The sequence below is a fragment of the Chlorocebus sabaeus genome, chromosome 11 (assembly GCF_047675955.1).
Source record: "Chlorocebus sabaeus isolate Y175 chromosome 11, mChlSab1.0.hap1, whole genome shotgun sequence".
Lineage (NCBI taxonomy): Eukaryota > Metazoa > Chordata > Mammalia > Primates > Cercopithecidae > Chlorocebus > Chlorocebus sabaeus.
This window is the reverse complement of record NC_132914.1, coordinates 15,140,278-15,417,134: the sequence shown is the minus strand read 5'-3', so window position 1 is coordinate 15,417,134 and position 276,857 is coordinate 15,140,278. Positions and strand designations below refer to the sequence as shown.

Genomic DNA, 276,857 nt, shown 5'->3' with positions numbered 1-276,857 from the left:
AATAAAAGCTAAAGGTTTCCCAAGACTGTGTATGCGTTTCTACCTATTTTGCCCATTTTCCTGGAATACATCAGTCACATCATCTTGCGCTTACTGAAAAACTGACTACATTCACTCACCTTGAATTATGGCAAAGCTAGCATTGTTACTCAAGGGTGAGAACGTTGAAGGTTAGTATCACCTGCTACACGTGAGGGAATTTCTGACCTTTAAACAGAGGTGTTGCTTCAGCTTGTCCAATTAACAATGTGGATGGCAGTGATCTAAGTATGAGACCAAGGCAAAAGTCAAGTTCCTGTACTGTACTTTTCTAACTATAAAGTAATCCATGTCTCCAAGCTCCTGATCTTTCATCAGTAAATTATGAATAATACCCACTTCATTTTAGACTGCGCCACCCCCAAGCTGACATAACACCACTGACAGATAATTTCCTTAGACCCACAGTTTACGAGGTAAAAGGAGAAAATTGGAGATGGAAGTTTGATCTCCCCACCAATCGGAGAATCTTCACAAGAAGCTCACTCTGGTCCTGTCTCATGAACCACTGCGAGTACCAGGTGGGCTGAAACACCAGGGGTGAACTGGGGACGAAAAGCGGAGGTGCTGATTGCTGAAACTGACATGCAGACCTTGCAGCTGCTCTGCTCCAATCAGCAGAGATGCCACACTGAGAAAACTGGATGATGCAACAGTCTTACTAGAGGCAAAACCCACAGGAAAGCCTGAATCCCTGGTTAGATTTCCCACAAAGTCCAGTGCTAATGTGGAATCTTCTTCTCACTTGGAAACAACTAAAAGGTTTTTTCCTTTTAAACAGCCTTTAAATTCTAGCACTCTCTTAAGGCTTCCCCAGACCAGGAAGCAACAGCAGACCAGTGACTAAGTTACAATATTAAGCACTAAAGGTCTAACACCACCAAAGAATGACTGTAAAAGCTGGAAGAGGTGACCATCTCCTCAAATGTGCGGGCATCAATGTAAAGACACAAGGATTGTGAAAACTCAGGGGAATATGATACCATCAAAAGCAATCAACAAAGCTCCAGTAATAGACCCCAAATAACTGTAACATGTCTGACAAAATTCAGAAAAATCTTCCTAAAGAGTTCAGGGAAGCACAAGAGAGTATAGATTTAAAAATTAAATGAAATTTGAAAAACAATCCAGGAACAAAATGAGAAAATTGACAAAGGAAAAAAATGTAAAAACACACATAAAAATAGAAATCTTAGACATAAAGGATATAATAGCTAAATTGAAAAAGCTCATTATAAAACCTCAATAGCATGTTTAATCGGAGGAAATAATAGGCTTGAAGACAGGACATATGAAATTACCCATCAGAAAAGAAGAATTAAAAAGGATTATAGGATACCATCAAGTAACCTAACCTTCATATAATAAGAATTCCTGAAGAAGATGAGAAAGAAAAGGGTCATATTTTAAAAATTATAGCTGAAAGATTTTCAAACTGAAGAAAGATGATAGCACTCAGGTACAGGAAGCTCAGAGGTCACCAGTCAAATTCAAAGAGGAATTCTCCAAATCATATCATAATAAAATTATCAAAAATCAAAGATAAAGAAGGAATATTCAAACCAGGAAGAGAAAAAAAAGCACACTCAATAGAGCTCCAATATAGCTTGCAGTAGATCTCTTAGCAGAAACTTTGCAGACTAGGAGAGAGTGAGATATATATTTAAAGTGTTGAGAAAAAGAAACTGTCAGCTAAGAATACGGTACCCAACAAAGCTATCTTTCAAACACGAGGAACAGACAAAGACATTCCCAGACCGGGAGAAAAAAAAAAGACCCTGAGGGAATTAATCAACATGAGGTTTGTCATACAAGAAATGCTAATGAGAGTCCAGCAGTCTGAAAGAGAAGAATGTTAACATGTAACAAGAAAACATCTGAAGGTATAAAACTCACTAGTAAAAGTAAGAATAGAAATTCAGAATAATACTGTAATTATGGTATATAAACTGATATTTATGAAGACTAAAACTTATTAAAGATAATAATAACTACAACAATTGGTTGAAAGGCAATATAAAGAGATGTAAACTAAAACATCAAAAAGTCAAAACATGGAGGGGGAATGATGTTAAAGTATAGTGTGTTTTGTTGCTTTGCTTTTCTTTGCAATCAAAGCTAAGTTCTTTTCAGTTTAAAATAACCTATTATAATTATAAAATGTTTTATGTAAGCCTCATAGTAACCACAAAGGAAGAAATCTATAATAGAGCCACTGACAATAAATAGCACAGAATTAAAACATACTACTAGATAAAATTACTTAACCACAGAGGAAGACAGTATGAGAGGAAGAAAATAAAAAAAATTACCAGAAAAATGCAAAAAAAACACTTAAAAGAATGGCAACAGAAAACATGTTCCTATCAATAATAACCTTGAATGTAAATGGATTATATTCTCCAATTAAAAGACATAGAGTAGGGCAGGTACGGTGGCCCAACGCCTTTATCCCAGTACTTTGGGAAGCTGAGGCAGTTGGATCACTGGAGGCCAGGAGTTTGAGACCAGCCTGGCCAACATGGTGAAACTCCATCTCTACTAAAAATACAAAAATTAGCCAGCATGGGGGCACACACCTCTAATCCCAGCTATTCAGGTAGCTGAGGCACAAAAATCACTTGAACCAAGAAGGTGGAGGTTGCAGTGAGCCGAGATCATGCCACTGCACTTCAGCCTGGGCAACAGAGTGAGACACTGTCTCAAAAAACAAAAACAAAAACAAAAACAAAAAAACAAACAAAAAAACAAGACAGAGTAGCTGAATGAATTTTTTTAAAGAAAAACGAGACCTAACTACATGCTGTCTATAAGAAACTACACCTCTGAAGATATGTGCAGACTGAAATCAAAGGAATGGGAAAAGATATTCCATGCAAATGGAAACCAAAAAGATCAGGAGTAGCTGTACTTATATAAAACAGACTCAGGTCAAGAATAGTATACAAACAATAAACAAAGCTATTATATAAATATAAACAAGTCAATACAACAGGGGATGTAGTAATTGTAATATATATGAACCCAATACTAAGGTAAAATGTAAAGCAAATATGAATAGACCTGAAGGGAGAGATTGTCTATAATATAAAATAGTAGGGGACTTTAGCACCCCACTTTTAGCAATAGACATATCATCCAGACAGAAAATTAATAAACATGGAGGTTAAACTGTACTTTAGACCAAATGAACCTAACAGACTTTTACAGAACATTCCACCTAACAACTACAAAATACACATTTTTCTCAAAAGTGCATGGAGCATTTGCCCAGACAGATAATATGTGAAGGCGTAAAACAAGTCTTAATAAATTTAAAGTCAAAATTATATTAAGTATCTTTTCTGATCACAATGGAATAAAACTAGAAATCCATGACAGGAGAATTTGACACAGTGGGCATGGGCATGTGAGAAAAAAGAAGAAAGAAAAAAAAAAAAAAACAGGAGCAAGCTGGAAACTCTACAAATACACAGAAATTAAACGACATGCTCCTGAATTACTATTAGGTCAAGGAAAAAATTAAGAAGGAAATTGACATTTTTCTTAAGACAACTGAAAATGGAAATACAACATACAAAAATCTACAGAACACAGCAAAAGCAGTTCTAAGAAGGAAGTTTATAGCAATAAATGCCCACATTGAAAAAGAAGAAAAATGTCAAGCAAGATGACTTTGATCTCAAGAACTAGAAAAGCAAGAACAAACTTAACCCAAAATTAGTAGAAAAAAGAAGTAATAGAATGGAATTAAATGAAATAGAGATTTTTAAAACAATACAAAAGATCAACAAAGCAAAAAAAAAAATTTTTTTAATATAAACAAAACAACATACCTTTAGCTAGACTTACTAAGGGAAGACTCAAATAAATAAAATCAAAGATGATAAAGGAAACATGACAACTGATACCACAGAAATACAAAGAATCATAACAGACTAGGAACAACTAAATAACAATAGATTAGAAAATCTAGAAGAAATGTATAAATTTCTGAACACATACAACCTTTCAAAATTGAATCATAAAGAAATAGAAAACCCAAACAGAACAATAACAAGTAACAAGATTGATGTAGTAATAAAAACTTTCCCATCAAAGAAAAGTCCAGGACCCAATGGCTTTACTGCTTAATTCTACCAACATTTAAAGAAAAACTAATACCAATTCTACTCAAACTATTTCAAAAAGTTAAGCAGAAGGGATTACTTCCAAACTCATTGTCCAAGGCCAACATTATTCTGATTCCAAAACCAGGCAAGGACTTCAAACCAATACCACTGATGAACATACATGCAAAAACCCTCAACAATATACTAGCAAATAAAATTCAACAGTATATTGAAAAGATCATTCACCACAATCAAGTGGAATTCATTTCAGGGATGCAAGAATGGTTCAACATACACAAATTAATAAAGATGATACACCGAAGTAAAAAATCAAGGATAAATACCATAAAATCATTTCCATTGATGCTAAAAAAGCTTTTAATAAAATTCAGCCTGCCTTCATGACAAAAATTCTCAACAAATTGGACATAGAAGAAACATACTTCAACACAATAAAGGCCATAATGACAAACCCACAGCTAACATCATAGTGAACAAAGAAAAGTTGAAAACTTTTTCTGTAAGATTTGAAGACAAGGATACCCACATTTACCTCATAATTTCAACATAGTATTGAAAGTTCTAGCCACAGCAGTTATGCAAGAGAAAGAAATAGATGGCATCCAAACTGGAAAGGAGGAAGTCAAATTTTCCCTGTTGTAGACAACATAAGCATATATATAGAAAACCTAAAAGACTCCACCAAAAACTGTTAGAACTAATAAATAAATTTAGAAAAGTTGCAGGATACAAAACCAACATAGAAAAATCAGTAACATTTCTATATTTCAATAGCAAACTAACTGGAAAAAAATCAAGAGAGCAATTCTGCTTACAATAGCTCCAAGAAAAAAAAAATACCTAGGAAAAAATAAAGGAGTTAAATGAGCTCTACAATAAAACCTATAAAACACTGATTAAAGAAATTGAAGAGGACACAAGTAAATGGAAAAGATTCCATGTTCATGAATTCAAAGAATTAAAATTATGAAAATGTTTACATTACCCAAAACAAGGTAAAGATTTAATGCAATTCCCATCAAAATACTAATGGCATTCTTCACAGAAATAGAAAAAGAAAATCCATATGGAAATCCAAAAGACCCCAGAAAGTCAAAGCAATTTTGAACAGAAAGAACAAAGCTGGAGGCATTTCACTACCTGATTTCAAAATGTACTATAAAATTGCAGTAACCAAAGCCACAGGGTACTGGTATAAAAACAGACACACAGACCAATAGAATAGAATGGAGAACACAGAAATAAATTCATATCTTTACATTCAACTGATTTTCAACAAAAACATCATGAACATGCATTGGAGAAAAGACAGTCTCTTCAATAAATGAGGGTAGGAAAACTATATATCCACATGCCAAAGAGTGAAACTAGATCCCATGTCTCACCATAAACAAAAATCAACTCTAAGTTGGTTAAAGACTTAAACATAAAACCCGAAATTATGAAAGTACTAGAAGAAAACATAGGGAAAACACTTCAAGACATTGGCTTAGGCAAAAGCTTTATGGCTAAGACCTCAAAAGCATAGTCAGAAAAACCAAAATAGACAAATGGAACTATATTTAACTAAAAATTTCTGCAAAGTAAACAACCAACAAAGTGAAGAGACAACCTGCTTGAGTGCAACAAAATATTTGCAAACTATTTATCCAACAAATGACCAATATCCAAAATATATAAGTAACCCAAACAACTCAATAGCCAACACACATACACACACACACACACACACACACACACACACACAATCCAAATTAAAATTTCAAAAATAAGCAAAATACCTGAATAGATATTTCTCAAAATAAGATATACCAAAGTTCAAGAGATATATGAAAAAATAAATGTTCAACAGGGAAATGCAAATCAAAACCATGGTAAGATATCACTTCACCCCCACTTATACCTGTAAAGCTATTTAAATTTTTAAAAATTAAAATAAAATAAAGATATCACCTTACCCTAGTTAGAATGGCTATTATCAAAAAGACAAAAAATAACAAATGCTGGCAAGGATGTGAAGAATGGAATGCTTGTGCACTGTTGGTGGGAATGAAAATTAATACACCCACTATGAAAAACAGTATGAAGGTTTCTCAAGACATTAAAAATAGATAATAAAAATTACACACAACTAATTTAAAAAATCAATATACTTTAACACAGGAGTAAAAAAATATGCAAACTAACCAAAGAGAAAAAGAAGTGCATGAAACAAAACAGAGCTACTAAGAGCTGTGGGAGAATATCAAATGGTCTCACATGTATGTGATTGGAATCCCAGCAGGCAAAATAATTCAGAAGAAATATTTGAAAAAATAATGCCTAAAGTTACAGTAACCAAAACCACATTACTGGCATAAAAACAGACAGACAGACCAATAGAAAAGAATAGAGAACACAGAAATAAATTCATGCCTTTAGATCCAACTGATTTTCAACAAAAGCACTACAAACATACATTGGAGAAGAGACAGTCTCTTCAATAAATAAGGGTAAAAAAACTATAGAACCACAAGCTGAAGAATGAAAGAGTTTACCAAATGTAACGACAGCCACCAAATCACAAGTTTAAGAATCTCAGAGGAATCCAGTTAGGATAAATTCCCAAACCCTCATCTGGGCATATTATATTTAAACTGCTGAAAACCAAAAATAAAGAAAAAATTGTGAAGCTAGCCAAAGGTGAAAAAAAGACATTGCACACAGAAGGACAAATATTAAGAATTACTGCAGACTCATATTCTGAAACTATGCAAGCTAAAAGACAATGGAATGACATGTTCAAAATGCTGAGAGGAAAAAAAAAGAATTTTATACTCAGCAAAAAAAAAAAACAAAACATATTTCAAAATAAAAAATAAAGATGTTCATGCCCCTAAAATGAATGTGAGGATTTATTGTCAGCAGACAAATTCTATAGTAAATTTTAAATAAGGTTCTTCAGGCAGAAGACATTCAATACCAGATACAGACTTGGATCCATACAAAGAAATGAATGGTACTGGAAATAGAATATATACAGGTAAAATTTTTTTATTTTTAATGTTCTAAAACTAGTCATGTATTTACCTTCTCGTTTTTGATTTCCTATTGAATTGCACAGATTTAGAAAATTGTAGCTTTATTTTAGTTTCCTTTATAACACTTCACCAAAGGAGACATATAAATACAAACATATATCTACGTATATAAATGTTTAACATCATTAGTCATTAGTAAAGTGTAATTAACACAACAAAAAGATAATACTACATACTTATTAAAATGGCTACAACTTGAAGTCTGACAATATGAAGTGCTGATGGGGATGCAGAGCAAGTGGAACTCTCATACATTGTTAACAGGTATTTAAAACAGTAAAGAAACTTTGGAAAATAGCCCTTTAAAATATGAATTAAATAGACACTTACAATAGGATCTAACAACACCACTCCAACAAATTATGCAAATAAAATGAAAACTATGTTCATATGAATATGTTTCTGAATGTTTATATTAGTATTATTGATAAATTTTTAAAAACATATTTTTCAACAGATATATGAATAAAGTGACTATGGAGTACCCATACAATCATATGCCACTCAGCAGTAAAAAATAAACTATTGCCCATAAAACATCATGAGTGCAATAGGTCAATGAAAAAATTAAGAAAAAATTTTTTTTAAATTTTGAAACAAATAAAAATGGATATTCAACATACCAAAACCAATGGGATGCAGCAAAACCAGTACTAAGAGGACATTTTATAGCAATAAACACCTACGTCAAAAAAGTAGAGAAAGATTTCCAACAAACAACCTAATGATGCACCTTAAAGAACTATAAAATCAGTAACAACCTAAGCCCGAAACTAGTAGAAGGACAAAAAAATAAAGACTAGAGAAGAAATAAATGAAATTAAGACTAAAAACATGATATCAACAAAATGAAAAGTTGGTTTTTTGAAAACATAAACAAAATTGACAAATGCCTAGCTAAACTAATAAGGAAAAAATATTCAAATAAAAATTTCAAAGATGAAAAAGGAGACATTACAACTGATACCACCACCAATTCAAAGGACAGTAGATACTATTATGAGCAACTATATGCCAATAAGTTGGAAAATCTAGAAGAAATGGAAAAATCCTAGACTAACACAACCTACCAAGATTGAATCATGAAGAAACAGAAAACCTGAACAGACTAATAATGAGAATGAGATAGAAATAGTAAAAGGTTTCCCATCAAAGAAAAGCCCAAGACCTGATGGCTTTACTGCTAAATTAAACCAAAAATTTAAAGAAGAATTAATATCAATTCTGCTCAAACTTTTGAAAATAATTGATGAGAAGGCATTCTCCCTAACTCATTCTGTGAGGCCAGCACTACCTTGATTCCAAAACAAAGACACCACCACCACCACAACAACAAAAAGCTATAGGCCAATATCACTAATAAATATAAATGCAATAAACCTCAACAAAATACTGGATTCAACAACATATTAAAAAGATGATTCATCATGATCAAGTGGGAATTATCCCAAGGATGCAAGGATGGTTCAGTATATGTACATTAATAAATGTAACACACCACATTAACAGAATCAAAGACAAAAACCATAAGATTATTTCAATAGATCCAGAAAAAGCATTTGATAAAATTCACCATCCTTTCATGATAAAAACTCTTAGCAAATTAGACATGGAAGGAGCATACCTCAACACAATAAAGGCCATATACGACAAATTCACAGCTAGCATCATACACAATGGGGCAAACTGGAAAGCTTTTATTCTAAGATCTAGAACAAGATATGGATGCCTACTTTTATTTAACATAATATTGGAAAGTCTAGCCAAGCAAATAGGCAAGAGAAAGAAAAGAAAGCATCCAAATTGAAAATAAGGAAATCAAATTGTCCCTGCTTCCAAGAGACATAATCTTATATATTCAAAACCCTACAGACACCACCAAAATACTGTTAGAACTAATAAACAAATGTAGTACAGTTGCAGAAAACAAAATAAACATACCAAAATCTGTAGTGTTTCTATACGCCAATAGTAAACAACCTAAAAAAAATCAAGGAAGCAATCTACAGATTTTATACAATCCTTATCAAAATACCAATGATATTCTTCATAGAAATAGAAAAAACAATCTTGAAATTTGTACAGAACCACAGAACACCCTAAATAGCCAAAGCAATTTTAAACAGAAAGAACAAAGCTGGAGGCATCACACTACCTGACTTCAAAATATGCTACAAAGCTGTAATAATCCAAACAGTATGGTATTAACATAAAAATAGACACATAGACCAATGGAACAGAATAAAGAATACAGAAAGAAATTCATGCACTTACATCTAACTAATTTTTGGCAAAGACACCAAGAACACACATTGGGGTAAAAGATATTTTCAATAAATGGTGCTGGAACTGAATCTCTCTCTCTTAATATATACAAAAACGAACTCAAAATGAATTAACTTAAATGTAAAAACAGAAACTAAAAAACTTCAAGAAGAAAACATAGGAAAAATGACTCAGGACATTGGTCTGGACAAGGATTTTTTGGGAAAGATCTCAAAAGCACAAACAAACCAAAGCAAAGATGGACGAATGAGAGTACATCAAACTAAAAAGCTTCTGCATAACAAAGGAAACCAATCGATGAAGTGAAGTGATAACCCAGAGAAAGGAGAAAATATGTGCAAATTACCAATCCAACATGGGATTAAGAACCAGAATATATAAGAAATTCAAACAATTTAAGCAGCAAAAATTTATTAATCTAATTTAAAAATAGGCAAAAAGACTCAATAGACATTTCTTAAAAAACATAAAACATAGAAATGGCCCACGGGTATATAAAAAAAGTTCAATATCATTAATCATCAGATAAATGCAAAGAAAAACTACACTGAGATATCATCTCACCCCAGTTGAAATGGCTTTTATTCAAAAGGCAGGCAATAACAAATGTTAGTGAGGATGTACAGAAAGAGGAACCCTTGTACACTGTTGGTGGGAGTGCAAATTAGTACAGCCACTATAAAGAACATTATGATGGTTTCTCCAAAAACTAAAAATAGAACTACCATATGACTCAGCAATCCCAATGCTGGGTATATAGGCAAGAGAAAGAAAATTAGGATATTGAAGAGATATCTGTATTCCCATGTCCATTGCAGCACTCTTCACAATAACCAAAATATAGAATCAACTTAAGTGATTACCAATGGATGACTAGCTAAAGAAAATGTGGTGTGTATATATAATGAAATCTCATTCAACCACAAAAAAGGAAGAAATACTGTCATTTGCTATAAGATGGATGGAACTGGAGGACATTATGGGTAAGTGAAATAAGCCAGGTGCAGAAAGACAAATATTGTGTGTTCTTACTCATGTGTGGAAGTTAAAATAAAAATTGATTTCATGGAGGTAGTAAATATAATGGTGTTTACCTAAGGCTGGAAAGGGTAGTGGAAAAGTGGGGGTGAAGAGGGATTGGTTAATGGATAAAAATATAGTTAGATAGAAGGAATAAGATTTAGTGTTTGGCAGCACAATAGAGTGCTTATGGCTAACAATAATTTATTGTATATTTCAAAGCTAGAAGAGAAGATTTGGGATGTTCCCAACACAAAGAAATGATAAATGTTTGAGGTGATGGGTATCCCAATTACCCATATTTGATTATTACACATTGTGTGCATATATCTAAATATCATATGTAATACATAAACATGTAGAACTATTATGTATCCATAGAAAATAATAAATAGCAAAATTAAAAATTAAAAAGCCAATATAGATGATTCCTTAAACACAATTCCCTAAGAGAAACCAGACCCCAAAGACTATATATTGCATGATTTCATTTAAATAACTTTTTGGCAAAGGGAAAATTCTAGAAATGGAAACCAGGTCAGTGATTTATAGGAATTGTGAGCTGGAAGAATTTGATTACAAAAAGATAGAACAAGTCCAGGTTCCGTGGCTCACGCCTGTAATCCCAACACTTTGGGAGGCTGAGGCAAGCAGACTGCTTGAGCTCAGGAGTTCAAGACCAGTCTGGGCAACATGGTAAGACCCCATCTCTACCAAAAATAAAGAATAAAATAGCCGAGTGTGGTGGTGTGTGCCTATGTTACCAGCTACTTGGGAGGCTGAGGTGGGAGGATCATTTGAGCCTGGAGAGCAGAGATTGCAGCAAGCCAAGATTGTGCCACTGCACCCCAGTCTGGGTGACAGAGAGAACCTGTCTCAAAAAAAAAAAAAAAGAAGAAGAAGAAGAAGAAAATGATAGAACAAATGTATTTTAGAGGTAATGTAATTGTCTGGTATGGTACTGTGATGGTAAACACACGACCATGCATCTCTCAAAATTTCAGAAACGTATACCACAAAGGAAAACTTTCACTGTAGGCAATTCTTTATAAAGCAATCAGATGTGGATGGAACCCAATATGGAATGCAGACTGTGAAAAATAAATCTAACTTTAATATACAAAACGGCATACCCTCATTGAAGAGGGTGGTAAAGAAAGGAGCTGACATAAGATACTTTGGAAAACAGCATTTTTAGTGCCTAGTGTAAGGCTAAAAAAGGCACTGTACAAAACATTGTAGTCTAATTGATAAATGTGTTCTTCAGAAGTGTGTAAGTTAGAATTGAAACTACTAAATGTAGACTAGGTTAATTAGATAAATGTATTTTAGATATGAGCAACAGGTTTCTCATTGTCAGAGAAAAAAGTTATAAACAAACAAAAAGGGAACGCCAGAATTAACCTTGAAGAGCTGGATTGGGTCAGTAGTAACATTATGAATCTTGTTGATTTTTAATAGATAGCTAGAGAAATAAATGTATATGTGTGTATATACTAACTCACTGAGAAGACCTAGAATTAGTCATACCCCCAACAGCAACAAAGACAACTAGTGTCAAGATTGTGGTTTCTAAATACCATTTTTTTTTTTCATATAGGGTCTTGCTCTGCCATCCAGGCTATGGAGTGCAGTATTGCAACCATGGTTCACTGCAGCCACAACTTCCCAGGTTCAAGCAATCCTCCTAACTCAGCCTCCCAAGTAGTTGGCATGTGGACCATGCCCAGTTTTGTTATTTACTTTTTGTAGAGATGGGGCCTCACTATTTTGCCCAGGCTGGTCTCAAATTCCTGGCCTCAAGCAATCCTCCTGCCTCAGCCTTCCACAGTGCTGGGGTTACAGGCATGAGCCACAATACCCAGCCCCTAGATATCATTCTTAAAAAGAACCAGGACTCCTTAGGGAAGTGATTGATTTCAAGGCTGTGACAGGAAAAATACAACATAAGACTGGATCATCTCACATTGCCAGAAAGTAATGAGGTGCAAAAAAAAAAAACACACATACACCAAAAAACAAAAAGTGGAGGCTTGTCAAAATGTCATGGAAGTTCATTTTAAAAAGCTCCCAGTGACCGAAGCTGAAAAAAATAAAATAAAATACAGAATTACAATCTAAAGAATAAATTAAATATCCATGACTCTATACAGATATAAATAAATGATTAACCATAAATAACTGATAAAGAAGAGAGAACTCCACCTTACCGAAAAACTGTATTAACAAGTAGAAAAATGAAGAAAATTTAAAAATAAATATTAGAACACTACTATAATCATTGCTACTGGCAAGGTCCACCAATTAATGCTAATATTTGTGAGTGAAAGTTTAAGAAGAAAGAGGATATTTGCATAGTTTCAAAGTACCTTCCTTCAAAGATGTATTGTTACACAGACAACATAGTAATTTAAAGTGGAGAAGCCTTCAGATACCACAGTAACCAGATAATTAAAGTTAATTTCACAAGGAATGACATATTAACATCATGTTATGCACTGGGAGGGTTCTAATACCTCTGTAATATTCTTCCTTAAAATGAATAACCTCGGGAGAAAGAAAGATGGCTGACTAGACATAGCCAGGGGGAGCAGCTGCTACTGAGAGACCAAGACAACTGGTACACTCCTAACAGACCTTCAGAAGAAAAGCACTGAGAGTGGATGGAGGGAAGACACAGAAGCTGGACTGAAGCAGGAAGAATCTGGGAATCCAGCATGGGGCTACCCTGCACTGGGATTTGTTTCTGGCCCCCAGTGACTCCAGGGAAATGGATGAGTTGAACCATCAAGGAGCAAGGGTTCTGAACCAGGCTGAGATGGCTGAAATGACAGAAACAGAATTCAGAATACGGGACAGGTGTGGTGGCTCATGCCTGTAATCTCAGCACTATGGGAGTCTGAGGTGGGTGGATCACCTGAGGCAAAGAGTTTGAGACCAGCCTGGCCAACATGGTGAAACCCCAACTCTACTAAAAATACAAAACTTAGCCAGGCATGGTGGTGCATGCCTGTAATCCCAGCTACTCGAGAGGCTGGGGTGGGAGGATCACTTGAACCTGGGAGGCAGAGGTTGCAGTTAGCCAAGATCACGCCACTACACTCCAGCCTGGGCAACAGAGTGAGACTCTCCTTCAAAAAAAAAAATCAGAAAATGGAGAGCAATGAAGATCATTGAGATGCAGGAGTACATTGAAACACAATCCAAGGAAGCTAAGAATCACAATAAAATGATTCAGGAACTGACAGATAAAATAACCAGTATAGGAAAGACCATAACTGACCTCATAGAGCTGAAAAACACACTATAAGAATTTAATAATGTAATCACAAGTATTAATAGCAGAATAGACCAAGCAGAGGAAAGAATCTCAGAGCTGGAAGACTGGCTTTCTGATACAAGACAGTAACACGAGAATAGAGAAAAAAGAATGAAAAGGAATGAACCAAATCTCTGAGAAATATGGGATAATGTAAAGAGACCATATCTATGATTCACTGATGCCCCTGAAAGAGATTAGGACAGTGTAAGCAATTTGGGAAACATATTTTAGGATATCATCCATGAGAATTTCCCCAACCTAGCTAGAGAGGCTGACCCTCAAATTCAGGAAATGCAGACAACCCCAATAAGATACTTTACAAGAAGATCATCCCCAAGAAACATTATCATCAGATTCTCCAAGGTTGAAATAAAAGAAACAATGTTAAAGGCAGCTAGAAATATCAGGTAACCTACAAAGGGAAGTCCATCAGACAAATAATGGACCTCTCAGAAGAAACTCTATAAGCCAGAAGAGTTTCGGGGCCAATATTCAACATTCTTAAAGAAAAAATTCCAACCCAGGATTTCATACCTGGCCAAACTAAGCTTCAAAACCAAAGGAGAAAGAAGATCCTTTTTAGACAAGCAGATGCTCAGGGAATTCATTACTACTAGACCTGCCTTACAAGAGCTCCTGAAGGAAGCACTAAATAAGAAAAGATTGCTACCAGCCACTATGAAAACACAATGAAGTACATAGACCAGTGACACTAGAAAGCAATCACATAAACAAGTCTGCATAATAACTGGCTAACATCATGATGACAGGATCAAATCCACACATATCAATACTAACTTTGAATGTAAATGGACTAAATGCTCCCAATCAAAAGACGCAGAGTGGCAATCTGGATAAAGAACCAAGACCCATTGGTATATGGCTTTCAAGAGATCCATTTCACATGCAGTGACACCCACAGGCTCAAAATACAGGAATGCAGAAATATCTACTAAGCAAATGGAAAACAGAATAAAGCAGAGGTTACAATCCTAATTTCAGACAAAACAGACTTTAAATCAATAAAGATAAAAAAAGACAATGATGGGCATTAAATAATGGGAAAGGGTTCAATTCAACAAGGAGACCTACCTATCCTAAATATATATGCACTCAACACAGGAGCACCCAGATTCATAAAGCAAGTTCTTAGAGTCCTTCAAAGAGACATAGACTCCCACACGATAATATCTGGAGACTTCAACAACCACTGAGTATTAGACAGATCACCTAGGCAGAAAATTAACAAAGACATCTAGGACCTGAACTCAGCACTGGACCTGATAGACATCTGCAGAAATCTCCACCCAAAAGCAACAGAATATGCATTCTTCACATTGCCACATGACACTTACTCTAAAATTGATCACATTACTGAACACAAAATACTCCTCTGCAAATGTAACAGAATTGAAATCATAACAACCAGTCTTTCAGACCACAGCACAATCATATTAGAAATCAAGGCTAGGAAATCTGCTCAAAACCATACAACTACCTGGAAGTTGAACAATCTGCTCCTGAATGACTTTTGGGTAAATAATGAAACTGAGGTAGAAATTAAGACGTCCTTTGAAACTAATGAGAACAAAGATCCAACATACCAGAATCTCTGGAACACAGCTAAGGGAGTGTTAAGAGAGAAATTTCCAACACTAAATGCCCACATCAATAAGTTAGAAAGAACTTAATTTAACAACCTAGCATCATAACTAAAAGAACTAAAGAACCAAGAGAAAACCAACCCCAAAGCTAGAAGACAAGAAATAACTAAACTCAGAGCTGAACTGAAGGAGATTGAGACATGAGAAAACACTCAAAAGATCAGCAAATCCAAAAAGTGGTTTTCTGGAAAAATTTATGAACTAGATAGACCACTAGCTAGAGTAATAAAGAATAAAAGAGAGAAGATCCAAACAAACACAATTAGAAATGTTAAAGGGGATATTGCCACTGACTCTACAGAAATACAAATAACCATCAAATAACATTATAAACACTTCTATGCACATAAACAAGGAAATATAAAAGAAATGAACAAATTCCTGGATGCATACACCCTCCCAAGACTGAGCCAGAAGAAACTAAATCCCTGAACAGGCCAATAATATCCTCCAAAATTGAATCAGTAATAAATAGCTTACCAAAAAAAAAAAAAAAAAGCCCAGGACCAGACATATTCAAGCCAAATTTTACCAAATGTACAAAGAAGAGATGGTACTATTTCTACCGAAACTATTCCAAAAAACTGAGGAGGAGGGACTCCCCCCTAACTCATTCTGTGAGGCTAGCATCATCCTGATGCCAAAACCTGGCAAAGACACAACAACAAAAAAAGGGAACTTCAGGCCAATCGCTTGATGAACAAAAATCCTCTAACAAAACACTGGCAAACCAAATCCAGCAGCACATCAAAAAGCTCATCAACCATAATCAAGTAGGCTTTATCCCTGGGATGCAAGTTTGGATCAACATACACAAATCAATAAATGTGATTCATCACATGACCAGAACTAAAGATTGATTATCTCAATAGATACAGAAAAGGCTTTCAATAAAATCAAACATCACTTCATGCAAAAAACTCTCAATAAACTAGGTATTGAAGGACCATGCCTCAAAATAATAAGAGCCATCTATGACAAACCCACAGTCAACATCATACTGAATGGACAAAAGCTGGAAGCATTCCCTTTGAAAACTGGCACAAGACAAGGATGCCCTCTCTCATCACTCCTATTTAACATCATATTGGAAGTCCTGGCCAGAGCAATCAGGCAAGAGAAAGAAACAAATAAAGCGCATCCAAATAGGACAAGAGGAAGTCAAACTATCCCTGTTTGTAGACAATATGATCCTATATCTTAAAAAAAAAACCATAATCTCAACTTTAAAGCTCCTTAAACTTATAAAAAACTTCAGCAAAGTCTCAGGATACAAAACAAATGTACAAAATCACTAGCATTCCTATACACCAAAAACAGTCAAGCTGACAGCCAAATCAGAAATGCAATCCTATTCACAATTGCCACAAAAAGAATACAATACCGAGGAATACAGCTACCCAGGGAGGTGAAAGAGCTCCGCAAGGAGTACTACAAAACACTGCTCAAAGTAACCAGAGATGGCCGGGCGTGGTGACTCACACCTGTAATCCCAGCACTTTAGGAGATCAAAGCAGGTGAATTACTGGAGGTCAGGAGTTTGAGACCAGCCTGGTCAACATGGCAAAACCCCGTCTCTACTAAAAATACAAAAATTAGCTGTGCATGGTGGCACGTGCCTGTAACCCCAGCTACTTGTGAGGCTGAGGCATGAAAATTGCTTGAACCTGGGAGGCGGAGGTTGCAGTGAGCCAGGATCTCTTGACTGTACTCCAGGCTGGGTGACAGAGTGAAACTGTGTCAAAAAGAAAGAAAGAAAGAGAGAAGGAGAGAGAGAAGAGAGAGAGAAGGAAGGAAGGAAGGGAGGGAGGGAGGAAGGGAGGGAGGGAGGGAGGGAAGAAGAAAAGAAAAGAAAAAAGAAATCAGAGATGACACAAACAAATGAGAAAACATTCCATGCTCATGGACAGGAGGAATCAATAAAAGTAGCCACACTGCCCAAAGCAATGTATATATTCAGTGCTATTCCTATTAAATTATCAATGAAATTCTTCACAGAACTAGAAAAATCTATTTTAAAAATTGTATGGAACCAAAAAGGAGCCCAAATAGCCAAGGCAATCCTAAGCATAAAGAAAAAAGCTGGAAGCATCACACCACCTGACTTCAAACTATACTATAGGGCTCCAGTAACCAAAACAGCATGGTACTTGTACAGAAGCAATCACATGGACCAATGGAACAGAATAGAGAGCCCAGAAATAATGCCATATACCTACATACATGTCTGTAGGTGATGCCACATCTGATCTTTGACAAAGCTAACAAAGACAAGCAATGGGAAAGGACTTTCTGTTCAATAAATGGTGCTGGGATAACTGGCTACTCATATGCAGAAGATTGGAACTGAACTCCTTCCTTATACCATATACAAAAATTAACTCAAGATGGGTTAAAGACTTAATTAATTATATATACACACACACATACATATATATATATTTTATATATATATATATTTTATATATATATATATATATTTTATATATATATATATATATATTTTATATATATATATATATTTTATATATATATATATATATATATATTTTTTTTTTTTAGATGGAATCTCCCTCTGTCACCCAGGCTAGAGTGCAGTGGCATGATCTCGGCTCGCTGCAACCTCTGCATCCCGGGTTCATGCAACTCTCCTGCTTCAGCCTCTCAAGTAGCTGGGATTACAAGCACACACCACCATGCCCAGCTAATTTGTCTATTTTTTAAATAGAGACTGCATTTCTCCATGTTGGCCAGGCTGGTCTCCAACTCCTGGCCTCAGATGATCAGCCCACCTCAGCCTCCCAAAGTGCTAGAATTACAGGCGTGATGCACCACGCCCAGCCTTAAAGACTTAATTTAAACGTACAACCCAAAACTATAAAAACCCTGGAAGACAACCTAGGCAATACCATTCTGGACACAGGAACAGGCATAGATTTCATGATGAAGACGCCAAAAGCAATTGCAACAAAAGCAAAAATTGACAAATGGGATCTAATTAAACTAAAGGCTTCTGCACAGCAAAAGAAACTATCAACAGAGTAAGCAGATATCCTACAGAATGGGAGAAAATATTTGCAAACTATGCATCTGACAAAGATCTAATATCCAGCATCTATAAGGAACTAAAACAAATGTACAGGAAAAAAAAAAAAAAAAAGTAGTCAAAGAACAAGAACAGACAATTTTCAAAAGAAGACATATATGCAGCCAACAAGCATACGAAAAAAAGCTTAATATCACTGATCATTAGAGAAGTGCAAATCAAAACCACAGTGAGATACCATCTCATTCAAGTCAGAATGGCAATTAAAAAGTCAAAATAGGCCCAGCACAGTGGCTTACACCTGTAATCCCAGCACTTTGGGAAGCTGAGGTGAGCAGATCACCCAAGGTCAGGAGTTTGAGACCAGCCTGGCCAACATGGCAAAATCCCGTCTCTACTAAAAATACACAAATTAGCTGGGCACAGTGGCAAGTACCTGTAATCCCAGCTACTTGGGAGGCTGAGGCAGGAGAATTGCTTGAGCCCGAGAAGTGGAGGTTGCAGTGAGCTGAGATCACGTTGCTACACTCTAGCCGGGCGACAGAGCGAGACTCCATCTCAAAAAAAAAAAAAAAAAGACAGATGCTGGCAAGGCTGTAGAGAAAAGGGAATGTTTATATACTGTTGGTGGGAGTGTAAATTAGCTTAACCACTGTGGAAAACACTGTAGTGATTCCTCAAAGGACTAAAAACAAATCTATCATTCAGCTCAGCAATCCCATCACTGGGTATATACCCAAAGGAATAGAAATCATTCTAACCATAAAGACACACGCATGTGTACGTTCATTTACACAGGAACAGAAAACCAAATACCACTTATTCTCACTTACAAGTGTGAGAGCTAAATAATGAGAACAAATGGACACATAGAGGGGAACAATACACACTGGGGCCTATCAGAATGTGGAGGCTGGGAGGAGGATCAGGAACAGTAACTGTTGGGTAATAGGCTTAACACCTGGGTGACAAAATAATCTGTATGGCAAACTCCTATGACACACGGTAGACTATATAACAAACCTGCACATGTACTCCTGAACTTAAAATAAGTTAAACAAAATGAATAACCTTAATGTAATCGTGAGAAAACATCAGGCAAACTCAAACTGAAGAACATTCTATTAAATACTTAGCCAGTTCTAAAACAATAGAGGAAATAGTGGGACCCTAAGAGGAACTGCTTTTATAAGGTTCTTGGGTCAGAGGACTAAGAAATGAAATAAATTTAAAGTTACAGAGACAGCCAGTGGAGGAACTGATACCATTGATAATGGAAGAGGCTAGAGAATAAGACTGAGAGCACTGCAAGTAAGCTGACTCTTCATCTAGCATAGCAGGAAATCAGTCATATAATGTCTCAGCTAGTAAAACAATAAACAACTGTAAAGGCATATTGTTGCAGTTTATGGTAACAATCTTCAGAAGACGCAAAGACAGGAAAAGTAAAAAGGGTCAACCCCAGAGACACGGGACTAGTGGAAGAGAAATGTCAGCTGGGTGACTTGCTTTTTATTACATTAATGATATTTTTACTTTTTAGTCATCTGCGTTTATTACTTAGATTATTTGTAAGAAACAAATATTGTGTCATAAAAATTGAGGATGATTATATTTTTTAAAGATTCAGAATTTTCTTTAAAATGTATTGTTTCACATGTGTACAAAATGGCGCTCAATTATAGAAGGAAAATTAACCCAAATTTTTTTTAGGAACCTAACCATTTGCACAAAATGTAGTATTCCTGTCTTTCTGAGAGTATATTTTGAATGATCATCTAGTCTGTTTTTATGACTAAAAAAAGAACAACAACAAAAATGACGGGGGAAATTGCTCCTTTTATGCCTGAGTCCCATGATTTTATTCAGCCAGCACATGGCAGGCCAGCTGTTGAATGATATATTCCAAAACGTTCTTGTTCTAATGGCGGTGATAAGCATTATAAAAATATAATAATATCCATTTTATAATTCCCCTGGAGAAAGGCTTTGTATTTGCAGCAACAGCACATTGTTTCATGTTTGCTAAAAATGTCATCATCAATTTTCCATGCTTTTATGGAACGTAAAACTTTATGTATGTGTATGCACATACAAAGACACCATACAGTGCAATCCCAGTTAAAATACATCGTATCTTGCACCTTTAAATAACTGCAATTTGGCACTGTGTAGATTACTCCAGTGTCAAATCATTTTATGTATTAATCTAACCCCAGGGTAGATGGAGTACATGGCAAAGAAAGCAGTGACATTGTCCTGTCTCAAATGTGTCCTAATATTTGGACAGATTTATGATTTACTATTCATGTTTGTTGTAAAAGTTATCACTTTCAGTTCTATATTTCTTTGGAAATAAGTCCTGCCTTGTCGTTTATACAAGTACAGGTGTTTTGTAAGAGTGTAAATTGCACAGGAGCCTTCTGCAGCTTCTACACAAATTGTAGCTTGCCCAGTGGCTAATTCAGCTCAAGAACAAAAGCAGTGGCTGGGCGCAGTGGCTCACGCCTGTAATCACAGCACTTTGAGAGGCCGAGGTGGGTGGATCATGAGGTCAGGAGATCGAGACCATCCTGGTTGACAGAGTGAAACCCCATCTCTACTAAAAATACAAAAAATAACCAGGCATGGTGGCATACGCCTGTAGTCCCAGCTACTCAGGAGGCTGAGGCAGGAGAATCGCTTGAACCCAGGAGGCAGAGGTTGCAGTGAGCTGAGATTGCACCACTGCACTCCAGCCTGGGCGACAGAGTGAGACTCTGTCTCAAAAAAGAAAAAAAAAAAAAAAAGCAGTAGAGAGCCAGTGCTTCTCAGTCTGTGATGAAGGGATCTTTTGCTTTTTTTCCATTTCAAATCTGTCTCAGAATAATACTTTTACAAACCACAAAAATTACATGCTTGCATGTTGTGACAATATCCAACTGCCATCAAAGTTTCCAGACGCTTACCCTCACAAAACCAGGATACTCCAGAAATGATACCTAGTCACAATAGAGGACTATTTCGGAAAAACACCACAGCAGCCACTGCTTGGCACTGATACCATGAGAGACTGTACGCTGGAAACTGCACCACAGCTGCCCTGGAGGAACTAGTCACCTCTGCCACCTGCCTGCCGAAAATACCATCTCCCCAAACGTGGCGGCCTCTTCACATTACTCTAAGGTTTCCACCTCTTCGCAGCTAGGACTCTGTACATGATCCAGCTTCTGCCTGGCAGAGTCCTAGCTGCAAAGAAGTCTGAGAAACGGTGTTAAGCTTTCAAGGAGCCAAACTAGAAAATGATTAAAAAGGGAACCAATTTTCAGTGTCTGCTTCAAGTTCTCTTGTATTAATAGAAATCTTTAGGTGCTCAGATCCTCTGTGTAAACGACCCCTCACCTAACCCCTGCCAAAAGGGTGAACGAGCCCTCCGCATAGCTGTAAATACGCTCCCCTGGCCACAGCTGACTGGGATAAAGTAAACCACTAACCCCTGCAGGGCCAATTCCATTTTCTAGGAAATGCGGCAGGAAGTCGCAAGTCAATCAGAGTTGAGTGATGAAGATGGCAGGTCATGTAGAGCTATGGCTGAAAACTAAAAAAAATTTTGTTTTTGAGATGGAGTCTCGCTCTGTTGCCCAGGCTGGAGTGCAGCAGTGGAATCTCGGCTCACTGCAACCTCTACCTCCCAGGTTCAAGCAATCCTCCTGCCTCAGCCTCCCAAGTAGATGGGATTACAAGCACCCACCACCAGGCCTGGCTAATTTTTGTATTTTTCGTAGAGACGGGGTTTCACCACATTGGTCAGGCTGGTCTCGAGCTCCTGACCTCAGGTGATCCACCTGCCTCGACCTCCCAAAGTGGAACTGAAATATTTCTACCAAATGCAGATGGAAGAGAAAGAAGCCAATCAGCCAGTAGGCCAAGAAGCATAAAGCAAATACCCTAAGCAAAGCAAGGAGGAGAGACTGCACCACCTCTGAGAGAGTTTATCCCCACTCCCTAAGTGCCAAAGAGTAGGCCTGGGCTTCCTGCTCTTGGGATTCAAGGGCAACCCTGGTGTCTTACTCAGCAGAACTCCTCCAACCAGAAATGAACTGGTTTTGATGGCAGTGGCTGCTGCTATCACGCTGGCTGCAGCAAGGAGGCACGGGGTTGGGGCTGCACGCTACATGGAGCCAGGCGGAGCCCCGCCCCTTGTGAGTTAAGTTGGGAGCTCCCAAATGCAGCTGCAGACCCAGGCCTCCCGCTCCACAGAGCAGGTAGAAGCCCTGCTCTCCTGGGCGGGGCTGCCACCGCCCAAACTGCTGCTGTGGATCTGAGCCTCCCTGTGTTCTTGGGGGGCCCAGGAGCAGGCAGAATCTCTGCCATAGACCCACGGCTGCAGACCTGGGCCTACCCGGCTCTACAGAGCAGACAGGCAGGAGCCCGAGACGAGCAGAAGCCCCACGCCTTCCAAGTTACACCCTTCAGAGTTAGCGCAGGACCCGAGAGTCTTCGTAGCCTGCACCCCTGGGGCCCCTCGAGGCCCCCAGACCCTGTCCCTGCAGGCTTGGGGGTGTCTGCTCTCCCTGCCTGGCCTCTCTCCGCTCCCTGTGCCCACTCTGATCTGGGAGCAGGGTTGAGGCCAAGCCCTGGGGCCAAGAATGGCAGCAGGAAGCAGATTCCTAGGGGGAAGGGGACAGGTTCCTGGTGAAGCCTCACCTTCAGGCCAGGGAGGAAGCCATGTAGTCCTAACAAAAGGACTTGAAGGCCCGTGGGCTGCCGGTCTGGCTGCCCATTGGCTGCCCATGAACCAATCAGCCTGCACTTCCTCCCCTCTGAAGTCCATAAAAGCCCCGGGCTCAGTCACAACAGGGCAGAGGATGGAGAAGACTCAGAGAGAGAGAAACAATGGGGTAGGACGACCCTCTGCAGACAGAAGCAACCCTCTTCAGGGCCTCCTTTCTGCTGAGAGCAACAGATGTTGGGAAGACCAGTAGCAGAGAGGGACAACCCTCTTCAAGGCCTCCTTTCTGCTGAGAGCTGAACACTCCACGGACAACCTACCTACAGAGAGGAGCGTCCCACTGCGGCTCTCCTCTGAGCTGTTCTAACACTTACTAAAGATCCTCTTTGTCCTACTCACCCTTCACTTGTCTGTGTATCTCATTCTCATTGGATGCAGGACAAGAACTCAGGCAAAGGCACCACCCGCCACAGAGGTTTCCAGCCAGAAAACTGACACCCCAGAGATCCTGTAACAGTTTCTGTGTTTGAAGTGTTCACGTTATTGCTTTCTTTTTTTTTTTTTTCTACTTTAGCAAAGACATGTTAGAATTATGATCATGGTCAGGAGGGTAGCATAACTAACATACAAAAGTATTTGCTTAAGGACGGTTGAATATAGTGGCTCACACCTTTAATCCCAGCACTTTGGGAGGCTGAGGTGGAAGGATCCCTTGAGGCCAGGAGTTTGAGACCAGTTTGGGCAACATAGCCAGACCTAACTTCTAGTATAAATTAAAAAACAAATTTTTTTTTAAGTAAACAGGGCAAGGTAGCTCATGCCTGTAATCCCAAACAGGCAAATCACTTGAGCTCAGGAGTTGGAGACCAGCCTAGGCAACTTGTTGAAATCCTGTCTCTACAAAAAGTACAAAAATTAACCAGACATGGTGGCATGCTTGTGGTCCCAGCTACTCTGGAGGCTGAGGTGGGAAAATCGCTGGAGCCTGGGAGGTTGAGGGTGCAGTGAGTTATGATCACACCACTGCACTCCAGTCTGGGTGACAGAGTGAAACCTTGTCCGAAAAAATAATAATTTGGTAAAAAGAAATTTGAGAAAAGTAAGAAGGGACAGGTAAGAGGTATGCAGAGGCATCAAGGATGGAAAATTATCCTGGTGAAAGAACCCTATCCTAATAGCTTGTTAACTGATGGGATGTAGTCTGCAGGTGGCCAGGGCCTGTGGAAAGAGCAGAGGACTTCTGTGACAGGGCATAATGCCAGTGCCCAGGGCAGTGCCTGGACTGCTCACACCAGGAGGTTCCTTCTGGAGGCTCCACTCCATTGTTGGCTACTTGCCTGATTCCATGCCTAAAGTGTACAGAGGGGTTTGTTGGGAACCCGCTGCTATCATAAAGCAATTGGAGGGCTTGGTGGCACACGCTGGTAGTCCCAACTACTCAGGAGGCTGAGGCATGAGAATTGCTTGAACCAGGGTGGTAGAGGTTGCAGTGAGCCAAGATCATGCTCCTGTACTCCAGCCTGGGCGACAGAGAGATACTCTGTCTTAGAAAAATAAAAATAAAAATAAAGCACTTGGAGAAGAACTAGAGCACCCATACTCTGGGAATGGAGCTGAGCACACTAGAACAGGCCAAGCTAGGGAGGAAGGAGGGGCACACCCCTCTTTAAACTTCAGTGCCTTCTCCTTTTGGCTTGAGCTTGTTCATATCTGTTCCTGTGCCTTCCTTCCTCCTAACTAAATACGATCTGTCTTTCGGACTCAGCTTGAATTCCACCTCCTCTAAGAGCCCCTTCAGACTAGAACAGATGTCTTCTTCCCCTAACTTCCTGGGGCATTTATTGGTATTAATTATCACTGGACTCTTATCTGTGGAAGCTCTGTTTTGTTTTTGTTTTATTTTGGTTTTTTGAGACGGAGTCTCACTCTGTCACCCAGGCTGGAGTGCAGTGGTGCAATCTTGGCTCACTGCAACCTCCACCTCCCAGGTTCAAGCAATTCTTGTGTCTCAGTCTCTGAGTAGCTGGGATTACAGGCACACACCACCATGCCCAGCTAATCTGCGTACACTTTGTAGAGATGGGGTTTCATCATGTTGCCCAGGCTGGTCTTGAATTCCCGAGCTCAAGCGATCCACCTGCCTCGGCCTCCCAAAGTGCTGGGATTACAGGTGTGAGCCACCATACCCAGCCAGTGGAAGCTTTGTTTTCATGTGTGCATGACATATGCCACCAACTACTCTGAGTGCTCATTTAAGAAAGAAACCATGTAGTCCTAAACAAAAATACAAAACTAACCATAAACAGAAAGTTCATCTCATAGCATTTTATATACATTCTGTATATACAAAATTATGTATATGTATATATAAAATATGTGTGTATATATGAATATATAATGAGTATATATGAATATATATGAATATATAAATATAAAGATTCGTGTGTGTGTGTATATATATTCACAAAGGATTGGTTCCAGAACCCCTCATATGCCAAAATTCATAAATTCTTAAGTCCCTTATATAAAACAGGGTAGTATTTGCATATAGTCTATACACATACTACACATACTCACAAATACTTTAAATCATCTCTACATTATTTGCAATACCTAATGCAATGTAAATGCTATGTAAATAGTTGTTATATTGTATTGCTTATATTATTTTTATTGTTCTGTTTGTTAATATTTTCATTCATCAATTGGTTAAATCTGAGGATGCAAAACCTGCAGATATGGAGGGCCAATTATATAAATAGTCATGAACATAACATTTTGGTCAATGAAGAACCACATATGTGATTATAAGATTATAATGGAGCTGAACAATTCCTGCTGCTCAGTGACTTTGTAGCCATCATAAGGTAATGTGCAATGCGTTACTCATGGATTCGTGGTGATGCCAGTGTAAAGAAACATACTGCACTGCTAGTTACGTGGAAGTATAAGCACATACAATTATGTACAGTTATGTATTAATACTTGATAATAATTGACTTTGTGACTGGTGTATGTATTTACTATACTTTTATTGCTATTTTAGAGTTTACTCCTACTTATAAAAGAAAGTACTATATAACGGTATGCTGGCCGGGCGGTGGCTCACGCCTGTAATCCCAGCACTTTGGCGGCGGAGGTGGGTGGATCACCTGAGGTCAGGAGTTCAGGCCTACTGCCTCAGAAGGACCTTTGCCCAGGCTATTGCTGCAAAGGAGGAAGACTTGGAAAAGACACTGATACAATTCTGGAAAGACTACAGTATCTGTGACTGCATCCAGAACCCTCCTTGAGCTTTGGGCGATGTCATCAAATATTGTGTGAATGGTTTCTGGAAGACGACACTCAATATCTTTGTCCATGACTTCAAAGGATTTCCCAAGGATGAGAACGCTGAAAAATTAAGACTGTGGTTGAGATGGCAAACAACTCTCTAACATGGGTGTGGATAAGGATGACACTGAGAAGCTCTTAGAGGTGGTTCCCAAGGAATTGACTAATGAGGAGTTTTTGAAACTAGAACAGGAAAGCATAGCTAAAGAAGAGCCAAGAGAAAAAAAAAGAAACTGCAGGAAAAGAAAAAGAAAAACCCTCTCCCCAAGAAAATTCACAATGAAAAGTTTAGAGGAAGCTTTTGCAGACCTCATCAAACTCCTTTAAAAGTTTGAAAACAGACCTGGCCAGGCACAGTGGCTCACACCTGTAATCCCAGCACTTTGGGAGGCCGAGGTGGGTGGATCACCTGAGGTCAGGAGTTCAAGACCAGCCTGGCCAACATGGTGAAACCCCGTCTCTACCAGGCGTGGTGGCAGGCACCTGTAATCCCAGGTACTCGGGGGAACCGAGGCAGGAGAATCGCTTGAACCCGGGAGGCGGAGGTTGCAGTGAGCCGAATCGTGCCATTGCACTCCAGCTTGGGGGACAAGAGTGAGACTTTGTCTCAAAAACAAAAACAAATTTAAAAACAAGTTTGAAAACGGACCCAAACACCAAAAGGTTTCCATGACCAGAGAAGACTGTTCATGTTGTATTATCTTTTTACAAGCTAACCTATGATGATGGAAAAAACAAACAAACAAAAAGCAAACCATCTTGGTCATGTTTCTGAAGAGTGGCAGCATGGAGGAAGACCTCAGGCAGGTGCTTCAGTAGGCATTCCCAAAGAAGGCATTGTTATCACAGGAGATGACAGCTCCATGCCTGCTATTGCCCCTAAATACCTTACAGTAGGACAAGATATGGAGGCGGAAAACAGTGGCACTGATAATCCTGACACTGTGTAGACCTCAAATTTTAAAACAGGAAAAAGCTTATAGAATAAGGATCTAAAAAAGAAAATATTTTTGTATGGCTGTACAATGTATTTGTGTTTAAAGCTAAGTGTTATTACAAAAGAGTCAAAAAGTAAAAAATAAAAAGTTTATAAAAGGAAAAAAGTTATAGTAAGCTAAGGTTAATATATTCGTGAAGAAGAAAAGTTTTTATTTATTTATTTATTTTTATTTTTATTTTTGAGACAGAGTCTTGCTCTGTTGCCCAGGCTGGAGTGCAGTGGTGTGATCTTGGCTCACTGCAACCTCCGCCTCCTGGGTTCAAGCGATTCTCCCGCCTCAACCTCCCTAGTAGCAGGGATTACAGGTGCCCGCCACTGTGCCCAACTAATGTTTTGTATTTTTAGTAGAGACAGCGTTTCACCATGCTGGCCAGGCTGATCTTGAATTCCTGGCCTCAAGTGATCCACCCGCCTGGGCCTCCCAAAGTGAAAGGATTACAGGAATCAGCCACCACGCCTGGCCAAAGGAATGTTTTTAAAAATGTTGAGTGTAGCCTACATGTACAGTCTTTATAAACTCCACAGTAGTATATAGTAATGTCTTAGGCCTTTGCATTTACTTGCCACTCACTCACTGACTCACCCAGAGCAACTTCCAGTCCTGCTTCCTCCACTCATGGAAAGTGCCCTATACAGGTGTAACATTTTTTATCTTTTATACCATGTTTTTACTGTGCCTTTTCTATGTTTAGATATGGTTAGAGACACAAATTTTTACCATTGTGTTACAATTACCTATAGGATTTAGTACAGTGACATGCTGCATAGGTTTGTAACCTAAGAGTGACAGGCTATACCATAGAGCCTAGGTGCGCTGTAGGCTGTACCATTCAGCTTTGTGTAAGTCATCTCTATGATGTTCACACAATGGTGAAATCACCTAATGACACATTTATTGGAACATATCTTCACTGTCAAGCCATGCATGACTGTATGTAGGAGGTAATCAATAATTCAGGTTAATGATTTTGTTGCTGATGCTGACAATGACTTTGCTTATGCTGCAGAATCTCTTCCACGTTCTTCTCTTATGCATTGAGATTCATCTCAACCATCGCCTCCTCTTGCAGGACGTCTGTGGCCTCTCACTTCCCATCTGTGCGGAGTGCTCATCCTCTGTGCCCCTCAAAGCACCCACAGCTACTACCACACTGTGTTGAAATGAGCTACTTTCCTTCGAGCCCTCTTCAACCCATTCATCTCTCAGAGGCAAAAGCTGTAATTCATTTATCTCCATATCCACAAAGCTTAGCATAGTGCCTGGAATATAGTAGGCACTTTACACATCCTTATTGGAATAAAACTATGATTAAATTAATTTTTAACTATCTTTTGGCTTAAAGTAAATTAGACCTCAGATTTGTCAGGAGCTCAGCTGAGCTGAGAGAGAGCTGAACTGCCAGATATCAGCATAACAGGTTAAAACAACAAGCCAAAAATGAAAGAAGGAAACCTCTAGTTACTGTGATGGTATAAGGAAGACTTTAAAGCCAGGGAAAATGCCAACTCCCCTGGAAAGTTTTAAAGAGTGAAATAATTCATTTTTTTTCTTTACTTAAGGATCCCGGCTTGGCTTGGTGGCTCACGCCTGTAATTCCAGCACTATGGGAGCCCAAGGCAAGTGGATCACTTGAGGTCAGGAGTTTGAGACCAACCTGACCAACATGGTGAAACCCGTCTCTACTAAAAACACAAAAATTAGGCCAGGCACTGTAGCTCATGCCTGTAATCCCAGCGCTTTGAGAGGTCGAGGCAGGTGGATCACTTGAGGTGAGGAGTTCGAGACCACCCTGGCCAACAAGGTGAAACCCCTTTTCTACTAAAAATACAAAATTAGCCCGGTGTGGTGGTGCCTGCCTATAATCCCAGCTACTCAGGAGGCTGAGGCAGGAGAATCGCTTCAACCTGGAAGGAAGGTGTTACAGCAAGCCAAGGATCACTCCACTGCGCTCCAGCCTGGGTGACAGACGGAAGGAAACTATCTCAAAAAAAAAAAAAAAAAAAAATTAGCTAGGCATGGTGGTGTTCGCCTCTAATCCCAGCTATTCGGAGGCTGAGGCACAAGAATCTCTTGAACCCAGGAGGCAGAGTTTGCAGTGAGCCCAGACCATGCCACTGCACTCCAGCCTGGGTGACAGAGCAAGACTCTGTCAAAAAAAAAAAAAAGGAAGGTCGAGGTAGGTTGATCACTTGAGGTGAGGAGTTTGAGACCAGCCTGGCCAACATGGTGAGCCCGTCTCTACTAAAAATACAAAAATTAGCTGGGCGTGGTAGCGCATGCCTGTAGTCCCAGCTACTTAGGAGGCTGAAGCAGGAGAATCACTTGAACCCGGGAGGCAGAAGTTGCAGTGAGCCGAGATTGCACCACTGTTCTCCAGCCTGGGCAACAGAGCAAGACCCCGTCTCAAAAAATAAAAATAAAAATAAACTTGTGGGGGATCCCCCTGACTGGTGTATATTGTGTGACTGGTGTATATTGAGTGGATTGTGAGTAGGGAAGGCAGGGTCTCACTCTGTTGCCCAGGCTGGAGTACAGTAACAGCTCACTGCAGCCTTGAACTCCTGGGCTCAAGCGATCCTCCAGCCTCATCCTCCCAAGTAGCTGGGACTGCAGGCACACACCAACATGCCCAACTTAGGATACTCTAATGATAGTCCAGATGAGACCATTTGTGGCTTAGCCTTGTATGGTAGCAGTGGGGAATGAGAAGTGATCAGACTGGGCATGTTTTGAAGGCAATCCAACAGGACTGACAGTTTAGACATGAAAATGCAAGATGTCAAGGCCAGCTCTAAAGTGTTTGGCTTGAGCAACTGGATGAAAGGAGCTAACATTTACAAACATGAGGAAGGCTGAGGGAGAAGCATTTGGAAGCTGGGAAGGAATCAAAAGAGGTGAATAGTGGTACTTGACAGTGAAAAGGAAGAATGAGTGGGTCAAATAAGGAAAGGGATTGAGTTACAGATTCATGGATTTGGCCTATTTCTTTTAAAGCTGTGAAAGGTCATAGAGAAGAATTATACACTGAAGCCTGTGATTTAGGAAGATCTATCTAACTAATGGAGGATGAAATAAAATGGCCCTGGAATAAAAGATTTTTCTCATTTTAGGCAGCTAGCTGACTTGCAGGAGTCTAGGCATGAGATGACATGTACCTAATATGGTAGCAATGAGTATTTGAGAATCCAAATAGAGAATTGGCAGAAGTTTATGACTGATTAGAACTGGGGTAGAAGGAAATAGGAAAAGTCAAATAAAACTCTAAGATCTTGCAGCATGTAAGTGAAAGAATGTGAGACTTTTGATGGAATATAAAAGTTATGAGGTGGGACTCTGAGCTAGTGAGTACCATGTTCTATTCACCTAGGTACCCTGGTCACATGCTAAGAAGCCAATGTGTTTTTAAAATATTTTTTAATGAATAAATTAATTAGGTGATGATGAAACATGCATGGAAATGTTTCACAGATAGAAACTAATGCTAGAGTGGGAATGATATCAAGACTCTTAATACAGATTTAGAAATAATATATACACAGGGAATAGTTGAGGTCATTAAAATAGATGAAATCTCTGAGGAAAATGGAGGACAGAATGATGAGGGTGGAAATGAGGTCTCCCATCTGCAGAAGGCAGAAAGCAATAAAAGATCAATGGAAATATGTGAAAGAAAACAAGAGTTGGCATCAAAAAGGTTAAGAAAAGAGGATGTTTGAAAATAGGAACTGTCACCTGAGCCAAGTGCTGTAGAGGCAAAAGATAACCCAGATTTAATTTTTTTAGACTATCAATATTAGTAGAAGTGGGAATTTTATGAAATGTCTGGAGAATTGCAGCTGGGCATGGTGGCTCACGCCTGTAATCCCAGCACCTTGAGAGGCCAAGGTGGGCAGATCTCTTGAGGTCGGGAGTTCAAGACCAGCCTGGTTAACATGGTAAAACCCTGTCTCTACTAAAAATACAAAAATTAGCGGAGTGTAGTGGTGCCTGCCTGTAATCCCAGCTACTGAGGAGGCTGAGGCAGGAGAATCACTTGAACCTGGGAGGTGGAGGCGCAATGAGCCAAGATCACGCCACTGCACTCCAGCCTGGGTGACAGGCTGTCTCAAAAAAAGAAGAAAAGAGGGAAGAGAAAGGGAGGGGAGGGGAGCGGGGTGGGGGGGAGAAGAGGGGAGGTGGGGGAGGAGAGAGGAGGAGCGGGGAGGTGACGGGAAGAGAGGGGAGGAGAAGGGAGGGGAGGGGAGGGGAGGGAAGAGGAGGGGAGGGAAGAGGAGCAGGGGGAGGAGAGGGGACGCGGGGGGAGGGGAGGGGAGGAGGAGGGAGGGGAGGGGGAAGAGGGGAGGGGAGGGGAGGAGGGAGGGGAGGGGAAGGGGAAAAGAGGAAGGGAGGAAGGGAGGAAGGGAGAAATTTCTGGAGAATTGAAGGGAAGACTTCATATCAGACCACAAGAGACTCCTGCTTGTCCTGAGACCTTTGTGAATCCTTAAAATCATAAATTCAATTTTAGCAAATAATTCCTCTTATAAAATAAACGCCCACGGTGAGCCCCGCCTCACCTTGGGTCTCCCGGCCCGAGGTCGTAGCTGGAGGGGCAGGGATGGAATAGTCAGGGCTGCCTCACTGGCTTTGTCTCCGACGGTGGGGGGAGGATGCGGGGGATGAGACCTCGGTACCGCGCGGTGGGTGGAGGAGGGGTCTGCGCTCGGCTCCGCCTAGTAGCACGTAGCCTCCGTTACGCGGGCCGCCATTTCCTGTCGGATCCGGGCGACTGCAGCACTGGTCTGTGAGTTGTTGGTGCGCTCCAGAACGCTTCAGTTCTGCTCTGCAAGGATCTATAATAACTGATTGGTGTGCCCATTTAATAAAAGAATATGGAAACTGAACAGCCAGAAGAAACCTTCCCTAACACTGAAACCAATGGTGAATTTGGTAAACGCCCTGTAGAAGATATGGAAGAGGAACAAGCATCTAAAAGATCTAGAAACATTGATGAGATGGTTGAATTACGCGTTCTGCTTCAGAGCAAGAATGCTGGGGCAGTGATTGGAAAAGGAGGCAAGAATATTAAGGCTCTCCGTACAGACTACAGTGCCAGTGTTTCAGTCCCAGACAGCAGTGGCCCCAAGCGCATATTGAGTATCAGCGCTGATATTGAAACAATTGGAGAAATTCTGAAGAAAATCATCCTTACCTTGCAAGAAGGCCTGCAGTTGCCATCATCGACCGCAACCAGCCAGCTCCTGCTCGAATCTGATGCTGTGGAATGCTTAAATTACCAACACTATAAAGGAAGTGACTTTGCGAGTTGAGGCTGTTGATTTATCAGAGTCTAGCAGGAGGAATTACTGGGGTCAAAGGTGCTAAAATCAAAGAACTTCGAGAAAACACTCAAACCACCATCAAGCTTTTCCAGGAATGCTGTCGTTATTCCACTGACAGAGTTGTTCTTATTGGAGGAAAATCCTATAGGGTTGTAGAGTGCATAAAGATCATCCTTGATCTTATATCTGAGTCTCCCATCAAAGGACGTGCACAGCCTTATGATCCCAGTTTTTACGATGAAACCTATGATTATGGTGATTTGCAATGATGTTTGATGACCGCCGTGGACGTCCATTGGGATTTCCCATGCGGGGAAGAGGGGGTTTTGACAGAATGCTTCCTGGTCGGGGTGGGCGTCTCATGCCTCCATCTAGAAGAGATAATGATGATATAAGCCCTCATCGAGGACCACCTCCCCCTCCTCCTGGACGAGCCGGCCGGGGTGGTAGCAGAGCTCGGAATTTTCTTCTTCCTCCACCACCACCACCTAGAGGGGGAGACCTCATGGCCTATGACAGAAGAGGGAGACCTGGAGACCGTTACCTCAGCATGGTTGGTTTTCAGTGCTGATGAAACTTGGGACTCTGCAATAGATACATGGAGACCATCGGAATGGCAGGTGGCTTATGAACCACAGGGTGGCTCCGGATATGAGTATTCCTATGCAGGGGGTCGTGGCTCATATGGTGATCTTGGTGAACCTATTATTACTACACAAGTAACTATTCCCAAAGATTTGGCTGGATCTATTATTGGCAAAGGTGGTCAGCGGATTAAACAAATCCGTCTTAAGGCGAGAGCTTCAATCAAAATTGATGAGCCTTTAGAAAGTTCCGAAGATCGGATCATTACCATTACAGGAACACAGGACCAGATACAGAATGCACAGTATTTGCTGCAGAACAGTGTGAAGCAGTATGCAGATGTTGAAGGATTCTAAGGCAAGATATTTTTTTCTTTTTTATAGTATGAAGCAGTATTCTGGAAAGTTTTTCTAAGACTAGTGAAGAACTGAAGGAGTCCTGCATCTTTTTTTTTTTTTTTTTTTTTTTTTTTAATCTGCTTCTGTTTAAAAAGCCAACATTCCTCTGCCTCATAGGTGTTTTGCATTTGAGGTGTAGTGAAATCTTTGCTGTTCACCAGATGTAATGTTTTAGCTCCTTACGAACAGGGTTGTGGGGGAAAGGGTGTGAAAAACTAACATTGAAATTTTGAAACAGCAGCAGAGTGAGTGGATTTTATTTTTTGTTATTGTTGGTGGTTTAAAAACTTCCCCCCATGTAATTGTGAACACCTTGCTTTGTGGTCACTGTAACATTTAGGGAGTGGGAAAGGGAGGAAAAGTAACAATAGTCCATATGCCCCTGGCATCTGTTCAGAGCAGTGTGCAGAATGTAATGCTCTTTTGTAAGAAAAGTTTTATGATTTTAAAAATAAATTTAGTGAACCTATTTTTGGTGGTCATTTTTTTTTAAGACAGTTATTTTGAAATGGTGGCTGAATTTCCCAACTCACCCCCAAACTAAGTTCGATTTTCAGCTCCTCTGTTGGACGTATAAGTGCATCTGTTGTTGGACATAGGGAAAATAACTTGGCAAACTTAGTTCTGGTGATTTCTTGATAGTCTGGAAGTCTATTGCTGGGAAGAAATTCCATCATACATATTCATGCTTATAATAAGCTGGGGATTTTTTGTTTTTGCAAATGCTTGCCCCTACTTTTCAACAATTTTCTATGTTAGTAGTTGTGAAGAACTAAGGTGGAGAGCAGTACTACAAGTTGAGTAATGGTATGAGTATATCATAATATATTTTACCAATCAGAATTCTGATTGGCAGCAAGTTTTATTAATCAGAATAACACTTGGTTATGGAAGTGACTAATGCTGAAAAAATTGATTATTTTTATTAGATAATTTCTCACCTATAGACTTAAACTGCCAACTTTAGTGTCTTATTAGTTAAACTTTGTAAAATATATATATATACTTGTTTTTCCATTGTACGCAAATTGAAAGTAAAAGGTGTACCATTTTTCTGTTGTATGTTGGATTATGTAGGAAATGTTTGTGTACAGTTTTAAAAAAAACAATGAAAAAAGTAAAATAAAATAAATGCCCACAAAGAGAATGACAAAGTTATGTTGTGAGGCTAGGATTGTTGGGCACTGGCTGACCCCATCCCGCTTGATTTGTACTTTGTGCCTGAGGGAAACTCCTAATGGCTACATGTCATGGATACTTGTGTTTTCTCTTCCACAATTTAAATTACGATTTTTGAATCCACAAATGGCAGAGGTCTTCTGAATACCAAGGGAAACCACTCTGGATTCTCATAATTAAGATGTAGCATGGATTGGATAAGGGCTTTGGCCACATGCCCAACAAATCTAATTAAATTAATAATTCCTTAACTTTAATTAGATTTCCAAGCCCAGCTATAGAGATTCTGATGCAGTAGAAGCCAGGTGTCTACATATTTAATAAGGCTCTCCGGTGATTCTGATGCTAGTGGTTGTTAGAAAGAACCATTATATGTGAAACAATTAGCACTCATTGCTGGTGTCTACTATTTAAATAAAAACAATTCCTTGAGAGGATAGTGTCTAAATCTTTGTGTTCTTGCTCTAATTTAGATGTTATTCCAATGACAGTTTTTTACTGTGTCCTACAGCATCCTCTTTTATACAAGAGAACTGAATTGTCTTCACTTAGCTCCAAATCAGAGTGAGGATTTGGAGTGAGGGACACAGTGTGGCCCAGGCCAAGGAGAAATGCCCAGGCATGAGCTCAAGGACACACCACGTGAGCCCAGAGTCTGGGTCTCTCACACATGGTCACATGGCCACCTACTTTTCATAGAGATGAAGATGCCCTGAGGCTGATCCCAGGCATGGAGGCTCAGAAGGACCAGTGCAGGTTCTCTTTCACTGTTGGGACAGTGTCTCGCAGATCTTTTTAACTTAGGTTTCTCATCTAAACCACAGAATGCCAAAAATTATTCGGGTGACTATTTTCTTAATTTCTCTGTTAGTTATATACTAATATAACTCATTTTATATGTTAATTATATTATGTAGTACATAACCAGTTATATTAGTATATAACTAACTCCCTTCCAGATACATAAGAGAGAAGTTAACTCATTACATATAAAGGATACCTTTGGGCCTGGCTCACGCTTGTGATCCCAGCACTTTGGGAGGCCAAGGTGGGCGGATCACCTGAGGTCAGGAGTTCAAGATCAGCCTGGTTAACATGGCAAAATCCTGTCTCTACTAAAAATACAAAAATTAGCTGGGCATGGTGGTGCACGCTTGTAGTCCCAGCTACTTGGGAGGCTGAGGCAGGAGAATCGCCTGAACCCAGGAGGCAGAGGTTGCAATAAGCAGAGATAGTGCTGCTGTACTCCAGCCTCAGCAACAGAGCAAGACTCCATCTCAGAAAAAAAAAACAAAATTAAATTAAATTTAAAAATAGAGGATACTTCTGGGCTTTAGAACTCAATTTTCTCAATAAATCCTGTTAAGGAAGTCTAGAAGGTGTCCAAGATACAACCCTGCTCACTCCCCTTGAACAGATTTCTGGCTTAGTCCATTTTGTGCTGCTATAACAGAATACTGAGACTGAGTAGTTTATAAAGAAAAAAATATGTATTTCTCATAGTTCTGAAGCCCTCATGACCTAAACACCTTCCATTAGGCCTCACCTCCCAACACTGTTACTTTAGGGATTATGATTCAACATGAATTTCAGAGGGAAGAAAAACATCTAGACCATAGTGTTATGGTTTGAATGTGTCACCTAAAGTTTATGTTTGAAAACTTAATCCCCAATGTGACAATGTTGAGAGGTAAGACCTTTAACAAGTGATTAGATCACAGGGGCTCTGCCTTCATGAAGAAACTAATGTCGTTATCATGGGAGTGGGATAGTGATTGAGGGAGTGGCTTCTTTATAAAAGAATGAATTTGGCCTCCTTCTCTTTCTCTCTCTCTCTTCCTTTCTGCCATGAAATGACTCAGCAAGAAGGCCCTTGCCAGATACCAGCTTTTTCATCTTGGATTTCCCAGCCTTGAGTACTGTGTGAAATACATTTGTTTATTATGAATTACCTTGTCAGTGGTATTCTGTTATAGCAGCATAAAACAAACTAAGACAAAAAATTGGAGCCAAAAAGTGGGGCTGTTGCTATTACAAATACCTGAAAATGTGGAAGTGGCTTTGGAACTGGGTAATGGGTAGAGGTTGGAAGAATTTGAAGGAGTAAGCTAGTAAAAGCCTAGGTTGCCACGAATGGAGCACAAAGGGTGATTTTGGTGAGTGCTCAGAAAAACAGGAACTGTAGGGAGACTCTGGAACTTCTTAGAGCTTACTTAAGTGGTCATGGTCAAAATGTTGGTACAAATATTGACAGTAAGGGCTATTCTGATGAGTGAATCTGAGATAGAACTGAGGAACAAGATATTGGAAACTAGTAAAAACCATCTTTACTATGCAGTTGTAAATAATTGGCAAATTGTATCCATGTGTTGGGACTTTGTGGAAGGCAGAATTTAAAAACAATGAAATAGGATATCTAGAAAAAGAAATATCTAAGCAGCAAAGCATTCAGAGTGCTGCATGGCTTATTTTGGCTACTTACAGTAACATGAGACAATAAACAAATGATTTAAATAAAAAATTTATAATTAAAATGGGAGCAGAGCTGATAAATTTGTAACATTCACAGCCTGGCCACACAACATACAAAAAGGCATCTTTAGGAAAGCAAACCAAGCTTGTGGCCAAGTGACTATTAGCTAGAAAGCTTAGTACAAAAAGAAAGGGCCAGGTACAATTCATTGAGACAGTGGGAGAATGACTTTTAAATGCATTTCAGATACCTTCAGGGCTACCACTTCCCATCATAGGCCTAGAGCTCTCAGAAGACAGAATGGTTTTGGGGGACAGGCCCTATGGTTCCCTCCATGGGCTCACTGACCAGGGAAGCCTTAGGGCTCTATTCTATGTATTCCAGAACAGCGTTCCTTGGCCACTGCAGCCATAGTTCAAGCTGACCCAGGTGCATCTTGGGCCACCACTCTAGAAAGTAAAAGCAGTGAAGCCTGACATCATCTATATGGTGCTAATTCTGCAGGCAAGCAGAATGCAAGAGCTGTGGAGGCATGGCGGTCTCCACCTAGATTTTAAAGACTGTATTGGACAGCCTGGGTGTTCAAGTAGAAACCTGCCACAGGGGTGGAGCTGGCACAGAGAGTTCTTACTAGGGCAATGCCTAATGGAGCCATGGGAGCAGGGCCACCTTCAAGACCTTGGAACAGCATACCTACCAGCATGGAATATCGGCTTAGGAGAGCTGCTGTGTGGACTGACCTCAGAAAAACCATACTGGAAGGGCTGTCTGGGACACTGGGTGCTCAACCCCCACCCCAGTGTGTCTAGAAGTTGGCATATGGAATAAAAGATTGTTCTGGAGCCTTTAGATTTTAATGTCTTCCCTGTCCGCTTTTGGATTTATTTGGAGTCTGTTACTCCATTCTTCTTGTCTATTTATCTCTTTTGCAACAAGAATATCTATCCTATGCCCATCTCATCATTGTATTTTGGAAACAAGTAACTTGTTTGATTTTATAGGCTCACGGCTGGAGGAATATTTGCCTCAGGATGCAACCTCTTGAGTCTTACCCACATCTGATTTAGATGAGACTTTGGACTTTTGAGTTGATGCTGGAATGAGTTAAGACTTTTGGGGCTGGAATGGAGTGAATATATTTTGCATGTGAGAAGGACATAAATTTGGGGGACCAGGGGAAGAATGCTAAAGTTTAGATGTGTCCCCCAAAGTTCATGCATTGGAAACTTAATCCCCATTGCAACAGTGTGGAGTGGTGAGACCTTTAAGAGGGGATTAAGTCATGAGAACAGAGATCTCATGAATAGATTAATGCCATTACTCTAGGAATGGGTTCTTTATAAAAGAATGAGTTTGCCCCCCTTCCCTCTTCCTCTTGCCCTCTCTTTGCCCTTCCACATGGGATGACACAGCACAAAGTCCCTTGCAAGATGCTGGCCCTTCGATCTTTGACTTTCCAGCCTCCATAACTGTGAGAAATAAATTTCTGTTTATTATAAATTGCCCAGTTGGTGGTATTCTGTTGTAGCACAAAACAAAGATACATGGCAACTTCTTTATTATTATTATTTCAATAGATTTTGGGCGAACAGGTGGTGTTTGGTTACATGGATAAGTTCTTTAGTGGTGATTTCTGAGATTTTGGTGCACCTGTCACCCAAGCAGTGTACACTGTACCCAAATTTCTAAGATTTTGATGCACTTGTCACCTAAGCAGTACTGTACACTGCAGACTTTATTCCTCACTCCCCTTCCCCCCTTCTCCCCAAGCCCGCAGAGTTCATTATATCATTCTTAGGTGTTTGCATTCTCATAGCTTAGCTCCCACATAGCAATTTCTAAACTCCTTAGAAGTGAGTCCTAAAAGAAGATTCATTTACCCCACCCTTACCCCAAATAAAAAACTACAACAGTCACGTAAGTCATATAACTTTTAAATGAAATCAGAATCTAACATCAGTAACTGGCCCTTACAAATTTATTCTTAATTTGAGAAAGTAATATATATTGGCTCCACTTTGTATATAAATATAAATTATATAAAAAATAAAAACGGGCCTGGCGTGGTGGCTCACGCCTGTAATCTCAGCACTTTGGGAGGCTGAGGCAGGAATTCAAGACCAGCCTGGCCAGCATGGTGAAACTCCGTCTCTACTAAATTACAAAAAAAAAAAAAAAAAAAATTAGCTAGGCATGGTGATGGATGCCTGTAATCCCTGCTACTCGGGAGGCTGAGGCAGGAGAATTGCTTGAATCCAGGAGGCAGAGGTTGCAGTGACCCAAGATTGCGCCATTGCACTCCAGCCTGGGTGATAAGAGCAAAACTGCATCTCAAAAATAAATGAATAAATGAAATAAAATAAATTAAAAAATTATATGGCCTAAGTAAAATGCCTGGCACACTTTGGAAGTCCCTCCCCATAACTTTCCCAAGGGAAATGCATGCATAGATAATGAATGGCTGCATCTCACAAGTTGTGAGTAGTATTTTTAGTATCACGGAGTTCTGAGTATTTTTTTAATTGCCTTTTGATCTGTTCTATCATCTATAAATTATTTAAATGTATTGGTTTATTATTTTCAAATGTTTGGGGGATAATTAGTTACTGTTTTGTTACTGATTCCGATTTAATTGCATTATGATATACATGCTGTTGATTCTCTGTAAGTTGTGGATGCTTGCTTTATAGCCCAGAGTATGGTCAGTTTTTGTAAACTATTTTAGTGTGCATTCTTTATGCAAGATAAATATTTCAGTGCTGAATATGGCAATGGGAGGGGCATGTAAAACCCATTTACTAAAAACTGTCTGGGCATGGTGGCTCACGCCTGTAATCTCAACACTTTGGGAGGCTTAGGTGGGTGGATCACCTGAGGTTAGGAGTTAGAGACCAGCCTGGCCAACATAGTGAAAACTCACCTCTATTAAAAATACAAAAATTAGCTGAATGGTGGTGGCGTGGGCCTGTAATCCCAGCTACACAGGAGGCTGAGGCAGGAGAAGCGTTTGAGTCAGAGAGGCAGAGGTTGCAGCGAGCCGTGATCGTGCTCCAGCCTGAGGAACAGAGTGAGGCTCCATCTCGAAGAAATAAACAAAACAAAACAAAACAAAAACAATTCCTTTATTAAAAATAGTCCCTTCTTGCTTTTAGTTCAAACTAAAAAGAAATTCCTTTTTTGCAGCACCATCACCTTTCCAATACTTCTTTAACTAGTCCTGCCTGCTATTCCCCACAGTATTTGCCATATTAATATTTCCTTATTGCATAAGTAGCACATCTTCATTATATACAGTTTTGAAATCACAGATGAAGTAAAATTAAAATAAGGAATGCTTCTGTTTTCACTATATAAAGAAAACCACTCTTTATATCTTATATAAGCTTCCATGCCTTTTCTTATGTATATACACGTAACTGTTTTCCATAAAATAATAATATGCATAATACTCTGAATTTATGTTACTATGACGTACCTAGCTCTCAAAGGTTCAGACTTATCCCATCTTCACAGCTTGTACTGCACTAATTATTTGGCAGGTATATATATTCTCACGTTAATTTATTCCCCCAGATGTCTTAACATGACCTTGGCTCAAACTGTTGTCTCAGCACATACTATTTGTGTCTATTCCAAAATGCATTCTTATTAGTTGCTTATTAGCCTAAGACCTGCCCTTCCTTCCAGATCTCATATTTCAAATAACCACAACAATGAAATCTATGAAATCACATGAATTGAGATTTTGAAGAATCAGAACAAGAAATTGAGCCCACATTGCCCAGACGCTTGTCTGAACCAGAGAGCTGCTCACTCCATCCAGCTAACTCCTTTTGTTCTGATTTCAGGATCTCAAGGCACTATTTAACATGCCTGTATGTACCAAATATACTAATCATGACAGCATGAGTATTTAAGTTTACACAAATTTTATATTTATTATAAGGGAATGCGTTACATTCAGGAGATAAACATATGCATCTGTTTTTAAATTGAACCAGTCTCCCAAAAGGTTCGCCATCTTTTTTAGCTGACGATCTACTTCCTGCACCATCAAAGCTGAGGACCAAAATTCTGGGTCATGATGACACCATCTAAATAATTTAATTTTTGGTAGTACTCTTACCTAGACTCCCAGGCACCAGGTTCCTTAAAATATATTGTGTCACTCTGCCTATAGCAACTCCTGCTGTGTTCCACTCCCAATGAAGAAAGCTTTGCCCTATCCTTGTATTATCATGTAATACCTTGTACTTTACATATCATTCAAGTAGGTCAATGAGTTTTGTTTTTTGGTTTTCTTTTTAATTAAAAAGTAAACTTTAATGTTGAAATAGCAAACTTGCGGAGGGCAGAAAGATCACACACAAGGCTGTCACTTCACACTTGGAGGGTTGCACAGCGGCCCGGCCGGGCAGAGGCGCTCCTCACTTCCCAGACAATAGGGCGGCCCGGCAGAGACCTCCTCACTTCCCAGACGGGGTGGCAGTGAGTTTTAAATAAATAAGTTTTTAGTAGTATGATTTGTTTTAACGAAGTAAAGCATGGAATTCCAATGCCTTTAAGTTGAACTATGTGTACAGAGGAACTTTAAAAACTTCCCCCTGCCTGCTTCTCTCTTTTGTCTGCTAACAACTATTCTCTTCAAGAATCAGCTCTAACTTTGGGAGGCCGAGGAGGGCAGATTACCTGAGGTCAGGAGTTCGAGAACAGCCTGGCCAACACCCGTCTCTACTAAAACTACAAAAATTAGCCGAGCGTGGTGGTGGTCTCCTGTAATCCCAGCTACTTGGGAGGCTGAGGCATGAGAATCACTTGAACCCAGGATTTGAACCCGGGAGGCAGAAGTTGCAGTAAGCCGAGATTGTGCCACTGCACTCCAGTCTGGGCGACAGAGGGAGACGCCATCAAAAAAAAAAGAAAGAAAGAAAAGAAAAGAAAGAAGGAAGAAGGAAGGAAGGAAGGAAGGAAGGAAGGAAGGAAGGAAGGAAGGAAGGAAGGAAGGAAGGAAGGGAGGGAGGGAGGGAGGGAGGGAGGGAGGGAGGGAGAGATGGAGGGAGGGAGGAAAAAGAAAGAAAGAATCTGCTCTAGTTTTACCTCAAGCAGGAAGACTTCTTTGATGTACCTCACCCCAAGCTATGTACTTCCTTCTTCGAACTCCCAAAATACCCTGTGCTTATCAATCACAGCATTTACCATGCTGAATTATAATTGCATGCTATGCTTTGACTCTCCTAAGACTGTGAGTTCATCAAAAACAGACCTTTGTCTTATTCTTCTTTGTATCCTTAATGCCTAGTAAAGTTCCTGATACATGCTTCTTTATGAATGAATGACCAAATGAATGAATGAAGGTCACGTCTAAAGCACTAGTCAGGGATGAGTGCAGTGGCTGATTCCTGTAATCCCATCTCTTTAGGAGGCCAAGGTGGGAGGATCGCTTGAGTTCAGAAGTGTGAGACCAGCCTAGGCAAAATAGAAAAATTTTTTAAAATTTCTATTTTGGGGACATCTCTAAAAAAAGTTTTTTTTAATTAGTTGGGCTGGCATGGTGGCATCTGTAGTCCCAGCTACACAGGAGGCTAAGGCAGGAGATTCTGTGAGCCCAGGAGTTCGAGGCTACAGTGAACTATGATCATGCCATTGCACTCCAGCCTGGGTGAGAGAGCATAACCCTGTCGCAAAAAAAAAAAAAAAAAAGTACTATTAGCTCATTTAATATTTAAAACAATGCTGTGAAGTAACTATTATTTTAAATTTTCAAATAAAGAAACTAATTCCAGACCCAGTTATGCTCTATTGTTCATATTGTATGTCTCAGCAAACCACAGTCAAGCATATCTTATGTATTAGCTTTGGCATCCAGTCCCTTGGATTAACCCTGACTCCAATGCCCACGTACACTGGTGGTCTGCCACTGTCCCCACGTTTTCTTCAAGCACCCTCCCCCCACCCAACTTATGCATCTCTGTAGGTTGTTTCTATTTTACCTCACAAAATCCTAGACCTATTACTTGAGAAATTAGGTTATAAAGGAAAGGGAAGAAATGCGGTTATTGCTATAAGGAAAAATAAGGTAAAATAAAGATTTTATTTTGTTTTGTTTTTAGTGATAGAGTTCAGCCAAGTTTGCAGTTTTGGAAAATAAAAGAGTAAACAGAAAGGCCAAAGATAGAGAAGACAGAAAGGACACTTAATAGTGTAAGACTGAAGTCTGAGTAGAAAAGGGAAAGAAGAAATGAGGACCAGATAGCAGGTGAAGCGATTGATCTCAGAGGATGAGAGAAAGAATACCTCCTTCACTGTATTAGGGTGGAACAAAGAGATCATGGGTAGAAATCCAGGTATTTGTGTAAGGTGGTTAGAGGGAAGTTCGGGGAGTTTCTCTACTATGACTTCTACTTTCTGTAGTAGTGTGTGGGGCCATCTGCTCAGAACAAGAGCAATGGTAAGGAGAGTTTGAAAGGAGTGAAGAGTTTGAAGCAGTCTTTGTGGAAGTGAGAAAGCAAGTTGACCAAAGAACCGTAAGAGCATGGCTAGATGAGAACAATGGACTTCATCAAAATTAAGACCTCTGCTCTTTGAAAGACATTTGTTAAAAGAATGCAAAGATGAACCACAGACTGTAAGACAATATTCCAGAAAGGATATCTAGTAAAAAGTCTTACATCTGTAATATTTAGCAAACTGTCAAAGCTCAATAAGAATTAACACCTGAGTGATATCAGAAAGATGGCAGAGTAGTAATCTCTGGCCCTCCTTCCTCCTATGGACACACAAATTCAACAATTCACAGACCAATTCCCCTTGTAAGAAATTCATAGAACAACTGAGAGTCTCTTACACAATGAGTGAGTGTGAAACTAGCTGCATCAGAGCTAGAAGAGAAATTTGAGGCACCCCTCTTGCCAGAATCACTCCCCATAACACAACACTGCACAATCAGTAGGAAAACTCCAGCTCCCAGCTTTTCTCTGGAGGGTGGCGAGTGGGAAAGGACTGGATAATATATCCATCTTTCTGACTTCTCTGGAGGCCGCTTGACAAACCAGTTTTTATCTTGTCTGAATCTGAACACTGATGGCAAAGGGCCCTAGATTGGGAGCTGCTGAGAATGAAAGTAACAGTTTGGACTAGAACACACACACTCACCGTAGAGCCTCCTTCCCAGCTCCTTGCAGAGTGAGTAGGCAGAAACCCTCATAGTCCAGCTTCTCTCTAGAGAGGAAAACAATTGGACAATGCATCTAATGTTCCAACTTTTTAGAGGCTGCCTGGAGGATTGTCTCCTAACTTGTCTCAGAGTGCTGAAGAGATGTGGCATACTCTAGATGCCTGAGGGCTGCTGAGAACAAAGGCAGCAATTTGGATTAACACACATTCACCATAGTCCCTTCTCATGGCTCAGCACAGAATAAGCATGTAACAATTCCCAAATCCTAGCTTCTGCCTTAGGAGGTAAAGAGTTGGAACATGTATCCAATGTTTCAACTTTTCATGGGGCTAGCTGAGGAACTAGCTTCTGGCTCAAAGTGCTGATGGAACTACCGTGCTCTAGATGTCTGGGTCCTGTTGAAAACAAAAAAGGAGCTCGGGGCATGCTGCTGACTCAGAAGACCCATGGTACAGAAAACAGACACCAGGGGAAGCAAGGAATTATAAACTCCCCAAAATTTAAAACTGGCAAGTTCCTCTAATTGGAAATTTATATGCACAAGTTCAGAGCAAACACATATGAGAAGATTTGAGGAGTCCCCAGAATCTCTGGTTTAGTTGATGGTAAGGACTTCTCTTGTGTGAGGCCAATCCACAAAGACAGGAGGAGGTGGCTATTTTTTCTAACGTGCAGATACCACAACAAAGAGTCAAGGAAAATAAAGAAACAAGGAAAAACAGTTCAAACAAAGCAATAAGATAAATTGCCACAAACCAACCCTAATGAAACAGAGATATATGAATTATCTGACAGAGAACTAAAAATAACCATTATAAAAATGCTCAACAAGTTCAATAATACATAAACGAAATGAGAATTTCAACAGAGATTAAACATTGTAAATAGAATCAAACAGAAAAGCTAGAGATGACGCATACAAGTGAATTGAAAATTCAGACTAGAACAAGCAGAAGTCAGCAAACTCAAGGAAAACCATTTGAAAAATTATTCAGAGGAGAAAAATAAAAAAAAGAAGCCAGGTGCGGTGACTCATTCCTGTAATATCAGCGCTTTGGGAGGCCAAGGCAGGTGGATTGCTTGAGCCCAGGAGTTCAAGACCAACCTGAGTAACATGGCAAAACCCCATCTCTACAAAAGTTAGCCAGGTGTGGTGGCATGCTCCTGTAGTCCCAGCAACCCTAGAGGCTGAGGTGAGACTCACTTGAGCCTAGGAGGCAGAGGTTGCAGTAAGCTGAGTCTGCACCACTGCACTTCAGCCTGGGCAACAGAGAGAGATCCTGTCTCAGAAAAAGAAAAATGAATGAAAATGGGTAAAAGGGGTGAAAGGATTTAAGGGACTCCATCAGGTGGAAAAATATGTGCATTATAAGAGTCTCAGAAGGAAAATAGAGAGAGAAAAGACCAGAAAACTTATTCAAACATATACAAAGACTGGTCGTGTGTGCCGGCTCATGCCTGTAATTCTAGCACTTTGGGAGGCTGAGGCGGGTGGATTGCTAGATCACTTGGGGTCAGGAGTTCAAGGCCAGCCTGGCCAACATGGTGAAACCTCATCTCTACTAAAAATACAAAAGTTAACCTGGCGTGGTGGCACATGCCTGTGATCCCAGCTACTCGGGAGGCTGAGGCACAAGAATCGTTTGAACCCAGGAGGCAGGGGTTGCAGTGAGGCCAGATCGTGCCACTGCACTCCAGCCTGGGTGACACAGTGAGACTCCGTCTCAAAAAACAAAAAAAACAAACAAAAAAAAAAACTGCAATACAAGGACTGAGAATTTTGAAAGCAATAAGAGAAAAGCAACATGTCACATATTATAGAAACTTAAACTATACATGAATTTCTTAACAGAAGCCTTGTAAATTAAAAAAAAGCTATAAAACTCAGTAAAGGCAAATTTATAGACAAACAGAGTACTGTATTACTGTAACGGTAATGAGTAAATTACTTTAAAATCTAGTATAAAATAACTATAAATAAAAAATATTTTAATGAATGCATGATATAAATAAATGTAAATTGTGACATCAATAATATAAAGTGTGCTGATGGAGAAGTAAGTCTATAGTTTTTGTAAATGATAGAAATTAATTGGTTATCAGATTAAAATAGACTGTTTTAACTATAAGATATTTTATATAAGCTCATGATAAAGAAAATAACAGTTACACAAAAGAAAAAAGAATCAAAGCATATCAATACAAAAAAAGTCAATGAAACACAAAATAAGAGAATTAAAAAAGTCAAAAGAGCTGTAAGACAGGCAGAAAATAATCAAATGGCCATAGTAAATCCTCCTCTATCAATAATTACTTTAAATGTAACTGTATTTAACTTAACAATCAAAAGACAGAGAGTGGCTGACTGGATTTTTTTAAAAAAGATCCAATGAATCCAACTATTATCTCTGTTCACAGACAACATAATCTTATATGTAGAAAACTCTAAAGTGTTCACACACAAAAATCCTGTTAGAACTAATAAATTCACTGAAATTGCTGGATACAAAGTGATCACGCAACAATCAGTTGTGTTTTTATACACTCGTAATGAACTATCTGAAAAAAATTAAGAAAAGAGTCTGCATTTACCATAGCATCAAAAAGAACAAAATACTTTGAAATCAACAACTAAGGAGGAGAAGGGTGCTACTATAAAAATACAAGGAGTGGTGGCTTACACCTGTGGTCCTAGCATTTTGGGAGGCCAAAGCAGGCAGATCACCTGAGGTCAGGAGTTTGAGATCAGCCTGGCCAACAGGTGAAACCCCATCTCTACTAAAAATACAAAAATTAGCCTGGTGTGGTGGTGCACGCCTGAAATCTTAGCACTCTGGGAGGCCTGGTTGGGTGGATCACTTGAGTCCAGGAGCTTGAGACTAGCCTAGCCAACATGGTGAAACCCTGTCTCAACAAAAAATACAAAAATTAGGTAGGCATGGTAGCACGCACTTCCAGTCCAGCTACTTGGGAGGCTAAGGTAGAAGAATCACTTGAGTCCAGAAAATCGATGCTGCAGTGAGCTGTGATGGCACCACTGCACTCCAGACTGGGTAACAGGGCAAGACCCTGTCTCAAAAAATAAATAAATAAATAAATAAATAAATAAATAAATAAAGCTACAGTAATCAAGCAGTGTGGTATTGGTGAAAGAGACAAATAAATCAATGAAACAGAACAGTGTCCAGAAATAGACCCACATAAATCCAGCTAACCCTTAAACAACACAGATTTGCACCGTGTGGGTCCACTTAGATGCAGATTTTCTTCTGTCTCTGCTACCTGCCAGACAGGAAGACCAATCTCTTCTTGTCCTCCTCTTCCTCAGCCTCCTCAACATGAAGACCATGATGATAAAGACTTTTATGATAGCCCATTTCAACTTAATAAATAGAAAATATAGCTTCTCATCCTTATGATATTTTTTGTAATATTTTCTTTTCTCTAACTTGCTTTATTGTAAGACTACAGTATGCAATACATATAACATGCAAAATATGTATTAATCAACTGTTTCTGTTATTGGGTAAGGCTTTTCAGTCAACAGTAGGCTACTAATAGTTAAGCTCTGGAGGAGTCAAAAGGTACACATGGCGAGCCAGGTGTGGTGGATCATGCCTGTAGTCCCGGCACTTTGTGAGGCCGAGACAGTAAGAGCTCTTAAGCCAAGGAGTTTGAGACCAGCCTGGGCAACATAGCAAGACCTCATCTCATAAATAAGATAAAATAAATAAACAATAAAAAATGTAAAAGTTACACATGGATTTTTAACATGTGGAGGGATCAATGCCCCTAACTCCTATGTTGCTCGAGGGTCAACTGTATAATCAACTGATCTTTGACAAAAGAGCAAAGGCAATACAATGGAGCAAAGATAGTCTTTTCAACAAATGGTGCTGGAAAAAGTGGACATTCACATGCCAAATAATGAATCTAGGCACAGACCTTACACCTTTTACAAAAACCAACTCAAAATGGATCTAGACCTGAATGTAAAATAGATGACCTCGGGTACAGCAATGACTTTTTAGGCACATAACCAAAGACACGGTTCATGAAAGAAATGATTGATTAGCTGGACTTCATTAAAATTAAAAACTTCTGCCTTGCAGAAAACAATATCAAGAAAATGAGAAAACAAGCCACAGACTGGAAGAAAATATTTGCAAAAGACCCATCTGGGCTGGGCGTGGTGGCCCACACCTGTAATCTCAGCATTTTGTGAGGCCAAGGTGGGTGGACTACTTGAGGCCAGGAGTTCGAGACCAGCCTGCCAATATGCCAAAGCCCTGTCTCTGGTAAAAATACAAAAATTAACTGAGTGTAGTGGTGCATGACTGTAGTCCCAGCTACTTGGGAAGCTAAGGCATGAGAATTGCTTGAACCTGGGAGGTGGAGATTGCAGTGAGCTGATTGCACTCCAGCCATTGCACTCCAGCCTGGGCAACAGAGTGAGACTCTGTCTCAAAAACAAAAGAAATCCATCTGATAAAGGCCTGTTATTCAAAATATATAAAGAACTCTTAAAATTCAACTGAAACGAAACCACCTGATTTTGAAATGGACCAAAGACATTAACCAAAGGAGATATACAGATGGTAAATAAGCATGTGAAAAGATTCTCCACATCATCTGTCATCAAGGAAATGTAAATTAAACCAATAAGCCACCACTACATACCTATTAGAATGTTAAAACTAAAGACTGATTACAACAGGTATTGGAGAGTATGTGGAGGAACTAACACACATACCCTGCTGGTGGAAATATAAAATGGACAACTATTCTGAAAATCAGTTTGGCAGGTTCTTAAACGGTTAAACATACACCTATCATATAACTCAGCCATTTCACTCCTAGGTGCTTTTCTAAGAAAAATGAAAGCCACTGTCCATACAAAGACTTATATACAAATGTTCTTAGAACCTTTATTTGTAATAGCAAAAACTGGAAACAGTCCAAATATCTGTAAATCGATAAATGGGTAAACAAACTGTGGTAAATCTATATAATGAAATATAGCCAGCAATAAAAAGGAACAACAATGATGGATGAATCTCAAAGCAATTATGCTCAGTGAAAGTGGCCAGGCAAAATGAATACACAATGTATGATTTATGATTTACATAAAATTCTAAAAATGCAAGTTATTCTACAATGACAGAAAGCAGATTAGTGACTCAAGATGAGCTCATGGGAAGGACTGAGAGAAAGGCATTATCACTAAGGAAAACTGGGAAACTTGTGAGGGTGATAGATTCTTTGTCTTGATTGTGATAATGGTTTCGTGTGTATACATATGTCAAAACATATCAAATTGTATGCTATCAATATGTGCAATTGTAACTCAGCAATGCTTTAAAAAAAAAAAAAAAAAAAAAAAAAAAACCAAGACTGGGCATGGTGGCTCATGCCTGTAGTCCCAGCATTTTGGGAGGCCAAGGCAGGTGGATCACGAGGTCAGGAGTTCACTAGCCTGGCAAACATGGTGAAACCCCGTGTCTACTAAAAAAAAATACAAAAAATAGCTGGATGTGGTGGCAGATGCCTGTAATCCCAGCTACTCAGGAGGCTGAGGCAGGAGAATCATTTGAACCTGGGAGGTGAAGGTTGCAGTGAGCCAAGATTGTGCCATTGCACTCCAGTCTGGGTAACAGGGCAAGACTTTGTCTCCAAAGAAAAAAAAAAAATTACAAAAATGGCCCAACAGAAAACTAATCATCAAATGGCAGAATATGGGCTGGCCACAGTGGCTCACATCTGTAATCCCAGCACTTTGGGAAACCAAGATGAGTGGGTTGCTTGAGCCCAGGGGTTTGAGACCAGACTGAGCAACATGGTGAAACTACATCTCTACAAAAACTACAAAAAAAAAAAAAAAACAAAAATAGCCAGACATGGTGGCACGCACTTGTAGTCCCAACTACTCAGGAGGCTAAGATGGGAGGATCAATCGAGCCTGGAAGGTCAAGGCTGCACTGAGCCATGATTGCACCACTGCACTCCAGCCTGGGCAACAGAGTAAGACCCTATCACAAAAAAAAAGGAAACTTTACAGGACAACAATCTGATGTCGTCAACAAATAAACAATAAGAGGAAAACAAGAGGAAGGGGAAGTGACAGATCAAAAATAACTTAAGACATTTACTTATAAAATGTAATATATGGACTCTGCTTGAATCCTGATCCAAAGAAGTCAAATAAAAAGAAAAAAAAGAATCTATGTGATACTTGGAAAAATTTGGAAACTGACTGAGTAGTTGAAAATATTAAGAAATTGTCAAGTATTTTACGTATCATAATGATACTGTTATTATACTTTTAGAAAAGAGTCCCTATCATTTAAAAGGAAGAGGATATGGGATATAGATTAATATTGACCAGATTATTGAAGCTGGTGATAGGTACATGTGGTTTGATTTCAATCTTGTTTAGAAAAGTTTTTCACAATAAAAACATTTTAAGAATTATATCTAACTTTAGAAATAATAAACTGTATTTTAGATATATAAACTGCATTCTCCACTGTGGCATATTTCAGTTTGTATATTGGAATATAATAAAGTCCACTAAATTAAATGTGAAAAGATGTTTTTCTAAGATTAGCTTTAATATAAAGTTTAAATAGTTTGAACACTTAAAAAGGATTGTGTCATAAAATATGATTTACTCTCAGAAATAGTTCTGCAACATTTGTGTGCACAAAATTTTACAGAAACTGGAAGCTCTTAAAAAACATTTATTGAGTGCTTAGCACATACTAAGTTGTTACCAAATTATATAATATTAAGTATGATTATAGGTTCTTTGGATAGTTGAACACAACACAATAACACTTGGGTAGATGAAAAGCAGAACCATTTATTACTTATAGCTCCAAACCAGAGAAGGCTTCCATGCAAGGCCACACAGCAGTGTGCTTCTGGGGACAGGATGACAGCAAGCTGGAGTTGTAGGGGGAGTTTATGTATAGCAGGTGGGATGGGGTTAGCTAAGTTTTGTGGGTTCCTGCTGACTGGGTATTTTGAATAATTCCACAGGCCCAAGAAAGAAGGAGTTATCCCTGGGTGTTAGGTATCTGGAGGCCTCTGGTAGTTGAGTATTATATATTACAACCCAAGGATGTTAGAATCAGAACCTGAACCTGATAAGAGTAGTAGTCGGAGGGCAGGAGTTTAGCAAGCTATCCAAAAAGGGGAATTGAGTTTTTAGTTATGTCTTTAAAACTAGGTCAAGACAGCACTTGTGAAATACTGTATTACACAATTATTGTTCAAATCACTTTGACTCTATCAACTCACGGTACTTATGAAACACCTATGAAGTATTTACTATTATTAGTATTACCATTATACGGATGTGGAAACAAAGACGTGGAGATATAAAATCACCTGTCTAGGCCGAACACAGTGGCTCACACCTGTCGTCTCAGCATTCTGGGAGGCTCAGGCACACAAATCGCTTGAGTCCAGGAGCTTGATACCAGCCTGGGCAACGTGGTGAAACCCTGTCTCTATTAAAGAAAAAAAAAACACTTGCCTAAGTTAGTGGCAAAGTGAATATTTGAAACCATATAATTTGGTTCTAGAAACCATATACCTTAACCACGACTTTTCACTGATCAGGAGGAAGGCAAGGAGGGAAGTAAAAATAGGTGATCTCCAAGATTGCCAACAAGAGGTGTTGCATGGAAACTATAATGGATCAAAAAGGAAAATGTCACTGTCATTCTCTTAGGGGTACCAGGATTTCCATGTGTGGAGCTAGTGATGCAGTTTGGTTGAGAGGAGAAGCTGAGACTGGTCTTGGAGATGGGAGAGTAAGCTTAAAGCTTTTACTTAGCTTTGATGATGTAGAAAGACTTAGTGGAGCCTTTTGGAGACTGAGGCATCTAACATCAGTTCCCTGGAGGACCCATGCATCACCCACATTCCTGCTCTTATGCGATCTGCCTAAGCTGGAATTCAATGACATACAACCCAGGCACCCTGCTGTTATAGGCTACTCTGGGGTAAAACAAAACTCATTTAACACGTACCCTGATTTCAAGGATTTGAGAGGACACACACCTAAAATACATATGAAATAGATAACTAAGGGCCAAAACAAGTTATTCTTATTTATTATAAATAAATAATAATTCCAACAGTAATTCAGCAAAGGGACAGGCCAGCATGGATTAAGCAGCGGAGAAAGGCTTTCAGGATAGAGCTAACTCCTCCCCATTGAACCGTATAGAACTTCCACTTGTTGGGTGGCACTTAATATTACTGTATCTATTCTGTCTAGTAATTTGTGCATTTCCCTAAATCCCACCACCAGATGGTGAGTGCTTCCTCCAGGACAGTGGCTACAAGCTTTGTAATTAGGAGTCATTTCAGTGTCTAGCATAGTAACATTTTTTTTTCACTTGGCCCTTGAAAGTGCTTGTTGAGGCCAGACACAGCACTTTGGGAGGCCAAGGCGGGCGGATCACCTGAGGTCGGGAATTTGAGACCAGCCTGGCCAATGTGGTGAAACCCTGTCTGTACAAGAAATACAAAATTTGGCCGGACATGGTGGCACATGCTTGTAATCCCAGCTACTCAGGAGACAGAGGCAGGAGAATTGCTTGAATCCAGGAGGCGGAGGTTGCAATGGGCTGAGATCGTGTCATTGCACTCCAGCCTGGGCGACAAGAGTGAAACTCTATCAAAAGAAAGAAAGAGAAAGAGAGAGACAGAGACAGAGACAGAGAGAGAGAGAGAGAGAGAGAGGAAAGGAAGCAAGAGAGAAAAGAAAGAAAGAGAGAGAAAGAAAGAAAGAAAGAAAGAAAGAAAGAAAGAAAGAAAGAAAGAAAGAAAGAAAGAAAGAAAGAAAAGAAAAGAAAAGAGAAAAAGAAAGAAAGAAAAGATAGATATTCGTTGAAAGAAAAAAGGAAGGAAGGAAGGAAGGAGAGAGAAAGAAAGAGAGAAAGAGAGAAAGGAAGGGAAGGAAGGAAGGAAGAAAGAAAAGAAAGAAAGGAAAGAAGGAAAGAAGGAAAGAAGGAAAGAAGGAAAGAAGGAAAGAAAGAAAGAAAGAAAGAAAGAAAGAAAGAAAGAAAGAAAGAAAGAAAGAAAGAAAGAAAGAAAGAAAGAAAGCAAGAAAGCAAGAAAGCTTGTTGAGCATCTCTGACTTGACCCTAGACGTGAACCTTGAACAGGCTGGTTGGGAGGGGAAAACAGGAAGGTGATAAAGTGTGGAATGATCTCATCAAAAACAGAAAGAGTGAGAACAAACAGACCCTGTGGTAGAGCAGGAGAGGGTTCACCCAGGAGACATAAAACTAGATAGAAATGCATAGATCCTGCAGTGTAAAACTCTCTGGAAAGAAAAGAAAGGCATAGAAGGTCATATTGTAAAGGCTAGGCTATGAAATTTTATAGCATTCTCACATATTCTGGTGGCTTTCAACAATGCAGGCTAGAGGAAATACGAGATTTGGGGGAAGGTTTTTAAAATTCCAGCCCCAATAAGATCAGATTGAAAGAAGTGATAGCAGGGCAGTAAGCAGCCATGAATATTTCAAAATCCTTCCTAGATGATTCATACACCCAACTGTTGCTTTTGGCCATAGAGATGCTTGAGAAAACAATGTAACAACAACTACCGAAATGGCATGAATGGCAATGTTAATCAACCTGTTTATTCAAAGGGAAAGGCTTGATCTGAAATATATTTTGTTCTAAAGTGTACAATAGCCAATTTAAAACTCCTGATTTGGCTGGGCGTGGTGGCTCACACCTGTAATCCCAGCACTTTGGGAAGCCAACGCAGGTGGATCACCTGAGGTCAGGAGTTCAAGACCAGCCTGGCCAACATGGTGAAACCTGGTCTCTACTAAAAATAAAAATAAAAATAAAAATAAATTATCTGGGCATGATGGCAGACACCTGTAGTCCCAGCTACTTGGCAGGTTGAGGCAGGAGAATTGCTTGAACCCTGGAGGTGGAGGTTGCAGTGAGCAGAGATTGCACCACTGCACTCCAGACTAGGCGACTGAGTGAGACTTCAGCCAAAAAAAAAAAAAGGATCTGTTCAATCAGGAAATCAGGACACCTTCAGACATTTTGCTTATGTAAGATGAAATTTCCTATGGCTATTTTAAATTTAAATTTAAAATATTTAAATGAGAAAACTACTATATTTTTATCATATAATTTTAGAAAATTGGATCCAGGCACAGTTGTGCACAGCTGTAGTCCCAGCTACTGGGGAGGTTGAGGCAGGAAGATTGCTTGAGCCCAGGAGTTCGAGACCAGCCTGGGCAACAAATACTGACATGTAGGGAAACAAAATCACCCAAAAATCCCAGTACAGAGACATCTATTATAATCTGTTCTCATGATTATTCCCTTTGCTCTAGTAAAACAAATTTGGTATGATACAATTGGCAATTGATTCCCATCCCCCCTCCAGCCACCATTTTCATTTCATTAAACTTGCAAAAATGTGTCTTTCATATTTAACTATTTTAATTTCGAGACTCTGCTCATAGCATTATGGTGGAGTTTTGCTGTATGTACACATTTTATCTTAATGGTGTCAATGGCCTTCCCTGCAGTGTTTTTGTTTTTGTTTTTTAGAGATGAGATCTTGCTCTGTCGCCTAGGCTGGAATGCAGCTGCATGGTCATAGCTCACTGTAGCCTCGAACTCCTGGGTCGAGTATCTGGAACTTCAGGTGTGCACCCCCACGCGCTGCACAGTTTTACTTGGTGGAAATTATGCTGACATGAAAAGTAAGCTTCTCTTCCCTGTTCTGTGGCCTGTGCTATCATTTGGCATCGGAACAATGCTCTGATGGTCCCACACCTCACAAATTCCTTCTTGAAATCCCCCTCTTTTGCCTCTTCCTGAAGTCCCTCTCTCTTTATTTATCTATTTTAATTATTAGTATTATTATTATTATTTGAGATGGGGTCTCGCTCTGTCACCCAGGCTGGAGTGCAGTGGCGTGATCTCGGCTCACTGCAGCCTCTGCCTCCCAGGTTCAAGCAATTCTTCCACCTCAGCCTCCCGAGTAGCTGGGATTACAGGCACCTGCCACCACTCCCAGCTAATGTTTGCATTTTTAGTAGAGACAGGGTTTCACCATGTTGGCCAGGCTGGGCTCGAGCTCCTGACCACAGGTGATCTACTCACCTTGGCCTCCCAAAGTGCTGGGATTACAGGCATAAGCCACAGCGCCCAGCCATCCCTTTCTCTTTAAAAACGTCGAACTGGCCGGGCGCGGTGGCTCACGCCTGTAATCCCAGCACTTTGGGAGGCCGAGGCGGGCGGATCACAAGGTCAGGAGATCGAGACCATGGTGAAACCCCGTCTCTACTAAAAAAATAGAAAAAAAATTAGCCGGGCGCAGTGGCGGGCGCCTGTAGTCCCAGCTACTCGGGAGGCTGAGGTAGGAGAATGGCGTGAACCCGGGAGGCGGAGCTTGCAGTGAGCCGAGATTGCGCCACTGCACTCCAGCCTGGGCGACAGAGCGAGACTCCGTCTCAAAAAAAAAAAAAAAAACAAAAAAAACAAAAAAAAAACCAAAAACGTCGAACTGAGTTAAAAAGGCAAGCAAATTATAGGGGAGGCACCATGCATTTCTTGCCATCCCTTCCTCCTTCTCTTCACTCATTCTGCCTTCCACCAAGTGCCTTCATACAAGCCTACTTCCCCAGTTCTTTTCTCAGCACAAATCAACTCTGGCAGATGGATACCTGTGGACTCATGCATTCATCAGACATATCCAACCATGAATCCTAGTTTAGCTTAGCCAAAATCCTACAATTCGCAACCACGTGGGAGCATTCCCTGCAAGATGAACAATAAGAGGATGGGCTTCCTGGCTGTTCATATATTGCCCCTTAGTCATTTGTTCTTCACAGTCAATATTTAAAAACATGACACATTGGCCGGGCGTGGTGGCTCACGCCTGTAATCCCAGCACTTTGGGAGGCCAAGGTGGGTGGATCACAATGTCAGGAGTTTGAGACCAGCCTGGCCAACATGGTGAAACCCTGTCTCTACTAAAAATACAAAAAAACACAAATACAAATATATGTATATATATGTGTGTGTGTGTATATATACATATTTGTGTGTATGTGTATATATATATTTGTGTGTGTGTCTGTGTGTGTGTACATATATATATATATATATATATATAGCCGGGCATGGTGGCTTGCGCCTATAATCCCAGCTACTCAGGAGGCTGAGGCAGGAGAATTGCTTGAACCCGGGAGGCAGAGGTTGCAGTGAACCAACATCGCAACTCTGCAACAGAGCAAGACTCCAACTCAGGAAAAAAAAAAAAAAAAAAAAAAGACCCACTATTCAGTGGGAGTTGTCAGGATGTCAGCAATGTACAAAATCATTGCTTAATTTGTTTGACAATGGAAATGCCCGTCATGGTTTTTATGTAACTTTCCTTCTGTTATGTAATTCTTGTTGACATGATGTTTCAACCAAGGTACTTGGTAGCAAGTGTTGTACAGAAAAGGATTTGTGAGTGGTTTATGTGGACATCAACCACAGCAAAGAATTCATCTGAGCTGTGCTATGAAGAATGTAGCTTGAGAAATACAAAATGTATCACTGTGCAAAAAGGAAGCAGAAGAAAAATACAGTTCTGCTAACGAGAGCTCTGAGGGGCAAGCTGCACCCACATTTGCAGGATCCACCTCAGAATACCCAATAAATTTGATTCCTGAATTTACTAAACTGTGTGCGATTCCTCTTTAAAATTTTACATTATGACTTCTCTATTCTTCGGGTCTTAATTTTGACTTGTCAATCAATTGAAGTATATCAAAGTAATCCTTTCTTTTCTTTTCGTTTTTTTCTTGAGTCGGAGTCTTGCTCTGTCGCCCACACACCCAGGCATGTGGCATCACGCCCGGCTAATTTTTATATTTTTAGTATAAAAGTTTTTAGTATAAAATATAAAAATTAGCTGGGTCATGATCGCACACGCTTGTAATCCCAGCTAGTTGAGAGGCTGAGATGGGAGGATCACCTGGGAGGTAGAGGCTGTGGTGAGCCATGACTGTGCCACTGCACTCCAGCCTGGGTAAGAATTTAAAGACAGTGACAGCAGATGATTAAATCAAATGTGGGCCCCTTTGCCACTGGGGCCCTGTTTGACTGTGCATGTCACGTACTCACGAGTCGGCCCAGCCAGATTTTATCCTCATGATTTGTGCCCCTCCCATCACATCATATCAGGAGAAACACTTAGATCTCTTTTTCACCTCAGGAAAGTTTTCTTGATAGTGTCTTCATCGGTGATTCTATTCTAATTAGTTTGATTCCTTGGTCAGAAACATCTCAGTTTTTGCTTGAATTCTGCAGTCTTTTGTGTCTCTTTCTTTATCTTCTCTTTATCTTCCTTTTCATTTTAATCTTTTTATCTTTCCCTCTTCTTCTTGGAGAACTTTATCAATTTGTCCTTGAAATTGAGTTAGCAATTTCAATTTTTCTTTTCTTTTTCTTTTTTTGAGACAAAGTCTCACTCTGTCGTCCAGACTTGGCTCACTGCAAGCTCTGCCTCCCAGGTTCATGCCATTCTCCTGCCTCAGACTCCCAAGTAGCTGGGACTACAGGCGCCCACCAGCATGCCCGGCTAATTTTTTGGTATTTTTAGTAGAGACGGGGTTTCACCGTGCTAGCCACGGTGGTCTCTAACTCCTGACCTCATGATCCACCCGGCTTGGCCCCCCACAGTGCTGGGATTACAGGCGTGAGCCACCGTGCCTGGCCAGAAATTTCAATTTTTAACACTGTCAATCTCTCCATGTTACTATTGTCTCCAATGGAAATGTTAATTTCCACTATTAAATTTTCAATTTTCTATCAACATTTTCTTATTCTACTCATCTTTCCTTTTCATCTCATGCATTTTTCTTATATCCTCTTTTTCTTTACAAATGTTCTTCTCTTGCAGGCCATGTTTGTTTCATACTCTATGGAAGATGCCAAAACGTTTTCTAAAATATTATTTCATTTCCTAAAATTGGTAGTTTTAGAAATCTACCAAGATTACAAATCCAAGATTTCAAGACATGCCCCCTTTTGCTCTTTTTTTCCCCTTTTTCTCATTCTGCAATATCTTTCAAAGATTCCATGTCATGTTCATTCTTGCTTCTGATCATTCATCTTAAAATTAAAAGAGTTAGTAGACAGTGTGTTTCTCAACAAAGAGAGTATTCAAATTTCTTTTGGCACCGCTCCTCAGAACTCCTCAGAGTACAGTTGTAGAGAAGATTGATATGCACAGTTTCTAACTCAATTTCCTGTATCCAGGAGATGTTTGTCTAGGCTGAAATGTGATCTTTACCTAGAAACAAATTCTGGACTTTTGACTCTGGGTTTTATTTATTTATTTAGAGACAGGGTCTCACTCTGTTGCCCAGGCGGGAGTGCAATGGCACAATCACAGCTCACTGCAGTCTAAAACTCCTGAGCTCAAGGGATCCTCTCACCTCACCTCAGCCTTTTAAGTAGATGGAACTAGGTCATGTGTCACCCACCTAGCTAATCGTGTGTGTGTGTGTGTGTGTGTGTGTGTGTGTGTGTAGAGATGGATCTTGCTATGTTGCCCAGTCTTGTCTTGAACTCCTGGCCTCAAGTGATCCTTCTGCCTGAGCCTCCCAAAGTACTGGCATTACAAGTATGAACCACTAAGCCCAGCCAACCTTGGGTTATATTTAAATGTTAAATCTAGCCACTTTTCAAGAATTGACTGCCTACAATTGTTCTTCTTACCGTCTTCATTAATCAGTAACAGCCAGACTTATCAAATATTTATCAGGTACTTTTCATTTAGTCACTGTTATGCCAGTACCATTAAGGCTTAAATCCTTTCCTACAAACTGAAAGAAGAGCTGTGGATATTTAACATAGGAATATTTCACCACTGCAGTCAAGGCTCAATACCACTAAGAAAGGATTGTGTCTTATTAACTGTTTGTATTTGGCATTTGTAATTTTTTTCTGTGGAATGAAGAGAAGATACTAAAATAGTAAACGTGGAAAAAGAAATGTAAATAGAGGAAGTTGGTGGCAGCTACTCAAGAATGCCGCCACCCAATTTAGGAAAGAGCTAGAGGAAAAGGTTTGGGGAAATTATGAAAAAGGAATGATTAAGTAAAAATTGCATCCTTTAAGCAATGCAGAAAATGCTCTGGGCCCTAAAAGTATTCGGAAGTGCCTTTTTCAGCCTCTGTGAAGATAAGGATGGGAAAGAAAAGCCTGCCAGTAGGATTAAAAAGTTCATGATTTTGTTGTCTCTAGAAAAATAATAGTAACAATAAACTGCTTAATCAGTATTCAGCTTATACAGCAACTTCTTTCTTAGCCTCTGCCTCTCCTGCTGTAGTCAATCCGTTCCTGATTCATATCTCACCCTTCAAACCATGGTCCTAAACCCAAGACATGCTAACAGCCTTATAATCACTGACCAATGGCAGCCCCTCCTGTTGTACCCAATTTACAAGACACTCACAGGCCAGCAGCGTGTATAAAGGACAGGCAAGTGCATAGCTGAGAGGACAGACAGGACAGATGGTTATAAGTGGTCAAGACAAGCTCCATGGGCATTGAGCTCAAACCTGGGATTTATGAGAAATGTTCATTTGTTCTTTAATTCTGCAGTGGTGTAGACTCAGTATTCTGATACTGATGGACCAAATGTTAAACTCATTTTTTCCATATATATAAAAATAGACTTTTTTTTTTTTTTTTTTAATTATAGAGACAGGGTCTCACTATAGGGCCCAGGCTGGTCTCAAACTCCTGAGCACAAATCATCCTCCCACCTTGGCCTCCCAAACTGTTGGGATTACAGACATGAGCTATGCTGCCTGACCCCAAATCCCAAATAGTAAATTTAACTACCAACACAACCTACACACAATAATGGAGGAAAAAATAGAAAAGGAAAATCAATTACATAAGTAAATGTTCATAATTGTAGTTAGATGTTAGTCTAAAATATTACTCTACATATTTTTCTTTTTCTTTTTTTTTTGTGAGATGGAGTCTTGCCCTGTTGCCCAGGCTGGAGTGCAGTGATACAATCTCGGCTCACTGCAACCTCTGCCTCCCGGGTTCAAGCGATTCTCCTACCTCAGCCTCCCAAGTAGCTGGGACTACAGGCGTCTGCCACCACGCCCGGCTAATTTTTGTATTTTTAGCAGAGACGGGGTTTCACCATATTGGCCAGGCTGGTCTTGATCTCCTGACAGAGTGATCCACCCACTTTGGTCTCCCAAAGTGCTGGGATTACAGGCATGAGCCACCACACCCAGCTTACTCTATATATTTTTCTTTTGAGAAATTGTTATTTACCCTAGTAAATCTTTCACGGCTATATTTATTCCGAAAGGCAAAGGCTTATTGCTCAAGGGAGGAAAAAACAAAAATATCAGAAGACCAAAGGGTAAACTATGTGGCTTTCTGAGACTTTGTATGTACTGAGACAATAGTCTTCAAAGCCATGAAAACGTAAAATCTATGAATCTGAAGGAGAAAAATGTTTGGAAATATCAAAACTTGGCTTGGAAAATGGAAAGACAGACTGAAACAAAAGGGCATATATATGATACACTAAAGCACAATAAATTAGAATAACAATATGTGTTAATGTTGAATTCCTTCCTGCCCACAGAAGTAAAAAGTTTGAAGAGCTGATGAGATAAACACATAATGGGTCGATGTGAAGGGTCTAGGACTGTCCTCCTCCTTAGGGGTGGCGTCATCTGTTTGATGGGTGAGGCAGGGTGTGGAAATGTTTGCTAATGGAAACTCAAAGTAGGTCTCTAATTACCAGAGCAGAGATGTTTAAACTTTCCAGAATATACCCATAAACTTGCAAGCCTTGAATGGGACCCCTATAATCCCACACGGCAACTGAGTTGTAAAGTAGCAATAACTGAGGGAGATGTTTGGGGAGATGAACCCAAGGGCTGGCTCATTAATTTGATGCACACTAGATCAGACTAGCTTTCAGTCCCTACTGCCACTCCCACAGGGCTCAGAGCCATTTGAGAATGAGCCAAACAACCCGAGTATGCAAGTCAGGATGAAGAGGTTGCCAAGTGTGTTAGAAACAGCTGGCTGCCTACCAGAAATGCATGCTCTTACTTCCATGCCGAGCAGTGACATCCCAGCTAGAGGCTGCATGTCCCTGTCTTGTTAGCATAGAGATAGGGCAATATGTCTAGCTCTTGCCGATGGAAGGTAAGCAGAAGTTATTAAGAAGCAGGGGTGCAGCCAAGCATGGTGGCTCATGCCTGTAATCCCAGCACTTTGAGAGGCCAAGGTGGGTGGATCACCTGAGGTCAGGAGTTCGAGATCAGCCTGGCCAAGATGAGAAAACCTCATCTCTACTAAAAACAAAAATTAGCCAGGCATTGTGGTGCACGCCTGTGTTCCCAGCTACTCAGTTACTAGGGAGGCTGAAGCAGGAGAATCGCTTCAAGCCAGGAATCAGAGATTGCAGTGAGCCGAGATAGCGCCACTACATTCCAGCCTGGGCGACAGAGTGAGACCCCATCTCAAAAAATAAATACATAAATACAAATGAAAACAAAAAAAGAAGCAGCAGGGGTGATGGGTGCTTTTCTCTTCTCTTCCCATGGCCGGAAGACAATACTCCATAGCGTTATGGTTCCTCCACACAGTTTGGCAACCACAGTGAATGCACAGAGTGTACCTGAGGATATAGTAAATATTCATGGGAAACAGCGGTAGAAGAATACACTATAATCGACCAGTGGAGCTCTCTGGGATACTTTACATGTTTGAGGGAAATGTAGCACCATTCGTAGGACACTGAGCAAATGACTACTATTGCATTGTGTGGCCCTAACTACTTAGTAAAAAAAACTAATGGGTATTTCCTTTGGTCTGCAGCCCTAAAAATATATTACTGACACTCTACGGGCAGTATCAACCAAGAAAGCGTGGGAACTTCTGCCTTAGAGAATCCTAGAGCCACAACATGAAAGATCGGTGGGTTCTTAAATTTCTGCATGGAGGAAAGCCACTTACTAATTAAGAACTCCCACACTGGACTGGTATACGAGCTACCAATAAACTTTCGTTGCGTTAACCCATTGAACTTTTGGAGTTTATTTGTCATCACAGCTAGTATTCCATTAACTAATACACAGAGTATCTGGGAATCTAAATCTGAGGTCAAGGTAAAGTTGTAGATACCAACAGCAGATGCCTATGCACTGCAATTCCTGCAGACCGAATGAGAAAAAAAGCTATATCTTAGTGGAGGCCACTAAGCCAAGAGCATGACTCACAGAGTAAATGTCCCTTATCTAGTACCAAGTCAATACATAAGCCCCCGAAGCTAAGGTCATCCTTAAGGAAAAAGAGGAAGGACATAAAGGAGGCAAACCACACTAAGGATTTGGCCCCAATGAAATTGAGTAACTTTAAATTTGGTATTTAAAAATTTTTACTGGCTGGGTTCACACCTGTAATCCCAGCACTTTTGAAGGCTGAGGTGGGAGGATCACTTGAGCCCAGGAGTTTGAGACAAGCCTGAGCAACATAGTGGGATCCTGTCTTACAAAAAAACAAAACAAACAAACAAACAAACAAGCAAAATTACCATCAGTGGTTGTGTTTGAATGCTAAGTTAATTACACTTTTTTGGAAAAGAAACAAATTTACATTTTGCATATTTTATTCTGGAACTGGAACTGTAAAATTTTCAATCTGCCACATATATGTTACAGCAAGGAAAGAACTATAGAGGCCAACAGAGACCACCATCTTTGTTTCTGCAACTGGTCACCTGGCTATAGATAATTATATGTGACTTCCACACCTTTTTTCCGGGTTCCCTTTGCTTTGGGCCAGTATCTCAGCTGCTGGGATTCTTTGCCCGTTGAGATGAGGAGCCTGAGTCTCCAGTGGTGCTTCCTAGGTGAGGTTACGCTCCTAGTACTTTCGTTTTGTTTTGGTTTTGGTTTTTTGAGATGGAGTCTCTCTGTCATCCTGGCTGGAGTGCAGTGGCGCCATCTCAGCTCACTGCAACCTCTGCCTCCTGGGTTCAACTGATTCTCCTGCGTCAGCCTCTCAAGTAGCTGGGATTACAGTCATGAGCCACCACATCCAGCTAACTTTTGGTATTTTTAGTAAAGACCCTGTTGGCCAGGCTAGTCTCGAACTCCTGACCTCAAGTGATCCGCCCACCTCAGCCTCCTGAAGTGCTGGGACTACAGGAGTGAGCCAGTGCACCCAACGCTCCTACTCCTTTTGATAGTTAGGCCAAATTACCAATACTACAATCCTATTCTTACCCATTCACACATATTTTTATGTTTTAAGAGGAGCTCAAAAAAGACCAATTGCAATTCAGTAATGGACTTTCCAATTCCAATTCAATAAAACTTCCTTTCTGTGTCTCCTGGTAGAAATACCTCCACCCTTGGCTCACCGAAAGTTGGCATTCCTGCACCAAAAGTTGGTACAGGAGTAGAATAATGGATGTTGAGTAGCCCCAAACCACACAGGTCCATGATAGAAGTGATGAGAACATTTAGCAGCCAGCATCTTTGGTTCTCCTCATTGCAGCTTTGCTATGTGAACCCAAAAGATCTGAGACAGGTCTCAGTCAATTTAGAAAGTTTATTTTGCCAAAGTTAAGGACACACCAGGGCCACAACCTCAGGAGTCCTGACAACATGTGCCTGACGTGGTAGGGGTACAGCTTACTTTTATACATTTTAGGGAGACATAAGACATCAGTCAATATGTGTAAGATGTCCACTGGTTCAGTCTGGTAAGACCAGACAACTCAAAGTGGGGTCTTCCATGTTAGAAGTTGAAAAGAGACAAAATGTTACGTTCTTTTGGGTCCTTGCTCAGCCTTCCGCAGAATACACAATTTACTCTGGCTCAGGGAGTCTGCATTTTTACGTAAACAATACTGCAGAGGAAGCAGTCAGACTAGGGTGAGCCTCTGAGGGATGACTTTAAGTTCTGTCTGCCCTTTGTCCACAGGGAATTTCCTTGTGGGCAAATTGTGAGGGAGGTGTGTAGTTTCTTATCTTTGTAGCTATCTTATTTTAGAATAAAATGAGAGGCAGGTTTGCCTGACATAGTTTCCAGCTTGACTATTCTCTTGGCTTAGTGATTTTGGGGTCTGGAGATTTATTTTCCTAACTATGTGTGAGTTGTTGCAGCTCATTTTCCTCCCAGATATGTAAGACTGGCACAATTTAAAGAAAGCAAGATTTATCATCATCTAATACAGTGATTCTCAACTAGGGGGCAATTCTGCTCCCCTACGGAAGCATTTGACAATGTCTGGAGACATTTTCAATGGGGGTGCTACTAGCATCCAGTAGGTAAAGGCCAAGGGGTGCCCAGGACAACCCCCCAACAGCAAAGAGTTGTCTGCTCCAAAATGTCAATAGTGCTGAGATAGAGAAGTCCTGATCCAATTAATGTGTTTATAGGTATAATTTGCTCCCCACTACTGGAATGCAAGCTCTGTGAGGGCAGGGACTTTGTTTTGTTTACTACTCTATGCTTGGAACATGGGAGTCAATGAATATTTGATGACAAATAATAGATGAATGAATGCCTCAGGTTCACATTGGGCATTTCTATGCACCTTACTTCATCAGAACACTTGGCTGCTTGGATCAGAAGGGTTAGTAAGGTGAAGGAGGGTGGTATAGGTCAATATGACTCAAATATTTGGGGTGGCACCACTTCCTTGAATAGCCTAATGTGGATCTCTTCCCAACATAACACAACCAAAATTTTCATAATTTTTCTTCATTTTTAATTTTCTAACTTGAAAGAAAATGTGCAACTTCCACAATGTCCTCAATTTCTTCATTCAGTAAATGTCATTAAACAAAATTGGGACTTTAATTTTAATTTAAAAAAAAATGAAATGGAGTCTCCCTATTTGGCCCAGGCTTGTCTTGAACTTTTGGGCTCCAGTGATCCTCCCACCTTGGCCTCCCAAAGTTCTGGGGTTACAGGCATGAGCCATGGTACCTGGACCACAAAACTGTGACTTGTGTTTCACAATTTACACATAGATTTGATGTACTTTTAGGTTTTTTTTCTTTTCTAACAATTACAAGTGCATTTTCCCCGTTATGAAAGGTACTTCTTATTCTCTCTTCTCATCTCTCCTTGATACCCAGGTTAAGCTTAGAAGAAAGGCCAAGAGGAAGAGTAGGGTGCTGAAGCCCCCATCTGAGTGGTGGCTTGTTCCCTTCTTCCCCCTCTCCCACTGCACCTTAAACATAGCTCTAATACAGCAGAATGGCAACTTCCGTGTACTTTTTTATCTATACGGCTTAGTTTTGTTTTGTCTTATTTTGAGACGAGTCTCACTCTGTCGCCCAGGCTGGAGTGCAGTGGCGCGATCTCTCACTGCAAGCTCCGCCTCCCGGGTTCACGCCATCCTCCTGCCTCAGCCTCCGGAGTAGCTGGGACTACAGGCGCCCGACACCACGCCTGGCTAATTTTTTGTATTTTTAGTAGAGACGGAGTTTCACCGTGTTAGCCAGGATAGTCTCGATCTTCTGACCTCGTGATCCGCCCGTCTTGGCCTCCCAAAGTGCTGAGATTACAGGTTTGAGCCACGCGCCCGGCGGGCTCAGTTCTTTTCGTCTGTGGTGAGGCGTGCTCTTAGTTGTCTTTATATCACTGGTACCTGGAGCATAAGATGGGCCCAGCCAATGCTGACTGAATGAATGAAATGCCTTTTGCGTACTTCACAATGTCACCTAGGGCACCCTGTGCCAACTTCACAATGTCACCCAAGGCATAACTTTTGACTGCTTCACAATGTCACTTTTCACTGACCCCACACAGAAATGGGGACTCCACAGAAACGTAGGAGTGTGTTTAGTGTCAGCCCCTTCTGAATCACCCTCCCGTGGTGGCTCCAGCCAACGAAGAGGAAGCAAAAAGGATAAAAAATCTGAGCTAGACCACATGGATTTAGGTTAAACAGCCTGGGAAGGAGGGGCACGTTAATCGCTGAGGGAAATGGACCCGTGGAGGCCTCTCCAGAAACAGCAGAGGATCCGAGCTGCGTGTAGGCAGGGCACGCATGTCACCCGGGCCCCGGGCGCCTGGTCCGCTGCTGGAGATAAAAGGTCGACCGCAGAAGCGGAGGCTAGCAGTGCTGTTGACGTGAACTGATTCGCCCCAGCCTTGGGCCGCAAACTGCCAAGGAAAGCGGCAGGCAGCCTCTGCGTTTCCCATAAGCGCAGCCGGGGAACTTTCCCAGACCGGCCCACGGGTTGCTAGAGGGTCAGACCGAAAGGACCCGCCTTTCCCAGGCGGGGTGGGCCCCAGGCCACCACGTGAAGCGTCCTCGCCCCTCAGAGCCCGGAGCAGGCAGGCCTCATGAAACAGGAAAGTTGAGGACGCCCCACCTCGGAGAGGCGGCGCCGCCGGGTCGACCACGAGCCGCTCTCGCAACTTCTGCCACCGCGGGCCGCCGCGGCCGCCTGATCTCGCAGAGGAAGGTTGTGGCGGTGCAGCGATGACCCGCGGCGGTCCGGGCGGGCGCCCGGGGCTGCCACCAACGCTGCCGCTTCTGCTGCGGCTGCTGCTGCCGCCGCTGTTGTTGGTCACCGCGGAGTCGCCGAACCCGGCAGGTGAGCAGAGTGCGCCCTGGGCGAGGGGAGCCCGGGAGGCTCCTCGGAATCTGTCCGCGCCAGTGCCCCGCGTCCGGCCCAGCTAACGTCCAGCGGGCGTCTGGTTCCCGGGTGGACGCGGAGAAACGCGCCTCTGACCGGCTGTCCCGCTCCAGCCCTGCGGCCGCGCAGCGAGGGCACTTGAGAAGGGCTTGGAGAGTGCGTCTGTCAACTTTACAAGTTTTGGCCCGAATTCTCGGCCGACAAATTGGTTTGCTCCTGCGCCGATTCTTGGCCCACAGAGCCTGGGCTGGTCCTAGAAACTCCAGCCAATGGGCATCTAAATATATTTATCCAGACTGTAGGGAGATAGGGTTCCGGCTTGCCATTTGTTTTGTGTTTTAAAAATTTACAGTGACTTTGGCTTAAAAACACGATTGCACGATTGTCAGTTTGATATGCCAGGCAGTGGGCTTAAGGGCCTTCTGGATTTGTTGTTGTTGAGACGGAGTCGCGCTCTGTCCGCGAGGCTGGAGTGCAGTGGCTCACTGCAACCTCCGCCTGCCGGATTCAAGAGATTCTCCTCCCTCAGCCTCCCGAGTAGCTGGGATTACAGGCGTCTGCCACCATGCCCAGCTAATTTGTGCATTATTAGTAAAGACGAGGTTTCACCATGTTGGACAGGCTGGTCTCGAAAGCCTGATTCAGGCGATCCGCCTGCCTCAGTCTCCCAAAGTGCTGGGATTGCAGGCATGAGCTACCGCGCCCAGCCGGTTTTTTTTTTTAAATATATGTCTCATCATAATCCTAAATAGGATTCTATTCCCCATTCTGCAGATGAGAAAACTGAGACTGATCAGAAGTAATTTGCATAAAGATAGCACAGCAAATAAGACAGAGCTAGGGGATGCCAGAGAGCATTTGCTTAACTACTTCCCTCTTGGAAAAACAGGTTTTATCTCTACAGGTATTCATGCAAATCTACGTCCTTTGCAAAAATTAAATGAAATGAAATTAAAAAGCCTTGGATTTATGATTTCCATTTCTAAGGAGGCGAAGATTATGAACTATAACTAAGGGACTTGAAAGAATTCTAAAGTAATACTAAGAGAGAATTAATTTTGTTTTATTTCATAATCCCCTTTTCTGTGCTGACCTTGTACAAGAGTAGGGTGGGGCTTGGGGAGGACGCCCCTTTCTAAATATGTGTACTGATTCTTGTTACACCACCTTCCATCATCGAGTGCCTTCGTTTTCGAAACTTGTGCCGTTATCACTCTTCGATCTTAAATTTTTCCAGTCTGTGCCAGTCTGTGGGATCAGATGTACCCATAGGCTCCTGACTGGTGATTTTCTGTATTCTTTGCCTAAACTATGGCGATGGCCTTGGTGCCTACTTCTAGTCTAGGGAGACAGCTCATTTAGATGTACCTGGGGGTGGCTTTGGAGGGTCCCAAATATTCCTTTTCTGTTTGTTTGGTTTGTTTGTTTTTATTTTTGTTTTGAGACGGAGTCTCGCTCTGTCGCTGAGGCTGGAGTGCAGTGGTGGGATCTCGGCTCACTGCAAGCTCCACCTCCCGGGTTCACACCATTCTCCTGCTTCAGCCTCCCGAGTAGCTGGGACTACAGGCGCCCGCCACCACGCCCGGTAATTTTTTTGCATTTTTAGTGGAGATGGAGTTTCACCATGTTAGCCAGGATGGTCTCGAGCTCCTGACCTCGTGATCCGCCCGTCTCGGCCTCCCAAAGTGCTGGGATTAGAGGCGTGAGCCACCCCTCCCGGCCTTCATTTTCTGTTTTATTTTTGGACGATTGAGATTGTTTTTGTAGGCGGAGGGGGCAGCCTGAGGAGTGAGATAGAGATGTTGGATTTCTGAAGATGGAGCACTGTTTATTCAAGAAGGTACCACCTTGTAAGAAACTGCATCTTAAACAGTTCTTCCAACAGGAAGCTGACTCCATGCTTGGAGGTTCTGGAGCCAAGGCAGAAAGTAAGGACACTTCTGAGGTGAAGTGATCCTGATAGCACCATGCCCAGCAATCTGGAAGGGATTCTTACTTACATAGGTGTTAAGGATGTCTGGTGATGCCACACTATTTCAGCAGACGAGATCTGTTTCCTTTGTCCTACCCACATTAATCTATTTTCCCTTCAGGCTTTTTGGGTCTCTGCCTTCTACTAGCCTGCGAGCAACCGAAGAGTAAAGAACTGGGACTTGCTACCTCTCACTTGTCTTGTGTTCTCTGAAGCACCCAGCTCAGTACCCTGAATTTAGTAGGAATTCAGTAAACACTAAAGGGATTGCATGTCCATCCCCTTGGAATGGATTTTATATCCACTAACATGCATCTATGTATCCAAAAACAACTTCTTCAATTTTTAATTTCACTTTTATTTTTATGTTTTTACTATTTTAAAAATTATTTTTATTTTCCCCCCAGGCTGGGTACAGTGGCATGATCTCCGCTCACTGCAACCTCCGCCTCTCTGGTTCAAGCAATTCTCCTGACTCAGCCTCCCAAGTAGCTGGGATTACAGGCACACACCACCATGCCCAGCTAATTTTTATATTTTTTGTAGAGACGGGATTTCAACAGATTGGCCAGACTAGTCTCAAACTCCTGGCCTCAAGTGATCTGCCCACCTCAGCTTCCCAAAGTGCTGGGATTACAGGTGTGAGCTACCATGCCCGGCCACTTTTAATTAATTCTTGCATATTCTTCAATTTGTAAAGGTTACTTCATAGTTTTATTACTCCAGAAGTTGACAAATAATTGCACAGTCATTCTAGCCAAATCTTTCAAGCTATGATTTCAGACGTGCGGTGTTACCTTTATCTTTCCAGATCAAAATCCCCATAATTGATTTTAGAAGGTCCTTATATAATTTTTTCTAAGTGGTATGTATGGAGAAGTCAGGTGGTCACTAGAGAAATAAATGATACCTTTACCTGGTTCTGAAAAAGTTTAACATCTTGGAAGTCATTCAGTCTCCATAAAGTGATTTGGCAGACCTATGATTGGAGTCAGTTTCAGCTGATCCTTTAACTCTGCAGACATTCCTACCTAGGGTTGGCTGCTGAGAGACTCATAAGATGATATGTATATTGGTAAAACTGGTTCAGAATCTGGCCCTCAGTCTTGCAGGGCTAGACTCCAGAAATTCAGTCTTTCTAGTGCTCCATATCTGATCAGAACTAAGGAAGCTGATTCATCCCGATACACACCCAAGTCTATTCATCAGACTCAGTGTTAATTTTTAGTTAGAAATATAACTGTCAGGCAGACTGGATATTTGTGAGGTCTGCTGTAGGCACTTTCTCACTGTAATCAAACCACATGGGGGTAGATAACATGAGAGATTGTCAGTCTGGAGGCCTGATTTGCCTGTCTCCTGGTAGGCATCATATACATCATATACTTGAGTCAGCCGAGAGAGTGCCCCTCCACTGCACGGTGCTTGCCTGGCATTGCTGGCCCCTGATGTTGGGACACTGCCTTTTCCACACTGCCATGGCTTACCAGTGTCCACTTGAGAATAACAGTTAATACCTTCATCTTGTTGTCAAAAAGTTTAACATCCTGAAACATTCAGTCTCCAAGGTGATTTGGCAGACCTATGATTGGGGCCAGTTTCAGTTGATCCTTTAACTCTGCAGACATTCTTATTTATTTATTCATTCATTTATTTGGAGATAGGGCCTTGCTCTGTCACCCAGGCTGGAGTGCAGTGGTACGATCATAGCTCATTGCAGCCTCAGAGTAGATGGGACTACAGGTGCACACCACCACATTCGGCTAATTAAAAAAAAAAAAATTATTTGTAGAGACAGAGTCTCACTATGTTACCCAGGCTGGTTTCAAACTCTTGCTCACAAGTGATCCTCCCACAGGTTCATTTCCCAAAGCCCTGGGGTTCAGGCGACAGCCACTGTACCTGGTCTCTGAGGACATTCTTACTTCCCAATTCACTTGACATAAGGCCTCACAGTTGCTCAGTATATTCATTCTTCACACGGAAGCCTTTCATTCTTGGAAGTATAGTATTAGAGAGGTAACACAGAATTCCAGAAAGAGGAAATCCTTTGGAACCCTAATGCCTGTGTTTGAACTCCAACACTTGCCATGTGACCTTTAGTCAGTTATTTTCTCTATATGTACTTCGGTTTCCTCATCTGGAAGATGGGTATTGTAAGTGTCTATCTCATGGGGTTGTTGTGAGAAACAGTATGCCTGACATGCAGTAAGTGCTATATAATTGAGTGGCCACTGAAGTTGCTTTTCTCTAAAAAGTTATCATGTCTTGATAAGGCAGGCAGGATTGAAGATGATAATCTATGTGCTTTGAAGTAATTTTGTTGTTGTTGTTGAGACAATGTCTTGCTCTGTCGCCCAGGCTAGAGTGCAAAGGCGCCATCTTGGCTCACTACAACCTCCGTCTCCCAGGTTCAAGTGATTCTCGTGCCTCAGCCTCCCGAGTAACTGGGATGCAGGCACGCACCGCCATGCCTGGCTGATTTTTGTATTTTTTGTAGAGATGAGGTTTTACCATGTTACCCAGGTTGGTCTTGAACTCTGGGCCTCAAGTGATTCACCTGCCTTGGTCTCCCAAAGTGCTGGGTTTATAGGTGTAAGTCATCGTGCCCAGTGCCAACTTGAACATTTTCTCGTTCTCTCCCTTTATCAACTTGTTTGCATAATGTACACAAGATAAGTTCCAGAACAAAGTCTGAGGGAACTGCCCACTTGTCTTTGTTATTAAACTTTGTTTCCTGGTCCTTCTGAAAACATAAATTTGGAAGCAAAGCTAAAAATCTTTCTTTTGAGGAAAAGTTAAAAGGATCTTCCTTCAGTGTTTCATTGAAGTAAAACAATTTTTTTAAAAAATTTTCGGGCCGGGCACGGTGGCTCACGCTTGTAATCCCAGCACTCTGGGAGACCGAGGCAGGCAGATCACGAGGTCAGGAGATCGAGACCATCCCAGCTAACATGGTGAAAGCCCGTCTCCACTAAAAATGCAAAAAATTAGCCGGGCGTGGTGGCGGGCGCCTGTAGTCCCAGCTACTCCGGAGGCTGAGGCAGAAGAATGGCGTGAACCCGGGAGTCAGAGCTTGCAGCAAGCCGAGATCGCACCACTGCACTCCAGCCTGGGCAACAGCAAGACTCTGTCTCAAAAAAAAAAAAAAAAATTATGGTGGTTTATTTTTATAATACACATATATATACTATGAAACATATGAACTTTTTCTTGAGTGTTCTTTTTTTTTTTCTTGAGTGTTCTGACATGCAGAAAATAAATTTTTGTTTTCATACTTCCTTAGACATGAATTTTACATTGTCACTTGTTATCTTTTGCTTTTGTTAGATTTCAAATTATAAGACATTGGGAACTATGGAGATAGCAAAACAAAAGAGGTAGTGATACCCTTCATGGAATGAAACCCAAGGGATTTATTTTCTTCAGCATCTTAAGTAATTTTTATGCATTTAGGTTTTGCCTTTTTAAAAAATGGAGTAAGTTCTAGTTTATACAACTTCCATGTTACAATCTTTCGAACATCCAGCTTGAAAATGTGAATAGAAAATGTATTAATAAGGTTATTATGTAGCTTCTTTGCACTACTGCAAAACAGGAATTTACTTAATATGGTAAAAAATGAAATAGAGGTAGTGAATTTATGGGGAAATTTTAGCTTAAAACTTGAAACACTGTCTACATACATAACATATGTTACAGGTTTCTTTTCTTTTCTTTTTTTTTTTTTTGAGAGGGAGTCTCACTCTGTTACCCAGGCTGGAGTGCAATGGTGCGATCTCAACTCACTGTGAACTCCGTCTCCTGGGTTCAAGCGATCCTCCTACCTCAGCCTCCCAGGTAGCTGGGATTACAAGCGTGTGCCACCGCACCCAGCCAATTTTTGTATTTTTAAGTAGAGACGGGGTTTCACCATGTTAAGCAGGTTGGTCTCAAACTCCTGACCTCAGGTGATCAGCCTGCCTTGGCCTCCGAAGTGCTGGGATTACAGGCATGAGCAACCACACCTGGCCATGTTACAGTCTTCCTAGAGAAAATTGTGTAAGTCTCTTGATTGAGAGAGTTGAAAACAGAATGAGCACTTCACTGAAAGAGATGGGCTGGTTCTGAAATTTGTCCATCTGCCTTGCATAGGCAGTAATAATTTCAGCATAAGGGAGTGTCAAGTTACTCACACCGGTGTTATTCTCTTTGAGGTCATTTTCAAACCTAAGACACCAAAGTTCTAATTCGTAATTAGAAATCAAGAATGACTATGCTATCAAGTTTATATAACTTGATAAAATCTGTCACCAGGTGTGACCTTCCCAGACAGTGTGAAAGTTTGGGATCCAGGCCAGGCATGGTGGCTCACACCTGTAATCCCAGCACTTTGGGAGGTCAAGGCGGGCAGATCACCTTAGGTCGGAAGTTCGAGACCAGCCTGACCAACGTGGAGAAGCCCCATCTGTACTAAAAATACAAAATTAGCCGGGCATGGTGGTGCATGCCTGTAATCCCAGCTACTCGGGAGGCTGAGGCAGGAGAATCGCTTGAACCCGGGATGCGGAGGTCGCGTCAGCCGAGACCGTGCCATTGCACTCCAGCCTGGGCAACAAGAGCAAAACTCTGTCTCAAAAACAGGAAAGTTTGGGATCCAGGTGGCCAGTTAATCCATAGAGCATTGTGCTAGGCCCAAGGGAGCGGATGCAATGAAATGTGAGACTCCACCTCTTATTCGCAAGGAGCTTGTAATCAAATTTTTGGGACCAAGCAGACACAAATACATAACTAATAAGTAATCTAGATGAGGACTGAGCTAAGAGTAGAGAACCAGAATGAGGCAAAGTTGACTTTCTGCTGACAGGGCTTTTGGCAAGAACTCTGATTTCAGCTGCCAGTGACGAACGGGTATGTTTCAACAGGATGAAGGAAAGGGATCATTCCAGATCTAAGCAAATCTCCAGCATTTTTCTGCATTCGTGGATTGTTGTTTTGAAGCTAATTTTTAAAGCTCCTCATCTCTGCCTCACTGTAGAAATCTCTTACTTTCCACCTCAGGGCGTCTCTGCAATCACAGCCACTTAGTCCTGGAGCACATGCAGACATGGAGTGAGGGAGTTAACACTTACCTAGGGCAACGTTTAACCTTAATCAGATGGGAGCAGGTAGCTGGGTCTTCCCTGCCTGGGATGAAGATTTCCGAGGCTAGTCCCAGTGGGATCACCCCTGTGTCCACAGTGGAAAGCAGCTCAGAATGCACCCTCAAATCGGTGTTCCTCCCTTTCACTCTCCCAGCCCCTCGCTTCTGTTCTCTGGGAGTACTTGCAAAGTAATCCTCCTTCCAGCAGGCACCTTAGCCTCTGATCTCTGGAGAGAGCCAAGGCTTAAACACCTACTTACAATTTTGTTTACTGGAGATTGTTTAATTTACAAATCAGTTATTTCCTTAGTGATGCCAATGAAGAATCAAAACAAATCCAAAAACCAGGCATCAATTTACTGGGAGACCTTTCAAAGAAGGCAAGTGCCATGCCAAGGCACACAGAGGTATACTGAGAGACCAGCTGAGCAGACACCAAAGACAAAAGCAGTTCAAGGACCAAAACCAGTGAATTTTTAGCTAAACCCAATATGAATAGATTATTTTCATTATAATTTTTTTCTATTTTCTCTAACATCTTTTGCTTGTTCTATTTCTCATTTCTTTCTCTTTTTTTCCCCTCTGACTTCTGAAAATATTAAATAAACATTGCATTGCTTGGGGTTGAAAACTACCTGCTTTTTCATAAATGAAGTGCTAGAAAAATTATTATAGTATCCAAATATGGGAGAGAATAGTTTAAGCTACTTATAAGTATTTTATACACTTTTTTTCTTTCTAAGACAGGGTAGGAATTTTTTTCAACTGAAAACAACGAACTCATAGAAAATATTGCCAGTTGCAGTGGATCATGCCTGTAATCCCAGCACTTTGGGAGGCCAAGGCAGGCAGATCACCTGAGGTCCAGAGTTCAAGACCAGCCTGACCAACATGGAGAAACCCCGTCTATACTAAAAATACAAAATTAGCCAGGCGTGGCAGCACGTGCCTGTAATCCCAGCAGCTTGGGAGGCTGAGGCAGGAGAATCGCTTGAACCAGGGAGGCGCAGGTTGCAGTGAGCCAAGATCGCACCATTGCACTCCATCCTGGGCAACAAGAGCGAAAACTCTGTCTCAAAAAAATAATAATAAATAAATAAGTAAAATATTAATTGGAGTATACAAGTAAATATTAATACAAAAACTTTAACTTTGGTGTTTGGGCTTTTACATAGAAATATAAAAATGACGGCATATTTTCCATCTTTATTTATAGAAGAAAAATACTTTTTATAAATAACATTCCCATTCATTCAACAGATATTTAATCAAGTGCATTGATTTTGAGGATATTGCTGTTAAAATGTTTGAATTCTGACTTTTCATTTTCATAACTCTAAAGAAAATATCAACAAATAGCTCCTGCTCTTGGGGCTGGATAGACTTAATCCAAGATTCTGAGCCATTTAGTAAGTCTCTCACCCAGGCTTGAAAACATAATTAGTTGAGCTATTTCACACTAACTTCTGTGAATGAGTGCTCTGATGAGCTTCGTTTTCTGGGAGGCTCAGGTAGGAGGATTGCTTGAACCCAGGAATTCCAGGCTGTACTGAGCTGTGATTGTGCCACTGCACTCCAGCCTGGGCAACAGAGTGAGACCCCAGCTTGAAAATAAATAATAAATAAATAAGTAAATAAATGGCTTTCTTTTCATTTAAAGAACACACACAAACTAGATTCGTCAAAGAAACATTATTTTATCAGGTTTATAGAGTGTTAAGCAGAAATAGTCCCCACTTTCACAGAGCTTGTATAAAACTAGGTTTGCATTAGAATGATGTACTATTTTTCTACCTTTTTCACTATTACTTTGTTCAGACCATTCACCTCCCATTGTGCAGATGTCTTTTAAAAATGGAAAAGTACAATGGCTTAACCTATTACAGGTTTTAAGAAAATCAGAAAATGGTATGAATACTGGGAGAACCAGAAAGAGTTGAAACTTAGAGAAAACATTGAGGAGTGGAGGACCTCGGCTGGAGTGGAGGGAAGACTCTGATTTTGGGCTTTATTCTCAAAGCACATGCTAAGCTATTGGCAGGACACTTTTCTCACCAAAATCTCTTGGGGATTGAGTAAAGGTTTTTTCATGCATGGAGGTACACGAGTGTCAAAAAAGCACATATTTGCAGAAGTTTCTTTTTGTGGTCAGGAAATTAGGTAGGACCAGCAACAGTGAAAACATAGCTCTTGGTTTAGTACTCAGACTGCCTTGGGCAAGCCCCAAATTACAGCAAAAAGGAGTTGATTGATTGGAAGGTGAAGGCAGGCCTGGGTTGCCTAACGATGAGAAATGCCAAGGTTTTGGAGAAGAAGAAAAAGCTAAAATCATGCTTTGTGGGTAGAAAGAAAAGAGACACACCTTCCTTTTTTGTTTTATGGTTCCTGTTTATGACTCTGCTTTTTATGCAAGCAACCACACTTCCTCATTTCCCTACAAGGCTCCCTGGAGGTGAGGGTGGAAGGGAATGTGTGAGAAAAGCTGGGGATATGTGGTCAAAAATAAATTTGGAAAACACATTTATTGCCTTTGGGTGGAGAAGGGAAGTTTCCGTGGGTGCTGCCTACAATTGTCAAATTGTGGCCAAATGGCTCCATTAACAATCAGACAATTATTTGTCAACCACAGTTTATTGGCAAATTATTTGACACCTCCCTATTTCTTAATGCCATTACTTCCATTTAGCGATTGTGAAGGCCTGCCATGATGGTCATTGTACTCAGAAGTAAATTGACTTAGGCCTACTCAGATCATTCCTTAAGAGTTTAATCAGGATTAGTTTCTAAGCCTGACTAAGCCCCAGCCTATCACCGAGCCCCTGGACCACGGTGCCATGATGCTCAAGTATTAAGACTCTACTTTTAGGGCATGTTTGATAGATGGTCTTTTTTATTTTTTTGGCTGCATAGTGTTCCATGGCGTATACGCCCCACAATTTCTTTATCCAGTCTACCACTGATGGGCATTTAAGTTGATTCCGTGTCTTTGCTATTGTGAATAATGCTGCAATGAACACATGTGTGCAAGTGTCTTCGTGACAGAACGATTTATATGCCTTTGGGTATATGCCCAGTAATGGGATTACTGGGTTGAATGGTATTTCTGTTTTTAATTTTTATTTTAAGTTCAGGGATACATATATGGGTGTATTATATAGGTAAATGTGTGTCACAGGAGTTGTTGTATGAATTATTTCATCACCCAGGTATTAAGCTTAGTACCCATTCGTTATTTTTCCTGATCCTCTCCTTCTTCCCTCCACCCTGAAGTAGGCCCCAGTGTCTGTTGTTCCCTTCTGTGTTTCCATTAGAAACATAATGAACTAAACGATGTGTCTCTTTGTTTAGCTCCTACTTATAAGTGACAGCATGCAGTATTTGGTTTTCTGTTCATATGTTAGTTTGCTCAGGATAATGGCCTCCAGCTCCATCCATGTTCCTGCAAACACATGATTTATCCTTTTTTATGGCTGCATAGTATTTCATGCTGCATATGTACCACAATTTCTTTATCCAGTCTACCACTGATGGGCATTTAGGTTGATTCCATGTCTTTGCTATTGTGAGTAGTGCTGCAGTGAACATATATGTGCATGTGTCTTTATGATAGAACAATTTATATTCCTTTGGGTATATGCCCAGTCATGGGATTACTGGGTTGAATGGTATTTCTGTTTTTAGGTCTTTGAGGAATCATCACAATGGTTGAACTAATTTGCACTCTCACCTACAGTGTATAAGCATTTTTTTTTTCTCTGAAACCTCACCAGCACCTGTTATTTTTTGACATTTTACATAATAGCCATTCTGACTCGTGTGGGATGATATCTCATTGTGGTTTTGATTTGCATTTTGCTAGTTATCAGTCATGTTGAGCTTTTTTTCATATGCTTGTTGGCCACATGTATGTCTTATTTTGAAAAGTGTGATAGTCTTTTTGTTTGTTTGTTTTTTTGAGAGGGAATTTCACTCTTGTTACCCAGGGTGAAGCGCAACAGCACAATCTCAGCTCTCTGCAACTTCTGCCTCCCAGATTTACGTGATTCTCCTGCCTCAGCCTCCCAAGTAGCTGGAATTACAGGCATGCATCATCACACCCAGCTAATTTTGTATTTTTAGTAGAGATGGAATTTCTCCATGATGGTCAGCCTGGTCTCGAACTCCTGACCTCAGGTGATCCGCCTGCCTTGGCCTCCCAAAATGCTGGGATTACAGCAGTGAGCCACTGCACCCGGCTGATAGACAATCTTAACATCAAAAAGTAAAATGTTGGCCAGGCGCAGTGGCTCATGCCTGTAATCTCAGCACTTTGGGAGGCCGAGGCAGTGGATCACCTGAGGTCGGGAGTTTGAGGCCAGCCTGACCAACATGGAGAAACACTGTCTCCACTAAAAATACAAAATTAGCTGGGTGTGATGGTGCATGCCTGTAGTTCCAGCTACCCAGGAGGCTGAGGCAGGAGAATCGTTTGAACCCAGGAGGCGGAGGTTGCAGTGAGTTGAGATCTTGCCATTGCACTCCAGCCTGGGTGACAGAGCAAAACTCCATCTCAAAAAAAAAAAAAAAAAAAAAAAAAAGCAAAATATTGGTCCAATTTGGGACGTTTGCCAACAAATAACCCTGTGTAAATATTTAATGTGAAAATGTTCTAGCCTCTTAATCACTAAAAACTCAATATGTCTAAAACTAAACTCCTGATCCCTCCCAGACATATTGTCCATGTGCTTCCTTTCTTGGTAAATGATACAACATCTATCCACTGAGTCTCAGCCTAAAACCTGAGACTCATTCTGGCCTCCTCCCACCTCTCTGGTGACTGACCTGAATGTATAGATTCTTAAACCAGAGCATATGTGCAATGGCTTCTCAGACAGAGAAAAGAACGCACCATATTTTACCATTTCCTTCCTTCATGTCTTATTTCCTTGTTTCTTTTTCTTTCTAAGTCTTCCTTCCTTTCGCAAATATTTATTGAGTACCCATTATGGGCCAGGCACTACAAGTGCTGAGGATACAGTCTCTGGCCTCAGGGAGCTTCTAGTCTAAGAGCAGGGGCAAGCATGTAAGTTACAGTACAGTGTGACAGGGCTTACAGAAGGCGTGCTCGCAAACATTGAGCTTGTAGAGGAAGTCATCCCCTGCAACAGAGGTGCTGCCTCCTGAGTCCTAAACAGCAATTTCGAGATTGCTAGGTGGCTAACAAGAGGGAAAACGTCAGGCAGAAAAAATAGCATCTGCAAAGTCAAAGGTGTTGACCTAGTTACTGGCAGGTTGGAGAGCTGTATGTAATGGTCTCTGGATCATGAAATGTGCATGTAGGTGATGAGGAAGCTGGATAGGTAGATAGAAACCAGGTCATGAAGGCCAAGTGGGTAAGCAGAACTTTTTGTTTTGTTTTGCTTTTTTTGTTTTTGAGACAGAGTTTCACACTTTTTTGCACAGGCTGGATTGCAATGGTACAATCTAGGTCCACAGCAACCTCTGCCTTCTGGGTTCAAGCAATTCTCCTGCCTCAGCCTCACGAGTAGCTAGGATTACAGGCGCACACCACCACACCCGGCTCATTTTGTATTTTTAGTAGAGACGGGGTTTCTCCATGTTGGCCAGGCTGGTCGCAATCCCCTGACTTCAGGTGATCCGTCCTCCTTGGCCTCCCAAAGTGCTGGGATTACAGGTGTGAGCCACTGCGCCCGGCAGCAGAACTTTTAAGAAATAGAAATTGTTGAACATTTTTAGCAGGCAAGCTAACAAAATCAGTTCGCATTTTAGAAATGCTACTCTGGTAGAGAATGAAGACTGGATTAAAGGTCAGAGAAACCTTGAAAAAGTCCTCTTCATACTGAAACGGCCAGTTGTGTTACCTAAAGTAACATAGAAATGTAGGGATAAAGAGGTGGAGACTGGTGGGAGAGATATTTAGGAGGCTTTGATTAAACCTAAGATATCAGAGAGAGAAAGGAAACCAGGATGGATTCAAATTTCAGGCTGGGAGATCACCAAGAGAGAGAGCATCACGATGGAGGATATTTCGAATCTCTAGTGCGATGGAGTCATCCGGATTGTGTTATCAAATGTGCTGTGGGGTATACAAGATAAAGAGGAACCTATGGGGAGAATGAGGAAAAAGGCAGGCACAGGAGAAGGAGACTGGGGAGGGTGTAGTGTCCCAAAGGCCGTGGGAGGAAAGGGTTTTAAGAATAAGTGGTCACGAATCCAATGCTTTCAGAAGTTCACATGACATTAGGACTCAAGGATTTTGTGAGTGAGCCAGGCAGAAGCCGCGTTGGTATCCTGGAGGTGGAGAGCAGACTGCAGCCGGCTGGAGCAAGGGACAAGAAGAGGAAGTGCAGGGCGTGAGTGCATTCCTCTTTCCAAAAGGCGAGGCCTGGAACTGTGCCAGTCATGTTCACAGCTCTGTCACCAGCACTCAAAACAGTCCCTGATACAGTGTGGACACTTTTAAACTTTGTAATGATTTCGTGAAGGGAGTGAGAGATTCCGGCAATAGCTCCATTGGGTCACAGGATCCAGATGGCTTCTGTAGTTAGGTGGTTTATTTTTAGCTATGAGACAATGGAGCATGTTAAGTATGCCAAAGGGGGAGAAGCTACTGCCGAGAGAAGGAGCTTTAGGGCACAGGAGCAAGAGGATAGAGGATAGAACAAAGTTCCTAAAGAAGGTGGGAGGGTGAGATCCAGAGCATGGGTCGAAGGATGGAGGTGAACCAGAAGTTCCGGAGAGATGGGCGTGATGAGTTCAGGGACTGTGTAGGGATGGACCCACAAAATTATCAACACCTGACAGAGTCACAGGTGATAGCTTCTACTTGCTTCTACTTTTTTTCTGCAAAGAATCTAATGTCCTATGACATTAGATGAATTAAGCAGGAGACATAGGATAAGGAGCCTGAGAATGGTGATGTTTTGTTCCACCTGTTAAGGGGAATGGAAGAAGTTGCTGACTAGGGACAAGAGCCCTATTCTTGTCTGAATTAAGAAGTGGGCGTTGGATGTGAGGGCGATCTGGCTGCGACATCTGTCACCCCATTGACCGCCAGGTTGATTTGGCTGATCTGGCTGGCTGGGCAGGTGTCCCCTTCCTCCCTCACTCCTCCACGTGCATCCCTCCTGAAGCTGCGTGCTCAGTCAAAGAGGACAATCATCCGTGATAGAGGAGGACTGGTCTTCGGTTAAGGGTATACAACTAGCTCAGCTATCCTGCTAGAACCTCCAAACAAGCTCTCAAGAAGACAGCTTAAGGTCCAGCTCCAGCCCTGCCCAGATTCCCACCCTCTAAGGGTGAAGCACTCAGGCTCATCTCTATGATGCTGTAACTACACCCCTACGTTTGACCTTACTCTTTGTGTTTTGAGCTTATCCACCTTAATCAAGGTTCCAGTTTTTCCTCACTTGGAATAAGGGCAAACAATAACGGCAGATTTCCCAATTCTAATAGAATGGAAATCTTTAAAAGCAAATGTCTTGAAACTGTTGGATACATAGAAAAAAAAAAAAAACGCATCACAGCTCATTTGAATGGCATTTTTATCATTATTCCCTTTTCTTCTAGGAGTCTACTATGCAACTGCATACTGGATGCCTGTTGAAATGACAGTAGAAGTCAAAAATATAATGGACAAGAATGGGGACGCCTATGGCTTTTACAATAACTCTGTGGAAACCACAGGCTGGGGCATCCTGGAGATCAGAGCTGGCTATGGCTCTCAAGCCTTGAGCAATGAGATCATCATGTTTGTGGCTGGCTTTTTGGAGGGTTACCTCACTGCCCCGTAAGTATCCCAGTCATGGTGGGGCCACTGCCAGGCAACCCCTGTCCTTCCCATGTTCCACAGTGACTCTCATCTTCCTGGCGTTGCACATTAGAACTGAAGAGTAGCTGGAGTTCTTCACGTGTGTGATAGAGACATTATCACAATTGCATTTTTGCGGCAGTGGGGCATGGGACAGGTTCTCGCTTTGTTGCAACACTGGAGTGCAGTGGCGATCATAGCTCACTGCAGCCTTGATCTCCTGGGCTCAAGCAATCCTTCCACCTCTGCCTCCTGAGTAGCTGGGACCACAAGCATGGGCCCAGAATTGCATTTGTTCCTATAATCAGTACCTGCCTAAAAGGAACAAAACCCCCAAGTGTGGCACTCTTTAATTCTCATGGCACTTTTAAAAAAATCTTCCTATCCCATGAAACTATTTTATTTTATATATTTTTGCAAAGACAGGGTCTCCTCATGTTGCCCAGGCTGGTCCTAAACTGCTGACCTCAAGCCATCCTCCCATCTTGGCCTCCCACAGTGTTGGAATTACAAGTGTGAGCCACCATACCCAGAAATGAAATGATTTTAAAGGACAGCAAAGTCATTTCAGCCTACTAGTCACTTGTTGTCTGGTAGAAAGCAAATGAGAGGTGGGGTCGCTCCTTGAGAACAACAGAGCAGGGAAGATTAATTAAAAGTAAACAGTTGGTGCATTTATTTCCAGCCATCTTGAAACAATACCTCCATGTGGGCAGATTTTTAAATTGAAATTATAATGAGTCTAAAATAAATGTTTCTTCTAGTTCTACTATTACTTGATTCTAGTGTCCTTGCCTTGGCCTTATAAAAGTAACAAGGATGTAATTAATAATAATGCAATCAGGCTACATGCCTTTTAGAGAAGAAGGCTTTAAGGAAAATAAAGTTGCAATTTATCTGATCAACTCTCATCCCTCCTTTGATATAAAAAGTGTCTTGATGACTTTGCTTGACTCTTTTATTCTCTGTGACCTAGATTGTTGAGTGCAATTTCACCAAACTTTATTTGAGCTGTTACTGCCTTAGTCATAGTAAGTGAAATGTCAATCTTAATTTATTTTGAGTACTGGAGATTGTATCAGATGTCGAATGACTAGTTGTTGGGCTCTGGTTGCTCTTTTTAAATTCAGACTACAAATTTTTGTTTTTATTTTTATACCCAATTTTTTTACTCTTCCATACAAATCTCCTTAACAGCATACTATTCAATCAATGTATAAAACTTCGTAAACGGAATCAGATTTTTTAAACATGTTTAAAACCATTTTATACAGGTAAAAATCTGAACTTCTCCACATCTTTATCCACTTCTGTTTCCACTGAATTCTGTGTTATTTGAGTTGTGAGTTGGAAGAAACAATTTGAACTACAGTTGTGTGAATATAAATAGGTTAGATTAACTCATGAGTGACATATACAATGGGTTATTAATGGAAACTATGTGATCTGCAGAAAGCAGCTCTAATCTCTGAGAATGTTCTGAGAGTGCACGTTTCCCTTGGATATTTCTGTTGGTGTTACTCTTAGAGCTCACGGAGATTCAGAGGGCTTTGACAAAGGTGGCACCTCTGACGTTCTTATGTCTCAGAAAAAAATAAGCTTTAACATCTCATAGCAGCCACTTTTGAAGGTGGCTTTATCATTTCACCTTTACTTTTTATATAAAGCATTGACCTGTTCTTCAGTAACTTTATCCACTAACCAAAAAATCTATAGAAAAAGAAGCATTCTAATAATAACTTTTTAAAAACACTTCTGTGTTAGAGTAAAAATTGTTTGTTTGTTTGTTTGTTTGTTTTGTTTGAGTTAGAGTCTCTCTGTGTCGCCCAGGCTGGAGTGCAGTGGTGTAATCTCAGCTCACTGCAACCTCTGCCTCTCGGATTCAAGCAATTCTCGAGCTTCAGCCTCCCTAGTAGCTGGGACTACAGGTGCACGCCACCACAACCAGCTAATTTTTACATTTTTTTGTAGAGATGAGGTTTCACTACATTGGCCAGGCTGGTCTCGAACTCCTGACCTCATGATCCTCCCACCTTGGCCTCCCACAGTGCTAGGATTACAGGCAGGAACCACCACGCCAGGCCTGTATTAAAGTACAAATTTAATTAATTAATTAATTAATTTGTTTGTTTGTTTATTTTTAAGACAGGGTCTTGCTCTGTTACCAGGCTGGAGTGCAGTGGCACAATCACGGCTCACTGCAGCCTTGACCTCCTGAGCTCAAGAGATCTTTCCACCTCAGCCTCCACAGTAGTTGAGCCTACAGGTGGGAGCCACCACATTCAAATAATTTTTTTTTTTTTTGAGATGGAGTTTCACTGTTGTTGCCCACGCTGGAGTGCAATGGCATGATCTCGGTTCACTGCAACCTCCACCTCCCAGGTTCAAGTTATTCTTCTGCCTCAGCCTCCTGAGTAGATGGGATTACAGGCATGAGCCACCACGCCCAGCTAATTTTGAATTTTTAGTAGAGACGGGGCTTCTCCGTGTTGGTCAGGCTGGTCTTAAACTCCTGACCTCAGATGATCCACCTGCCTTGGCCTCCGAAAGTGCTGGGGTTACAGGCGTGAGCCACCGCGCCCAGCTTAATTTTTTATTTTTAGTAGAGATGAGGTCTCACTGTGTTTCCCAGGCTGGTAATTTTGTTTCTTAAAAAAAGACACTCAGCTACTATTCAGAAACTGTTTTCTTGTTTGATTTGCCTTTTTGCCGTGTCCTTTCCAAGAGAAGTTGAGATGTATAAGTCAGCCTTTGAAAATTTTAAAAACAAATAAACAAAAACACTTCCTGCAAATTGTGATGTAGGCTTTGAGGATCTGAGTCTGCCTTCCTTTCAGACCAGTAGCAGCAGCCCACGGGCGAATGATCAGGAGTGGGGCAGAGATAGCTCTAGAATCTCTAAAACTACATCCTTAAGGAAAAGCTGGGTCACTCTTGCTAGCAACTCTACTGCAGAGAACAACCTCAAAAGAGCTTGTTAGCCATAAATACAGAGTACAAGAGAGAAAAGCACCCCAGTGGCCAGAATAGTGAAAGAAGGCTTTTGGAAGAAGTGAGTTGTAGGTCTGGTGCTTGATAGAAGAGAACTACTGGGTTTGGCTGGGAAGAGGGATAAAGTCATTCTGAGAAGAATGTAATGGAACAGAGTACTGAAAAAAGGCGCTAAGTCTGAAATAAGTTGCATTTACAAGGAGTGAGGAGTGGCCGGGCACGGAGTCTCGTGCCTGTAATCACAACACCTTGGGAGGCCAAGGTGGGAGGATCACCTGAGGTCAAGAGTTCGAGACCAGCCTGGCCAACATGGCGAAACCCCATCTCTACTAAAAATATAAAAATTAGTCTGGTGTGGTGGTATGCATTTGTAATCCCAGCTACTTGGAAGGCTGAGGAAGGAAAATCACTCCAACCAGGAGGTGGAGGTTGCAGTGAGCTGAGATTGCGCCATTGCACTCCAGTCTGGGCAACAAGAGTGAAACTCCATCTCAGAAAACAAAAACAAAAACAAGGAACGAGGAGTGGAGGCTTCAGCTGAACAATCGAAGGACGGTGGTTTTCAAAAGGCAAAGGGGGACCATGTGTGGAAGGCCTTGGATGGAAATGCTGCCAACAGTCCTTCTCTACTTGGAGCACAGAGTGCCCGAGGTTTCCTAAATATGAAAGATGACCTCTCTGGCGACTCTGTCTAGTGTTTGTGACTGTAGTCCTTTTCCCACCCTTCTCAAAGAGGGGCTTCCCGTATATGTGGTACCAAGAGCCTGAGAGGACCTCTGCTCTGCAGAGTCTTTGATGCAGCGCAAAGGCCATCTCAAATGCTGTCTTCTTCTTTTTTTTTTTTTTTTGAGACAGAGTCTCGCTCTGTCCCCCAGGCTGGAGTGCAGTGGCGCATCTCGGCTCACTGCAAGCTCCGCCTCCCGGGTGCACGTCATTTTCCTGCCTCAGCCTCCCAAGTAGCTGGGACTACAGGCGCCCGCCACCACGCCTGGCTAATTTTTGTATTTTTAGTAGAGACGGGGTTTCACCGTGTTAGCCAGGATGATCTCGATCTCCTGACCTCGTGATCCGCCCACCTCGGCCTCCCAAAGTGCTGGGATTACAGGCGTGAGCCACCGTACCCGGCAAATGCTGTCTTCTTGAAGCTTTTTAAGATTTCATTCCCACTGGATTAGAGCTCCAGCTCTCTCCTCTACCACCTGTTAGTGCCTTGACGGCCACCCTATTTTGTTAATCTTTATATACCCCAGATGTCTGGCATAGTGCTTTGCTCCCAGCTGTTACTTATTACATGCTAATTAGGTTTAATAGAATTCTAATGTTCCAGTTCTATTAGAAACAAATTCTAAGTATGAGGTATATTTCCATGTAATGCAGTGTGATGGTAGCAGCCTTGACCAAACTGAAGAGTCTTCCTCTGATTTTTAACTCTGTTGGACAGTTCCTAAGAGTTACAGATTCAGCCTTTGATGTCTCATGTATGATATAAAGGCTGTTAAATAATCACGGATTGATTTTTAATAAAATGAGACATGAAATCTATCTGGAAAGCATGGTGATAAGCGTATGGGGACCTGGTCTCTCTCGTTTTTAATAAAGCAGCTGATCTCTTGTGTTGTTCACGCGGCTGCTGAAACTCCTTCCTCTGGAATTACACAGTTTGAATGAGTCAACTCAGCATGACAAACACTTGTTTTGCTACCTTGTGCCTGGCACTGAGGATAGGAAGAAACGTAGGGAGTTGGTTCCTGACTACATTCTTCAAAGGCAACTCCTTTTAGTTACATTAATATATTGAGACAAGCGGCTCACGCCTGTAATTCCAGCACTTTGGGAGGCGGAGGTGGGCGGATCACGAGGTCAGGAGATCGAGACTATCCTGGCTAACACGGTTAAACCCCGTCTCTACTAAAAAATACAAAAAAATTAGCCAGGCATGGTGGCGGGCGCCTGTAGTCCCAGCTACTCAGGAGGCTGAGGTGGGAGAATGGCATGAACCTGGGAGGTGGAGCTTGCAGTGAGCCGAGACCTCGCCACTGCACTCCAGCCTGGGTGACCGAGCGAGACTCCATCTCAAAAAACAATTTTTTTTTCTTCTTCTTTTTTTTTTTTTTTTTTTTTGAGATGCAGTCTCACCTGTTACCCAGGCTGAGTGCAGTGGCACAATCTCGGCTCACTGCAACCTCCACCTCCCAGGTTCAAGCGATCCTGTAGGTTCAGCCTCTTGAGTAGCTGGGATTACAGGCATGCACTACCACTCCCAGCTAATTTTTGTATTTTTAGTAGAGACAGGGTTTCACCATGTTGGCCAGGCTGGTCCTGACTCCTGACCTCAGGCAATCTGTCTGCCTCAGCCTCCCAAAGTGCTGGGATTACAGGCATGAGCCACCGTGCCCGGCCCACTCTCAAAAATTTCTAATGATGTATCAAATAGTAATTATTTGTAATTTAAAATTGACCACAAAATACCAAAGACGATGATAACCAGCCATTATCTACCATTTACAATGTGCCAGACTCTGTTCAAAGCATTTGACATACGTTGAGTTATTTAATCCACAATACCATGAGGTGTGTATCATGATAATCTTCATATTATTTATATGAAAACTTGGGAAGTTAGGTAACTAGCTGAAAGTCACGAAGCTTGTGAGTAGGAGCCAGGATTGGAAAGGAGGCTGTCTAGCCCCAGAGTTTGCATGAGCATGCCCCGCTACCACAGACAAATGGATTCATCACTGTGGGAAACACTAAAGGAGCCCAATATGGTCTCTGACTCAGGGAGTCCAAACAGGAGAGCGTAGGAGGTAGCACATGACAGGTGCTGAATGATGTGTTATTGCCATCATGCAAAAATATTCTGGGGAAGATGGGTGCGCACATGTCTTTCTGATCTCAACATGTAGAAGAGGTGTTGAAGAGGTAAAGGTGAGCAAAATCTCAGCCAACTTAGCAGGAAACTTACTGACTTTACACACTGCAGGAACTGAAACTAAACCTGACTCATCCATGAGGTTGACACTAGTGGGGTGTCTGTTGAGAATTCAGAAGCATAGAGAAGTTGGAATCCTGCTTTTAGTAAGATATAGCTTAGAAGTAGTGGAGTCAAGCTTTAAACTCAGAGCTCAAAGCCTGAATTCTTTAATGTTACACTGCATTGCTCTGCCACACAGAAGTGTAGGGTCCCAGGCCCAGGGATCAGAGAAGGGCTTCAACCTGAAGAGACTGCAAGAAGATTGTATTCCCTGGAGCTTCTGTGTGTGGCAGGATCAGGTGAGGCCCCCACTTCTCAAGGTGGAGGTTTCTCTCCCCCTGTACTGAATGTCAGAATCAAAAAGGCTAGTCTCCACACCCAAGAGAAAAAAAAAAAAAAAAAAGCCAGGGGCAGTGGCTCACTCCTGTAATCCTAGCACTTTGGGAGGCCGAGGTGGGCAGATCACCTGAGGTCAGGAGTTCAAAACCGGCCTGACCAACATGGTGAAACCCCATGTCTACTAAAAATACAAAATTAGCTGGTTGTGGTGGCACACGCCTGTAATCCTAGCTACTTGGGAGGCTAAGGCAGTAGAATTGCTTAAACCTCTGTAACAAAAGTTGCAGTGAGCTGAGATCACACTACTGCACTCCAGCCTGGGTGACAGAGCGAGACTCTATCTAAAAAAAAGAAACCAGAAGAAAAATTTTAATACTTCTGGCTCAGTTACCTTCCTGTATATTTCCATCTGTCTTGTCTATGGTTATGTAGTAGACACTCTCAGCAGTGACACTCAAGTCAGGATTAATGTTCCTCTGTTTAAGGATTTTCCCATCTAGACAATATTGACATTTTGGGTTGGATCATTCTTCACTGTGGCAAGCTCTTCTGTACCTTGTGGGATCTTCAGCAGCATCTGTGGCCTCTACCCACTAGCTACCAGTGGCACCTTCTCCCTCACTCAGTGTGACAACCAAAAATGTCTCCAGAAATGCTCCCTAAAGGGAAAAATCATGCCAGTTGAGAACCACTGCCTTATCTTGAAACAGACTGAAAAATTTGGGGGATCTGGGACTCTGGGTGGAGCTAGGCAGGGTGCAGTGATGGAAGACTTTGGATAAAAAGTATGAATTTTTTGTTTCTTTACCTGAGTGAACATTGTAAGTGAAGAGTCCACAAGTTATTTGTTTCCAATAAATAAAACTGTTTTCATATAACTCTTATTTATTTTTTTTTTTTGAGATGGAACCTTGCTCTGTTGCCCAGGCTGGAGTGCAGTGTCATGACCTCTGCTCACTGCAACCTCTGCCTCCTGGGTTCAAGCAATTCTTGTGCCTCAACCACCCAAGTGCTGAGGTTATAGGCATATGCCACCATGCCTGGTTTTTTGTATTTTTAGTAGAGACAAGGTTTTGCCATGTTGCCAAGGCTGGTCTTGAACTTCTGATCTCAAGCAATCCACCAGCCTCGGCTTCCCATACTGCTGGGATTACAGGTGTGAGTCACCGTGCTGGCCTTCATATAACTTATTTTAAGAGCATGAGGCCAGGACAGAGGATCCCTTTCTTGTCACCTACACACTTGTCTAGCTTTATTGCTGTTCTTGCTCTTGTATTTAGAAGTAGTAGAAGGTAACTAAATGGATCAAAGCAAAGGTATGTGATAGCATAAACTATATGTAAATAATAGTTTAATGTGATGATTCAATTTAATATATATACACAGGTAATTGGAAGAAAAAATTCTCATGAGGTAAAGTTTATTAAATTCCAGTACCACAAAATAAAAAATTTCAAAGGATCATAATGTTGTGTACTTCACCAGCAATAAAACTATTCTCAGATTATTAGTTTCAGTTCTGAAAACTACTAGATAAAGAATATCTAAAGTTTCAAAGTGTAGGAGCCAAATTCCCATTCTTGGAATCCAGCATGGCCTCCAATTCTAAAGTCCCGACATCAGTGAAAAGCATCAGGTAAAAACCAGAACGAGGACTGTAGGTAAACATTCAGTCCAGAGGGTGCAGGGACTTCCTCTTTGTTCTAAACTTACAGCAAATTATAGGAAAAATATGCAGAAAGAAAACCTCATAGTAACACAGCTGGGCTCCAGAACAAGGTTAAATGTCTCTTCTACCAGAAATTGAACAGATAACAAAGTGATAAAATATGGATCTACTGGCCCTTGGCTTGAAGCCAGCAGAGGCAGCCACCTGCTGATGGGTGAGAGCGTCAATGCTTTGAGTGAGCTGAGTCAAGGCTGGGAGCCAGAAGTAACCTCGATGCTTTTAACTGCTTGTAGAAAGGAGGCCACAAAATAGTGTTGGTGATGTGAGTCCTAGCCTATAGATTTATAAGAAACGGTAAGCTTGGGAGTGGGGAGGTGGTGGCAACCAAAAGCCAAATCATTCACATGCTGGTTTAGTTATTTACAAATATCGCTGCAATATTCCATAGGATGGAAGACCCAAAAAGGCACTGTAAGACCTGGTTCCTAGGACTCAGATGGAGGCATTTGCAGGGAAAGAGGGAGGGAGAGAAGGAGAGAGACAGGCGGGGGGAAGAAAAATGCCTACACACCAAAGTTCCAAAATCCACAAAGAAATTGAAAGATAGTTAACAAAATCAACAATGTGAGTATACTCCAGATTAATTTTCAGAATGGTTTAACAAAGGCCTTAAATTTGCATAGGGTGCTTTAAGTTATAATTGAAAGAAAACTTGGAGAATTTGTTAAACAAGGAGTAAGAAGTAAAAAGATGGATTTTTTAAAAGAGCTTGTTAGAAATGTAAAAGAAAATTATAGAAGTTAAAATTTTAAACATCTCAATATATAGACAAACCCTGGACTAGATACAATCAGATAAAAAATTCTGAATCGGATATTAGTATTGAGGGATTTATACGATACACAGCCCAAAGAGATAAAGGTTAAAACTTATGAAAAAACTGTTATTAGACATAGCAATTAGATTGAGAAACTCTCATATAGACCTATTAGGAGTTTCAGAAAAAGAGACTAGAGGCAATTGCAGATATGCAATAATTGACAAGGTAATTGCTGAGAATTTATCAAAATGGAAAAAACAGGCCCAGTACAATGGCTCACTCCTATAATCCCAGTACTTTGGGAGGCTGAGGTGGATGGATCACCTGAGGTCAGGAGTTCAAGATCAGCCTGGCCAACATGGCAAAACCCCATCTCTACTAAAAATACAAAAATTAGTCAGGCATGGTGGCAAACGCCTGTAGTCCCAGCTACTCGGGAGGCTGAGGCAGGAGAATTGCTTGAACTTGGGAGGCGGCGGTTACGGTGAGCCAAGATCACACGGCTGCCCTCCAGCCTGGGTGATGGAGCAAGACTCTGTCTCAAATATAACACAAAAAACAGAAAACACAAGTCCTTATTTGGAAGGCACAGCCTTTTAAATTGCTATAATGCAGCAGATGAGACTGCAGACAATTGACGATAAAGGGAACCATCTTAAAAGCTATTAGAAAGGGAAGACATTAACTACAAAGGAATCTCAGCTAGGAAGCACATTGCGGATCATCAGCAATAGTGTCAGAAGACATCAAGATATTATCTTAAAAGTATTGAGGAGAAATATCTAACTAGAATGCTATAACCGTTTAAATCATCCAGGAGGAGGGGCAAAATAATAATATGTTCAGATACATAAATTAAAACAGTTTACCACCCAAAGACTTCATTAAACTGTTGGAGGCTATACTTTACCAAGTATAATAGGAGGGAAAGTGTGGTATATAAGGAACAATCATTAATACAAGAAACAAAAAAAAAAATTAATACAATTTAATTGTAAAGGTTAAAAAGAAAATATTTTTTGTTTTTTTCCCGAGATGAAGTCTTGCTCTGTTGCCCAGGCTGTAATGCAATGGCATGATCTTGGCTCACTGCAACCTCCGCCTCCCAGGTTTAAACCATTCTCCTGCCTCAGCCTCTGGAGTAGCTGGGATTACAGGTGCATGCCTCCAGGTCTGGCTAATTTTTGTGTATATGTATTTTTAGTAGAGACGGGGTTTCACCATGTTGGCCAGGCTGTTCTCAAACTCCTGACCTCATGATCCGCACACCTCGGCCTCCCAAAGTGCTGGGATTACAGGTGTGAACCATTGTGCTCAGCCTAAGAAAATAATTTTTAAATAAAAAATTTTAATTAAAAAGGTAAAACTAAATCTTTGAGCAATAACATGATGGAGGATGTCAATGGGTAGTTAAAATGTGCTAAAATATGCTTTATGTTTGGAGGAAGAGAGAAATATAAAAGTCATTTAGACTTTCGTTATATCTTTTTAATGTTAAGAATAAAAATACATTCTATAGGTTTTAAATCAGCAGAACTGAAAAGAAAATAACAAAAGTATTATCTAAACAAAGAAAACATAAAAGAGGGGACGGGGACAAATGAAGGGATAATAAATGGAAAACAGAAAAGATTATAGAAATAAATCCAAGAGGCTGGGCGTGGTGGCTCACGCCTGTAATCCCAGTACTTTGGGGGGCTGAGGCGGGCGGATCACGAGGTCAGGAGATCAAGACCATCCTGGCTAACTAACACGGTGAAACGCCATCGCTACTAAAATTACAAAAAATTAGCCGGGCGTGGTGGCAGGCGCCCGTAGTCCCAGCTACTCCGGAGGCTGAGGCAGGAGAATGGCATGAACCCGGGAGGCGGAGCTTGCAGTGAGTCAAGATCGCACCACTGCTCTCCAGCCTGGGCGACAGAGTGAGACTCCGTCTCAAAAAAAAAAAAAAAAGAAAGAAAGAACTCCAAGAATATTAAAATCCCAGTAAATGTAAGTGGATTATTTTAATCAATTAGAAATATTAACTGTACACCATATGAAACATTTTTAATTTTTTTAAGTTTTAAAATAAAGAATTACAAATGCCCAATAATCTTATGAAGAATGGAAATTAAATGGAGGGACTGTTTAAAACCTATCAAATTGTTAAAAGTTGAAAAGTCTCACAATATGAAGTGTTGGTAAGGCTGTGGAAGAAGGAGAAGTCGAACATGTAGTAAGTAGGGATATAAATTGGTAGGATTACTGTGGAGAACAATTTGGAAATATCTAGTTACTTTATAGGTATATAGAATACTTACCCCAACTATTATTCACATGTGTATGTATGTGTGTGTGTGTGTGTGTGCATATCCTAGAAGAACACGCAAATGTGTGAAAGAAAAGACATATACAAAAACATTTGAAGTTGCATTATAATAGGAAGAAATAAAAAATTGGTTAAATGTCCATCATGGGAATGCATACATGAATATGGTCATACCATGGAATAGTATCAGCAGTTAAAAAGAATAAATTTAAGTAGCAGATAACATAGATATTTCTTCAAAAATCATATTGAGATAAATAAGAGTGATGAGTATGATCTTTTTTATAGTGTGCTGTGAACATGATAATTCTATGCATTATTTATGGTTAAATGTATATGTAGTAATTGCATAAAAACATGCATGGGAATAATCAGATTCAAGACTGAAGTTATTACCTCTTGGGAGAAAGGAAAAGAATTAGCATCAGGAAGTGCACACAGGGGCTTTGACTCTACTCTTTTGATTTTTTAAATATATGTGGCAAATGTGGCAAAATATAATAATTTAATAAAGTTGAGTGGTGAATACTTGGGTGTTTTCGACATTCTCTCCTTTTCTATATGTTGTAAATATTTCTCAATTTGAAACTGTGCATTTATTAAGGAAAAAAGATAGTAGGGAGAGTTTGTAATTAGGGACATCCTAGTTAGCCAAATGATTGAATAATTTACTGTGATGGAGAAATCCAAGAATAAAAATAGAAATGTGGTAATTTTCATGTATCATTTCAGGCACATGAATGACCACTACACAAACCTCTACCCGCAGCTGATCAGGAAACCTTCCATCATGGATGAAGTGCAGGATTTTATGGAGTACGTACAATAGCTTTTCTCTTTTCGTTGTTTTTTAATGCTGCAGGGACTGAATCTGTAATTTCAACCAGCAATTTTTTCTTTGCCAATTTCTTTTTAAATCTCTTTAGCAGGACTCTAGAGTTGTTCTTGTAGTAGGGGATAGCACTTTTTGGTAATGGCATGAAAACTGGTTGCGAACAACATGCTCTCTAATGTCAGCTCTTTCAAAGGTTGAGTATCGCATAATCAATTGCTGACACGGTTAGAGGAACATCACCAGTGTAAAGTATCAGTGTTAAGTCCCTGGATCTCTTCCTCATGGAGGCCCTTCTCCTTCTTGCAGGGATCCCCTCTCCTCACTCTTTAAGGTGTTTCCTTTTCATGAGCCTGCAACTAATCCTAACTGAGGTCTTCAATAATATCTAAAGTCATAATTCTTAACACCCTCTGAGAATATTTCCATTTTAATAGAGTTTTCTGAAGACTAAAATTTTAAATGTGTTTACACTTGTGGGATGACAGGAGATTAATTTGGGGACAGAAAGGCTCTTGGGTTGGCCCTCCAAATTGCACTCTAAGCAACCTCTTCATGAAATGCTCAAAGTCGTATAGAGCTTCAGTGAAAAACCACTGGGCTAGATATCATGAAGCAAGGACATTATTCTAAGACTGATCTAGTGATCGCCTGAACGAGTCAGAAATAGTTTTCAGTATACAAAGTTATATCAAATCATCCCATGAAAATTCAGAGAACTGGAAGAATGAAAGGACCATTAAAAAATGACATTTTTGCTACCATGTTGGGACAGAGGCATTGAGGCAGTTCCTAATAACAACTGAAACGGAATGAATCATAAGCTATGCAAATGATCTGAAAGAAATACAAACCGATATCAAGCACCTTGCCCTTAGATTTTGTCCGGTTGTTTAACTTTACTACTTCTACAACTAAAAGTAAGGTTAATCAACGTGTCTTTATTGACTTAGTGAAACATTGTGGTTTTACACAAAATGCATTTGGATAGTCTCTCCTCGACATGTTTAGGTCTCGTATCACAGGTAGGTCAGCATCACACGTATGCTTTTGTTCTAGACACAGCACAGAAGAAGCTGTGAAAGAAGAATCAAAACCCTAGGGAGAAATTAAAAATCAGTTAGAATTTTCCCTGAAATTCTTTGAGTGACTGGAGTGTTACCAGATCTAGAATTGAAATCACATTAGCATAAGTGTCTGAGTATATAATCTCTCAATGCTGGTTTGATTTACCTTTGAATGAGTAACTATTGCGACTGTAGTGCAAATCTAATTTCTCTTCCAGGAAGCAAGATAAGTGGACCCGGAAAAATATCAAAGCATACAAGGATGACTCATTTTGGAGACATACAGGCTATGTAATGGCACAAATAGATGGTCTCTACGTAGGAGCAAAGAGGAGGGCTATCTTAGAAGGGACAAAGGTAGGATTTTAAACAAGCTTCTCAGAATTTACACAGTATGGTAAGGATATTGAATGTTATCTTTAAAATAACATTCCAGTTTAGAAGCAGATCAAAGTAGAACTACAGTATAAATTCCTTAACAGACAAGAACCGTCATAGCTGTCATATTGTAGCACCTAATTTACAAAATTACAAGCCCAAAACACAAGTAAACCAACTTGTTTCTGTGTGTGTTCAATCTCCCATAATACTGGGCTCAGGATTAGGTTAAAAAGCGTGGTGTGAATGTACTGGGTTTTTAACTAATCTGATAAAACTAGTGTTTTAGACTGCATGCTCATTAAGACAAGATGTTTAAGTATATAAGTTCTATGTTTCCCACACTCCACAACATTCATGTAAACACATATCCACACAAACACATATGCATTATAATTCTGGGGGAAAGCTTTACTGACTGACTCACTGAGGCTTCCAATGTACCATTTGATATACTTCCAAAAATTGTGGATATTTTGTTTCCTGGGATAATATATGTATAAATGAAATAAGTATATTATATAACCTTTTGTCTATTTTGCCAGTATATGTGTATATAATATGTATATTATGTAACATATTACATTTATTATGTTTTGTCTATTTTGCCAGTATATATACACAAAATATGTATATTATATAACTGTCTTTTTGCCTATTTTGATCCGTGTGTGTATATATATATAAAATTAAGTGCACAGCTTTCCTTTGAACTTTTTGTCTATTTTGTCCAATGTATATATTGTATATATTTATATATGTATACATACACATATTGTGTATGTATTGTATATATGTATACATTGTATATATGTATATATGTATACATACACACATATATACATACATATATACACACATATATACATGTACATGTCTGTGTCTGTGTGTATATGTATGTATATATGTGTGTATATACACATATATGTTGATACATGTCTAAATAATGTCCAGTGAAAGCAGTGAGTTACAGAAAAATGCATACAGTAAGACTCTAACCTTTTTTTTTGAGTCAGAGTCTTGCTCTGTCACCCAAGCTGGAGTGCGGTGGCACCATCTTGGCTCACTGCAACCTCTGCCTCCTGGGTTCAGGTGATTCTCCTGCCTCATCCTCCCAAGTAGCTGGGACTACAGGCGTGAGCCACCACGTCCAACTAATTTTTGTATTTTTGGTCGAGATGAGGTCTCACCATGTTGGCCAGGCTAGTCTTGAACTCCTGACCTCAAATGATCTACCCGCCTCAGCCTCCCAAAGTGCTGGGATTACAGGTATGAGCCATTGCACCCAGCCCATACAATATGACTCTTTGTGCAAATTCAAAAAAAGGTAGAGTTTTAAAAATATATCTTAAAAAAAAAATATATATATATATAGGTGATAAATATATTATATGTAGGTGATAAATAATACAACGGCAGGTAATGAGCTATACAAAATTTAGCATAGCGGTGACCGCTGGCAGGAAAGGAGAGAGATGAGATTGGAGACTTCTAAGGCACTGCTGATGTTCCATTTTTTAAACTGTGAGTTGACTACATCGGTGTTTGTTTATTTTTCCTTAAATTGTATGTATACATCTTTATTCTTTCAGATGTGTAATATCATCTGTCCTTACGCTTCTAAGCAGCATTCCAACGTATGGATATATTATACAGTATAACAAAAGAAATGCAAATATCAATTACAGTGGGATACTGTTTTGCACCTATGAGATTGGAGATAAACTAAATGTTTAATATGTTATTGAGGATGGAAGAGTTTTATTTATTTATTTAGAGACAGAGTCTCGCTCTGTTGCCTAGGCGGGAGGGCAGTGGCTTGATCTCAGCTGCAACCTCCGCCTCCGGGGCTCAACCAATTCTCGTGCCTCAGCCTCTTGAGTATCTGGGACTACAAGCATGCACCACCCCGCCCGGCTAATTTTTGTATTTTTAATAGAGATGGGATTTCACCATGTTAGCCAGGCTGGTCTCAAACTCCTGACCTCAGGTGATTCATCGGACTCGGCCTCCCAAAATGCTGGGATTACAGTCGTGAGCCACTGCACCCGGCCAGAAGAGTATAATTTAAACAATTTGTATGAGAACAATTTGGCAATATCTATTAAAATCTAAATCACTTCTAGGAATTTATCCCACACATAGACTCAAACATAAGCAAAATGATGTGTCCAAGATTAATTATTGTGGCATTGTTTATAATAGCAAAAGACTAGAAGCCACTTGAAAATTCATCAAAGAAAAGACTAGTTAAAAATATTATAAAACATCCATACATTGGAATGCTGCTTAGAAGAGTGAAGACAGGCCAGGTGCGGTGGCTCACGCCTGTAATCCCAGCACTTTGGGAGGCCAAGGTGCGTGGATCACCTGAGGTCAGGAGTTCTAGACCAGCCCAGCCAACATGGTGAAACCCCGTCTCTACAAAAAACTACAAAAATTAGCTGGGCATGGTAGCGGGCACCTGTAATCCCAGTTACTTGGGAGGCCGAGGCAGGAGAATCGCTTGAACCCAGGAGGCGGAGGTTGCAGTGAGCTGAGATCGCGCCATTGCACTCCAGCCTGGGCAACAAGAGTGAAACTCTGTCTCAAAAATAAGGAAATAAATAAATAATAAAAATAAAAAGAAGAGTGAGGACAATTTTTACATCCAATATAAAAACATCCCCAAAACATGAAATGAAAGATATTATGGCAAAAAAAAAAAAAATCAAGGTGAACAACAGTGCATGTAACACACTACCATGTATGTTTTTAAAAATTGTATTTACAAGACATTTTCAAAACTCTGGATCCAAGATCACGGTGCCAATAGGGAAAAATAAAAAATCAAAAAACTGGCAGTATATGCAAAAAAACTAGCAAAATGATTAACTAGAAATGGTAGTACCTGAACAAATGGAGAACAGGAAAAGGAGGAGACCTTCTGCTATAAACATTATTATAATTTTTTAAATCTTGAATAATAAATGCGTAACTTATTCAAACAAACAAAACAGAGATGATGATATTTATATAAATAAAAATTAGATTGAGTTTTTGCTTTGGTTTTAGTTTTTCGGTTAAAATGTTATTTGTGTTTGTCTTCCCACCACCTCTACCCCCAAACCAATTTGTTGACGCCTAACCCGGACCTGCTGCAGCAGACTGAATCTTCCTGGAGCAGTGCTCTCCAGTTTCCACAAAGTTCATGTTCAAGTACAATCTGATAACTGCTTCAAAGTTAATGCTGGCCAGTCAGTTGGTCTGACGGTTAACACACAATCAAAACCAAAAGCTTCTTAGTTGAATGTTTTTGCTGTGTAGCAGTGGTTCTTATCTAAGAGTGGTTTCTCTCCACAGGACACTTGGCAATGTCTTGGAGACATTTTTGGTTGCCAAAACTGGGAAGTTGCCACTGATACCTGGTGGGTAGAGGCCAGGAATGATGCTAAACATCTCACAATGCACAACAACCGAAAAGAAAGTATTAACTGACTCAAAATGTCAATAGTGCCGAGCTTGAGAAGCACTGCTGTAGACTGCAAACAGAAAGCTCTACTTTACTCTCCAAGGAGCCACTCCCAAATTCTGTGGCTATCAAAACATGCCAAAACAGCTCTTCTAAACTATAAAGCCATAAAAATTATTTTATAAACTACAATAAAAATCTAGCATAAGAGACTCTTCGGAAATAAATAATTTTTTTTTTTTTTTTTTTTTTTTTTTTTTTGAGATAGAGTCTCACTCTGTCACCCAGCTGGAGTGCAGTGGCGTGATCTTGGCTCACTGCAAACTCCACCTCCTGGGTTCACATCGTTCTCCTGCCTCAGCCTCCCGAGTAGCTGGGATTACAGGCGCCTGCCACCATGCCCGGCTAATTTTTGTATTTTTAGTAGAGACGGGGTTTCACCATGTTAGCCAGGATGGTCTCGGTCTCCTGACCTCGTGATCCACCCACCTCGGCCTCCCAAAGTGCTGGGATTACACGTGTGAGCCACTGCGCACAGCCTGCAAGGGAATAATTTAATGGGACCCTAACGAGAGGAAAAACAGGAAAAGATGTCTGTCACAAATCGATGTTAAGTGCAGTCTTTGTCCTTTCCTAGCCAATGACCCTGTTCCAGATTCAGTTCCTGAATGCTGTTGGAGATTTATTGGATCTGATTCCCTCACTCTCTCCCACAAACAGCAGCAGCCTAAAGGTTTTTAAGAGATGGGACATGGGACATTGCTCCGCTCTTATTAAGGTAAGACATAGCAGCTCCTTTTGCCTTGTTCTGGTTCTTACAGACTTTATCTATATAGCGCCCAAGTATAGCAACATCTCATCACTCCTGGCTATAACAGTATATCAGCTCATGAGTTCTTCAGTGGTAGAAGTTAAGAACTGGAAGTAACTTTGATAGAGAGAATTTTAAGTACATGATGTTACATCTGTTTCTTCCACCATTCCTCCCATGCTGTGTGCACCTGCGCCACTTCCACCTTCTAGAATCTTCCATTTTGTTTTTTTGTTTTGTTTTGTTTTTGAGCTGGAGTCTCACTCTGATGCTCCAGCTGGAGTGCAGTGGTGTGATCTCGCCTCACTGCAACCTCTGCCTCCCAGGTTCAAGCTAGTCTCTTGCCTCAATTTCCCAAGTAGCTGGGACTACAGCGGTGTGTCACCATGCCTGGTTCATTTTTCTTGTTTTTTTGGTATAGACAGGGTTTCACCATTTTGGCCAGGCTGGTCTCAAACTCCTGACCTCAAGTGATCCGCCTGCCTTGGCCTCCCAAAGTGCTGGGATTTTGAGCGTGAGCCACCATGCCCAGCTAGAGTCTTCCATTTTGAATGTTAGAAGGAAGAGTCTGTTTGGGGCCACATTAAAGGTTAATCTTGATTCCTTGGCCATATTTTCCAGTAATCAATACAGCAATAAACACTTACCTGAAAGGGCACAATCCCTGTATGCCTCTTATACTTAAGACAATTGCAGTCAGTTAGCTATGTACATCTGTGTAATCCACTATGATTCTGGCTGTAGGTTCTTCCCGGGTTTGAGAACATCCTTTTTGCTCACTCAAGCTGGTACACGTACGCAGCCATGCTCAGGATATATAAACACTGGGACTTCAACATCAAAGATAAAGATACCAGCAGTAGTCGCCTCTCTTTCAGCAGTTACCCAGGTAAATGAATTTAAAGAAACATCTGAGCACTTTGAGTACTATTCCCGGATAAAGCCTTAGTGACTCAGTGTTAACTGCAATGGGAGAAGAAATGTTTAATGGTTAGTATATATTAACAAACAATCTGATTTTCAGAGTGCTTTTGAAGAAATATAGCTCAAATACTTTTATTTAATAGAATGACATAAACAAGGTTACTAGAATTGCCAAATAGAAGACACTTTGTAAATGTAAATGGCTACATCTAAATTTATTTCAACAAATGCCAACTGAGTATGTACCAAGTAGAAGACACTTTGCTAGGCTCTGCAGCAGAAGCAATGAAGACATGGCTGATCCTGCGCTCAGGTACCACCTTGAGGGCCTGTAGTGTTTCTTTTATTTACTGCAATATCCACAGCACTTAACCTTAGTGTGTGGCATCGAGTACTTAATAAATTGCCAAATGAATGGATGAATGAATGTGTAAGTTTATAAACTTTACATTATAGTCAGGAGGACAATATAAAGTGTAATATGACTAAGAGTAATAATATTGCTGAATATGTACTACAAAAGAAGTGTAACCAGTGTTGTCTATTGCAAGGGGGTGAGACTCACATCTGATTGTTGGGGAAAGGAAAGAAAGGATGACCTTTGAGATAGACCATGAAGGATGGCTAGAATTTGAAGAAGTAGAGATAGACGGGAGGACAGTCCCAGTAGAAGAGAGGTTGCAAATTCCTGGGTCTAAATGCAACAGGCAGGTGATGTAAATGAATAAAGCAAGTCTGGTTTAAGAAAACAGAAAGTGGAGGCCGGGCGCGGTGGCTCACGCCTGTAATCCCAGCACTTTGGGAGGCTGAGGCTGGCGGATCATGAGATCAGGAGATTGAGACCATCCTGGCTAAAACGGTGAAACCTCGTCTCTACTAAAAATTCAAAAAAATTACCCGGGTGTGGCGGCGGGTGCCTGAAGTCCCAGCTACTCGGGAGGCTGAGGCAGGAGAATGGTGTGAACCCGGGAGGCGGAGCTTGCAATAAGCCGAGATCGCGCCACTGCACTGCACCCTGGGCGACAGAGCGAGACTCCATCTCAAAAAAAAAAAAAAAAAAAAAAAAGGGAAAGTGGAAACAATTGTAGCAAACATATGACCCATGGAAAGGAGGCAAGGATCAGCTTTCACTGTCTATTCTCCATCCAAGAATTTCCAGATCCTCCAACTTAAGATAAAACCATGTATTTAAAAAAACAGAACTCACTCTGTAAATCCAACAAAGCGTGTGTGTTAGCATGTGTTAGCCCCAGCCTCCTCAGGAAACATTAAGAGCAAAGTCAAGGGGAAAACACTAAACATCTAAGAGTTCAATTGGATACACTGTAACCAAAATGAACTTTAATTACATATCTGTAACTTGTGGGGTGATTATACCAAACACCTGTCATGTCTGTCTACCTTTGTCAGAATATGTTTGGTCTTCCTATCAGAAATTCCTTTTTATTTTTAGAGTCAGGGTCTCACCCTATCACCCAGGCTGAAGTGTAGTGGTACAACGATAGCCCACTGCAGCTTTGACTTCCAGGGCTCAAATGATCCTCTCACCTCAGCCTCCCAAGTAGTTGACACTACAGGCACACATCACCACGTCTGGCTAATTTTTAAAAATATATTTTATTTAGATGGGATCTTGCTACATTGCCCAGGCTGGTCTTAAGCTCCTGGGCTCAAGTGGTCCTCCAGCTTCAGCCTCCCAAAGTGCTGGAATTAAGGTGTGAGCCATCATGTCCAGCCCCTATCAGGAATTCTGACCAAGGGCATAACCCAGTATTTCTCTGTCCTTGTGACCTGATCCTTTCTTTGAAACCACTTTGATTTCATCTTTGTCTTAGTTTGCTTAGTTGTTTTAGCGTTGAGGGGGACTGGGGACTCCTCTGTCTGAGTTAGACTATGCTTTGATTCTTTCACATTCTATTACACTGACATTTAAGGACAGCAAGAGACAGAGCAGTCCAGTATTCTTCCTCTTCCTCGTCTTTGTGATAAAATGCAACATTCAGATGTTATGTGCACTGCTTTGAAATCTCTGTGAAATACAATGCTCTCCAGTAGTGTTAACAGTCCTGGACCCCCGAGGTAGTGATGGAGAAGGTCATGGAAGATTTTCTTATGAAACGTATAATCCCAATAACATTTGCATATGTATCCTTCCAGATGAGATACACAAATAGATATCATAGATAATATGTAGAGCTTTTTGGAGCAATTGAAACTCCAAGAGAGCAAAAGACACTTTTATATATACCCCAAGACATTTTTACAGGAGCCATTGGAACAGTGGGATTCATATTTTCTCTAACTGGGCAGCTTTGTTCTCAGCACCAAACAGGAAAAACATGTGCAGTCTCATTTATGTTACAAATTATTTTATTAAGGGACCAGCAACATTGGATTCATCGAATAGACATGACATAGAACTATGCTTTGCGATGAAGCTCATGTCATCTTAGCTGCTGAGTCCAGAACAAAGCTGGATGGCTTCCTTGTTTTTCTTTGATGGAGGAGTGCCATGGTAAATTGAATAGGTTAGGAGTGTCGAGTCATTTTTTCATCAAAGAACGCAGAGCCTGGAGGCTCTTCAAGATCTGTGCAAGGATATTAAGAATTCCTGAGTCAGTAGTTGAGAATAATGTACTGTGTTTTTGAAATTTGCTAAGAGAGTAGATCTTAAGTATTCTCTCTACACACACGACACACAAAGGTAGCTATGTGAGGTGCTGAATATGTTAATTAGTTGGATTGTGGAAATCATTTCACAGTGTATAGGTGTATCAAAACATCATGTAAACCTTGAATATATACAATTTTTATTGTCAATTATGCCTCAATAAGATTGGAAAAACGAGGATGGAAGTGAAGTTAATTAGGAATTAAGCAAATAACTTGTGTTGACGTAGCAGTTTGTATGTTTGTATTAAAATTAAATGGAGGCAATATAAAAATTAAAAACAAACGAAAAGAATTCCTGAGTCAGAACATACAGATCAACTCAAGAAACGTTCCTGACTTGGCTGAGGCACGTTAGAGATGATGGTAACTGGGATGCTACAACTACCATCACGCTAAAGATACAGAGAATTCTGAGGATTTCATACGCTCCTATCCACCTTTTATGACACATCATGGCCTTCCTGCTAAATTTTTTGGAGTGATCGTCAAGATCATTGCCATGAAAAACACTGAAGCTTCAAGACGGGATATTTTGGGTGTTTTCTGAGGTTTGTAGGAAGGAAAAAGGCAGAGCTTGGACAGCTGCTAAACTCTGAAGTCCAGCTGTTTACTTTGGCGAGCCACATCTTTCTCGCTGTAAAATGAGGCTAATAGAACGCTCGCTTCATACAGTTGTAACCATTATATAGTCTATTCATCCACAATTTTCTGTTAAATTGGGCTAGGCAAAGGATTGTTGATGGAGACCGGCATAGACACAATTCCTACTGTCACAGTTGACTTTCTGTTGAGACGTAGAGGCCAATAAAAAAAAAATGACATTAGAGTGTGATTTTTGTAATAAGAGAAAGACGAGTCTGGGAACATTGAGAAAGCTAAGAGAAAGGAAAATTTAAGTCGAGGCACAAAAGACAAGATAATTTAGCCAAGCCCAATGGGGATACAGAGGTAGAATGTTCCTTGAGGAACAAACAGTATATGGGCAAGAGACAGCATCAAGAAGGCCAGAGAGAGGGAATGAGGCACGACATGAGGCCACTAAAGTGACAAGTGAAAGGGACATGAGTAGATTTGCATTTGTGGATTATCTGGTCAGTTAGAGGAGGACAAGAGAGGCTGCCAGCAGAACATTTAGAAGGCTGATGCAATAATCCAGGCAACTCAAACCATTATATTTTGTAAATGGTCAATCAGCATATGGATGGAAGCTTGATAATCCCTCTTCCAGAGGATAACACATATGACTGCTGAATTACTGAAACACAACACAACGTTATGTGTCCTCCTGTTGTCCTTGCAAAAATCCTTGAGGGATAATTACCTAATAAGAATTGTCAGGACACTCCCCAAATTGTACTCTAGCATAGGAGAATAGAAGGAATAACGGTAATCCTTCACGTTTATCAATAATACAAAAGGATTTGCTGCCTTCAGTACGCCCAAACGTATTGAAGCCAGTCTCATGCTATACGTTCACCAGAGCCTCAGTTCATTCCATAAAAATAGAGGTGGTTATAGGTTAAGAAAACTGTATAATTTTTATTAAGTTAGAAAGAATTTAAGGTGATTTGGTTGTTTAACAGGCTTGGTCTTTTTTAGTCATTTCTAAAAATACAAACTGGAGATTGAGGAAATTATTTCACCTAAAGAGGCTAACATGCAATACCCAGGGAAGGTCAAAAGTATACCAAAGTATACCAGGTGCTGATAACCTTAGTACCACCCTTAGGTCTGGGCACAGGAACCCCCACCCTCCCAGCTTGGAATTACCTTACTGAAAATTACCTAAATCCCCCTCCAGCATCCTGAGACTGGCCAGGCTGGCAGTATCTTGACCTGTGTCTCTGGGCACCCAGTTTAGACATGCCCAGGATGTCTCTGGGCATCCTTTCCAGAAAATTTCTAAGTCCCCCTGTAGCGCCCAAGACTGACCAAGATGGCTGAGCCATCCAGGTCAGCTTCTCTGAGCCCAGAAAACAATGCACATGGGCCTTTGTCCCACATCTCCCTATCTGGGGGCTCTTCTCCTCCACTCCTGCCCACACATGGGTTCAACAAGATGCCCCAAGGAGCTCTGGGACTCAAGCCTATGGCCTGGTCCTGGTAAGCAGATTCCTCTACTTGGCCCTCACAGTATATATTTTTTGCAAGATGGTGCATAGCCTAGCTATCAGAATGGCGGTCACGATGACCTGGGGTGGCTCTCATGTCAGAGCACATGTTCAGGGATCTATGCTACTGAAAGCCACCTCTTACCCTTGGGTTTCAGCATGCAGCAGGGGAGGACAGTAAACTGAAAGCGAACTTCGACCTATGAGCTCCACATCTGGCCCCTGTGGTGGCCTCCTCACCCCTGCAGCTGTGCACCGTGTGTCAGGCAGTCCTTGGGGCAGGCTAGGCCTGGCCCCTCTGAGGCCTTTTGAGAACCTTGCTCTACAACACAAACAGGCCTTTGTAGCAAATCTTTTGCTGCAGTCGATGATGTGACTTCCTACTGTCTTGAGTCAGTCTTAAAACAGAGGGATTTTTCTTGTGGGATTGGGACAGCTCTTCCAGCTTGGCTTACAGGCTTCTCACTTATCCTGCCCACTGGTACCCGTGGGTGAGGAGTGAAGGTGGCGGAGGGTACAGCATGAAAAGAGATTAGGCTCATGAAGACTTGATTTGACTTAAATTGTGAAGACTTAAATTATGAAGACTTTGCTTAAATTTTCCTGGGGCTTGGAGCCTATTCTTTTATCTTCTTATGTACCTACTTACAAGTACATGCACTTAACATTTAAACAGGCTAAGCAGGCTCATACCTGTAATCCTAGCAGTTTGGGAGGCCAAGGCAGGTGGATTGTCTTAAGCTCAGGAGTTCAAGACCAGCATGGGCATCATGGCAAGACCCCGTCTCTGCAAAAATACAAAAAAATTAGCCAAATGTTGGCAGCTCATGCCTGTAATCCCAGCTGCTCAGGAGGCTGAGGCTGAAGAACAGTTTGAGCCAGGGAAGCAGAGGTTGCAGGGAGCCAAGATAGCACCATTGCACTTCAGCCTGGGGGACAAAGTGTGGCCTCATCTCAACAACAACAGCAACAACAGCAACAACAACAAAGAGATTACATTCTAGGGAGGCAGCAATTAGCCTAAAGAGTCCAACAGAAAACATGTTGATCTGTGTTTACACCGTAAAATTCCCCGTGTAGCTTTAGTGATCATAAAACAAATTATCATTCACAATTTTTTTAACACTCTGGTAAGACTTGCGTTTGTGATCAACATAAACAAAGCATAACAAGGATTTTTGAGTCATTAGAAGCCAGGATTCACAGGTGGCGTGATAGCTGTTGCAGAGTCATTAAGAGAATGGTGTTAGGGAACTGCAGAGGCAAGGAGATCTGTGTTGTTTGAATACAAACGGGTTCCAAAAAGTCATGGTTTTGTAATAACAGTATTGCTACCTTTTTCTCATGACAAAAAATAGGAACTTAGCCAGGAACAATGCATTTAATAATAAAGAATACAAAGAGATGGTACCTGGATACTATAAAGAATCTTCACATGCACTGATTGGACAATAGACAAAACAGTGCCTTTCTCTGCCCACCATCCTAAATCTTCAATGAGAAATCATCACACCTCACATGTACCTATGAATTTTTAAATATATGTTTTTAATCAAATTGTTTGTATAGGCAGGGGTCCTGTTAAACAAACAAACAAACAAAAACACTTGCCTGAGGCAGTGGATACCCCAAAAAAAGTGACTTTGAATAGCCTTGTTCTAGAAGTTTCTGTCCCTAACAAGAAGGGTTTTGAATACATGGTCTGTTTTGCCTAGCAACTGCTGAGGCTAAGTAAGGAAGGTAAAAGCCCTGCACCAGCCCTCCCCATACATGTACTTATTTTGGCAATACAAATCAATAATCAAGGAGGTAAGACAAAGAGATAAATCACTAGAGGATGATGGCACTGAAATGGCAGCCAATACAACTGTGTGAAGACCTCAGCACAAAGATCTGATAGTTTTAACCAATTCAGAGAAAATTCACTTGTCAACAGCATTGAGTCTTCCAATCCACTAATATAATCTATTTGTTTATTTAGGTCTTTAATTTGAGTCATATCGTGTAGTTTTCAGTATTTAGGTCTTACATACCTTTAAGTAAGTTAAATCCTAAGTTATGTTTGATGCTCCTGTAATCAAGATTTTATTTAATTCTTTTTTCAGTTGTTTGTTCTCATGTATATTTATTGATTACCCATTGCTACATAACAAATTGCTCCAAAAATTAGTGGCTAAAAACAATAATGATTTAATTACTCATGGTTTCTGTGGATCAGGAATTTAGATAGGGCACAGTGAGGATAATCTGTCTCTCCTATGACCGGGGCCTCAGCTGGAAGACTCAAAGACTGAAGGGCTGAAATCTCTGATAGCTTAACTGAGACTGGAGTATGGGCTTCCAAAGCGACTTACTAACATAGCTGACAGGGTAGTGCTGGCAATTGGTTCCTCTTCACTTGGGCCTTTCCTCAGAACTGCTTGAGTGTCCTTCATGGCAAGACCCCTGGCTTCCTCCAGACCAAGCCATCCAAAAGAACAAGGGAGAAATAGTAATGCCTATTGTGACCTCACCTCAGACGTCAACACTCACTTCCACCAGGTTCTATTAATTAGAAGCAAGGTATTATGACCAGCCCACAATCAAGGAAAGGGAATTAGAATCCACCTTTTAAAGGGAAGGGTGCCAAATAATTTGTGGAAATTTGAAAACTACCACAATATAGTATGACTTTTTTTGTACATTATTATCCTGAGATCTTTTTAAATTCACATATTACTTCTAGTAGCTTTTTTATAGATTCCTTAGGATGTTCTATATATACAATCATGTCATCTCTAAATAAAGACAGTCTGACTTCTCCCATCCCTTGTATGTCTTTGTTTTTTTTTTGTATGATTGTGCTGGAGAAGACCTCCAGAATAATGGAGACCGTAAGTGGTGAGCATGGAAATCCTTGCCCAATTCCTGACCTGGGGTGAAAAGTATTGTCTTTCACCATTAAGTATGATGTTAACTGCAGATTTTTTGTAGATGCCCTTTGTAATGTTAAGGAAGGTTCCTGCTCTTCCTACTTTATTTAATATTTTTATCAATATTAAATAAATGTTGCATTTTTCTGAATTCTTTCTCAGCAACTGTTGAAAGGATCATACAAATTTTTTCCTTTGTTAATATAATGAGTTACATTGATTGATTTTCAGATGTTAAACCACTTGAAATTCCTGGGTTAATCCTCACTTAGCCATGATGTGTTATTCTTTGTATTTATTTTTAGTTCAATTTACTAACATGTGTTAATGATTTTTTTCATTTACATTCATCAGACATACTAGTTTGTAGTTTACTTTTCTTATGATGGTTTTGGTTTTAGGATAAGCTTATCCTCATATCCTAAATTTGGAATTATTTCTTTCTCCTAATTTTTTTAAGAGCATGTATAGAATTGGGATTATTTTGCTTTATTTATTTATTTATTTATTTATTTATTTATTTATTTTTAAAGACAGGGTCTCACTCTGTCACCCAGGCTGGAGTACAGTGGTGTGAACATAGCTCACTGCAGCCTCAAACTCTTAGGCTGAAGTGATCCTCCTGCCTTGGTTTCCCAAAATGCTGAGACTACAGGTGTGAGCCACTATGCCCAGCCCATTTTCTTCTTTAAGTGTTTAATAGAATTCACAAGTGAAGCTACCTAGACATGAAGGTTTTTATTAGTTGAAAAGTTATTAATTGTAAATTTAATTTCTTTCACTGCTACAGGACTATTTCAGTTTTCTAACTCTTCTTGAGTTAGTTTTAAAAATGTGTCTTTCAAGGAATTTATCCCTTCTTTCTAAGTTATTCTAAGTTTATTGATATGAAGCTATTTATAATATTTTTCTTAACCTCTTAATGTCTGTAGGATGTGTAAAGTCCCCATTATCATTCATGATATTGTCCATTTTTCTTCTTTATTAAGATAAAATTTCCATTTTTATCTTTATTTTCTTTCTTCTACTTACTTTGCATTTAATTTGTAATTTTTTCTAGCTTCTTAATGCAGAAAACTAGATAACTGATTTTCATCTTTCTATCATAAGCAAAAAAATGATAAATTTTCCAATAAGCAGTACTTTTGGTGCATCTGACAAATTTTGATATATTTTGTGTTCATTTTTATTCCATTTGGAATATTTTTTAATTTATCACATGATTTATTTAATCCATAGCTTGTTTGAAAGTGTATTGTTTAATTTCCAAAAATTTACAGATTTTTCAGATCTTTGTCACTATTTTCCAATTTTCTATGGAAATTTATTTCCATAGAAATAATCATAAATTAATTGGAAATAAATTTCCATTTTCTAATTTATTCTGAGATCAGAGCATATTTTGTATGATTTCAATTTTTTTTTTAACTTTATTGAGACCTGTGTTATGGCTCAGCATGAGTCTATCTCAATGAACGCTTCATATGCAGTAGAAAATAATGTAAATTCTAGTATTTCTGAGTGTAGTGTTCTGTAAATGTCAGTCAGTGCAAGTTAATTGATAGTGCAATTCACATCATCTATTTTCTTAACTGACTTTCTATTTGTTAATCATTTACTACAAAATAAATATTTATACCTCCACTATAATTGTTAATTTGTCTATTTCTCATTTTCTTATCCTTTTTCTCTAATCCCATGGCAGATTATATTTCTCATTTCATTTCTGGTAGTTTTGCTTTATGCATTTTGATACTCTATCATTTAACACCTACATTCATAAGTATAGTATATTCCTACTATATGGACCCTTTTATCATTATGAAATGTCTTTTTTTTTGTCTCTAGGACAACTCCTTGTCTTAATGTCTACATTGCCTTATATTAATATAACCACTCCAACTTTTTTATGCTTACTGTTTTCATACCAGCAATTTTATTTACACAGCAAGAACATACAGGTATCTGTTATAAATGTCAGAGATCATCTCTACATTTCAGATCTTGACTCAGTTTAAGGGCCAGCAAAGGAAGGTTTTTTTCTTTCCATTAAGTTTCTTGCCTCTGTTTTTTCTTGTAAAAAGTGTGAGTACTAGCAGGTGCATTACCATAGCATGTCTTTAATTTCCAATTTGAAATCAGATGTGCTGGAGAAAAGTGCATCATAAGTTTTTGTTTTTGTTGTTTTTCCCCTTACAAATTCAAAAGACGAGAATAATGGTAGTCATCTGGAAAAAGTAAATTATACTTTTGAAACTGATGGCTATACTTTTGAAACTGATGCTTAATGACAGCAGTGATTTTTAAGTATGGTAACAAACGTTTTGGGAGCATGTATCCTCTGTCAAGGTGGTACTAGTAACAGATTCAAAGTAGTGCCATATCGTATCAGACTGATGTGGGGTGTTTTATGCTTGAGATCAGCTGGTGAGCCTGTTGTTCCTTCGTAAATTGGTGCTGTAAGCTAAAGTTAACATATTCATATTTTTCCTGCCAATAGTCCTTCACAAATAACTGGTCATAAACTAAAAAAAAAAATCTGCAATATAAATGTGTTGTCTATTAGAGATGGAGCTAGATGTCTTAAGGACTTCTAAGTATATCTTAAAAGTTATAATGTAGTAGTTCATACTAAGAATCATCTGGAGAATTTTAACAAAATACGTGTATGTTCTAAACCTCATCACTACCCCATAAATGCAGCTTAGGTCTGTAAGTCTGAAGCAGTATGTGTATCCGGGTGTTTTTCTTTTTTCTTTCTTCTTTTTTTTGAGATGAGTTTTGCTCTTGTTGCCAAGGCTGGAGTGCAATGGCGCGATTTAGCTCACCGCAACTTCCACCTCCCGGGTTCAAGCGATTCTCCCGCCTCACCCTCCCAAATAGCTGGGATTACAAGCATGCTATGAGATGGTGTTTCTCCATGTTGGTCAAGCTGGTCTCCAACTCCCGACCTCGGGATCTGCCTGCCTCGGCCTCCCAAAGTGCTGGGATTACAGGCATGAGCCACCATGCCCGGCCTTCGGTATTTTTCTTTCAGCTCCTCCAGTACTTTCATACTATTCTGATATATTTTGTTGGTATGAAGCTATGAAGCAAAAGTAGCTATTACCAATGCATACATACAGTATATTGGTTTTAAGTTCCACCTCAAAGTGAATCTTAGAGCCTAGTGTAAGTGTTCCACTTTAGAGATGTACTTTAATTACTACTGTGCAAATTAAGGGAAATTTACGTCATCACTTGATTTTCTAAAACCTAAAAGGAACTGGCCATCATTACGAAGTCTTTCTAGATAATCAAGGGTAGATGGCTGGGTTTTTTTCTTTTTTTCTTTCTTTCTTTTTTTTTTTTTTGAGATGGAGCCTCGCTCTGTCGCCCAGGCTCTAGTGCAGTGGTGCGATCTTGGCTCACTGCAAGCTCCGCCTCCCGGGTTCACGCCATTCTCCTGCCTCAGCCTCCTGAGTAGCTGGGACTACAGGCCCCCGCCACCACGCCCGGCTAATTTTTTGTATTTTTAGTAGAGACGGGATTTCATCATGTTAACCAGGATGGTCTCGATCTCCTGACCTCGTGATCTGCCCGCCTGATGGCTGTTTTTAATGTGGCAATTAATGTAGGCATTTCTGCTTTCAGGTTCAAATGTGAATCAAAGCATATTTTAATTTGCTAGCACAAATGGAATGTCTTTACTTTCAAACTATTTGTGGTTTTGCGTTTGCTGTATGTCTTTTGTAGACAGATAATTAGTACATTTTGCTTTCTTTTCTATCAAGTTTGAGTCTCTTACTTTTGATGGAAGTGTTTGGTCCATTTACATTTACTGTAAATATTTATATATTTAGATTTAAGTCTGCCATTTCACTATTTAGTTCATTTCATCTCTATTTTGTTTCTCTGTTCCTCCGTTCCTGTCTTCTTTTGTGTTAAACATTTTAACAAAGATTTTCTAACAAAATAGTCTATATTTTAATACTCCAGTTGGCTTTCTAGCTATATTTATTGGCATTTTTAAAATTGTTGTCCCTGGGGCTTGTGATATGCATCTTTAACTCATCACAATTTACGTAAAGTTAATAAGCAATTATGTCTACTAAAAAGTATATAGGAACTTAAAATGGTAATTATCCCATTTAGTGCCTTCCATCCTTTATGCTATTGTTGTCATATATATGCTACATCTATGTATGTTATAAATACACCAATATGGTGTTAAGATTTTTTACTTAAAAACTTACTGTCTTTTAAAAAATTAAAACAAGAAGTGTGTGTGTGTGTGTGTGTGTGTGTGTGTTGAGAAGTAAGCTGTTAATTATATTCTTTTCTGCTCAAATTTTTTTCTGCATTTAGATTTTTGGTGACTTCAGTTTTCTGGCGGGCTAACTCTGGTCTTCTTTGTGGTTATTTTAAGTTTGTTGTGCTGATAGGAACTGTAAATTAATGTTTTTCATTAAAGGTAGGGCTTTTTCACCACTTATAGCTTCACATACTTTTTCCTCTTTTCTCTCTCTTCTCCCTCTGGGACTCCAGTCAATTATTCATCAGATGCTAAACATTTTTGCACAAATCTCTGGGGCTTTGTAAATTTTATGTAGTTTTTATTTTTTTCTCTCTGTTTTTCAGATTGGATGATTCCCATTAATCTTCTATCTTCAGGTTTTCTTTGTTTTATTTTTTCTTTTTAAATTTTATTTATTTATTTTGAGATGGAGTTTCACTCTTGTTGCCCAGGATGGAGTGCAGTGACGTGATAGTTCACTGCAACCTCCACCTCCTGGGTTCAAGTGATTCTCCTGCCTCAGCCTCCCAAGTAGCTGGGATAACAGGCATGCGCCACCATGCCTGGCTGATCTTGTATTTTTAGTAGAGACAAAGTTTCACCATGTTGGCCAGGCTGGTTTCCAACTCCCGACCTCAGGTGATCCGCCTGTCTTGGCCTCCCAAAGTGCTAGGATTACAGGTGTGAGCCACCGCGCCCAGCCACAATCTTCAAGTTTTCTATTTCCTTCTTCTGCCATCTCAAATTTACTGTTGAAGTATACAGTGAATTTTTCATTTCATTTACTGTACTTTTCAGGTCTAGAATTTCAATTTTGTTCTTTTTTTAACTTCTAATTTTATGTTGAGATTCCCTCTCTGGTAAATCTTAATACTATATTTTCCTGTTTTGTCTTTTTCCACTAAACCCAATATCAAGGCCTACTTGGAAACAGTTTCCAGTGACTTAAGTGTGGGGTCATATTTTCCTTTTTCTTTGGAGGTGACAAATATAGCAAATACCATGACTTGATCATTACACAATGTATATATATATTTAGTATATTCTTCACCACAAACATTTATCAATTCCTTATGGTAAGAACATTCAAAATCCTCTTTTATAGTTATTTTGAAATATGTAATACAATATTGTTAACTATAGTGCCTGGTAATTTTTGGTTGAAATCTGGACTTCAAAAATAGCACACCATAGTGTCTCTGAATGTGTATTTTTGAGAATTATGTTTTATTTTATTTTTAATTGACATATAATTGTACATATTTATAGGATACAGTGTGATGTTTTGATGCATGTATACATTGTGTAGTGAACAAATCATGGTATTTAGAATATTCATCACTTCAAACATTTATCACTTTCTAATGGTAAGGACATTCAAAAATCTCTTTTAGTTATTTGAAATATATAATATAATATTGTTAACTATAGTAAGCCTACTGTGCAATAGAATACCAGAACTTTTTCCTTCTGTCTAACTGTAATTTTGTACCTGTTGATTAAACCCTTCCCACCTTGCCTACCCTCCCCAGCTGCTGGTAAGCATTGTCCTACTCTACACTTGTATGTGATCGGCTTTTATAGATTCCACATCTGAGTGAGATTGTTCAGTATTTGTCTTTCTGTGCCTGGCTTATTTCATTTAACAAAATGCCCCCAGGGCTCATCCACATTGCCACCTATGACCTAATTCGATTCTTTTTATGGCTGAATAGTATTCCATTATACATATATGTATCACATTTTCTTTATCCAGTCATCTGTTGACAGACATATAGGTTGATTCCATATCTTGACTATTGTGAATAGTGCTGCAATAAGCATGAGAGTGTAGATATCTCTTTAATATACTTATTTCATTTCCTTTGGATAAATACCCAGCAAGGGGTCTAGTTTCATTCCTCTCCATGTAGATATCCAGTTTTCTGAGCACCATTTATCAAAGAGAATTTTTTCCAATGTGTGTTCTTAGTTTCTTTGCCAAAAATCAATTTGCTGTAAGTGTGTGAATTTATTTCTGTATTTTTTATTCTATCCCATTAGTACATATGTCTATTTTTATGCCAGTACTATGCTGTTTTGGTTATTATAACTTTGTAGTATATTTTGAAGCCAGGTAGTGTGATGTTTCCAGTTTCGTTTTTTTTGCTCAAGATTGCTTTGACTCTTTGGGGTCTTTTGAGGTTCCATACAAATTTAAAGATTTTTTTTCTCTTTTAATGAAGAATGTCATTGGTATTTTGATAGAGCTTGCACTGAATCTGTATATTGCTTTGATTAGTATGGACATTTTAAAAAGTATACCTCAAATCCTTAAACATGGAATATCTTTCCATTTGTATCCTCTTCATTTCTTTTGTCAACATTTTATAGTTTTCATCATAAAGATCTTTCACCTCCTTAGTTAAGTGTTTGTTTTTGTAGCTGTAGTAAATGGAATTGCTTTATTTTTTTTCTGATTGTCTGCTATTGTCATAAAGAAATGTTATAGATTTTCGTATATTTATTTTGTATCCTGCAACTGTACTCAATTTACTTATTAGTTCTAGTAGTATTTTGGTGAAGTTTTCAGGGTTTTCCCTATATATAAGATTATGTCATTTGGAAGCAGGGACAGTTTGATTTCTGCCTTTTCAATTTGGATGCCTTTTTTATCTTTCTCTTGCCTGATTGCTTTGGCTAGGACCTCCAGTATTATGTTAAATAAAAGTGGTGCATTTGTGTCTTGTTCCAGATCTTAGAGGAAAAGCTTTCAACTTTTCCCCATTCAGTATGATGCTAGCTGTGAATTTGTTATATATGGGCTTTATTGTGTTGAGTTGTCTTTCTTATATATCTATTTTGTTGAGAGTGTTTATCATGAGGGGATGTTGAATTTTTTAAAATGTCTTTTCTAGATCAGTAGATTCAACATCCCTTCAGGGGTTTGTTCTTGATTCTGTTAATGTGATGTATTATGTTTATTGATTTGCATATATTGAACCATCCTTGCATCCCTGGAACGAATCCCATTTATTATGGTGAGTGACTTTTTTTAATGTGCTATTGAATTCAGTTTTTAAATATTTTTTTGAGGAGTTTTGTATCTATATTTATTAGGGATATTGGCCCATAGATTTCTTTCTTTGTTGTGTCCTTGTCAGGTTTTGTAATCAGGGTGATGCTGGTCTCATAGAAAGATATTGGAAGTATTCCCTCCTCTTCATGTCTTTTGAATAGTCTTCAAAGGATAGGTATTAGTTCTTCTTTAATGTTTTGTAAAACTCATCAGTGAGGCCATTGGGGCCTCAGCTTTTCTTTTGTGGAAGACTTTTTATTACTAATTCAATCTCATTACTTGTTATTGGTCGGTTCAAATTTTTTATTTCTTCATGATTCAATTTTGGTAAGTTTTATGTGCCCAGGAATTTATTCATTTCTTCTAAGTTTTCATATTTGTTGGCATAGAGTTCTCCATATCACTCTCAAAACTTAGGAAGTTTCTGCTATTATTTTGTTAAGCTTTCTGTGCCCTTCTCCATCTCTTCTCCCTCTCAAGTTTCTTTTTTTTTTTTTTTTTTTTTTTTTTTTGAGATGGAGTCTGGCTCTGTCGCCCAAGCTGGAGTGCAGTGGTGCAGTGGTGCAATCTCGGCTCACTGCAAGCTCCACCTCCCGGGTTTATGCCATTCTCCTGCCTCAGCCTCCCCAGTAGCTGGGACTACAGGCGCCCACCACCACGCCTGGCTAATTTTTGGTATTTTTAGTAGAGATGGGGTTTCACCGTATTAGCCAGGATGGTCTCGATCTCCTGACCTCGTGATCCGCCCGCCTCAGCCTCCCAAAGTGCTGGGATTACAGGCGTGAGCCACCACGCCCGGCCTCAAGTTTCTATAGTGTGAAAATGTGTTTACTGAAAGGTGTCTCATAGGTCTCGTAGGCTTTCTTCATTCTTCAGATGAAGAGCCGTCTTCAGTTCAGAAATTCTTTATTCTGCTTGGTGTAGTCTGCTGTTGGAAGTTTCTATTATATTTTTTCTTTCATTCATTAAAGTCTTCAGCTCCAAGATTTTTTTTAAATGATATCTCTGTTGAATTTTTTATTCATATCATGAATTGCTTTTCTGATTTTATTGAATTGCCTATCTATATTCTCTTGAATCTCACTGATTTTCCTTAAGATCATATTTAAAATGTTTTTTATGCAATTAGTAAATTGCCATTTCTTTAAGGTCAGTTATTGGAGAGTTATTGTGTTTTTTTGGTGGTGTCATGTTTTCTTGCTTTTTCATATTTCTTGTGTCCCTGCATTGATGTCTGGGCATCTGATAGAATGGATGCCTCTTCCAGTTTTATAGAGTTGTTATCATAAGGAAAGATTTTTGCCTGCAGATGTGTCCAAAGGTGTCGGTTGTGTAGGGTGCATTGGCTTTGGTTCCAGGTGGATGCAGGAGTGTAGTCACCATGCAGTTTTTTCAGCTGTAGTCAATGTTAGCAATTTCTATGGATGCCTCAGCGGCATCCTAGCCTGCAGGAGTTTGTATGGCAGCGCTGTCAAGTCATATGCATGGCCTTTCTGCCAGTGGCAGGGGTGCCAGTTTGTTTCATGCACCATGGGTGCACAAGGCCTACTCCAATAGGATTAGACAGTCTCTCCTCTGGGGGCAGGAGTGCCAGGCTGTTACACACAAGTACATAGGGACTGCTCCTTCTGGGTAAGGTGTGGCCTCCCTGCTGGGTAGGATCATCTGTTCCTTGGGGGTCAGGACAGCACATGGGCTCAGGCACCAAGGTTATGGCTGTTTCACTGGGCCTACGCTCTGAGTAATTGAGGTTGAGGTGCTGCAGCCACAGGGTTGGGGAAGATGGAGTGCCTCCTAGGCAGCATGGATAGGAACAGAGAGGCAGCATGGATAGGTGGATAGGAAACAGTAGCTGCTCGACTGGTGAGTGGTGTGCTACTGTTTACAAGCACAGTGTACTTGCAGCAGAGCCTCAGGATGGGGAGAAACAAACAGTGGTTACTGGTCCTCCAGAGCACAGTGCACTGTAGTAGTGGCGCCGGTCTCAAGATGGTGCTGTACCTCAGCAGCTTAGATCACAGAGGAGAAGGTGGCACAGTGTGGGCTCATTCTTTATAATACAGCCATGTGAATGCCAGGCAGCTCCCTGGAATGGGTTCACGGCTTGTGAAAACTGCAGAATTCTCAAGCAGCAAAGACTAGGTGTTTGCATCTTTAATGGAGATTGCTGCGAGTTCTCCTGCTCACCTTTTCTCCATAGGGAGACTGCCTCCTGGTTTCATAGCAATCGTGACTGGGAAGACGGAGTGGCAAAGGCAGAACGTTTCACTCTTTTTTTTATGCAGCCATCCCAAGTCTCCATGCTCCACTGGGTCTCTGCAACTCCCTTATTGTACTCCTTTGGAACACTTTAGTGTTCTCCTTTGGATACTCTAGTCAAAATAGAGTTGTTTATTCATCATTTTGGTTCTTTTTTTTTTGTAGGGAAATGAATGTTAGACGCCTCTAGTCAGACATCTTGCTGAAGTCACTCGTTTTACTTTTTGTTTTTAACAGGCAATTACCTTGTCTGCACTCACACTTCAACGTACGTCACCTGCACGGTGTGCAGCAACCAATGTCCTTCCTCAGTGTTGCTTACTTCCAGCTGCTGCTTCAACCTGGTCCTCTGGGGGTTGCTCCTGCATCTGTGTAATTTAGCAGCCAGTGAAAGATGTTGGCAGCACATATTCATATTACAGAGCTAACTCTCTTTGTGATTTCCTTATCCTCAGGTTTCCCCTATATTCCCATTTGGCTTTCCAGTTCTTACCTTTGACCTCTGACAGCTTGAGGAATTTGAGCTGCATATGAGTTGGGAACCCTGGCAGTGTTAAGTTGCAGCAAACTCACCTATCTCAATTCTAGAGCAATTCTGTCTTACAAGGGAAAACCTTCTCGTTTCTTTCTGTTTTTACCCTGGGCTCCCTGGCGTTTCCCGCATTCCATGCACAGTTAGTGGTCAGTCAGGGAACTGGACAGAGTTCATATTCAGATTTTGAATCTCTGCTCTTCTTGTAGTTCTCTTGCTCCCAAAATTTTCCTCTTAAATTCTCAGCTGTTGTGCAACACTAGATTTTGACCTCGCCATTTCAAGCCAGAATGACTGTAGTTTTCCATAACTAAAGTTGGGTATGGGCTATGTATTAGTTTTCTGAGGCTGCCATGACAAACACTGGGTGGCTTAAACAACCAGAAATTAATTATTCTCCCAGTTCTAGAGGCTAAGAGTCCGAGATCAAGATATTGACAGGTTTGGTTTATCTCTTTGACTTACAGATGGCCACCCTCTCACTGTGTTCTCACACGGCCTTTTCTCTGTATGTGCATATACCTGGCATCACTTCCTGTTTTTTTTCTTATTTATGTTTTTATTTTTTTATTTTTTTGAGATGGAGTTTCACTCTGTCACCCAGGCTGGAGTGCAGTGGCATGATCCCAGCTCACTGCAACCTCCGCCTCCCAGGTTGAGGTGATTCTCCGGCCTCAGCCTCCCAAGTACCTGGGACTACAGGTGTGTGCCACCATACCTGGCTAATTTTTTGTATTTTTAGTAAAGATGGGGTTTCACTGTTAGACAGGATGGTCTCGATCTCCTTACCTCGTGATCCACCTGCCTTGGCCTCCCAAAGTGCTGGGATTACAGGCGCGAGCCACTGCGCCCGGCCCACTTCCTCTTATTATAAGGACACAGGTCATGTTGAATTAGAGTTTGCCCATAAGACCTCAGTTGACCTTAATTACCTTTTTAATGCTCTGTATCCAAATATAGTCTATTTTCAGGTACTGGGGGTTAATACTTCAACATATGAATTTTGAGGAAACAGAATTCAGTTCATATCAGGGGTTTAGGAATACATGCAGGCAAGGAAGCCTCATACTCCAGCTTAACCAGTGCTGTACTAACGTTCTGTTTCTCCCTGCCTTTGGTCATTCCTAGTATCTTCAAATCATTGCTTTAAATAATTTTATACAGTTTTATAATTATTATTTGTGGGAAAATCACTCAATTTTATCATGCTGCTATTATTGGAATACTCACCCTTGATACCAGCTTTTTTTAAATTTTTTTATTTTTTTTTGGCCAGGTAATACATAATACCCTAGTGCTTCTCATATTAACAAAGAGTAGCACAAGAGCTCCTTTTAGATGGTTTTACTAACCTTCAGGACAAGTCAGTCATCTCTCCTTTGAGCTTCCTAGGTACCCTGTGCATAATTTCTTCAGAGCCCATATTCTGTATTCATGTCTGTGTCCCTGGAGGGGCACAGAGCCTTGCATATTATAATCATTGAATAAATATTTATGGAAGGAAGTAGAAAAGAAGGAAGGAAGGAAGAAGGATTAGAGGAAAATCAGAAAGGAAGGAGATAGATGATGTCCGCTTTGATGTGGACATGGTAGGAACTGTAGGAAAGAAAGATGGGCAATAAAACAAGGAGGAGGTGGGGACTGCCTAAGAGATCACACTTCCTATTGTAACTTGCTTTCTATTCATCCTGCCCTCCCTTTCATACCCTGGATTTGAGAACAGGATTCTAAGATGTTCAGGAATTGTAAACAAGGGACTTCAGATGCAAAACCTACGTGTTTAGCACAGGACTTGTTACTTGAAGAGAATCCTTTGTAGTAACCAGATGATAAATAACATGAATGGGATCTGACTAGTTTTATGGGAATTATGCAGAATTTAAATTTTAAATAAATTACTATAAGCTTGTGTTCAACTTGTTATTAAATAGAAAGGAAAACAAAAATCCTGAATATGTGTTTAGCCCCTGCCACGTACCCAGCTCTGTCCCTGACACTATGCTAAACATTTTGTTTTTGTTTGTTTGTGGGCTTTTGCTTTCTCAGACAGGGTCTCACTCTGTCACCCAGGATGGAGTGCAGTGGTGTGATCTTGGCTCACTGCAACTTCCGCCTCCCAGGTTCAAGCGATTCTCATGCCTCAGCTCCCGAGTAGCTGGGATTACAGGAGTGTGTGACCACGCCTGGCTAATTTTTGTATTTTTAGTAGAGACGTGGTTTCACCATGTTGGCCAGGCTGGTCTCGAACTCCTGGCCTCAAGTGATCCACCTGCCTCAGCCACCCAAAGTGCCGGAATTACAGGCATGAGCCACGGTGCCGGACCAACATTTTGTTTTTATTATGTCATTTAATGTTCATAAAAACCTAACAAGAAGGGTATTTTTAAAATCAGCTGTCCACCATTAATTTCTAGTACTGTATTTTCTTAACAAGCATACAAAACATCAAACTTCTCTTTAGACAAAGCACAGTTCTTTGACATACTTTACACAAAACAGTCTGAGTCTGTAGCACGTTAATGCAGTGAAGAGGCAAATTATACTGATTTTTACAAATTCTACCTTCCATAAGAAGCCTCAAGGAGGGTATTTTGTCTGCATTTTAAAAATAAACAGTTAAATAGTAGGCGAGGTTAAATAGTCAAACAGGTCAAGGTCACACAATTCAGTGATTGAGGACTGAGTGCAAAGGCAATCTATCCAACTATAAATATCCATTTCTTTTTTTTTTTTTTTTTTTAGAAATGATTCAGATTTAAATTAAATGGCTAAAACTAAAAGAGCCAGCTGGGTGTGGTGGCTCACACCTGTAATCCCAGCAGTTTTTAAGAGGCCCAGGCGGGAGGATTGCTTGAGCCCAGGAGTTTGAGACCAGGCTGTGCAACATAGCAAGACCCCTGTCTCTACAAAAAAATAAAAAAATTTAGCCAGGTGTGGTGGTGCATGCCTGTAGCCCCAGCTACTCAGGAGGCCTGGTGGTTTGAAGCTGCCCTGACACTTGATCCCGCCACTGCATCCAGCCTGGGCGACAGAGCATGACCTGTCTCAAAACAAAAACACAAACAAAAAACGAAAAGAGCAGTGAACTCAAAGGATTTCCTGCCATGCCTGGTGGGTGGAGCTTCTGTGTGGGAACAAAAGATGGAACCTATTTAAAGTACTTTTTTTTTGAGACTGCGTCTCACTCTGTCGCCCATGCTGGAGTGGAATGGCGCCATCTCAGCTCACTGCAACCTCTGCCTCCCAGGTTCAAGCGATTCTTGTGTCTCAGCCTCCCGAGTAGCTGGGACTACAGGCGTATGCCACGACGCCCTGCTAATTTTTGTATTTTTAGTAGAGACAGGGTTTTGCCATGCTGGCCAGGCTGATCTTGAACTCCTGACCTCAGGTGATCCACCCTCCACGGCCTGCCAAAGTACTGGGATTACAGGCATAAACCACCTTGCCTGGCCTCAAAGGACTTTTAATTGAGGATCCCAGTAATGATGATCCCCATAAGGCGGAGGCTTCAAGCTTGATGATCTATAAGTGAGGCTTTCTGGGATGCACTTAGTGTGTTTCCCCAAGCATGGTATGTTCCTACTTTTCACTATATACAGGTATGCTATCACCTCCCCCATACATGTATACATACCTCTTAAACTTAGATGTTCCCGAGTTTTTCCTGTGGAGCTTGCTAAAAATGCAGTGTTATCCATAGAAATTCCTATTTCATTGATCTGGGCTCGGGCATTTTTAACAAGCACCCTAGACCACCCCAGCATACTGAATCCATAGTCCATCCTGTCTGTGAGACTATGGCAGCCCTCGTGGTCTAAGCAGCAAAATCTTTGCTTAGCCCTTTTTGTTGTCGTTGTTTGTTGTTGTTGTTGTTGTTTTGAGACGGAGTTTCGCTGTTGTGGCCCAGGCTGGAGTGCAGTGGTGCGATCTCGGCTTACTGCAACCTCCGCCTCCCGGGTTCAAGCGATTCCGCTGCCTCCGCCTCCTGAGTAGCTGGGATTATAGGCACGTGCCACCGTGCCCGGCTAATTTTTGTATTTTTAGTAGAGATGGGGTTTCACCCTGTTGGTCAGGCTGGTCTCAAATTCCTGACCTCGTGATCCGCCGGCCTCAGCCTCCCAAAGTGCTGGGATTACAGATGTGAGCCACTGTGCCTGGCCTTGTTTTTGTTTTTTGAGACGGAGTCTGGTGCCCAGGCTGGAGTGCAGTGGCCAGTTCAACCTCCACCTCCCGGATTCACGCAATTCTGGTGCCTCAGCCTCCCAAATAGTTGGGACTACAGGCATGTGTCACCACGGCCGGCTAATTGTGTGTGTGTGTGTGTGTGTGTGTGTGTGTGTGTGTGTATTTTTAGTAGAGATGGGGTTTCCCCATGTTGGTCAGGCTGGTCATGAACTCCTGACCTCAAATGATCCACCATTCACCTGGATCTCCCAAAGTCCTGGGATTACAGGCATGAGCCAGCTTAGCCTTTTTAAATATTAAGTGCATGTACTTGAAAGTAGGTACAAATGAAGATAAAAGAATAGGCTCCAGGAAAATTTCAGTCACGTCTTCATAATCTATAAAATTGCCTATTTAATTAATATATGTTGTAAACATTTTTAATGTTCTATAATTACTTTTATTAATGTCATGTTACCTCTTTAATAGAGGTACTTTGCTCATAAAGCTGAAGCATATAAATACAATCTATATTTAGTACAGACCACAATTCATGTCCTTTGCTTTTAAAAGGTAGAACCAAGAAAAGAAAAGAAATAGCAGAATTCAGGCACGTATTCTAAAGAATTACAAATGGATCTTGCAGCACTTAATTTCTGGTTTTTTTTTTCCAGTACCTTTCTTTGATTCTTTGTCTCCTCATTGGCACCATCCCAGGACACTGATATCTTCTGCCAGATCAGACCTGTCTTGATCATCTTCCCCACCTAACTCAGGATGCTTCCTCCCTTCTACCTTTCCAGAAATCCCACCTTATTTTTCATACTTTTCTTGATTAACTGGTCATAAGATGATTTCTTTCAACTCCACCCTGTCTCAACATGCAACTCCCCATGAGTCAACCATCATAATTGTTTCTAATGTGTTTGTTCCATGGTGTGTGTTGAGTAACCGTTGTTGCCATTTGCCTGACTACATAGTGGTTACTGTTTATTTCTGTAATTCAGTGTTTTTTTTTTCTTAAGTCTTGAAATATGATTTATTAACTGAAAGAGTTTCTTTTTATTTCTTAATTAAATTCAGTGAGAAGCTTACCATGAAATGTTATTCTTAGGCTGGCATTCATAAAACACTGGAGTGTTTCATTTTCTCCTGATCTCAATCTGCCTTCCAAAGCTACTAATGACAGATGAGAGCAAGATCATAATTTTAGTTAGGTGTAGTGGCTCATACCTATAATCTAAGCACTTTGGGAGGCCAAGGCAGGAGGATCCCTTGAACTCAAGAGTTCGAGACCAGCCTGGGCAACATAGGGAGACCCTGCCTCAAAAAAAAAAATTTTTTTTAAAGATTATAATTGTATATAGTCAAAGAAATGTGTTTCTTTTAAAAGGCAATATGTCAGAACTTTGTCTCATCTCTGGGCCTTCTCTTTATCATCTTAAACTCTTAAACTATAGAATTAGCCTCCTCGACTATAGTTTTTGCAGGCCAGTTCATTTTCTTTGCTCTAGAACTCTAGATAGCCTATATATTTCCATCTTCCTGTCTCTTTCATAAAGAATCTTGCCTTTAAAGGAAAGATGACTCCTTAAAACATTAGTACTTGTAATAGTCAATCACCTACATATATTAAAGAACGCCTGCCCTCTTGTGTTCAGAGAGACTGCTACAGTAAGGAGTGAATTAGCAAAATTGTCATTCCAGAAATACAGCATTCTACCCTACAGGGATTTTCTACCAGGGAGCTTTCTCAAGGCTGCCAAGTATGGTTGTACAGTTTGAGCACTGAAAAATGATCCCAGCCCAAGAGATGAATGAAATCCATTTTACACTCTGCCAAGCCATATATCCTTGCCCAGGTCACGTCTTTCTAGAGAGGTGACCATTAAAATTTCATTCAAGAGCACCTTTAAGCCTTGTACCACTTGGAGTGTGCGACTTTCTCTAATTTACACAAACCTCTCTATAGCTTAACGGCAGCCTTGTAGAGGCTCATTAAGGGTTAGTTGGACAGTCCTCTCATCGTATAACTTTCCTACTCAAGGAATTTCAAGAAATTAAAATCAGATTGTTAGAGCTGAGTGACATCACTTAGTCCCAGGTTATCAGAGGAAAGAAATAAGGAACAGAGAGGCAAAATGAGAATTGTCAAATTCATTAGAGGCAAGCAGGGAACTAAAATTAGGCCCTCTGACTCCCAATCGATGCTCTTACCTCCGGCTTCAGGTGACCCCTTTCTTTGACCCCACCTTACTTATTCCAAACTAGGCTAGAATAGATGTGCAATAGCATGCATAGGGTGGTGGGGTGATTTGAGGTGGTATGTGGACAAATATCTTTTGCATGTTAGTAGAAATGTATTTGTTTCAATGTATTTCTTTGGGAAAAAACAAAAACATTTAAGTCCATAGTTTCTTAGACATTATGGTATGTGACAAGGGTAAGTATTTTAAGTTTGAAAAGAGAGTTAATTTGAAGAAAGATATTAAGTAGTGCATATGTTAATAGCTTGATTTAGCCATTGACAATGTATACATATATCAGAATGTCATTTTGTATACCAAAATGTATACAATATTTACTTGTCAGATATCAAAATATCATTTTGTATAACATAAATTTATATAATTTTTACTTGTCAAAAAATAAAAATATTAACTAAATGATAGTTTAGATCTCAGATATGGCAAAAATGATAAAAATGGTAAAAAATAATGATAGAAATTTGAGACTCAGTCCATTCTGACTACTATGACAAAACACCTCAGACTAGGTAATTTATAAACTACAGAAATTTCATTGTTCACAGTTCTGAAGCCTGGGAAGCCCAAGATGAAGGGACTGGAAGACTCAGTGTCTAATGAGGGTCTGTTTCTCATAGACAGTGCCTTCTCTCTGTGACCTCACATAGTGGAAGGGGCTAGCTAGCTCTCTCTGGACTATTTTGTAAGGGCATTAATCCCCTTCGGCAGGATGCACCAAAGGAACTTACCACTCTGGCCCCTTCTAACTCTACCACTGGGGTCCTTTTCTGACTCTTCTTTAACACTGACAGTTGTTCCATTACTGTTACTGATGACAATATATCCTCTCTTTTTATTACAACTGCACCTGATATTCTGTCCTTTCCATACTCATCCCAGTGTAAACCACAAAATATGTCTTCAGAAGAGACTGTGGCTTCACTGATTTTCCTGTGTTGCCTCTAACATTTATAAAAAAGCATTGACGAAGAGTGTCAATGACCGAGTTTCAAAACCATCTTTACTTTTCTAAATGTAGATGTTTTTCCATGTATAAAAATTATGTAGACTTAGCCAGGTGTGGTGGCCCACACCTGTAATCCCAGCACTTTAGAGGCTAAGGCGGGTGAATCACTTGAGGTCAGGAGTTCGAGACCAGCCTGGCCAACATGGTGAAACCCGGTCTCTACTAAAAATACAAAAATTAACCAGGCATGGTGGTGCACACCTATAATCCCAGCTACTCTGGAGGCTGAGGCACAAGAATCGCTTGAACCCAGGAGGTGAGGTTGCAGTGAGCTGAGATCATGCCACTACACTCCAGCCTGGGTGACAGAGTCAGACTGTGTCTCAAAAAAAAAAAAAAAAGTAGACTTATACAAAATTTGAAAAATATGGGAAAGTAGAAGAGAAGAAAAAAAGGCATTTATATCCTACTAATGAACCCTGCTAATCCCCTGCCTAATAAAAAGTTCTCCTGCGAAATCTTAGCAAGTTGGGATCTACATCTGTTTATCATTCTGGAAACTTGCAATGTTCTGGATTTAACATTTTTTTTATTTCAAATCATAAAATAAATTTTCAATGGAGAATCCAGGGGTGGATGTCTATTAGCACCTCTGTATGCAGCAGTTGGGTGACTACCACAGAGGTGAGCCAGAGCTGGGGGAGGCAACTGCAGGTCAAGGATAGTAATAACTGACACGCTTTGCAAAATGCATTGTGTATGTAAAGCTCTTTGCTAATAATGATGGTTCACTGTTCCATGTATACATATGCTGATGTGTATATTTGTCTTTCCTGCAGGGTTTTTGGAGTCTCTGGATGACTTTTACATTCTTAGCAGTGGATTGATACTGCTGCAGACCACAAACAGCGTGTATAATAAAACCCTGCTAAAGCAGGTAATACCCGAGACTCTCCTGGCATGGCAAAGAGTCCGTGTGGCCAATATGATGGCAGACAGTGGCAAGAGGTGGGCAGACATCTTTTCAAAATACAACTCTGGTAAGTGACCCTGCAGAATAACTGTTAGGCACAGACATATGTTTCGATTTGGGCTTGTGAACCAGTAAAGCCATACCCATGCCCCGTCTTCATGTCTCCTGATATTTCAGGCACCTATAACAATCAATACATGGTTCTGGACCTGAAGAAGGTAAAGCTGAGCCACAGCCTTGACAAAGGCACTCTCTACATTGTGGAGCAAATTCCTACATATGTAGAATATTCTGAACAAACTGATGTTCTACGGAGAGGTACTTGCTTCATGTCTTAAGTCTGAAAACCTGACGAGTATGTGTGAGTTCATATATGGTAGGGGAATGCACGACGTGTGAATGTGTGGTGGGGGAGGGTATGGGGGGGAGACAGGATGGGGATGCCACTGCTAGTTACACTGGGGGAGAATGACCAGGTTTAGCACAACATGTAAACCTACGTCGCAGACTCTTACAGGACAATGTGCAGATTGGGACGCAAATCAGACATTCATGACCCTGTGATTCCTCATGGTTCTAATATTACCTTTTCTCCTGTATTCCTGGTTAAAGCTTTAAGTTCAATTCAGCAAATATGTATGGAGTGCCACTGTGGCCCAGGGACCAGAAAAGCAAGGATGCAGAATCCCTGACCTCGAAGGACTCAGGAGTCTAGTAGGGAAGCAAAGCGCTCAAAGCAGCTACAGGAGCTCAGGATGGGAAGAGCTGTCATCAGGTCTGGTGTCCCTAGGCCGGTGGTGAACCTAAAGAGAACGTGGCTGTTAGTGGGTGGGGTCAGAGAAGGCACTTCTGGTGGGCAAGAAGGAGTCCAGTCATTTGAAGCCAGGAGGCTCACTGCCTTCATTCAAGTCTCAGTTCCTTAAAGTCTCAGGCAAATCACTGAATCTCTCCAAGCCTCACCTTCCTCATCTATAAAACTGAATCATGATACAGGTCCACAACCAGGTATTTGTAATTTGTTTTGATGTGGTAGCTAGCTCACTTGGTAGCAAGATATGACCTGATCTGAACTCATTTGGCAGCAAAGCTGCCAGAAAGAAACTTTTAGTGGTTTTTAATTTTAATTTTAATTTTTCTTCAGATGGAGTATTGCTCTGTCATCCAGGCTGGAGTGCAGTGGTGCAATCTCGGCTCACTGTAACCTCTGCCTTTTGGGTTCAAGCGATTCTCTTATCTCAGCCTTCTGAGTAGCTGGGACTACAGGCACTTGCCACCACAACCGGCTAATTTTTTATGTGTTTTTAGTAGAGACAGGGTTTCACCATGTTGACCAGGTTGGTCTTGAACTCCTGACCTCAGGTGATCCATCTGCTTCGGGTTTCCAAATTGCTGTGCCCAGCCTGTTTTTTTAGTTGTCTTTATTTCCTCTTAGAGACACGATGTATACATTAGGCTACAGAAATATCAACATCTTTGATTATGAGGTGTTTCTCAAAGAGACTGTAATGTCACATAATCCACGCACTCTGTTCTAAAGTCTGAAAAACCCTAAATTCTGAGACTCATCTGGCTCCCAAGAATTTCTCTACAATTTCACAGGATGGTCATGAGAATCAATTAAGATAAGTAGATAGATTGAGAGAAAATGTTAGCCTTAAATATCCTATTGGGCAGTTCAGCCTTTATGTTTTAGAAATTGGGAGTTCCTGACAAGGGAGAGTAGACTGGGTGGGAAGAAAGGAGACTAGTCAGGGGAAGGAAGAGTAGACTGGGTGGGAAGAAAGGAGACTAGTTAGGAGAAGGAAGAGTAGACTGGGTGGGAAGAAAGGAGACTAGTTAGGAGAAGGAAGAGTAGACTGGGTGGGAAGAAAGGAGACTAGTTAGGAGAAGGAAGAGTAGACTGGGTGGGAAGAAAGGAGACTAGTTAGGAGAAGGAAGAGTAGACTGGGTGGGAAGAAAGGAGACTAGTTAGGAGAAGGAAGAGTAGACTGGGTGGGAAGAAAGGAGACTAGTCAGGGGAAGGAAGAGTAGACTGGGTGGGAAGAAAGGAGACTAGTCAGGGGAAGGAAGAGTAGACTGGGTGGGAAGAAAGGAGACTAGTTAGGAGAAGGAAGAGTAGACTGGGTGGGAAGAAAGGAGACTAGTTAGGAGAAGGAAGAGTAGACTGGGTGGGAAGAAAGGAGACTAGTCAGGAGAAGGAAGAGTAGACTGGGTGGGAAGAAAGGAGACTAGTCAGGGGAAGGAAGAGTAGACTGGGTGGGAAGAAAGGAGACTAGTCAGAAGACTATTGCAGCAGATCAGCTGGCAGATGAAGAGAGACAGAACGGAGATAAAGTGTTGGCCCTAGGGATCAGGACCCGGTCCTCCGTTTTCCAGGTCACCAAATTGACTTTGTAGTGATGCCTAGAGTGAGCCTCATCAGTGGAGAAAGGTTCACACCAACTAAATGCACTAAGACTTATGCATAACACCAATTTTTAAGGTGGGAGTTTTCATTGTCAAGCAGTTCATATACTACCAAGCAGTGGACCTCCCTTCTTTGCTGGTTAGGAAAATCCATCCAAGAAGTGAAATCATTAGGTGGTTACTGGTTAGCACAGAGCTGTTCAAAACAGATAACTCAGCTGGTCCCTCCAGCTCCTAAGAGCCTGAAAAGAATAGCAGGCCTCAAGAGAGAGATGCTTGCTAAAGTAGTCTTTTCTTCTTTGGACAGTTGCTAACAGAATGGTAGACTTGGTTCTCTGCGGTCCCATTGCTAGACCCCTTGAAACTCCCTAAGACTAAAAAGAGTTGATGATGATATACCTCTCTCTCTCTCTCTCTCTCTCTCTATATATATATATATATATATATTTTTTTTTTTGGCCAGAGAAGAACAGAGAGTTAAATTCAGAGTACCTACTGCATTGTAGACACTCTTCCGGGCCTTTTACTTAAGTTCTCTTTTTTTTTTTTTTTTTTTGAGACGGAGTCTCGCTCTGTCGCCCAGGCTGGAGTGCTGTGGCGCAATCTCGGCTCACTGCAAGCTCCGCCTCCCGGGTTCACGCCGTTCTCCTGCCTCAGCCTCCTGAGTAGCTGGGACTACAGGCGCCCGCCACTGCGCCCGGCTAATTTTTTCTATTTTTAGTAGAGACGGGGTTTCACCATGGTCTCGATCTCCTGACCTTGTGATCCGCCCGCCTCGGCCTCCCAAAGTGCTGGGATTACAGGCGTGAGCCACCGCGCCCGGCCCCTTTTTTTTTTTTTTTTTTGAGACGGAGTCTTTGCTCTGTCGCCCAGGCTGGAGTGCAGTGGCACGAACTCGGCTCACTACAAGCTCCGCCTCCTGGGTTTACGCCATTCTCCTGCCTCAGCCTCCCGAGTAGCTGGGACTACAGGCGCCCGCCACCTGGCCCGGCTAGTTTTTTGTATTTTTTAGTAGAGACGGGGTTTCACCGTGTTCGCCAGGATGGTCTCGATCTCCTGACCTTGTGATCCGCCCGTCTCGGCCTCCCAAAGTGCTGGGATTACAGGCGTGAGCCACCGCGCCCGTACTTAAGTTCTCTTGTTTGATGTTTGTAACATACTACCACATAAGTGTTATTGTTTCCATTTTACTGTGAGTAAAGAAAAGCTCAGAAAGAAACATGTGTTTTGCCCAAACAAATAATTGATATCATATAGCCATTAAAAAGGCGGGGGGTGGGGGTCGGGGTGGGGGGTGGGCACACCTCCTAGCGTAGTTAAGCAACTGTGGTATGGTGATAGAAGCCCTGGATGTTTTAGTTAGAAGGCCTGTATTCAGTCAGGTTTTATGAGGCAAGGAAGACATCTGACCTCTCTGAAACTCTTTGTTTCTTCTGTTCAAAAAAGGGATGATAATACTTACACATCATCAGGTTGTTGTGAGATTAAACAAGTCGCCCTATTTTATTTTTTTATTTTGAGATAGGGTCTCGCTTTGTCATCCAGGCTAGAGGGCAGCTGCGTGATCTCGGCTCCCTGCAACCTTCGCCTCTCGGGTTCAAGCGGTTCTCGGGCCTCAGCCTCCCGAGTCGCTGGGACCACAGGTGTGCACCCCAATGCCTGGCTATTTTTTTCATATTTTATTAAAGAGGCAGGGTCTTGCCATATTGTCCAGCCTGGTCTTGAACTTAAGAACTCAAGCAATCCACCTGCTTCAGCCTCCCAAAGTGCTGGGATTACAGGTGTAAGTCACTGCACCAGGCCAAGTTGCTCTGTTTTAAATCATGAAGCTTCATGAAATGTGAAGTATAAAGCAGACATTTTTATTATTCATTTGAGCCGTTTTCACAAAGAGAAATATAATAATAATCTAATGTTTACCAAGTATTAGATACTATAATTAAGCACTCCATCTGAATGCATTTCATGCTTATGAAGATGCTTAATGCTGAATACTTAATGAAGATGAAGAAACTGAGGCACAGAGGAGGATAAGCAATTTGTTCAAGGTCACATACTTAATAATGGCAGAACCAGGCTTCAAATCCAGGCAATCAAATTCCTGAGTCTATATAACCTAGATATGTTTTAGCAACAAATCTATTTTTCTTCTATAATTTCAATGTCATCCATATCTCAGTTCTTCTGATGCTGGCTCTCAGAATTAGCAAGGCTGAATGTCTTATCATTTACTTTTTGTCTCCGTAACCTCACCCCCAAAGAGGAGGTGCTGTACAACAATACAAAGGAGAAAGGCAGACAAGGGCCAGGAGAGAATGTGGAGGTGGGAGAGAACCCTGAATGGTGGAGACATTCCTTGACCGTTCTGTAGGCAATAACCCAGGCCAGTGTAATCTAGGATGTTTCTGAAATTCTGCTTTTACCAGAGAGAGCTGTGTCACATATTTGGTGCTCGGTGACTAGTAGGCTATGTGGCCTTCACACACTCTGAAGCTTTGAATGAAGCTGAGCCTTTATAAATGTTTAGAGTCAAAGGAATTAAAAACCTAATGTAACCTACAAGATCATCCCCAATCCCCTCACATGACGGACTTCTCCTCTCCCTCCCCATTGACGTCTTTCAAAAAAACAGAAACAAAACAAAACAAATGAAGTTGCCTAAGACCTACTTCTTAAGCCCTGAGCCTAGAATTCAGGCTTTCTATTCCCAGTGCTATGTTATTCCACGGCCTCATGATTACCATTTGACATCTTCCTTTATAGGGCCACATTGTGAACAGCCATTTCTTGGCATTTCAGTAACTAAATCCACTTGGATGAGCTCCCCAGGTTGCCTTGCATTATACTTTATTTTGCTCTATAAAGAATATGGTTTTTTTTGGCTTAGAGATTAATAATTTTGGGTGAAAACCAGAGAATTCTGATGCTTTTCTTCCCCTAATGAAATAATCTAGATGTGTGCTGATTTAGGAAATTTAAAAGGCTGTTTGGCTGCCAGGGTTCGCATGCAAAAAGCTTTATTTTCTATACCTTATTTTGTAATGAAACACCTATGCCCATTTTCAAAATAAATGAACATGGATAACATTTCTTTTGCTCTCTCTCCTTTTCTGTCTCCTTTCCTGTCAATCCCTCCCTTACTTCCCTTCCATTCCAAATCAGGATATTGGCCCTCCTACAATATTCCTTTCCATGAAAAGATCTACAACTGGAGTGGCTATCCACTGTTAGTTCAGAAGCTGGGCTTGGACTACTCTTATGATTTAGCTCCACGAGCCAAAATCTTCCGGCGTGACCAAGGGAAAGTGACTGATATGGCATCCATGAAATATATCATGCGATACAACAGTACGTAGCATATTTCTCAAGAATCATTCTTCAAAACTCCTTTTCTTCCCTATGGATAAAGAATCCATGTAAGTTTATCATCTCTGTACTAGAAGAAATTACAAGAAGTTATTTAAGTATTTAACTAATATTATACATTTTATACTCAATAAATAGAGCTTTGGCCTCCTTTATAAAATGAAAGAGAAGAGTCTATACATTTTTTAATTGAAAAAAGTCATCTGTGAGACACAGAAGAAATAACTCATACAGGGTCATTTAAAATTTTTCTCCAAACACAAGTTTCCTTCCGAGGATAACAGCAGCTAATAAAACAAAAATTGTTCATAAATACCTCATTTTTTTAATGAACAGCATCAAAGTCAAACAACTGATGCACATTTATCTGGTTCTCTCTCCCATCCATTTTTCACTGTGTAAGGTTCTTAAGAGCAGGCTGGGCCTGGGGCCAAGGACTTACTCCTTCCTCACAAGCCAAGGCAGATGTCTCTATCTGGAAGCAGGCTGGGCTGAGGAGGCCTGTGGGGGTACACTCTCTGATTATCTAGGCGTTAACAGGCCCCAAAACCTTACTGTGGAGAAGTGTGTCTCCGAATAGCCAATACTCACTCTCTTCCCCATCTCTCTCTGTTTCCTAGATTATAAGAAGGATCCTTACAGTAAGGGTGACCCCTGTAATACCATCTGCTGCCGTGAGGACCTGAACTCACCTAACCCAAGTCCCGGAGGTTGTTATGACACGAAGGTAACATGCTATTGGCTTTTGAATGTAATTCCCACCAGCACACAGGCCTCTCCAAAGGCAAAGTTGCACAGGCAGGAAGCACAGTAATGGCTCTAACCATAAACTTAACCCAGGAATCAGCTCTTTCAGAGATTCTGGTGGTAGGTCCTGTTATCTAACTTCAAGTCGCTGCTCTGCCATTTAGTAGTAAATCACATAATTCCGTCATGTCTGTTTCTTCATCTGTAAAATGGATATAACAGTACTTAACCTCATACGGTGTTCTGAAGAATAAGCCTCTCATCTCTGTAAAATGTTTAGAACAGTGTTGAGTTATTTGTAAATGTGTACAGCCATAATGACGATATTGTTGTCTTAAGTTTTACCAGACTGGCCCAAAGTCCAAAGAACATATTATTCAAGCAGTGTGATTCCATATTAAACATGAATCGAATTTAGCTGAAGGAGCAAGTTTGGACAAGATGCCTAAAGCACAGAGGTTTTTCAGTGTTAGAATTGATAAATGCTGTAATGTGTCTCAAAATATAAGTAATAAGTAGGTTTGCAGTGGTGTGCTAAAGCCAGCTCATAGACAGGCAGGAACCAATTGTTAGTTGACATCATGTTGATAGTTTGAAACCAGTCAAGTGAAAGTATTTACATTATGGAAATCAGGAACTTTTTTCCTCAGAAAGATGGTTGTTAAAAATTTACCTGCTCACCACTGGATTTGGGATGTCTGAGGGTATGAGGCATTTGGTTGGCAGAATCATGCTACTACATCCTTTTGTAGTCTTGGCTTGGGTGTATATCTTTTCATTTCATCATCTGTCCTAAATTCTGGAAGAAACCTGTCAGGGTAAACTGTGTATTCTGTCTTTGGCTCAAAAAATTATAGGAATGCTGACCCCAGTTATACATTATTCTCTATCAGCCTAATACCTAAACAGGAAATGCTTTAAAGTATCTTGAGTTCCAGCTCAACCTTCTTTTTAGCTGTGTGATGAAGGCAAAGCTTTTAACCGTAATGATTCTCAATGTTAACATAAAAAAAAAAAAAAAAAAAAAAAGGTAGCTGTAGAGAAGCTGGCACAGATGAAACCCCTATGAATGCTTTTTGTATTCCTTTTTAAAAATGGTATTTGCAGACATTCAGTCAAATGTGTGAAGTTTGTATCTATCACAGAATACACCAAGAAAATCACCTGTGCTGCCTTGCCTGGGAGAACTCAAGCCAAGCTTCCCTCTACCAAATCTCACTTCTGGAGACAGAGGCCTACAATTGTTTTTATCAAAAAGTTTCTGTTGAAGGATATTCTTTAAAAATATAATTTCTCTCTTTATGGGGAAAATCAGAAGAGATTCTCTTTCCCCTCTAAGATTAGGATCCACTGCTAGTCAGTGGTTAGGTGTTTTTGAGAACCATGGCCCTCAATTTTTGACAGTGAGCTCCATCTACTTTAAGACTCTTGTTACCACCCTGATTAGTAACAACTTCTTCTGAGGACTTCATCTGTTCTAGGCATTGCTTTGAGCATTGCTTGCATTAATCCTCATGCCAACTCTATGAAGTAGGGTTATCAGCCCTTTTTACAAAGGCGAACACTGACTCATAGAGGGGTTAAGTGATCTTTAAATGAGCTTTGGAGCTAGAATTCTGAATGAGTAATCTGACTTCATAGCTTGCTTTTGGCTACACTGTTCATTTCACACACTTCTAGTTGATAGATATTTGATGCCAAATGTATACAGAAGACTATATCATATAAAGACAGTGTGAAAAATGGCAAGAAAATTTTGTTTTAAAGAAGGCAGCCTGGCGCAGTGGCTCATGCCTGTAATCCCAGCACTTTGGGAGGCTGAGGCAGGTGAATCACCTGAGATCAGGAGTTCGAGACCAGCTTGACCAACAAGGCAAAACCCATCTCTGCTGAACCTGGGAGGCAGAGGTTGCAGTGAGCTGACCTTGTGCCACTGTACTCCTGCCTGGGCAACAAGAGCGAAACTCCGTCTCAAAAAAAAAAAAAAAAAAAAAGCTAATATTATGACTTTGGTAGTTGGGGGAGTGGGAAAGGCCATGGATTTAATTTTTTGCCAAATGATTTTTCTAAAATGTCCTCCTCCTCTCTCTTTCCAGGTGGCAGATATCTACCTAGCATCTCAGTACACATCCTATGCCATAAGTGGCCCCACAGTACAAGGTGGCCTCCCTGTTTTTCACTGGAACCGTTTCAACAAAACTCTACATCAGGGCATGCCAGAGGTCTACAACTTTGATTTTATTACCATGAAACCAATTTTGAAACGTGACATAAAATGAAGGAGGGAGATGACAGACTAGAAGGCTGTAAATAAGAAACCAAAGGCACTATTTTAGCTATGTTTTTCCCATCAGAATTATGCAATAAAATATATTAAATTCGTTTGTCACTTTCGTTTTCCACTGACTTTGTTGTTTTTACAGCAAGCACTCGCTATACGGTATAGCACTGTAGAAGAAATGTTATATATATAAATAACACTGAGCTTCAGTATACATGCTAATACACAAGAGGGTGTGGCAGAAACTGCTCCTTCATTCAGCAGAATTCATATTCTCCTTTCATGCCTGCTCACACAGACCACATCTCCCAGTGTCCCTCAGAGAGTTGTGCCACATGACAATTCTAGCCACTGGAACCTGAGACGAATGCCCGGCCCATACGAATCTGTACTCCTATGCTCTTTCCCGTTTCCCTGGATGAATATGCCTAATGACAAAACCCTAGGGGACGCTGGAGCTTCGTTTTCAAAGGAACCTCTAGTAGTAGTTAGTGATTTAGTTACTGATTTTTCCGGTCATTAACAGGCATCAGTTGAGTCCTTTTGTGGTGTAGGTTAGGCATACAACATAGTAAACCTTACTGTTGCCTCCTATAAGCCAAAAGCACCTATACAAGCTGGCAGCAACCCTGCATAGCAACTTTCTTTCAAAATTGGAGAGTTACATGTGATCTGAGTGCCATGGAATTGCGAAGTAGGTTAAATAAGTCATACCATACAGTATGTAATGGGTGACTATAAACAAGGTGGAAGATTCTTAAAAAAGAAAGAAAAAAGCCACAAGGGTGAATAACCAGAATTAAACAGAGTACTCAGAATGTTAAAAACCCAGTAGTTTTATTTCAAAGTATAAATTTCAGGCTTGCTGGACAAAACCCCACTACAGTTAACACTTATACAGACACCACTCTACTATACATTTAAAAAAGAAAAACACACACACGCGCGCGCACACACACACACACACACATACAAACCTTCAAAACTCTAATAAAAATAGGGCCACTTGCTACAGCCCAGTTTGTATTAGACATTAGGAAGGTCTTACTTACATTGTCTTATTATTTACACTTTCAACTGCAATAAAGAAAAATTAGGATGCAAGTTACTTACAAAGGATTTTTATATTTAATTTTGAAATGGCTGATAAAATACTAAAGCCAGAATCCCCAAAAGGTGTTTGATTGCCCAGTTACCTTATTTACAAAAACAAAACAAAGAAACAGACAAAAACAAAAACCTCAAAAAAATGATAAAGACAGCATTTAAATATGGGTACTTAGCTGACTCTACAAATAAAAAACAAAAGTTTATTTTAACATGGTAAATTATTTGAAAATGAGAAAACAAAACATGTGTTTACATTATCCTATTCCTCCCCATTGGCTGGCTCAAGGGGATGAATGAGTTTCAGGAATTAGACAAGTCTGCCACGCTAACAAACGCTTCATGAGAATTGCTGATTTGTGTGTGTGTCCCAAAAGTTAAAAAAAAAAAAAAAAAAAAAATAGGGCACATTTGCCCAGTAAAAATAATAAGGAAGGTAGAATCACACATTGGTTTTAGACAGTTATTTGATATTGCAAATACTACGACTTGATTTTTCTGGAAATTAGGATAAAACAGGCCAACCACAGGTCAGTGATAAAACAACAAAATCATAGATGTTGAGGATACTGAATTGGCCCAAGAAGTAAAGTCAAGGAGAACATTTGGAAGGAAGGTCTTTGCAGTACCTTACTGTGCTAAGATCACAGTGTAAAAAAGTGAGAGATGAGGATACCACAGGCATTACTTTGTTAACCTTGTACAGTACTGGAAAGTTCATGAAACAAGATAAATGAATACCATGCAGTATTAACCCTGACCTTGTTGCATAAATGGTAATTTGGAGAATATTTAAAGCAAAAGAACAAACAACAAAGTTAACACTTACCCAATGCAGTAAGAGAACTGTAAGACGCAGCCTACTTAAGGAGGTCTGCAGATAGATGCACCTAAGATTTAAGCTGTTTTAGGTCACTTTTTCAAAGTATTTATTATCTGGCAATGGGGATGGGAGTGGGGAACACCTCTCTGTGAGGCAAATGATATCTCAACGAATACCGACTTTTCAAGGAAGAAAGCTCTCCACTTCTCTCATAAATGTATATACTATGTTAAACAGTATGCAGTATTCTGCATATTTTTAAAAAATGAATCCAGAGAAATACAAGGATATAGTTACCTCATAAAATTAACTGTTAACAACAGATGTCTTTGTATGTAATTTATAAATTTCTTAGCAAGAACAGGATTTTTAGAAGAGGCTTACACTTAAGACAGTGAAAATTACTCTCACAGAATGCAAAGTATAGAATAATAAACATCACCGTTATCTTTAAATGCCATACAAACATCCTACATTGCAGGTTGCAGTATCAGGTTTCCAGAATTTCCAATAAGGCAATACCTACACAAATATTGCCAGGCTAAAAATGTAGTAAAACTTGCATTCCCAAAATGGGAGAATCTAGCTTATTTGTAATACTTTGTGAAAAGATACTATGAAACTAAAAAGTTAACTGCGGAGTGGAAACTGCTACTAGAAAGTCTGTTATCAGTAGCTACTTACTACTCAAGTCCTCCATTCTCTCTCCCAGAAGCAGCAAACCAAACAAAAAGCATCTATCAATATTAAAACCTGCCTCAATAAAAGCCTAGTGTTCTAACCTAGCACCTCTAGTAAATCTAATATAGCTGCTGCCCCTACGTGCCATGGTAGGCTAATTTGAGTACACCATCTTATAATATACTTTTCCCCTAAATAATTGTGATCTCTCCCTGTACCTTCCTTCCAACTGGAATAAAACATTTTAAGTAATTATTTTACTTTAGTAAATCTGTTTTTAGAATTGCTATTTGAGAATTTGTTTTCCTTTGACAGAAAACAATATAGGCTAGGATAATGAATTTTTTTAAGAAAATTCTACTGGGCTTTCTTCATCTGATTAAATAATGCTATGAAAGCTTTTTTTTAAAAAAAATTAGCAAATATAAATAAAAATGTTCATCAAGAGAACCTTTTGTAGGTTATGTAAAAAAACTAACCACGTGACCATAAAAACACCCAATAAAGAACAATTTGAACAAGGGCCTTCAATTTTGTAGACAGGAATAATCTTGAACACATAATCAACACTGCAACCACTGCAGGTCAAAACATACACATGCAGATATAGACAGGTGTTCATATACATCTAGAAGATCACCGACTCCTTCCTTTTAAAATTTTCATTGCCATAACAATGGCAACTTCTTTAGCATCATCATTAGTCCTAGAATGAGTAATATCTACATAGTTGGTTGGCAAATTTGATTTATAGCATACTCCTTTGTGGTCTCATTTTCTGAGAGTGAAAGGAGGTTTGGAGCATTAATTTTTTGGCAATCTATAGGCTTTCTTCATCATGAATCAAATCTTACACCTCAGATGATAGTATACTGACCAGTCAAAAGTCTCTAAAGAGTTTTCTTTACAACTAGAAAATTTCCTATTATAAGCCATCAAAGTTGCAAACAAACAACATTAATAAAAGAGAGAGTTCCCTCCTGCAATTCTAGGAAAAATGAATGACTATTTTGAGAAGGTAGAAAAATGGAATTCAAATATTGCAAAGGAAGAGGACTTGTAAGTTATTTCACAAACTTCATAAATTCCTTTCAAAATATTCTCAAGCACATTCTCACTCCTAAAACTTAACCCAGCCCTCCAGTCCTAAACTATCTACACTCAAAACACCTACCTGACACCAGTACAGCTGGCCCTCATATTAAAAATCCATGACCTAAGCTGAATTTTAATAACTTCGAAGAGGAACAGAGAGATACACAGGAGGTTATATCTAATTGTTACATAAAATGACCTCAAAGAATATAAATTCTTTTTTTTTGAGACAGAGTTTCGCTCTTGTCTCCCAGGCTGAAGTGCAACGGTGCAATTTCAGCTCATTGCAACCTCCGCCTCCCGGGTTCAAGCGATTCTCCTTGCCTTCTGAGCAGCTGGGGTTACAGGCATGCACCAACATGCCCGGCTAATTTTGGGATATACTTTAAATTCTATCCAAAGCTAACAATGGGTACATCAGACTCAACTTGGCACCATCAAAACAAAGTTAAAAGGTTAAAACAGGAAGGACGATGTGAGAATAAAGAGGAAATGAAACTTTCTCCTTGATATTTTAGCTCATTCTATATTGTGAATCTTTCTATTTGCTTCCTTTGAAAGAATACTAACGAATTAGTATTGGGTGATAGCTTTGGGTAATAAACTGAACTAGAATCATTTTCATAATCTCTAACACATTGTGCAACACGGATACTAAAACGTGAAAAATTTTCTTCCACAATATGGTTTTCTCTTGGTCCACTTTACACAAAGTTTAATAGTGACCAAAAATAAAAGCATCTACAGTTTTAGAAGAAAATAGCACGTCAAATTTTTGGAGTTAAATGTGATGCCATCACCATGCCCGGCTACGATGAGACTGTGCATGCGCATGTGTGCGTGTGTGTACAAATACCTCTATGTACACACAGACACCTTGGTTTAAAAATCACTTGAGTAGGCTGGGCACGGTGGCTCACAACAGTAATTCCAGCACTTTGGGAGGCCAAGGCAGGTGGATCACCTCAGGTCAGGAGTTTGAGACCAGCCTGGCCAACATGGTGAAACCCCATCTCTACTAAAAATACAAAAATTAGCCGGGCATGGTGACAGGCGCCTGTAACCCCAGCTACTCTCGGGCTGAGACAGGAGAATTGCCTGAACCCAGGAGGTGGAGGTTGCAGTGAGCTGAGACTGTGCCACTGCACTCTAGCCTGGGCAACAAGAGCGAAACTCCATCTAAAAAAAAAATAAAATAAAAATATTACTTGAGGAGGTGTGCAAGAAATCAAGGGTAAAAAGGCTGCAAGGGAAGAGTAAGCAACCATGGACATATGGCCATGTTTGTTTATTTTTGGCCATGTTTATTTTTATAGTTAATCTTTAAGGCACAAAATAAATGTAAAAGCCAGATCAGGAAAGGGAGGGGGCCATTGCAGATCTTTTTTAACCTAATTAACAACTTAGGAGACCAGACAAAAGAAACAACAAATAGATCCTTTCCTGTGTTCGAATCAACCTATTTTAAACTATTTAGCCATTTTGTTTTTAATTCATTTCTTTGGGTTTTGTTTTGATTCTGTTTAAACCATTTAATTAAAATGATCCTACAGATCCTTTAAAAGCAGAATCATGCCAGTTACACATCTCAGATCCTTTGATCTACTACTTCGTACTTTAAGAGGTAAATTTGAGAATAAAAATGGGAGACTCCAATGCAGTAACACATACATAGGGAAAAACACACATAAACACCCACACATATTCCCCAGCCTCAAAACTAAAGCAAGGTACACATTTACATTTCCAAACCCCAAAGCCTAAACTGTCCAGGAAAAGATTCTAGCTTTGTGGGCTGAGTTTATTTTGCTTCTGGTTATAAACAAATGTAGTGTATACACACATCTGTCCAAGGAATCTTGCACAAGGTGGATTTTACATGGGGTATCATGCACAAGATTAAAAACAAGACCAAAAGGTGGAAATTTTAAAAGAGGAAAATATAAAGGCTCCAAGGTTTAACTGCTCTGGGTAGAAGAGATCACATCTGTTGACTGAGGATCACAGAAAGGCCCAAAACGTCCATAAATATCCTTGGCTCGTACTGCAAAGTAGTATTTGCTACCAGATACAAACTGGGTGAGAGTACATGCCATGGGCAAGGGAAGTGCCTTGACTTCCCCTATCTTTTTCCATTGTGAGGGCACAGTGGCACTAGGTTCCTCATGGTAAGCATAGAGATGGTAGCTATCAACAGTGGCACAGCTTCGATCCACCTCCAGGACACTCCATGACAGCACTATGCCATTTTGACTCTGAACTCGTGCTAACTTTAAGTGTGGCTTCTGAGGCAGAGATGTGCTGGCAGCTTCTGGGGGCACACGCTGTGGTTGCGGAGCTTCTGGTAAGGGTGCTGGGTGCACAGGGCGTGGCGGCTCCTAAAAAAACAAGTCACACTGATTTATAACGATCGCAAAAAGAACATTTTAGAATGTTAGAATTAAAACACCTTAGAGAACATACATAGAGATATCATTTTACATCAAGAATTCTAGGAAATACCAAATACCATATCAAATTTGGCAAGTTCTATTTGGGGTTTTGTAATGAATGATGCCACAAACAATGATGCTGAGGTTATTCCTGCTCTACTTCCTAGACCTAAAATATTTTGAGTTGTTCTTAGGAAATAAAAAGCCCCTGCTGATGGAACATCATTTTGAGGAACACGGAAATAATGATCTACTTCTAACAAGATAATTTATGATTGAATTATCTATGTTACAGATTACCACTTCAGTATGATATAACATTTTTAAATATCATGTATGGCAATCAAGATCATATAAAATTGGAGAATACAACTATACTTTCGTTTTTAAGTTATTTTGCAATATAAGACAACAGCATATTCTTATAAATAAGCGTATTAACACTGAATGTGTACTATATTCTTGGCCAATTTACAAAAAAAAGGTGATATTTAAACTGAACTGTGAAAGATAGGATCTAGAGATGCAGAAATAATCATGTACCTTTCAGCCAAAAATAAAGCACGAGCAAAGGCATGTGGACAGGAAAGTGAGGGGACATATGGACAACAAGTATTAACTTTTTCTTGGATATAGGGTACATAAAGAAAAATCTGGAAAGGTAGGTTAAGGCCAGATGATGAAGAAAACGTGACTCTAACTTTAGGAAGTCCTATTGACTTTTCTAACCCTGGAACATCATCGTCATTATGATGATATTTCATACCAGTCAAACACTGACAAAATTGTGTCACAGGATAATGTGACATTGTTTTGGAGGCTAAATCTAAGGAGAAATCTTTGGTTACCTCTGCTGCCTCTTAACTAACGAATTCCCAATATCATTGGATTCTTTAAAACAATTGATGACAATGTAGCAGTTAGATGTGGCATAGTTTAAAACAAAAGAATAAAATTAACACATGGAAAAATGTCCTTTTTAATTTAACTATGAATTAGAAATGGTCTATATTTCACTTCATATACCCCAACTGTGGACCTGTTTTTGTATACTGTACACCACAAGCAAACTCAATGATTCTAAATGATCATCATCCCCATGAACATTTGTTCATAATGGTTTAAGATCAATTTTTAGAAATAAACTTCCGAAAAAGCAGAAAGACCTAACACTTCCCTTGGATATAACCACTTTAAAGAAAAATGCCAACTACAATAATATTTTACACCTTTACAGTTGAGAATTTTACAAAACCAAGCATCAACACTTACAGTATGCACTTGTGGTGGTCGGTGATGCACTGTGAGCTGAGGTCCTGTGGATCCCAGGGTTAGTCCATTGTTTACAACATACGTGGTTGTTTGAGGCACTCGAACTGTAACACCTACAAAAAAAAAAAAAATTACAAGATAAAATAATTCTATTGTAAATTTGGTGAAAAACGGATTGTATTTGAAGTCAGTGAAGCAATGTTTTCAAGATTTGAAAGGAAAGATATTTCTAACTTAGAGGTCCTATTCGTATTCAGCCAAGCTATCAACCAGCCTGTGGATAAAAAAACTTTCTTATGTGCAAGCACTAAAAAAAAAATTCTAACTACCACAAACCTTCTCTCAAATAGTCACTGGAAAATATGTGCCACCAATATGTGAGAAAATAGAGAGAAAAATATGAGACACAAGCAACAGGAGGTCCAGCACAGGGAGAAATAAAAGGATCCTTACCAGCAGAACTATGAACAAAAATCCTAGAACACTGGTTGTGTACCGCATGTAAAAGGTAAATGGCCATAATGGAGCAGTGCGACTCAAAAGACAGACAAATTGGGAGTATCTTCATAAAAATCTCTGCAGTCTCATCTTTTCAACCAGGACAGAAAGCCAGAATAAGTCATCCTTGCCATGTATTAAAGAGGTTCCTCTCATTTTCTCCATGCCCAGCTCCTTGGTTGAAGATACTCATTTCACCCCACAGAAAACTGCTGTGACATACACCAAGGAAACAAAAATAGAAAATTCAGAGCCACCTACTGCCCTGACCATACTCCTGCCATTTATTCAGTACCTGGCCCATGCTGTAGTTTGGCCTGGTGCCTGGACGATAGTGAGCCAAGTTTCCCAGAACTCATTTCCAACCTTGTTGACTAATCTTCCCAGATAATGCTCTTGTAAACTTGAGAGAGTTGAAGCCAAACTATGATCCAGAGACTCCAATCAGTTTATTTTCTAATGACAGCATTACTGTTTCTTTAAACAGCTATATTTTTCCTTGCTATCACATTTTGCAAAACTACTACATATGTGTGATGGTTAAAACTGAGTGTCAACTTGATTGGATTGAAGGACACAAAGTGTTAACCCTGGGTGGGTCTGTGAGGATGTTGCCAAAAGATACTAACGTTAGAGTCTGTGAACTGGGGAAGGCAGATCCACCCTTAATCTGGTGGGCGCAATCTAATCAGCTGCCAGAAAATAAAAAGCAGGCAGCAAAACGTGAAAAGGAGAGACTGGCTTAGCCTTAGCCTCCCAGCCTACATCTTTTTCCAGTGCTGCATGCTTCCTGCCCTGGAACACTGGCCTCCAAGTTCTTCAGTTTTGGGACTTGGACTGGCTTTCCTTGCTCCTCAGCTTGCAGACAACCTATTGTGGGATCTTGTTTTTCTTTTTTTTTTTTTTCTGAGACAGAGTCTGGCTCTGTCGCCCAGGCTTGAGGGCAGTGGCGTGATCTCGGCTCACTGCAACCCTCCGCCTCCTGGGCTCTCCTGCCTCAGCCTTCTGAGTAGCTGAGATTACAGGCTTGTGCCACCATGCCCAACCATTTTTGTATTTTTGGTAGGGATGAGGTTTCATGATGGTAGCCAGCCTCATCTCAAACTCCTGACCTCAAGTGATCTGCCTGCCTCAGCCTCCCATAGTGCTGGGATTACAGGCGTGAGCTACCATGCCCGGTAGTGTGGGACCTTCTGATTGTGTAAATTAATACTTAATAAAGTCCCCTTTATGTATATAAACATTTACTATAAAGTATGCATTTTACATATATTTAATATTTATATATAATTAAAAGATACACTGTATATATAAAGTAGGATATAAAGTGGATATATACTATTAGTTTATATGTAGTATATATTTTATGTATATACCCTGTTAGTTTAATACATAATATATAAAATACATACATCCTATTAGTTTATATATAGTATATACTATATGAATATTGTATATAGGATACATATATGTGTATATATACATATATACACACACACACACAAATATATATATTCTATTAGCTTTGTACCTCTAGAGAATCCTAATTCAGATTTTGGTACCAGGAGTGGGGTCCAGAGGAACAGAATATTAAGGATGGAGTTCTTTAATTGGTTTTGGGGTTTCTGGAGTTGGCTGCTTAATGTGATTAGACCCAAAAATGTTAAAAACTCTATTTCTAATAGTATAGAGAACACTGATAGTCCCTGGTGTGAACTGTTTACAGAGTTATGCAAAATAAATGCATTTGACACTCCTGATTCATAGCTTGTGAGAAGCTAGGAGTTTAGTGACTCTATACATAATACTTTGGACCATATGTGGAGAACCAAGGAACATAATGAAGCTGGTCAGTTGCTCCTAAGTGCAGTGGACAAGGAGATGAAAGAAAATGATGAACTCAGGGATTCTGTCTCTCAGCTTCAGAAGAAGATACTGAGGCTCAAAACTGCTAAGATTGCCCTGAATGAGAGTCTTATCTCCTGTAGAGAAAGAGCTGAAGTTGTGGAAAAACAGACATAAGCTCTTATCATGCAAGTGTCTGACCTGCAATGAAAGATACATGCACAGTCTTGCCAGGTGTCTACCGTTAAAGTGAGGGCATTGACTGGAAAAGAATGGGACCCTGAAACTTGGAATGGGAGTGCGTGGAAGGACCCAGATGAAGCTGGGGACACTGAGTCTGTAAATTCCGATGAAGCTTTTCTGCCAGAAAGAACAGCTTCCCCATTCCCAGTAGTGGCAACGTCCACTCCGTGATCCATGCTGCCATCAGTCTTTCCAACTTTGAGGAAATAAAGCCTGTGCTATGTGAGGCAACAGTGACGGCTTCCCCTGAGGCAGTTGCCAGGCAAGCCAATGTTGATTCTTCTCAGGAGCCACTCCAAACACCTCTCTTTGTTTCTGGACCTATAACTAAAGTACTGGTGGGCCCCTAGAGGTGAGGCTGAGAGTGTGACCTATGAGGACGTACGCTACACTCAAAAAGAACTGATTTGAGTTCTCTAATTCATATATACAGAAATCTGGAGAACAGGCATGGGGATGAATATTAAGGGTATGAGATTATGGTGGAAGGAACAAAGTTGGATCAGGCTGAATTTCTTGATTTGGGCCCACTAAGTAGGGACTCTGCATTTAAGGTTGCAGATCAGGGAGTTAAGAAAAGGTTCTAATAGGTTATTTGCTTGGTTGAAATAAGGATTAAAAGATGGCATACGGTGAGTGAGCTGGAAATGACTGATCTCTCTTGGTTAATGTAGAGGAAGGGATCCAAAGACTAAGGAGATTGGGATGGTAGGGTGAATCAGTCACTTTAGAGCTAGTCATCCCAGCTGGGAGGGTCCAGAAGATATACCTTTGACCAATGCCTTGATAAATAGATTTGTGAGGGCAGCACCTGTATCTTTGAAGAGCCCTCTAATTGCTCGACTCTGTAGGTCAGATCTAACAGTGGGAACCGCAGTCACTCAACTACAAAATTTAAACATAATGGAAATAATTGGCTCCCCAGGTGGCAGGGGCCAAGTGGCAGCACTCAACTGTCAAAGACAAGGTGGCTATAGCTACCATAATGGACAGCAGAGGCAAAGTGGCAATCAGAAGAGTCTGACTTGGATAGAGCTCTGGCATTGGCTAATTAATCACAGTGTTCCTAGAGGTGAAACTGATAGGAAGCCTACTGCATTCCTACTTAATTTATACAACCAGAAAGCTTCTAGGTCAAATGGACAAAAGACTAAATTGAATAATAAAAACAGAATGACGACCCCTCAATGAATTTCTAGACTTGAGCCAGTTTACAGATCAAGAACTCCTTGAATGAAGGGGAGGCCTGATGCCCTTGAGGAATGACCCCACTACATTCTCAACAATTTATGCAGTGAATCTTTCTCCCATCCTTCCCCAAGGAGATCACTGGCCTTTTACCAGGGTACCTGTGCACTAGGGAGAGGGAAATGATCAGACATTTCAGGCACTACTGGACAATGGTTCTGAGCATTGATTCCAGGGGACCCAAAGCATCATTGTGGTCCTCTAGTTAAAGTAGGGGCTTATGGAAGTCAGATAATTAATGGAGTTTTATCTCAGGTCTCACTTACAGTGGGTCCAGTGGGTCCCTGGATTCATCCTGTGGTCATTTCCCCAGTGCCAAAATGCATAATCGGCATCAACATACTTAGTAGCTGGCAGAACCACTACATTGGCTCCTTGACTGGTAGGGTGAGGGCAACTATGGTGGGAAAGGTCAACTGGAAGCCATTAGAGCTGCCTCTAAAAAACAGTAAATCAAAAACTATCCATCCCTGGAGGTACTGAGGAGATCAGTGCCACCATCAAGAACTTGAAAGATGCAGAGGCGGTGCTTGCCACCACGTCCCCATTCAATTCTCCCATTTGGCCTATGCAGAAGACAGATGGATCTTGAAGAACGGCAGTGGATTATCATAAGCTTAATCAAGTGGTGACTCTAATTGCAGTTACTATGTCAGATGCGGTTTCATTCCTTGAGAAAATTAACACATCTCCTAGTACCTGGAGTGCAGCCATTGACTTGGCAAATCCTTTTTCTCCATTTCTGTCCAAAGGACCACCAGAAGCAATTTGCCTTCAGTGGGCAAAGACGACAATATACCTTCACTGTCTTACCTCAGGGGTATATCAACTCTCCAGCTTTGTGTCATAATCTTATTCAGAGAGACCTTGATCAGTTTTTGCTCCTGCAAGATATCACACTGGTCCGTTATATTGATGGCATTATTCTGATTGGATCAAGTGAGCAAGTAGCAGCAAAAACACTGAACTTATTGGTGAGACATTTGTGTGCCAGAGGATGGAAAATAAATCCGACTACATTCAGGGACCTTCTACCTCAGTAAAATTTCTAGGGGTCCAGTGATGTGGGGCCTGTCAACACATTCCTGTGAAGGCAAAGACTAGTTGCTGCAATTGGCCCTTCCTACAACCAAGAAACAAGCACAACGTCTATGGACCTATTTGGATTTTGGAGGCAACACATTCCTCATTTGGGCGTGTTACTCCAGCCCATTTATCGAGTGTACTGAAAGGCTGCCAGTTCTGAGTGCAATCTAGAACAGGAGAAGGCTCTGCCAACAGGTCCAGGTTATTGGGCAAGCTGTTCTGCCACATGGGCCATATGACCCAGCAGATTCAATGGTGCTTGAGGTGTGACGGGCAGAGAGGGATGCTGTTAGAGCCTTTGGCAGGACCCCATAGGTGAATCACAGTGGAGGCCTCCAGGATTTTGGAACAAGGCACTGCCATCTTTTGCAGGTAACTACTCTCCTTTTGAGAGACAGCTCTTGGTCTGTTAACTGGGCTTTGGTGGAAACTGAACATTTGACTGTGGGTCATCAAGTCACCATGTGACCTGAGCTGACTATCATGAACTGGGTGCTTTCTGACCTATTTAGCCATAAAGTGGGTCATGCATCAAATGGAAGTGGTATATATGTGGTTGGGTTCCAGCAGGTGCTGAAGGCACAAGTAATTTACAAGCGCAAGTGGTTCAAATGCCCATGTCTTCACTCCTGCCACCCTGCATTCTCTTACCCAGCCTGTACTGATGGCCTCATGGGGAGTCCCTATGATCACCTGACAGTGGAACAGATGACTAAGGCCTGGTTCACAGATGGTTCTGCACCATATGCAGGCACCACTGCAAAGTGCACAGAAGCAGCACTACAGCCCCTTTCTAGGACATCCCTGAAGAATAGCAGTGAAAGAACATCTTCTCAGTGGGCAGAATCTTGAGCAGTGCACCAGGTTGTATGATTTGCTTAGAAGGAGAAATGGTTAGATGTGTGATTATACATATTCATGGGCTGTAGCCAATGGTTTGGCTGGATGATCAGGGACTTGGAAGAAGCATGATTACAAAATTGGTGAACAAAAGAAATTTGGGGAAGAAATATGTGCATGGACCTTTTTAAGTGGTCAGAAACTGTGAAGATATTTGTATCCCCTGTGAATGCTCACCAATGGGTGACCTCAGCAGAGGAGATTAATAATCAAGTCGATAGGATGACCCGTTCTGTGGACACCACTCAGCCTCTATCCGCAGTCACCCTTGTCATCGCCCAATAGGCTCATGAACAAAGTAGCCATGGTGACAGTGCTGGAGGTGATGCCTGGGCACAGCAACATGGACGTCCACTTACCAAGGCTGACGTGGCTATGGTTGCTGTCGAGTACCCAATCTGCCAGCAGAAGAGACCAACACTGAGCCCTTGATATGGCACGCCATTCCTCGGGGTGATCAGCTAGCTAGCCGGTGGCAAGTTGATTATATTGGACCTCTTCCATTAAGGAAAGGGAAGAGGTTTATCCTCCCTGGAACAGACACTTACTCCAGATATGGGTTTACCTATGATGCTGCACACAATAGTAGTCTTCTGCCAAGACTACTATCCATGGACTCAGAGAATGCCTTATCCACCATCATGGTATTCCACACAGCATTGACTCTGACCAAGGCACGCACTCTATGGCTAAGTGCGACAGTGGGCTCATGCTCATGGAATTCACTGGTCTTACCATGTTTCTCATTGTCCTGAAGCAGCTGAATTTACAGAACGGTGGAATGGCCTTTTGAAGTCACAATTACAACGCCAACGAGGTGACAATACTTTGCAAGTCTGGGGCAAAATTCTCCAGAAAGCTATGTATGAGCTGAATCAGCATCCAATATTGGTGCTGTTTCTCCAATAGCCAGGATTCACGGGTCCAGGAATCAGCAGGTGAAGTGGAACTGGCACCACTCACCTTCACCCCTAGGGATCCACTAGCAAAATTTTTGCTTCCTTATCCTGCTATTATTACCTTCTGCTGACCTAGAGGTCTTAGTTCCAGAGGGAGGAACGCTCGCACCAGGAGACACAATGATTCCATTAAACTGGAACTTAAGATTGCCACCTGGATACTTTGGGCTCCTCTTACCTTTAAGTCAACAGGCTAACAAGGGAGTCAGCGTTGGTTGTGGTGACTGTACCAGACTAGCAAGAAGAAATCAGTCTACTGTTCCACAACGGAGGTAAGGAAGAGTATACATGGAATACAGGAGATCCATTAAGGCATGTCTTAGTATTACCATGCCCTGTGACTAAGGTCAACAGGAAACTTTAACAGCCCAATCTAGGCAGCACTAAAAATGGCCCAGACCCCTCAGGAATGAAGGATTGGGTCACTCCACCAGGAATAAAACCACGACCAGCTGAGGTGCTTGCTGAATGCAAAGAGACTACAGAATGGGTAGTAGAAAAAGGCAGTCATCAATACCAGCTATGACCATGTGACCAGTAGCAGAAACGGGGACTGTAATTTTTATGAGTATTTCTTCCTTCTTTTGCTAAAAACATGTTTGTGCATATATGCACTTGTACAAACAAAATTTCTTTATTTCCTTTTCCTTCATCATGTAACGTAAGATTTATTGACTTCCTATCAACATTTAAATATTGTTAACTTTATGTCATAGTATTTGGCTTGGGGATTGGTGCGTTTCCAGTTGTACAAAGGATAATTGTATTATATTAGGTGTAAGTATGGCCTTATTACTCTATTTGAAGACTGTGTATGATACTAGGAGATGTATATGGATTCAAGTTGACAAAGGGTAGACTTGTGAGAGTTAATACAAAGTGTCACTTGATGGGACTGAAGGACTGTAAGTGTGCTGCCAAAAAAGATTAACATTTGAGTCAGTGGGCGGGGGAAGGCAGATCTACCCTTAATCTGGTGGTCACAATCTAAACAGCTGTCAGCAAATAAAAAGCAGGCAAAAAAATGTGAAATGAAGAGACTGGTCTAGCCTCCCAGGCCTACATCTTTCTCCCCTGCTGGATGCTTCCTACCCTGAAACATTGGTCTCCAGGTTCCTCAGTTTTGGGTGTCAGACTGGCTTTCCTTGCTCCTAAGTTTGCAGACGGACTATTGTGGGATCTTGTGATAGTGTTAACATTTAATAAACTACTCTTTATAGACATATATAAAATATGTACTATATCTATAAATTAATAGGCTATGTGTGTGTCTTATTAGTTCTGTCCCTTTAGAGAACCCTAATTCAGATTCTGGTACCAGGATTGGGGTCTAGAAGAACCGAATATGAAGGATGGAGTTCTTTCGTTGGTTTTGGGGTTTCTGGAGTTGGCTGCTTAATGTGATTAGACCCACAAATGCTAAGCACTCTACTTCTAATAGTATAAAGAACACTGATAGTACCTGGTGTGAACTGTTTAGAGTTATGCAAAATAAATGCATTTGACACTCCTGAATCGCCACTTGTGAGAGGCAAGGAGTTCAGTGACTCTATACACGATACCTTGGACCGTATGTGGAGAACCAAGGAACATAATGAAACTGGTCGGTTCCTCCTAAGTTCAGTGGAGAAACTGATAAAAGAAAATGATGGGCTGGGTGCAGTGGTTCATACCTGTAATCCCAGCACTTTGGGAGGCCGAGGCGGGTGGATCACGAGATCAGAAGATCCTGACCCACACGGTGACACCCCTTCTCTACCAAAAATACAAAAAAATTAGCCAGGTGTGGTGGCGGGTGCCTGTGGTCCAAGCTACTCGGGAGGCTGAGGCAGAAGAATGACGTAAACCCGGGAGGCGGAACTTGCAGTGAGCCGAGATCTCATCACTGCACTCCAGCCTGGGCGACAGAGTGAGACTCCGTCTCAAAAAAAAAAGAAAAAAAAAGAAAAAGAAAAACAAAGAAAATGATGAACTCAGGGATTCAGTCTCCTGGCTTCTGAAGCAAATACTGACCCTGAAATCTGCTAAGATTGCCCTGAGTGAGAGAGACAGTTGTCTCGTATAGAGAAAGAGCTGAAATTGTAGAAAAACAGACACAAGCTCTTATCATGCAATTGGCTAACCTACAACAAAAGAGGCATGCACAGGCTCACCAGGTGTTTACAGCTAAAGTGAGGGCACTGATTGGAACAGCTTCCCTACACCCAGTGGGGGCAACATACCCTCCCTGACCCATGCTGCCATCAGTCTTTCCAACTTTGTCTGAGGAAATAAAGCCTGTGCTATGTGAGGCAACAGTGATGGCCTCCTCTGAGGCAGTTGCCAGGCAAGACAATGTTGAGTCTTCTCAGGAGCCACTCCAAACACCTCTCTTTGCTTCTAGACCTGTAACTAGACTAAAGTACTGGTGGGACCCTAGAGGTGAGCTTGAGTGTGACCTACGAGGACGTACGCTACACTCAAAGAGAACTGTTTTGAGTTCTCTAATTTACATGAACAGAAACCTGGAGAACAGGCATGGGGATCGATATTAAGGGTATGAAATTATGGTAGAAGGAACAATTTTGGATCCGGCTGAATTTCTTGATTTAAGCCCACTAAGTAGGGACTCTGCATTTCAGGTTAGCTCAGGGAGTTAAAAAATAAAAGGTTCTAATAGATTATTTGCTTAGTTAGTTGAAATAAGGATTAAAAGATGGCATACGGTGAGTGAGCTGGAAATGACTGACCTCCCTTGGTTAATGTACAGGAAGGGATCCAAAGACTAAAGAGACTGGGATGATAGAGTGAACTTTATCATCAGTCACTTTAGAGCTAGTCATCCCAGCTGGGAAGGCCCAGAAGATATACCCTTGACCAATGCCTTGAGAAATAGATTTGTGAGGGCAGCACCTGTATCTTTGAAGAGCCCTCTAATTGCTCGACTCTGTAGGTCAGATCTAACAGTGGGAACTGCAGTCACTCAACCATAAAACGTAAATACACTGGGAATAACTGGATCCTAAGTTGACAGGGGCCAAGTGGCGGCACTCAAGTGTCCAAGGCAAGGTGGGCATAGCTACCATAATGGACAGCAGAGACAAAGTGGCAATCAGAAGAGTCTGACTTGGATAGAGCTCTGGCACCGGCTAATTAATTAATGTTCCTAGAGGTGAAAGTGATGGAAGCCTACTGCATTCCTAATTTATACAACCAGAAAACTTCTAGGTCGATGGAACAAAAGAATAAATTGAATAATAAAAACAGAGAATGACGACCCCTCCAGTTCTAGACTTGAGTCAGTTTACAGACCAAGAACCCCTTGAATGAAGGTGAGGCTGGGTTCCCTTGAGGAAGGATCCCACTACATTCCTGACAACTTATGCAGTGAATCTTTCTCCCATCCTTCCCACAGAAGACCTCTGGCATTTTACCAGGGTAACTGTGCATTGGGGAAAGGGAAATGATCAGACATTTCAGGCACTACTGGACACTGGTTCTGAGCAGACACTGATTCCAGGAGACCCAAAGCATCACTGTGGTGCTCCATTTAAAGTAGGGGCTTATGGAAGTCAGATAATTAATGGAGTTTTATCTGAGGTCTCACTTACAGTGGGTCCAGTGGGTCCCTAGATTCATCCTGTGGTCATTTCCCCAGTGCCAAAATGCATAATCGGCATCGACATACTTAGCAGCTGGCAGATCCACCACATTGGCTCCTTGACTGGTAGGGTGAGGGCAACTATGGTGGGAAAGGTCAACTGGAAGCCATTAGAGCTGCCTCTAAAAAATAGTAAATCAAGAACTATATCCCATCCCTGGAGGTACTGAGGAGATCAGTGCCACCATCAAGAACTTGAAAGATGTAGAGGTGGTGCTTGCCACCACGTCCCCATTCAATTCTCCCATTTGGCCTATGCAGAAGACAGATGGATCTTGAAGAACGGCAGTGGATTATCATAAGCTTAATCAAGTGGTGACTCTAATTGCAGTTACTATGTCAGATGCGGTTTCATTCCTTGAGAAAATTAACACACCTCCTAGTACCTGGAGTGCAGCCATTGACTTGGCAAATCCTTTTTCTCCATTTCTGTCCAAAGGACCACCAGAAGCAATTTGCCTTCAGTGGGCAAAGACGACAATATACCTTCACTGTCTTACCTCAGGGGTATATCAACTCTCCAGCTTTGTGTCATAATCTTATTCAGAGAGACCTTGATCAGTTTTTGCTCCTGCAAGATATCACACTGGTCCATTATATTGATGGCATTATTCTGATTGGATCAAGTGAGCAAGAAGTAGCAAAAACACTGAACTTATTGGTGAGACATTTGTGTGCCAGAGGATGGAAAATAAATCCGACTACATTCAGGGACCTTCTACCTCAGTAAAATTTCTAGGGGTCCAGTGATGTGGGGCCTGTCAACACATTCCTGTGAAGGCAAAGACTAGTTGCTGCAATTGGCCCTTCCTACAACCAAGAAACAAGCACAACGTCTATGGACCTATTTGGATTTTGGAGGCAACACATTCCTCATTTGGGCGTGTTACTCCAGCCCATTTATCGAGTGTACTGAAAGGCTGCCAGTTTTGAGTGTGGTTCAGAACAGGAGAAGGCTCTGCAACAGGTCCAGGTTATTGGGCAAGATGTTCTGCCACTTGGGCCGTATGACCCAGCAGATTCAATGGTGCTTGAGGTGTGACGGGCAGAGAGGGATGCTGTTAGAGCCTTTGGCAGGACCCCATAGGTGAATCACAGTGGAGGCCTCCAGGATTTTGGAACAAGGCCCTGTCATCTTTTGCAGGTAACTACTCTCCTTCTGAGAGACAGCTCTTGGTCTGTTAACTGGGCTTTGGTGGAAACTGAACATTTGATTATGGGTCATCAAGTCCCATGTGACCTGAGCTGACTATCATGAACTGGGTGCTTTCTGACCTATTTAGCCATAAAGTAGGTCATGCATCAAATGGAAGTGGTATATATGTGGTTGAGTTCGAGCAGGTGCCGAAGGCACAAGTAATTTACATTAGGAAGTGGCTCAATGGCCATGTCTCCACTCCTGCCACCCTGCATTCTCTTACCCAGCCTGTACTGATGGCCTCATGGGGGGTCCCTATGATCACCTGACAGTGGAACAGATGACTAAGGCCTGGTTCACAGATGGTTCTGCACCATATGGTGGCACCACTGGAAAGTGCATAGCTGCAGCACTACAGCCCCTTTCTAGGACATCCCTGAAAGACACCGGTGAAGGGAAATTTTCCCAGTTGGAAGAACTTTGAGCAGTGCACCTGGTTGTGCACTTTGCTTGGAAGCATAGATGGCCAGATGCACGATTATATATACTTATGGGTTGTAACCAATGGTTTAGATGGATGGTCAAGGACTAGGAAGAATTATGATTGGAAAATTGGTGACAAAGAAATTTGGGGAAGAGATATGTGCATGGACTCTTTGAGTGGTCAAAAACTGCGAAGGTATTTGTATCCCTTGTGAGTGCTCACCAACAGGTAACCTCAGCAGAGGAGGAGATTAATAATCCAGTCGATAGGATGACCCGTTCTGTGGACACCACTCAGCCTCTATCCACAGCCACCCCTGTCATCGCCCAATAGGCTCATGAACAAAGTAGCCATGGTGGCAGTGTTGGAAGTGATGCCTGGGCTCAGCAACATGGACTTCCACTTACCAAGGCTGACCTGACTATGGACATTGCTGAGTGCCCAATTGCCAACAGATGAGACCAACACTGAGCCCTCGATATGGCACGCCATTCCTTGAAGTGATCACCTAGCTACCTGGTGGCAGGTTGATTATATTGGACCTCTTCCATCATGGAAAGGGAAGAGATTTGTCCTCCCTGGAATAGACATTTACTCCAGATATGGGTTTGCCTATGTTGCACACAATGCTTCTGCCAAGACTACTATCAATGGACTCACAGAATGCCTTATCCACCATCATGGTATTCCACACTAGCACTGCCTCTGACCCAGGCACTCATTTTATGGCTAAAGAAGTGTGGCAGTGGGCTCGTTCTCATGGAACCCATTGGCCTTACCATCTTCCTCACTGTCCTGAAGCAGCTGGATTTACAGAATGGTGGAATGGCCTTTTTAAGTCATAATTACAATCCCAACCAGGTGACAATACTTTGCAGGGCTGGGGCAAAGTTCTCCAGAAGGCTGCGTATGCTCTGAATCAGCGTCCAATATATATGGTGCTGTTTCTTCCACAGCCAGGATTCATGGGTCCAGGAATCAGGGGGTGTAAGTGGAAGTGGCACCACTCACCTTCACCCCTAGGGATCTACTAGCAAAATTTTTGCTTCCTGTTCCTGTGACATTATGTTCTGCTGGCCTAGAGGTCTTAGTTCCAGAGGGAGGAACGCTCGCACCAGGAGACACAATGATTCCATTAAACTGGAACTTAAGATTGCCCCCTGGACACTTTTGGCTCCTCTTAAGTCAACAGGCTAACAAGGGAGTTAGTATTGGCTGTGGTGACTGTCCCGGACCACCAAGAAGAAATCAGTCTACTGTTCCACAATGGATGTAAGGAAGAGTATGCATGGAATACAGGAGATCCATTAAAGTGTCTCTTAGTTTTACCATGCCCTGTGATTAAGGTCAACAGGAAACTATAACACCCCAATCTATGTAGCACTAAAAATACTCAGGAATGAAAGACTGGGTCACTCCACCAGGAATAAACCATGACCAGCTGAGGTGCTTGCTGAAGGCAAAGAGAATACAGAATAGGTAGTAGAAGAAGGTAGTAATCAATACCAGCCACGACCATGTGACCAGTTGCAGTTATCAGGGACTATAATTGTCATGAGTATTTCCTCCTTCTTTTACTAAAAACATGTTTGTGCATGTATACACTTGTACAAGAAAATATCTTTATTTCCTTTTCCTTCATCATGTGACATAAGATTTATTGACTTCCTATCAACATTTAAGTATTGTTAATTTTATGTAATAGTATTTGGCTTGGGGATTGGTGCATTTCCGGTTGTACAAAGGATAGCTATATTATGTTAGGTTTAATTATGGCCTTACTACTCTCTTTATTTGAAGAATATGTATAATCTGAGGAGATGTGTATGGGTTCAAGTTGACAAGGGGTGGACTTGTGATGGTTAACACTGAGTGTCAACTTGATGGAAGGATACAAAATAGTGATTCTGGGTGTGTCTGTTAGGGTGTTGCCAAAAGAGATTAACATTTGAGTCAGTGGGCTGGGGAAGGCAGATCCACCTTTAATCTGGTGGGCACAATCTAATCAACTGTCAATGAATACAAAGCAGGCAGAAAAACATGAAATGGAGAGACTGGTTAGCCTTCCAGCCTACATCTTTCTCCTGTGCTGGATGCTTTCTGCCCTTCAACATTGGACTCCAAATTCTTCAGTTTGGGGATTCAGTCTGGCTTTCCTTGCTCCTCAGCTTGCAGACAGCCTATTGAGGGACCTTTTGATCGTGTAAGTTAATAGTAAACTCCCCTTTATGTATCTATTTATCCTGTCAGTTCTGTCCCTCTAGAGAACCCTAATATGTTTAAATGATATCAGTTTTGGTGGCAAAATCATAAAGAAAAGCAGAATGACTAATAGAAAAGTAGGAACAGTGGTTAACTTCTGATGAAAAGGAAAAGGGATGTAGTCAAGATAGGGATACAAGAGCACTTACAGGATACTGAAAAATTTCTACTTCTTAACCTGATGAAGAGTTCATATGTAATTCATTTTATTATTTTTCTTTACTTTAAAGTTTAGACATACTTTTTATATAAGCTTGTGTTTATATGATATATTCTACTACTGCTTATATGTGGTTAACATATAATTTTAAAATGTCATATTTGTAACATACATTACATATATGTAACGTATGTATCTAATATATGATATATACAGGAAACTATAAGCTTTCTCTAACATTTTCCCTTCTTTTCTCAGCCACTTTCCATATCTTTAAGACTCTCATTGAAGGCTATCCTTTACCATGATTTCCATCATCTGGGCTAAATCACAATTGACCATTACCACTCTAATTAGGTAAGGTGTTTCTTAATAGAGTAGAGAATATACCAATATCAAATTGTGTACTATACCAATACAGGCCATAAATAAACTTAAAGACAACACTCAGAGCACAAATCAACTAGTATACATGAACAATTTTCTCTGTTTAACTCTCCTAAGGGAAGAAAAATAATAATAGATTATTTTTGGTTATACTGCCATTTCTTTTTTGAAAACTATTTTTTAATTGACAAAAATCATATATATTTATGGTATACAACATGTTTGAAATATGCATACATTGCAGAATGGCTAAATCTAGCTGACACATGCATGATCTCACATACTTACCTTTTTTGTGTGTGGTGACAATACTTAAAATCTGCTCTATTGGCTATTTTCAAGAATACACTACATTGATTTTAACTATACTATAGTTTCTATGTTGTAGTACAGATCTCTTGAACTTATAACAGTACTTTTAATATGACATTATAAGAAACTGTTGCAAAATTTAACATTATTATATGCCATTCCAACTAAATGCTGAAGAGAACTACATGTATCTTGGGGCCATATACAAGAAAAATCTCTTACTATTTTGGGGATTGACCTGCCGAACAGCAGGAGCCTGCATAACAGTTCCTCGCAAGGGAGCCTGAGCTGGTGGTGCAGGAAGAGTTGTATAAACCACCTGGTGGTTTGCAGGAGCTCTTGGTACAGGGAGTCTTGTGGTCACCTGAGTTACTGGACGATGTGTTACATTCACGGTAGTTGGAGCTAATGCAAGGCAGAAAAAGATAAGAATACAGTAAATTTACGTTAAGCAAACAGTATTAAATGGTAGTTATCTTTGTATAAAATCTAATTAACTGATAAAGACAGAAATAACAGTCTCCTTTTGTGGTCTTCTAAGATAAAAATGATAGGGCCAATAAACATTAATAATATTAAAATCCAAGCTTCAGAGGAAAAGAACACCTCCACCACATCCAACTCCCTTCCCACTCTGGTCTGACCAGATAACAAGCAATGTGAAGATTTTTTTAAAAGGTGCAGAATCAAGAGTATGATGGCACAGGAGTGACTTAAAAGAGAAAAACCTCCTACTTTTAATTGTTCTTAGCAAAGTAGAATCATAAGCCCTCCAGGCCTTCTACCAAGGGGGTGTAAATCCAAAAGAGTATCTTTGTATTCCCAAAGATAAAGAAACTGACTGGCTATTGTTAATTCTCATTTATTTTTCAAGTGAGCCAACCTAACTCTTTGACCATTATAATCAACATTTTGTTTAGCTGAACCAATCTATCTTTTTTAAAAACAGTAAATAAAATCCATTAAAAAACAGACTTCTCCCTTCTCTACTCTGGCATTCCTCCTATTGTATGTTCCAGAAAGCATTAATATCTTGAGTAATGTTAATAAATATTTATCAAAAAATGAGTCATAAACATTCACTGACAGCATGTATCTATAATAATGATTTTTAGTGACACTTTCTTGTTAACAACTCTCTGAATTAGAATCATATTTTACAAATGACCATGCAGTAATTGTATAATAAAAAATAACAAATCAATCTACTTTGATATGGAAAAACATGGGTCCTATAAAAAAATCAATTTGGAAGAAAATACTAGCTGTAACAAAGATAAAACGGTTTCTTTACTAAGGACTTTACAGATCCTAACTTTTGATGTGAGTCTTCAGAAATGGGAAGAAAGAAGAAAGTATTAACAAGAAAGAACACTTATTTCTTCATCTCTTTACTCCCCATTCCATAATCTACACTGCCCATGGGTTTGAATAACGATATTTCTTTCCAAAATATCTAATTTTGATGACTGTCATTATAACTTTGTATAAATGTAAAGAAAGACAACACAGCTCCCAAGGTTGAACTTACTTATAACTGCCTATTTAGATAGAACAATGGTATTGAAATATGAGAACCAATATAAAATTTACACACCAGATAAAGTCACACAAGCACATTCTTTTGCCTGGAAATGCCAACAAGGTAAAATTTATTTTACCTGATGGGAAAGTCTGATTAAGCATCTAGGATTCTGAAATTCAACAAATCTAAACAGTCCCTATCAAAACAACCATGCATTTGCTACATCAACAATAATTTCATAACTCAAAGATTAATTAACAAATAGTTTGCTAAATCACTACGGAAAATATCCTGATTCCTACAAGTTATTTGGTGTTTTAAGTGTAAATTCTACTGGATAAAACCCCACTTTAATTCAAAGTTTTCCTTAATGAGAGGAGTACTTATATAAGAACTGTGCAGATAAATCTTCAAGCAATGGACTGTTTTACAGAAGACAAACCATCTTGATTGGTTTCTGAACAGTTTAGGGAATACAGGCTAAATCTTAAAAAATTTGAATTTACAGCTTCTTGAAAGGTAGCAAGCATATGATTCCTGGTGGTAGTGTTAGACTAGTTAAAGCTATTTCAAGATAAGACACATTTAAAACTTCTTGTTTGATCGGTCAGTTACAACTTCTTGGTTACACTCAGAACAAGTCATTATATTCATCTCTTCCAGAGAAATTACACTCATTTCTGCCGTTTACAGAACATTTGCTGTGGCAGATGACAAATCTGCTACTTTTAAAATTTTTTGTAGAGATGGAGTTTCACTGTGTTGCCCAGGCTAGTCTCAAGAATATAACTCAGAATAATATTATTTTCCACATGCATTAGGAATCACCAGAGTTTTAGAGATATTAGGTGAACGTTATTTTGCGCAGCCAAGTAAGTTTGAGAAACACTTTTTATCTTAAATCATTCTCGGAGATGTACATTATAAATTAGCATAGTAAAGACTCAGAGAAGCCTGCATTAAGAAAAAAATTAATTTAGCTTCAAACTCAGCATTTCTCAAGCATATTTAACCATGGAACTTTGTATTCATGAAATACCTATTAACACTGCAGAATAACTAGAAATATGGTTTACAGTTTCTAAATATTCTAACTCAGAATACTATTACTTTGGATGTGAATGCTTTTTAAAATTACTTCTATTTTTATTTATATAATGTTAAGTAAATAAATATATACTTTATAATCATTCTTTACCAGTGCTGCTGCTTAAGACAGTCAGCAAAACTAAGTTATACTGTCTTCAAAAGGACATACATTGTAGTCCTTAAATTAACAATAAGAATTACTCTTAATTTTCTGTCATATCTTTCTGCTTAACTCCATAGTCATAGTTCTCTACAGGTAAACTAAAGCTTCTACTCAATGATTCAGAAAATTTACCTGTAGGTAGTAAGTGTATGGTGGTCTGAGATGGTCCACTTGTTGGCACCCCAGATGGCTGAAGAGGTGGTGCTGGTTGTATGGGTTGCAGTGGTCGTGACACAGGCTGAGAAGAACTCATGGTTGATACAGGAGTGTGATTTAGCTTTTTGGGGTCTGTTAGTTAAAAGTGAAATATTATGACCGACAAGAAAAAAAATTAGGAAATACAAGTCTTTCCTCTATGGACAAATTTTACTTTTGCTTGTCACTTGGGTGTCACATTTACCTCTAAGAGAACAATTTATTTCCATTTTACTTATCTGTATTTTTGCTGATTTGAAAACTGAGTTAAGAGCATATGTAATTCGTTGGTGGTTCTATCACAGATTCTAATTCACATTTACAGAAATTCAGAAATAATCTTACTTGTAAATTCAATACAATATGCCAACTAGAATAATTCATTACTTGCATAATGTATAATCTACATACCTATAGAAACAATACTCTTCAAGACAAATATCTATAAAATGATGAGTTTTTGCTGTGATCTTGAATTTCTATTACAACAATTATTTAGGTTCTTTGATAACCGATGGTTGCTTATCATCACTATATAGTCTTTAAAAAAGACAAAGAATGACTAATCTCAAAAAAGGTCTTCAACAGCCTATAAAATAAATATTTGCATCTCAGAAAAAACTCTTAAATAAAACAGGAAACCACCCAAAAGTCCTTCTATCCAAAATAATCCCCATCAATTTCTGTCCCATACAATTCCACACTACATGTAAATAAAACCCAAGGCGTTAACGATGGATACTTTAATGCCATTAGAAAACAGTGTACTTTAGGAATGTGAGAATTTGAGACAGACTCAAAGGTGGGGCAACAGAGAGACCCCATGAGGCATGGATGCTAGGGAAACGGTGAGAGCACTGAAAACAAACTTTTAGGACTTTACTTTTTAATCCAGAATTAAGCCTACCTGTGTCCTCTCAAAAACCTGTATTTATCTTTTTCTTTAGGGATCCATTATAATAGTCATGGCTGTCTATTAAAAATTAGTGAAAGCAATAGAGATAATTTGAAACTTTTAAAGAATAATCATACTGGCTTGAGTTCAACCCAGATGAAGGATGGCATACATTTCTCAATTCAGTTTTAAATAACAAAATCAACTTTACTGCCATATAATCAATTGTATAGCTATTTAACTTTTGTTTTCCTAAGCTCAACTAGACTGATTCCCCAAAATATTACTTTTAAAATATTTGGGTTTTTAAAAAAGTAATGTCTTTAAGATAATAGTAAGTAATTCAGCACATTTTTACTATATTTTCCACGTGCAATTATCACCAGAGTTTTATAGATATGTAGCTGAATGTTATTTTGCACAGCCAAGTGAGTTTGAGAAACACTTTATATCTTAAATCATTCTTAGAGATTTACATTATAAATCAGCATAGTAAAGGCTCAGAGAAGTCTGCATTAATAAAAAAACAATTTAACTTTAAACTCAGCATTTCCCAAGCATATTTAACCATAGAACTTTGTATTCATGAAACACCTATTAACACTGCAGAATAACTAGGAATATGGTTTACAGTTTCTAACTATTCTAACTCAGAATATTATTATTTTGGATGTGAATGCTTTTTAAAATTACTTCTATTTTTATTTATATAATGCTAGATAAAAGAAACTAATTCAAATGACCAAAATTAAATGTATACATACATATACAGTATCTACACTGAAACAGAGAGAGAAAAATAACATTTAATGTAGAGACAGAAGAGTTGGATTTTATTTCCAAGACCCTTACTGAGTCTGAATTGTTTTCTCTAAGGCTAACAAGTTTCCTCAAGTCTAAAATGAGTATTACAGGATTTTTTGCAAGGATCAAGTGAAATAAGAGATACAAAAACAGAGGTACTCCAAAAATTACAATATTCTCTTAATTGCTGTTTTCCTCTACGGATTGTTCATACTTATTTAAGAGTTGATTCTATTTTAATTTTTTTTTTTTTTTTTTTTGAGATAGGGTCTCATTCTGTCACCCAGGCTGGAATACAGCAGCATAAACACAGCTCACGGCAGCCTCAACCTCCCAGACTCAAGTTATCTTCTTGCCTCAGCCTCCCATGTAGCTGGGACCACAGACACACGCCATCACACCCAGCTGATTCTTAAATTTTTGGTAGAGATGGGGTTTCACTGTGTTGCCCAGGCTGGTCTCAAACTCCTGGCCTCTTGCCTTGATCCTCCTGCCTTGGCCTCCCAAAGCACTGGGATTACAGGTGTGAAACACTGCACCTGGCCAAATTTTAAAATTCTAATATAGAAACTTCCATTACAAAAAGAACACAAATAAACCAAGCATAATGCTGTAAACATCTGTCTTCATAGAATATTGTACTGTATTAAAACAAAAAAAAATGGTATCAAAACCAGGCCCAATTCCAAATTACTATTGAAGTACCTTGTGAAGCTCCACTCTCTTCATCATCCATTGTGAGATCAATGACACCACCTGAATCACTGCCAGTGGCTTTTCCACTCTGAAAAACAAAGCTTCTACATTTTACAAAGAAAACTCTGGCAGATATACATGTTAAAAAATGAAATGATAAGTGAGGTAAAATGAGACTAATGAGTAACCTGGTTCAATCGGGACCCCTAAAAGGCTGTACCTGAATAAAGAGAGTTTGTCTGACAAATGCCCCAGGATACTCACGCATTAAACATCCACTATATGAAATACAATTTTCAAAAGAAATTCAAGACGTTATCTTTAAAAAATTAGGCTATCTGTTGCACACAGCAAATAAGATTAAATACAAACACTATTCATTTTGTGACATTTAAAATGTTTATCAGTACTACTCTAAATTATCAATATTAATCCACCACAACACCAAAGGCAATCATTCAAGCTAGAATTGGGTTATAGAAAATAATCTAAATTTTTTTGCCCTAAAAAAACGGTATGGTATACTATGAAATCATACGGTTTGCTATGCTAGTAAATGCACAGCCAAGTTGACCAGTAACCCATCATCCAAAATCATGAGAAATACTAGGATTGTAAGAAAAACCTTTAAAAGCCACATGATAGCAACTGAAAAGGAAGGTAAGACAGTATAAACCTAAAGAGCCAGGACTCTGAAGTCAGAAAGATTGAGTGTGTCTTACAGTTCTAACTTACTAGTTACCTGATTCAGATGGGTAATTATCTCAATTTCCAATATTTGAATATTGAGGCTATTGTGAGGATTAATCCAAATGTGTATATACGGTGCTTAATGCCATATATGATACAGGACAACTGTTTAATAACTGATAATCACAATTTACTTTGATATATTATACTGAGATCAATTCCAAATGATAAAGGTTTTCATCTGCAAAACTCAAATTGAGAAATTAAAGAAAATAATGCCTTGACTTTATAATATCCAGGCCCAATCCCAAGATAATAATGCAATTCTAATTCTTATAAATCTTTCTACAATAATGATTTCACAGAAAATGGGTTATTTACAAACACCAAAAATCTATAAAATCCCAAACTAAAAGATCCCCAAAATCACCAACAAATGTAAAATAATGTTTCACTACAACATATTATCATTAAGGTCCAGAGCTTTGAAAAGTGGAACTTAGGACAAAAAATAAGTCAACACAAACTGACTCTAAGCAGAGATTAGATTCAGCAGATAAAGACTTGAAAGTAGCTATTAATATGTTTAAAGCCAGGAGTAGTGGCTCACACCTGTAATCCCAACACTTCGGGTGGCTAAGGCAGGCAGATCATGAGGTCAGGAGTTCGAGACCAGCCTGGCCAACATAGTGAAACCCCACCTCTACTAAAAATACAAAAATTAGCCAGACGTGGTGGCGGGTGGCTATAGTTCCAGCTACTCGGGAGGCTGAGGCAGGAGAATCACTTGAACCTGGGAGGCGGAGGTTGCAGTGAGCCGAGATTGCACCACTGTACTCCAGCCTAGGTGGCAGAGCAAGACTCCATCTCAAAAAAAAAAAAAAAAAAATTCAAAGAGTTAAATATAATAACAATGAATGCACAAATAGGACATCTCTAAAGAGAAAAAGAAACAAAAAAACAGAAATAATAGAGCTGAAAAAATAATTACTAAAATAAAAATTAGCTATGTAGGCATAAAAGCAGATTGGAGGGGGCAGGAAAAACTCAAACAAAATTGATGCTAGATCAACAGAAATTTTCTAGTCCATAGGACACAAAGAAGAACAGAAGAAAATATGAAAAATGCCTGAAACTTGTGCAATAAGAAACAGTTCAGCAAAACACTAAATGAGAAGAAACAAAGATCTAAAGAAAAAATGGAATAATAACCAAAAACTTCCCCAATTTGGTGGAAAACATTAATTTACAAATCCAAGAGGTTCAATGAACCTCAAGCAGAAGAAACATTAAGAAATCTATACACATCATAGTCCAAATACTGAAAACTAATAATGAAAAATTTTGAAAGTAAACAGAACAAATTACATATTATGTAGGAGCAAAGAGTAACTGCTGACTATCGGTCAGAAACTATGGAAGCAAGACGACACTGGAACAATATATTCAAATTGCTGATGATTAAGAAAAGAAACCCTTTAAGAATTGTATATCCAATGACACTCTCCTTGAAAAAACGAGACAAAAGATACAAAAGTACATTTTTTAGATATTAAAAAACCAAGAGAATACATCACTAGCAGATCTACACTGTAAAGATGAGCTTAAGGACATTCTTCAGTTTGAAAGGAAATACCAACTTGGATCATGGGAAGAAGAGGACCAGAAAAGGTAAACATAAGGATAAATATTAAAGACTATATCTCTTTTCTGTTCTTAACTTCTTTAAAATTCTGTAAGGCAACAATTAAAAACAATGTATTTAGAGCTCTACAACATGCAGATTAAAAACAATGTAGTATATGTGCAATATATGTGAAAACATGAACGTGATATTTAAGGAAAGCAACCTCATTAAGGAGGTAAATGTACACATACAATTGCAAGGTTCCTATAATTAAGATTCAGATACATACTTAAACTCTAGAACAAACCCTAAAATACACACACACACATAAACACACACACACACACACACACACACAGAGAGAGAGATAGAGAGAGTGCTAAAAAGCTAACAGAGGAATTAAGACAGAATGTTTTAAAAAAAAAACTGATACAAAATGAAGCAGCAAAGAAGGTACACAGAAACCAACAAAAAAAGAAAACAGATGAAACAAATAGAAAACAAATAGCAAAATAGCAGAACTAAGCACAATCCTATCAAAACTTATATTAACTATAAACAGTCTAAAAACTCCTATCAAAGTGTAGAGATTATCAAATGGGATAACACAACAACAAATCAAGAAATATGATTTTTTTTTCTCTTGCGGATTCACTTTAAATACAAAGACACAGACTGAAAGTAAAAAGCTGAAAAAAGTAACATACAAACAGTAAGCATAAAAATGCTGCTGTAATTATGTTAGTATCAAAAACAGAGACAAAGAGGGAAATTTTACAATGATAAAAGTATGGCAAGATTACAAATTATGCATTATAAAAAATAAAATGTAATACAGGGTCAAAATCTATGAAGCAAAACTGATAAAATTAAAGGAAGAAATAGATTCACAATCATACCACTCTTAGTAATAGATAAAACCACTACAGCAAAAGGCAATAATCAGTAAACATACAAATAATCCAAATTACACTATTAACCATGCCATATTGACATTTATAAAACATTACACCCAACAGCAGAATACATATTCTTTTCAAGTGTAATGGTACATTCACTAAGATATATACCATAGATGGAACTTTATAACACATATCTAATTTGTGTAAAAGCAACAAAGTCATACAGAGGATATCTTCTAAATCCAATAGCATTAAATGAAAAATCAATAATAAAAAATTTGCAAAATCCCCAAATACTATGAAATTAAACAAATTACTAACTAAACAACCCAGGACCCAAAAGGAAATGACAAGGAACCTACATGAAATAAAAATGCAACACATGAAAATTTATGGAATGTAGCCAAAGCAGTGCTCAGAGGAAAATGTGTATCATTAAATGCTTATATAGATCGAGAAGATCTACAAGCAATGATCTAATGATAAATTATGTTTATTGATCATAAACTGACAGATACAATTTATCTATTATCATATACTACAAGTAGTTTCCCGAATAGACTTTTTTGACAAATAAAATTGGTAATTACTTCAATAACTATTAAGTACATTTATAAGATAGTCATGATAGCTAGCACTACTCCTATTAGACTCTGTGCTAAATGCTTTACATGCATTAACACATTTACCCTTCCTAATATTTCTATGTGGTAAGTACTAGCACTAGCTCTATTTCATAGGTGAAAAGTCGAAGGTGTTCAATAACTTAACATAGCACCCACCCACTATTAAGTGACAAGCTTCAGGTTGTCTGACTGTAGACCTTATTATTTCTATGCCACCAGGTGGAAATGAACAAACACAGACATGTGATACACATACATGTGATACATATATCTTTACATTTTTTCCTGACAAAACATGTCTGAGAAATCTAATCAGAGACACGTTTATATCTGTTTTTACACATATTACTGAAACTTTCAGTTTGAAATCATTAAAAAATTATATCAAATAGTTTTTAACACTAGAAATTTTATTAAAAAGTTAGCTAATCATGTGCCATTTTCCAAAATGAATAGTCTCAATAAGCAAACACTAAGAAAATTTCAAGAGAGCAAACATACTGGCTTTGTAGCCTTTTTTTGTAATGAAACAAGAATATACCTGAAAAGCACACTTCAGCAAATGTGAAGAAAGAGTTAACACAGAAGAGCTGGTTGTTCATTCCTTGCACATCTCTCCAAGGGAACTTGGAACCATAATTGAGACTTGGTTAGTTATCAGGAATGTTGCCCTTGGAAGGTCATGTTAACGATTAATTCTCTTATATATACTCTGAACAGTGAACTGTGCCATACTGTGTTCATCAGGATTGCTTTGCATAAATATGAAGATTGATGATGTATACTTGGGTTTCGTTGTTGGGATCCTCAGTTTCCAATGTCATGGCCATACAGAAAAATGTCACTATGTGACCAGACCTCCAAAAAACCTCAGACCCTGAGACTCAGTCAGGATTCTCTGGGAAAAGACTCTTGGCACACGTCTCTAAGGTTAATAAGCCAGAGAAAAAACAAATTCTGTGCGATCCCAGACAGACGACTTGGAAGTCTTTGCCTGATCTCTCTGAACTTCAACTCTGCACATTTTTTTCCCTGTTGCTCTTGCTCTACACCTTTTGTTGTGACAAATCATAATGGTGAGTATAACCTACTACTGGGTCTTATGAAATCCTTCTAGCAAATCAGCAAACTTAAAGGTGATCTTGAGTCCTTCAAAACAACAATTACAGATAGCAATGCTATTTTATAACTTACATTGATAATTTGAATAAATTTGCTTTTCAGGATGTAAAACTAATAATTCATTATATAAATGATATATAGTAATAAAATATACAATAATAAATTATGTGCAATATGTTAATAAATAGTTATTTGGGGATCTCAGATAAATCTTCATTTAACAACTACAAGAGAATATTTTACATATTTCATCATTTGCTAATTAACTACAGCTGAACAACAAGCATTTCCACACTAGACATCCAAGTTTCTCTCTCTTTTTTTTTTTTTTTTTGAGACAGAGTTTCATTCTGTCACCCAGGCTGGAATGCAGTGGCATTATCTTGGCTCACTGCAACCTCCTCCTGCCAGGTTCAAGTGATCCTCCTGTCTCAGCCTCCCAAGAGATTACAAGCATGCACCACCACCCTCAGCTAATTTTTGTAATTTTAGTAGAGACATGTTGGCCAGCCTGGTCTCGAATTCCTGGCCTCAAGTGATCTGCCCGTCTTGGCCTCCCAAAGTGCTAGGATTACAGGCATAAGCCACTGTGCCTGGCCTTAGACATCCAGATTTCTGCTGATCTAAATAGCCTTAAAAGTGTTAAGAAAGTACAACTAAGTAGGTTTGGGATAGAAAAATGAAGTTAGCCAATTGTACTTACAATGTGACAATTCAAAGAATCACAGGCTACCTGTTTCACACTAGTTTCTATCTGCTAGAAAGTTGCACATTGGGGTAGAAAGATAACAAGAATTTCTTAGTCAACAGTGGAACATTAATAAAGGTATTCATCACAATGACAAAAATGATATTTGTTTCAAAAAATTCTGGCTGGCAAGCATAACTTCATAACTGAAAGCACATATATACTTCCATCATGGTTTCTTATTACACAATAAAACTCCTGTAATTGTATTTATTCTTCATATACATAATTGACACTGATTCAAAGCTGAAACTTTGTTATTTTTGATAAGGCACTGCTTCAGCAGGTTGGCTGCTCAAACTGCTTGTATGCATTTTTTTATACTCAGATATTAAATTCCTCTTCCTTGAAGCCAAATAAAATATCTATTGAGAGCTTAACATTAAGTTGTACTATTGCTTTGCTTTCTGATGAAGTCAATTCCTGTTTCAAGTGTTTTTTTTTTTTTTTTTTTTTTTTTAAGTTTCTTCTTTTTTATAGAGACGGAGTCTCACTTTGTTGCCGAGGCTGGTTTCGAACTCCTGGGCTCAAGTGATCCTCCTGTCTCCGCCTCCCAAAGTGCTGGGATTATAGACGTGAGCCACCATGCCCCACCTCAAGTGTCTTATATTATATCCATTTTAATTTCACTTATATATTTATGATGTTACATATATTATTTATTTATTTATTTTTTGGAGATGGGATGGAGTTTCATTCTTTCACCCACACTGCAGTGAAGTGGTATGATCTCAGCTCACTGCAACCTCCGCCCTCCTGGGTTCAAGCAATTCTCCTGCCTTAGCCTCCCAAGTAGCTGGGATTACAGGGACCTGCCACCACGCCAGGCTAATTTTTGTCTTTTTAGTAGAGACGGGGTTTCCCCATGTTGGCCAGGCTGGTCTCAAACTCCTGACCTCAGGTGATCATCTGCCCGCCTTGGCCTCCCAAAGTGCTAGGATTACAGGCGTGAGACACCATGCCCAGCTACATATACTATATTTCAGCAAAATACTCTATACAATAGAGTTCAATACAACTTTCTGCAATGATGAAAACAGTCTATATCTGTGTGGTCCAATACGCTAGCCACCAGCCATTTGTAGCTACTGAACCTTGAAATGGCGGTTATTTTGACTGAGGAACTAAATTTGTAATTTAATTTAAATAGCTACATGTGACTAGTGGCTTTCATATTAGATATCACAGCTCTAGAAGAACCACCATTTATAAAATGACAAAAAACAGCCATCATAATGTCCATTTTCCTTTCCTTGAAAATATTACTTTAAAAAAAAAAAAACTCACTGAGGGAAGTAGAGATGTTCATAAATCCTTTGTTTAAAGTTTAACTAGACTTCCTATAAATGTCACTAAGTATCACTGAATATATCAGCATTTTCTATACGTCTTCTAGAAAGTATCTCAATCTTATAATTTTACATGAAAACACAGTTATAATCCACAAGACATGCTGAGAAACAATCACAACTTTGATCTCTAATACTGCACACAAAAACTGCTAACACTTGTAAGAAGATAAGATATTTTTAATAGCTTTTATTTGATCTATAAACTATGGTGTATATCTAGGTTGGTCAAAATCCATTGTTTTTAAGGAAAATAGTCACATTTAAAGATCAAAAAAGTTTTAAAAATCTTGTCAGTTTTTCATGCCTGACATGCTCAAAGATTTTTGTTCTTCTAGGAATATAGGAGCTTCTTGAAATGATTCAAAGGAAGTGAAGAAAATAAAACTATCAGCAACCTAACCACTATGAATTGATTATACCTAAAGCAATAAAGAACAAGGAAGAATACTGTTAATACAGGAAAGAAGTAGTTACTCTATTATTGGGTGGTTAAGATTTAATAGGAAAAAGTACAAAGACTGGCAAAGTGCTAATAAACAAGCAGACAGACAAAAAATTCTTCCTCAAAAGGTATTCTGATTACCTTTGAGGAAATTAAAATGGTGGTAGGGGTAGAGAGTGGTACAAGTGAGGGTAAACCAGTGAAACACTCTTAAAAAAGATGTACCAGGAAGAAATTACATGTGTTTTCTTTTTGCAGACAATCTTTACAGAATGTAAAGGCAAATGACTGGACTGTCAATTGTACTAATCAAATCATTCAGTTAATAAACTATTACCTCTAAGAGAACTGATATGTAAAAACAAAACAAGACAAAACAAAAAATCTCAATTCTTGTCAAATATTACAGAGAAGTTATGAGACAATGTTTGGACAGTTATAAAAAACAGACAAAGAACAATTTTCATTCAATCAAAGAATGATGAAAATTCATTTTCCTGTAGACCATAATTAGGATTTTACTTTGAAGAAGGAAAAATCTTACCTGTGATGTGCTATCAGCTGCTTTCTTACTGACAGAAGCATCTATTGTTTTGTTTGTCTGGTTTTCTGAAAAGTAAAAAAAAAAGCCATTTTTAAAAACATCTACAAAATGTAAAAAGTTAAGTTGCTTTATATAAAACTGGACATATTGTTTTCTCCAACTATTTTTCTGTCAACATGTCACATATGTAAATAAAAACTCAAACTCACAGATCACTGCTATAGTATCTTTCAGAAGGGGAAATTCACAATACTGATTTAAAAAAACTTTCCACTGGCCCAGCAATTTTAACTCTAAGCAGTATCTCATGGAAATAATTTAAGATACACAAAACTTAAATGTGCTACCATGAGGAAATAGTTAAACAAAATATAATTCCTGCATACTATGTCCCTTTGGAGAAAAAAATTTAATATGTCAAAAATGTTTCCAATAAATTCGGTAGAAACAGTTGCAGTAAATCCAAGAAAATACACATGTATATTTCTCAGTAGTTCAATCATCCATGATTTTTCTTTCTCTGTTCATTTTTCAATTAACTTGTAATGATTTTGCAGTTAAAAAATAATGTTACTTCCAGAACAGCACAGAAAATAAACAAAGCATATTTTGTCCCAATTTCTAATGAGAGGAAAAGAGAGAATGCATTAAATTTCATCAAAGGTTTTATGCACCTATTGAGATTATTTAGGGTTTCCTGTTTGGTAATACGGGGTTTTTAAATGTTGAAACAGCCCATCCTTTCTTTCTGGAGATAAAATCCTCTTGGTCAAAGTATGGCATTCCTTTCATTTGTAAGTCTTCAGAATGCATACAGAGTAAACAATTTACGTTTAAAAAAATACAGGAGATTTAACTACCTATGTATTTCCATATGTACATATATAAATCTGTATGTCTAAAAAATCAAGTTGGGTTAATATTCACCTGTTAAAAGAGAAGTATTCTAGGGTACAGAAGTAAAAAGGATGCCCTTTGATTTCTCCTACCTTGTCTGAATTACTTTCTTTTTGTAAGAAAAATATTAATATATTATCTATTTATTTAAAAATATATTCAAATTACTTCATTTATTACAAATGAGCATCTGTTTGGGACTATGAAGTTCCTGAAAGACTAACAAAACTAATTCTAGGTTACTGATGTTACATAGTGGAGTATTAAGATAAACTAGGTGATATTACCAAAATATCAGTGATTTACTACCAATGGTTTTTATATACGATGTTAAAATACATTCATTTGGATTTGAAACACTTTCATCTTCAACTCAAAACAAGATAACTTTACATAAAAAGTAAATGAGGAAGCCTCACTTTTGTGTTTTTATTTTTTAATTCTTCATTTATTTTTTTCTTTTTGAGAGAGTCTTGCTCTGTCACCCAGACTGGAGTGCAGTGGCACGATCTTGGCTCACTGCAACCTCCATCTCCCAGGTTCAAGTGATTCTCATGTCTCAGGCTCCTGAGTAGCTGGGACTACCAGTGAGTGCCACCATGCCTGGCTAATTTTTGTTTTAGTAGAGACCTGCTTTCACCATGCTGGCCAGGATGGTCTCGATCTTCTGGCCTCAAGTGATCCACCTGCCTCACCCTCCCAAAGTGCTGGGATTATAGGCATGAGCCAACATACCTGGCCTCATTTTTACTTTTTGTCATAATATTTTCATATAAGAAAATTCCTAAAGATGCAAGAAAGATTTAGACTGCTTAATAAAATGTTACATACACATTTCTTTGTTACCCAGCATGATTCTCTCTTAGACCTAATTGCCTTAGAGCTATAAGTTAATTATTCACGGAACTGTAATAATATTCCTTATTCTAGATTCTCAACTAACATCTCCCTTGCCCATTATTACACAATTTTTCCCTTGATTCTTAATGTAATGTCTTATAGCTCCATTGCATTGCTTTTGCTTTCTTCTGTAAGATCTACTTTGGATGACTTCTGGATATAAATATAACTCCATCTATCAAGGCAACAAAACTGGTCAGGATGTAAAATAAGAAATTATAGCTTAAAATCCTTCTATCATATGGAATACATCTCCATAAAAATAAAAATAAAAGTAAATAAAATTAAAAAGTACTTTACAGGAGTTAAACTGGCAGTATCCCTTAGTAGCTCTGGATAATTGTATGAACATAAAAAAGGCAAATACTTCATTCATTTAATTCTATCCTTGAAGAAATGAAGAAATAATTGCTGTGTTTAAACTCTTACTTGTTTTCGTTTCTGAGACAGGGTCCTTCCTCTGTTGCCCAGGTTGGAGTGCAGTGGCACGACCATGGCTCACTGCAGCCTTGACCTCCTGGGTTCAAGCAATCCTCCTCCTTCGGCCTCCTGGGTAGCTGGGACTGCAGGCATGTGTCACCATGCCAAACTAATTTTTTATTTTTTGTACATATGGGGGTCTCGCTATATTGCAAGGCTGGTCTCGAGCTCCTGAGCTCAAGCCATCCTCCTGCCTCAGCCTACCAAAGTGTTGGTATTACAGGCATAAGCCACCATGCCCAGCCAACTCTAGTTTTACATAGTCTTAGAACAAGATGTTTAATGTAATTTGAAAGTGTACCTTGTACATGGATTGCATATAACTTCCCCCAAAATCTGTTCTTTCTTTAATGTCTAGTTTAGTAAATGTAACAACATTCAAAAATGTCTTAGAAAGCTGAGTCATCTTTGAGTTCTCCATTTTTTCCACACATCTAAACTTTTATTAATAAATTACCAAGTACTGCCAATGCTACCTCTTAAATAACGTTTAAATCTTTTTCATACCACCATCTCTCATCTCGTACACTACAAGAGCCTCCAGTCTCCTAATTGGTCTTCCTAACACTATTCTTATCCCTTCCAAACCATTCTCCATACTGTAACCAGGGTTCATGGATGTCACATTACCCTCTATACCCCCTACAAAAACCCTTTAACCCTATTTCCCCCATTCTTCTGTTCATTACTTCATACCTTTCCAGATTTCCCATGTTCTCTTTTGTCCTCTCACAAAAACCTGCAAATCCTAACACTCATCACATTTATAATTAATTCGCTATTTAATGATTACATTCCCTATTTGATTGTAAGCTTGGTGAGATCATAGTGACTATTTTATACATTTCTGTGTATCTAAAGAACCTCAGATAATATAGGCATTCATTACTTTGTGAATGAATGAAATCAGCTATAGTTTGAGCTTTAAATTTCTAAGCCCTTAGGAGGACATTTACCTCACTATAAACAGAAACACAGATTTAAAATCCATGAGGATATACTTAACTATAATAAAATACATACAAATGCATGAACATATAGCATATGTTCTTATTAAGCAAATATAATACCCACATAAGTATAGAGCTTAGAAAATTTTAATTATATAACCTAATTTATCTATCAAACTACTAAATGTAATAGAGATGTACTGAAGTTCGGCTTCAGTTTAGGTTTTGGGAATCCTAAAAAGCCAAATGCTTACTTTAACATCATTTATGTCACTGCTGAAATTATACTTGATCAAAGAACATATTATAAGTAATAAAGTCAGAACTGAAGAATAAGCAAGTTCATAAGATCTCATTTTAGTTAGCATTATGAAAAAAATACAAACAAAGCTTGTCATTCACATTTATTCATTATCAAATGTAGGTAAGCATTCTAAATGGAACTTGAAGATCTTGATATAATTACATATTAAAAATATATAAATGTGTTAAATAAATATATGTGTTAAAATATGTAATTTTATGTTTAGAAATAATTGTACATTATCTTAGAATGCTACACCAATTAATGATTGTGAAAACTTACTTTTATATAAAAAAATTAAGAATAGTCAAATGAAACAGACTGACATGCATTACTAATAGTGTACATCAACTAGATAATTTGGGGAATATACCCTTTCTATAAAAACTGTAAGAGAACAGAATAATGAAATTATAATTCTGACACTTTTAGAAGTGTTTGGAGTACGAGCATGACATTAAACAAATACTCTTAAATTATTTCTTTTCAAGTCATGGTTTTTCAGGAAAAGTTCTCTATTTAAGAATATATCTCATCTCATGACCATGAAATTAAAACAATGTCAACTTTGCCTCAAAATTTCATAAGGAGGAAAACCCAAAATCACATAAAACAATGTCCATCACTAAATCATCTGGCATTAAAAAATACTAAGAACTAAAAGAAAAAGAAGTTACAGAAAAATGAAATATCACCCAAAAATCTTGTATGTCCACTGACCTCAGTTAAAAGTAAGCATCTCTTTTAGTGTTGTAAACATGAAAGAATATCCAAAAAATAATGTGGTAGCAGATAATACTAACAAACATTTGCCCCTGTACTATGCAAACATTTAAATTGTAAATACTATAAATAATAATTACACTTTCATATAAAACATTAGTTTATTCTTATAAATATGATAAGAGTGATATCCAGCTTCAATCCAACATTAATTTTGATCTGCCACTCATTTACTTTCTTAACAACTCTGAAATACCGTCATTGTTTTATATGAGAAAACACTTAAGGAGTAACTACACTAGTAATGACTATATGACAAAAACTAAGGCTTGTACATCTCACTTATAAAAGTAATTTTGTACTTTAGAATTTGTTTCCTACATTACATGGTCACTTACAACATCAATAAGAAAAACACTGTAGCAATTCTACTATACACATGATGCCTACCTACCCTTCCCTGCCTTTCCAAAAGTAGTGCGGATACATGTGAAGTCAGAAATGAAGAATAAGCAAGCTCAAGAATGCATACAAAACAAACTCGTTCCAGGAGCCAGTAAGACACAGAGTTTGGCAGATTTTAAACAGGTATAGTCAAGTTTTCCTTTTTGCAGTATTTCTAAGTAAAATACAAACCATCATATAATATGTCATATGGGAAAACGGAAAGGATAAAACAAGAAGGACTCAAACATTTTATAGTAAATGTGAAAGAAAATCTATTTTTAAGTTGTTCAAATTTGGAAGCTATGAATGAGTGCACAAAGGATTTTCCAAATGTGTAAGGAACATAAACGTGCCTTTTTTTCTTAAAAGCATATATTATGTAAATTTGATACTTTAAAATGTTTTAAACAGACATTGCTGGCAAATGTATCATAAAAGTAACTCATAATGCTTGCCACAAAGCCATAAATTCAAAATTCACCGAACTTAGGAAAATTACTAAAAGATAAAACACAGATACTAACTTCTAATTCAAAATAAACCCCCTCTCAAGCCCCATTTTAGCAACATCATTTCTCTGAGGTATCTAAAAAATTACTAAAAATAATCAAGAAAATTCTATTTATTTTGTCCTTCCAATAATGCTAGCCACTTAGAAAAAAAAAGTTCAATCGTTACAAGGCTATTAACATGCTTGCATTTCTAGCATTAAACCTACATGGTGACTTACCAATTCTTGGGGTGGTATTGCTGTTCTGTTCTGCAGGAGACGAAGTACTAAATGCAGAAATTGGAATTTTCATCTGTATAGGACCTCGATTATTTGATGGACTATAGAGTCCTGATGGGCCCACTGTGGGCAAAGAAGTCCTTGTGGCTTGTACAATAGAGTGTGCCGTTGGAACAGCCTGCACCGCAAGTGTTGTTCCCAATGGTGCAGCACTGGCAGTAGGGTTCCTTTGAATACTAGAACTGGGCACAGAAGGAACGTTGTTTGGTTTAGTGGGATTTGGCAAGGATGGCAAGGATACTGGATTTTTGGTAAGACCACTCACTGTAGGTGGGCTTTGCACAGAAATGAATTCAACGTTGCCAGATGGTTGATTAGTCACCAAAGTCCCTGGATGGCTCTGTAGAAGCTGAGGCTGGGAGGATACTGCAACAGGTACATGCAAAATCACTGGCAAAGGTTGTAAAGAGATTGTAGGTTGAGGATTTCCACTAGGCACCTGAGTAGTAGCAACTACAGTAGCTGTATTGGGTGCAGGAAGAACTGACGTTGCTGTGAGGGAACCCGAAGTCACTGGAGTCTGCAATTTAGGTTGACTACTGACAACTGTTGGAGGAGTGACAAGATTGGTTGAAGATACTATAGAAAGAAAACAGAATTCTCCGTTTAAATGGTTATATTAATTTATCAACTAAGAAAATATGACAGATACAAATTAAATACATTGCATTAGACTTAGCATAGACTAAATACATCGCAAAGACTGTAAAGTCTTTTATCATGAAATTTTTTCCAGATTCAAATTCCGAAATTTAATTTAGAATTAAATTCTTAGAAGAATTTTGCATGTAGGTTTAGTATATTACAAAAACAGCACATGATGGATGATTAATATGCAAGACTACTGAGTATCAAAATGGTCTCTGAAAATTACTATAATCACTTTAGAGTACCTAACTAGTAAACAAATAAAAAATACTAAAAAGTTACGTAAAAATATGTATTTTTGAAACTACATTAAAAACATTATAAATGCCTTAAAACACAAGTAATATATAAACTCAAATAGTAAATCTGAAGAGTCATGACCATTAATGAATAACAGGTAAGCTTACTCATTATATTTTATTATTTGAACCATGTCTGTATCTTTGGATCAAGTTTGACTGAATTCCTTGGGAGAGGAACTATTAGGGGGAGGTTCCCTCTACTGACATTGTATGATATGAAAAACAGCACTGAGTGAAGTTGACAGATGAATTAAGAAGAAATTAGGTAGCATATACAGAAGAACAGAGAAAATACAAATGCTGACAAATGCTGGTCACTACAGTTTTATAGCAATTTTCAACTACTTGTGTTTATTCTCATTGGAACAGGTTTAAAATACATGACCAAACTTCTTTCTCACTGATTTATACTCTTTCCAAAAATCACAGGTTCACTAGAGCAGCAGTTTCTCAAAGTGTGGTCCAGGGGGGTGCCTGAGGTTTTCTGAGACCCTTTTGGGGAGTTTGCAATGTCAAAACTATTTTCATAACAATGAGACATTATTTGACTTTTTAAATGAGCAGACATTTGCACCAATGGAGCAAAAGCAATGGTGAGTAAAACTTCTGATGCTTAGTACAAAAATCAAGGTAGTACAATGGACCAAACGTTGCTGCATTCTTCATCACATGCTTACAGTAAAAAACAAAGTCAGTTTTACTTAAGAATCCCCATGATACAGCAGTAAAAACTATTAACTTTATTATATCTCAACTTTTGAATAGCGGTTCTTTTCTTAATATTCCATGTGAAGGAATAGGCAGTACATATGAGACAACTACTGCGTGCCAAAGTAGGATAGTTAACTCAAGGAAAAATGCTTGTGCAATTGAGCTATAAACTAAACTAGCAATCTTTCCCACGAAAGATTATTTTTACTTGAAAGAATGACCTACAGACACACCGATGATTCACATGTGGGTATTTTGAAGATCTTTTCTTAGAAATAAACTAGGTAAGGCAGTCACTTCAAAGAAAAAAAGCCCAACTGTATTTATCAGTAATAATAACATTTGAGTTCTTAAGCAAAACAAAGAACATTAGAAAAAACTTTTATCTGTCATTGAAAGCATGACAGCTCCCTAAATCCTTAAAATGCTTCTCTGACTAGAACTGATAATAAAATCAGTAAATGTAATTTTTAAAAATAATATCAACAAAATGTGTCAATATTTGGAAGATTTGCATAACTTGGTGAATCGTTTTCAAATGATCAATGAATATTAGTAAAACTCCATGTGCAAGTACAAGATAGAGGAATTTTTTTTTTTTTTTTTTTTAAAGACAGGGTTTGCCTCTATCGCCCAGGATGGAGTACACTGGCGCAATCTTGGCTCATAGCAGCTTACACCTCCTGGGCTCATGTCATCTTTCCACCTCAGCCTCCCAAGTAGCTGGGACCACAGGTGTGCACCACCATGTCCGGCTACTTTTTGTATTTTTTGTAGAGACAAGTTTCACTATGTTGCCCTGCCCGGCCTGGAACTCCTGAGTTCAAGTGATCCACCTGCCTCGGGCCTCCCAAAGTGCGGGGATTACAGGCGTAAGGCACTACACTTGTCCAATAAATGGATTTTAATGGAGGAGTTAGAAAAGTTCTTTGGTGTGGTTTCAGATTATACTTCACAACCAACCTTAAAGAAACTACTACTGGACAGTATCAAAGAAGAATATCCACAATTATCTGTAAGGGCTAGCCCTTTTCCATCTATATATTTGTATAAGACTGGATTTCCTTCATATGCGTCAACCAAATCAACATTTTAAAACAGACTAAAAGCAGATACAGATATGAGTATACAGCTATCTTTAGCTGTCTTAATGTCTCAAAGTATTAAAGAGATACGTAAAAAATGTAAGAGAATAATGCTCTTTGTGCTGCTATTTTTAGGCTTGGAAAATACACTTAGTTTCATTTTAAAAAGTTTTTTATGTTAGACATGAGTTTACTATTACTTTATTTATTTTTATATTTATTATTTATTTATTTTTTTTTTTTTTGAGAGAAAGTCTCACTCTGTCGCCCAGGTTGGGGTGCAGTGGCGTGATCTCGGCTCACCGCACTCCACCTCCCGGGTTCAAGCGATTCTCCTGCCTCAGCCTCCTGAGTGGCTGGGATTACAGGCACCAGCCATCATGCCTGGCTAATTTTTGTATTTTGGTAGAGATGGGGTTTCACCATGTTGGCCAGGCTGGTCTCAAACTCCTGACCTCAAGTGATCTGCCTGCCTCAGCCTCTCAAAGTCCTGGGATTACAGGCGTGAGCCACCAAGCCCAGTCTACTTTTATTTTAAAAATATCTTTAAATTTCTGTTTAATTTCTACTTCATTTCAACTGAAAATAAACATCAACTGATGTAACCCACATAAATAAAAGTTCTGGGGTTCTTAATAATTTTTTAAGATTGTAAAGGGATCTAGAGACGAGAAAGTTTGTGAACTACTACAATAGAGATTTGAATATCTATACTGTATTTTCACATATACTTATCTACCACCCTAAATTTTTTTGTTTTAAGAGACAAGTGAATTTCACTATGTTGCCCAAGTTGACTCGAACTCCTGGGTTCAGGTAATCCTCCTCAGCCTCCCAAGTAGCTGAGACTATAGGCATGTGCCACCATGCCCAGTTTGATCCTGAATTTTTAACAAAATTTTTGTACTTAGACCAATGTGCCCAATTTCTTAATCCATTTCAACCTCAAAAGAATGTAAGAAAAGAGAACCAAAGCCTTTAATTCCTAAGAAAATGTATTTTGGTATTTTTAAAAAAAAGTTACCTGTATTCACAGGAGTTTGAAAGGATGGTGGTGCACTCTCGCTTACATTTCTTTTGGACTCCAGCATCTGTCTCACTGTGCCTGCATTTCTATGAAATATATATACACACAAATAGTCAACAGATATGCCACTCTGGGAAAACCAACTGATATCTAGAATAAGCAGTGGCCCATAGGGGAAAAAGGGTGGCTAGACTTGGGTTTCACAACCCTAAACTGCAAGCAAAAACAGTGAGGCATAGCTGGCACAAAGACTTCTAAATGCTGGGGTCTATGGCATTAGGGAAGAGTCTTAACTCTTGTATTCTAATGTCTGTTATCGGTACTTAACCTGAATACCAAAAGTAGGTCCTAATATGTACAAACATTAGTCTTTCTCACCCTTAACAGAAGCATTTCTCAATTACTCGAGAGAATACTATTTAAGACAAGTGGTTAAACAAATATATAGTGACCAAAGAATGCCTTACAATAAGTTAGCAAAAGTATTATTCACAGATGAACAATATAATGAAGCAGAAAAAGAAAATATACTAACCAAGTACACCACTTATTTCCACATAAATACCATGATTACACTGCAAGATTCTTCAACCAAATAAAGAAAATTAGAACTTTGTTCTGTTATTTAAAAACTAGACAGACTACAAATTCTCACCTGTAAGGCATGTTATTATTGCTGTTGACATCATTTACAGTTTTTCCTGGTGATACTGGTGGGTTGGGTGGATGCTGGGGGAGAAAAAAAATCAAGGTAAAAATAAAACTCAACACACAGGGAATCTTTAAAAAAAAATAAGACCTGTAGATGCCTGTCAATATATTATCTGTTAGTGCTCTAATACAATGGGAAACACTGCTAGCTGAGACAACAATTTGAATCTTGGCATTATCACTTGTTCATTGTATCTTAATAAATCATTCACTTTGCTGAAGGCAACTGCTTATCATTTGAGAGATTAATAAAATAATTCCTGCATCTCAGTGTTCTTATGAGGATTAAATTAAAAACACAAAAATGGCTCACATGCTGTAAGAGTTTAAAAACATTAACAATATAAATCTAAAGAATAACCAGACTCACTCATTTAACACATAACTAGTGAATGCCTACTATGTAGCAGGCATCATATTAGCACCAGCAGTTCAACAAGTAAGTGGTATCCAATGTCACAAATCAAAATTTTCAAACCAAAATTATTTTTAAGTTGTTTTTTAAAAAAATACTACCTACCACTGTGTGACTTAAATTATTTCATAAAACGTCACAAATCTAAGCTTCAGTAACAACTTATTTCAGCCTTTCTCCCCACAACCAGGGAATACAGAAATGGAATTATAACACCTACATATTAATTATCATTATTTAGGCCTCCGTCATTAATAACACTATCATCATTTATCTCTTAAAAGGAGGCCGGGTACAGTGGCTCACACCCATAATGCTAGCACGTTGGGAGGCTGAGACAGGCAAGGCTTGCTTGAGCTCAGGAGTTATAGACCAGCCTGGGCAATGTAGCGAAACCCCATCTCTAAAAATACATATATATGTGTAAAAATTAGCCAAGCGTGTTAATACACGCCTGTGGTCCCACCTCCTTGGGAGGCTAAGGTGGGAGGACAGCTTGAGCCGAGGAGGCAGAGGTTGCAGTGAGCTGAGATTGTGTTACTGCAATCCAGCCTGGGTGACACAGCCAGACCATGCCTCAAAAACAAACAAACAAAAAAAAAATGAGAAGAATAAAATATCTCTACTCAAGACTAAGTCAAGTGTAAGAATAACATATTAAACCAAAAGTAATAAATGCTTAGAATTACATTGAGCAGATGCCCTTAATCACTCTTCTTAACAACAAATACATCTTGCTACTTTTTATATGACACAACAATAATTTCAACCTTCTAGTATGACATTGCATTAGATATGTGTAGAGGGAAAAACAATAGAATTAAGATAATATGCTATAAAGGTATTTAAAATCTGGCTGTTAAGACAAACAAATGTAAAACAAGAGAAAAGCAAATTAAAATAACAGTGTAATGTGAATGTAAAAAGGTTAAAAAATAAGCTTTTAGGGAAAGGAATGCATCTTTAAGCATATCATTGAGGTTTTTTTTTGTTTTTTTTTTGAGATAGAGTCTCACTGTCACCCAGGCTGGAGTGCACCATCTTGGCTCACTGCAGCCTCCGCCTCCCAGGCTCAAGAGATTCTCGCGCCTCAGCCTCTGAGTAGCTGGGATTACAGGTGTCCGCCACCAGGCCCAGCTAATTTTTGTATTTTTAGTAGAGGTGGGGTTTCGCCATGTTGACCAGGCTGGTTTTGAACTCCTGACCTCAAGTGATCTGCTGTCCTCGGCCTCCCAAAGTGCTGGGATTACAGGCACGAGCTACTGTGCCTGGCCATCATTAAGTAATTACACTCAAAATGGTTAAAAGAATACTTCAGGAGAAAAACAAAAAAGAAGAATAAATGCATAGGGAATAAATAAAACAAATGATTTAGAACACAGGAGTCATTTGATGGAGGATTTTTAAAAACTGTGGTAGGATCAGCAACGTGTCAGAACAGGAAGTCCCCTCTGCTTCCCATATGGAGATGACTTAACAAGGTAAGCATCATATTGCCTGCATGAGATTTCCACAAACTAGTTGAGAGGATATGGCACAAGGCCAAAAAGAGGCACACTGGAACAGTTAGGAAAATATATTTACTCACTATACCCCATCAACCTCCCAACACAGCTTCTACATCAGAAAGGAAAGAGAAAGGTGGAGCTTGAATCTAACTGTTTAAGAAGATGCCCAATGCACTAGATTTTGTCTTACCCAAAATGGAGGACTAACCTGTAGTAAGAACTGTGACTATGGCACTTTGGATGCCTGTGAGTCTCAGAGACCAAAGGCAGGACCCTCAACTTGATAGAGCACCAGAGAAATTGCAGTAACACTGACAGACAGCAGGGGAAGCACTAATACAACAGCTTGCTAAAGTACCAGAGGCTGCTACAGCAAAGACAGGTACCAGAGGAAGCTTCAGAGTGGAGAGGCAAACCTCTTCAGATGGAAGAGTACAAGTAAAAGCCCAGAGAAGACACACAGCCAAAAAAAGGTGTTAGAGGCCCACAGACTCTCTAACAAGGCTGACTGGTGAAGCCCTTCCTGTGTACAAGAGTCCACAAAGACTGGGAGATGTGGCTGTTTTTTCAAATGCTAAAATTTCAACAAGCATACAAATAAACAGAGAAATATGGTCCAAATAAATAAAATAAACCTCAAAAAATCAACCCTAAAGTAACAGAGATCTATGAATTATCTGCCAATGAATTCAAAATAACTATCATTAAGATACTCAACGAGGTGAAAAAGACGACAGAAAACAGCAAAATCAGGAAAAGGGTGCATGAACAAAATGAGAATGTCAACAAAGAGAAACTGTAAAAACTTATCAAACAGAAATTATGAAGCTGAAAATGAACATTCACTGTAGGGAATCAAGAGCAGACCGGATCAAACAGAAAAATAAATCCACAATTTTGTAAACAGATCATTTGAAATTATCAAGTCAGAGGAGCAAAAAGAGAATGAAGAAAAGCTAAGAAAGTCTAAAGGACTTTTGGGACACCAATAGGCAAACCAATATACACATAAGGGAAGTAAAAGAAGACAGAGAGAAAGGGGCTGGGAACTCATTTAGATAAATAATTTGCTGAAAATGTCTGAAACTGGAAGAAGAAAATGGAGATGCAAATTCAAGAAGCCCAAAGACCTCCAACTATCCTTAACCCAAAAACATCTATACTGAGATACATTATAACCAAGCTGTCTGAATCACAGTAAATAATCTTGAAAGCAGTAAGAGAAAAGCAACTCATAACAATATACAAGGGAACTCCCATAAGATAACACGCAGATTTCTCAGCAGAAACCTTGTAGGCCTGAAGGAGTGAGATAATATATTATTAAAGTGCTGAATGAAAGAACTGTCAATCAAGAATACAATATCCGGCAATAATATGCTTCAAAAATGTAGGTGAAATTAAAATTTTTCCCAGATTAATAAAAGTTGAAGGAGTTTCATCACTATTCCTGTCCTATAAGAAGTGCTAAAGAAAAACCAAATACTGCATGTTACTACTCATAGGTGGGAATTGAACAATGAGATCACTTGGACACAGGAAGGGGAGCATCACACACTGGGTCCTATTGTGGGGAGGGGGGGAGGGGGGAGGGATAGCATTAGGAGATACACGTAATATAAATGACAAGTTAATGGGTGCAGCACACCAACATGGTACATGTATGCATATGTAATAAACTTGCACATTGTGCACATGTACCCTAGAACTTAAAGTATAAATAATAAAAAAAAAAAGAAGTGCTAAAGAAAGTCCTTCAAGTGGAAACTAAAAAGTGCTACACAACGTCATGGAAGCATACAAAAATATAAACCTCTCTAAGGTAAAAGTTGATAAGGAGAAAAATACAGAATCCTGTATTCTTGTTATATTGGTGCATAAATCACTTTTAATTCGGTATAGAACTTAAAACCTTAAAAAAACTAAAAATATGTTAACAGATACACAACATAAAAAGATATGATATATGACATCAGTAACATCAAGTCATGGTGAGGCAGATATAGAGTAGCACTCTTATATGATTAAAGTTATTTGCAGTTTAACATAGACAGTTGTAACTTTAGGATATTTTATGTAATCCCCATGGTAACCACAGAGAAAACATCTACAGAAAATACACAAAAGGAATTGTAAAAGGAATGAAAGCACACTACTATACCAAAAGAAAAAAAGCAATGAAACACGAAGGAATCAAGAAACAAAAAATAGCTGTAAGTCATAGAGAAAAAAACAAAATGACAATAGTAAGTCCCTCCCAATGAGCAGTTTATTTAAATGCAAATGGATAAAACTCTCCAATCAAAACACAGGTTGACTTAATGTTTTTAAAAATAAGATCCAACTATATGCTGCCTACAAGAGGCTCACTTTGGATCCAAAATACAACATAGAATGAAAGTGAAAGGATGGAAAAATACATTCCATGCAAATGGTAACAAAAAGACAGTAAGGATGGGCCATACTTATGTAAAACAAAATAGACTTTAAGTCAAAAACTGTCAAAACAGACAATGAAGGACATAACGATAAAAGGGTCTATTCACCAGTTGTAACACACACACACACACACACACACACACACCCCTCCCTACCTAACATCAGAGCTCCAAATATATGAAACAAACAATGAAAGAATGAAAGGGAGAAACAGACAGCAACACAATGATAGTAGGAAACTTCAATATCCCACTTTCAATAATGGAGAGAACCATCAGACAGAATATCAACAAGGAAACAGAGAACTTTAACAACACTATATGCTAATTGGACCTAACAGACAAATAGAATAAGTTATCGAACAACAGCAGAATATACATTTCTCTCAAGAGCACACAGAAAATTCTCATGGATAGGTCACATGTCACAACCCAGGTCTTAACAAATTTAAAAAGAATGAAATCATGCCAAGTATCTTTTCTGACCATAATGGAATGAAACTTGAAGTCAATAGCAGAAGAAAAGTAGGAAAAGTCACAAATATGTCAAAATTAAACATGCTGTTAAAAAAAAAAAAAAACCCAACAAGTCAAAGAAGAAGGTAAATTACAAGATATCTTCAGACAAACGAAAATGAAAACAAAATATAATAAATTGTATGCAGTGAAAACAGTGTTAAGAAGGAAGTTTATAGTGGTAAAACACTTACAAATAGAAAGATCTCAAATCAACAATCTAGATTTACAACTCAAAAATCTAGAGGGAAAAAACTAAACCCAAAATCAACAAGAGGAAAGAAATAATTAAAATTAGGGCAGAAGTAAACAAAATAGAAAATAGAAAAATGGAAAAGCAAAAAACAAAACTAAGAGTTGGTTTAAAAAAAAAAATCAACGAAATTGATAAATCCTTAGCTAGGCTAACTAACAAAACAGATGACTTTAAAAATGAAAAGAAATGAAAGAACGAGAAGACATTAGAACTGATGCTAAACAGAAAGGATTACAAGACACTACAATGAACAATTACACACCTGCAAGCTTGATTACCTAGAATAAATAAATTCCTAAAAACACACAACCCACCAAGACTGAATTATTAAAAGTAAATAAATGAATCTGTAATTAGTAAGGAGATTTAATCAGTAATACTAATCTCCTAACAAACAAAAGCCTGAGGTCAGGTGCAGTGGCTCACTTGAGGTCAGGAGTTCAAGACCACCCTGGCCAAATGATGAAAGCCCGTCTCTATTACAGATACAAAAATTAGCCAGACGCAGTGGTGCAGGCCTATTATTTCAGCTACTCAGGAGGCTGAGGCACACAAATCACTTGAACCAAGATCACACCACTGCACTCCAGCCTGGGTGACAGAGTGAGACTCCATTGAAAATATAATAATAATAATTAATAAATAATAAATGTAAAAAATAAACAAAATTAACAAACAAAAGCCTAAGACCAGATGGCTTCACTGGAGGATACTACCAAACAATTAGTAGTATTCCAAGAGGAGTACTTCCAAGCAGGAGTACCCTCAAATTCCATTTATTAGGCAATCATTACCTTGATACTAAAGCCAAACGAAGATACTAAAACTACAAATATCCCTGATGAATACTAATATAAAAATCCTCAAGAAAATATTAGCAAACCAAATTCAACAGCATGTTAAAAAGATTATACACCATGACCAAGTTGGTTTATCTGAGGAATGCAAGGATAGGTCGAGATATAAAAATCAATGTAACATAAGATATTAACAGAAAAAAGGACAAGACCCACATGATCATCTTAATTGATGCAGCAAAAGAACTTGACAAAAGTCAACATCCTTTCATGGAAAAAAATAAATAAAACACTCATCAAACCAGAAATGGAAACTATCTAAATTTAACAAAGGCCATACATGAAAACTCCACAGTTAACATCATACTCAATGGTGAAAAACTGAAAGCTTTCCTCCAAAGATAAGGAATTAAGCAAGCATGCCACTTCTATTCAATATAGTACTGGAAATCCTAAACCAAACAATTATGCAAGAAAAAGAAATAAACGGCATCCAAATCAGAAAAAGAAGTATAAATATCTTTGTTCACAGGTGATATGATCTTATATGTAAAAACCCTAAAGACAACTGTTCAAACCTAAGCAAACTCAGCAATGTTGCAGGATACAAAATCAACCTGCAAAAATCAGTTGCATATCTATAAATTATAAAAAATACAAAAAAGAAATGAACAATATAATTTACAATAGCATCAAAAAGAATAAAATACTTAGGAATACACTTAACAAAGGGAGAAAACAATTACACAACAAAAACTACAAAACAATGTTGGAAAAAGTTTAAAGACACAAATAAGTGAAAAGACACACTGTGTTCAAGGATTGGGAGACTTCTTATTGTTAAAATATCTGTATTACCCAAAGCAACCTGCAGATTCAGTGCAATCCCTATCAATATTGCAATAGTGGGTTTTGGTTTTGTTTTTGTTTTTTTCCAGAAAAAAAATTCTAAAATTCATATGGAATCTCAAAGGATTTTGAATTACCAAAACAATTTTGAAAAAGAACAAATTTGGAGGTTTCATACTTCCTGATTTGAAAACATATTACATATTAGGCTAAGTTGGCCAAGGGGGTAAAGGGTGGGGGAACCACACAAAATATATTACAAAGCTACAGTAATCAAAAAAAGTGAGGTGCTGGCACAAAAATAGACAGAGACCAAAGGAACTGAACAGAGAGCTCAGAAATAAACTCACATATATGGTCAAATAATCTTCAACAAAACTCCCTAAACCACACAATGGGATAAGGACAGCCTCTTTAATAAATGGTGCTGGGAAAACTGGATATATACATGCAAAAGAATGAAGATGGACTCTGACAAAATATATAAAAATTAACTCAAAATTGACTAAAGATTTAAATGTAAGACCTAAAACTAAAAAATTCCTACAAGAAAACACAGGGAAAAAGTTTCATGACATTAGATTTGGCAATGATTCTTTTGTACATGATACTAATAGCACAGGTCAGAAAAGCAAAAATAAACAGAACTGCATCAAACTTAACTTCTGTATATGAAAGGAAACAATCAAGAGAAAAGGAAACAAAGAATGCAAAAAAGTTGCAAATAATTTATATGATAAGGGTCAATATTCAGCATATATAAAGAATGCCTACAACTTAGTAATAACAACAAAAATAAGGAACTTGATTTAAAAATAGGTTAAGAACCTGAAGAGATTTTTCTCCAAAGGAGATATATAAATAGCCAACAAGCATATGAAAAGATGTTCAACATCACTAGTCATTAGAGAAATGCAAATCAAAACTATAATGAGGTATCACATACATCCATGAGGATGGTCACTATCAAAAGAACAGAAAATAATACGTTAATGAGGTTTTGGGCAATCTGGAACTCTTGAGCACTACTGGTATAAATGTGAAATGGTACAGCCTCTATGAAGAACAGAATAGGGGCTCCTCAAATATCTAAAGGTATTACCATACAACCTAGTAATTCCTCTTTTGGGTATATACGCAAAACAATTAAAAACAGGATCTCGAAGAGATAGCTGCACTCCCGTGTACACTGCAGCATTATTCAAAATAGCCCAAAGATAATAATGGCCCAAACATTCATCAACAGATCAAATAATAATAAAAATAAAACCACAAAAGGGTAGCATGAGGGAATACACTTATGGTGATGTAACAATTTTATATCTTGACTGTGATGGGGGCTACATAAATCTATACATGTGATCAAACTGCACGGAAGCATAAACACTCACAGACAGACATGCACGCACAATGAATTTTTACATACACATGTAAAAACTGGTAAAAACTGTTAAGTCTATAAACTACTTAACAAAATTGTCAATTTCTTCGCTTTGATACTATACTACAGTGATAAGATTTCACCACTCGGGGAAGCTAGGGGAAGAGTTCATACGGCTCTATGTACTATTGCTGTAAAAACAGGAAAGAATATATGAACATGCATCAGTACAGAAAACCTCTAGGAAAAATGATTACTATTTATTGGTATTGGCAATTTACTATGTGCCAGATAATGGAACTATCAATATGAAGAAATGGAACTTGTTCAAATAAAAAAATTAAAAACAAAATTCAGTAGGAAAAGAAAATAAATCCAACTAAAAACTATAATGCAATATACAAAGACTATATTAAAATATGAATAATAAAGGAAATAACAGAAGAGTAGCAAAATGATAAACAAAGGAAAAATGAAGGAAACAATAAAAAGCAAAAGTCAGACTATGGAAGTCAATTTATGCTATAAAGTTTGGACTTAATTGTATACTTTAAAAAATATTCAAACTGTTTAAGGCAATAAAGTGACTTAATCTAATCTCTGTATATTACAATTAGAGCATAAAAGAGGTCTGACTACATGGGGAAGAAAGAAAGGGGAGAACAGGAACACTATAGGCAGTAGAATACTAAAATACTTTGGGGAAAATAGTAAGAGACCATACTGGGAAACTGACAAGAATGCAAAATGAAAGAAACAAGGTAAGACAAATCCCTGAAGCCTAATTTTAAAGATGGACAGAAAATACAGCTTCAAGAATTGCATAACCTAAGGGGCCAGGCATAAAGGCTCATGTCTGTAATCCCAGCACTTTGGGAGGCCAAGGTAGATGGACACCTGAGGTTGGGAGTTCAAGACCAGCCTGGCCAACATGGTGAAACCCTGTCTCTACTAGAAATACAAAAATCAGTCAGGCATGGTGGTGGGCACCTGTAATCCCAGGTACTTGGTAGGCTGAGGCAGGAGAATCAATTGAACTCGTGAGGCAGAGGTTGCAGTGAACAAAGATGGTGCCACTGAACTCCAGTCTGGGTGACAGAGAGACTTCATCTCAAAAAAAAAATAAATAAATAAAAAAGAATTGCACAACCTAAAATAAAATATAAATGTTGATATATGAGAATAGTAAATGAGGATTTGAAAGGGGTTCATTAGTTCTAGGGCTGAAGGCACACAAATTACATACAGGAGTACACAGTATGAAAGCAAATTTCAGATTTGTAATACAGACTTTCCTCCTAATTCAGCATTTTCTAAGATTACCACTTAAGAGAGCTAAATATTAATTATGCAAGAATAGAAAACTTTACTTCATGTCTTTTCTTAAGATCTTCTTTGGCTGCTTCAAAGCGTTTGGTTAGCCTGGCTATCTTGGCCTGAAAAAAAAAAAAAAGACAAAAACGAATGGAAATCAAATGGTATTATAGCATTTAAAAAAAAAAAAACATAAATACATAACAAGAAACCTATAGAAAGCAGGATCCTCAGAAGACAGCTGAGCAAAGAAAATAAATTAAGCTGATTATAAAATATACACTTGGAAAATATCGTTATGACTAAAACTAAGTGACCCCTAAATTCAATACTCAGATGTAAACACTCTTAATTAGGTTAGCCTATTTCTTCCTCGAACTGTGAGTGTTGCTCACTTACCAGTACATTCCTGATTATGTAAGCCTGTGTTTTGTTATTTTTTTAACACAGTTGCAATCACACTTGATTTTCTCACTGAGAATTATAAAGTGGACATATCTATAAGTCATAAAAGATCCCTTGCCAATACTACATATGGATGGATGTATAGGCTTTACTGTGACACTTTCAACAGAAGTGTAGATGAATGTTCATATATTACTTTTTCACAAATTAAATTACATATTCTGTTAATCTGTTAACAATCTGATAAAAACGTTACCTTGGCTAGGCATTGTGGCTCCCACCTGTAATCCCAGCACTTTAGGAGGGCGAGGTGGGTGGATCACCTGAAGTCAGGAGTTCGAGATCAGCCTGGCCAAAATGGTGAAACCCCATCTCTACTAAAAATACAAAAATTAGCCATGGTGGTGCGTGCCTGTAATCCTAGCTACTCAGGAAGCTGAAGCAGGAGAATAGCTTGAATCCAGGAGGCAGAGGTTGCAGTGAGCCAAGATGGCACCACTGCACTCCAGCCTGGGCAACAGAGTGAGACTCTGTCTCAAAAAAAACCAAAAAACAAAAAACAAACAAAAAACCCATTACCTTGTTTGTGTCAACACGGTCAGTGAGATTACTAATTATTTGTTGTGCTTATATAAACTCCCTGATCACATATTTTGCCCAAATACATACTAAAAGGAAATCTGAGAGGAAAAAAAGCAGAACAAAAATAAAAATAATCATTTCACCACATGAATATTTGGTTGTATCTCCTTTCAGTCTTTTACTAAGCATAGATGTAATATTCAACTGTTTCTGTTGCTGCTGCTGCTGAAGCCATTTTAAATTAAACATATTTTCAAGAAAATTACACTTCTGAGTGTATTCATGAGGCCCTACCTAAGGAAGAGCTCTGCCAGAGAATTTCTTTTATCTAATAAGGGCATTCACTTCATAAAAATGAGAAAAAGTTATGATTTACTTTTAAAGTTTCTTTCAGAAAGCAGTCACTTCTAGAGGAGACCCCAAATCTTAAAATGTGCTTAAGTCCAATATTATGGCCTAGGCAATCAGTTACCTATGACTCTCAAAGGTAAAGATTTTCCTAAGGACTTAGTTATTTATGCATGTTATTAAGGCTCAAGATCATAAAGCATAATTTCATGTCCTTAATATGAATCTACCTTTCTGATAACTAAAATATGTCATATAACTTTCTGAAAAGGTATATGGTGCAGTGGCTCACGCCTGTAATCCCAACACTTTGGAAGGCCAAGGTGGGTGGATGGGTGACAAAGTGAAACTCTCAAAAAAAAAAAAAAAAAAAGAAAAGAAAAAAGAAAAAGATAAGAAAGGTATATGGGAAGGGGAAGGTATTTTCTGTACCCCAACTTATGCGAGAATGTCAATTTTCCTTTAGTCAAATTATCTAGGTGGGGCCAGGCGCAGTGGCTCACGCCTGTAATCCCAGCACTTTGGGAGGCCGAGATGGGTGGATCACAAAGACCAGCCTGGCCAACATGGTGAAACCCCATCTCTACTAAAAATACAAAACTTAGCCAGGTGTGGTGGCGTACGCCTATAGTCCCAGCTATTTGGGAGGCTGAGGCAGGAGAATTGCTTGAATCCAGGAGGCAGAGGCTGCAGTGAGCCAAGATCGCGCCACTGCACTTCAGCCTGGATGAGAGAGCAAGACTCTGTCTCCAAAAAAAAAAAAAAAAAAAAAAAAAAATCTAGGTGGTTATACTATAAATTGCACAGTATGCACAATGTTATTATTCTATTTTTACTTAAGCCCTCCCCCAAAATCATCTTGTATATGTTACATGTATAGAAAAATATCTATAAGGATACATTCCACGGTTAAAAGTAGTCACCCCTGGAAGCTATGATTGGCAGAAAGTGGGAAAGAAAGTGAACTAAGGACCTCACTTTCACATCATATAGATTTGTAGTATTCAAACTCTTTTTTAAAAGAATTATCATTTTAAAAATGAAACTAGTAGCAGAAAAACAAACTCAAAATGTGGACACTGATTTATAGTTTTCTGATATGTAATATTATAAAACAGAAAAATCAAAGAGCAGCCTTTTTGTTTTTACATAGGAAGCTGTACAATTCTTTTTTAATTATAATTCAAAATATCTGCCATACTGTGTCCAAGAATGGCTATTCTGGTAAATATTCTGAGACATTTTTAAAAAATAAATAAACAAGTCATTTTTGTAACTCCAGGAAAGTAATATTCTATCACATTGGGTTTTACTTGGGAAACTAGACAAACCAAGAATTTCACTGCATATGTACCTTTAGGAAATAACTCTGTCTACAAAAAACAGAAGGTTTCCTTAACATCAAGGTTGGCCTATAACAAAATATTGCTGCTCATAAAAGCAAGTGAATAAACAGACCCACAGTTTCTATTATTTAAAACTGTCTCCGTATTAGGCTATCATAAATTTACTTAATTGATAGGGAACAGGAGCCGAGGTTGAAAGGAAAAAGTAAAATACACATTTTCAGTTAAATCTACTTAAAACGGCATTTTCTAAATCATAACCAATGGAATGTTATATTCCAGAGTGTGCTGACAGCTTTTCCATTTCCGTAAGAAATCTAGTTGAAATTCCAAGTATTATGAATTTGAACTATACTGTGATTTGAGAGGAATCAAGTCCTCCTATCTAAGAGCATAGTACTATTGACTCCTGTTTTCTTGTTCCGTTCTTTTTCTTCATAATGGTCTTAATAATTTATTCTTAAGTGCTTACTCATTTTTAAATAACTACCATATGTGAAACCTTTTTCTCATTATGTTTTCTAATTGGTTATTGTTGATGTAAGGAGAACTATTAGAATATGTTGTTCTTATATGAAGTAGTTGCTGTATTTCCTTCTTCATTCAACCGTTTGTCAACTGAATTCTATTGGGTTCCCACTTACCAATTGTTACTCATTTCTTTTTCCTGTCTCATTGTATTGCCCAAGACTAATACCAAATCTCTAAATAGCAGCATCTATTAATAGGCATTGTCTCATTCTCAACTTTAGTAGATATATTTCCAATAATTCATTATTAAATATGATATTTACAATAGGTTTCTGAAAGCAACCCTTTAAGAGATTCAAGGTATTTACCTCCTATGTTTTCCACGAATGACCAGTAAATTTTAACAAATCCGGATTTGGCATGTACTGAGATGATCACACTGTTTTTCACCTTTCCTACATTAGCAGAGTGACATATAATTGTTAATACTGAACTAGGCTTGCATTCATAAGAGAAATCTATGCTGGGGAATACAACTAAACTATGTTTTTGTCTCTTCTTGTGCTAGAGGTTTCACAGATGGGCTTACTTCATCAAATGGATGTCTCATCTTTCTCCATACCCTGAAACAGTTTACATCACACAAGAATTATCTGTTCCTCAATGACTTGCCAGAATTATCTGGCAAAGCTTTCTGGGTTCCATGACTTCTTCAGAAATAAATCTTTGACTACAGTTTTGATAGAGTTCCTCAAAACCTAGCTTTCCTGATTCCTTTTCTGAGACACAGTCTCGTTCTGTTGCCCAGGCTGGAATGCAGGGGCACAATCTCAGCTAATTCCAACTTCTGCCTCCCGGGTTCAAGAGATTCTCTTCCCTCAGCCTTGCTAGTAGCTGGGATTACAGGCAAGGGCCATCACGCCAGGCTGATTTTTGCATTTGTAGTAGAGACGGGATTTCACTATGTTGGCCAGGCTGGTCTCAAATTCCTGACCTCAGGTGATCCACCTGTCTCAGTCTCCCAAAGCGCTGGGATTACAAGCATGAGCCATCGCAACCGGCCTCCTGCTTCCTTTTTATATACAACAGATTTCATTGGTACAAAGTTGTTAACATAAAAATGTTCTTAAAGAATCTCTTCTGGATCTTGCCTTCTTTTCTAATCCTTGTGCAGTTTATTTGTACTTATTTTAATTCTAGGTCAAAGACTTATCAGACCAATAGAACAATTTGTCTCAGATGTATTCAACTGAACAATTTGTCCCTGGATAATTATACTAAAACATATTAAGCCAAAAGTCAAAATATCATATTAGCTAACAGGAAATTGTTCTGAAATATGCAGTAAGAACAAATTGAAAGTTTTATTTCCAAATCAACTACACCACATAAATTTGGCCAAAATGAGCACAACAGATCTCAACAAACTCCTCTCATTGTTGTGCACTATGCTTTATATTTGTTATAACAGGACTCGATTTGCTAAGTGTTACTGTACGCAGAGTGAAGGGCAAAATCGGGCTGAACTATGTACGCATTGCAAAACAGGCAGCAAAGTTTGGGTAGAACGGTTGCCAACAATTGCTACATGGGTACTATCCACACCAAAAAAACATATTTCCCTCTCTAGAGCACAACCATAATGATGCTTGATTTTGTATGCTATTGAAAACAAGTAAATATTAATTCAAACCTAACTGTTATAAAGTTAAGATGTTAAGTGTAATCCTGAGGGTAATCACTAAGGAAAAAACTAAAAATATATATAAGAAGAGAAACAAGATGGAATCAAAATGATATACTAAGAAAAAATCAATTGCAAAACAAAGCAGTAATGGAGAAAATAGAAACAAAAAAGGTATCAGACATAGAAGAAATGACAAATTGCAAAAGTTTTTCCTTATTAGTAACTACTTTAAATGTAAATAAACTCCCTGATTAAAAAGCAGAGATTGGTGGAACTGATAATAAATCATGACCAAACTATATACCATCTGCAAGACTTCATCAAAATTTAAAACTTTTGTGCAACAAAAGGCATTAAGAAGTTGTAGACAAATTACAGAATGGGAGAAAATATTTGCAATCACATATCTAATAAGAGTTTGGTATCCTGGGCCGGGCGTGGTGGCTCACGCCTGTAATCCCAGCACTTTGGGAGGCTGAGGTGGGCAGATCATGAGGTCAGGAGATCGAGACCATCCTGGCTAACACAGTGAAACCCCATTTCTACTAAAAACACAAAAAATTGGCCAGGCATGGTGACAGGCGCCTGTAGTCCCAGCATGGGAGGCTGAGGCAGGAGAATGGTGTGAGCCCGGGAGGCGAAGCCTGCAGTGAGCTGAGATCATGCCACTGCACTCCAGCCTGGTGACAGAGCAAGACTGCTTCTCAAAAAAAAATTAAAAAAAAAAAGAGTTTGGTATCCAGAACATATAAATAATTCTTATAACTCAACAACAAAAAGGCAAAAAATCCAAATTAAAAATGGGCAAAGGACTTTAACAGGCATTTCTATAAACAAGTACATATGATTGATCAACAAGCACATGAAAAGATGAAGTTAACATCATTTATCATTAGGGAAATGCAAATCAAAACCCTAATGAGATACCACTTCATACCATTCTGATGCTATAAGAAAAAAATGAAAGTAAAAATAACAAGTGTTGGTGAGGATGTGGAGAAATGGAACCCTCATACATTGCTGGTGGGAACAGAAAATGATATAGCCACTGTGGACAACAGTTGGGTGATTCTTCAGTAAGTTAAACAAAGAATTACCATATGGCCCACAATTCCATACCTAGGTATATGCCTAAAAGATTTTAAAACAAGTATTCAAACAAATACTTGTATACAAGCTCAAAGCAGCATCAGTCACAATAGCTGAAAGTAGGAACAACCCAAATGCCATTCAAAGGATGAATGCATAAACAAAATGTGGCATACATCACCACATAATGGAGTATTATTTAGCCCTAAGAAGGAATGAAGTACTGATACATGCTACAAACACAGATTAAGCTGGAAAACATGCTAAGTGAAAGAGGCATGTGAAATATGCAAAATAGGTAAATCCATAGAGACAGCAGATTAGTGGTTGCCAAGGGCTAGTGTAAGAGGAAAAGAAGAGCAAGTGTTTAACGGGCAAAATGTTTCCTTTTGAGTTGACAAAAATGTTTTGAAATGCGATAGATAGTGGTCGTATAAAATTGTGAATGTACTAAATAACAATGAATTGTACACTTTAAAACAGTTTGGTATCTGAATTTTATTTCCATAAAAAAACATAAACACTGAAACAAGACACAAAGAGATGGGAATTAAATTGGGCTTGGTAACATTTTAAAAATAATACAGTGAGGGCACATGATTACGGGTGCATGAACAGGGGAAACAATATGAAGTCAAAAGCCTGGTATCAAAATACAATAAACATTAATAGTACCCCGTAGGCAGTGAAGCAACTGGTGGATATTAGAAAAAATGGATGGAAAACTAAGAGATTAAAATTTAAAAATGTAAAAAATGAATACTGGTTTTACTGGTACACAATTGAGGAACTTGGACTACAAAGAGACTGAAGTAATCAGTATTCAGAAAAATTAGTACAATGCTTTGGAAGGACCAGCAAGAAGTTAAAAACTAGTACCAGAGTGCTCATATAAAAGGTGTTACTATAATCAGGGAATTGGGTAATGATGGCCTAATGAAAAGTGAAAAGAATCGAGATTTTTTTTTTCTAGGAAATAATCAAGTTGTAGCTTGGCAACTCACTTTGTATATGAAATGACTGAGGGATCGGTTTCCAAGAATTCAAGAGCTGCCAATAAGAGGAACAATGGGAAGATTTTTCTTCAAGAGTTTTCCAAGAATTCAGAAATTGTCAGTAAGAGGAACATTTGCAGAGAAGCTAATTGGCTTGGTGTTAGAAAGATTCAAATTCTGAGACTACAAGCAACACCTAAATACAAATTTAAATGTTAAGAAATCTGGATTGCACCTTATGTGTGAGATGATAGGTGTCAAAAATTCAGGTTTTAGTATGTATGTATGTATGTATGTATGTATGTATGTATGTATTTTGGAGACAGAGTCTCACTCTGCTGCCCAGCCTGGAGTGCAGTAGCACGATCTCAGCTCACCGCAACCTCCACCTCCTGGGTTCAAGCAATTCTCATGCCTCAGCCTCTCAAGTAACTGGGACTACAGGCACACACTACCACACCCGGCTAATTTTTTGTATTTTTAGTACAGACAGGGTTTCACCATATTGGCCAGGCTGGTCTCGAACTCCTAGACTCAAGAGATTCGCCCTCCTTGGCTTCCTAAAGTGCTGAGCTCACAGGCGTGAGCCACTACACCCAGCCAAAAACTCAGGTTTTAAAAACACAATTTCATAGTTGCACCTGTGGGTGTGATGAGAAACAATGAATAAAATTATTCTTTCAAATCTTCAGGCATTTTCAAATTTAATTCAAAAGTTTGAACAGTAATAGTAAAATGAAGTTTAATAATTAGATTGGTCAGTCTGGGAGATACACTTAAATTCTAATCCTATTTAGCTAAAATTTCATTCATAATGGAAAAAGTGATTTAACTTCTATAGGCCACTTTTCCCTCATTTGCAAAATAAGGCCCTATACATGGTTTACCACTCAGCATCTTTGGGATATGCTCATATATAAAATAACCCAATAGGAAACATACACTTACTTATGACAGAATGAATGTACTGATTCAAATACTAGCTTCTTAGCTTTGGAATAAAGTACTACAGCACACCACTATGTGCTCATTTCAGCTGACCAGAAGCTCTGGTATTGTGTGTTAAGATATAGTTGTACTTAATAAAAAATGCAAAGTAGAATTAATAAATATGTGTTATTAAACTAACATCTTTAAAACATAAGGTCCACCAAAGGAGGCAGATTAACATAAAAAGAATCCCTAACAAATATTATTTAGTATTTATTACAGCATGCTAAATGACAGCCTTCTTTTAGTGACTGGAAAACAAAATATGAAGCACTAATTAGATCCAGTAATTTCTGAGTCTCTGTTATGGTTTGAACTGTGTCCCCTAGAAGTTCACATACTGAAGTCTAAACTTTCAGTATTTCAGACTGTGACCTTATTTGTAAAGGTCATTGCAAAGGTAATTAGTTAAGATGAAGTCATGTTGGAGTATAGTGGGCCCCTACTCCAATGACTGGTGTCCTTGTAAAAAGGGGAAATTTACAAACAGACACACACACAAGGACAACACCATGTAAAGATAAAGCCAGAGATCAGGGTGATGTTTCTACAATGCCAAAGAACTGTCCGCAAACCAAAAGAAGTTAGCGTAAAGGCACAGAACAGATTCTTCCTCACAGCACAGCCCTCAAAAAGAACCTACACTGCCGACACCTTGATCTTCAACTTCTAAATATTTCTACTGTTTAAACCACTCAGTTTATTGTACTTTCTTTACAGCAGCCCTGGCAAACTAAACGAACTCCTTTTACTTCTTATATTTAGATTTTAAATGTATTTTATAGTCAATCTCAAATATATATCTCAGAAAATAAGTTATAAAAACAATGACAAATGGAGTACAATTCAAGTCAATGTACAAACCTGTAGTTCAGTGAGAACTGTTTTATGCCTCTTGTTACATTCAATCTTTTCCACTCGTGTTTTCAATTCTGCCAAAGTCTTATCAAATACAGCACACTGCAGCGCACACAATTTTTCTTCCAGCAACCACTGTATAACCTAAAGAAACAAATATTCCTTCATTATGCCAAGAAGGCATTCCAACAAGCAATAAACAGTAAATATTCTTAAGTACCAAGAAGACAGTAACGATAAATTAACTAACTTAATGAATAAAACATGCTAGAATCTGTAACACAATACTATCTGCTAAAATTCTCTACTTTTATATATATAAAATCTACTTCAAGAGGGTAATACATACTAAAAATAGAAAATTTCCAGAGAGTAAACTTTTGAAAAATTTCCATATTCTCATTATGGGACCACAAAAAAGACACTGGCACATATCCATGAACCATACTTGAGTAACACTGTTCTAAAGAAGTAAACTCTCAGGAAACCTCAGTTTTCAAAATTTTTCACATAGCTACCTTCATAATTCTAACAGCTCTGTAAGAAAGACTGAATAAGCATTATTATCTCCATATGTCAAATAAAAAGAAACTAGGGGAAAAAACAACACTGAGAGTTTCTACTGCCACACTATTCTTTTTTCTACAAAGTGCAAATATGTATGCCATATTTTAATTAAAGAATGTTGTCCTAAAACATTGATTGTAAAATGTCATCCTTAAATATATACACCTTGAAAAACTAGTTATCATCGAAGTTTAATATTCCTCTCTAAGAAAAGCATTTGTACAAACATTTGTGAATATATGTTGATAAACATATAAAATACTGAATATTTTCATTATTTCTATCTCTAGTCGAACAGATGTAAGGAGAATTTCAAACTCCGTACTTTACTCCTTTCTCTAGTCCTTTTAAAACCCTGTCTCTACCACTTTTATACTAACCCTAAAGTACACAATAAAGAGTTTAGAATGTAGAGACTTATAACTATGAAACCAGCTTTAAAAAGATTAAAATGTTAATATTTAAAACTCTAACATTTCCTTTTCACAGTTAAGATAAAGTGCAATATGAGAAGGAAAAAGAAAAGCTGAAAAACAACATTCAGTTTTGTTACCAAAGCAAATAAATAAAAATGTTACCTTCTCTCCCTTCTGTTCTGATAATCATAAGCATTTTTGTAAAAAAAGATGTAGCCAAAAATAAGTCAGAAGGAATTTTAAAATTAAATTATCAAGGATAGTAATAGACTTAATTATTTGTTTGTTTATTTTTTAAGATGGAGTCTTGCTCTGTCACCCAGGTTGGAGTAAAGTGTTGTGATCTCGGCTCACTGCAACCTCCACCTCCCAGGTTCAAGTGATTCTCCTGCCTTAGCCTCCCAAGTAGCTGGGATTACAGGCACCCACCACAACATCCAGCTAATTTTTCTATTTTTAGTAGAGTCAGACTTTCACCATGTTGGTCAGGCTGGTCTCGCCTGACTTCAGGTGATCCATCCACCTCAGCCTCCCAAAGGGTTGGGATGATCCACCACATCTGGCCAGTAATAGACTTTAAAAGCTCAACCACTTTCTTCAAGTTCTTTCTTTCTATGATAAACCACATTAGGTCAATAAAATACAGAATAATGCCAGAAACCTAGAAGAAGACAGTGGTGCTACTTATTCAATATGGTTTATAACTTATAATTGACACGATACCTTTTGAAGTTTCTGGTTAATGTCTCCTTTGGCCGTAATCTTTACTTGAAATTCTGCCTCATATTCTTCTTCCATATATCGACGACGTTTAGACTGTACATTGTCCATGTCTTCTGATTTAGAACGTTTTCGTCTGGAAAATTCATCTGAGAAGAAAAACCACAATGATCACACTCAGGTGTTTTTCTTATAGCTCTTAATGCGTATTATCCATCCTCAGCAAAATATTGTTTCTATCACAATAGCCTTCTCAACCAACTATTTTGTAAATTGTTTTGGAGATCAGAAAAGTAGGTATATAGCTTTTAGCTTTAAACTTCAAATGACTTTCAATATACTAAATAAGAACTTTCTAATGGTCAAGCAATGCATACTTTGAACACAAAATTTCCTTGAAATCTTCACATTAAGAAGGAGAACTGCCTCACAATTGTGTCATGAAGAAGGTAGGTGAAATCATCTCATATTCATTCCTGTAACTAAATATCACAGTGCACATGAATCCTCTGACAAAATATTGTATTCATTATCACGTCAGATTTTTAACTACGCACAGCTTTATTTATTCTTCTTCCTCCGTAAGTACAGGAAAAAATTCTTAATCATCAGCCTTACAAAACTAGCATAGTTATTTTTAACATATCCTAATGAATTCAAATAAAAATAAAATTAACGTCATTAAAAGTACATTTATAAAGAATATAGATTAGAAGATTTCACTTAGAAAATTTGTTTCAAGTGTTGTTAATATTCATGAGATCATAAGCAAATTGTATCTGGTTTCTTCAATATCTAAAAAAATTAAAACACTAATATCTTCATACTTTTTAAATGCAAATGCTCTTATGTGACCATGCTTATCCCTCTGTATATATCTGTATCTATGTGCCTACTTTTAAATTCACTGTATTCCACAATTTCTCTTATAATCTTAACTTACCCATGGTCACAGATGGATAGCAGCATGACAGGAGAGTTATTGAACCCAGCTTTCCTGACTTCTAGTCCAATGATCTTTCTATAAACCTAAGGACACGCAGTTCACCATTTCCCTCCCTTCCCATAAAGCTAAAGAACCTTCCCTTTCCCTTTTCCTTCTTTCCTTCCTTCCCTCTTCTTTTCTTCCTCTCTCTCCCTCCCTCCCTCCGTCCCTTCCTCCCTCCTTCTCTCTCTCTCTCTCTCTTTCACAAGGTGTCACTCTGTCACCCAGGCTGGAGTACAGTGGCTGAATCACTAATCATTGCTCACTGGAACTTCAAATTCCTGGACTCAAGCAATACTCCCACTGCAGCCTCCCAAGTAGCTAGGACTACAGGTGTGTGCCACCATGCCTGGCTAATTCAAATATTTTTTCTGCAGAGACAGGTTCTTGCTATGTCGCCCAGGCTGGTCTTACATTCCTGGCCTCAAGCAATCCTCCCAAAGTGCTGGCATTACAGGTGTGAGCCACTACATCCGGCCCCATGAAGATAAAGAACCTTAAGTAAACTAAAATACATCCTTCCATTTACTTATGTTAGCCCATACAAAATTCTTGTAGTTTCATTCTCTGAACATAAATGTAAAACAATTTCTATCTCAAAACAGTCAGTACCTTAGTAAATTTTAAGCTAAATCTTTCTGAGGAACAATAAAAAGTATAAATAAACAAAATAAAATATTGAAGTGTATGAAACATACTTTCAGAAATCCTTCAGTTAGCCATCAACAAAATGCTATAGTTGTGGCTTACTTAAATTGCAAAATTTTACAATTATTTCATGGGCAAAAAAGAATATTACATGGTTGTAAATATAGAAACAATGAATTAGTATTTTTCAACCCAGTTCAAGTTTGTTTATATACGCATACTTTTCTCAGAAGGTCTTTCATCTTCTTCATGTATTACTTGCTCTTCTTCTTCAGGTTTGCTGTCCTTTTCATTACTTTCTACTTCTGCTGTTAACAAATATAGAAAAGAAGTCTTACTTCTACTGGAATTCGTAACAGCTCACTAATTTACATTTTTAGTCACTATCCAGTTACAAAACTAACCTTTTATGAAATCAGAGTCCCAAAATGTAAAATTTGGGGAGGGAAAAAGGGGAGCAGGAACTGGTCGAATGAATGACTAAGTCCATATTCAACTGTTCTGCAATTCACAACAAACTCAACACAGAATTTAATCTTAATATAGATTTTAAGTAACTTAAAAAAAAATTACTTAATTTTCTGTCACCAATAACATTAATAAAATGTGAAAACAACTGCTGTAGAGCATTTTGATTCCTCTACATTCAACAATTAAAACTAAAATAGTGCCTGTGACAATTATCAAAAAAATTCCAAAGTACTGGAGCATTCAAAACACCTAATATGTTGAACATACAGGTTGAATCATTAAGTTACTTTAATGCTTATGGTATAGAGAGTTCATAAACAAGGAATGGAAAGGCTATCCCAAATATAAGAAAAACTTTAAACATATACCTACTTTGATAACAGTGCCAACAACTGAGCTGGGTGCTTAATATAGTTATCACATTGCCACAATATAATCTCACACTGTAAACTATTTTTTGTCTTCACATAAACGAGGAAAACATTCAGAAGGGTTAATTTTCTTTTCTTTTTTTTTTTTGAGACTGAGTTTCGCTCTCGTCGCCCAGGCTGAAATGCAGTGGGGTGATCTTGTCTCACTACAACCTCCACCTCCCGGGTTCAAGCAATTCTCCTGCCTTAGGCTCCTGAGTAGCTGGAATCACAGGCACCCACCACTACGTCCGGCTAATTTTTTTGTTTGTTTGTTTGTTTTGAGATAGAGTGTCACTCTGTCGCCAGGCTAGGGTGCAGTAGCATGATCTCGGCTCACCACAACCTCCACTTCCCAGGTGCAAGCGATTCTCCTGCCTCAGCCTCCCGGGTAGCTGGGACTACAGGCGCCCGCCACTAGGCCCAGCTAATTTGTATTTTTAGTACAGATGGGGTTTTACCATGTTGGTCAGGATGGTCTTGATCTCCTGACCTCGTGATCCGCCTGCCTCGGCCTCCCAAAGTGCTGAGATTACAGGCATGAGCCACCACGCCCAGTCTAATTTTTTGTATTTTTAGTAAAGACAGGATTTCATCATGTTGGGCAGACTGGTCTCCAACTTCTGACCTCAGGTGATCTGCCCACCTCAGCTTCCCAAAGTGCTGGGATTACAGGCGTGAGCCACCATGACTGGCCCAGAAGGGTTAATTTGCATGACTCATATAAAATGTAACAACTGAAGAGTGCTGCCAAAAGATACTGCTAAAAATGTCTATGCAATTATATTAAATAAAATCCAAGAGGTACCAAAATGTTGTTTTGGTCAATCAATGTCTCTTCAACTAACCTACTCATTAAATGAGGAATAAGGGAGCTACAAAAAAAAAAATCACTAAGATATCTGACTTCTATTTTTCTCCCTATGTCATTGCAACTTGCTTCTCAGTGGCTTCAATCAAGCATACTATGTTTCATCATGTTCTGCAACTAGTATTAAATAAATAATCATAAAGTATATCATGCTATATAAAGATTCTGATACGACATTTCTTCTCCAATCATCAGGGTTTTAATCACAACAGCCCTAATAGCAAAAGTCAAAGGTTAAAAAAATTTAAAAGATACTTTTAGGTGAAAATATGTAGGGAAAAGGATCATTGATGAATACCTATTAAGGCGCTAGAAGTATTTTTTTCATTCTAAGATAAACAATAAGCTAACATAGTACACAGGATTACTAAAGCTATTTTTGAACTTTAAAATAAATTATTTGAAAAGTAACTCTCCATTTACTACCCTTTGCTCATTTTAAGTGTTTTAAGACCTCATCTCTCAACTTCAGTTTCAGTGAAATAAAAATTTATGTTTGCTTTCTTGTAAACAGATCACAAACTCATTAAAACACATTCTTTCTCTATATATCTTTCCGTATCTTCCTGATTTTAATACTGAGTGTTGGTAACTCCTGAGCTTCCTAGTCCCCAGAGTTTCCAGAGAGACAGAGTAACTGGGTTGCTTGAGATAAAAGGTTTACATAGTCTTTATTGAGCAAATCCTCGCATCGCACAAAGCACAAAATTAGCCATGGCTCCAATTAGAGTGACTCCAAGCCAGAGCATCCAGAACACAGCAGAGTAAATTGGCCTGGTATGGTTTGTCTCTTTTATACGCATGTCAGTTTCCTCTCTGTATGTCAAGCTCAGCTTGAGATTTCTTCATCTTATTCAAAAACCTCCTCCTATTACCCAACTCCCAGTTTCCAGATATGCTTAGAAGATATTACTGGATTCCCAACACTTAAAACACACAGGATTCACAGAATTAAAATACATGCTAGAGGTTTATGTAACGGAAAGACCTTGGAATTTAAAAAATGGTAGTAACAGATTCTACAGAGACGGGTAGGGACTTGTATTTCTTTAATTTTATTTTGTTCACAAAGCCTGAAGAAAACCTGAGAATGGGTCTTCTTCAACCCAGAGTAATAATCCAAGGCCCTTGGTACACAGACAACTTTAGACATAATTTCAGGTAGTTCCTGGGACTCCTGAAACTCACCCAAATAGTAGGTTAAGAATGACTTTTTTACTGACGGGTGCGGTGGCTCATGCCTGTAATCTCAGCACTTTGGGAGGCCGAGGTGGGCGGATCACAAGACCAAGAGATTGAGACCATCCTGGCTAACATGGTGAAACCCCGTCTCTACTAAAAATATAAAAAATTAGCTGTGCATAGTGGCACGTGCCTGTAGTCCCAGCTACTCGGGAGGCTGAGATAGGAGAGTCACTTGAACCCGGGAGGCAGAGCTTGCAGTGAGCCGACATGGTGCCACTGCACTCCAGTCTGGGCGACAGAGTGAGACTCCATCTCAAAAAAAAAAATAAATAAATAACAATAATGTCTTTTTTAGAATCTGTCCTTACTTACAGATAAGTTTCTGTTATAATTCCTCTGATTTTCTTGAGTATAGCCTTATCACAATTTGGCAAGTTTTCATAGTTTCATGTGTGATATTCTTTCCTTTCAAGCAAACTAGACAGCTCATTAAGGGCAGATACCAGATCTCATAATTTTGGTAGTACCATAACTTTGAGAAATAGCTGAGACAATTAGATGTTTAATATTTATCAGAAGACTACTATCTTTAATAAGGTTCCATTAAGTAAAAGTAGAAAACTGTGTTTTTAAAGGATTACAAAATAGAATTTACATTAGGGGACTTAGTTTCCCATTTCAGAATTATACTTTATAGAACTTTATTCTAAGGAAAAATGGAGGACAAAAACCATTGCCTTAGATCAGCGACTGGCAAGTCTTTTTTTGTAAGTGGCCAAAAAATAGGTATTTTCAATCTTGTGGGCCACAAGACCTCTGACACAACCTCTTAATTCTGTCCTTGTTGCAGGAATCAGCAGTAAGTGCTATGTGATATGTAAACAAATTACCATAGCTATGTTTCAATAAAATTTTATTTATAAAAACAGGGCTCACAGGCCAGTCTACTCCATTCCTGATTTAGATTACTGGCTCCATGAAAATATTTATAAAACAAGAAATTCCTACAGACTAATTAAAAACAATATCCATCAGAAAAATGGGCAAAGGAGATGAACAGGCAGTTCATAGATAAGGAACTACAAAAGGCCAATAAACATATAAAGATTCTTAACAAGATCTATCAGAAAAATGAAGCATGACTGGTAATGTCACTTTTCCAGACATTTTGTATTAGTTTTATTTAACCAATATAGAGTGGCAAATAATGTATCCTATGTGAATTTTTGTGCTCTCTTTAAAAGCAAAACCTGGGGGGGGGGGGGGAGTCACTTTTTTTTTTTTTTTTTTTTTTTCTTGAGACGGAGTCTCGCTCTGTCGCCCAGGCTGGAGTGCAATGGCGCAATCTCGGCTCACTGCAAGCTCCGCCTCCCGGGTTCACGCCATTCTCCTGCCTCAGCCTCCCGAGTAGCTGGAACTACAGGCGCCCGCCACTGCGCCCGGCTAATTTTTTCTATTTTTAGTAGAGACGGGGTTTCACCATGGTCTCGATCTCCTGACCTTGTGATCCGCCCGCCTCGGCCTCCCAAAGTGCTGGGATTACAGGCGTGAGCCACCGCGCCCGGCCAATTTTTTGTATTTTTTAGTAGAGACGGGGTTTCACCGGGTTAGCTAGGATGGTCTCGATCTCCTGACCTCATGATCCACTCGTCTTGGCCTCTGAAAGTCACATTTTTTTATATCCAATTCTGCCCCTCCCATTCTCTCTGAAATCCGAATCAGGTTTTCCACTCCATCATTCACCAAAACTGCCCCTTGGTAAAAGTCAACAATGATCTCCAGATTGTTAAATACTTCTCTTCCATCTTATGAGCACACACAGCAGCATTTGATATAGTAAACGGTTACCTTATTTCCTCCTCAAAACAGTGTCTTTACTTGGCTTCTGAAACACCAAAATCTCTCCATTTTCTTTCTACCTCAGGGGCTGCTCTTTCTCAGCTCCTTTGTTGGTTCTTCCTCATCTCCCCAACCACTAAACACTGAAATGCCAAAAGCTCAGTTGTTGGATCTTTTCTCCATGTATACTCACTCTGAGGTGATTTCATCTTGTTACCTAATAGCTACATGCTATCTACTACATTTTTCTAATGCAAGCCAAGTCTCTGATCTGAAATCCAGACTTACACATCTAACTCGGACAACAGTACTCATTTGAAAATGATCTTCCTCCTATTATACCTCCTTCCAAAATCTACTTCATCTTTGGTCTACCTCAACTCTGAAAAATCTGCAACTTGCACACTAGTGTACAGAACTAAGAAGCTCCACAAAGAGAAGCCAAGTACATAAGTAACAACTAAATATAAACGGATTGAGATGATAAAGAATTTTAACTGAAGTGACAACAAATTAACAGTAAATTGACTAAATCATGCCAATTCTATCAATACTAACCTACAGCAAAAATAGAAGTCTCAAATTCTAGTCTAATGTAATTATCCTCATTAGCATCAGTTTATGTTTATTTACCTTAAATATCCAATGAACAAGGAGAAAATTATCAACCACAGATTTTTATTTTAATCTGAAATAAAATCTGCAAGGAAACTATGTCAGTGTTTAATGTAAAAAATATCTGGTTTACTCTAAAACAGATTTTTCTCTTCAAAAATCTTATGTTTAAGGAAAAAAAAGCATGTGGAGGAGGCCTATCCCTATTTTTCCATGAAAAACAGAATGAGAAGGACCAAAACAGAAGGAAAGATGGAGAATGCAGTAACCCAAAAGCTAAGGAGAGCCTCAAGAGGGAAGGACTGTTATTAACAGGTCATCCAAGTATGGAAGAATAGATAAGACAAAGAAAAGATGTCCCTGTATTTAATAACATGATCATCAATGTCATTTCACTGAGAAAAATTAGGAGCGGGGCGGCTAGCAAGGCAGAAATCAAAATCCAATTAAGTGGAAGGGCTAACAGAAGAAGAAATGGTACTAGCTTTGTTAATATAACTTGAAGAATGGCTCTAAAAGAAAGGAGATGAAATAGTAGCTAGAGGAAAGTATACAGCATGGAGATGCAGCTCCTCTAGTGTTTGAACTTTCCCAGAGGGATAAATCTTTATTTTGCCATCCTTTTTAAACACATTATCATTTTAATAATTTAGTGAGTATCAGTTATAACATAGTACTATGCTACAATGCAATAGTGTCTCTAGACCTATTAAGGTGTATGTGTGTGTGTGTGTATATATATATGTGCACAACACTTTTTTAGTTCTTTCTTCTACTTTTGTAAAATTAAAATAGCTTTTCTATTTGCTTCATCTTTCATTATTTCTTGTTGCTGCTAATACACATCACAATTACTATATTTAAAACATATTTGCTAAACAAGTACCTGAAATGGCAGGTCATGCTATTTTCTGTTTACTACACTCATAGATGTTAGCAGCTAGAAGGAAGAGCCAGTACTGAAGCTGACTTTAGTACTTCAGCTAATAATTCTGTATTCTGAGTACATTAAAAATTAGTGAAGAATAAAGGCATTTATTTAAGTAACAATTCAGCAGGAGTACAGCAACATAAATGACATGCAACAGATTCTGCCACCATATAAAGAGAACAGAGTACAGTTTAAGAACCAATTAAGAAACTATTCTTAAACTCAAAATACACAAAATTACCTTCAGAGGAAGGGGAAAAGATACAAAATAAAAGTTTAGTTATGAGCCAAGAAATTAAATCTATCACTAAATGTACCCTGCTAATATAGCATATTAGATTAAAGGCCAAGTAACCAAAAATATTCCCAACTTTGAATTTTCGAAGTATGCAACACAGATGGCTTAATATTCATCTCTCAGCACTTCACTGCCTTGTGTGGGATACCCTCCAATATCAAGATTCTGACATAAAGGTAAGGTGTATAAACTCATTAAATCATAAGCTGCAATTTGCTTTTTTAACTTTCTTATACAGACCTTTTTTTTTAAAGGACTTATAAGGCTTTTAAGGACTTGCCCTAGTGCCTCACTCTGTATAAACACTTATAGAAAATGGATGAGTGAAATTCATTCTCAACACTGTCACCTATTATCTTTCCAAAATGTAAATTTCATTCTCCTCTGCTTGAAGTTCTTTATTGGCATTCCAGTGCCATCATAAAGCTTTAGCATTATAACCAAGGTCCTCCATGATATGCTTCTCTTACATTATTGATTATTCATTCACTTTACAAATATTTACTGGGCACTTATTGTGTGCCAGGCACCGTTTTGGCCTGATGACAGTGACTCAGAGCAGGAGTAATAACAGTTGTGAATTGGACTTTAGATCTATTATGGTAGTAGTACCAACAGAATTTCCTGATGGACTGATTATGGGGTGTGAAAGAAAAAATAAAAATGGTTTCAAGGTTTCTGGCCTGAGTAAGTAGGATGGAGCTGCCATTAAAAGGAATTAGATTCAGCCAGGTGCGGGGGCTCACGCTTATAATCCCTGCACTTTGGAAGGCCGAAGTGGGCGGATCACAAGGTCAGGAGTTTGAGACCAGCCTGACCAACATGGTGAAACCCCGTCTCTACTAAAAAATACAAAAAACTAGCCGGGCGAGGTAGCGGGCGCCTGTAGTCCCAGCTACTCGGGAGGCTGAGGCAGGAGAATGGCGTGAACCCAGGAGGCGGAACTTGCAGTGAGCCGAGATCATGCCACTGCACTCCAACCTGGGAGACAGAGCGAGACTCCGTCTCAAAAAAAAAAAAAAATACAAAAATTAGCCAGGTGTGGTGTCGCGCACCTGTAATCCCAGCTACTCATGAGGCGGAGGTGGGAGAAGAATCGCTTGAACCTGGGAGGCGGAGGTTGTAGTGAGCCAAGATCGTGCCACTGCACTCCAGCAAGGGCGAAAGCAAGACTTCATCTCAAAAAAAAAAAAAAAAAAAAGAATTAGACTCGTTAAAACCCTATGTTACAGCAGAGCCAATATAGCAAGACCCTGTCTCTACAAAAAAATTAAAACTTTGCCAAGTGTGGTGGCACATGCCTGTATTCCCAGGTACTCAGGGGGCTTAGGCAGGACGATCACCTAAGCCAGTGAAGTGGAAGCTGCAGTGAGTTATGATTCTTCCACTGCACTCCAGCCTGGGCAACAGAGCAAGATTCTGTCTCACAAAACAAAAACACGCAAACAAAAAAAACCTCTATGTTATACAGATATTAAAAGGGACAAGACATCCCTGAATACATCTGGTGCTCTAATAAAGAAGTTACCTTCCTCTGCACTCCCAGAATACCAATTTAACATTATCACTGTACTCACAGCCTTGTATTTAATGGTCTGTGATTTAATTCTTGTGTGTATCCTGACGGCTAATACTATCTTCAAATCTCTAGGACCAAGAAGGGCCTGGCCTCTTTATATAGGTTTAGTTGAATGCTCTTTGAAAATAAAAAGCCTTTTTTTTTTTTTTGAGGCAGGGTCTCACTTTGTCACCCAGGCTGGAGTACAGTGGCATGATCTCGGCCTACTGCAGCCTTGACCTCCCAGGTTCAAGTGATCCCCCTACCTCAGCCCCTCAAGTAGCCTGGACTATAGACAAGTGCCGCCATGCCTGGCTAATTTTTCTATTTTTTGTAGAGACGGGGTCTTGCCATGTTGCCCAGGCTGGTCTTGAACTCCTGAGCTCAAGCAATCTGACTGCCTCAGCCTCCCAAAGTCCTAGGATTATAGGTGTGAGCCACCGTACCTGACCAAAAAAAAGCGCCATTTTTTAATAAGTAAAAAATCTCTACCTCCAAAAGCTGATATGATATATTGGGGGAAAAAAATTATCTGTTTCTCTTAGACCTGCCTCCATTTTTTTTTTTCTTTGAACAAATTAGATGGTGTTTTATGCTAGCAAGGTCACTTCTCTCATAGATGTCTAAATCTAAAAGAATGTGATATAATGGGAACAAAAAGGTATTCATGCTTTTCTCAGTCTTCCTCAGGCTGAGAAAGTTTCATACAGGAGTAACGTTTTTGAATTTGACCATAAAAGAATTTTTATCATTCTCTTTTTCTCTAGGAATAATAAATAAAATAAAAGAGATTGGGAGAGAGAGGTACTGAACAAATCATAAAGTTAATGTACCTTTTACATAAGGAGTTTGAAATCAACCTAAAAGTAACAGAGATCTAAGACATAGAGGGACAATATCAAATAAGATAACTGGGTTATAGAGAGCTCATTCAGAAAATGAGGGAGAGAATAGGTTGGGTAGAATCAAAAGGGCTGGGGAAGCAAATGGGTAAAGTCTTTATCAAATGAATAATCAAGCTTTAAGGTTTCTGGCTTACAACGATGGTGCTGTCATTCCCTGGACAAAGAATATTAAAGTACAGGATTTCATTGGGAATATTAATTGATTGAAAATATAATTTGTTACACTTGAAGCTAACAGAATAAACTATTAGGCTTTTAGTTCTAAGTTATTTGTTCGCTAAGTGATAGCAAGAAAGAACTGCTACAACTCTAGTCAATTATGTACTAACTTAAACTGTTATCTCAGTGTTATGGGTGCTCTATTTCACCTCTATTTCCAGACTATAAGGGCATATTTTCTACTTATTTTATCTCCCTTCTTAGTACTTAGCACAATGCTACTCACAGAGTAGACACGCTGTAATTCTGAATTCTATGAAGTTAAGACATCTTTCTATAGAGTCATCACTATTCTCAACTTTCTCTGCAGCAGAAATAAATTTAAAACATTATGATAATATTTTATTAAACAGTTCATCAAAGTCAATAAAAATATTTAAAATTTAAGTTATATGCTAACCTGGAGAGCATGTTTCATTTTGCGATATAACTTCAGACTCATCTTTTTCACCTGAAATATCCTCTTCATCAGAGAGGACCAGAAATGCTTCTTTTGGCAAACTCTCACTACTTTCTTGTTTAGATGGTGAACCAAAAGAACTTTCCATTTTCTCTTCCAAATCTGGATTTGTCTCATCGATTGGAAGGAGAGATGTTTTAGAAAAGCAAGTAAGTTCATCCTCAGAAGGTGCAAGCTTTTCCAAAATAGGAATGATTTCATCTGTCTCCATAGAGTCTGTATTTTCTAAGATATTCTCACTTTTGTCATCTTCAGTAACATTTTCACTAATGGTTTCTACAAGATCTGCAGAAGTTTCATCTTCATTCTTTTCACCTTGGTCAATTTCCATACTGCTAGATATAGCATCTTCTCCAAGAGCAAGCTCTGTAGTATCTTCCTCTACCTTCTTTTCATTTTCAGGGGGTCGATCTGAACAAATAGTTGTATCATCTGTTTCTAGAGTTTCTTCATTAGCATCAATATTATTATCAGCATTATTTTTCTCATCCAATGAGTCTTTACTCTGGATTTGCTCTAATTTTTCATCAACCCCATTTTTTTCAAGAAAATCATCATCTTTATTGCTACTTGGTTCTATATTGTCAATTTCAGGAACTGGTTCACAAACTGGTACAGTATTTGGTTCAAAGGTACGATCGAAGGCTGATTCAGAAGTCAGCTCATCAGAGGCCAGTTCACCAGTGGCTAAATCATCAGAGGCCAATTCACTAGAAGATAGATCACCAGAGGCCAGATCATCAGGGGCTGGATCAGTGGAAGCTGGTGCTCCAGAAGCCAGATCAACAGAAGTTATTTCACTAGAGGCTATATCATCAGCGGCACAATCACCAGAAATGGGTTCAACAGGGACCGGTTCACCTGGGATGGGATCACCAGAGGTGGGATCACCAGAGGAGAGATCATCAGCGGTGGCATCACCAGAGGTGACATCACCAGAGGGGACATCACCAGAAGGGGCATCACCAGAGGTTGCATCACCTGAGGCAGCATCACTAGAGGAGGGCTCACTAGAGGTGGGATCACCAGAGGTGGAATCACCAGAGGCCAGTACTCCAGAGGTTGGATCTCCAGCATCTAGATCACCAGTGGCTGGATCACCAGAAACTGGTTCAGCAGTCAGTTTAGAGTCTGGTTCTGGAGATATGTTATGGGGAGACAAAGGTTCACAATTTAAATCATCATCCTGCTTGTTTTTTACATTAACACTTAGGATACAGGGTGTTTCTTTCCATTCTGTTTTACTTTCTTCAGGATCAAGACAAATCTCTTCAATGCCATTCACCTCTTCCTTGTCTTTAATGTAATCCATATTTTCCAAAGGTGAGGTTGGGTCCAAATCTCCATTTTCATGGTTGCCATTTAACAGCTTGACATCAGTTTTCAACAGTTCTTCTTTGACCTTGTACACGGCTTCAAGTTGCTGACGATCACTCACTCTCATCGTTTTTCGAGCCTTAAAGACTTTCTTCTGAGGTTCTTCTAAACTGTCCATTTTGAATCTTTAAGAAAAAAGAGAAAGAGCATTTAATAACTGAAACAGTAGCCACCAAATTGTAGGCTTAATACAAATTGATCTTAGAAGAGATGCAAGCAGCACACCTCACATAATGTTTAAATAAAGACATAGAAAACCTACTGCTTGTGTATACTGATTTTCATATTTACTGCATCTGTGTAATACAAAATCAAAAATGACTATAGTCTACTAGAAAATCAACTAGGAAGTATTGGGGGAAAAGGGACAAGTTTTCATTTTCAATATGGAATTCACAGAGTATAGAGATGTATAAGCAAAAAAAAGGTAGATAAAGTAAAAAAAAAAAGTACCTGAAGAAAATGAGAAAGAAAAATAAAAGTGGAAGAACAAAAACAGTAGGGAAATAACAGGTATAGAGATAAAGGAAAAAGGAGGAAGAATTAAGAAACATGTAAGGAAAGATTACATTTGCAACCAAGCATACTTAGATTGGCAGAACTATAAGCATATTAACAAAAGATTACCATCAAGAAAGAGAATTCACAACAATGGGAGAAAACATTTGCAAATCATATGCCTGATAAAGGACTTTTATCTCGAATCTAGACTTTCATATCTAGAATACAGAACATATATTTATATAGAATAGACTTTTATATCTAGAATACATAAGAACTGCTGTAATTCAATAAATCAAATAACCCAATTTAAAAATGGTCAAAGGACTTGAACAGACATTTTCAGGAAAAGACCCCTAAGCCAAAAGTCCGTAAGCAATAAACATCATTAGTCATCAGTGAAACGCAAATCAAAACTACAATGAAATAACACTTCATACAAACCAGGACAGCTACAATCAATGAGAATAATGAGTGTTGGCAAGGATGTGAAAAAACTGGAACTTTCATACAATGATAGTGGGACTGCAAACAGGTGCAGTTGCTTTGGAAAACACGCAGTTCCACAGTATGTGAAATATAGAGTTGTCATATGACCCTGCGATTCCATTCCTAGGTGTATACCCAAGAGAAATGAAAACATGTCCACACAAAAACTTGTACACGAATGCTCTATAGAAGCACTACTCATAATGGCCCAAAACTGGAAACAACCTGAATGTTCTATGACTGATGAATGGAGAAATAAAATGTGGCATACCCATACGACAGAATATCATTCAACCACAAAGGAGAATGAAGTACTGAACATGCTACTGCATGCATAAACCTTAAAAATATGCTGAGTGAGAGAAGCCAGTCACAAAAGGCCACATACTGAATGATTCAATTTATATGAAATGTCCAGAGTAGGCAAATCTAGAGACAGAAAGTAAATCAGTGACTACCTAGGGTTGGAAGGTTCTGGAGAAAATGAGGAGTGGCTGCTAAAGGGTACAGGATTTCTTTATGGGGTTATGAAAATGTTCTAACATTGATTATGGTGATGATTATACAGCTCTGTGAATATGCTAAAAATTACTGAATTGTACTTTAAATGGGTGAATAGTAGATATGTGGTTATATCTCAGTAATGCCACTACAAAAAAAATTTTAAAATAAATACAAAGGTTGTGTGTGTGTGTGTGTATTCTTCTCTTTTTTTGGTAAGTTGTGCTACAGTTTTATCAATTCTATTCACTTATTAAAGTATGAACCTTTACTTGGCTGATATTTCTTAGTTTTACATCTGCTTTCTTATTTTAATTATTTACTCTAATATTTATTATTTCTTTTCTCTTACTTTTTCTTGGAAAGAGTTTAACATGCCATCCTTTTCCTTGAGATTCAAGCTTAAGTGTTATTTTCAATCTTTCTTCTTTTGCAATGTGTGCATATAAAACTATAAATTTCCCTCTAAGAGCTACTTTAGTTGCATCTCACATTTTCATGTGTCATTTACATTATTCTGTTAAAATATTTTCTAATATCCATCATGATTCTTCTTTCATCTATGAGTTATTTAGAAGTAGGCTTTTTTAAAAGGTAATGAATTCTGACCAAGTGAAGCTTACTTAGAAAAATATAAGGCCGATTTCACATTCGAAAATCAAGCAGTGTTGACCATGAACAAGCCATGATGCATTCTGACTTTATTTCACACCCAGCAGAGTGTACAATTATGAGTTTTGCCTAAACTGAATGTCTGGTACCAGGTTGTTACTGACTGAATTGTGCAACATTCCACACCCCACCACATCCCCAGAAAGATATTAGTCTTAAGCCCCAGTACCTCAGTATGTGATCTTATTTAAACAGGGCCTTTACAGTGGTAATCAAGGTAATATAAGGATACTAAAGTGAGCCCTAATCCAATACAATTGGTGTCCTTATAAAGGGAAAATCTGGACACAGACAGACATACATACTGGGAGAATGCCACGTGACGATTGAAGTTATGGTACCCCAAGCCAAGCAACTACCAGAAGCTAGGAGAGAGGCCTGGAACAGATCCTTCCTCAGCACCTTCAGAGGGAGAATGGCAGTGACAACACCGTGATTTCAAATGCGTTGCCTCCAGAACTCTGAAACAATACTGTTAAGCATGAAAGAAAACCACAAAACAAATCAAGCTACTTAATTCACCACATAAACAGAACAGAGGGACAAAATGAACAAAGGATTACCTCAACAAATACAGAATATTCATTTGACAAAATTCAAGACTGATGAATAATTACAACTCTCTGGAAACTAAGAATACAAGGAAACTTACTCAAATCTGATAAAGGTCATCTACCAAGAAAACAGAGGTATCATGTCTGACATTGAAACAGGATCAGAAAAAAACAAGGATGTTTCCTGTAACCATTTCCATGTTAACATCTGGCCAGTGCAATAAAGGCAAACAAAAGAGCACAAGGATGTGGTTCTGAAGAAAACAATGTCATCAATCAACAGTAGAATAAAACAAAATACCTTTAAGGACTAAGATGTATAGGAGGCAGGAATACTGTTTTAACATTGGATAGTCACTTACCATTACCATCACCAGTAGGAATGATATGGTAGAATACATTTGCTTTGGCCTGAGAAAGAAAGAAATGCAGCCCCTGATGTCTGAAAACTTAACTGACACTCACAGTTAGGACTCAATGTTGTTAACGGATCTGATGCTTACGGTTAAGCCATGCTGTTCTCTGGTTGGACATAAAACCAACTCAGAGAACATTCAAGTCAGACAAGGTCACTGTGCAACCCACAAAATTCCAAACATCCCCCCTCACTAAATAAGTGATGGCTACTTCTTTATCAGTTACAGCTTTATCTTATAATAGTCTGTCCTCCCTATATAGATAACATTTATTGAGATACCCAAGTATAGAAGTGCCCCAACTTTCTGATGCCACCCAATCCACGATAAGGATCTACTTCTTTAATCTCTCCCCAGAGTAACCCAACCTATACTATACTATACTCAAATCCTATACTAGCTTTTTTCTAACATCCTCTTACTGACTGATGTGCCTTACAGTTTTCCCATAGTGAACATTATTTCCTCCCTGCAACAAATAGTAAACCTAAGTTGTTCAATTACAAAGGTGTTCCTGCTGATCTTTGGCTAAAGGGCATAAAACAATAAGCCTAGCCTATTTGCTGGAGGCCAGTTCAGCTTGAGATTCTACCACCTTGTCAGAGAATTTCTAGACTGTGATACATTCTGTATTCATTCTCTCATTTTGAGCCAATAACTTAGAACATGTCTTATTCTAGCCATTTTATTTATATAACTAAATATTTAGGAAAATTACTCTTCATTTAAACAGAAACCTTAATACAAAATTATAATAGACACTATGTTAAGGATTTTTAATTACAGACTAAAATTTCACACCTTCAAGGTTTTTCCCTTCCCATCATTACAGTTATTTTCTAACTGCAAAATTTTCTGCAAAAAGATACATATACAATGCATTGTATTTTGCTGTCACTTTTCCTTACTAATTCCAAAACTACAAAATAATTAAATTTATAATATAAGTAGCATAGTTACCCTGTAAGTATTTCAAAATACTGAAAGGCCATTCTTTTGAATTTAGCCTTATAATATCCACATCTCAGATATTATATGGATAGCTGCTAGTTATTACCAATTGCATTAAAAGTAAGTATTCCTTTTAAAAAATTCATAACTTTTAATAACCCAATTAAGAACATGAACTCTTACATTAAAAGTAAGCATTCCTTTAAAAAAAGTCATAACTTGTAATAACCCAATTAAGAACATGAACTCTGTAGACTGTAGACAAATTCATAGATTTGAATTCCAATTTTTCCAGGAAACCTACTGTGTGAGACTGGGCAAACTAACATCAATTTCTTAGTTTTGGCTACCTTAAAAAGGGATGAATACCAACACCTGTCACAAAGGTTGCCATGAGAACTAAATGAGATTCTATACATTAAGCACTTGGAATGTAGTAAGAACTCAATAAATGTTATAACCATCACCATCTATATATTCAGGATAATGTTTTTAGGAATACACTAAATATTCAGGATAATGTTTTTAGGAATAAACTAAAGAGTCTGAGACAAATTCCCCTTTGGTATTTTACATATAAATTAGAAAATCCAACATGTAAACCTCACATTTAATATTAAATTGCCACCACCAAATAATATTTAATAAAAATATATATAATTTAAGAAAAGTTGATTTTATCAATAAAATTGCCATTAAGTTCAGTAATAATAAAGCATTCTAAAAAGAATTACAGAATAACTACCATCCATACCCACAAGGGAGCACACTACAGCCATTTACCGGATCTTATGAGTTCTAAACATAATAAAAAACAGACAAAGCAATAAGGAAGTAGCATGAACAATTAGTTCAAACTAGTTCAGCCATATCTGTACAAACCAATCAGCAGTCTGCTTTCAGAAATGTATTTTGCATTAGCAAAGCATATTTAAGAAAGATACACGTTAAAGAAGGGTGTGTTACCTGCAAACAAGTTTCCATGGCTGTAATACCACAGCAAAACACTTCCAAGGATCATTTTAGTACTGTCACCTAGAACTAAGATGCCATTCATAAAACTATTCTATAAAATAAATTTAGTATTTTAGGTGGCAATTCAAATCAGAAAACTTTCACATGACTGTAATTCATTTTCACAGAAAAAGCATTGGTATTTTACGGCAGAAGATGTCTGCCATGTCTAAAAGTAACTGCAAAACATGATGAACTAGTTTCTCCTGAAAGTATTTTTTTCATGAGGAAGAGAGTCAAAATAATGTTAAGTCTCTGTATATTCAAGAACTCTGGGAAAATACTATCACTAATAAAATCTTTTCCACAGGAATTTATATTTAAATAACCAGAGAAGGGTTAAGTCTCTCTGGCTTGGAAATTTCTTTTTTCAAATTTTTGGTAAATTATTTTTAAAATATTTTTAAGGAAAGCCCAACGAGCTTCTTCTTTAAATGAAAACATTACTCTCTTCTCTGCTTCATCCCCCTCCACCCACTTCTTTCTAGCAAGAGATCATAGCAATGAAACAACAAAGGGAAGCTGTTATGTCTTAGCCTACAATCTGCCTGCTCAAAAAGCTCAAGAATTTAAATGGCTGCTCAAGAGCCGTTCACAAACTCAGCCAATCAGCAGCCAGCATTCTGATTCCTGCCCAGCAACAGGAGACAGACAATAAGGTCAGAAAAACATAGTTAAACAAAAGCTGTATCTGCAATACTTAAGTGTGGTTCTTTGTTTGAAATAAAGAATCTAGAACACAGTTTACATAAAACCCTAAATCCATGTAACATGCATTAAATATACCACACACATAAATGAATAAGATTTACATCTTTTATGCTATTTGCTTTAATAAATATCCATGAACATTTCCAGAAATATACATTAATATAAATTAATTTCCTACCTGAGGAATAAGTCAAACATGGACAATATACATAAGAACATACTTTTCTATACAATGAAAAATTCAAATGTAAATTTATTTTTAAAAATTCCATAGACCATATATATAGTATATATAAATCTAGCAAAACCTTAAATCCAGACAAGTAAAAAAAAAATTTTTCATATCCATCTACCACTATTGTTGCAGATTTCCGATTCCAAAAATTAATAGTATTCTGGACCCAAAGGATTACTAGGGATAGTATTATGAAGTGTTGGTGCTGTCTACTGCACTGAACTGACTTAGTTTAATTCATCTAATGAAATCTAAATGTCTGATGCTGGACAACCTATATTAAGTGGTAAAAGTACAATTACTACATCCTTTTCTCCTTAACTGCCTTTCGCAGCGTTACAAAAGGTTATATGAGAAGTCTTTTCAAAGCTTTATTATAAAACAAGTGTGGATTACAAAGTAAATATTCATGAAAATAAAAGACATTTTTATTACATTACACCATTCTATAGTTCTTTAAATATAGGATTATAAAATAAAAATGGAAAATTTATCAGAATTTTTTTTCTCAAATTCACTACTTACTAGGTGTTCTTAATAACCAAGTTTTAAAAATAAACCTCATTTCCCCCCTTCCTTACAGATGAACCTTGTAATTTTTCAAACATACCCAAGAGGGAGCTTGCTGCAGTCATACTCTTAGTTTATATAATCTCCCCACAGGAAAAATATATCAACAGCTGCTTCAATGTTTCAGTCCTGTGAGAGAACTGAAATTCACTGTCTGATTGGCTCAAAGCCGAAATAGTCTAAAACCAATCAGACATCAGTGTCACAAACCTTGCCCAGCAACAAGGGAAGCAGATGAGGGCAAGTGCTCTATCAAAAATCCAAAGGATGTGAAAATAAAGGTGAACAATGAACTGGAAACATCAGGAATATTAACTCCAGATGCTCTGTTTGAAAAACAGGTCTATGGTAGGGTTTCTCTGATTAAATAAACTAGGGTCTGTACTGCTTTCCAAGAACAGACTTAACTAAGTACCATGATTGTTGGGTCAAAAAGCATATACAACACATAAACAAAACAAATGCTGTATTAATTCAAAGTAATGAACATTTGATGAAGTATACTTCAAAATAAAATTAAAGCAAAAGCTTAGAAAACATTAAGTGGACATGGCATTTCTATCTTTGACAAAGGCTTTTCAATTATATTCATGCTGTTGGCTGAGAGTATAACATTTTTCTGAATGAAAATTTCATGCATTTTTCTAGTGAAAATAATTTTAATTCAAGTTTATTTTCATTAAATGGCTGAATTAAATATTAAATATTTAATATTTAACTGATAATTTCTAACCTCTTTAGAAATGCAACTCTGCTATTAGGTTCTTTAAGAATCCCAATCTCAGTTGAAAACTGTATGATTTTATTTTGCATTTCTAAATTTTGCTTGAGAATTTGCAATACTCTTAAAATCATAAAGAATAATGGGTTGCACAATAAATGCTAATAATCTGCTTTACTGCTTATTGTTCATTAAATAGACTAGTGAGTCTGTTCACTCACTTTGATACTTATCTGTTCAAATTTAGTATAAAGATTTTGAAATTTTTATTTTAAATATGATGTCCATCAGTATTTGTGGGAGACTGGTCTCAGGACTTCCCACAGATAAAATCTGACAATGTTCAAATCCCTTATATAAAGTAGTGTAGTATTTGCATATAACCTATACACATATTGCTGTATACTTTAAATCGTCTTTAAATTACTGATAATACCCAGTATAACATAAAGGCTATGTAAATAGATGTTATACTGTTGCATTGTTAACTACTGTTCTCTCAACTAGTATAAAATAACTGTCACTAGCTATCCTGCCGTCTTAAAAAAAAAAAAAAACAGTAAGTGGTGAAATCTGTTTATCAAATACTCATAAACTCAGTTGAGTAAGTTATCGAGTGATCATAATATTTGACACGTCCACAAATTAACCCCTCTGCCTGTCACCAACCAAAATGTGGAATACAATATCCCCAAACTACGTTGTAAAAAACAACCAACCACAAAGGAAATAGGGAGTTTGCTTTACCAACAATTCCCTAGACTATGCAGGAGTAAATCATGTTCTTAAAATTTTGGTTACATCAAAGCCAGAACTGTCACTACAATCTAACTTCTTGTTGCATTCAGTGCTACGTTTTCAGAAATTTTGGAACGGTCCACATGATAAAAACATAAGATACCTTAAAATTACTTCTCCAAGTCAATTTTGGGGATCACTGTGTTACAAGGGCAAAATAAAATTAAATGACCTGATCCAACAAATGCCATTTTAGAATACATACAGCAAATTACACCCCTTTAGAAAACTGGCCAATTTTCCATCAAGGCCCTACTCACTAGCTTGCCAAACTCTACTATCATTATGCAGATAAGGAGTGAAGTTATAGAAGGTCTTGTATTTATCTCCACAGGAATTTAAGAAATCATTTGTCCAGAGCTGGGAGCAGTGGCACATACCTGTAATCTCAGTTACTTCGGAGGCTGAGGCAGTGGACTGCTTGAGCCTGAAGGGTAGAGACCAACCTGTGCAACACAGCAAGACCAGGTCTCATTTAAAAAATAAATAAATAACCAGCAGTAGAAATCATTTGTCCAAACGTACTTTTCACATTTTGCTTGGGTGAATGAGGTATGAGGAGCTGAAAGATGTAAATCCCTCAAATGCCAGGAAATAGCTCTTACTTTTCTTATTAACCCAACCTAAAGAGAAAAGCTGGACAGCTAACTTTCTGTGTCAGTCACCTTTTACCAGATGATAATGCAGCAACAACAACAAAATTTCACTGGCCAATAACTGTATACTTTTTCATTATAGGACACCAGGCTGAAGGAACAGCACCCCCTCACCCCATCTAGGCCTTGTGGCAGAGGGAAAAGACCAATATGACAGAGATACACAGTATACAACAGCTTTTAGCAGGGGTGTCCAATCTTTTGGTTTCCCTGGGCCACAATGAAAGAACTGTCTTGGATCACACATAAAATACACTAACGATAGCAGATGAGCTGAAAAAAAAAATTTCATAATGTTTTAAGAAAGTTTACAAATTTGTGTTGGGCTACATTCAAAACAGCCCTGGGCTGTATGCAGCCTGTGGGCCATGGGCAGGACCAGCTTATTTTAAAGCTTTTGCTTAGACATTACTTTCATTCACATTCCTTTGGCTAAAACCAAATTAGTCATTAACGGCATGGGAAGTAAAAATCTCCCAAGGGGAAACACCTCACATCACATGGCAAAAGGTAGGGACATATAATCCTCTTGCTGTAAAAAGGTATAATTATAAAATATCATACAAACTATCACACTAATTTAAAATATACATATTCTAAAAAGCTTGGCATAACAAAAAGACTTCTAAACTAACAAAACTAGGTTCTATTCCATGTTCTAACATTAGTATACACCAGCATAGAATAAATCAATTTAACTCTTTAGAGTTCAGTTTCCTCAACTGTAAAACTGAAGAGGTTAGGCCAGATGCTTGCTAAGTTCCATTCTAGCTCAAGTTTTATGTTATTTTATTAATGTTTAGTTATACTAACACATAATCTTTCATTATGAAATAAAAATAAAGTGCCCTGTGCAACACAACAGCTTACTCCTCCTTCCTCATCCTTGACTCATAGATGCCAAGATAAGCATAATCTTGAATTTGATGTTTATTATCCCCAACCATGCCTTATAAATTCTGCCTTTTATTAACACCTTGAAAAAACCCCATTTTATTTATTACACACTTTGAAAGGAGAAAAAGAAACTGATGCTTATCGAGGAATAATATATGTCAGACACTATAACAAAACATATCCTTTTCTCATTAGTTTATGTGATAATTTACATAATTTCAACTTTACATATCATGTCAATTAATAAATCAATAACTATGCTACTATCAATAATTACACAGATAGTAATTTTAACTTAGTAAGGTAAAGCAGACACCCAATTCAGTACCAAGTTGTTTTCTTCAGCACAGGAACCCTTCTTATGCATTTCATCATTTAAGTTTTGGTACCATTTTAATAAAATGTTGAACAATCAACTACATGGTACCTTCCACAATTGTCTTCTTTATCTCTTTGAAAATGGAGATGTCATTTAAGATCACTGGTAAAACCTATCTACTCAGTAAATGAGACCTGAGAGTAGACTCCCTCCCCAGTTTCACCAGCCTGTTGACTACTTCATGTATTAGATACAAGAGTATTACCAGCAGTTTTCTAAGTATTAAATTATCTCATCCTTAATTTAACATAGCAATTAAGAGCAGAATTCACTCAACAAACTTAGAAGAGGATTTCCTCAACCTGATAAAGGGCACCAAGGAAAAACCCACAGCTATCATACTTAATGGTCAAAGACTGAAATTTTTCACCCTAAGATCAGAACAAGAAAAGTTATCTGCCCTCACCATTTCTAGTCAGCATTGAACTAGAAGTTCTAGCCAGGAGAATTAGGCAAGAAAATGAAATAAAAGTCAAACAACTTTTTGTTTGTTTTTTTGTTTTTTGAGACATGGTCTCTCTCTGTCACCCAGGCTGGAGTGCACTGGCACGATCTCAGATCACTGTAGCCTCTGCCTCCCAGGTTCAAGTGATTCTCATGCCTCAGCCTCCTGAGTAGCTGGAATTACAGGCGTGAACCACCAAGCCTGGCTAATTTTCGTATTTTTAGTAGAGACGAGGTTTCACCATGTTGGCCAGGCTGGTCTCAAACTGCCAAGCTCAAGTGACCCACCTGCCTCAGCCACCCAAAGTGTTGGGATTACAGGCATGAGCCACCATACCCAGCCAAAAGTCATACAACTTTAAAAAAAAGAAAGAACTATTTTTATTTACAGATAATAAAATATCGTATATAGAAAATAGTAAGAAATCAACTAAAAATTTATTAGAACTAATAAGAGTTTAACAAAGTTGACTATAAGATTAATATATAAAAATCTATTGCATTTCTATATCCTTGAAACAAATGATCCAAAAATAAAACAATTCCATTTACAATAATATCGAAAATTATTTTGCCAAAAGTACAACACTTAACATTCTGAAAACTATAAAATACTGTTGGAGAAATTAAAGACATAAATAAATAAAAGACATTCCATACTCATGAATCGAAAGACTCATATCCTTAAGATGTCAACACTCTTCAAATTAAAGCTACAGGTTTAAAACAATCTCTATCAAAATCCTAGCTATTTTCTTCGCAGACACTGATAAGCTGATCCTAAATTTAATATGAAAATGCAAAGGTCCCAGAACAACCAAAACAATCTTGAAGAAGAAAAATAAACTTGGAGAACTCATACTTTGCATTTTCAAAAGTTATTACAAAGCTACAGTAACCTAGACAGTGTGGCACTACTAGCAAAATGACAGGTATATCCTTAGGATATATTTTGAAACAGAAATAAACCCTCACTTTTACAGTAAATTGTCTTAGACAAGGGTTGCAAGACCTTTCAATGGGGAAAGAATAGTATTTTAAACAAAGAGTGTTGGAAAAACTGGATAGCCACATGCAAAAGAATGAAGTTGGACTCCTATTTCTTGCCATATACAAAAATTAATTCCTACAAATGAAAGACCTAAATTTAAGAGCTAAAACTAAAATCTTAGAAGGAAACACAGACATAAATCTTCATAAATTTGGAACAGGCAATGGTTTCTTAGATATGACCCAAAGAGAAGAAGCAACAAAAGAAGAAGAAAAAAAAAAACAGTGTAACTGAACTTCATCACAATTAAAACTGTTCGTGCTGCAAAGGAAACCACTAAGAAAGTGAAAAGACAATTCACACAATGGACGAAAATATTTGCAAACCATATACCCAATATGAGACTTGTATCTTGAATATATAAAAGCTGTTACAATTCAATAATAAAACACCAAATAACTCCATTTTAAAATGAGTAAAGGACGTAATAGGCATTTCCACAAAAAGGCTTTTTTCTTTTTCTGTTTTTTTAAAAAATTACTATTATACTTTAAGTTCTGGGGTACATGTGCAGAATGTGCAGTTTTGTTACATAGGTATACAAGTGCCATCGTGGTTTGCTGCACCCATCAACCCGTCACTTACATTAGATTTTTCTCCTAAAGCTATGGTTTTTATAAGTCAATAATTCACAGGCAGTAAACGTCATTAGTCATCAGTGAAATGCAAGTCAAAACCACAATGAGATAACACCTCACACACACCAGGACAGCTATAATCAACAAGAATAATGAGTACCGGTAAGGATACGGATAAATTGGAGCCTTCATACAATGCTGGTGGGATTGCAAAAAGGTGCAGCTGCTTTGGAAAACAGGCAGTTCCACACTATGTGAAACACAGAGTTGTCATACGACCCAGCAATTCCATTCCTAGGTAAATACCCAAGAGAAATGAAAACATATGTCCACACAAAAACTTGTGCACGAATGCTCTATAGAAGCACTACGCATAATGGCCCAAAACTGGAAACAACCTAAATGCCCTGTGACTAATGAATGGATAAATAAAATGTGGTATATCTATATGATGGAATATCATTCAGCCATAAAGGGAATGAAGTACTGAACATGCTACTACATGTGTAAACTTTGAAAACATGCTGAGTAAGAGAAGCCAATCACAAAAGGCCACATACTGAATAATTCCATTTACGGTATTCCCCGCTTATCCACAGAAGATACATTCCCAAACACCCAGTGAATGCCTGAAACCGGATAGTACTGAAACTTATATATACTGTGTTTTTTCCTACACGTATAAGACATTTAACTTATAAATTAGGCACAGTAAGAGACTGACAATAACTAACAATAAAGTAGAACAATTATAACAATACACTGTTCGTTTCACAAAAGTATAAGACAGTTCTTACTAAAGATCTTAGCAACCTCAGCATACGATTCCTTTTTCTTTCCTTTATTAAGTCAAAAACTTTAACCTTTTCCCTTAAAGGAAGCACTTTACAGTTTCTCTTTGGCATAACCAAATTGCCAGCATCACTACTCTTGCATGTTGAGGCTGTTATTAAGTAAAATAAGGGTGACTTTATGACAAACATTGTGATATCAGCACAAATCTAATAACCCAGACATCTCCTAAATGACTAATGGGTGGGTAGCGTCTACAGTATAGACACGCTGAACATACTGGACAAAGGGATGGTTCGTATCCTAGGTAGGACAGAGGAGAATGGCATGAGATTTCATCATACTACTTAGAATGGTGCCAAATTTAAAACATGAATTATTTATTTCTGAAATTTTCCACTTAATATTACCCACAGTTGACTACAGAGAGCTAAAACCACAGAAAACAGAACTGTGGAGAAGGGGGTACTACTGTATATGAAATGTCCAGAATAGGCAAATCTATACAGACAGAAAGTGGCTTACCAATTGCCTAGGGCTGGAGCGCCTGGGAGGAAATGAGGGTTGGTTGCTAAAGGGTACAGGATTTCCTTATAGGGTAATAAAAATGTTCAAACATTGATTGTGGTGATTACACGACTGTGAATATGCTGAAAACCACTGAATTATACACTTAAACAGGTGAATTGTATGACATGTGAATTGTATCTCAATAAACTTGATATTTAAAAAAAAGAATAGCAGAACTTCAGTCAAGTGTTTTTCATTTATTTTTAACCTAAACCCCTTTACTGGGTCACACTTCCAACATGGACAGAACAACTATACCAAGAGAACCGAGTGTTGGTTTATACTTTAGAGCATTCACATTTTTAAGCCAACAAGTGTATCTGTAATTATATTGATGGTGAAAGGCAGTATGTGTAAAATAGCCACAGCCTTGTTCTCTTATGTGCTCATCTTGGATGAGGTCATTACTCTTTTTCCCTGTCCTTAAATGGTACGTAATTCTACAGTATGCTCATCTTGCAGGATTGCAGTAATGGGCATAAAATACCCATGCAAGATATTTAAAAACAAAAAAGGAAGCAGTACTAAGCATGACACAGGTGACCCCTCCGGGAGCAAATATTAATAAAGTCTTCTACACATAGAAAATGCAATTAATTATCTTTTACCAAAAAGACTAGACAGTCTTAAGTGAAACAAAAACATTATCTTTTATTATAAAATGGTACTATAACCAAAAGGCCTTATATGTAATTAATGATAAATGTTTTTAAATGAGGTATACTTCTTGAACTTTCTGATGTTACATATGGCTTTATCACACTTTATCAATATTGTTTTTATTCATATGGCGTGTTTTGTCACCATTCTCTGTATTTGCCAATGCTCTAAAGGTATCCTTTAAGACATTTTTATTATAAATGGACTCTAATACTACATTTGTGTATTGTTTAATGGAACACTGACATTTTTTTTACCAAGTATCCAGTATAAAATTACTGCTTCTTTCAAATTTTAATCTCTGTCAAATCTCAGGAAAAGTTAATACATTTTAAGTGTCCAAAGCTTTGACATTAGAAAACATCTTAAATGTGCTGATATCATGATGATGTGCCTCTGAGGTCATTTCACAGAGAACAAAAAAATGAAGTATTCTAGTATAATATTAGTGAACTACATACTGTTGAGCACATAGAATACAGGTAAGTATTGGCTAAAAGAATGATGCGCTATATACACATAACTGACATCTAAAATAATTCCTACATGAAAAAAACTATTATTTTAGAAAGCAAAGACGATAATCTAGAACATTTTAACAGACTTCTAAACTAGCATGCTGGCATGTTTATATACAAAAAGTAATAAAATATACCCACTTATAAGTTGCCTAATAGAGGCAAAACACAGCAGCATTAAAATCAAATACACAAGAGAGGCATTTTTCAGCCTTTTATAAAGCTTGCTTAGTTAGATTTCCCATTTCAAAAATAAAATGCCCCTTCAAAGGAAATCTACCTTTGCTTCTTACTACGTACTGATGAAAACCCTCTTTAAAATAAAAAACATACCCCAAAGGGAGCCCCCTGCAGCCATCTTATCAGTTCTTTCACAGCAACAGAAACTGAAATACAATTTGCATAGTCACTGTGGTTGGCTAATAAAAGCAGCATCATGTAACCAATCAGGAAGATAGAAATTAGACAGCCATAAGAGAAGAAATTTTAAATCTGCCTGGCAACAGCCTAAAAATAGAAACAATATGCTAGCAGGAATCTTAGAATAGATGCGAATATAAAAGCAAAACTTCCAGCAAAAACACTCCATTTTCTTCGAAAAAAATATGTGCCTTGCATTTCATCACCTAAAATATTAACTTGACACCTTTACTTATTAGGTGCCAATTAAAGAAATGAATGTTAAGCTAAATAAATGGGCTACTTTCAAGAAACATGCCATTGTCCATATATATTTGTGGGTGTGTGTGTGTGTGCAAGCGCACATCAATACCTATATATTTAAGTGTTTTTCTATTTACAGAAGAATCATAAAACACTTGAATCACAGTCCTAATACATTAAAGGTTCTCTAAAATCTCAAATTCTAAACAGTACTGCAATTTTCCTAGCACTTTTTTTCTATAATTTTATGAGTCGATGAGATTTGTTGGTTAAAAAAAACCGTTTAATATGTATTAAAAATACAAAGCTTACATAACTTACCAAAGCAGACTTCAAAATAAGGTAGGAAGTATGCCTTATACATTTTTTAACACAAACTTCTTTCCACAAACAGTAGTGTCTTATACATAGTAGGCATTCAATAATTATTTTCTCAATTAAGTTAAAATAATTTCTGTCAGTTAGAAAAACAAATTATCTTATGATTGTGTCAAGTAAAAGTTAAACATGCACATAAATAATCTGTACAGCACTGCTATTTTTGATTTTTAAATTTTACCTAAAGTGTAATAAAGTTGACAATACTTGAAATTTCTTAGTCCTTTACCCAGATAACAGAATGCATTTTATCATTCTACCTTTCCAACCTAATAATGCTTAATAGGCATGTCTCTCTGTACAGTACAAATTTATTATGGAGTGGATTTTAATTCCTAAACATGGCAAACAATGTATAGTCTAATATAACATCATGAAGAGGATTACAGATCAGTAGGAAATAACCAAATCAAACCAAAAAATAAATAGATAAATAAGAAAGAGAAAACAAAAAGAAAAAAAAACCCAATCTTTTAATTTCAAGAATTTAAATTACAGTTGCTGAAACAAATGGCTGGTTTGACAGCCAAGTCATGTTAAAACCAATGCTATTTATTAAACTACTTGTTCCATGCATTTCTTGTATCAAACTAACCAGTAGTGTGTTTTGATGAAATGACAAATTAATTTTTAAATGTTTTCTTTGGTCACTACTTGTTATCCAAAATGCAAAGTGAATTCATATACTTGACACTATGAAACCCTTAAACACTTAATATAAAAATTATATGTAGAGAACTTACTTTAATCATGAAATAAAGATTAGAGACAATGCCTTTAAAACATATAAGAACACATAACCATTTGAAGTAACAAAAAGCTCCAGTGGAGAAAGGGTAAAAATTATACGAGTAATCCACTGACTGATGCTCTTTTTAACCGAACATTTAACAGTAGTTAGATTTTAAAATGAAATTTAACCAAGTTTTTAAAAACATTGGCCAGGCGCGGTGGCTCACGCCTGTAATCCTAGCACTTTGTGAGGCTGAGGTGGGTGGGTCATGATGTCAGGAGTTCAAGACCAGCCTGGCCAAGATGATGAAACCCCATCCCTACTAAAAATACAAAAAGTTAGCCGGGCGTGGTGGCAGTGAGTTGAGATCATACTACTGCACTACAGCCTGGGCGAAAGAGCGAGATTCCATCTCAGAAACAAAACTGTTATTTTAAACACTGGTCTACATGAAAAGTAGCTTAGTTTATTTTACTTATTTTTTTTAAATGTTACATTCATATGCAACAGATATCCAAAATTTAACCACATTATATTTATATCTAAAATATCTTAAAATAGATCTTAACTTATACTATTATCCTCACTGCAAGGAAAGCAATATGAATAAACCCGAGTCACAATTAGTGAAAGAGTGTATCACAAACATATCAGATTTTGTTAATAAAGCACTACAGGCCAGGCACGGTGGCTCTCGCCTGTAATCCCAGCACTTTGGGAGGCTCAGGCAGGTGGATCACTTGAGGTTGGGAGTTCGACACCAGCTGGCCAACATGGTGAAACTCCAACTCTACTAAAAATACAGCAATTAGCCAGGCATGGCGCAAACATCTGTAGTCTCAGCTACTCAGGAGGCTGAGGTAGGAGAATCACTTGAACCCAGGAGGCTGAGGTTGAAGTGAGCTGACATCACACCACTGCACTCTACCTCGGCAACGAAGCGAGACTCTGTCTCAAAAACTAAAAAAAAAAAAAAGCACTACAAGTGAGAACATTTAATAATCCCACATATCAAGTATCACTTTAATTATGTCTTGGTATTTCATATTTTCTTTATTAGTTTTAATACTTTTAAAATAATTTTTGCTTATACTGGTCAGTTCTGTTTCAAGAAAAGCAAGAAGGCATCATGCTTGCAAAACTTTATTCAAAGCAGTTACACATCACATACCAATCCAAATCTGAGGGAAACTGAATAATCAAGGTACCTTAGAACAATTAGTATAGCAACTAAAATGCCTTAGAATAGTTTAGAGAGTTCCAGGAACTTCACCCTGGATCTCTATCTTATTTCTAGTCTCTTCCCCCTGCCCTACTAAAAACCCACAGGAGTTTAAAGTGGCAGCTGAGATGTCTGGGTGCAGTGGCTCATGCCTATAGGTGGGAAGACTGCTTGAGGCCAGCAGTTCAAGATGAGCCTGGACAACATAGTAAGACCCTGTCTCAACAAAAAAATTTTTTTAATTAGCAGGGTGTGGTGGTGCACAGCTGTGGTCCCAGCTACTTAGGAGGCTGAGGTGGGAGGATCACTTGAGCCCAAGAGGTCAAGGTCATAGTGAGCCATGATTGTGCCACTGCACTTCAGCCTGGGCCACAGAGTGAGATCCTGTCACTTAAAAAAAAAAAAAAAAAAAAAAAGTGAAAGAAAAAAGACTCTTAATCCTCTTCCATATTATGGAAGAAATCCAAATTCCTCTTTGTACCAACTATTTATCTTCTATAGCAGAGCATACTGCTGGTTATCCCTCCTTGTAGATCTAATTAAAATTATTTTTTATCACAACTTTTCCAGCCAATTCTATTTATAATTCTACATCTTCCTTCAAAGAAACTTACACTTTTGATAGCAAGATCTCTGCTACTGGGCATACAACAAAGAATGAACCAGCACCTCCAGTGGCAGCAAAAGAAAAAATTACATTACCACTCTAAATTTTTCCTAGCAACAATGCCTAAGAATACAATCTACTTGTTTCTCACAAATGTCTGCAATCGACTTAGTTTCATAGGATGGGCTGTTAAAAACTATTAACAAAAGTTTAATATATTTTAAGGAAGCACGGAGTTCTTTATCCAAAACCAAGAACTGCCACTTAGTTTCATCTTTTAGAACCTGAAAAAAAATCTGTAGAGTTCTGACCAAAAATTCTATACTATGGAAACTCTCTTAACCTCCTAATCATCGTATCAAATAAGCCAGTGTTCTCCATCCATTCTACAAATATACTCACTGATACCTATGGTCCTCTGCTCTCAACTAAACCTGTTCATATAAATTGTGTTTGTTACTAAACTTAGTTGTACATTTTTTAATAAATTACAGAATTCAATTAAATTTTGTGTAAACTGATGAAATATAAGTGCAAAAAAAAAGAGAGTTGTGAAGTATGTAACAGTAAGAGAGACCAATGCAAAAAACACACACACATACACACACCAGGGTGTGATAGATCTTAGGCAAATCATTTAACATCATTAGGTCTATAGCTTTCCATGTGAAATTAAGGAAATTAAATTAGAAGACCTTAAAGAATCTTTCAGGTTTTTTGCTGATAACATTTTAATAAAGTGTACTTTAAAATGTACTGTTTAAGCAATAATAAAGATAGGTTGATTTACTCATGTATTCAATATTCATCAAATGCCTATGTGGTCATGATTATAGGACAATTTTTAAGCCATTCTAAAGAAATGATGTGATGAAAAGTACAAGAACATAATCTAATAAAGTGTTCCTGTATGTAGATTTTAACGTAAATGTGGAAGAGAAATATAGCAGTAATACAATGTATGGATATTGTTCTACATGTATGACCATGAAAATTAGGAGAAGTTCTGTTCTCTAGTCTCTATGAACTGCCATGTCTCCATTATAGACTGCTCAGTCTTGGGGGGGGGAAAAAAAAAAGCTTCCAAATGTGTAATTACAAAGATGCCCATATTGTCTTCCTGATAGGGTTAGTATTACCAATGTTTATGAGCCAGATTTCTGAAAACTGACTCTGCATTAAAAAAAAAAAAAAATCACTCAAATTCAAGTGAGATGGGGGGGAAAGAAAAGAGTATGCCTTTCTTTCCAATCTCAATTTCAATTGCACTTCTGCTCATAACCCTATTTATAATTCAGTTATAGCCACAAGACTTCACAAGTAGTTGCTAAGCAACAGCAGCATGCTGAGTTCAGGGCTATTGGAAATCTGGCTCTCTGCCACATGAAAATATTTAACTGAGCCTAGAGCCTCCAGAATTAAAAAAAATTTAAAAGGAGGAAGAGGAGAGAGAGAAGCGGGGGAGAAAAATTCCAAGGAAATTCAGTGATAAATGCAGTAAGCCACCAAGTACATACAACTAAGCTCTTTTTGAGAGTTCACAAATGCAGATCTAGGACCTTATTTTGGCATTTCCAAATACCATATTTCTCTTCTAAATTTTTAATCATCTTTTCTACTGTTGACATAAACAGTCTGAAGCCATTTGGTAAACAGAAAAAAGTTCGATCAGCCACCTCACTGTTAACAGCACAACAATCAATTCAATAAATATACTGTGCAAAGAACAGTGCTTAGAGAGACTAGAAGAGCAGTTTGTGGGGCCTGACTGTGACTATGTCAGATCATTAAAGCCAGGAGGCAAGAAACTACATATTTTCTTCGAATTCTTGTATCCCCATATTCCTGGTTAACTACTAAAAGATGATATTAACGTCTCTATCCTAAACTGCACTGTTTTTCCATTTTAAATACCTTTAATAATTTTTAAAGCATAGTAGGAAATTTACTGACAATATAAAAATGGTAAACAAAAATTAACTCTTTCTTAACAGAAATTGAAAAGACACTAATGTTTCAACACTCATTCACTGATAAAAATTAAAATTAAGCACGGATAAAAATAAAAATTAAGAACATAAAAATCATTCCTTAAGCTGATAAAGATCACTTCAAACTAACAAGAAATTCTATAATAATACACCACAGATATTTCTCTTCAACCCAAAAAAACACCATAGTAATAAAACACCACAGACATTTCTCTTAAACACAAAAACAAAGGATATGACACTATATTCAATATGTTGTGACAATCCTGCGCAAAACAGTAAAAGCTCAAACAGGAGTCAAAAGATACAATAAAGAAAACATTCAGGCCAGGTGCTGTGGCTCCTGAATGTAATCCTAGCACTCTGGAAGGGTGAGGTGGGTGGATCACCTAAGCTTGGAAGTTCAAGACCATCCTGGACAACGTGGGGAAACCCTATCTCAACTAAAAATACAAAACATTAACCAGGCACGATAAAATCCCAGCTATTCAGAAAGCAGAGGCAGAAGAACCGCTTGAACCCAGGCGGATGTTGCAGTGAGCCGACACCGCGCCACTTCACTTCAGCCAGGGTGACAGAGGGAGAATGTCTCAAAAAAAAAAAAAAAAAAAAAAAAAAAAAAATCAGAATGGCAAGAAAAAGGTATCTAGAAACACTTACATGACATGTTAGAGCTGTCTTATGAAATGTTAGAGCTAAGACTCAACGTAAAAAAAAATCAATTCTTCCTGGATAAAATTTATTAGAAGTATTGTCAGGGAGGTGACTAAAGAAAAAAAAAGGAGAATTTTTAAAACTATAGCCAGGCATGGTGGCTCATGCCTGTAATCCCAACACTTTGGGAAGCTGGGACAAGAGGATTGCTTGAGCCCAGGAGTTCAAGACCAGTCTGGGCAACATAGTGAGATGCCACCTCAGCAAAAAATTAAAAAATTAGCCAGGTGTGGTGACACGTGTGTGTGGCCCCAGCTACTTGGGAGGAAGTCAAGGCTGCAGTGAACTATAATCATGCTACTGCACTCCAGTCTGGGTGACAGAATGAGACTCTGTCTCAAAAAAAAAAAAAAAAAGAAAGATGAAAGAAAAAAAAGAAAAAGAAAAGAAAGAACAAAAGAAAAAAGAAAAGAAAGAAAAAGAAAATTCCACCTAGGTATTTTGTAGCATGACAAACTTTTAAAATTTAATCTGAGGGCAGGTACGGTGGCTCACACCTGCAATCCCAGCACTTTTGGAGGCCGAGGCGGGCAGATCACGAGGTCAGGAGTTAAGAGACCACCCTGGCCAAAATGGTGAAACCCCATCTCTACTAAAAATACAAAAATTAGTGAGCCCAGCGCCATTGCACTACAGCCTGAGTGACAGAGCGAGACTCCATATCCAAAAAAAAAAAAAGAAAACTTAATCTCTAAGTGAAACAATGCTAAAAACAGGGAAAAACCTGAAAATCAAAAGTAATGAGGAATGTTTGCCTTCTCAAATGTGACAGCATATAACAAAGCATTATTATCATAAGTACAAAAAAAAAAGTACAACAGAATAATTATCCAAAAGACAGACGCAAACAATAAAAAATGTAACTATGACAGAGAAGTATCACAAATAAGGAAGAAAGGCCAGGCGTGATGGTTCACATCTGTAATCCCAGCAGTTTGGGAGGCCAAGACTGGCGGATCACCTGAGGTCAGGAGTTTAAGACTGGCCTGGCCAACATGGCGAAACCCCATCTCTATTAAAAATACAAAAATTAGCCGGGCGTGGTAGCAGACACCTGTAATCCCAGTGACTCAGGAGGCTGAGGCAGGAGAATGGCTTGAACCCGGGAGGCAGAGGTTGCAGTGAGCCGAGATCGTGCGACTGTACTCCAGCCTGGGTGACAAGAGCAAGACTCTGTCTCAAACAAAAACAAAACATAACAAATAAGGAAGAAATGGATTTTGAAATAAATGGTGGAAAATCGATCAAAATAGCAGTTAAGTGCAATAGCAAAGACACTGGATATAAAATTAATAGAAATATTCAAAGGCACAGAAAGTACAAGTAACCACAAGTTAGGAGAAATCCTTGAAAAAAATGGCATAGAGCTATAGGATTAGTATCCAGAATAAAAAAGAAAATCTATTAGTGAATGAAAAGGACAAACAGTTGGAAAAAAAATAAAGAAACGTGAGCAGCCAATTCATGAAACACATACAAGAAAAGGCATTCAACCTAATCATCAAGAAAAGACCAAACAAAAAGAGAAAATCCATTTTTAAACATCAGATTGGCAATTATTTGTGGTTAGCATTAATACACAGAAATGAGCAGTCTTATGTACCATAAGCAGAAGAGTTAAGTGTCATATCCATTTCTAAGGACAAACAAGCAGGAACTGTGCATCATTTTGACATACCAAAGGACCTCTAAGGTATCTATCTATGTACCAACATGTTTTACAAAGGAATGTATCAGGATGCCTACTGCTGCACTGTCATAGCAAACACAAAAATAAAAACCCTTAATATCCCAGGCATTAAAAAAGAAAAATCTCTGAGAAATATTGTCAAATGTACCAAAAAAGCAGACTTCTTAGTAATTAATAGTGCAAATCCCAGGACCAGAAATACCTTTTTAAATATTAATCGTATTATTTCCTGGTTATCTATCTAAAATATGTATCTTCTCCTTACCTCAGTATCCTCATCTATGAAACTGAAATAACAAAGTCTGTCTTCGTGGAAATGTTATGGAATTAAATGACATAATAAATAGAAAGTACTTAGATACTGTAAGCAGTCAATAAATGTTCCCTGTTTTTATGCCATTATATTTTAAAACACACACACACACAAATCTAAACATGTATACAGGCATGCAAGTGATATTTTAAAGACTAGAAGGATGAATGTCAAACTAGTTAAAGTACCTCACTTACACAGAGACAAGGGGATACAAATAAGAGACTTTCAATTTAGACCTGATAGGCCAGTGTGAATCATCACACGAAAATACACTCATGTAATTGGTATTTGAACAGTTAAGTTCATCAGACATTCTCTCTTCCATGCTAGTGCTAAACCAGGGCAGCACTGACATTTGTGAGCTAGAGTAGTAACTTATATAGACACTAGGCCCCCAGAGAGACATGGAAGCTACCATCCCAAAGACAAATTACCAGCATAACCCATGTGCAGCAAGTACCACTTGCCCACCACTCACAGTCACCTGAACCATCAGCATCCAGCCAAAGTAAAACAGGAAATCTCAAATACCAAAATGAATACATTCAAGAATTCAAATGAATACATTCAAGAATTCAAATACATTCAAGAATTCAAATAATTCAAGAACTCAAAACAAAAGGTCAGGTGCCAAACCCCACAAAAAACACTAGCTAATTAGTAGGAGAATAAACAGAAGACATTTTAAAATAGTATATTAAAAAATCCTCTAAGTGTATGAGAAGTTATTACACCCACAAGAACAAACACATAAGAAATATACCCAAAAGCAACAACTTTCAATTAACTCAAGTTTCAGAAAAAAAGAACCAAGAAAAAAAGGAGAGAAAACATAAGAAAAAAAAAAAAATCAGCAAATCTGAAAAAATACACAAGTTTTCCAATAATAAAGGCCTACTGAATCCCAAAACAGACTAAATTAAAACAAGCAAAATAAAATTTTTTTGACACCTAGGCATACTGTGATAAGATTTCAGAAAATCATTATAGGGAAATATTAATAACTTAGAGTATCATTTAACTACAGAAGAGAAAGAATTAAACTGGCATCAGACTTGTCATCAGCAATACTGAAAGCTAAAAAAAAAAAGTACCCTCAAAATTCATGGGAAAAGTTATTTTCACTGTAGAATTCTATAGCTAGCAAAGCTAACAATCAGCTTGAGTGAGGAAATAAATATATTACTTCTAAGCAAAGACAGAGAACGCAGACCCTTGGTAAAACAATTATAGATAAACATAAGTATAAGACAAGACAGCAGAAGACCCTATGAAGGAATTCAGATAAGGAAATTAGCAAAGTTCCAAAGGTAAAACTCTTGAGCAGGCTGAAATAACTGAGGATCAATCATCTTTAAAATAAAAACGTTATTTATGCCAGATAATTGCAATGTGTAAGTTAACAAACTAATAAGTTGCAGAATATGGGACAAAAATAAAGAAAATTATCAATCGGGAAAAACCTGGTGGGTTTCAAGCTGTGTAAAGCAACAAAAATATCATTAGCTATGCACTATAAATGAGACATACCTTAGAGTAATACCTTAAAGGTTGAAATAGAAGGATAGAAAATGATACACTAGGCAAATAGTAACCCCAAAAAAGGGTAGGTATACATATGAAACCTATATATGACATATAAAAAAGAACTCAAGTTGAAAATCAAGTAATAGAACAAAAAAAAAGATATGTCCTATTGATAAAACAGGTTTCAATAATTCAGGAAAAAACTAACAAATTCACAATCAGAGATAAATCTATGGATGAAGAAAACAAAACAAGGAATGAACATCCTATTAGCATGCCAGAATAACAGAACAACAAATAGAACTGTATATCCAATAAACCCAAAACCAATTTTTTTACAAATATAGCCAATGTACATTAATATTGACCATGTATATGGTGACAAGAAAATCTTAACAAATTCAAAGACAAAAAAAAAAAAAAAAAAAAACACAGAAGGCTACATTCTCTAGTCATAATGTAAGAAATATACCAACAAGATGACAGAAAAATTATCTCCTTATAAAAAAAAAAAAAAACTTTTAGAGGTAGAAGGAAATCAGTGATAAAATACCAACAAAGTACTAACAGAATACGACCTAAGGAAATCAGCCAAAATGATATTCAGATTAAAACTGATAGCCTTAAATGCATATATTAACAAAAAACTCAAAAACATTAATAAAGGCAAAAAGGTATAATCCCAAAGCATGGAATTACAATAAAAGCAGAAAAATTATGAAAGAAAACAAAAGAGCAAGCAATCAAGGAACCAAAAGCCAGTTCTTTAAAAACACTATTAAAACAGAAAAAAACCTTGCAAGGAAGATGGAGACAAAGCATACTAAATATAATGAACAACATTAGAAATTACTAAGAAAACATAATAAGGTAACATAGTTGTTTCAAATATTAAAGTATATTAAAGTTTATCAATGCCTGTTAGGGAAAGACTGAGGTGTTTTAACTTAATGCAAACTCAGAAAATCCAACAGCTCAAGGTGGCTACCAGAATGCTAATGCAAAGTTAAACTGTAGAACAAACAGCCAAGGAGAAGGGGAACATTTTTAGAGTAATTATGTTTGGTTCTGAGCATCACAGATAAAGAAGGACTCAATAACTGTGAGATGACCATGCTAAAGAATGCTCTGGAACAGTATGTTGTATGAGGAAATGTTGGGGAAAAATGAAGGATATTGATATTTAGCCTAGAAAACGTAAGAAAATTTTAATGAGCTTTCTTTAAATAGTATCTGTCATGTAAAAGACATAAAAGAGAAAGAGAGCTACAGACAGACAGGAAGTGGGGGACTATCACAGGCAAAAATAAAAGTAATGAAAGGCAACTTCATCTCAAAATCAACAAACGTTAATTTGTTTGGATGCCCAACAAAAGAAGAAACTGCCTTATGAAATTAGAGACTCTGCCTTCCATCATTAGAAATGGTGAAGTATAAACTACATAATTATCTGTCAGGAATATCAAACAGTAGGTTTCAGTGCAAAGAACAGTATTAGAAACTACCTGAAATACTGTATACAAAATTTTAAAATTCTTTATAAGCATACACTTTCATATCTTTACAGTAATGGTAATATATTATTTTTATTGCAATGGAATTGTGTATTTTTGTATATAATATTTCAAGCACAGAAAAAAAGAATAACAAATGACTATGTTCCTTTAACCCAGGTTAAGAAATATTAAATTTAATTGATTTCCTAATTAATACATTCATTTTAGACTTTTCATTAGTTAATTTCATTTTGAAGATTTTGAGATTCTACATTGCTTGCTAAATACATTTTGTTTTTTAAGAGGAACACAAACACTTTTTAGGAACTCAAAGATTTTTAAACTACAAATTTCGGATCATTCACACTCAACTTCAGTGGCCTCAAAGACTATATATACCTTTATCCTCATGACTTTGTTTTTTTGGTGTTTTGTTTTTTTGTTTGTTTTTGGTTTTTTTTTTAGAGGCGGAGTTTCACTCTTGTTGCCCAAGCTGGAGTGCAATGGTGCGATCTTGGCTCACTGTAACCTCTGCCTCCTGGATTCAAGCAATTCTCCTGCCTCAGCCTCCCAAGTAGCTGGGATGACATGTGCACGCCACCATGTCCGGCTAATTCTTTGTATTTTTAGTAGAAATGGGGTTTCACCATGTTAGTCATGCTGGTCTCGAGCTCCTGACCTCAGGTGATTCGCCTGCCTTGGCCTCCCAAAGTGCAGGGATTACAGGCGCGAGCCACCACGCCTGTAATCATACTCATGACTTTTATCTTTGTTTTGGTTGTCTATATACAAAATACACCTCTGTCCTACTATCCCTCATCTTTCTTTGCTATGACCTCCAACTCTAACAGCATTCAATAAATTCCTGTTTTTGTCTATCAACTCTTTTTCTCTTTGTCTATATTTTAAAAACCAACCCATCTCAACTATCTTCCCTGGGCAGCATTCCCCTAACCAATATAATAGCACAAGAGAAGTTTGAAAAACTTTTTCCTACTGTTTCAGATGTGTATGTCTTCTACACCAAGAAGCATGACCTTTCCCGCACCCAACCTCAAACACATTAATCAAAATTGATTTCTTTCTACTATTATCATTTTGTCAATCATAGTGAAATTGTTTACTGAGATGAAACACACACAAAAAATGTTGCTTCTATACTCAATAAAATACATGTTTTTTTTTTTTAATCCAAGCAACATTGTCAAAAGGCAACAAGTAAGGAACAGTTCCTGCCCCTGAAACATGAGTATGGCTTCTATTACAGCTGGCCCCCAGTTTTAAAGTATACAACCATGTAGCAATAAGTGACCAAACTTTCAGAAATTAGAGAACTGGAAGTCCCACCTAAAAGTAACACTTTATGGTTACAGAAAGAGCCTGCTGCTTGACTTCTAAAGAGGGAGGGAAAGAGCAGAGAGCTGCCTAACATAATTCCTTTCTTTGATACACTTCTCTAAGCTATCTCACTACCACTCTTCACTTGACTCTGCTATTCAACTCTTCACACCCACCCTCCAAAAATTATTACAATCAGTAATGTATCTCTGGCCATACTGATACGAATGAACACACATATTGGCATTTCTTTATAAGCATACACCTTCGTATCTTTACAGCAATGGTGTTATTTTTATTGCAATGGAATTTTGTATTTTTGTATACAATATTTCAAGTGTAGAAAAAAAGAATAACAAATGACTGTGTTTCTTTAACCCAGGTTAAGAAATATTAAATTTAATGGAATTCCTAATTAATACATTCATTTTAGACTTCTAAAATTCACTTTATTAAAATAATAATAAATTTAAATATAGAGAAATGGAAAGAATAAGGGTGGAAGTAGAAAAACTGACCAAGTTATATGTATAAATATACATTATCTAATGTATGTCAATGAGCCATATTTGAAAACATAAGCACTCTGATTTGTAAAGGTGAATTCAAAGTGGTAAATTTAAACTTAAACTTTATACTTAAGTGAGGTTACAAAATGTCATCTCTCTGCATGTACCAGTTGGTGTCACTACAACTGAGAATATACTAACAGACTATAATGAAAAGAGATCTAAAACTGATTTCTATGTAATATGAACATATTGTATGCATGAGTAATAATCACATATGAAGTCCACTGTTAGTTCATTTCAATTCAAATGTGAAGGAATTTTGAGAAGATGAAAATTACATTTTAAAAAATACCAAATCCAAATGTGGCATTCAAAATCTCCTGAATATTAACATTAAACGATCTACCAATCCTGTTTTCATTAGAACTAAAAACAAACAAATTTTTTAAAACTTACCAATGGTGAGAGAAAAATATAAAGCCTGGGGGGTAGGTGTCACAGAAAAAGGACCTGAATCTCTTACCTGTGGGCAGCTTGACACTGTGAAAAGGACTTCCTCTTCTGTAAACCACTGCTACTTAGTTCATTTGTATAAACATTAAAAGCTAATGCAGACTTCTAGGTAAGCCTTCTTGAGTCTAAATTTCTTGTTTGATTCATATTCATTAAAAAAAAAAGAATATAGTAGGTTGGCTACATATTAAAATTCCTTTCAAACAGTGGTTCACATCTGTTGGGTAGTTTGTGCAGCATACATCCCATTTACCACAAAAGCCAAAAAACGTCAGACAATATGTCAATGAAGCTCACAGAACACACAGAGTATATCTTCAAAATGACTATTTCAAGTGAAAATGCCTAGAATCAGAATTCTTTGTACTGCTTTCTATGCTGCCAACTATTAGGTCTGCAGCAACTGTGTGCAGTTAAGTACCTCCCACATATTACCCAATAGTATCAATAGGCATAAATCTATAAAAGAACTAAAAGCTTAAAAGGCTTATAGCTTCTCACTATTTCACATATTCACTGTCAATTGTGGTCTCACTACTGCTATTCTAATGTATCAACTCTGTTCTTTCAGTCCAAAAGGCTGAATTCTTATACATTCCAAACAGAAAATCCATGACACATTTTATTTGCTGCCCCAGCACAGCCAGACTGCAGTTACAGCTAGCTGGCGCCAGTAAGAACAATTTACATAAAGCAGTCCTCATTTCATGACCAAACTAAAGGAGAGTACTGCTGAGTAAACCCTCCCCATTTGTTCCCCAACATGTACTGACTGGTTCTAGAATATATCTAGTTATCTACTTACTAATATAATTCAAATCCAGGTAATAAAAGAAAACCAATTTATAATTCTTATATAACTGAAATTCCACCCCCCACCACAATAAAAATATTTTTAACTCTCAGAGATATTCAAAAGCCTTAGCTTACTTATGGCACAGACCACGTAAATTCAATGGCTGCTGTTTAACAATCATTAAAAATTTTACAAATTATAATTCACATTACCTAAAAGCTATCCTCATTCTACTCTACAACTACCTTTCAAATTTTAACCAATCAATTAAATAGTAAACATCATTAAGTAGATTTGCTCTTATAAGTATATTAACATTTCACCAAATAATAAGCATTGTGTACCTTCAAGTATCACTATTATGATGGTTAAACAATTCAACACATTTACCACTAGTTAATATTACCAAAGCATATGCTCAGTACCAAAACCTAGGCATATTAAATTAAGAACATCTTCACAAGAAAATATTCTGTCTGTGCCACATTCTTTTCAAACCTGTATCATTCATGTATTGTTTTCACTGGCCAGATATGACAAGGCAAGAGTTGAGTCATTATCTGTAAGGCCTTTTTAAAAAATTTTTATTTAGTTTGTAGTTAATTTATGATCTATTAATATATAATTCTACTCCATTACCATTTTCGTTAAGGCTATAGCTATATTAAATTTCATTTTAAAATAACAATCCGGAAACTAATTTAGTCCCACATCTGAAATAATAAAATGAAAAGAAGTACTTAAAATGCTAACTAGGGGTTATCCAAAATATTTCCCGTATTTCTAAATCTTATTTTCAGCTATCTTCAACATAATTCTTAAGTTACCCCTATTACATAAAAAAGATAATGGGGCTATAAATGAGGGGACTCAAAGTTATTATTTATCAATACAAATGGTAGAACTTATACAGACAATCAAAAATATTACCTAGGTTATCAACGATAAATTTTCTCAAACAACTATATTCTCTTCTCAGGATCTACAACCCACCAGCAGCAGATGAAGTGATGGGAACAAACATAATGATTTAATTTCATGCAGTGTACACCATATCAATTAACTCTTGGTTGGAGGAAAGGTCTTATATCAAAAGAGCTTTCTAAGTACCATATACTGATCATAAAATATGAGTTGAGAAAAAATATATTAGAAATAATCTAAGTATTGAGAACCGAATCTAGAAGTTAAAAATTAAAAAAAGAAATCACTTATTATATACCTTATAGTTTTAATTTTGGTCTCTTCCTACTTGTATCATGCATCCAACCATGAATAAAAGTATTTGAAAATCAAAAGACCTAAAATCGTTCAGTCCAACATAAAATATAGTGTAAATAACATGGATGTAAATATTTTTAAGCCAAATAAGCTAATTACTTGAGAGTGAATTAATTCATCAAAACAAGCTGAAAATCTCCACAACACGCTTACTAAAAGTCCTAACAATGGCAACTGTTGATCTAGCTCACTGCTCAAATGAATACAGTAAAGACTGGTGTTTTATTTTCAACCCATTATAGATCAATGCTGTTGTAAAATATGGTGGCAATGAATTACTTGAAAAATGAAATTTAAAATAGGCATATAAAATGAGTCTTAATTGTTTTGACTCAATCGACATAAAATTACATTATCAGATTGATGTAAAAATTTCTATAAACTCTCAATTTCAGTTATCTCACAGAGGACCAAAAGCAAACAGTTCTCAGACTGATCACAGGCCACATTTTGAGTAGTGCTCATCTAGCTCTTAGATACCTATTCTACCCTACCCCACAGCATTCATAATCCCTAAGTATTTGCAACCTTCTCTCGTATTTATTGTCTGTGTCTTCCCACTACCTCCACAGTGTAAACTCCCTGAGGGAGAGCAAGGATCTTATATGCTAAGCATCAAACAGTACCTGGCAAATAATAGGTGCATAATAAATAGCTGTTAAATTTGTTGAGTAATTGATCAATTCACAGTCTGTTTTAGTTTTCACTCTACCATGCTGCCTTTGCACAAGTAAGAATTCTTATTTTGTCCCCTTTAGACTCTTCAAAGTCTTCACTTGGAGATTCTAAACACCCTGCTCTCTGACATTTTTACTGTAAATTAGTCAGGTCCCTAAAAATGCCCTCTCCCTAAAGATCCGTTTCCAAACTACCCAGTAGACCAGATTTCTCCCAACCCCATTCTTCCTGAAATAATGATTTTTAAAAGAAAAAAACAAAGATCTGTGCTAAAGGGAATCTTGTGAAACAAATGCAACCAATACTTAATTTGTGCTACACTTCACTAGTTGTTTTATATTTGTTATCCTAATTTAAACCCCAATATTAGTTCTTTATGATAAACATTATTCCCATTTTAAAAACAAGAAAAACTGAGGTTCTGAAAATAAGTAACTTGCCTCATTCCATAAAAATACCTAAGACTTGGCCAGGCGTGGTGGCTCACACCTGTAATCTCAGAACTTTTGGAGGCCAAGGCAGGTGGATCACTGGAGGTCAGGAGTTCGAGACCAGCCTGGCCAACATGGTGAAACCCTGTCTCTACTAAAAATACAAAATTAGCCGGGCATGGTGGCGCACGCCTATAATTCCAGCTACTTAGGAAGCTGAGGGAGGAGAACTGCTTGAATCCGGGAGGCGGAGGTTGCAGGGAGCTGAGATTGCACCATTGCACTCCAGTTTGGGCAACAAAAGCGAAACTCTGTCTCAAAACAAACAAAATACCTAAGACTTATTGAACACATAATCATAAATAGGTACTGTACTTTGAACACTATATATCCATTTTTCAGATAACCTATAACTAATGAGAGGAAGAACATGGATTCACCCCGACACTGCTTGACTCAAAGTTGGTGTTCTTCCAACAACCCCTCTCAATTAATGATCAGGGATAACACAAAGAGGTTAAATATTCATCTAAAACTACATAATTACTTAATAACAGTATCAGAGCAGAAATGATCTTTTCCTAACTTCTATACTAATGTTTTCCACTATGTATGCCATGATACAGGTACTTCTATATCCAACAAAGGGATATACTAGGTCAGACAGTTCTACTGGCAGTTGGCTAGCTGTATCTGGCTTACTTCAGAAGGAAAGACAGATTCCCTCAGGCAGATGCAGAAGCAACTCCTCAGACCTCTCTCCAGTGTTAAGGTCCCTCTTTCATTAAACTGATGAAGATTTACCAAATCAATTTGTGCTGTTTTCACAATTTCCATATTCACATATTAATGAATAATAACAGACGGTTACAAATCATCAACAGAGAACTCTTTGTGAGAGTTCTAACCTGGGCAATTAAAAAAACAATCACTTATTTGAATAGACATTAGGCTTTCTCCCAAATCACTTTCTCTTTTCAAAGTGTGAAGAACAGTAAAGCAGGGGAGTCACTGTTTCCTGTGCAAGTTAATCACTTTTTCAATTTTCTCTAAAGCTGAACTCTAACTAGTAAACATTTTCCAAAAAGGCGTAACAGTCTTTGAGTTCTTCCTTAGAGTTACCAATGTCGTGGTATTATTTGAATGTTAACAAGCTGGCTTTCCTCTGGGAAATGTGGAATTCAAATTTAAGTCAGATCAAGATTATAAATTATCATGCTTCATGCATCATCAAGGTAGTCTTCACATAGCCACTGTAAATGTTAAATTAATAAATGTAAACAGTAGTAAGTTTTCAAAAAAATAAAGTTTGTAATGGCCTAACAGCCATTATCTAATCTAGTGTACAGTTAAGAAAACGTTCTATTAGGACATTTACTCATTATTTTAAGTGATAAAACTTCTTAGCTCAACTAATTTGAGCAAAAATCTTTTATAAAATGTTATTTCATTTACCTGTTCAGTAAACCGCATAGCTTGAATACACTTTAACTTTTTCTTATTCAGTATCACCATTAAGAACATCAAGTTGATAGTGATGTCCTTTAACACAGTGATAACATTTAAACAGAACTGATTATCACATAAAAGATCTCAAGATACTTATGTTTCTAATTAGCATTTCTTTAATCTCTTCACTTTCAATCAATTGTTACTTGTTGTTATGTCATTGGATCTCCTTCATTTGGCTCCCATGGCACTCTATAAAAAATTAGGACAAAGTGAAAGGTTACAAAAGGTGCCACATCTTCTAAAGAGTAAACTGACTTTATATATTCTAAGTCTCTCCTACCAAGTAAAGTAGGCTACATTTTACTTATGTTTACCTTCTTTTGGGTTAGAAGTTGTATTTTAGATATTTAAGGCTGCCAATAACCTATCAAATACGTATGATAGATATTTAAAAGGAACTGTTTTCCAAGGCCACACAGGTAATGTGATTCAGTGAAGAGGACCAGAGGTGGGCAAGAGGAGGCCCTATCTGAAGGAGACAGCATCTATACTCAGTTATATAGGTTGTGATTCTCAAGCAAAAATGTTGTTTGCTTTTCAAGAGGCAAGATACCTAGATTTTTAGGTAAAATCTGACAACTTTAAATGTTAACAATTAGAGAAATGGGCTAGTGGCTAAAGAATAAAAACAAGAATAAAAGTGTTTGCTGGCTGCCAGTCTGTAGCTCTGAAAATGAATTTTTCTGAAACAGAAATTACTGTTTTTATGATTCTCATTTGTACTGAAACACAGGAAACTCTAGGCCATGAATTCAAGTCATGTTTTTAGATAAGTTATTTTCTCACAGTATATTTGAAGAACTCAGCCAGACTATACCCAAAACATTTCTCCTACTCCTCTAAATTCTGTAATGTCAACATTCTATATTGGCTTTACTTAATAAATACATCTGCCATATCCATATACAACAAAGGATGGCAAATTTATGCTAACAGAGTAGGTCCCAGTACTACAAAAATGAATATATAACATTACTAAGTGGATATAGTGTTACTTAGCACTTCTTGCTTCTGAGCATGAGTTATACAAGAAATTTCTCATAGTTTTTAAATATACACTGATCCAATCACACTTGAAAAGGTATATGACACTTGAGAGGCAAATAAACTGAAATGCATTTGGATATTACTGAGAAAATTAGTATGCAAGATTTTTGCAGAGTATTTCAAGATACTATTCTGAAACATTATGTAAATTGATTCTCAGCATATGCTTGCCAAATAGATAGGAATTTTGCCCCATTTTATAGATGAAGAAATGAGAATCAAAAAATGGAATGAATGTAGGGCACAATGCCTCATGCCTGTAATCCCAGTACTTCAGGAAGCTGAAGGAGGCCAGGAGTTGAGGCCAGGAGTTCAAGACCAGCCTGGCCAATGTGATAAAACCCCGTCTCTACTAAAAACATAAAAATTAGCTGGGCAAGGTGGTACATGCCTGTAATACCAGCTACTCAGGAGGCAGAGGCACAAGAATTGTTTGAACCCAGGAGGTGGAGGTTGCAGTGAGCTCAGACTGCCACTGTACTCCAGCCTGAGAAACAGAGTGAGATTCTGTCTCCAGTAAAGCAAGAAAGGCGACTGGGCGCAGTGGTTTACACCTATAATCCCAACACTTTGGGAGGCCAAGACAGGTGGATCCCTTTAGGTCAGGAGTTCAAGATCAGCCTAGCCAACATAGTGAAACCCTGTCTCTGACAAAAATACAAAAATTAGCCAGGCGTGGTGTGGGCGCCTGTAATCAATCTCAGCTACTGGGGAGGCTGAGGCAGGAGAATCACTTGAAGCTGGGAGGTGGAGGTTGCAGTGAGCCAAGATTTCACCACTACACTCCAGCCTCGGCGACAGAGTGAGACTGTCTGGACAACAACAACAACAAAAATTAGCAGGGCACAGTGGCTCACACCTGTAATCTCAGCAATTTGGGAGGCCAAGGCAGGCAGATCACCTGAGGTCAGGACTTTGAGACCAGCCTGACCAACATGAAGAAACCTCATCTCTACTAAAAATACAAAAATTAGCCAGGCATAGTGGTGCATGCCTGTAATCCCAGCTACTCAGGAGGCTGAGGCAGGAGAATCGCTTGAACCCGGGAGGCAGAGGTTGCAGTGAGCCGAGGTCGTGCCATCACACTCCAGCCTGGGCAACAAGAGTGAAACTCTGTCAAAAAAAAAAAAAGAAAAGAAAAAAAAGAAAGAAAAGAAAAGAAAATGGAATAAGCTTGTCAACGTCAGAAAAAGGTAGGAAAAACAGTATTCAAATTCAGGTTTGGACCCTTGGCCAGTGTCACCACCCTAACATTTCTCTTAGAGGCTTACGTAGATGAAATTGTTTATGAAAAAGAGTAAACAAAAGGGAAGAATTTTAACAAGTGACAAAATAACATCATAAAACTTCAATTATTCAGCTCCCAGATTTATTATGCCTTTAATTACCCAGCATAATAGCTAACCTGGAACTTGGAACAGAAAATTTGAAAACTATCACCAATCCCAAAAGTAATCATCTCAGTAAGGGGTAATTTATGCTTACAGTTGCAAAAATGCAACACAGCAGTGAAAGAATTAGCAATAATATCCTGAGTAACCATAGGGCGTTAGTATTTCCTCATGTGCAAGTAATAATCTTGTAGAGGGCAGGGGTAAATATTACAGTTAGCAATAGAAGGCAAAAAGACTGAGTTATTAAAATTTCCCTAAGATCTCACTCAAGACCAATATAAACTGTTCAGTAATTTCAACATGGACAGTTTTTCTACCTTATATAAAATGTTTTAAATACATGTATTTTTAAACACTAGAGTCTCTTCCCCTCCCACTCTCGCCACCAAGATAGTGAGCTGTTATTACTATTAAAAGGCATGAAAATAAGAGTGATTAAGGTCACAGCACATTCACTTTTCTATGTCATGTTCACTCCAAGGATAACCTTGCTGAAAGGAATGATGAATAGAATCCCTCAAACACACTAAAATGTTTTTCTTTTTCTTTTTAAGGGACAGTTCATATGACTGAATGATTTACATAAATTAGTGTTCAAATTATGAGAATCGACTATGTCATATAAGACAGTCCTAAAGATTTTGCAGTGTAGTGACTAAAGTGAAACAAAAATGCTAAAGCTAATGATGAAACTGAGATAAATACTGATCCCAGAACACATTTTAAGCCACTAAATAAATGGACACTGAATCAGTTAGGAAAAACAATTATTTTGTTTTAAAAAAAGTAACGAAAACAAATATAAACACAAGGCTATGACAAGGCAACAATTTTAAACTGTTAAGTCATGTACATATAGATCTTATATTCCATCTTCATGAACATCAAAAAACAACATAAAGAAGATACATTCTAGAATAATTTTCAAACTGAATTCCACTGTGCCTTAAGAGGCCAAGGTTCTACAAACAAGTGAACTAGATTTGGATCTAATATAAAATTATAATTGTCAGATATGATCTTGTTTCAAAGTTTTGTTTATCTTAATAGCAAAATTATTCTCATTTTATTAAATACACATGGCATATGAATAAGTTTACCATATAAAATAAGTACATAACAATAAAATATTACATGTGTCCTTTTGTTTCTTAAGCCTTGCAGAATTAAGCAGAAACCATAAGTATTCCTTTTATATACTGGAATCCTCCCTAAGAGTTTAACTTGCAAAAAGTTTCTGTTTTTAGAAAGCTGCTCTACTCAGAAATTTAGAACTTACTGCTCTATGTCATATAAGTCAGGGATATATTCTTAATACTCTACGGACAAAACCAGGAGTATATTATACCAGCTAAAAAAGATTTTAATAGGTACTGCAATTTAAGTATTGCTGCTTAAAGTATGCTTTTTTTTTTCTGCTATCTGAAATACTACGTGAATAAGAATTTCATTATCCCATCTTTCTGGTTAACCACAGACTTACAGTATCTCAATAAACATTTCTACTCCAGAACAATGTTAAGAAAGCTTTTTAAATTTTTTGAAATTAAATTTACAAAATCATTGAGCTATATTTCTTTTAAATATACTACAGGTTTAAATTAAGACTAAAATGAACATAATAATATCACTTAATTAACTAAAACAACTGAGTACTTCAGCTCTGATGGTATCTGAATACATTAGATATATTTTTTAAGAAGAGGTATCCATGACTAGATGTGAATTTATTTCTAAATTCAAAATCTGAATCTGAATGCCAACTTAAGCAAAAAGTAATTTGAACAAAGAAGTAAAGCAGCATTAAAAATATCTAAGAGTTGGATACTGGGAGGAGGCAGCATGATGAGAAAGAATTGGAACCCATAATGCCAAAAAAAGATTTTGGACAGTATTAAAAATTTTTTTTCATGCTTTATATAATTACCCTTCTTCCCAAAAAGCTTCCACACAATACCTCACAAAAACCTAGAAATATTGTAGTCTTTGTACAAAACAAGGCTTATTTATGGATCCTTTAAAAAAAATCTATTCGGATAATATATTGTTTTAATTTCTACAAATAAGTATCAAACACACTAAAATAGCCTACACAAAAGGAATATTACATTAATTAGGGCCAGAAAAGCACTACTGTGGTGATCAAATGTTCTGGCAATGACAGAACAGAAAATGGTGAGAAATTACAAGAATTTAACCTTTGACCCCACCATGCTATGTACTGTTTCCATAATAAAGGCTTAAAGGTTCTACCAAACATTACAACTTTTTAAAAACCAAGCTCTAAGTTCACCCTTCTAAGTAAACTCAGTTAAATTCCTTTTTTAAAAAGAAAAAAATGAGAATGTTTAAAGATAAAGAGTAATTGGTTCTTACCTCTGGTCCTGATGCATGTGACAAGTCTCCTCACTGGCATACTTGCTGCCTAAGCAGCTACAAAGACTAGGTTAGCAGCCATTTTGAGACAGCTGCACAGTCTCAGTTGCACAAAAGTGTAATTAAGATGGCTGCAATGTGCACTCAAGAACTCACACAGTGAAAACTCAGCTATGTAACAAACAAAGCCCCTCCCACTTTGTCAGCCTGCAGGAAACTGAACATAGGCAACAGCTAATGCATATACTGCAACAAACAATGCAGCTACACAGGACACAGAAAAAGAAAACAGAAGGCAGCAAGCCAGTTTTGTAACATAATGCCTGTGAATTCGTCTTGCAATACAGACTTTGGGCACATCCAGATCCCAAACAACTTGAAATCCATGCCACATATTAGCAGTTACAGAGATAGAGCCAAATCACACAGAGCAAACATCAGGGAATTCGCTTGAAAGAAAGCCTCCATTTCAGTCCAGAAAAAAAAAAAAAAAAAAAGTTAAACCTTGCTCAAGGCCTTTTTTTTGGGTTTTTTTGTTTTGTTTTTTTACCTTTTATAGTTTTATCATGAAAAGAATTTCAATTTTATAATTTCTAGAAAAGTGTTTAAATCCTGAAAATAGCTTGATTGATCAAGTTAATTTTAATTTATAGAAGGCTAAAGATTTTCTCCACAGAATCTAAGCCCCAAAGTGCTCAAATCTAGCAGAACAGTTAAAGCCTACAATTAAATTTTTGAACCTTGACAACAGGGTCTCTAGAAGATGGCAAAAAGCTTATTTTGAGTAATTTACCATAGATACAAAAACAATTTCTCCCTTCAGTAGTACAAATGGTCACAAACATTAACATCCCCAGGTGAGTGTTTAGTCCCAGGGCAAATTACATTTCCTGCCCTGACACAGACCTCCCAACATTTTGATGTGAGTAAAAAGCAAATAAAAACAAAGAATTATAGATTCTTTCTGATGGAAAGAAGGGAATTTTTAAAAAGGGTAAAAACTCAGTCTAATAATGGGTATATTAGCAAGACAAATTTGAGATCCAACAAATGTGGGTTGGCAGAAACACATAAATCAAAGAGAAGGGAAGGACAAAAGCACAGGGAGAACCTGTTCACATCAGCGATAGAATCCACGTTTTCTTTCTCTCTTCCTCAGTCTACCTTCCTAAAATTTAGCTAACCTGTGTATTTTGTCTCTATCCATCACTAAATATAGGTATTTACTAAAACGTTTTAAGGGTATAGGGGGGTAATAGGGATATAGCTAAAACGAGATTGGCCCTATGATTTGACAATGGTTCAAGCTGAGCAATGGGCACACAGAATTCATTATCTCATTCTATTTTGGTATATATTTGAAATTTTCCATAACAAAAGTTTTTTAAATTACTTATCTTTAAAAGGTCCTTATGTATTTTCCATGAGGCAAAATGAATAATGTAGGTAACAACTGCTTTAAGTATATCAGAAAAAAAAAAGTTATACTTGATCCAAGTCATATTAATTCTTCAAAAATATAACTGTGATTCTTAAGCAAAGACTTCATTAAAAGCAAGACTTAGGCCAAGCACGGTGGCTCACGCCTATAATCCCAACACTCTAGGAGGCCGAGACGGAAGGCTCTCCTGAAGCCAGGAGTCTGAGACCTGCCTGGCAACAAAGCAAGATCTCTGTCTCTACAAAAAAAAAATTTTTAAACATTAACAGGTGTGGTGATATGAACCTGTAGTTCCAGCTACTCAGGAGGCTGATGCAGGAAGATCATTTGAGCCCAGAAGTTCAAGGCTACAGTGAACTTAACCACTGCATTCCATCCAGTCTGGTCAACAAAGCCAGATTCTGTCTCAAAAAATAAAAAAATAAATAATATAATTAAAAACAAAAGCAAGATTTGGTAAACTGAAAAAGGCTGGAACAGAACTGATATTACTGTAAGCACTGGAATCTATGTTTAATTGGGGGGCGGAGAAAGAAGGTACAAATAGCCAAAATATTCAGAGCAGCCTAATGAACACTTTCTTACATTCTGGAATGTAAGAAATTGTTTTTAGGAAGTCTGATCCACAAACATTTAAATTACGGAACTCACTGTCAAATGGATGGTATCTTCTTCAAGCCTCCCTTCTCTTGCCAAATACTTTTCCGATGTAAATCCTGACTACTTTTTTCTTAATCTAAACATAGTCTACCAACAGAAAGCTGCTGGCTACTAATAATACAGGTTGGATATCCCTAATCTGAAAATCCAAAATTCTCCAATAGAATTCCACAGAACTGATACAAGCAGAAATGCAACTTAGACAACACTTAATACCAGCTGACAGAGCTTCATCCATCCCTTCACACATTGGTTCTGTGTCTGATGAAACAGTTTAGAAAAGGAAAATAATTAGGCTGTTATTCAGATAAAATAAGTGTCGAGGCCAGCATCTTTATCCCAAAGAAACTATCCTATTATAGTTTACTTGATATATCCTCTACATGATTCAACCTATATTACCCTATCACTAACAATTCTTTCCTTAATCTCTCCTTACTATGCACATCCCCAAACCAGGTATCATTACTCTCTCAATATCTTTTACGCATATCATCATTATACTTACCACATTTCATTACTTGTATCTTTATGCAAATAATCTTTATATAAGGATATAAATCACATCTTAATTCATTTTCCATTCTCTTCCATAGGATAAAACACAGTTATTTGCTCAATAAATAGTGAGCTAAAATTCTCAGTGTTTTTGTTTCTACCACAAAAACCTCAAAAGAACCTTCATTTTTAGGATCTCAACTCCTACTTTCTAAGAAGTCGTCAACTAATATGTCTACTAAGATTTTAGTCTTGGCCTAAAAACATCTGCACTTCAGAATCCAAGATGGAAAAATAACTTTTGTAGGGCACTTTTCAGGAACTACATAGGAACTACTATGTGCTTATGATAGATGACTCTGAGAAAATCTACAGGAAACCTAAGTGATTTACTTTTAATTTTTATTAATATTACTAAAAAAGCAAGATTCAGCTTGATTGTATAATGTCACAGATTACAAGAAATTTGTTTTATATAGGGTCATTTGTAATGAGAACAATCATTGTTAATTTATAGAAGCATAACTACTTGCAAACAATTTCTAATGTTCAGGAAACAATTCCATGACTATCCAATGTTTAATCTTTTCCTAATTAAAAATCAGCACTTTCACAAGTCTTTTTGTTTTTTCGTTTGTTTGTAGACAGGCTGGAGTGCAGTGGTGCAATCATGGCTCAGCTTACTGCAGCCTCAACTTTCTGGGCTCAACAGACTCTCTCACTTCAGCCTCTGGAGTAACTGGGACCACAGGTGCACACCACCACAACTGGCAAATTTCTAAAATTTTCTGTAGAGATAATGTCTCACTATGTTGCTCAAGCTGCATTCAGTTTTTTTTTTTATTTCCCTCTTACAATGACCATGTAAAATAAGAGTGCTACAATCTCAAATTTTAAGACCAGCGAATGTAATCATTTGCCAGGAGTCACATAATTAGTAATGAAAGAAAAAAAAAACCAACTAGAATTAACTCTAGTCAACCATTACATTTTTTATATATTATGCTATTTGAAAACTTTGCATATGCAAATTATTGAAAACTACAGCATCTAAAGAAAAAGTTTCACTGTATTTGGTTGAGAGAAAATATGTTTTGTTTATTTAAGATGCTCTAATTGTAAGTTATTATTAACATTATACATATTAAAATCTAAAATGCATGCTAGAATGGTATTAAGATGATGAACTAAGAACACCTAATTTCACTCCCTCAAATCCCACTAAAACTACAATAAAGTTTTGTTCTGTTTTTTTTTTAGGCATAATTCCTAAAAAACAGAGAGAAATAAGAGGTAACAGCCACAAAGATTTGGGAAGCTGAAAAATAAGCAGGACCGGCCAGACGTGATGGCTCACTCCTGTAATCCCAATACTTTGGGAGGCCAAAGTGGGCAGACCACTCAAGGCCAGGAGTTCCAGACCAGCCTGACCAAGATGGCAAAACCCCATCTCTACTAAAATACATAAATCAGCCAGGTGTGGTGGCGCACCTTAGTCCCAGTTACTCAGGGAGGCTCAGGTACAAGAATTGCTTGAACCTGGGAGGTGGAGGCTGCAGTGATCCGAAATCAAGCTACTGTACTCCAGCCTAGGCGACTGAGTGAGACTTGGTCTCAAAAATAAATAAATAAACAAGCAGGACTGGCTGTAACTAACGTAGCAATCCCTAAAACACAATATTCCAAGTTGCAGTGGTAACAAGTTAAGAACCAATCCAATTTACCTGGCAGAAACCTGAAAAATCATAGGAAGTAGAAGAACTAAGCACCTTTGAAAGTCAGAGTGAAGGGAGCAGAGAGAAGGATAAAATGGCCAAAATAGTGACTGCTGTTTAAGAAGCAGAAAGATATCTTAGATGCCTTTACCAAACACATTTAACAGTGACTATCTGCTCCTCCCAACCCTAACAAAAGTCTGAAGACAACATCTGCAGTTAAAAATGAGAGTATCTGGCCAGGCACGGTGGCTCATGCCTGTAATCCCAGCACTTTGGGAGGCCAAGACAGGTGGATCAAATGAAGTCAGGAGTTCAAGACCAGGCTGGCCAACATGGCGAAATCCCATCTCTACTAAAAATACAAAAATTAGCCGGGGGTGGTGGCACACACCTGTCATCCCAGCTACTCGGGAGGCTGAGACAGGAGAATCCCTTGGTCTAGAAGGCAGAGATTGCAGTGAGCCAAGATCGTGCCAGTGCACTCCGGCCTGAGCTTGAGTGAGATTCTATCTAGAAAAAAAAAAAAAAAAACTAAAAGTACCATATCAAAAAGAGAAGGACCAAGTCCAGACTGCAGAGATCCCTAGTCCTCTTCATGAATCTCCCAGAGTGCTGATAATCAGAGCCTATTTCTCTATTTATAAAAATGGAAGACTATTCTCTGGGGGTATCTGACCAGCACAAGACGTAAGACCTAAGGTCTCTGGAGAACTCTCCCAAAATGGCTCACCCAGATCAGCCTAAAGGGAAGTTTAAAACTGTCTAATTTAGATAAGGCAATCAACTTTTTAATCTTCCACATCACATTATGCAGTTAGCTAAGGAAGGCAACTGAGAAAAGTTTCCAACATGACAGAAACCAAAGAAAAACGAAAGCAAAAAAAAAAATACATGAAGCAATAGACTATGCAGGAATAAGAAAACTTCAAAAAAAATTAATATATGCAGACAAGATGTTATATTCTTGAGTGAAGAATAGAATGCTACAGAAAAGGAATGAAAATTAAAAACATGATAGAAAAAAATGAAAAACTCAATAGAAGGACTGGATGATAAAGCTGAAGAAACCAACCTTAGCAAAAAGGCAAAATTATAAATCAGAAGAAAAGATACAATTGGAGCATCCACTCGAAAATTCAACTTGGAATGACACACACACACACACACACACACACACACAAACACAAAGACATCACCAATGAAATCATTTAAGAAAACTTTCCAGAGTTGAAGGGCAAGAATTTCCAGACCAAAAGAGCCCAAAGTATGCCAGCAGACCACAACAAACAGATCCACACAAGGGCACGTTCCATTGAAATGCCATAAGACTAAAGACTAATAATCAATTCTATAAGCTTCCACTGAGAGAAGAAATCAGAATGGCTTCAGATTTCTCAGTGGTGATAATAGTAGGAAGAAAATAATGGAGCAGTGTCTTTAAAATTCTGAAAGAAAAGACTTTCAACCTAGAATTCTATACCCAGCCAAACTATCAATCAAGCATGAAAATATAGAATGATATTTTTCAAACATGCGTGGTCTTTAAAACCTGTATCTCCCATGCACCCTTTCTCAAAAAGCTACTGGAGAATGTGTAGCTTTCTACCAGCAGGCAAAATTCTAAGAATTCTCCTGCCAAGGACAGAATAAGTCGATAAAGACAAAGCATTTGGAAAACAAGGGTCCTAGAAGACAGGTAAGGAAATCTTCACTAACGGTTGTATTAGTCCATTCTTGCATTGCTATAAAGAAATACTTGAAAATGGGTAACTTATTAAGAAATGAAGTTTAATTGGCTCACAGTTTTGCTGGCTGTACAGGAAGTACAGTGGTATCTGCTTGGGTTCTCGGGGTGAGGCTCAGGAAATTTACAAACATGATGGAAGGCAAAGGGGGAGCATGCATATCACACGGCAGAAGCGAGAACGAGAGAAAGAAAAGAGGTGCTACACACTATTTAAATGGCCTGATCTCACAAGAACTCAAGTCACTACTGCGGAGGACAGTACCAAGGGGGATGGTGCTAAACGATTCATGAAAAATCCACCCCATGACCCAATTATCTCCCACCAGGCCCCACCTCCAACATAGAGGATTATGATTTAACATTAGATTTGGGTGGGGATACGGATCCAAACTGTATCAATGGTGAATAAAATTATACAGATGACAGTTGTATACAAGATAAAGTGAGCAACTAGGCCACACAGGAGCAATGACACTCAAGAACTAAACGTGAGTTTTTTTGCTGCCACCTACCTGAGGAAATGTGTCTTATAAATTAAGTCTTTTAAATAAACATCAAAAGATTATTAGTAACTGTACCAAATCATCTTAACTATTACTATTTACATGGAAGAGACTCATAGATGCAGGCATCCTGGTATAAAGCTGACATCATGAATCAACAACTGTCATAACTGTATCAAGGGAATGGATCATGATTTTCATGGTTATGTTCTACAGACCAGTCAATTCTGTGTAAGTAGGCTGCTTAACACAAGATCAAAAAAACAACAATTACCTAAGACTAAATGAATGATTTAATTGTGGTTAATGTTTTATTTTAAATAGTCAGAAGAATACTTTCTTCTCAATCTATCTCTAACCTCCAACTTAAGGTGTACTTTATAGAAATAGTAGTATCTTTCCCCCTTAAAGATCAGGGGGAAAAATATCCTGTGAAAGGTTTTAATATAGGTTATAAGCTAAAGAAGCCACCAAAAACATTTTATGAATGATTCTGTAGAAAAATACTGAATATAGGGCCGGGTATGGAGGCTCACACCTGTAATCCCAGCACTTTGGGAGGCCGAGGCAGGCAGATCACCTGAGGTCGAGCTAGAGACCGGCCTGGCCAACATGGTGAAACCTTGTCTCTACTAAAAATACAAAAATTAGCTGGACATGGTGGCATGTGCCTTTAATCCCAGCCACTCAGGAGGCTGATGCAGGAGAATCGCTTGAACCCTGAAGGCGGATGTTGCGATGAGCCAAGTTCGTGCCACCACAGTCCAGCGTGGGCGACACAGCAAGATTCCATTTCGAAAAAAAAAAAAGAAGAAAAATACAGAATATGTTGTTCAGCCTTGTCCAGAGACTGCTTAGAACAATTATTAAATATTGTATGAAGTATCATAACTCAATCTTTTTACTTTTTATGACTCAGTTTACACAGTTTCAATAAGAATCTGTTCTCCTTCCTACCAGGATAAAATTGGGTAAGTCAGACCAGGCACGGTGGCTCATGCCTGTAATCCCAGCACTTTGGGAGGCTGAGGCAGGTGGATCACCTGAGGTGATCCTCTTGAGGTCAGGAGTTCGAGACCAGCCTGACCAACATGGTGAAACCCCATCTCTTCTAAAAATAGAAAAATAAGCTTGGTGTGGTGGTGGGCGCCTGTAATCCCAGCTACTCGGCAGGCTGAAGCAGGAGAATCACTTGAACCCAGGAGGCAGAGATTGGAGTGAGCTGAGATTGCACCATTGCACTCCAACGTGAGGGACAGAGTGAGACTCTGTCTCAAAAAAAAAAAAAAAAAAAAAAAAAATTGGATAAATCAAATTTGTAACCATAACCACACTGGAAATGTGAAATTTAAAAATGAATTTCAGGCTGGGCTCAGTGGCTCACGTCTATAAGCAGAGCACTTTGGGAGGCCGAAGCGGGCAGATCACTTGAGGTCAGGAGATCGAGACTAGCCTGGCCAACATGGTGAAACCCCATCTCTACTAAAAATACACAAATTAGCAGGGCGTGATGGTGCATGCCTGTAATCCCAGCTACTCGGGAGGCTGAAGCACAAGAATTGCCTGAGTCTGGGAGGTAGAGGTTGCAGTGAGACAAGATCATGCCACTGTATTCCAGCCTGGGCAACAGAGCAAGACACTGTCTCAAAAAACAAACAAACAAACAAATAAATAAGCACAAATTTCCTTTAATTAGGTATGACAGGGAACAAAAATTGCATCTCTTTTTCTTTTTTTTGAGATGGAGTCTTGTTCTGTCGCCCAGGCTGGAGCGCAGTGGCACAATCTTGGCTCACTGCAGACTCTGCCTTCCAGATTCAAACGATTCTCCTGCCTCAGCCTCCCAAGGACTACACCTTAAATATAGAAATCATGCCTACTAAGTCTTCACGAGAAATCAATTTAATATCTCTTCTATAGCTTATAGATTCCAAGCTTTGAAGGGAATAAAGAATAGTATTTTCCAAAAAACCTGGAACACTGACAAATGTGGGAATCTCAGAAAACCCCTAGATACCCTACAATTATAGGTACTGCAGATGAAAGCTCATTGAGATAAGTCAGATGACTCAGTTTCTGATAGTGGAGACAAGCTAATAAATAAATAAGTCAATTATTTGTACTTCACAAAACATCCATACAGAGGTTAACTCTTACCTTCATATCAAATGGACATAGTTTTGTTAAGCACACAATAGGGATGTCTTACTACATCATAGGTCAATACCTCAATAGACCTATGTGACTCAAATGGCCAAAGAAAACATGAAAATACACCAATTCAGAAAATCATTTAACAAACTTTATGGCCAAATCTATGCCTTAAGAGGCTGCAGCTTGATTTCAAGGAAGGGCTATGGATGAAAAATGATACTTGGTATCAATTTTGAGTAAACACATCCAGCAGATTTTTTAAAAGGAGAGCAAGGAGTAATTCTATGTGGACTTAGTGCCAAAATGTCTTCATCCCTAACTTTGCCAAGGATGAACACTGCCAAACCTTGCAGATATGACAATTAACGTGAGAAAATGGCTGCTTTTTCACCAGGAAGATGTTTACTGTAAATTTCGTGAATTTAATAATCTTGTGGGGTTTTTTTTCCTTTAAATACCCATTTGTTTTTAAATGAGTCAGTCCTAAAACTGGTCTCCAAACCTTTACAAGTAAACTACTTTCCTAAATGCTTATTTACCTTACTAGTGAGTGGTATTATGAAACCCACCTTTCCAAGTTACTTTTTAAATGCATTTAAATTCTAGCTCCAGAAATCAAGAATATTATTTTCCATAAATCTCCCTGCATTGCAGGGCTCCCTGCACATAGTTGCTTCTTAATAAATATTCATGAATGACTAATTGATTCACCGATTGATTAAAACTAGAGATATGTGTGAGGCACAGATGCTAAGCATCTTGTATATCTAATCGTATTTAACCCTCACAACGATACCCTGTAGGAGGTAACTCCACATTTTAAAGATAAAGAACACTGAGAGGAGACACTAATTGCCCAGGTCCCAATACAAAACTACTGTTCTTTCCACTTCACTGTGTAACTAACTGATTTTAGGAAAATTATTTGACTTTTCTTTTGTTCTTCTTTTCTTTCTTCATTTATTTATTTACTTTTATCTTTCAACGTTTAAATCATTTAAAGTAAGTTTGGTGGGGGAAGAAGATTATACAAACCTAAAATACAAAATAATATTCCATCTTTTCCTCAAATCCTTATTAATTTATATATGCAGGCTCTTCACAGTCATATTTTAGAAACTTTTTACTAATAAGCAAGCAAAGGTGCTTCCTTGTTAATTTTCTTCTGGTTCTTAATGAATGACATTGAAGATTTTTTTTCCTAAAACTGACTATTCATAATTTTTCATACATAAAGTGCCTGTCAAATCTTCCCATATGACAATTTATCATGTGGGTATTTGCCATTTGAGTAAATTACATGTCTGATTTTTAAAAAAGTTCTGATATCTGTGGATAATGAGTTAAATAAAAGAAAATAATTAGAATATCTTATTCCCTTTTTTTCACCTCCACCTAAAACGTAGGAATTTCATTCTTTTGACAAGCAAGTATTTATTAAATATTAATACTTTAATACTGTAGAAAGCAATCTTATACTTTTAATAGTGGTCTTATCATACCTTAGAAAGAATTTGTCTTAAAAAATTGTCAGATATATGAATAAGATATGATTCCTAACCCCAGGAAGCTTATAAAGTATTACACAAATAACTATAAACATAAAAGTCGAAAGGAATAAATGCCTTTAAATATATATATAAAGTAAAGCAAAGAGAAATTAGAGAATTTCCAGCTGAGAGTAACAACATGCTTTATTAGGCATATTATGTGGGTGCCATGGCAACTACGACTTTTATTCACAAAAACCAAGGATATGTATCACAGAGTTATTAAGAGTTCTCCTAACACACTACCTTTCTTTCTGGCCTCTGAGATTTTGAACATACTATTTATTCCCTTTACTAGTATTATCTGTCTAATTCATCGTTTAAAATACAACTCCTGTAAAATCTCCTTGATATCCTTCCAACACTCTCACCACTTTCTGTACCCTATAAAAATATCTCTTGTTTTACTTGTCATATTCCATAGAAAGCTACTTTTAACTATTTACTTATTGATCAGTTAAGTTTTGCCTATGTGCAGAGGATTTACAACCACAATCTTTTTACCAGTGTATATTACAATGCTCTTAGAAGTCACATTTTTGGCCAGGCACAGTGACTCACACCTGTAGTCCCAACATTTTGGGAGGCCAAGAGGGGAGGATTGCTTGAGCCCAGGAGTTCAAGACCAGACTGGGCAACATGGCAAGACCCCCATCTCCACAAAAAAAATATATATAAAATTACCTGGGCATGGTGGCATGTGCCTGTAGTCCAAACTACCTAGGAGGCTGAGTTAGGAGGATCCCTTGAGCCCAGGAGGTCAAGGTTACAGTGAGCCATGATCACACCACTGCACTCCAGCCTGGCTGTCAGAGTGAGACCCTAGTCTCAACTAAAAAAAAAAAAAAAAAGTAACATTTTCCATCACGGAAAATGTGTATTTTATACATACAGTTATAAAGAGAAAAAAATAATCTGGATAAAATAATGCAAACATAAACTATTCAAACATTTGTCACTCAATTCATCTACAGTCCTTTTGAATTAAGCAAGTTAACCTGTAAAGTTCAAAAATACTACACTGAGTTTTAAAAATTAAGAATTCCAAATCTCGCAAAACTAATCATAATTTAATGTTTTCAGTAGCAAGCAGAGAGGAGGAGAATTCTATCAAATATAAATATTTATAATAACTGGGACCCCAGTCACAAATCATGAACACAAAACCCCCAAAATACCATTTCAATGGAAGATATACAGAGTTATACTATAACTGAACCTAAATCTTAAAACAGAGAAATAGTTTTCAGTATCAAATTATGAAGTACTTTGAAACCACTTCTCCCAATTCCTTATATAGCAGAAAATGCTATTCATTAATATCCATTTCTCTTTTATAACATTCTCTAGTTTTAGCTAAGTATATGATTATCCAGCTAGATATATTTCCCAGACTTCCTTTCCCAGCTAAATATGTCCCAATGACTAAATGATCACACATAAACCATGAGTCAAAGTGCTATGTGCCACTTCCATATCATGCTCTCAAAAGAAAGAGTATGCACTCCCATTGTTCTTTCTTCCTTGCCTCTAGCTAGTAGAACTAGAGAGTAATCATGTTTCAGCTAGTGATGGAAGCCATATGTTAAGGCAAAATCACTTATCAGCTCTAAATAGTCTTACTTTGTATGGTTACATAAGAAAAAAACACGTATCATCTTTAAACAACAGAAATGGAGTCTCCTATACTGTGGCAGCTTAGTTTTTACTCAAATTGAATTCACTTCAGACATTTACCACCTAAAAGGAAACAAAAGAGTTCAAAAGTGGTCCCTCTTTTCCCTTATGCTTTTTCCTATTTCTTTCTTTTCCTATGACATTCTATCTAATAAGAGTAACAGGGCAGATATACATCTAAGGCTCCAAAGCCTTAGCTGGGAATGAGTTGCAGCAGTCAAGTCATTCTTTATTGTTCCATCAAACTCTCCTGGTCCTCAAAACAGCAGATTCCCTTTCCATCTTTTAGCTTTATCCTTCTACAAAATGGTAGGCATTATCATTGAGAATTACTGAACCAAAGAAAGTTCCTTTTACAGCTTTGACAGTTCTGAGGATAACTATTCTAACATACAAATCAAATTTCTTATTAGAATGTTAAAGTGCCAGGAGTGATGGACACATAATTTCTAGGTACCAAACCAGATAATATTTCCCCCAAGTAGCATAGGGCTATACAAACAACAAAGATAGGGAGAACGGATCATATATAGTAAGACATTATGGCATTACTACCTCACATCACCATCATACAAAGGGGTTCTCTCTCCTAAACACAGCTAGTTACTACCAGTTATTGGATATAAAAGAACACAAAATGTTTCTTGTAATACTCTGAGCAATGGAAAACTGAAGACATGAATAAGTGCATATTTCTGATGGTTTAATAAGTCATCTTCATTTCACAGATTCTCATATTCATATAGGTCAACTATAAAGAATCTCAGGAAGGTAATAACAGTTCCCTTAGGCCTCTGGCATTTTTTTGAAAAGTGGCTGAGGTACCTGAGTCATCCTCTTAAAGATTCTAAAATCCAAATGATCGAAACTTAAAATTGAAAACATTCACACCATATAAACAAGCACTAGCAGCCCTGATCTACTCATTCTTAACTGAAAATGCTCCCCAGCACTCACTCTCTGTCTCCAATACAAAATGGTTTCCACCACACAAGCTGAAATCATCGATAAAAAATTTAGGTTTTCAACAAATTAAAATGCCTGGAGAAGCCCCTGATTTACTCTGTGGAAGGCAGGACAATCTGAGAAAGAACATGGCAAAGCAACATTTAAATAGTCTTGGCCTCTCTAATAAAATATAAGGTCAAACATGCAAGAATTTTAAAACAGAGTTCCACTAAAGGAAATATCTTAATATTTTATATCTAGTTTCTAGATTTATTTTCATAAAGCCAGTATTTTATCATTAGAGTTCTATACTTCCTTGATTTCTTCTTTTCATGCCTCCACTAATTTACAAGTTTAGTTCAATAAAAATGATATTTTGGCAATAAACTGACTCTTGAATCAATTATTTATGATAGAAAGTAGAATTACAGTTGAAATACACCTTTATTAATGGAGATAATCTTTTTCAACGCAATCAGCATAAAAAAGAGATTTAATGGAGAATAAACTTATTCTAATAATTAGGGAAACATCTTTATGAGAAAATATAATAATTTAATGATACCAAGGAAATCAAAATAAAAAATTTTTATATTTATTATGAGATTAAGGTCCACCCTGGCCAGAAAAGGAATAAGGTACCTTTTCAAATTGTCTTTGTTTAAGAAAAAAGGATTTTGATTTCAAATATTGTAAATACTTTACTTTGCGACTTATTTTTACCATGTCTAACTTCATACTGACACTATTTTTATGTCATCATGTCCTAAGGCAGATTAAAAACAGAAATGTAACCTTATATCATCTCCTAATTCATCCCTACTAAAATTATAGCTGCACCAAGAAAACACCTTCCTGAAAAGTCACAGATACCACAAATTCTCCCAGAGTTCCTAGCAAATAGTACATTTTGGTAGTCTACAGGAAGGGTGTAATACTCATGAATTAAAAAAAAAATAGTATAAGGTTATAAATTCACTCAATGTAAATTTAATGGAATTGTAACCAAAACCATTAGCTAGCTTTTTCTTTTCTTAATTAACCAAATGAACCTAAAGTTCATCTGCAAAAACAGCCACAATTAGCTAAAAAAATTGTAAAATAGACTTGTGAGTGGCTACGGCATTTTATATAAGATATAGCACTACACACATATTTAAATTGTGTACAATCCTACAGCAAATAAAACAATGCAATAATGCTCTAAGAATAAGGCCCAGATACAGTCATTGTCAATCTCTGTTTAAACTATGTATTATATGTTCTTTTGAGAAGCTAATGAAAGCTGTCACTTTTTCCCCAGAAAAATGCACATACGAGGCCAGGCGCAGTGGCTCACACCTGTAATCCCAGCACTCTGGTAGGCCGAGGAAGGCAGATCACCTGAGGTAGGGAGTTCGAGCCAGCCTGACCAACATGGAGAAACCCCGTCTCTACCAAAAATACAAAATTAGCCGGGTGTAATGGCACATGCCTGTAATCCCAGCTACTCGAGAGGCTGAGGCAGAAGAATCATTTGAACCTGGGAGGCAGAGTTTGCGATGAGCTGAGATCGTGCATTGCACTCCAGCCTAGGCAACAAGGGCAAAACTCCATCTTGGGGGGGAAAAAAATGCACACATACAGACTCACATAAAATGGTGTATATCAAATATCCAGGGATTAGCAGAACCCCTAGAGGCCAATGGACCCCAGGTTAAATATTCCTAGTATATGAATCACAATTGTTTGCTCAAATCTAGCTCATAAGTTAGCAACCAAACCAATAAGAAATGGGTCAAGTCTATGGAAACTAGGTATCTGGAAAAAATGGAAATTAGTAACTTAACACACAATATGTCAAAATACAGACATGTCCACATAGATGTAAGAGTATTTTTTAAGTTTATTAAAACTTCCAGAAAAAGTTCTAGTAAAAAAATTAACAAAACACAAGAATTAAAAAAAAAAAAAAAAAAAAGAGGCTGTGCACGGTGGCTCACACCTCTAATTCCGGCACTGTGGAGGCCAAGGCAGACGGATCACCTCAGGTCAGCAGTTCAAGACCAGCCTGGCCAACATGGGGAAATGCTGTCTCTACTAAAAGCAGGGCGTGGTGATGCACACCTGTAATCCCCGCTATTTGGGAGGCTGAGGCAGGAGAATCGCTGGAACCCAGAAGGTGGAGCGTTACAGTGAGCCGAAATCATACCACTGCACTCCAGCCTATGAGACACAGCTAGACTCCACCTCAAAAAACAGTAATAAAATAAAATACAATATAAATATATAATTCACCTCACAACAGGTAATACTTTCTAGGCAGATAAGTGCTGTAGAAATCACAAAGGAAAAAGGCAGTGCAGGCTGGACATGGTGGCTCATGCTTGTAATCTCAGCACTCTGGGAGGCTGAGGTGGGAAACTCTCTCGACCCCTGGAGTTCAAGACCAGCCTGGGCAACATAATGAGACTTTGTTTATAAAAAAATAAAATAAAATAAAAAAATTAGCAGGGTGTGATAGCCTTCACCAGTAGTCTCAGTTACTCCAGAAGTGGGAGAATTGCTTGAGCCTAGGAGGTCGAGGCTGCAGTGGGCAGAGATCACTGCCACCGCACTTCAGCATGCACAGCAGAGCAAGATCCTATCTCAAAAAAAAAAAAAAAAAAAAAAAAGGCAGTACATTTTACAACATAAAAAGGCAAAACTTCTTAACATATAAAATCATAAACCATTTAAAAGGTAATTTTAAAATTACTGTGACAAATATTAAAAGCTAAGGACCTCAAAGCCATAAGTAGCTGTTACTAACAAATAAGAAAAACAGTAACACTCACCATAGAAAAATATACAAAAAGCCAAACAGCTAACTCACAGAAAATGAAAAAAAATGCACACATAAAACAACAACAAATTCAACTTCATTAGTTATCAAAAAAAGTTAATGAGCCACTATTTTTCACCCATAAGATGGTGGTATTGAATATAATAAAAAATGCTTTCCAAAAAAAAGTTTTTATCAATTTTGCAAATTACTTTAAAAGTCCTTTGAAAGTAATTTCAAAGAAATATTCTGAGGTATAGTACAAGAATGTTCACTGTAGCATTATTTTTAATAGAGAAATGACCAACAACCAAAACAGGAAACAAAAAATGAAAGGTTTAATAAGTCACAGTACATTCTTCTTAAAGATAATAATATGTAACCATTTAAAAACGTGTTTAAAAAGAATATTTGATCATGTGGGATATTACAATAGAGTATCATGTAACCATGAAACATATTTTAGAAGAATTAATGGGAAGACACTCATAACATTAAAAGAGTAGAAATGAAATTATGGTACCAATGAAAAACTAATTAATAAATAAACATTTATAGATTGCTCAACCATGGAAAGGTGAAGTCACAAATCACCAATACCTTTAGAGTGGTTATTTCTAAGCATTGTTAATTAATTTTCAACATTTTCCAAATGTTCTATAATGAGTAAGTTTAAAAATATTTAAATACATTTATCATATATGCAAATCCTAATTTAAAGCAAAAATAGTTCTAATTATTTGATAATTCAAATCTGTCTTTTCTAAACTACATACAAAATCTTAAATTTACAAAACCACAAAGATTTCAAATAACTTCAGTAACTTGGTATTCATTCCTGGAGTAACCTAGTCTTAATAGTTATATATGTTGGATATGTGTCAAAATTTTGTGGCATCATAACCACCAAACTAAAATTTTAAAATACATTTGTTATCAACAAAGTACTAATAAACTAATAGTTGGTGTTCAGGCAATTAATTAATCTTATTAAGTTTATATGGTTATATCTGCCCTGTAAGAAACATGACATCAAAATTGTCCCATCAAGAAATGTTCTTCATATTCGAGTATTTTCAAATACCTCTTACTACCTTCGATATTAACCTAAGAAGCAATCATCTGTATATTCAAATGAAAACATACGCTTAAATATATACACCAAAGTATTTCATTTTTCTGGAAATGTAAGGTGTACCATGCCCTAAGATCAAAGTTCTTTTGTTAACCTAAACATTTATGTGTATTTTCTACTCTAAAATGCCTGACATAGCATGTGGTAGAAAGGGGCTGCTAGGTAACCACTCCAGAAACATAAAAGGGAGAAAATTACACAACAACCCTCTAAATATACTTTGTGTGTAGAGGACCTTAGAGATTCAGGAACTACATCAGGTCAAATATTCTGTTGAGAAAAAAACAAGAATCTTTCCTAACTCCATTCTATCTCATATGTGACGTCATTTAAAAATCCACCAACCAAAAGTATTACTTTCAATTACATCTAGTTAATATTTACTAATGGTATTTGTTTTAGGCAATAAAAATTTCCCTAAATTAACAGAGATTATAAAGCAAAAGGCACGTCTTCATTTGACAGCAGACTGATTCAAACTTAAAGAGTTATAACCAACCAAGAAACCAGTTGTTGTATATATGAGCCATAGATGAAATCTGCGGAAAACATTTGCATTTTTTTTTGCCTAGTAAGAAAGAATTTGCACAACGGGAGAATCATAACAAATCTTATATAACTTCCCCCAGATGTGTTACATAAGATTTAACTACAGTTGACACTACCATTTTAAACTAATCAGTAGCATATTTATAATTACCTTCCCTAAAAAAACTATTAATAAAACCAGGAACACACTTACAATTAAAAAATCAAACACAGCTGCATCTAACACACATGTATACAGTATAGTGTTTAAAAGAACAGATTTTTTTTTTATTAATGGTCCACTTTCCTCAAAGAGGCCTCAGGGTAATGGATGTTCTTTCTAGAATTCTTCATCAGAAAAATTTACCAAATAAATGTTATAGCTTACATATCATAGCAAACAAAAATGCTAAGAAAATGAGTTGATTAATTTAAAAAGCAACAATTATCTAGCTGAAGCAGTAATGAACAAGTCACCTAAAGAACTTAAAACATGTAAAATCCAAATGCCCAGAAACATACAAACTGATCAAAATTAAAACTTCATGTACTTAGGATCAAATATTTAAAACCAAAATAATCCTCAGATTGGGATTTCATTTTCTATCACACTGTAATTTCTTCCACTATTCCCTTTCCCCCAATATTCCCAAAACTAAACTTCTTTCTGTTTTGTAAACATTCCACACATTCATAACACAACAGGTAAAAATAGGGTTAAAAATGTATTTGCAAATATGCAGTCCAAATAAATGCACTTCCCGTGAGAACACCACTAGGTGCTGATCTTTACCACCCTAAATATAAACCTCAATCCAGCAATACTTTAAAACTGAAATTATAATCAAGAACCACAAATGACAATCAGTTTCACAGAAAATTAAGTCCACAGCTTCTCAAAAAATCGAAAAAACAGAGAAGAGCTTGAGGTCGGCCCAGGAGTACAACATAAGAGAAATGTTTTTATTGAAAAATGTGAGATTTTAAGGATAACACAAAGAAACCCCTCAAGAACGAGGAAAATTAAATCTAGAACCCAAATGGCGTCCAACAAGAACATTAGATCTTGAAAATGAATATTGCGCTTGCGCAGCCACCGCCCCGCCAGCTGCACAACTGCAGCTAGAGCCCGACCCCGCAAGATCACGTGCTCCCATGCAGCGCCGCCCGCAGCTCCGCAACCGCGCAGGCGCAAACACAACTCCCGCAGCCGCCATAATGCGGTCTTGACTCTTCAGAAATACAATAGTAATTTAAGAAAATGTGGTTTTAACAGCCCCTGGGATTCACATATACCTTTTGGGGCGGAAGCTGAGGAAAGGGGAACCAAGTTCCTTCCTACAGAGCCGTCCCGCGCAGCCGTCCCCGACGTTGCCGCCTCAGCTTTTCGCGCGCTTCAGTCGCCGCGCCGCCGCTGCCACCGCCGCCGCCTCCGCAGATTCAAAAACAAACCCGCTTCTCCCTTGCACGCGCCGGGGCCGTTATGCAAATTATTGTGGGCGGGGCTCCGGGCTCGTGATATGTACCCCGCCCACTGTGCTATCAGCCAATAAGCTCAAGGACTAGCCATTCCCCATGCAAATTCTGGTTTTTTATTTGAATGAGGGAAATTGGCCCCGCCTCCTGCGTGGAAAAGAGAAGGAAGCCCGAGGTGGTGGCGCTGCGTCTCTCAGTTGCAGTGTGAGGTGTGTTTTTTGAGTGGAGCTTCTTCAATCAATAAGTAGCACTTTGTGAGCGCCCTCTATGAGGCTTAGAAAAGAAAGAAGGAAGGAGGTAGGTGAGAGTTAAAGAGCAGAGGGAAAAATTTGCAAAAAAGCCAGGAGTATGTTGATTTATTCATCATTTATGTTTTAAATTCACAGAATGTACTTTGAATTGTATTAATAATGATGGAATGAAAAAAAAACATTTTTTTTCAGTTGCTCGGTAACAGAGCAAGCACTTTTTATCATACTCTCTCACTAGAAGTTGTATTCATCCCATTCATTCAATTTCATGCTGGGAGTCGGCCTTTAATGAATTCCACAGGAAGTAGTGGTCAAGTCGCTACCTTACTGGTTAAGAGATCTGAGTTCAAGTTCGACTACTGCAGCTTCCTTGCCAGTTCCCTGGAATAAGTGTGTTACTCAGTTTTCTCACCTGTATAATGGCAATGATGACTATAGTTGAACTAGGTTGGAAGCACTAAATGATAGAATAAATATACATATGTTTTGGCCAGGTGCGGTGGCTCACGCCTGTAATTCCTAGCACTTTGGCAGGCCGAGGCGGGTAGATCACCTGAGGTCAGGAGGTCAAGACCAGCCTGGCCGACATAGTGAAACCCTGTCTCTACTAAAATTACAAAAATTAGCAGGGCATGGTGGCACGTGCTTGTAATCCCAGCTACTCAGGAGGTTGAGGCAGGAGAATTGCTTGAACTGTGAGGCTGAGATTGCAGTGAGCCCAGAGCTCGCCACTGCACTCCAGCCTGGGCTACAGAGCCAGACACCTTCTTAAAAAAAAAAAAAAGAATAAATGTGCATATGTTTTGCAAGCAAGAAGAGCCTGAAAATAATATTAGATGATACCATGTGGGTTTTTTAAATGTAACTTCTCATTATATTAATGTATTAGTTCAGTATTTATTTAGCAATCACTGTGTTTTAGACCTGTTAGGTGCCTATCCTCAAGAAATCTGTACTCTAGTGGAGAAGACAGAAAATCGAACAGGAAATTTTTGTAACTAATAAGAAATTAGAATAGGGTTGTTAATACTTATTTTTATAACTGGAACCGTTCAATTTACTTAAAATATAAGGTGGCCTTTAGAAATATCACCTAGGGCCAGGTGCGGTGGCTTATGCCTGTAATCCCACTTTGGGAGGCCGAGGCAGGCAGATCACGAGGTCAGGAGATCAAGACCATCCTGGCTAACATGGTGAAACCCTGCCTCTACTAAAAAAAAAAAAAAAAAAAATTAGCCTGTTGTGGTGGCACGTGCCTGTAATCCCAGCTACTGGGGAGGCTGAAGCAGGAGAATCGCTTGAACCCGGGAGGCGGAGGTTGCAGTAAGCCGAGATCACGCCACTGCTCTCCAGCCTGGGCAACAGAGTGAGACTCCGTCTCAAAAAAAAAAAAAAAAAAGAAAGAAAAAAGAAATATCACCGAATCCAGACCTATAGAATTAAAAAAGCCTTCCTAGAAGAGGTCATCTCTATCATGATAAATGATTTAATTAATTTCTTGCCTAAAAGTTGGACCTTATTGGGACAGCAATGAGGAATCATTTAAAAGGTTTTAAGTCAGCATATAACACAATTAAATTTGCATGGTTTAATCGCTAAATGTTGTAACGTCCTTAGCACAGTCCTTAGGATACACTCAATAAATTATAGATGCTCAATTATGATTTATTATAATTTTCATAGTACATCAGTGCTCAATTATAAATAGATGCTCAGAAAATTATAAATATTGGTATTAAATGTTACACTGCATAATAATAAGAGAAATTGGATCAGAATAATAGAGCCAATTATGTTTGTATGTCTTCTGTAAGCATATAAAAAATAATCATTTTTATAACAGTCTATTTTTTTGTTTTTTGAGACAGAGTCTTGCTCTGTTGCCCAGGCTAGAGTGCAGTGGTATGATATTGGCTCACTGCAACCACCGCCTCCCGGGTTCAAGCAATTCTCCTGCCTCAGCCTCCCGAATAGCTGAAATTACCAGCGCCCACCACCATGCCCGGCTAATTTTTGTAGTTTTAGTAGAGACAGGATTTCACTAGCTTGGCCAGACTGGTCTCAAACTCCTGACCTCATGATCCACCTGCCTTGGCCTACCAAAGTGCTGGGATTACAGGTGTGAATCACCATACTTGGCCGCCGCCTTCTTTTTTTTTTTTTTTTTTTTTAGACAGTCTTGCCCTGTTGCCCAGGCTGGAGTGCCGTGGCACTATCTCAGCTCACTGCAACCTCTGCCTCCCAGGTTCAGTGATTCTCCTGCTTCAGCCTCCCGAGTAGCTGGGACTACAGGCACGCTCTGCCATGTCCAGCTAATTTTTTGTATTTTCAGTAGCGATGGGGTTTTGCCATGTTGGCCAGGCTGGTCTCGAACTCCTGGCCTCAGGTAATCTGCCCACCTCGGCCTCCCAAAGTGCTGAGATTACAGGCATGAGCCACCACACCTGGCCTATAATAGTCTATTCTTGATTATCTATGCTAATAGCAAATGGAAAAATAATTCAACATAACCACGGATTTATCAGTTTTCTTAGATATGCTTATATTCTAGACTTGCCTCCTGAAGACTCCAACTAGACAATTTTATTGGATTTGAATCTCCTCAAATATCCTCAACCACAGTTATAGTCTCTTCAGCCATGCAACCCGCTGGTTAACCTAATCAACTATTCATTGATTTGTTCAACAAGTACAATATTTATAATGTCTCACAAACTATTCTAGGCATTGGGGATGCCCGAAGGAAATGACACTGTTTCTCATGGGGAAAGAGTCATAAATACAGGTAAACATTATGAGATCGTTAATATTTTGGTGGTATGTCTTAAGCATAAAAAAATTCTAAAATGAGAGAACCTAAATCTTCTTCATAGTATTTGGGAAAACTTCACAGAGGAAGTGATACTTGACCTGACTTATGATACAGAACTTAAAGTGGCTGTCAGACTTAAGTACAAAAGTATTCAAGTTAGAAAATAACAGAAAATACAAAAACCATGAAGAATGAAAAAAGCTTGACTCAGACTTCTAGGTAGGATCACATTCAAAATACTTATCAATCCCTATATCACTGACCAATCAGAATGGAAGCAGGCTTGAAGACGCCCCACCCCACCCCCACCCCCGTGCGTGCGCACACACACACGCTTTTTGTCAGGTGTTAATCCTTTAGTTGTAGGATCTTGAAGAGGTCCAGAGGCTCTTCAGCTGGGGACTGAGCCCGACCGGGTGGTAGGAAGGGTTTGGTAGGGTGGGGCAGCTACTTACCAGTTAGTACAAAAGGATTTTCATATTTTATCTACCATTATGTTTTTATTGGTATATATAGGCTAAAATGATACAGGCTAAATATCATGTCCTAGGAAAAAGTGCTAAAGTAGGATCATAGAACCTGTCTCACCAAAAAATAAATAAATAAAAAACCTAAACTAAAATAATAAATATAAACCAATATATTTCACTTGTAGCAACTGAACAAGGAAAACAGAACTTTTGAAGAAACAGCATAGGCCGGGAGCAGTGGCTCACCTGTAATCCCAGCACTTTGGGAAGCCGAGATAGGTGGACCACCTGAGGTCAGGAGTTTGAGACCAGACTGACCAACATGTTGAAACCTCGTCTTTACTAAAAATACAAAAATACAAAATGTGTCGGTCCTGTAATCCCAGCTACTTGGGAGGCTGAAGCAGGAGAATTGCTTGAACCAGGAGGCAGAGGTTGCAGTAAGCTGTGATCACACAATTGCACTCCGGCCTGGGCAACAAGGGCAAGACTCCATATCAAAAAAAAAGAAAAGAAAAGAAAAACAGCATAAACTCCAACAAGAAGCCATTGAAATGGAAAACTAAAGTTTCTAAGTATAAAATAATACAACGGGAGGCTTAATCTAGTGCTCTCAGGTTCTGAAGGCTTACTACCTGAATTGAAACCTTGACTCTACTTCTTTCTTGTTTAGTGTCCTGAAATTCTCTATGCAAATGTTTCCCAGTCTATAAAATGGGGATGATAAAAATAGCCCTCCCGGGTGAGCACAGCTCATGCCTATAATCCCAGCACTTTGGGAGGCCAAGGCAGGTGGATCACTTGAGCCTAGCAGTTCCAGACCAGCCTGGGCAACATGGTGAAACAAGTTTCTACAAAAATTAGGCCGGGCACAGTGGCTCACACCTGTGATACCAGAACTTTGGAAGGCCAAGGTGGGTGTATCACTTGAGGTCAGGCGTTCACAACCGGCCTGGCCAACATGGTGAAACACCATCTCTACTAAAAATACAAAAGTTAGCCAGGTGTGGTGGCACACCCCTGTAATCCCAGCTACTCGGGAGGCTGAGGCAGGAGAATCACTTGAACCTAGGAGGCAGAGGTTTCAGTGAGCCAAGATGGCACCACTGCACTCAAGTCTGAGCAGCAGAGTGAGACTCGGTATCAAAAATAAACAAATTAATTAATTAATATAAAAATTAGCCCAGTGTGGTGGTGCATACCTCTGGTCTCAGCAACATGAGAGGCTGAGGTGGGAGGATCGCTTGAGCTTGGGAGGTGGAGGTTGCAGTGAGTGGAGACTGGACCACTGCACTCCAAGGGTAATAGAGTGAGATTGTCTCTAAAATAAAAATAAACAATTTATGGCCAGGCACAGTGGCTCATGCCTGTAATCCCAGTACTTTGGGAGACTGAGGCGGGCAAATCTTGAGGTCAGGAGTTTGAGACCAGACTGGCCAACATGGTGAAACCCCATCTCTACAAAAAATACAAAAAAATAGCTGGGCGTACTGGCAGGTGCCTATAATCCCAGCTCCTCGGGAGGCTGAGGCAGGAGAATCACTTGAACTTGGGAGGTGGAGGTTGCAGTGAGCCAAAATCGTGCCACTGCACTCCAGCCCAGGCAACAAAGTAAGAGACTTTGTCTCAAAAAAATTAAAAAAATTTATATATATATCCCTGATCTCTTAAGGTTATTATAAAGACTAAATTCTGGTAAAATACTTGGAGTAGTACTGGATATATAGTGATGGCCCAATAAATATTATCTAAGAGTAATAGTAATAGTAATTAGTACTTGTAAGAGCAGTACTAATACATAGCTCAGCTTGAACAGTTTCTATCAGCACTCCCGACACTCCCGTTAAGACAGGAGATGAATCAACAACAACCTGATCAATTTTATTATTGTCCTCCAACTTGCAGAGTTGAATGAGGTGTTACATAGGCAAATTTGGAAAATCTTAAGAAACAACTCTTGAGAATAGGAAGATGACCTCCATGATCC

The 276,857-nt window shown here is 38.4% G+C and overlaps 2 protein-coding genes and 1 pseudogene across 13 annotated transcripts; 2 read left to right on the top strand and 1 right to left on the bottom strand.

Annotated features, from left to right (window-relative positions):
• The first annotated feature begins 32,427 nt into the window (after positions 1–32,427).
• On the top strand, positions 32,428–33,998 carry LOC103218670 (heterogeneous nuclear ribonucleoprotein K-like; annotated as a pseudogene).
• A 32,780-nt stretch (positions 33,999–66,778) lies between these two features.
• On the top strand, positions 66,779–136,027 carry PLBD1 (phospholipase B domain containing 1). The gene is made up of 11 exons (XM_007967737.3): positions 66,779–67,435; positions 82,141–82,360; positions 94,218–94,301; positions 95,603–95,741; positions 99,851–99,991; positions 100,769–100,913; positions 126,986–127,186; positions 127,297–127,437; positions 132,688–132,873; positions 133,512–133,618; positions 135,735–136,027. Exons 1-11 carry the CDS (start codon positions 67,321–67,323, stop codon positions 135,915–135,917), a joined length of 1,662 nt encoding a protein of 553 aa, XP_007965928.2. The 5' UTR covers positions 66,779–67,320; the 3' UTR covers positions 135,918–136,027.
• Positions 136,028–136,739: 712 nt separating this feature from the next.
• On the bottom strand, positions 136,740–271,336 carry ATF7IP (activating transcription factor 7 interacting protein). Of its 12 annotated transcripts, none has more exons than XM_073020504.1 (16): positions 252,500–256,140; positions 249,589–249,842; positions 213,170–214,731; positions 203,689–203,775; positions 201,838–201,983; positions 200,138–200,275; positions 191,417–191,482; positions 181,831–181,904; positions 181,173–181,261; positions 177,343–177,981; positions 171,912–171,976; positions 163,868–163,946; positions 161,401–161,556; positions 158,714–158,896; positions 143,330–143,442; positions 136,740–142,003 (listed from the first exon to the last, which is right to left on the bottom strand). In XM_073020504.1, the coding sequence occupies exons 3-16, from the start codon at positions 214,722–214,724 to the stop codon at positions 141,584–141,586; spliced, it is 3,810 nt and encodes a 1,269-aa protein (XP_072876605.1). In that variant the 5' UTR covers positions 214,725–214,731; positions 249,589–249,842; positions 252,500–256,140; the 3' UTR covers positions 136,740–141,583. The 12 variants fall into 12 exon arrangements, with proteins under 12 accessions (XP_072876605.1, XP_037846241.1, XP_007965927.2 ...); XM_037990313.2 differs by lacking the exon at positions 249,589–249,842 and adding an exon at positions 247,626–247,871; XM_007967736.3 differs by lacking the exons at positions 249,589–249,842; positions 252,500–256,140 and adding an exon at positions 271,158–271,336 and having other exon boundaries at positions 203,689–203,772.
• Between the last annotated feature and the right edge of the window lie 5,521 nt (positions 271,337–276,857).

Bases quoted from the DNA above. Each gene is read 5' to 3' on its own strand.
- PLBD1 (XM_007967737.3), top strand. From the start codon at position 67,321: ATGACCCGCGGCGGTCCGGGCGGGCGCCCGGGGCTGCCACCAACGCTG. The intron at 95,742-99,850 runs GTAGGATTTTAA...GTCCTTTCCTAG, and splicing joins CTATCTTAGAAGGGACAAAG to CCAATGACCCTGTTCCAGAT. The intron at 127,438-132,687 runs GTACTTGCTTCA...ATTCCAAATCAG, and splicing joins AACTGATGTTCTACGGAGAG to GATATTGGCCCTCCTACAAT.
- ATF7IP (XM_007967729.3), bottom strand. The intron at 203,776-213,169 runs GTTAGCATATAA...ATTTGTTAACAG, and splicing joins AAATGAAACATGCTCTCCAG to CAGAAGTAGAAAGTAATGAA. The intron at 143,443-158,713 runs GTAAGAGATTTT...TTTTTTTTGTAG, and splicing joins GCAGGTCAATCCCCAAAATA to GTGTTACAGTTCGAGTGCCT.